Source organism: Macaca fascicularis, chromosome 3, assembly GCF_037993035.2.
Source record: "Macaca fascicularis isolate 582-1 chromosome 3, T2T-MFA8v1.1".
Classification (NCBI taxonomy): domain Eukaryota; kingdom Metazoa; phylum Chordata; class Mammalia; order Primates; family Cercopithecidae; genus Macaca; species Macaca fascicularis.
The window spans coordinates 47,956,617-48,169,643 of NC_088377.1; the positions used below are offsets into that span (position 1 = coordinate 47,956,617).

At 49.6% G+C, this 213,027-nt stretch overlaps 11 protein-coding genes, 3 long non-coding RNA genes, 3 other non-coding genes and 1 pseudogene across 115 annotated transcripts; 10 read left to right on the forward strand and 8 right to left on the reverse strand.

The window, feature by feature from the left end:
* The first annotated feature begins 8,327 nt into the window (after positions 1-8,327).
* On the forward strand, positions 8,328-28,476 carry ARPC1B (actin related protein 2/3 complex subunit 1B). Its single transcript, XM_005549130.4, has 10 exons — positions 8,328-8,379; positions 19,120-19,196; positions 20,071-20,175; positions 21,419-21,641; positions 23,335-23,442; positions 24,645-24,851; positions 24,929-25,004; positions 26,398-26,603; positions 27,707-27,797; positions 28,131-28,476. The coding sequence occupies exons 2-10, from the start codon at positions 19,133-19,135 to the stop codon at positions 28,167-28,169; spliced, it is 1,119 nt and encodes a 372-aa protein (XP_005549187.1). The 5' UTR covers positions 8,328-8,379; positions 19,120-19,132; the 3' UTR covers positions 28,170-28,476.
* Positions 28,477-29,719: 1,243 nt separating this feature from the next.
* On the reverse strand, positions 29,720-42,632 carry PDAP1 (PDGFA associated protein 1). Its single transcript, XM_005549131.5, has 6 exons — positions 42,577-42,632; positions 39,002-39,093; positions 37,541-37,648; positions 34,619-34,740; positions 31,560-31,711; positions 29,720-30,465 (listed from the first exon to the last, which is right to left on the reverse strand). Exons 1-6 carry the CDS (start codon positions 42,587-42,589, stop codon positions 30,407-30,409), a joined length of 546 nt encoding a protein of 181 aa, XP_005549188.1. The 5' UTR covers positions 42,590-42,632; the 3' UTR covers positions 29,720-30,406.
* Positions 42,633-42,997: 365 nt separating this feature from the next.
* Positions 42,998-52,863, forward strand: BUD31 (BUD31 homolog). 6 transcript variants are annotated; one of them, XM_074034504.1, is made up of 7 exons: positions 43,015-43,291; positions 44,074-44,211; positions 45,112-45,234; positions 45,777-46,009; positions 49,412-49,534; positions 50,713-50,879; positions 52,641-52,863. In XM_074034504.1, exons 4-7 carry the CDS (start codon positions 45,919-45,921, stop codon positions 52,689-52,691), a joined length of 432 nt encoding a protein of 143 aa, XP_073890605.1. In that variant the 5' UTR covers positions 43,015-43,291; positions 44,074-44,211; positions 45,112-45,234; positions 45,777-45,918; the 3' UTR covers positions 52,692-52,863. The 6 variants fall into 6 exon arrangements, with proteins under 6 accessions (XP_005549193.1, XP_073890605.1, XP_065397017.1 ...); XM_065540945.2 differs by having other exon boundaries at positions 43,015-43,051; XM_005549136.5 differs by lacking the exon at positions 45,777-46,009 and having other exon boundaries at positions 42,998-43,036.
* LOC123572672 (small nucleolar RNA U13) lies at positions 48,275-48,378 on the reverse strand. Its single transcript, XR_006697222.1, has one exon. It is a non-coding gene; the product is annotated as a small nucleolar RNA U13 (small nucleolar RNA).
* On the reverse strand, positions 52,386-70,219 carry PTCD1 (pentatricopeptide repeat domain 1). 8 transcript variants are annotated; one of them, XM_065540939.1, is made up of 10 exons: positions 70,069-70,219; positions 69,796-69,818; positions 69,400-69,467; positions 66,170-66,648; positions 64,687-64,827; positions 61,679-61,897; positions 61,161-61,262; positions 59,217-60,038; positions 58,173-58,355; positions 52,386-53,401 (listed from the first exon to the last, which is right to left on the reverse strand). In XM_065540939.1, exons 4-10 carry the CDS (start codon positions 66,620-66,622, stop codon positions 53,216-53,218), a joined length of 2,106 nt encoding a protein of 701 aa, XP_065397011.1. In that variant the 5' UTR covers positions 66,623-66,648; positions 69,400-69,467; positions 69,796-69,818; positions 70,069-70,219; the 3' UTR covers positions 52,386-53,215. The 8 variants fall into 8 exon arrangements, with proteins under 8 accessions (XP_065397011.1, XP_005549191.3, XP_065397013.1 ...); XM_005549134.4 differs by lacking the exon at positions 69,400-69,467; XM_065540941.2 differs by lacking the exons at positions 69,400-69,467; positions 70,069-70,219 and adding an exon at positions 69,904-70,034.
* A 111-nt stretch (positions 70,220-70,330) lies between these two features.
* On the forward strand, positions 70,331-89,121 carry CPSF4 (cleavage and polyadenylation specific factor 4). 8 transcript variants are annotated; one of them, XM_015447098.4, is made up of 8 exons: positions 70,331-70,984; positions 76,508-76,558; positions 79,749-79,901; positions 81,892-81,987; positions 82,342-82,435; positions 84,411-84,483; positions 86,027-86,197; positions 88,165-89,121. In XM_015447098.4, exons 3-8 carry the CDS (start codon positions 79,754-79,756, stop codon positions 88,231-88,233), a joined length of 651 nt encoding a protein of 216 aa, XP_015302584.1. In that variant the 5' UTR covers positions 70,331-70,984; positions 76,508-76,558; positions 79,749-79,753; the 3' UTR covers positions 88,234-89,121. The 8 variants fall into 8 exon arrangements, 7 of the variants coding, with proteins under 7 accessions (XP_015302584.1, XP_015302585.1, XP_005549196.1 ...); XM_015447099.4 differs by having other exon boundaries at positions 86,102-86,197; XM_005549139.3 differs by having other exon boundaries at positions 70,331-70,573.
* LOC123572215 (SAP domain-containing ribonucleoprotein-like) lies at positions 74,235-77,258 on the reverse strand (annotated as a pseudogene).
* An 814-nt stretch (positions 89,122-89,935) lies between the features above and the next one.
* ATP5MF (ATP synthase membrane subunit f) lies at positions 89,936-98,266 on the reverse strand. The gene is made up of 4 exons (XM_005549143.5): positions 98,194-98,266; positions 91,820-91,927; positions 90,889-91,005; positions 89,936-90,103 (listed from the first exon to the last, which is right to left on the reverse strand). Exons 1-4 carry the CDS (start codon positions 98,204-98,206, stop codon positions 90,075-90,077), a joined length of 267 nt encoding a protein of 88 aa, XP_005549200.1. The 5' UTR covers positions 98,207-98,266; the 3' UTR covers positions 89,936-90,074.
* A 3,964-nt stretch (positions 98,267-102,230) lies between these two features.
* Positions 102,231-102,302, forward strand: TRNAW-CCA (transfer RNA tryptophan (anticodon CCA)). Its single transcript has one exon. It is a non-coding gene; the product is annotated as a tRNA-Trp (tRNA).
* A 1,187-nt stretch (positions 102,303-103,489) lies between these two features.
* On the forward strand, positions 103,490-103,561 carry TRNAW-CCA (transfer RNA tryptophan (anticodon CCA)). The gene has a single exon. It is a non-coding gene; the product is annotated as a tRNA-Trp (tRNA).
* Positions 103,562-105,671: 2,110 nt separating this feature from the next.
* On the forward strand, positions 105,672-123,627 carry ZNF789 (zinc finger protein 789). 19 transcript variants are annotated; one of them, XM_074034493.1, is made up of 6 exons: positions 105,672-106,301; positions 110,418-110,495; positions 112,315-112,397; positions 113,697-113,823; positions 118,463-118,576; positions 120,946-123,627. In XM_074034493.1, the coding sequence occupies exons 3-6, from the start codon at positions 112,392-112,394 to the stop codon at positions 121,956-121,958; spliced, it is 1,260 nt and encodes a 419-aa protein (XP_073890594.1). In that variant the 5' UTR covers positions 105,672-106,301; positions 110,418-110,495; positions 112,315-112,391; the 3' UTR covers positions 121,959-123,627. The 19 variants fall into 19 exon arrangements, 17 of the variants coding, with proteins under 17 accessions (XP_073890594.1, XP_073890596.1, XP_073890595.1 ...); XM_074034495.1 differs by having other exon boundaries at positions 105,672-106,045; XM_074034494.1 differs by having other exon boundaries at positions 105,672-105,849.
* Positions 110,254-118,710, reverse strand: LOC141409827 (uncharacterized). The gene is made up of 3 exons (XR_012432226.1): positions 118,481-118,710; positions 113,676-113,892; positions 110,254-110,914 (listed from the first exon to the last, which is right to left on the reverse strand). It is a non-coding gene; the product is annotated as an uncharacterized lncRNA (long non-coding RNA).
* Positions 120,294-137,982, reverse strand: ZNF394 (zinc finger protein 394). Of its 5 annotated transcripts, XM_065540971.2 has the most exons (6): positions 137,625-137,982; positions 136,548-136,649; positions 132,656-133,147; positions 131,741-131,867; positions 126,885-127,526; positions 120,294-121,433 (listed from the first exon to the last, which is right to left on the reverse strand). In XM_065540971.2, exons 2-6 carry the CDS (start codon positions 136,602-136,604, stop codon positions 121,411-121,413), a joined length of 1,341 nt encoding a protein of 446 aa, XP_065397043.1. In that variant the 5' UTR covers positions 136,605-136,649; positions 137,625-137,982; the 3' UTR covers positions 120,294-121,410. The 5 variants fall into 5 exon arrangements, 4 of the variants coding, with proteins under 4 accessions (XP_065397043.1, XP_073890586.1, XP_065397038.1 ...); XR_012432222.1 differs by lacking the exon at positions 131,741-131,867; XM_074034485.1 differs by lacking the exon at positions 126,885-127,526.
* On the forward strand, positions 133,425-136,746 carry LOC141409828 (uncharacterized). The gene is made up of 3 exons (XR_012432227.1): positions 133,425-133,645; positions 134,559-134,705; positions 136,615-136,746. It is a non-coding gene; the product is annotated as an uncharacterized lncRNA (long non-coding RNA).
* Positions 137,744-167,260, forward strand: ZKSCAN5 (zinc finger with KRAB and SCAN domains 5). 17 transcript variants are annotated; one of them, XM_074034464.1, is made up of 7 exons: positions 137,744-137,836; positions 139,036-139,552; positions 139,672-140,162; positions 145,778-145,916; positions 154,530-154,612; positions 159,348-159,953; positions 164,906-167,260. In XM_074034464.1, the coding sequence occupies exons 6-7, from the start codon at positions 159,368-159,370 to the stop codon at positions 166,045-166,047; spliced, it is 1,728 nt and encodes a 575-aa protein (XP_073890565.1). In that variant the 5' UTR covers positions 137,744-137,836; positions 139,036-139,552; positions 139,672-140,162; positions 145,778-145,916; positions 154,530-154,612; positions 159,348-159,367; the 3' UTR covers positions 166,048-167,260. The 17 variants fall into 17 exon arrangements, with proteins under 17 accessions (XP_073890565.1, XP_065397019.1, XP_073890556.1 ...); XM_065540947.2 differs by lacking the exon at positions 139,672-140,162 and adding an exon at positions 154,870-155,005; XM_074034455.1 differs by lacking the exon at positions 139,036-139,552 and adding an exon at positions 154,870-155,005 and having other exon boundaries at positions 139,826-140,162.
* Positions 161,899-164,389, forward strand: LOC141409829 (uncharacterized). The gene is made up of 2 exons (XR_012432228.1): positions 161,899-162,900; positions 163,217-164,389. It is a non-coding gene; the product is annotated as an uncharacterized lncRNA (long non-coding RNA).
* Positions 167,261-180,185: 12,925 nt separating the features above from the next.
* FAM200A (family with sequence similarity 200 member A) lies at positions 180,186-191,944 on the reverse strand. 3 transcript variants are annotated; one of them, XM_005549198.5, is made up of 2 exons: positions 191,698-191,944; positions 180,186-182,026 (listed from the first exon to the last, which is right to left on the reverse strand). In XM_005549198.5, exon 2 carries the CDS (start codon positions 181,925-181,927, stop codon positions 180,206-180,208), a length of 1,722 nt encoding a protein of 573 aa, XP_005549255.3. In that variant the 5' UTR covers positions 181,928-182,026; positions 191,698-191,944; the 3' UTR covers positions 180,186-180,205.
* Positions 191,945-192,087: 143 nt separating this feature from the next.
* Positions 192,088-210,956, forward strand: ZNF655 (zinc finger protein 655). 40 transcript variants are annotated; one of them, XM_074034468.1, is made up of 6 exons: positions 192,088-192,196; positions 194,260-194,422; positions 195,616-195,701; positions 196,122-196,272; positions 206,212-206,316; positions 206,767-210,956. In XM_074034468.1, the coding sequence occupies exons 2-6, from the start codon at positions 194,287-194,289 to the stop codon at positions 208,104-208,106; spliced, it is 1,818 nt and encodes a 605-aa protein (XP_073890569.1). In that variant the 5' UTR covers positions 192,088-192,196; positions 194,260-194,286; the 3' UTR covers positions 208,107-210,956. The 40 variants fall into 40 exon arrangements, 37 of the variants coding, with proteins under 37 accessions (XP_073890569.1, XP_073890571.1, XP_065397026.1 ...); XM_074034470.1 differs by having other exon boundaries at positions 196,146-196,272; XM_074034467.1 differs by lacking the exon at positions 192,088-192,196 and adding an exon at positions 192,260-192,430.
* Positions 210,957-213,027: the final 2,071 nt, after the last annotated feature.

Consider the following 213,027-nt stretch of genomic DNA (forward strand, 5'->3'; position numbering starts at 1 on the left):
GCGAAGGGAAAGCAGGCATGTCCCATGGCGGGAGAGGGTGCAAGAGAGAGGACCAGGCTCCTTGAAACAACCAGGTCATAGAGTGAGAACACACTCATTCCTGCCAGGGGGCACAAAGCCATTCATTAGGGATCCGCCCCATGACCCAAACACCGGCCACCAAGCCCCACCCCAACACTGAGGATCGCATTTCAACATGAGATTCGGAAGGGACACACAGCCAAGCCCTGTCAGAGGTACACTGTTCCCATCTTGCATGTGAGCAACAGAGAAGCCTACGTCCACTGAGCGGCCAAGTCCGAATGGAAGCCTGCCCTGGGAGGCCCCGGGCCCGGTGCCCACACCACGGCAGCCCGCTGTTAGCAGCGCACCTGCAAGGGTGTGCTGTGGGGAGGGTGCAAGGAGGTGGGAAAAGGGGAAAGTCAGCATCTTGCGTGAGAGACAATTGTGCCCACACTGAGCTCCTTTCGTCATGATGAGATGTGAACTTTGACATTCCACGGCAGAGAATCTTAAGAGGTACAAGTATAAATGAAAAGCAAAATAAGTAAAGAGTAGCCGGAGCCTGGCCACATCCTTGATCTCACGGCTCCCTTCTAGAATGCTGGTAACAGTGCTTCCCAAGGCACGTCGTGATGTGCTCAAGGGAAGGTAATTTTGCCCTCTTGGTGACTCATGGGAAGCCCTCACTGTAAAAGGGAATCCTACCTAGCACCAGGGTGCTGGCCTCATGGCCCTGCCTGGTCCCTATAGTGTCCTCTCTGGGCCCCCAGTGGCAGGAGCTCCTTTCTGTACACGTGTTTGTGTACACAGTGCATTGGCAAGGCTCTGCGAGGGTAGACAAAAACTGGCCATAAAACAGGAATTAGCTAAAGATTTCTCTTTTAGCCGGGCACGGTGGCTCACGCCCGTAATCCCAGCACTTTGGGAGGCCGAGGCGGGTGGATCACAAGGTCAGGAGATCGAGACCATCCTGGCTAACACAGTAAAACCCCGTCTCTACTAAAAATACAAAAAATTAGCCGGGCGTGGTGGTGGGTGCCTGTAGTCCAGCTACTCGGGAGGCTGAGGCAGGAGGATGGCATGAACCCGGGAGGTGGATCTTGCAGTGAGCTGAGATTGCACCACTGCACTCCAGCCTGGGCAACAGAGCGAGACTCTGTCTCAAAAAAAAAAAAAAGACAAAATTGACTTACTTCGCCTCTAAGAACTTAATAGCCACAGAGTTATTTTGCTGTTTTTTTCTTTTTTCTTTTTTATTTTTTTATTATTATTTTTATTTATTTATTTATTTTTTATTTATTTATTTTTTTTTTTTTGAGACGGAGTCTCGCTCTGTCGCCCAGGCTGGAGTGTAGTGGCCGGATCTCAGCTCACTGCAAGCTCCGCCTCCCGGGTTCGGGCCATTCTCCTGTCTCAGCCTCCTGAGTAGCTGGGACTACAGGCACCCGCCACCTCGCCCGGCTAGTTTTTTGTATTTTTTAGTAGAGACGGGGTTTCACCGTGTTAGCCAGGATGGTCTCGATCTCCTGACCTAGTGATCCACCTGTCTCGGCCTCCCAAAGTGCTGGGATTACAGGCTTGAGCCACCGCGCCCGGCCGTGTTTTTTTCTTCTTTAAATAAAAACATTTTGAAATTATAATAGAGACAGGGTCTCCCTATGTTGCCCAGGCTGGTCTCAAACTGGGCTTAAGCAATCCTCCTGCCTCAGCCTCCCAAAGTGCTGACATCACAGGCGTGAGCCACTGCACCCGGCCTATTTTGCTTTTATTTTTTTTTTGTAAGATGGAGCCTCTTTCTCTGTCAACCAGGCTGGAGTGCAGTGGTATGATCTCGGCTGACTACAGCCTGCGCCTTCCAGGTTCAAGCGATTCTCCTATTTCAGCCTCCTGAGTAGCTGGGATCACAGATGACCCCAGTCTCCGAGTAGCTGGGATTACAGGCATACACCACCACGCCTGGCTAGTTTATTTTGCCATTTTTTAACACAGGCCATTTCTCCTGTGGGGAGGAAGGCCCACTCCAATCACAGCAGCCAGAAGCCCTCAGTGCTTTATTTCAGTGCTGGGGTCGTTTGAGTTTGTGACGCTCCATCCTCCTCTCACTCTACCTTTGAGACTCAGACCAGGCTCTGTAAACAATGACTACAGTCTGGGATGTTCTGAGAGGGTTCTTCAGGAAAGGTGTGTGTGCCACGCCCTGAATGCAATACTTTAGCTAACTGTGCAGGCACCAAGAAAAGCCTTTGGAAGCCATTAACAACCCCTCATAACAAACCTGTAGGGTTGGAACTCTTATTAGGACATTTTTCAGATGACAAAATTCCAGAGAGGGGAATGACCGGTCTCTCCAAAGCCCTGGTAGTAACCACTAAGCATGTGCTCCCCACTGGGTGAGGGAAATGCCTTAGTGACAGCCCCTTTTCAGTTCACCCACGCTCAGGGGCAGGCCCTGTCATTGGAAGTGATGAGAAGGTATTTGAGGCCGGGCACGGTGGCTCACACCTGTAATCTCAGAACTTCAGGAGACCAAGACGGGTGGATCCCTTGAGGTCAGGAGATCAAGACCAGCCTAGCCAACATGGTGAAACCCCTTCTCTACTACAAATACAAAAATTAGCCAGGCATTGGTGGCACGCGCCTGTAATCCCAGCTACTCGGGAGGCTGAAGCACGAGAATTGCTTGAACAATTGCTGGGAGGCGCAGGTTACAGTGAGCCAAGGTCATGCCACTGCACTCCAGCCTGGGCAACAGTGAAAACTCCATCTCAAAAAAAAGAGAGAGCAAGAAGGTATTTGACAATACCTTGTGGGTTTCATTGTAGACCTCAGTTTCGCAATTAAGCTGACACATCAGGCCACGTGGTTTGGAAGCGGGGTGTGCAGGGAGGGCACAGCCCCATCAGAATCCTGGGCTGGGATGTGGATGCTGAGTGAGCGTTATGGGGGCCCCAGCTGTGGGGTACATCTGCCTTGCAGGCCTTTAGCCACCTTATCAGATATGTGGCCTTGGGTTTTTGGCCCCGAGGTTTTCTCCTCTCCCCTCCTGCCGTCAGTTGGGATGGATCCCTTGATCCCAGGGAAAGTGACCCACATTCTGGGGTGGACCAGTGGGACAAAGGGGAGATTATACTGGAGACTGGATGCTCTTAGAAAAGGTACCCGCCACCTCCCCCCACCCGCATTTCCCGTCTCCCTGGTCTGCCTTGGCCCACTCACTGCTTGTCTGCATCAACTTGGCCGCCATTTTGTGACTAGGAGGCAACAAAACCAGTGCTTAAACCCGGGAGGCAGAGGTTGTAGTGAGCAGAGATTGTGCCACTGCACTCCAGCAAGACTCTATCTCAAAAAAAAGAAAAAAAAAGCGATGGGCAAGGAGCAGAAAGCCAGCAAGAACCTGGGAGACTGCACCAGCCCTGGCCTGCCTCCCCCATGTCAGCCAGCCCTGGAGAGTCACGGCCTGGGTTTGTGGCTGCATTTCTTGGAAATACAAGAAGGCAATAAAGGAAGCAGGAGTGCATAGCATCTTCATCCCAGGGCCCTGCACAAAGCCAGTTCCAGGAAGAAACAGAATACTCTCCAAGTTGTTCCGGGAGCTCCAGATGAAATCCTTCCATCCCCAAGTTCCCTAACCCAAGGTGTTTCTCCACAGAGGGCTTAGAAAACTTTCTGCCCCAAGGGAACCATTTCAATTAATGCCTTCCATCGCTTCCCAATCTGAGGTCTGCTTCCTCCCATCCACTGGGTCTTCCCTCCACGACTGTAGGCCTGAGGGGCAGGTGGGCAGGTGGACAGTGCTTGTCAGCTTCGCTTTACAGATGTGGAAACTGAGGCACGGTTACACTGCAGGTTAAGTGGCAGCACCAGAACTGGACTTTCTTTTTTTTTCTTTTTTTGAGATGAAGTCTCGCTCTGTCACCCAGGCTGGAATGTAGCCTGGTTGCAGTGATCTCGACTCACTGCAACCTCTGCCTCCCGGGTTCAAGCGAGTCTCCTGCCCCAGCCTCCGGAGGAGCTGGGATTACAGGTGTGCACCACCACGCCAAGCTAATTTTTTTTGTATTTTTAGTAGAGACGGGGTTTCGCCATGTTGACCAGGCTGGTCTCAAACTCCTGACCTCAAGTGATCCGCCTGCCTTGGCCTCCCAAACTGCTGGAATTACAGGCATGAGTCACCGCGCCCAACCCTTTTTTTTTTTTTTTTTTTTGAGGCGGAGTCTCGCTCTGTTATCGGCTCACTGTAACCTCCACCTCCCTCATTCAAGAGATTCTCCTGCCTCAGCCTCCCGAGTAGCAAGTAGCTGGGACTACAGGCATGTGCCACCACACCCAACTAATTTTTGTGTTTTGTTTTGTTTTTGAAGACAGAGCTTCACTCTTGTCACCCAGGCTGGAGCGCAGTGGCGTGGTCTCAGCTCACTGCAACCTCCGCCTCCCGGGTTCAAGTGATTCTCCTGCCTCAGCCTCCCGAGTAGCTGGTATTACAGGCAGCGTGTGCCACCACACCCAGCTAATTTTTGTATTTTTAGTAGAGACAGGGTTTCACTATGTTGGCCTGACCTCAAACTCCTGACCTCGTGATCTGCCTGCCTCAGCCTCCCAAAGTGCTGGGATTATAGGTGTGAGCCACTGTGCCCAGCCTTTTTTTTTTTTTTTTTTAGAGATAGGTTTTTACCATGTTGGACAGGCTGGTCTCACTCTCCTGACCTTTTGTGATCAGCCTGCCTCCGCCTCCCATAGTGCTGGAATTACAGGCGTGAGCCACCATGCCCGGCCTGGACTCAGTTTTCTAACACCACTTGATCATTCATTAACACGTCTCTTAAGATGTGTGTTGAGTGACTCATGCACCGGGCTCTGTCACGGGCCCAGGGGAGAGCAGAGCAAATAGTACGGCCATGGTTGTGGCTCGCATGGGCTTTTAGAGCCTTTACATCAACTCAGGTGACCTTAGTTACATATTCACAGTTAGGAAAAAGGAGTATTGAGGTATGCATGTTTGTTAGGATGCTTCGATGATTCGCAGCAGAAAAACTCAAAGCAGCCTAAAAATATAGTGGAGGCTGCACACCGTGGCTCATGCCTGTAACCCCAGCACTTTGGGAGGCTGAGGCAGGAGGATTGCTTGAGGCGAGGAGTTCGAGACCAGCCTGGGCCACACAGGGAGAGCCCTGTCCATACAAAAATTTTAAAAATTAGCTGGGTGTAGTGGCGCATGCCTGTGGTCCCTCCCAGCTATGAGAGGCTGAGGTGGGAGAATCACTTGAGGCCAGGAGTTTGATACCAACCTGGGCAACACAGCAAAAACGCTATCCGTATAATTTTTTTTTTTTTTTTTTTTTTTTAGAGGGAGTCTCGCTCTGTCACCCAGCCTGGAGTGCAGCGGTGTGATCTTGACTCACTGCAATCTCTGCCTCCCAGGTTCAAGTGATTCTCCTGCCTCAGCCTCTGGAGTAGCTGAAATTACAGGCGCGTGCCACCATGCCTGGCTAATTTTTGTATTTTAGTAGAGACGGAGTTTCACCATGTTGGTAAGGCTGAGTCTCGAACTCCTGACCTCAAATGATCCGCCTGCCTTGGCTTCCCAAAGTGTTGGGATTATAGGTGTGAGCCACCGCGCCCAGCCTATAAAAATTTTAAAACTTAGCCAGGCATGGCGTTGCACACCTGTAGTCCCAAGCACTCGAGAGGCTAAGGTGGGAGGATCGCTTGAGCCCAGGAGTTGGAGGCTGCAGTGAGCTGTGATTACCTCACTACACTCCAGCCTGGGTAATGGAGCCAGACCCTGTCTCTAAAACATATTAATTAATTAAGCAGATAACTTGGCTCACATAGTTGAATCTTTGGAGGCAGGTTGGGCTCAGGCCGGCCAGAGGTGACCAGAGCTCCAGTTACTTCTCTGACCTTCTCTCCGCTCAGCACTCTCCCTGCAGCTTCCCTTGTTGCTGTTCCACTTCCGCGTTCCACTTACAAATCCGGATTCCTGCAGCTCGCCCAGAAGGGGCTTCGGTGCTGGATCATCAGCTGAAGTCCTGGGCTTTGCTTTGATTGGGCCATCTTAGGTCACAAGTGCAGGACAGGGAACACTGTGAGCTGATTTAGACCACTCAGGGCCACTTGGGGTCATTCCCTGGGCATCTACAAAGCGGTGGAAGAGTAGGATGGAAGCCAGAGAAGCAGCAACAGGGTCACCTCGGTTACCCTACACTTGTCCCCGTGGGAAGAGAGGGCTGCCGGTACAGACCCCTTGAAGCTTTTTATCTGCTTGAACTAAAGCCACTGCCTGTATTTGCTGAGGTTGCCGACATCTGTCTGAGCAAATCTGCAGGAGCAGCAAGATTGGGGGGGGTCACAAAAGTTCGAGCACTTCCTGTGAGCACGCACACTGGATGACCCGCTTCGCACACTTGGACACATTTAATCCTCCCAACCACCCTTGGGGGTCGAATTCAGTGGAAAAGAGAGCAGTGGCTAAGGGCACCTCCAATGAGGAGGGTGTCGGGACAAAGCGACCTGAGACCCCCCCAGCCACATCCTGCAGGACAAACCAATGTCCGCAGGTGAGGACGGGGTGGGAAAAGTGTTCCAAGCAGAAGGAACAGCGAGTGTCAAAGCCTCTAAGCCTGACGGGGTGGGAATCTGGCTTGGACCTCCAGAGATCTAGGAAGACCCTGCACAAATACTAGGGAGAGGGGTCTGAAGGAGGCAAGAGGAGGAAAGGTTTTTGTTGTTGTTGTTGTTTGAGAGGAAGTCTCCCTCTGTTGCCAGGCTGGTGTGCAGGGGCACCATCTTGGCTCACTGCAGCCTCTGCCCGGGGGGTTCAAGCAATTCTCGTGCCTCAGCCTCCCAAGTAGCTGGGATTACAGCAGCGCTCCATCGCGCGATGGGGCTGCTTGCAGCGGTTTTTTTTTTTTGAAACAGAGTCTCGGCCGGGCGCGGTGGCTCACGCCTGTAATCCCAGCACTTTGGGAGGCCGAGGCGGGCGGATCACAAGGTCAGGAGATCGAGACCACGGTGAAACCCCGTCTCTACTAAAAATACAAAAAATTAGCCGGGCGCGGTGGCGGGCGCCTGTAGTCCCAGCTACTCAGGAGGCTGAGGCGGGAGAATGGCGTAAACCCAGGAGGCGGAGCTTGCAGTGAGCCGAGATCGCGCCACTGCACTCCAGCCTGGGCGACACAGCGAGACTCCGTCTCAAAAAACAAAACAAAACAAACAAACAAAAAAAAAGAAACAGAGTCTCACTCTGTTGCCCAGGCTGGAGTGTGTTGGTGCGATCTCGGCTCACTGCAACCTCCGCCTCCTAGGTTCAAGCGATTCTTCTGCCTCAGCCTCCCGAGTAGCTGGGATTACAGGCATGCGCCACCACTCCTGGCTAATTTTTGTATTTTTTAGTAGAGACGGGGTTTCACTGTCTTAGCCAGGATGATCTCCATCTCCTGAGCTCATGATCCTCCCGCCTCGGCCTCCAAAAGTGCTGGGATTACAGGCGTGAGCCACCGCGACTAGCCGAGGGAAGGTTTTCATCGGTGGCTCTTCCATGTGTCTGGCCGCCTGGGCACGTATTCACTGAAGAGGCAGAGGGTCAGGATGGGGAGACTCCAGGGACCACCTGGCTCAAGACCCGCAATTAGGTGGCTGCAAGGCCAACCCGGTAACTTTAAGAAGTGAAGCCGATTGACGTGAAACAGAAAGGAAAGAAGTTAGCTGGCCGGCCAGCGTCAGCACAGGCAGCCAGTGTCACCCTGCCCGGGGACGGCACCCCGGTTTTGTGGCGACGACACCGAGGGCCGAGGGGGCGGGGCCGGGCTGCCCTGGCCATGCCCGACCGCCTGCGCCCCGCCCAAGGCCTGCACAGTTGGCGCCCCGCGGGTATCAGCGTGAAGGGGGCTCCTCGCCGGCTGGGGACGGGGCTGCGGGGCTCGCCAGCCGCTCACCTGCGTGGGAGCGCAGAGCCCGCAGTACCCGCCGTCCGGGCTCAGAGGACGCGACTCCCCGACCCTGCGCCCGGCAGCCCCCGGTGGCCGTGCGCCCGGCCCAGGCTCGGAGGTCTAGCCCAGCGGCAGCTTAGGCTGCGCGCCTGGCTCCCAGCCTCAGTTTCCCCATTGGTAAAGCGTTGACGGGAGGTTGCGGACGGCTTCTACGGACAGAGCCTTAGGCTCCGACGTCTGCGCCGGTCCTGGCAGCACCCCCACCCCGAAGGGAGGGCGGGACCTGGATCTCGCGACCGCTGCCCCAGGTCCCCGCCCCCGGGCCCTACGGGGCTGAGGTCGGGAGGCCCCGCCCCCCGCCCACGAGGAAGTGGCTGCGGCTCCGGCGCGGAGCCCAGAGCCGGTTCGGCGCGTCGACTGCCCAGAGTCCGCGGCCGGGGCGCGGGAGGTGAGGGCCGCGGGGGCGCCGGGAGGTGGGGGTCGGGGGAGCCATCCGGAGGTGGGGGGACGCGTGGATGTGGGGCGCCGCCTGGGAGTGAGCGGGACGGGAGGGATGAGAGGGGGTGCAAGGAGGGGGCCGGGGGGCGCCTGGAAGTGAGGAGGACGCATGGATGTGGGGCGCCGCCCAATAGGGGCACGGGGATGAGTGAGGGCGCACGGAGAGGAGGGGGCGCGGGGACGGGGGGCTCGCGGAAAGGAGAGGGAACCCTGGGATTGGAGGGGGCGCGGGGGTGGCTACAGGGCCAGGCCGTGGAAACGCGGGCTCCCCGCGCACCGGGCGCCCTCGGGGCGTCCCCAGCCCCCGGTCCCGAGCGTCCGCCTCGTGCCTTCCACCTCGTGCCTTCCGCCCCTGCTCCCGGGCCCGCATCCCCGGCCTTGCCCCGCGGTCGGTCGGTGTAGCCCCGTTACTTCGGGCCGGCGGAGCCCCACGCCCAGTCACTTCCCCTCCATCCCGGAGCCTTCCGGGTTGCAGCCGCCGGGAAATGAGTTGGCGTCCCCGGCCGCCCCGCCCCAGCCCTCCTGGCCGCTCCCGCTGCTCCCAACCGCCTCCCCTGGGCCAGGTCCGAGGGGTCCCGTATAGGGCGGGCCTGGCCGGTGGAGTCCCGGAACGCACCCCTCAGCTGCGGGGCTCCGCGGCCAGGGCAGATCCGGGCAGCCCCTCCCTTTCCGGAGGCGCAGGGAGAGCAGCCAGGCCGCCCAGGGCGGGGCGGGGCTGGGCCGGGCTGCACCCGCGGGCAGAGAAGAGATCAGGAGGGCAAGCCCTGGGGAGTCAGACCTCCCCCTGCCTCCTCTGCCAGTGCAGCCCGGAGGCTACCACCACCCATCCCGGCCGGGCGCGGCGGCTCACACACACAATCCCAGCATTTTGAGAGGCCCAAGCGGGAGGATCGCTTGAGGCCAGGAGTTGGAGGCCAGCATGGACAGCACTGCGAGACCCCTTCTCTATTAAAATAAATAAATAAAATGCAGTCGGGCGCTGTGGCTCATGCCTGTAATCCCAACACTTTGGGAGCCGAGGTGGACGGATCACTTGAGGTCAGGAGTTCGAGACCAGCCTGACCAACATGGTGAAACCCCGTCTCTACTAAAATTATAAAAATTACCCAGGCATGGTGGCGCTCACCTGTAATCCCAGCTACTCAGGAGGCTGAAGCAGGAGAATAGCTTGAACCCAGGAGACAGAGGTTGCCGTGAGCTGAGATCACGCCATTTGCACTCCAGCCTGGGCAACACAGCAAGACTCCAACTCAAAAAAAAAAAAAAAGTTAGCCAGGTATGGTGGTGCATACGTGTAATCCCAGCTACTCGGGAGGATGAGGCAGGAGAATCGCTTGAACTTGCTTTGGCAGTGAGCCAAGATTATATCACTGCACTCCAGCCTGGACAACAGAGGGAGACTCCATCTCTAAATAAATAAATAAATAAAATCTTAGGGATCTAAGTAGGAGTGCCAGCTTCTCCCTTCACTGGCCAGTGACTGGTAAGCTACCCAACCCCTGCCAGCCTCAACTTTCCTTATCTGGAAAATGGGAACCTTAAGGATTGTAAGGCTGCAATGCAATACTGCAGGACACTTGGCAGCGTGTCAGGTGCTGACAGTATAAACGTGTGCTTGTTGCTCACCTTGATCATAGTGTGCCCCCAGGTGAAACTAACTTCCTGGCCTCCAAGATGTGGGGTCAGAGTCCCAAGTTTCGTCATTTAGTAGGAGCCGAGTGACTTTGAGCAAATCATTGCCTTTGTCAGGCTGGGTTTCCTCTGGTACAAACTGAAGGTAAAAAGCAAACAGGCTGGGTGTGGGTGGCTCACGGTTGTAATTCCAGCATTTTGAGAGGCCGAAGCAGGCGGATTACCTGAGGTCAGGAGTTTGAGACCAGCCCGACCAACATGGTGAAACCCCGTCTCTACTAAAAATACAAAATTAGCCGGGCATGGTGGTGGGCAGGAGAATCGCTAGAACCCGGGAGGTGGAGGTTGTGGTGAGCTGAGATCACGGCATTGCACTTCAGTCTGGGGACAGAGTGAGACTCTGTCTCCAAAAAAAAAAAAAAAAAGCAAACAAAAAATGTCCAGGCTTGCTTCAGGGTGTAAAAGAGAGAATGGTGAAAGTTCTGGGTAAAATTGCCTTGCCAGATGCCAGTAAAGTTCGTTTCTTACATATGTCTGTACGTAATCCATTGATAGGTCTTTTTCTTTTTTTGGAGTCCGGTCTCACTGTGTTGCCCAGGCTGCAGTGCCATGGCTTGATCATAACTCACTTTAGTCTCAAACTCCTGGGCTCAAGGGATCCTCCTGAGTAGCTGGGATTACAGGCATGTGCCTCCATGCCCAGCTAATTTTTAAATATTTAGTAGAGATGGGGTTTTGCTGTGTTGTCCAGGCTGGCCTCAAACTCCTGGCCTTAAGTGATCCTCCTGCCTTGGCCTCCCAAAGTGCTGGGGTTACAGGCATGGACCTCCATGCCTGCCTTATAGGTGTTTTTTTTTTTTTTTTTGAGACGGCGGAGTTTCACTCTGTTGCCCAGGCTGGAGTGCAGTGGCATAATCTCAATTTACTGCAACCTCTGCCTCTCGAGTTCGAGTGATTCTCTTACCTCAGCCTCCCAAGCAGCTGGGATTACAGGTGCCTGCTACCATTCCCAGATAATTTTTGTATTTTTAGTAGAGACAGGGTTTTATCATGTTGGGCAGGCTGGTCTCGAACTCCTGACCTCAGGTGATCCACCTGCCTCCGCCTCCCAAAGTGCTAGGATTACAGGCGTGAACCACCATGACCGTCCGTTGATAGGTCTTTTCTAATATTAATAATTACATAGCATCTCAACATGTGAATGTCACAATTTACTCTTTCCATATTGTCACCTCGGTTTTTCCACACTGTCACCATTATAAAGAGGGCTGTTATAAACATGTTTGCTTTATTTTTTGAGATGAGGCTTCACTCTGACACACAGGCTGGAGTGCAGTGACGAGATCTCGGCTCATTGCAACCTCCGCCTTCCTGGCTCAAGGAATCCTCCAGCCTCAGCCCCTCAGATAGCCAGGACTACAGGGTGCAGTACCACGCCCTGCTAATTTTTTTTTTTTTTTTTTTTTTTTTGGTAGTTTTTATAGACACAGGGTTTTGCCATGTTGCCCAGGCTGGTCTCGGAACTCCTGGATTCAAGCGATCCACCTGCCTTGGCCTCCTAAAATGCTGAGATTACAGGTGTGAGCCATGGCACCCAACCTATGTTTGCTTTTGAAAAAGAAAAATGGGGCCAGGTGTGGTGGCTCACACCTGTGATCCCAGCACTTTGGGAAGCCAAGGCAGTTGGATCACAAGGTCAGGAGTTCGAGAACAGCCTGTCCAACATGGTGAAACCCCATTTGTACTAAAAATAAAAATAAAAATAAAAATAAATAGCCAGGTGTGGTGGTGGGCGCCTGTAGTTCCACCTACTTGGAAGGCTGAGACAGGAGAATTGCTTGAACCCGGGAGGTGGAGGTTGCAGTGAGCCAAGATTGCGCCATTGCACTCCAGCCTGGGCGACAGAGACTCCATGTCAAAAATAAAAAAAGAAAGAAAAATAGTGTTGCTGTTTTCTTAGGACAAAGAATGCTGATTTTTTTCTTTCTTTCGAGACAGTCTCGCTCTGTCACCCAGGCTGGAGTGAAATGGCGTGATCTCAGCTCACTGCAACCTCCGCCTCCCAGGTTCAAGTGATTCTCCTGCCTCAGCCTCCTGAGTAGCTGGGTTTATAGGAGCATGCCACCACGCCTGGCTAATTTTTGTATTTTTGGTAGAGACAGGGTTTCACCATGTTGATCAGGCTGGTCTCGAACTCCTGACCTCGTGATCTGCCTGCCTCAGCCTCCCAAAGTGCTGGGGTTACAGGCGTCAGCCACGGCACCCGGCAAGAATGCTAATTTTCAAGTTCCTGTTAGTGTTATTCTGTTCTATTAATATTTGTTCCCACCTACTTGTTGAATTGAGTGCCCTTCAGAAGAATTAAGCCAATTAGCAACCAGTGACAGTTTCTCCACAGCTCTGCCAGCATTGAATTTTATGTGGTTTTGGTTTTTGTTTGGTTTGGATGACTAACTGGTGCTTTAATGGTGCCTTACGATTGTTTTCGTGTGTGTTTCTTGACTTGCCTTTGCATGGTTGGTAAGACTGAAAGAGCAGAGCTGGGGAGGGAAGGATAGGGGTAGCAAGAGCTCCAGCCCAGCATAGGAAGTTGAGTAACCGCTTAGCACGGTGCAAATTAGCCTGCTGGCTGCTCTATCCCAGAACTGTCTGAGCTGGGTGGGGACTTCCCGGAGCGCCTGTAATGCTGAGATCTTTCCTCCAGGCAGCTCCTGCTTGGTTTAGCCTCAAATACAGCCAAACCTCTGAATTCAGGGAAACCTAGGGAAGCCAGGCCAGAAAGGTCCCACAGCTTGTGCCTGGTCCAGCCCCAGCCTCATCTGGATAAAGATGGGAGGGAAGTATTGAGCTGAGGGCACCCAGCCACTATGAAGAGAGCTAGAATGTAAACCCAGCACAGTGAGGAAGACAGTATCAAGGCCCAGGACTTTAGAGTGCCCCCCTCCACCCCCCACCCTGCCGCCACCACTGGGCAGCCTGAGGCTTTCTTTGCCTGGCACCACCATGCCCAGCTAATTTTTTTTTCTTTTTTTTTAGTAGAGACAGGGTTTTGCCATGTTGGCCAGGATGGTCTCGAACTCCTGACCTCAAGTGATCCACCCGCCTCTACCTCTGCCTCCGAAAGTGTTGGGATTACAGGCGTGAGCCACTGTGCCCGGCCGTCCCCTCCTCTCTCTTGTTCCTCAACATCAAACAGGCCCACAGTGCTGGCTCACAGGGCCACAGTGGCAGTGGGTGGGTGTCCTGGATCCTTCCCCCAGGAGCCATCACCGAGACCTCATGCTGTCAACACTCGTGGGCGAAGCAGCCCTTGTATTTTTCTCTGAGACATCCATAGCAGGGTAATTGGCAGGCGGGGGGTGGGCACACCCTGGCTCATGCAGGTTTGGTAGGTGAGAGGTTTTCCTGAGGATGATCAAGTCAGAGTGTCCCCGGCTAGAATCCCTGAGGCAGGAGACTGGAGCCCCATGGCAGCATTGGCTGAGAGAAGCCACTCCCTTTTTGCTCTCCCACTTCCTCATTGGTAAGATGTGGGAGTTGGGGAGTTATCGCCAAGGTGCTTTGGGTTTCAGCTGCTTTGCAGAAGTTACAGAAAGGGAAATGAGTCTTCCTCTCTTTCGCCCCCTTAACCCTTTCCCCTTGCCCCATTTAAGGGGTTGGTTCAACAGACTAGGAAGTATTTCTGCTAATTCATGCTCAAGTGTGATTGGCTGATAGGTGTGGTCTGAACCTCCCTCCTCTGCCAGTCACTAGTGTACCACTGTGGCCATCTTTTCCAGCCCCTCCCCTGCCCCTTGAGTATGTCTGGGTCCTAGAAACAGTGGTCAGGGCTCTTCAAGTCCTCTCGGTTGCCCTTGCCCACTGGCACACGGGGGGCTGCTGTCTTCAGCAGAGCCAGCCACTCTGTCTTCACAGCCAGGGCAGATATGTGACTGGGCACACAGCAAGTGTGTGACCGCTGATGCTGGGACATCAGAGTCTGTGCCTCAACCCAGGGTTCTGAGTCTGCACTCTCCCACCCTCATCCCTGGAGGTTCCTCCCATCTGGGCCTCCTGGGGCTGAAAGGGAGGGAAAAGTTGGCCTCAGCTGGAGTCCTGGGGCCAACCAGGGCCTGTCTGGAGTTTGAAAGTGGGCTTCTGGCCTTAACCCTGCCCCTGCCCTGCTGGTGGCCTTGGACCATGGGGGTTGTGGGGGTGTAGAGGAGCACTGTGAATCAGTCAGAGGCCTTGAGCTTCTCTCTGCACAGTGTTGGCATCAGATGTGGGCGGTGATGCCCCAGCCCGGGAACACAGGAAGCGCTCAGGGAAACCCCCATCAGGCCTGCTGACATGGCTGAGGGTGCCGAGGTGGTGCTTCCGGGGCCCTCGCCTTACAGAAAGAGGCCTTATAAGGGGAGAGAGGCTGCAGAGGCAGCCCCAGTGGGTGCCCGGTGCTTGTTCTGGGTAAGGCTGCCCACGCATGCAAAGTGTGCTTGTGGACACAGTGCGCTTGCATGTGTGCAAGGCTGAACATACATGTGTTCAGGGGTGCAGTGTGCTTGTGTGTGAGGCTGAACACGCATGTGCATGTGGGCAGTATGGTCACATGTGCAAGGCTAAACGTGCTTAAAGTGTGTGGGGGTGCAGTGTGCATGTGCGTGTGCAAGGCTGAACATGCACGCAAAGTGTGCTCGTGTGTGTGAGGCTGAACACACCTGTGTTTGCGTGTGTGGCCTGAGCCTGTGCTGCGTGTGTCTACTTGCTTAGCAAATGCTGACTGGGGACCTGCTGGAGTCCTGTTCTAAGCATGGGGGAAACATGAGGTCCATGCTCCATGCATGTACACGTGTGTGCATGTGTGTGTGTCCTGTGCTGCCCCAGGAATCTTCCAGGACATCTGGCTACAAGTGAAAGCAAGCGGTTTGGATCTGGAGTGAGCAGAGGTGGACAGGGCCTTCCAGGCAGTGAGCGCGGGGGGCTTTGTGGTGCGACCTCAGACAGGCTGGTCACTGAGCCCTGCGGGGCTAAACTGCAGCCCCAGGCAAAGGTCGTTCTGCCCTTCCCTTGTGCCTGGGCCCAGATGCAGTGCAGGATGGGCCGGCCCCAAGGCAGGGCAGTGACGGGGCAGCCACTAGCCTCCTGGGGCATTCAGGGTTCCCAGTCCTGGTTGACTCCCAGCCCAGGCCCTGAGACCCAACACAGAACTGCCAGTCTGGTGAGGGAGGCAGCCACGTTATCTAATGGCTGTCACTGGTGACTCTGGGCAGGTGGCCTCAGACCCCACATCTGTCATCTGGAGCTGAGCTGGAGCCTGGCATCCTTCCCCAAGTGCAGCCAGGCCTCCCTGAAGGTCCAAGGCTGGTGGGAGTGTTGGCAAGAATGTATACAAAGCACCTGGCCAGACGAGGTGGCTTACGCCTGTAATCCCAGCACTTTGGGAGGCCGAGGCGGGTAGATCACTTGAGGTCAGGAGTTCGAGACCAGCCTGGCCAACATGGTGAAACCCCGTCTCTACTAAAAATATAAAAATTAGGCATGGGGGTGTGCACCTGTAATCCCAGCTACTCAGGAGGCTGAGGCAGGAGAATCGCTTGAACCTGGGAGGCGGAGGTTGGAGTGAGCTGAAACTGCGCCCCTGCACTCCAGCCCGGGCGACAGAGACTTCATCTCCAAAAAAAAAGGATACTTTTTTTTTTAGAGCTGGCAAGGAGGGAGTATCCAGGAAGTGCTGGATAGTACTAGTTAATACATTTTATCTGAGAGACAAGGTCTGGCTCTGTCACACCGTGGCACAATCATAGCTCACCACAGCCTCAACCTCTTGGGCTAAGCACTCATCCTGCCTCAGCCTCCTGAGTAGCTGAGAATACAGACGTGCACCACCACACCCTGCACGTTTTTTTATTTTAATTTTTTGTAGAGAGAGGATCTCACTGTATTGCCCATGCTGGTCTTGAACTTCTGGCCTCAAGCAATCCTCCTGCCTAGACCTCCTAAAGTACTGGGGTTATAGGCATGAGCCACTGCACCCGGCCCAATTTAATAACATTATTTATTTATTTATTATTTTTTAAGTTATTTTTTCACACACATTCATCCTAACTTTTTTTTTTTTTTTTTTTTTTGAGACAGAGTCTCGCTCTGTCGCCCAGGCTGGAGTGCAATGGTGTGATCTCGGCTCACTGCAACCTCCACCTCTCAAGTTCAACAGGTTATCCTGCCTCAGCCTCCTGAGTAGCTGAGATTACAGGTGCACACCCCCATGCCTAATTTTTATATTTTTAGTAGAGACGGGGTTTCACCATGTTGGCCAGGCTGGTCTCAAACTCCTGACCTCAGGTGATCCATCCGCCTTGGCCACCCAAAGTGCTGGGATTACAGGCGTGAGCCACCACGCTCAGCTAATTTTTGTATTTTTAGTAGAGGCAGGCTTTCACCATGTTGGCCAGGCTGGTCTTGAACTCCTGACCTTAAGTGATCCACCTGCCTCGGCCCCCCAAAGTCCTAGGATTACAGGCATGAGCCACCGTGCCTGGCCTTATTCCTAACCTATTTAATGATAATATTTTTGAGGGCTGGGTAGGGTGGCGTGAGTGTGTACTCCCAGCTACTTGGGAGGCAGAGGCAGGAGGATCACTTGAGCCTGGGAGGTCAAGGCTGCAGTGAGCCATGATCACACCACTGCACCCCAGCCTGGGCAACAGAGCGAGACCCTGTCTCAAATATGTATATACACACACACACACACACACGTTTCTGAGAACGTACTCTGTTGGTCACTAATGGCAATGAAAAATTTGTTCAGCACATATTTCTTGAGCACCTACTATGTGCTAAACATTTAAGCAGTGGAAATAGAAACGAGAATAAGATAAAACAAAAATGTGTCTCTGCCAAGCTGGTTCTATTCCAGCAGGGGAGGAAGGCAGCAGGCCAGATCAATGAGTCCATGTCCGATGGTGACTGCTGAACAAATTTAATCGGAAATAGGGAATTAGGAAGTGCTGGACCGTGGGAGGTGCTGCAGTTTCCAGCAGAGGGCGTCAGGGAAGGCCTCCCCAAAAGTTGACATTTGAGCACAGACTTGAGTGGCAGCACCAGAGCGAGAGCTGTGTGTGCCGGTATCTGGGGGAAGAGCGTCACGGGCCGAGGGTACAGCCAGCATGGAAGCCCGAGGCAGGTGCGCGCCTCTGTGCCCCAGAATCGGCCTCTGGTCGGCTGGGGAGGCCTGCTCCTCAAAGGGCGCATCAGGGCTGGTATATCACGTCCATCACAGGCTAAGAGTAACCACCTCGTGGCACCTCGTCACGGAGGCCAGGTGCTGTGTATCATCTGCTTCCAGCTCTCAGCACCTCTGTTGGGAGGCAGGATTCCTGCTCCAATTTTACAGATGAGGAAACTCAGGTTCAAAGAAGGCAGGTGACATGTCCAGGGGCACGTGGCTGGGCTCCTCTACTCCCAGGTCCCTGTGATGCTGGGAAACTGAGTCACGGAGGCGGGGAGAGATGGGCTTGAGGAACTGCGCTGAGACCGTGATCTCACCCCACCTCAGGCCTGGTGGGCTCCTTTGACACTCAGCGGTGGGTGGAGGAGGCTGGGACAGGCTGGTGGGGGCTGAGCTGGGCTGGTGGGAAGATGAGTCGCTGCCCTCTGCCAGGGTTCCCCTTCAGTGCTGGGGCTAGTCTAGGGGGCTGCAAAGTCTCCTTCGTTCTGGCCGAGTGTAGTGGCTCACACCTGTAATCCCAAATACTTGGCAGGTGAGGAGGGAAGATCTCTTGAGCCTGGGAGCTTGAGACCAGCCTGGACAACATTGTGAGACCCCCGTCTACAAACAAATTAAAAATTAGTTGGGCACAGTGGCACACGCTTGTAATCGGTGGAGTTCATGGCTATAGTAAGCCATGATCACACCACTGCACTCCAGCCTGGGCAAGAGAGAGAGACCCTGTCTCAAAAAAAAAAAAAAATCTCCCTCCTTCAGTTCCTCAAGGCTGGGTCACCCTGGGGCCTCCCCAAGAGCCATCACCCAGGCCTGGCCTAGCCCTGTGCCTCCTCCCAGCCCTGGGTGCAGCCAGTGGGTGTCTGGATGGAGAATGGGATATATCTGTTAAATACCTGCCTTTGCCTCACCCATGAGCCCCTGTATATCGGCCACCTCCCCTCTCCCCGTCTGAGTAGTGTAGGGGAAGACCAGGGCTCTGGGCACCTTTTTAGGTGGTTTATGAGATTACTTCATTTCTTTCTTTTTTTTTTTTTTTTTTTTTTCCTGAGATGAGTCTTACCGTGTCACCGAGCCTCCTGAGTAGTGCGTATTACAGGCAGGTGCCACGACACCTGGCTAATTTTTTTTTTTTTTTTTTTTGAGATGGAGTCTGCTTTGTGGCCCAGGCTGGAGTGCAGTGGTGCGATCTTGGCTTACTGCAAGCCCCGCCTCCCGAGTTCACACCATTCTCCTGCCTCAGCCTCCCGAGTAGCTGGGACTACAGGTGCCCGCCACCACACCCGGCTAATTTTTTGTATTTTTAGTAAAGACAGGGTTTCACCATGTTGGCCAGGCTGGTCTTGAACTCCTGGCTGCAAGTGATCCACCCACCTCGATCTCCCAAGGTGCTGGGATTACAAACATGAGCCACCAGGCCTGGCCTGGATGACTTCATCTTCATCCCATCCTTAATGGGGCAGGGAAGTTGGGGGGGGTCCATCCTGTGAGGAAACTGAGGCACAGGTGACAAGTGAGGGGCCTGTCCGGCTTGGAGTCCTAGCACCCCACCCCGCACCAGGGAGCATCTCCCCTGTAGTACTATCTCCTCCACTCTGTCCCTGGAGCCTCAGAGATATCCCGTGAAAGCTGCCCTTTTATAAGGAGGGAAACTGAGGCCCCAGGAGGGGAAGCAACATGTCAGGCCAGTTAGGAGCCAGGGCTGGCCCCTGCTGCTCGTCTCTGCAAACAGCTGCCTCTCTAGACTGAGGGGCCTCCCTGGTGTGAGGCCCTTGAGGATCAGCTGGGGCCTGGTATCCGGGTAAAGTCAGGGGCAAGGTCAGGGCTGACATGGATTCTCTCTTCCTTTCTTGGGCACAGGAGCCAAGCCGCCATGGCCTACCACAGCTTCCTGGTGGAGCCCATCAGCTGCCACGCCTGGAACAAGGACCGCAGCCGTGAGTGCTTGCTGGGGGTCGGTGGGTGGCTGCTTCTACCTCCTGGGATGGGGAGACTGGAGCAGCCAGGCCCCTGGACCATAGGCTCCATGCGGCTGTCCCCGGGCCTCACCCCTGGGTCTTCCAGCTGACCAGGGGTCTCCTGGGTTAAAGTTTAAGGAGGGAATGGGCCAGGTGCAGTGGCTCACGCCTGTAATCCCAGCACTTTGGGAGGCTGAGGTGGGTGGATCACTTGAGGTCAGGAGTTCCAGACCAGCCTGGCCAACATGGTGAAACCTTGTCTCTACTAAAAATGCAAAAATTAGCTGGGCGTGGAGGCATGCGCCCATAATCCCAGCTACTGGGGAGGCTGAGGCAGGAGAATCACTTGAACCCGGGAGGCGGAGGTCGCAGTGAGCCGAGATTGCACCACTGCACTCCAGCCTGGGTGACAAAGCAAGACTCTGTCTCAAAAAAAAAAAAAAAAAGAAAGAAAAAGTGGCCAGGAAAAGCCTTTTGGAGGAGATGACATTTTGACATTTACACAGACACCCAGAGGAGGAGAGGGAGGGAACTCTGCCCCAGCTGGGGAGGGGCTGGCAGGTGCAGGGGCCCTGAGGTGTCAGCAGGAGCAGCGAGGGGACCCTGGCTGGCCAGAGCGATAGGGTGGGGAGAGGTCCCAGGGGTCATTGCTGCGAGTAAAGGACAGTCAGTCCCAGGAGAAGAGAGGGTGAACTGGCAGGGCCTGAAGGACTTCAGGGGGCCCCCTCCAAGGCAGAGGAGGAGAGCCTGAGTCATGAAGGATGAGGCTGTTGCCCAGGTGCACTGTGTAGTGTGTCCTGGCAGAGGGCAGTCATGGAGAGGGCCCCTCAGTCTCCCTCCATCTCCCCTGCAGAGATTGCCATCTGCCCCAACAACCATGAGGTGCACATCTACGAAAAGAGCGGTGCCAAATGGACCAAGGTGCACGAGCTCAAGGAGCACAACGGGCAGGTGACAGGTATGTCAGGGTGGCTGGGACTACCCTCCTGAAAGGAGGTGGGGGGTGGGGTGCAAGGCAGGACATGGCCACTCATTATGGGGCATCTACCCACTCACTGTGAAACCCTGATTCAAACTGGCTTCAATTTTAAGGGGACTGTGTTGCCTCATGTTACCAAAAAACCCAAGAGGGTTGAGGGCTTCAGGAGAGGCTTGATCCAGCAGCTCCACATGACCAAGAACCCATCTTTTCTGCCTCTTGGCTTTGCCCTCCAGCATGTTTACTGATAGCATGGAGGGCTCTGACACTCCCTCATAAGCTCTAGGAGTGCCCCCTGGTGTCACTCTAAATAAGCACTGGATCTCAGTAAAAAGTGCTTGCTGGGCCGGGTGTGGTGGCTCATGCCTGTAATCCCAGCACTTTGGGAAGCCAAGGAGAGTGGATCGCTTGAGTTCAGGAGTTCGAGACCATCCTGGCCAACATGACAAAATATTGAAAAATACAAAAGTTAGCCTGGTGTGGTGGCACACACCTGTAGTCCCAGATACTCCAGAGGCTGAGGCAGGAGAATTGCTTGAACCCAGGAGGCAGAGGTTGAAGTCAGCTGAGTTCACACCACTGCACTCCATCCTGGGCGACACAGCAAAACTGTGTCTCAATAAAAACAAAGAAAGAAAGAAAGAAAGAGGCTGGGTGCGGAGGCTCACGCCTGTAATCCCAGCACTTTGGGAGGCTGAGGCAGGCGGATCACCTGAGGTCAGGAGTTCAAGACCAGCCTGGTCAACATGGTGAAACCCCATCTCTACTAAAATACAAAAATTAGCCAGACATGATGGTGGGTGCCTGTAATCCCAGCTACTTGGGCGGCTGAGACGTGAGAATCGCTTGAACCCGGGAGATGGTGGTTGCAGTGAGCTGAGATCACGCCACTGCACGCCAGCCTGGGCGGCTGAATGAGACGCCATGTCAAAAAAAAAAAGATTGGTGGTACACACCTGTAGTCCCAGCTACTCAGGAGGCTGAGGCACAAGGATTGCTTGAACCTAGGAGGCAGAGGTTGCAGTGAGCCGAGCTCATGCCACTGCATTCCAGCCTGGGTGACAGAGTGAGACTCCATTTCAAACAGAAAAAAAAAAGTGCCTACTGGGCAGATAAAGCTTCCACCTTGATTGTGGCCTTTCAGCCTCTCCTGTGTGGCCACCATAGAGCCACCCCTGCCTGAGTGTCGTCAGCCTCCTGTGTCCCCTCCATCCCCCCACAGGCATCGACTGGGCCCCCGAGAGTAACCGTATTGTGACCTGCGGCACAGACCGCAATGCCTACGTGTGGACGCTGAAGGGCCGCACGTGGAAGCCCACTCTGGTCATCCTGCGGATCAACCGGGCCGCCCGCTGCGTGCGCTGGGCCCCCAATGAGAACAAGTTTGCTGTGGGCAGCGGCTCCCGTGTCATCTCCATCTGTTATTTCGAGCAGGAGAACGACTGGTGGGTACCTGGGCGGGGCTGGAGTGGGCTGGTAGGGACCTGGGGGCAGGACTAGAGTGTCCCCGGGAAGCACCAAATGGGATGTCGGGACCCCTGTTCCCATGACCCCTGGGGAGTCCATCCTCTCCTCTCTGGGCCTCATTCACGAGGCAAGGGCCTCTCTGCAGTGCCCGGATGTTCTCACAGCCGACTGCTTGGGACGACGACATCCACCACACCAGAAACACCTCTGGGGGCACCTCACTAAGCCCTGCACACACAGTCCTGACCTCCCTATAGCTCCGTGGACTGGGCATCACTCACTCTCCCCACTTTACAGATTAGCAAAGTAAGGCCCTGCAGCAAAGTCACTTTCTCAAGACACCACTCACAAGCTCGCAGCCACATCTTGTTCCTTTTTTTTTTTTTTTTTTTTTTTTTTTTTTAATGAGACGGAGTCTCACTCTGTTGCCCAGGCTGGAGTGAGTGCAGTGGCACAATCTTGGCTCACTGTGGCCTCCGCCTCCCGGGTTCAAGCAGTTCTCTGCCTCAGCCTCCCAAGTAGCTGGGATTACAGGCGTCTGACACCATGCCTGGCTAATTTTTGTATTTTTAGTAGAGGTGGGGTTTCACCATCTTGGCCAAGTTGGTCTTGAACTCCTGACCTCGTGATCCACCCACCTCGGCCTCCCAAAGTGCTGGGATTACAGGTGTGAGCCACCGCGCCAGCCCAATTTTTTTTTTTCTTTTTTTTTTTTTTTGAGACAGAGTCTTGCTCTGTCGTCCAGGCTGGGGTGCAGTGGCACAATCTCAGCTTACTGCAACCTCTGCCTCCCAGGTTCAAGCGATTCTCCTGCCTTGGCCTCCCAAGTAGCTGGGACTACAGGCACGCACCACCACACCTGGCTAATTTTGTATTTTTTAGTAGAGATGGGGTTTCTCCATGTTGGTCAAGCTGGTCTTGAACTCCCAACCTCAGGTGGTCCACCTGCCTCAGCCTCCCAAAGTGCTGGGAGTACAGGCGTGAACCACTGCGCCCGGCCATATATATTTTTTTGAGACAAGGTCTTGCTCTGTCGCTTAGGCTGGAGTGCAGTGTTGTGATCATAGCTCACTGCAGCCTCAGCCTCCTGAGCTCAAGTGATCATACCGCTTCAGCCTCCTGAGTAGCTGGGACTACAGGCCCAAATTATTTATTTATTTATTTTGCAGAGATAGGGTCTCGTCAAGTTGTCCAGGCTGGTCTTGAACTCCTGGCCTCAAGCAACCTTCCCACCTCAGCCTCCCAAAGTGCTGAGACTACAGGTGTGAGCCATGGTGGCCAGTCCATGTCTTAGTTCTTAATCTTCTCCCCTGCATGGCTGAGGGCAGAGGCCAGGCAGGAGCATCTGAGAGACGCAAATTTGCATCCCACCATGGCCAGTTAGTAGCTGTGTGACCTCTGGTGGTGGCATCACTTTGCTGAGCCTGCCCTGAGGGTGACTGTGTGGCTTAAAGGATAGAGAGCACAGAGTTCCCACTCCAGAAGCAACCTAGCACATCCCTGCCGCCCCCAGGCCCTGAGAGCCTTGTGGGCTGGGAGTGCCCAGTTGCATCTCTCCTGGGTCTTTGGTGGGCTGTAGGGAGCAGTGGGAGCCTGAAGTCCCTGGTGCTGAGGTCCGTGAGTCCCACCTGCCTGTCCCTCTCTCCCTGTCTGCCTGACCACCATGCCCAGGTGGGTTTGCAAGCACATCAAGAAGCCCATCCGCTCCACCGTCCTCAGCCTGGACTGGCACCCCAACAACGTGCTGCTGGCTGCTGGCTCCTGTGACTTCAAGTGCCGGTGAGACAGGGCACCATGGGGGAGGGCGGGGCTGACGTTAACTGACTGCTGACATCATAGCGAAGATTGGAGGGTGGTGGGGGAGCCACACCTGAAAGTTCTACACCCCACCTTCTAGACCCGCTCCAGAAATGCTACCAGTGGATCACCTGGGCGTCGGTTGAAGGTTCTAGTCCCCGGGGAACCCTTCATGTCTCAGCTGGACATGCCTCTGCCCACCTCTTTTATTTTTTTGAGATAGGGGCTTGCCCTGTTGCCCAGGCTGGAATGCAGTGGTGCAATCATAGCTCATTGCAGCCTCCAAATCCTGGGCTCAAGAGATCCTCTGGCCTCTCAGCCTCCCAAGCAAGACTACCATTCCCAGCTAGATGGGATTTTTTTTTTTTTTTTTTTTTTTTTTTGAGATGGAGTCTCGCTCTTTCGCCCAGGCTGGAGTGCAGTGGCGCGATCTCAGCTCACTGCAAGCTCCGCCTCCTGGGTTCACACCATTCTCCTGCCTCAGCCTCCCGAGTAGCTGGAACTGCAGGCACCCACCACCACGCCTGGCTAATTTTTTGTATTTTTAGTAGAGACGGGGTTTCACTGTGTTAGCCAGGATGGTCTCAATCTCCTGACCTCGTGATCCACCCACCTTGGCCTCCCAAAGTGCTGGGATTACAGGCATGAGCCACCGCGCCTGGCTGGGATTTTTTTTTTTTTTTTTTGGAGACAGAGTCTCGCTCTTTCGTCCAGGCTGGAGTGCAGTGGTGCGATCTCGACTCACTGCAACCTCTGCCTCCTGAGTTCAAGCTATTCTCCTGCCTCAGCCTCCTGAGTAGCTGGGACTACAGGCGCCCGCCACCACGCTCGGATAATTTTTGTATTTTTAAATGTAGAGATGGGGTTTCACCATGTTGACCAGGCTGGTCTCGAACCCCTGACCTCAAGTGATGCATCTGCCTCAGCCTCCCAAAGTGCTGGGATTACAAGCTTGAGCCACCATGCCCAGGCACCTGTTAACCCTTAAAAATTTTTTTTTTTTTATTTTGAGACAGTCTCACTCTGTTGCCCAAACTGGAGCACAGTAGTGCAATCACAGCTCACTGCAGCCTTGACCTCCTGGGTTCAAGCAATCCTCCCGCATCAGCCTCCTGAGTAGCTGAGAGTACAGGTGCACACCACCATGCCTGGCTACTTTACCTCTATTTTGCCTCTCCCGGTAGGATCTTTTCAGCCTACATCAAGGAGGTGGAGGAACGGCCGGCACCCACCCCATGGGGCTCCAAGATGCCCTTTGGGGAGCTGATGTTCGAATCCAGCAGTAGCTGTGGCTGGGTACATGGCGTCTGCTTCTCAGCCAGTGGGAGCCGCGTGGCCTGGGTCAGCCACGACAGCACCGTGTGCCTGGCTGATGCTGACAAGAAGATGGCGTGAGTAGAGGCCATCCTGGGGGAGGAGGTGAGTGCAGAGGAGCGGGACAGTGTGACTGACAGCTGTCTCCCCTCAGCGTCGCGACTCTGGCCTCTGAAACGCTACCACTGCTGGCGCTGACCTTCATCACAGACAACAGCCTGGTGGCAGCGGTGAGGAATGGGGAGGGAGTGTGGTCACAGCACAGAGCCCAGCTTCCCTCCTTTCTCCTGCCTCCCTCCTTTTTTCTTCCTTGCATTCTCTCATGTACCAGAGTTGGGCAGAACAGGTTGGATTATGCTGCAGTAACCAAAAGTTCCTGGCTACAGTTGCTTAACAGAGTAAAAATTTGGTCAGGTGCAGTGGCTCATGCTTAAAATCCCAGCACTTTGGGAATGTTGAGGTGGGAGTATCACTTGAGGCCAGGAGTTTGAGACCAGCCCAGGCAACATAGTGAGACCCTTGTCTCTACAAAAAGTTAAGAACATAGCTGGGTGTGGTGGTGCACCTGTAATCTCATAATCCCAGTTACTTGGGAGGCTGAGGCAGGAGGATCACTTGAGCCTGGGAGGTTGAGGCTTCTGAAGTGAGCTGTGGTCGTACCACTGCACTTCAGCCTGGGCAACAGAGAACCTGTCTCAAAAAAAAAAAAAAAAAAAAGCCAGGCCTGGTGGCTCAGGCCTGTAATCCCAGCAAATTGGGAGGCTGAGGAGGGCAGATCACTTGAAGTCAGGAGTTCAAGACCAACCTGGCCAACATGGCAAAACCCCATCTCCACTAAAAATACAAAAATTAGTCGAGTGTGGTGGCGGGCACCCATAGTCCCAGCTACTTGGGAGGCTGAGGCAGGAGAATTGCTTGAACCCAGAGGCAGAAGTTGCAGTGAGCCAAGCGTGCCACTGCACTCCAGCCTGAGCCACAGAGACTCCATCTCAAAAATAGAAAAAAAAGAAAAAAGAGATTTACTTCTTGCTCACATTTTATGTCCAGTGTGGGTGTTGTGAGGGGCTCTGGTGGAGGCTGTCGCCAGCATGCTGTCCCAGATGCCACGAGGGAGCCGGAACCTGTGGAATCATGCCCTGGGTCTGAACATTTCTGCCCACATTTTATTGGCAGGTGCAATGGCAAGGCCACGCCTAATGCAAAGGACAGGAGTTCGGGGTGTGCAGTTCCTCCAGGTGTCCAGGAAGGGCACTGCTCTCCCTCCCCTCTGCCCACATCTGTCAAATCCCTTTTCACCCCTCTGCAAACATAACGGGGATGCCAGGGTCAGGTCAGGCTTGCTTTTTGCCTAGAAAAGCAACCAGCTGCAGGGGTCTCCCCTAGAGCAGGTGTAACTGGCTGGCAGGACAGAAGGCGCCTGGGCTCCCAGGGAGTCCCAATATTGGCTTTGCTGGGGGAGGTGGCAGCCCCCAGCATGGCCCCGGTTTTGATACACCTGCTATTCGGGCCTCCCTCGCTGTGGCCCGTCTGTGTCCTTGAGCTGGCATCTGCCTCCCGGGCCGCCAGATGCCCGCCTGCCCTCCCCTTCGGCAGCGCTCCAATGGTCCCCGCCTCCCCGCTCAGGGCCACGACTGCTTCCCAGTGCTGTTCACCTATGACGCCGCTGCGGGGATGCTGAGCTTTGGCGGGCGGCTGGACGTTCCCAAGCAGAGCTCGCAGCGTGGCTTAACGGCCCGCGAGCGCTTCCAGAACCTCGACAAGAAGGCGAGCTCGGAGGGCGGCACGACTGCGGGCGCAGGCCTGGACTCGCTGCACAAGAACAGCGTCAGGTGAGGGCGGGGGCGGGGCCTCGACTCGCCCAGTAGCAGCGTCGGGTGAGGAAGGGGTCTGGACTCTTCCTACTGGGGCGTTGTGCTGGGACGGTGAGGACTGGGGGCCCGGAGGGAGGGTAGGCCTGCCCTCTACTCGCTGCGCGGGAACGGCGTCAGATGAGGGGCAGGCCTGGACTAGGGGACGGGCCTGTTTGTGGGCGGGGCCTCGACGCTGCATGATAACCACGTGGGGCGGCAAAGGGGGCGTAGCGGGCCCAAGGTAGGAAGTGGCTTCGACTCGCTGTAGGATTAACGTTCGTTGTGGGCGGGGCCTGTCTCGATCTCACCCTAGCAGCTCAGGTGCTAGTGGAGCCCGGGAGGGACACGGTGGGACCCACATAAAAGACGGAGTCGACCTCTTTAGGTTGCATAAAAATAGCATCAGATAGGGGCTGAGCAGCTAGCCCTCGCTCTGCATTTCCCGGACATAGCTGGGTGGGGACTGTTCTGTGGGGTGGTCAGGCAGTGACCAGCGGGTGTCCTGGGCGGGGTCACAGCTGGGGTGGGTCTGTTGCTAGTACTCAGCGAGGTGGGGGCAGAGCTGAGGGTCTCTGCAGCCTTCTAAGGATCTAGGGTGGGATGGGGAAAAAGGCTCTCCAAAGCCCAAAAGCTGCCAGCCACACGCATCCACCCCACGGCGAATCAGAGGGAGCTGTATGGCAAGACTGGCCAAGCCCTTCGGCCTGTAAAACCTCCTGTGGCCGCCAGATCCTATGGCTTCCTCAGACGGAACACCTTTGCCCGGCTGTCATCTTAGTCCCTGGCTGCCTCCACCCTCATCTCCTTTTTTGTCCTGTCCAGCTGCACTGCTGTCACTGTGTATACTCCGCAAACACATGTGTCTTTCCTGCCTCCCTGGACTTGAGTGTCCTGTCCCATTTGCCTGCACTTCCCACACCACTGCTCGTTCCCAAAAGCAGAGCTGACTTAAGTCCACTACACCGTCTCAGCATTTCTCACTGAAGCCCGCTCCCCAAGAAGTCTGGGAGCGCCTGGACAGCGTGAGCCTGAGCCCAGCGCCAGCACAGGTTGGATTCATAAGCTCCTCTTCCTCTTTGCAGCCAGATCTCGGTGCTCAGCGGGGGCAAGGCCAAGTGCTCGCAGTTCTGCACCACTGGCATGGACGGCGGCATGAGCATCTGGGATGTTAAGGTGAGGCTTGCCCTTCCTGGCTTCCCGCTGTGCCCCCCAGGTCAACTCTTTCCCCCCATCCCCACTCCCTGGAGGTGACCCCCATCCTTCACTCCTGCAGAGATGGCACTGCAAGAGGATGAGGGCTGGGGGCGGCCCCTTGTCATCTGGGCCTTGGTGCTCACTGGGGCACCCATCTTCAGGGCTGGGATTCAAACCCAGTTCTGACAGACTCCAAAACTGCAGGTTCTCTGCCCTCTGCTGTTCTGGGGCTGAGATGGGTGATCAGGTCCCTGGGAGTGGGGTGCCTGCCGGACAGCTGAGAACCAGCCTGTCCGTTCTGCCTCCCTGCAGAGCTTGGAGTCAGCCTTGAAGGACCTCAAGATCAAATGACCTGTGAGGAATATGTTACCTTCATCCTAGCTGCTGGGGAAGCAGGGAGAGGAGTAGGGGAGGCTAATGGTTGCTTTGCTGAATATTTCTGGGGTACCAATGTGAGTCCCCATAGGGGCTGCTCCCTCAAAGAGGGGACAGATGGGGAGCTTTTCTTACCTATTCAAGAAATATGTGCCTTTTTCTTAAAGAAATGCTTTCATTTATTGAAAAAAAAAAAAATGCCCCCAAAGCACTATGCTGGTCATGAACTGCTTCAAAATGTGGAGGTAATAAAATGCAACTCTGTTTAAAAAAAAAAAAAAAAGCAATTGTGGACACGCTTGCCTATGTGGAAGGAGAGGTTTTTTGTTATTTTCTTGGGGTCTTGCTAAGTTATCCAGGCTGCACTGGAACTCGTGGGAGCAATCCTTCTGCCTCAGCCTCCCAAGCAGCTGGGACTCCAGGGAGAGGTTGGTGTTTGCACAGCCATAGGTAGATAGCTTATTTTTACTGCTGGCCAACAACATTGATCCTGAAGCCCAGCAGCCTTATGCCAAATGGTTCCTTCCCCAGTGCTGTCCATCCTGGGCTGCCACTCCCAAAACTGCCAGTACCAGGTGTCACTGATTGACTAGTGAAATTCCTGCACAAAGGGGCTACACATTCCAGGCTGGTTGTGGAACTTTTGTTTTGAGATGGCGTTTTGCTCGTCGCCCAGGCTGGAGTGCAGTGGTGCGATCTCAGCTCACTGCAACCTCTGCCTTCCTTGGGTTCAAGCGATTCTCCTGCCTCAGCCTCCCGAGTAGCTGGGATTACAGGCGCACACCACCAAGCCTGGTTAATTTTTGTATTTTTAGTAGAGATGGGGTTTCTCCTTGTTGGCCAGGCTGGTCTCGAACTCCTGACCTCAGATGATCCACCCACTTCGCCTCCCAAAGTGCTGGGATTACAAGCTTGAGCCACCGTGCCCGCCTGGTTATGGAACTTCACGGGAATTTATTTTGTCATTACAATGTTGGCAGTTGATTTCTGATACATGCTCATTTTAGATATACTTTTCCTGTGCTGCAAAGTGAGGTTCTGTCTTGGAGTTGATGTCATGTCACCGGGTCCTGCACTAAAGGGCATTTGCACACCTTTTGTGGCTTCTCTCAGGAAAATGTGGGCCTTGGCGACATCCAATGCCAGTGCTACTCCCCTTCTCCCCTAGAGTTACAGAATTATAACTACCAGGGGACATCTACAGGCCAGACCAGGATCCTGGTGCAGCTTCAGCCTGCTGTGGCCTGGAAGGGTCCCTGCCTGCTGAGGCCTAAGATCCCAACTTGGCTAAAGGAGGGGAGGGAGCAGGCTGTGGCATCTGAGGTCTCTCCCAGCCCCAATCCTGCAATCCTGGGGTCCATCCCCGAACCCTGCTTAGTGCCTCCTAACAGATGTCATGCCCCAGGGCCCCAGGTAGATATGTGCCCTGAACCTTGCCAGGTACGTGTGCCTGAACATGGCACCATACCCAGCTGGGTAAAAATGGCTCGAGCATGGGAGCCAAAGGATGGAGTGCAAAACAAAGATTACGATAATGTCAAGTTTAATCTGCCAAATATACAAGTTGAATTTGTGGAGCATGTTTTGCCTGGGTGCCACACAGTAAACAGAGGTTTCTTGAAATGATCAATGGGTAGGGTTAAAAATGGGCACTGGCCCTGGCCGGGTGGGTAGGAACCGGGCAGGGAAGGGCAGACAGGCGAGGCCTCGACCAGACAGGACTGACCAGGGACAAGCCATGACCCTCGAAGACCCAGGGGCACAGGCTCCCGGATGACAGCCCCTCTCTGAATGAGCACCCAGGCAACACAGTCCGGGGCTGGGTATAGCAAACCTGTCGGCAGCTGCCTCCTGGGACAACCATCCCCTTACATGCTATCTACCAGACAAATGAAAGCTCTTCTTACCCCATCTCCCAGGCACCCCCCAGCAAGGGCTCTGAATTCTAAAAACAGCGAAAACATTCAAATGGTTACATATGAAATGCTGTCCTGCATCTTTCTGTCTCAAAGATAGCAGCTGCCCCTCCCCCAGCCCCCCCCCACATTCCCCAAACAATTTCTGTGCCAAGATGAAAAGGAGGCCCCAGGCCGTGGGGGGCTCCTGGCCGTGAGGGGCTGTTGCAGCGGCGCCAGGGCACAGGGTGGGCAAGACACAGCAGAGGTCCTGGCAGCGCGGCCCAGGTCCCCGGCATCTCCTCCCACACGTCGCGGTTACTTATTCAGGGAGAGCGACTGCATTCGTTTTCCTGACAATGTGGCATCATCTTTTGCTGAGGGTGGGAGGAGAAGGGCAGGGGTTAAAACAAAGCAACTCCCACCCCTCCCAACACACGCGCCAGAACCCTAGAACCTTAGGTCTGAAAGGCTGCAGAAAACATCCTGTGCAACAAAGAAGGGAGCCGAGGAGAGCCGAGGCATGAGAGAGGATTTCTGCTGCAGCTACCACCCCGGGACCCCCTGACATTACCAACACGTTTCAGTGGCCAGACCACCTTATAGAAAACTGTCCCCTCCACAAAGCCCCACCAACACACACTCTTGTGGGCAAATGGAAACTTCACACCCCACCTCCCAGCAGAACCCTATAATTCTAACCTCCCGCCACGGGTTCTGAAGTCTAAATTAAACGTTCTAACAGTTACATGTGAAGTCCTTTCCTGCTTGGGGTTTGTGAAGCAGGGTTGAATTGGAAGTTGGGATCACTGGATTTCTGGTGCAAGTGACAACATCCCTGAGCAACTGGTTTCCCCTTTCTGGGCCCGCTTCCAGGCAGGACAGATGGACATGTAGGGGCTCTCACAGACCCCCGGGAGATGGAAGGCTGCAAGTCAAATGCTCCTATGAACGACCAACTCCCATAGCCACCCTGGCCTAGAGGAACTTCCACCACCTCTGGCCTGCCTGGAGGGAGAGCACAGGAAAAGGGATGCCTGGGCCGGACGTCAAGCCGGTCTGCACTGCTGTGTATCCAGCTCACCCTCCCAAGCCCTGGAGATGGCCAGCGGTGGCCCCAGGCAGCTCTCCCGGGTTCCTAAGGCACCAGAGACCTTGGTGGGACCTGTGAGTCTCAGGCAAGGTCTGTACTAGGGGTGTGGTTTCCTGTGACCTCCTGCTGTTAGGAGTAGTAACTCCACCTATTGTGGACAGTGCTGTGCTGGGACTTCAACCCACAACTGACTCCATGATGTCACTGGACCGTCCTGGTCCCCCGGCAAGTGGCAGGCATAGGGAGTGTGGGCTCTCTAGGCAGTAATCACTCCTCACCTCATCATCACCACGCGGACAGGGACACGAGTTCAGGGCTTTGTGGCTGGCCCAGGACCAAAGTTGGGGGCTGTCCCTGCATGCACAACCCAGCCCTTACCTTTCCTTTCCTCTTCCTTCTTCCGGGCAGCCTCCTCCCGCTGTTTCCGGATGATGGCCAGTCGGGCCAGGTCGGCCTTGGCTTGCTCTGTCTTCCCGGCCAAGTGCATTTTCATGTAACGCTCTTTTGCCTTCTGCTTCTCAATCTCTTCTCTGTGTGGATAAAATGGTGTCACGGGGACATCTTTCCCACCACTGTTTGCCAAACTGGATGGGAGTCAGAATAAAGGCCAGGGATTCGGCCTAGGGCCAAGGTGGAAGGGGTGCTCTGGCTGTGAGTCCCTGGCTCCATGAACCCCCTGCTTGATGGACGTTCACCAAGAAAGTGAGCAGGAAGAAGAGGCCCAGGGAGAGAACATCTATGATTTCCAGAAAGCCTCAGTGGGAGAGGGGACAATGTCCACCTACAGCAGGGAGGGGAGGATGCCTGAGGGCTTCATGATCAGGCTCTGGTGGCCATGGAGAGAAGGGGGACCAGGCCAGGAGTGTTCCAGGGAAGATGACCAGGAGGATGAAAGCAGTGGGGACCATATCCTACAATGAATGAAGGGCCAGGCGCACTGGCTCAGGCCTGTAATCCCAGCACTCTGGGAGGCCAAGACAATAGGATCACTTGAGGCTATAAGTTTGAGACCTGCCTGGGCAATATAGCAAGACTGTCGTACAACAAAGAAAATTTAAAAATTAGCCAGATGTGGTGGCACACATCTGTTGTCCCAGCTACTTGGGAGGCTGAGGCAGGCGGATTGCTTGAGCCCAGGAGTTCAAGGCTGTGGTGAGCTATGATTGCGCCACTGCACTCCAATCTGGGTGACAGAGTGAAATCCTATCTCTAAAAAATACAAACAAAAAAAGGAGTGAAGTGGAAGAAGCAGCCACAGGGCAAAGGATGAGGACCACAATGGGAAACAGACACACCCAGTCTCAGGTCAACACCACACGACCCATTCTTACAGCAGCTCAGATGTGCACGGTGCTGCCCCCCAAAGACACAGCCCCCATCAGTAGGGGGATGGGAATAATCGCTGGGCTCCCATGGGACAAAGGTGTCAGGAATGAACCCCCTGAATGGAGTCAGTGGTGAGGGTCATTCGCTTCCTTTTGAGGATCTTCCCAAGCTTGAGATTCTGAACTGGAGTGGATGCCCTTCGGGGTGAGATCGGAGGGCCTATTGGCACTGGATTCCTGGAAGAGCCAAGTGTTGGAGTGGGGGAGGGCCCTGCCTGGCAGGAGGCTGGGGGAGAGACTCGGCCTCCCAGAGGTCTTCAGGGTACACAGAGCTGGGGAGTAATGAGAAATCAGGCATGGGAGGTAGCCAGAGGGGAGGGAGAGGGACTTAGAGGAGTGGAAGGAGCAGATGCCTCACTACAGAGATGAGGAGATAATACCTGGTGACCTAAAGATCCTAGCCCAGGAAGGACATGCCACACTCAGAAGCCTCTAAGCTGAGCCTCAGGAATGATGACCGAGGCAGCCCAAAGGCTCTGCAGCGCCCTTCGGTGAAAGCAAAGTGCCAGGCACGGCATCTCTGCAACCTCAAAGGGCAGAGGGAGGGAGCAATAGGATCCCTTTTACTGGTGACGACACTGATGCCCAGAAAGGGCACAGCCTTATTATTATTATTTTTTTTTTTTTGAGACGGAGTCTTGCTCTGTCACCCAGGCTGGAGTGCAGTGGCCAGATCTCAGCTCACTGCAAGCTCCTCCTCTCGGGTTCACGCCATTCTCCTGCCTCAGCCTCCCGAGTAGCTGGGACTACAGGCACCCGCCACTTCACCCGGCTAGTTTTTTGTATTTTTTTTAGTAGAGACGGGGTTTCACCGTGTTAGCCAGGATGGTCTCGATCTCCCGACCTCGTGATCCGCCCGTCTCGGCCTCCCAAAGTGCTGGGATTACAGGCTTGAGCCACCGCGCCCGGCCAGAGGGCACAGCCTTATTGAAGGCTGCACAACTGCCAATGGCAGAATACTACAGTGGCAGAATACCCAGGTTGCTGAGTTTTTGAAGTCAATGCCGAGAGAAAGCTACTGAAGGGGGACAGAAGGGTCCTTAGCAGCTGCAATCACACCCAAGCTCATGGCTTTCCCCATGAGGCTTTCACAGACACACCCTTCCGCCATTATCCTAAATGCCCAGTCAGGAGAGAAACCAGCAGGCTTCAACCTCTTGTAAGGCCCTTGAGGTCACCTGGCGGCTGCCAACAGTCAGGGCACCAGTCAAGGACTGGTCCTGTGCCAGGTGCTTCAGTACATGATCTTGATCCTCATACAACTCTTGAGGAAGATATTTGCAGCCTCATTTTCATACGAGACTTGGAGAGGCCTGGGACAGCTGGCTGAGCTGCGCTGGGCTGGACTGCCTTTCTGGCCGCACAGGCTCACAGACCTCTTCCAGTCCCCAGGGCCATGACACTACAGATGGATGCAGGTCAGGAATGGTCAGATCAGTGGGGTAAGGGAAGTCTCCCCGGGGTGTGGTGCTCTGGAAGAGGGGAATGGAGGGCAACCCTCTGTATCCTGTACCATTACCTCAAGCGCAATGCTCAGGTCTGAGTCTATTGTCCTATTTCCCCTGATACCACGTATCAAATGGTGAAAACAAATTCTGTGTGGCTTTTTTTTTTTTTTGAGACGGAGTCTCGCTCTGTCGCCCAGGCTGGAGTGCAGTGGCCGGATCTCAGCTCATTACAAGCTCCGCCTCCCGGGTTCACGCCATTCTCCTGCCTCAGCCTCCCGAGTAGCTGGGACTACAGGCGCCCGCCACCTCGCCCGGCTAGTTTTTTGTATTTTATAGTAGAGACGGGGTTTCACCGGGTTAGCCAGGATGGTCTCGATCTCATGACCTTGTGATCCGCCCGTCTCGGCCTCCCAAAGTGCTGGGATTACAGGCTTGAGCCACCGCGCCCGGCTCTGTGTGGCTTTTTAAAGGCTACTGGAGGGCCGTTGGGGAATGAGACGGAAATAAACAGCCACAGCTCCCAGCCAACTGGGGACCTTAGCATCCCACAGGCCAACTGCTAGCCTGTATTCCCTGGGTCACAAGGCCCAGCCAGTGATGTTACCGTTCTCTCCTCGAAAGCTCCTTTGGCCCGTCCAGATCCAGCTGTGTGACCTTTTTGGTTGTCTGTGCCACCCGGTTGGGGTTCTCGATGTCAATGAGCCCTTCGACGCCTTTGCGCTTTTGCTAGAACAGGGCAAGAAGCTGGTTGTTGGAGTTCAGGTCCTGTGGAGCCCCTGAGGGCCACTCCCACCATCTCTAAACAGCCCATCTGGATGAGGACAAAGTCATGCTCCACCCCTAGCCCACATAGTGCTCAGCCCAAGTCTCATGGTGGGGACAGCTCTCTGGAGCATCTTCACCAGCCCGGGAAGAGCCCACAGAACGGCTGCTCAGGGTCCAGTAACTTGCCTAAGTCAACCAGGAAGTAGGTGGTAGATAAGAGGTGCGCCCTACCCCAGCTTGCAAGCACTCACACAGTGCCACTCCCCCACTTCAAGCTCAGCTTCCAAAAGCAGTTTTCCATGGAATCCCATGCCTGATTCTTCTTGCAAGAAGCGCTGGCCTGGAATCCCCAGGGCAGGGTGGGCCAAGTGTGTGCTGTCAGGACCAGTTCCAATTCCTGCCCACCTTAGCTGATGGACTGGACATGTAACTCAAGAATGAGCCACTGGATCACAGACTACAGGTTTGGGGTGCTGGCCCAAGAATCTGGAACCTGCACCCTTCCACCTCCCCTGGGGAAGTTCCAGAAGAAAGGAGTGTGTTCTCAATGCAGCAGGTTTGGTCAAAGTTTCAGGTCCTGTCAATTCCATCAATTCTCCTTAAGGGGGCAGGGAGACACCTTTGACTCCACAGAGCTCCCTCCACACACTTCCAGTCCAGCTGCACACTTACACCTCCACTCGGATGCCTGGCACTGTAAATTTAACATGCCCAAGACAGAACTTGAGATTCATCCTTTACCCAACCGGACCCTCCCTGCAATCCTAAGCATATCCTTGATTCCTCGTTCCTTCAGCAACCCCCAAATACAGCTTACATCTGTCCACTCTTCTCCAATGCCATTGTCACCACCCTAGGGCAAGCCACGATTTCCTTTTTTTTTTTTTTCTTTTGAGACGGATTTCACTCTTGTTGCCCAGGCTGGAGTGCAATGGCACAATCTCGGCTCATAGTAACCTCGGTCTCCCGGGTTCAAGGGATTCTCCTGCCTCAGCCTCCTGAGTAGCTGGGATTACAGGCATAAGCCACCACCCCGCCTAATTCTGTATTTTTAGTAGAGACAGAGTTTCTCCATGTTGGTTAGGCTGGTCTCGAACTCCCGACCTCAGGTGATCCGCCTGCCTCAGCCTCCCAAAGTGCTGGGATTACAGGCGTGAGCCACCACGCCATGCCCAGGACTTCTGATCTAAACACTGCTCTTACTCTTAACATCCTATCATTCACTCTGCATGGAGAAGCCGAAATAATCTTTTAAAAGTATATCTGGAGGCCGGGCGTGGTGGCTCACACCTGTAATCCCAGCACTTTGAGAGGCCAAGGCAGGTGGATCACGAGGTCAGGAGATCAAGACCATCCTGGCTAACATGGTGAAACCCCGTCTCTACTAAAAACACGAAAAAATCAACGGGCGTGGCAGCATGCACCTGTAGTTGCAGCCACTTGGAAGGCTGAGGCAGCAGAATGGCGTGAACCGGGAGGCAGAGCTTGCAGTGAGCTGAGATCACGCCACTGCACTCCAGCCTGGGCAACAGAGAGACTCCGTCTCAAAAAAAAAAAAAAAAAAAAGCAAACAAACGCCTATCTGGTCATGTCTCTCTCACCCTTCAAGGCCTTCCCCAGCTGCCACTACCCACCATAAACAAGTCCCATGCCAGGCATGGTGGCTCATACTGTAATCTCAACACCTCAGGAGGTTAAAGTGGGAGGATTAGTTACGCCCAGGAGTTGGAGACCAGCCTGGGCAATATAGTGAGATCCCCGTCTCCATAAAAAATTTAAAAATTAGCTGAATGTGGTGCCAGTCTGGGCAATATAGTGAGATCCCCATCTCCACAAAAAATTTAAAACTTAGCTGAGTGTGGTGGCGTGTGCTTTTGGTCCCAGCTACTTGGGAGGTTGAGGCTGCAGTGAGCCGTGCACTCCAGCCCGGGTGACAGAACGAGACCCTGTCTCAAAAAAAAAAAAAAGAGAAAAAGGGGCCGGAGCGGTGGCTCACGCTTATAATCCCAGCATGTTGGGAGGCTGAGGCAGGCGGATCATGAGGTCAGGAGATCAAGACCATCCTGGCTAACACAGTGAAACCCCATCTATACTAAAAATACAAAAAATTAGCCGGGCGTGGTGGTGTGCACCTATAGTCCCAGCTACTCGGGAGGCTGAGGCAGGAGAATCACTTGAACCCAGGAAGCGGAAGTTGCAGTGAGCCGAGATCGCACCACTGCACTCCAGCCTGGGTAACAGAGCAACACTCTGTCTCAAAAAAAAAAAAGAAAGAAAAGAAACCCCAACCCCTTCAACAACTACACAGGAGGTGCCCTTGCCAATCTCTCCTGCATCTGGACCACTCTGCTCCTTACCCACTAAGTCACAGCTACACTGGCCCCTGTCTGGTCCTTGAACATGCCAAGCTTATTCCCACCACAGGACCTTTGAGCTTGCTAATCTAGTTTCTCAGTTGCTCTGCATGCCAATATTTACACAGCTGGCTGCACCTTGTTTTTGAGATCTCAGTGTATAAGTTGCTTCACCACCACAATGCTTTTCCAGGTCCCCTCAATCACAGTCTGTTAGTAACACTTCTCACTACTTGAAATGACACTCTCTGTTTACTTCTTTATTGTCTGTATCTCCCATAGAGTGTAAACCCTCAAGAGCAAGGACGTTGTCTGCATCTACCTTTGGGACTGGTACTAAACGGTCACTCAATGTTTGTTTGTTGAATGAATAAGTCCAGGCCCCAGGTCCTCAAAAGACTCAGTACCTGGTAGTCATCTTCTTCATCCTCACTCTCATCTGAGTCTAGAGATTTCTTCTCCTTTTTGGGGTCACCTGCAGCCCCATCTCCACCTTCTTTTTGCTCCTCTTCTTCCTGTTTCAGAAATGGACAACCTGCAGAATCAAAAATGCAAAACAAATCCCCAAGACTGTGACCCCATCACCCCCCAGATTGTGGACCTTGAGAAATCAAGCCGCTGGAAGGATGGAACCAAGGATGACAAGGGTCCTACTGTGACCCTGGCCCCCAGGGAATGGGACCTGGGCCAGACACAGGCAGCCTACACACTCAGCACCACAGCTTAGAGGCCATTCCCATAGTCCAGCAAGCCCCTCACACAGCCACAGAAGGCCCTGCTCCCCTTCCTAACCCAGCCACCTCAGCCAGGGTGAGAAGTTTGTTTCCTGGAGTCAGAAGGACTCAGCCACCAGGCTGAAAACCACCATCCTGCTCAGCTCCCACCTGCCGCATGCAGCTGCCAAATCATGCTGGCATTCCCAGGCAAGTCCTCTCCGCTCTCCACTTCACTCCATGGCAAGCCATCCCCCCCGACCCACCCACACAGGTGACCTCATGCACCAGCTTCCCAGAACAACACCTCAGAAGGCTGCTTCCCTCCACCTTTCTTGCCTTCCCACCAAAAATGTCCCTTACAGAAACCTCATGTCCTTCATCTCTTGGCACTTGCCCACACATTCTCCATGTCCTGCTCAGCTGCCGGCTCCCCCAAGGACCCCTCCCAGACCCCACAGCTGGATGTGGCCTTTCCCTTCTTGAGGCTCCTGGGGCACGTCACGGCTGTGTACCCATCTGGCCCTGACTGCTCCCTTAGGCCCTTGATCCAGGCATCAATCTAATGATGTGGTAAGGATGCAGATGCTGACGATGGGAATGTATTCTATTTCCTAACAGGGGCCTGAACAATGTACTATGGGAGCAGAGGAGAGGGAACTACTAAATCAGCTCTGGCTGGAGGGGAGGCACAAGTCACAGAGGAGGAGAGGCTAAACAACGTCTCCAGGGATGGAGAGCATGCTGCTGATGGGGGTGTGGGAAGTCAGGGCACATGTCATGTGCAGTGTGGCAAATCGTCCTGTGTGGCTGCAGCAGACAAGCAGGGGTGCTGGGAGCTTGAGCTGTGAATGGACAGGGCCTGCAGGAGGGAGAGCCTCCAGAAAGTAGGTGCACAAGACCAAGAACAGGGCCCTACTAAGGCAGCTGCTGCAGAGCGGCCACAGTTCTTTCTAACCCATCCAGGCAGAGGATACCCATGCCCTGACTGTCATTGGTTGTTCTGAGACTCACACCTGGGGCTCACTGCCCTCCCGACCGCCACGTGCTAGCTTGTCCCTGCGAATGGGTAGTCCTTGCCTGGCCTCTCTGTGAACCAAATTAGCAGAGCACCACCCTGGGCCACTGGCGTGGCCTGGACAGGCACGTACTCACCCTGGCCTTCTGCTTCTCAGCCTGCAGCTGTGCGTCGATCTCCTCAGGGCTCGTATACTGCCTCGCCCGGCCTTTGTGGCCTCCCTTTCTCCCTGCAGGGACCCGCAGTTTAGAATGTGAGGGGGGAGGCAGCTGCCTCGACTGTTCTGACCTCCCAAGGGCTGTGTCCTGCTTGGAGTGCTCTCATCAGAGGCCACAGAGGCCTCACCTACCCCTCACCCAGCACCACCCAAACCAACACCTCCTCCACCCTGTGTTCAGAGGCACACAGGAAGCAACTTGTGACCATCTGATGCATCACCAAACTGTGTACTAAATGATGGCTCCCACACAGAAGACCGGAGGGGAGGACATGGCAGACGGTGCACTGCAGTGACTGGCCACATCCCCTGGTCCCTTACAATCCAAGCATAGTGGACTCGGATGCAACCACAGAAACATGTACCACTTACACCCCTGCCGTCACTATAAGGGCTTTTTTCGCAATGTTTGGTCACAGCCAGGGGCGCATTTTTTTATTTTTATTTTTTCTGAGACGGAGTCTCGCCCGAGCTGGAGTGCAGTGGCACAATCTCGGCTCACCGCAACCTCTGCCTCCCTGGTTCAAGCAATTCTCCTGCCTCAGCCTCCCAGGTAGCTGGGACTACAAGCGTGGGCACTATGCCCAGCTAATTTTTGTATTTTTAGTAGAGATGGGGTTTAACCTTGTTGGCTGGCCAGGATGGTCTCGATCTCTTGACCTCGTGATCCACCCACCTCAGCCTCTCAAAGTGCTAGGATTACAAGCGTGAGCCACTGCGCCCGGCCAGCCAGGGGCACATTTGATTCTCAGAATAAACTTATGGTACAGGAGTGATAGCTGGTCCCATTTCATAGACTAGGAGACTTAGACCAAAGCAGAGTGCTGAACACCACGAAGTTTAGAGTCTGACTCCCAGGTTCTACGCTTACTGGCTTGATGACTTTGGGCAGGTAGTTAACCTCTCAGTCTCAGTTTCCTCATCTGTGTCCCTACCTCACAGGGTTGTCACAAAGATAGATGAATTTATCAATATACAGAAAGCTGCTGGAACAGTGCCTGCTACTGAATAAGCACTACAAAAATGTTCACTAATAGCTGGGCACGGCAGCTCACGCCTGTAATCCTAGCATTTTGGGAGGCTAAGGCAGGCAGATCACTCGAGGTCGGGAGTTCAAGACCAGCCTGGTCAACATGGTGAAACCCCCTCACTACTAAAAATACAAAAATTAGCTGGGCATGGTGGCATATGCTTGTAATCCCAGCCACTTGGGAGGCTGAGAATCGCTTGTACCCGGGAGGCAGATGTTGCAGTAGCCGAGACTGCGCCACTGCACTCCAGTCTGGGCCACAGAGCAAAAAAATTAAAAAAAAAATAGCTAATGGTTACTTTTCCCTCTAATCTAGTATTTGGTGGAAAAACAACAACAACAACAAAAACCACCACTGAGCACATAAGCAATTTACTGCAGATATCAGAAATACAATAAAATATCTCATGTTCATCTTAGTAGTTTGGCAAAAAGAGAATACTTAAGGCAAAAAAAAAAAAAAAAAACCCAAACCTACAGGCAAAAACTTTGTGCTTAGACTTAGAAATGATTGGCAAAGTACAGCTGAAAACAAACCTGACTACACAGTCTTAAAAGTTAAAAATGTGCCTAGCAATTAAAGTGTCAGTTTTATAGTCGGACCCTCTTCAGCCGGGACACCAGGCTGACCCTTGCTAAAGCCATCAGCCAGTTTTAAAGCAGGATGGCATCCCCCTCTGCTGGTCCCCGAGTATGCAGGAGTGGCTGTGGCCTCGACTTCCACACACGAGCTCTCCTGGAAGCTGAGGCCCACCTGATTTCCAGAGTCTGTCTCTGAGCAGAGACTCTGTCATCAGCCAGAGTTGCTCTACACTCCAGAGGCGGTAGCAGAGATACTGGTCTCCTGATTCCTTACAGCAGCTGCAGAGCCATAATTGGGCTGCTACAGACCACACCACCCATTTTTAATGACTACCTAGATTCCCAGGGGTGTCTAAGTATATGCTTACTAAAGTCCTATTGTGAGACAGCAAGCGTGCCAAGAAAAAAACCAACACCCTTTCTTGCTCTCTTAATACACCAGGCAACATTAACAACTCGAAATTTAAAAAACACTTTGCAGTTAACATAACGCAAACAAGAGTTGGTCCTTTGCTCTTGGGGAGGTTGATACTTTTAACACCTTCAGGGTTTTTTGCAGTTTTCAGATTAACCCAAGAAAACGTACACCTTGTCTACCCAAAAAAGCTTTTCACAAGCCCAAAGACCATTTAGCTATGAATTCATATTTAAGGTTTTCTAATTGTAACCTCCAACCTTTGCCCAAAGTATCCATTAAGTAAAACTTTGGAAGGAGGATGGCTCATTCAGCAACCTCCTTTTACAGATGAAGGGACTGGGGAACAATAGCAGACTTTTCCAGCTACAGAATAAATCAGTAGAGAGCTAGGTTTAAACACATTTAGCTCTGTAATGCCCAATTATCTCTGGAGTCAGGAAGCGATTTAGGTTTGAAAACGCTCCAGGCAGATGTTTCTGTGGGTTGAGTGCATTAACCAACATAACACATGAGCTACCAATACAAATATATTTGTTTTGTGCCAGGAGGTAGCCAGGCACTCTGTGAGCGCTATCATTTTACCACCCCAGCCCCAACTCACCCAGCTAAGGATTAGCCCAGTGTTTCAGATGAGAGGGAGGTTAACTTGTTCACGACCACAGAATTAGACAGTGACACGGCTGGGATTCAAATCGGGGAATATCGATTCTAAAGGGGGAAACAGGATAGAGGACGGGCTACAATGGACTGGGCAGTCATGGACCTTCTTAGAAGGCCGAGAGCTGGCAAAGCCTTAAAAATAGGAATAGTTATTGCTTCACTGGGCACTTTTAACGACTGCCTGGCACTGTACTGCCCACTCCACGTGGATTACCTAGTTGAAGCCTCCCAACAGTACTACGAGGTCGGTACAATCGTTATTCCCATTGGCAAAAGAGAAAACGGAGACACAGGAGGTGGAGCGACTGGCTCAAAGGAACACACCGAGCCGTTACCGAACAGGGGAGTCGAAACCAGGTCTGCAAGGCTCATGGGCATCGCCTTAAGTCTTCCTACGCAGGCCTGGCTGAACCGAAGCCAGAAAAGGCCCACGTTTTACGCGAGAGGCAGGCGAGCCCGGCACAAGCGCGGGACGCGGTGACTCAGTTCCCGGCCAGCCTAAAAGTGGGATAAATTCCAGAACCCCTAGGCCCGGAGAAGCGCATCCTAGATCCGGGTTTCTACGCTGGCCAGGACCCAGAGCTTCCGAAACTCCTCAGACCACTGACGGAGTGGCTCTTGGACACCACAGTCCTCAGTTTCCCCATCGGGACAATTGGGCGTCGAGGCCCAGGCCTGGCTCTCAACCAGTGCGGACAGCCTCCCTCCGCGTTGCTCTCAGAGACGCCCACGGGCTGAGGGGACAGTGGGAGCCGGACTCGGGCCGCCCCTCTAGGCCTGCGGGACACGCGCGCCCTCCCCTCACCTCCTTTAGGCATCGCGGCTCCGGCGGCTGCGGCGGCGGCGGCGCCTCGAACTGACACCGGAACCGGAAATGTCTTGGGCTCGACTTCTTCCGCCCGGCCCAGTCCCCGCCGCCGCCGCCCCCACCTCAGTGGCCGCAGTGGCCGCAAGGACCCGGACCTCAGGGAGGGCTCCGCACGGAGTCGGACTGTCCTGTGCGCCGCCTGAGTCCAGGCTTGCCCGCGCGCTGCCAGGCAACAACTCCCCCAGTTTCTCCGTTCGGGGAGACGCGTGGCCCTGCCGGACACTCACCGGAAATGAGGGCAAAAGGCAACAGCGACTCTGGAATTCTATACAGGCATTGCTGAGGACACCTAAGATGACGCAATCTCCGCGCGGGATGGGCGGGGCTCCGCGAGGACCTCATGCCTCAGAGCTCGCCTGAGGAGCGGAAGCCGTCAGTCGAGAAGCAGCTACCCAAGGTACCGTAGGTTCCGGTAGGTGTTTTCCCTCTGTTCTCGATTACCTTGGCAACGGCCGAGGCGGGAGATCAGTGGTCTGCACCGTCCTGGAGGGCGATCTGAGTAGCTGGACTCTCAGCCAGCCACTAGGATGTGTTCGGGCTTTGGACCTTGAGGTCGGAGAGAGTCCCGAGAGGAGGCGGCGCCCCCGTTCATTCTTCTGAGGGGCGGTAGATTTGGGGGTTTTCTTCTAGGATTCTCACGCCGTTTTCTCTGGTAGGAACGTCTTCTGTCTAAATACTGATTGTTTTTCTAAGCCAGGTTCAGGTGCTGTCCTTCTTATGAGTTTTCACCACAATCCCGCACTAATATCTTTCTTCGCTCCTCCTCCCCTCCTTCCCCGGGCGCCGCTCTCTCTCTTACACCTCCCGGCACGTCTTTCTTCTCGATCTGATTACCTCCTACCTCCTCTTTTCTCCTCGATCTGGTTACCGCCTACCATTTCCACCTCGGGGAGTCCTCGTCTGACTCCCGGGCTGGATCAGGGCCCTCGAATTTCCCTGGGTCATAGAAAAGCGATCATTCTCTCGTCACAGGCTATGCGCCTTGGGGCCGAGACCAGAACTCACCTATATCAAGCTTCAGCGTAGGGGAGACTAGTGCGAAGACCGCTGATTTGGGAGTCAGGGGCCCTCCAGAGTCAGGCTTTGCAAATTCCCAACTGTGTGACCCTGAGTCTACCTTCTAGAGTTTGATTGCTCATCTATATGGTTGTTTTAGAGAGTTCATGAGAGGAGGCTCTGTGGGGGGATTTCTTAGATACAGAAGGGAGTGACTGAATGAATTTGAGAGAGATGAATCTGTTATGCTGAAAGGTAAATACTTAACCTGAGTTATCTCTGGCAACATGGAAATGCTGTGTGGTTTGAAAAACGCTTTGCTATTTAGATTTGGATTGGCCTCTTATATGGGAACTACCTGACGTGTCTTTATGGAATATGTTGTTTGGTGTGAAAGAAACCTTGGCAAAGGTCTGATCCACTGCCCTCATTTTACAGATGAAACCGAGGACCAGAGAGGGAAAGTGACCTCAAAGTCACAGACTAATTTTTTAGAGCTGGACAAGAATCCAAGCCTGCAACTGCAGAGACCAGAGATCTTTCTGCTATCTATACTCTTGGGAAGCACATCCTAAGGTACTTTGATTTTACAACCATCGTTCCCTTTTTATTTTATGTTTTGTTTCGTTTTGTTTCTTATTGAGACATAGTCGCACTCTGTCACTTAGGCTGGAGTGCAGTAGTGTGACATGGCTCACTGCAGCCTTTCAACCTCCTGGGCTCAAGTGATCCTCTTGCCTCAGCCTTCCTTGTAGCTCAGATCACAGGCATCCACTGCTGTGCTCAGTTAATTTTGCTTTTTTTTTTTTTTTTTTTTGTAGAGACAGTGTTTCACCTCATTGCTCAGGCTGATCTCAAATTCCTGGGCTCAAGCGAACCTCCCACTTCAGCCTCCCAAAGTGCTGGCCAAGACCAGAATTACAGGCATGAGCCACTGCGCCTGGCCTTCCATCTTTGCCTTTTTAAATACTCACCCCCATGGCTCCCTGAGTCACAGCCCTCCTTATACTCTATTGTAATTGCTTTTTCTCTTGTCTGTCTTTTTGCTAAAATGTCACCTTTTAAGGGGCAGAGGCTGTGCCTTAACTATTTGTTCTGTGTTCCCAACTTCCAGTATAGGGTTAAGCTTGTAGCTGAAGTTAGCTAATGACAACAGCAAATGTCTCTTAGGCATACATTATCCACCAGGCATGATAGATACAATTATAATGAAGTCTTTGCAATGACCACATAAGGTAGCTTCCATTATCCCCATTTTACAGATGAGGAAACAGAGACTTAGGAAGGTTAAGTACCTTTCTGAAGATCACAGCAGGTAAGTAGCAGAGCCAGGATTTGAACACAGTCTGGGTGCTGAGCCCTGTCCCATAGCTGTGACCTTGTGCAGACTCAAGGAAGTCAGCCTGTACTAAAATAATGACTGACAAAGGCCTTTGGTGATTTGAGACTCAGAAACCAATTCATTTTTCCCCCCAGATCTTTGCAAATTATCCGGTGGAAGGAAAATGCCTAAAGTCAAAAGAAGCCGGAAAGCACCCCCAGATGGCTGGGAGTTGATTGAGCCAACGCTGGATGAATTAGATCAAAAGATGAGAGAAGGTGAGTAGGGGAGTTCCTGTCTGGGTGGGCTGGGTCCAAGGGTCAAAGGCTTAGATGCCCCCAGGGGACAGGCATAAATGCAAATATAAAAAGAGGGTGGTCTACTAACACTGAGCTGTTGTGTTTGCTTATGAACTCATGGAAAGTGCCCAAAAATAAGATAACGTTAATGAAAAGGTCCTCAAAAAGCCTTTTTTTTTTTTTTTTTCCAATTTGAATATAAAAGGTTATGGACTTTTATAGTCTACCTATAGTTATTTACTATTTTGGTTAGATGTATATTTAAAATCATACAAAATATATTTACTTGGAAGTGCTATTCCTTTTCAGTCTCATTGATTAGTCTTTGCAGCATCTGTTTTCTGTCACTTCCGTGTAAATGGCGTGTGAACCTGCTTTGTGAACCCATGTCCTATGCTGTCTTTGGAAATTGGAAATTTTATCTGAAGCCGCAAGCATCTGTTTGCCTTAAATGATCACAGTGTGTCTACTTAACCAATTTACTTTTTTTTTTTGAGATGGAGTCTTGCTCTGTCTTCCAGGCTGCAGTGCAGTGGCGTGATCTCGGCTCACTGCAATCTCTGCCTCCCGTGTTCAAGCAATTCTCCTGCCTCAGCCTCTCCAGTAGTTTGGATTACAGGCACGTGCCACCACGCCCGGCTAATTTTTGTTTTTTTAGTAGAGATGGGGTTTCTCCATGTTGGCCAGGCTGGTCTCCAACTCCTGGCCTCAAGTGATCCACCCACCTTGGCCTCCCAAAGTGATGGGATTACAGGTATGAGCCACTACACCTGGCTGAAGTTACTTTTTAAAGTAACTTTTGAAATGCTTGCTTGTAACTAACCTAATCATGGTTATTATGAGGTCGTGCGTCCAGCAGTAATTACTAAATTAAAGCAGTGTTAAATTACTTTGCCCCTTCTTAAAAAAACTGTTGTTTCCAGATACCTTCTATTAAATACTCAGAACTTGCTTTGCGATTTAGATTTGGATGGGCCTGTTGCAGTAATCATGGTCATTCTGGGCTGAGAGATTTCTTCCCCAAACAGCTTTTTATCAAAATAAAGGAAATGGGAGCGTGCAGGAATAGAAAAGATTTTGCAAGTCTTTGAAAGTAAATTAACTTCATTTTCTAAAGGGTGACTTTTGAGGGGAGGAGGAACCTTACTTTGTGTTTAGATATTCTTTATCTCCAGAAAAAAGTATTCTTTGTTCTGTTTTTCTTCTTTTTGTTTTTGTTTTGAGATGGTCTCACCTTGTTGCCCAGGCTGGAGTGCAGTGGTTCAGTCACAGCTCACTGAAGCCTCCACCTCCCCGGTTCAGGTGATCCACCCACCTCAGCCTTCCAAGCAGCTGGGACTACAGGCATCCACTGCTGCGCTTGGCTAATTTTTCTTTTTTTTGAGACGGAGTCTCGCTCTGTCACCCAGGTTGGAGTGCAGTGGCACGATCTCAGCTCATTGCAAGCTCCGCCTCCCGGGTTCATGCCTTTCTCCTGCCTCACCCTCCTGAGTAGCTGGGACTACAGGCGCCCGCCACCACGCCTGGCTAATTTTTTGTATTTTTAGTAGAGACGGGGTTTCACTGTCTAAGCCAGGATGGTCTCTATCTCCTGACCTCGTGATCCACCCACCTCGGCCTCCCAAAGTGCTGGGATTACAGGAGTGAGCCACCGCCCCCGGCCTGCGCTTGGCTAATTTTTCGTAGAGATGGGGGTGTGTTAGTCTGTTTTCATGCTACTGATAGACATACCTGAGACTAAGCAATTTACAAAAGAACGAGATTTAATGGACTTTCCGTTCCACGCGACTGGAGAGGCCTCACAATCATGGCAGAGGCCAAGGAGGAGCAAGTCACGTCTTACATGTGCACCTGCTGAATCTTTACTTCCTGCTTTTCTGCTTGGATTACAGCATTCTGTCTGTTGAGCTGAATTGTAATACCTAGGTAATTGAATGGCTTAAAAGCTGGAGACAGGGAGGCGTAGTCTTCTTGACCACTCCTCGCCCGTCTGTTCTTCCCTAAAAACTGAGGAGGTCATAGACAAAGATGAACTTCTGATTGCTAAGAGAGAACTGCCTTGTGGCGAGTATGAGTGCCACTTGATCCTGCATGTGTTGAAGGGTCAGCTTCTCCTGCGGCCACTTCGCTGAGAACCTGTAGACTGGTCTAGTTTATTTGGCTTTTCCTCAGCCCTAAAGGACTTTGGCTGGGAGATGAAATTAGAAGTGCCTTCAGGATGATTAGGATGCCCATCTATGGGCCTAGAATTATCTTGAGAAATTACTATGCTGTAGAACTAGATCTGAAAGCATAGGGACCAAGGTTGGTTTTTTGGCTTTTTTTTTTTTTTTTTTTTTGAGACAGGGTCATCTGTTATCCAGGCTGGAGTGCAGTGGCATAATCTCAGCTCACTGCAACCTCTGCTTCCTGGGTTCAAGCACTTCTCGTGCCTCAGCCTCCTGAGTAACTGGGATTATAGGCATGTGCCACCATGCCCAGATAATTTTTGTATTTTTAGTAGAGACAGTGTTTCGCCATGTTGGCCAGGCTGTTCTCGAACTCCTGACCTCAAGTGATCCATCCACCTTGGCCTCCCAAAGTGCTGGGATTACAGGCGTGAGCCACCATGCCCAGCCAGGACTAACCTTTTAACAGAAGTTACCATTGAATGATCTTTTTAAAAATCTATGTTTTCTAATTCTTTTTTTTTTTTTTTTTTTTTTTTGAGACGGAGTCTCACGCTGTTGCCCAGGCTGGAGTGCAGTGGCGCGATCTCGGCTCACTGCAAGCTCCGCCTCCTGGGTTCACGCCATTCTCCTGCCTCAGCCTCCTGAGTAGCTAGGACTACAGGCGCCCGCCACCGCGCCCGGCTAATTTTTTTTTGTATTTTTAGTAGAGACGGGGTTTCACTGTGGTCTCGATCTCCTGACCTTGTGATCCGCCCGCCTCGGCCTCCCAAAGTGCTGGGATTACAGGCTTGAGCCACCGCGCCCGGCCTTATGTTTTCTAATTCTGTAATTAAAAAGACTTTTTTTCTTGTCACACAGGTAATGTGCCAACATTGTGACAAAGTTTGAGAGTGGCATGTCTCACACATGGATGTGAACACCCAATCATCACACTCATGAATTACAAAAGGATCCAAAAATAGACATTTTTAATTTAAAACAAGTATGTTTAAATTACTTAGCTTACTTTTTATTTATTTTTTTTTTGAGATGGAATCTCACACTGTTGTCTAGGCTGGAGTGCAGTGGTGTGATCTCTGCTCATTGCAACCTCCACCTCCCGAGTTCAGGCAATTCTCCTGCCTCAGCCTCCTGAGAAACTGGGATTACAAGCGTGCACTACCACGCCTGGCTAATTTTTAAATTTTTAGTAGTGATGGGGTTTCACCATGTTGGTCAGGCTGATCTTGATCTCCTGACCTCATGATCTGCTGACCTTGGCCTCCCAAAATGCCCAATGGCTTATTTTTATTAAATAACAGCTTTATTGAGATACTAATCATATACTATGAAAGTCATCCTGTTGAATTATCCAATTAAGGGGTTTTTAGTATATTCACAAAGTTGTGCGACCATTGCCACAGTCAATTTTATGTTTCAAGGTTCATCTGTGTTGTAGAATACATCAGTACCTAACTTCATTCCCTGTTTTTTTTTTTTTTTTTTTTTTTTTGATACCGCATCCTCCCCCTCAGGGTTCAAACGATTCTCCCACCTCAGCCTCCCAAGTAGATGGGATTACAGGCACGCACCATCATACCCTGCTAATTCTTTTGTATTTTTAGTAGAGATGGGGTTTCACCATGTTGAACGGGCTGGTCTCAGACTCCTGACCTCAAGTGATCTGCCCATCTCAGCCTCCCAAAGTGCTGGGATTACAGGTGTGAGCCACCGAGTCCAAGTCCGGCCAGCCCTGTTTAACTTCTTGAGGAGCCACCTAACTCTTTTCTGCAGTGGTTCCACCATTTTACATTCCAACCAGGAAGGTAGGAGACTTCCAATTTCTCCACTTCCTTGCCAACACTTGTTATTGTGCCATAGTTTTGATTATAGCTATCCTAGTGGGTATAAAGTGGTATTTATTCATTATCACTAGTTATTTACAAAAAGAAAATCCTGCGCAGACTGACCCTGTTCCCCCAAACACACACTTTGTTTCTCCCCAGCTGAAACAGAACCGCATGAGGGAAAAAGGAAAGTGGAATCTCTGTGGCCCATCTTCAGGATCCACCACCAGAAAACCCGCTACATCTTTGACCTCTTTTACAAGCGGAAAGCCATCAGCAGAGGTAATTAGTCTCTCTTGGCCTTTCAAACTCGAGTCACTTTTGGAGTTACTGAGCTAACTACAATCCTTATTCTCACAACTTCTGCAAGTCATGGTTTTTCTTATCACTAAAAATAAAGGGGAGCCAATGTTGGCTGAGTTTTGTGTGTGTGTGTGTGTGGTTTTTTTTTTTGAGATGGTGTCTCACTCTGTCACCCAGGCCTAGAGTGCAGTGGCACGATCTTGGCTCACTGCAAGCTCTGCCTCCTGGGTACAAGCGATTCTCCTGTCTCAGCTCCCAAGTAACTGGGATTACAGGCACCCGCCATGACACCTGGCTAATTTTTGTATATTTAGTGAAGATGGGGTTTACCATATTGGTCAGCCTGGTCTCGAACCCCTGACCTCAGGTGATCTACCCGACTCAGCCTCCCAAAGTGCTGGAATTACAGGCATGAGCCACCACTGTTGGCTTTTTTTTTTTTTTTTTTTTTAATGAAACAGGGTCTTGCTCTGTTCCCCAGGCTGGAGTGTAGTGGTACAATCATGGCTCACTGCAGCCTCAACCTTCTGGGCTCAAGGGATCCTCTCACCTCAACCTCCCGAGTAGCTGGGACTACAGGTGTGCACCACCCCACTCAGCTAATTTTTAAATTTTTTGTAGAGATGGACCCTTGCTATGTTGCCCAGGCTGGTTTAACTCAAGTGATCCTCTGGCGTTGGCTTCCAGAAGTGCTGGGATTACGCCACCTTGCCTGGCCTAAATACTTGTTTTTGGTTCCTCCTCCAAGGACTGTCCCACTGCAATACTGAATGCTTTTTTTTTTTTTTTTTTTTTTTTTGAGATGGAGTTTCACTCTGTCACCCAGGCTGGAGTCCAGTGGCATGACCTCAGGTCAATACCACCTCTGCCTCCTGGGTTCAAGCGATTCTCCTGCCTCAGCCTCCTGAGTAGCTGGGATTACAGGTGCCTGCCATCACGCCCAGCTAACTTTTGTATTTTTAGTAGAGACGGGGTTTCACCATGTTGGCCAGGCTGGTCTGGAACTCCTGACCTCAGGTGATCCGCCTGCCTCGGCCTCCCAAAGTGCTGGGATTGCAGGCATGAGCCACTGCACCCAGCCTGAATGCTCTTTTTGATCAAGGGTGGGGAAGGTTTTTAGACCATGGTCTGATGCTCTTTCCCCATCTTTTTGACAGAACTCTATGAATATTGTATTAAAGAAGGCTATGCAGACAAAAACCTGATTGCAAAATGGAAAAAGCAAGGGTATGAGAACTTGTGCTGCCTGCGGTGCATTCAGACAAGGGACACCAACTTCGGGACGAACTGCATCTGCCGTGTGCCCAAAAGCAAGCTGGAAGTGGTAATGTCTGACACACACGCTTGATGTTATTTTCAGCTCAAAAGCTCTAGTCGACTCCAAGGGATCTTACGATATTTGGTTGGGCTGGAATGTCGTTTTGTCCCTGAATGTCCTGCTGGCTCTCCCTCGCGGGAGTGGGTCCCTTTGTTCAGGAATCCGTGTGAGGCAGCGTGTGGCTGTGAGTGTCTCTGTTAGGTCTGGGGCCAATCTCAACTCCACCTTTGGGCAAATTACTGAACCCCTTTCCTCACTTAGGAAATGGTAGTGAGGAGCCCTAATCCTGAGATGGTGGCAGGGTGACATCAGGGAAGGGTGGCCACTGAGTTCCTGTCCCTTTCCCTCAGTCCTCACAGTGATACTTTAGCATTACCATCACTGTTTTTCCCCCCGCCCCCCCGAGACGGAGTCTTGCTCTGTCGCCCAGGCTGGAGTGCAGCAGCGCCATCTTGACTCACTGCAACTTCTGCCTCCTGGGTTCAAATGATTCTCCTGCCCCAGCCTCCGGAGTAGCTGGGATTACAGGCGCCCGCCACCATGCCTGGCTAATTTTGTATTTTTAGTAGAGACGGGGTTTCTCCATGTTGGTCAGGCTGATCTTGAACCCCCAACCTCAGGTGATCTGCCCGCCTCAGCCTCCCAAAGTGCTGGGATTACAGGCATGAGCTACTGCGCCCAGCCCACTATTTCTTCTTTCAGAACTTTCTGTTCCAAGTACCACTCCTAGGCCAGGCACCTCAGGAGTGGTGCTGAGGGACAGGAGCTGAGCTCTATCCGGCCCCAGGCCCCTCTGAAAGGCAGCTGTGGCCTCGGCACACAGTTGTTGGCCCAGCTAGGAGATCAGGCCCCACGGCCCATCTGCCAGCCTGGCCTTCTTGTCCCCAGCTCCACACAGGTGCCTCTTCACACGGGTCCCTTCATGCTGCAGTGAGACAATGGAGAGCTGCGGCTGGATCTGAGGACTTGTGTACTGAGCAGTGGGGGCGAGCAAGGGCCGCCTCCCCGAGGAAAGACTAGGGTGTTGGTTTTCTGATGGAGGCAGGGAGGGGTGGCAGAGTGGCAGAAGCCACCCCTCCCCTGAGTGCCCACATTCCACAAGGGATCCAGGTCGGGGGGCTGGTGGAGTGGGGTGCTGCTTCAACCCAGTGGCCAAAACAGCCTGCTGTAGACTTACCTGGGTTTCATCAGAGGATCCTGTTTACTTAAACTACGGTCTTGCTCCTTCAAAAAAAGAACTGAAAAAGTAAAATAAACACAAGCCACTGTTCTAGGGCTTTCTGGCCAGCCAAGCATTGGGCCGCACCAGGCCTGGGGGACAAGACGCTTATTTCTGGAGGGCTCTGGGCCAGAAGGGTGTAACTCAAGTGCATAGCCTCCTGCCCTCTTCCCCACCAGAGTGTCCCAGCCCAGAGGCTGCCCTGAAGTCCCCAAACAGTAGCAGAGCCACCTCTGCTTATTGCAGCGTCTGTCATGCTCACTTAGGGGAATAATGAGACTCATTCACACCGATTTCTTTTTCTTGATTGGCAAACGTGTGTTGGATTTGCATAACGTATTATAACTACACATACAGATGTAACCTTGGTATCAATAGCAGCTGTTTCCACGTTCATGAGGGAGCCAAATTTTCCGTCCAGAGCTGTCACAGAAGGGTTTCTGAGGTGTGTCCCTATACGGCATGGTGGCAGAGGGTTGCCACGTATGTGAGCGTGCAGGGACGAGTGTGGCGCAGTGGCATCATCTCAATGTCCTCCTCCATTGCAGGGCCGCATCATCGAGTGCACACACTGTGGCTGCCGTGGCTGCTCTGGCTGAGGCTAGCGCTCTCCACCCTGGACTCTGGACTTCGCAGGTTCCTGCCTGTGGCGCCACCCCCTTCCTGGGAGCAGCGAGCAGTGCCCCAGGCCCAAGTTGGAGCACGGGTCTCTACGGGGAAGGCTTCGCTGTCCATCAGCTGTGATTTGTAAAAATAAAATCTTTAAACCTCTCGGGCCCCACGTCTATTCTTTCAGAGCATTGGCCTGTGGAACCCGGCAGGGCGGCACCAGGCCCCAGGGACCAGATGCCCCAGTCCCCTTGTGGTGTGTGAGGTGACACGCAAAGGTACTGGAGCTGGAAGACCCAAGGTGACATGCGAAAGTGGCTGGAGCTGCCCTTGGACCTGCCGGGAGTGCAGGCACCTTGGGCCTAGCATGTGTCCTCACACCAACACCCGTGACACACTGCAGCTGTTCCTCAGGGCCTGGCTCTTCCCCCAGGCAGGAGGTGACACCAGCTCACTTGTCCTGGGGCTCCCACAGAGCACTGAGGGCTGAGCACGCTGTTCAGCTGTGCTCCCATCACCTGCCCCCCAGGGCACATCCATCCACATCAGCCTCCTTGCCAGTGTCCTGGTCCTCCTGGGGCTTGGTCCGGAACTTCTGCCAGGGGTGCAGGGTTTCCTCTGCGGGCATCACTGTCAACCACTGCTTGTAATAGGCTCGGAAGCCGTCAATCTTCGCCAGGTAGGTGTTCCTCCCTTGGTACTGGAATTACAAAAGCGAGGCTAGAATCACTCCTGTTACCTACAGCTAATCCCAAACCTCGGCAGCTGGCTCAGGCCTCAGGGAAGCTGGTAGCTGCCATTTTCCCTTCCAGGTGGCTGCAGGGGACAGGGCAGAAAAGCTGTGAACATGCACTATGGGAGTAGCTTACTTCAGAGAAACAGGTCCCAGCTGGGTACCCTGGGGCAGGCCCAGAGCCATCTGCCTAACAGCGTTCTTCCCAAACCGGCACTGCTGTGCTCCTCCATCCGCACTTAATACCCTACGCCCCCAAGCTAGAATCACTGGGTCCCACCTGCCTCCACAGCCTGCCGAGCCCCTCCCCCTCAAAGCCACCTCCCTCTGACCATCATCTCAACACTGCCGAGATAGGCTCCATGGAGATAGGGGGAAAAAAGAAAACACGCACCAGACAGAAACAGAGAGCTGGCGGGGGAATATACCAAAAAAAAAAAAAAAAAAAAAGCCAAAAAGTACTATCTGACATACAGCTACTACCACACGATGACAAAAGGTTTGGCCGGGTGCGGTGGCTCACGTCTGTAATCCCAGCACTTTGGGAGGCCGAGGCGGCAGATCACTTGAGGTCAGGAGTTCAAGACCAGCCTGGCCAGCATGGTGAAACCCTGTCTCTACTAAAAATGCTGGATGTGGCGGTATATGCCTGTAGCCCCCAGCTACCTGGGAGGTTAAGGCAGGAGAATGGCTTGAACCCGGGAGGCGGAGGTTGCAGTGAGCTGAAATCACAGCACTGCACTCCAGCTTGGGCGACAGAGCAAGACTCCGTCTCAAAAAAGAAAAGGAAAGGTTTGACTCAAAAGACTGAACAATTCTAAACCTTAAGGTGCCGGCTAGAGCCTGAAAGCACAGAAAGCAAAACTCAACAGAATCACGAATATAAACAAGGCCACCATCGTGAGGGAATATGAGTACAGATGCTCCTGACACCATGGTTCCACCCCCAAAAACCCACCGTAAATCAAAAATCAATCTGGCTGGGCATGGTGGCTCACTCCTGTAATCCCAGTGCTTTGGGAAGCCGAGGCAGGTGGATTACATGAGCTCAGGAGTTCCAGACAGTTTAGGCAATATAGTGAAACCCTGTCTAAAAGATTAGCTGGGTATGGTGGTACATGCCTATAGTCCCAGCTCCTCAGGTGGCTAAGGTGGGAGGACTGCTTAAGCCTGGGAGGTCAAGGCTACAGTGAGCCATGATCGTGCCACTGCACTCCAGCCTGGGCAACAGAGTGATTCTGTCTCTTTTTAAAAAAAGAAAAAATTCGGAACAGCACGGGGGCTCACACCTGTAATCCCAGCACTTTGGGAGGCTGGGGTGGCTGGATCACGAGGTCAGGAGTTCAAGACAGCCTGGCCCAGATGGTGAAACCCCATCTCTACTAAAAAAAAAAAAAAAAATACAAAAATCAGTCGGGCGTGGTGGCAGGCGCCTGTAATCCCAGCTACTCGGGAAGCTGAGGCAGGAAAATCGCTTGAACTTGGGCGGCAGAGGTTGCAGTGAGCCAAGATAGCGTCACTGCACCCCAGCCTGGGTGACAGAGTGAGACTCCATCTCATAAAAACAAAAGGAAAATGCATCTATTGCTGGCAACACAGCAGAGGGTCCTGACTTCATAATTATGCAAAAGTGACATACATTCAGTAGAAACTAACCCTTCACAAAGTCGATCCTTACAGAGTTACATCCTGATAAAACTATTGCAAAGTTGAAAAATCCTGTGTAGAACCATCTTTAAGTCGGGGACATCTGTCTGTGACTTAAATACGATATGCTTTAGGCCTGTGATAGTCTTGTGACTGTGGAGTTGAACCCCTAGTGAGCCCTACGCTAGCGGGAAGAGACAATCCACTAGGAAGATATGCACATGTAATCAACAAAAAACCAGTATCCAGAATATGTGTGTGTGTGTGTGTGTGTGTGTGTGTATGTGTGTATATATGTATAAAAACCCTGGAATCAATGAGAAAAGGCTCGCAACCAACAGTTTAAAGCACAGACACACAGTTTAAAAATGCCCAGCTATGCCTTCAGCCAGGCACAATCTCCACTGCTGTCCCACCCATTTGTAGGAAGCCCTCAAAATGGCATTCAGGTGTGACACCTGCACGGCATTCCTGACTCTGCACCTTCTGGCTGTGTGTGTCCCTGCCCATTTACTGGTCTCCGTCCCATCCGGGTTGTGCTCCAAGCCACAGTGGCTCTGGACGCTCCGGAGGTGCTCAGCACAGAGTGTGGCTCGATGGACCCAAAAGCCAAAACCCCAGAGCCTGATATCCTCAGAACAGCAGGAAGAGGCTGTGGCTGTAACAAAGCAGATTCCATGACTCTGCCCTGCTCCTGCTGATACAGGAGGCAGAAAGAAATTATTTGGGCAGATAATAAGGGCAACAGAGTCCTTGGCAAATTTCCCTTTTAATATAAAGCAGCCTCCAAATAATTTCTTTTCTAACAAAGAGCAGCCTGAAAAGTCAAGCTGCAGACATAGATAAGCAAGCTGGAAGTTTGCAGGGGTATATGCTGGCAGCTGTGCCAATAGAAAAAGGCCACCTGGGAGCCAGCTTTGTTCAAGATGGGGGCCCCATCTTCCCTTCTTTTGTCGCCATGTGTACCATAAAGAACCAGGCAACATGGTGCTGGAAACCTTTGGCATAATAAAAGGTTAGGGTGGGCACCAGCTTTTATACAAGCTATGTAAATGGCACACCTGGTCCAACCAATCTTTTGTGTCCTTTGTAAATCAGACACCACCTCCTCAAGCTCATCTACAAAACCTCTGCATTTCATGGTGGAAGCGGCAACCCATTTCTCTGGCACCTCTGCTCTGCAGAGAGGTTTTTTTTTTTTTTGAGACGGAGTCTCGCTCGGTCGCCCAGGCTGGAGTGCAGTGGTGCGATTTTGGCTCACTGCAAGCTCTACCTCCCAGGTTCATGCCATTTGCCCGCCTCAGTCTCCCAAGTAGCTGGGACTACAGGCGCCTGCTACCATGCCCAGCTAATTTTTTATATTAGAGACAGGGTTTCACCGTGTTAGCCAGGATGGTCTCAATCTCCTGACCTCATGATCTGCCTGCCTCGGCCTCCCAAAGTGCTGGGATTACAGGCATGAGCCACAGCGCCAGGCAAGAGCTCTTCTCTTTCACCTATTAAACTTCAGCTCTTAACCTCTTTTTTTTTTTCCTGTTTTTGAGACCGAGTCTCCATCTATCACCCAGGCTGGAGTGCAGTGGCACGATCTTGGCTCACTGCAACCTCTGCCTCTTGGGTTCAAGTGATTCTTGTGCCTCCTGAGTAGCTGGGATTACAGGTGCCCGCCACTACCCAACTAATTTTTGTATTTTTAGTAGAGACAGGGTTTCACCACGTTGGTCAGGCTGGTCTCAAACTCCTGACCTCAGGTGATCCACCTGCCTTGGCCTCCCAAAGTGCTGGGATTACAGGTGTGAGCCACAGTGCCCGGCCTTAACCTCACTCTTTTTTTTCTTTTTTCTTTTTTTTGAGACAGAGTCACCAGATGCAGTGGGTCACACCTGTAATCCCAGCACTTTGGGAAGCCAAGGCGGGTGGATCACGAGGTCAGGGGTTCGAGACCAGCCTGGCCAACATGGTGAAACCCCGTCTCTACTAAAAATACAAAAATTAGCTAGGTGTGGTGGCGGGCGCCTGTAATCCCAGCTACTTGGGAGGCTGAGGCAGGAGAATCACTTGATCCCAGGAGGTGGAGGTTGCAGTGAGCCTAGAACCTACCATTGCATTCCAGCCTGGGCGACAGAGCGAGACTTTGTCTCAAAAAAAAAACAAAAAAAAAGAGACGGAATCTTGCTCTGTAGCCAGGCTGGAGTGCAGTGGCGCAATCTCGGCTGGTTCAAGCAATTCTCCTGCCTCAGCTGAGTAGCTGGGATTACAGGCACGCGCCACCACGCCCAGCTAATTTTTGTATTTTTAGTAAAGATGGGGTTTCACCATGTTGGCCAGGATGGTCTAAATCTCCTGACTTTGTGATCCACCCACCTTGGCCTTCCAAAGTGCTGGGATTACAGGCATGAGCCACTGTTAACCTCACTCTTTGTGTCCACATCCTTGATTTCCATGGAGTAAGACAACAAATCTCAGTGATTCACCCCAGATAACAATGCCACTTCACTGCCTGTCCAGTCCCTGAGCAAGCAATAACCTATTTGGAGTAACTGGCAATGTGCAGGTGCTGGGGACCCAGATGAGCACAGCAGACAGCCTCTGCCTCCAGAAGCCTGATACAGGGAAGGCCAGGGCTGCCCATGAGCATGTGACCTGAGACTATAGGACACGGCATAAAGGAATAGAGCTGGGGGAGGGGAGACTTTCACCCCAGGTCAGAGCGGCAGCCAGCTGGGCATCTCTGAGAGCCACGTAAGCAGAGACCTCCAGGAGAAAGAGCCCACCACATGAAAGTGGGTGTCACCCAAGGCAGCGGGAACACCAATCCCGAGGCAGGCAAGAGGCTGGTGGCCTTTGGGAACTGACGGAAAGCCACTGGGATGGACAGAGGCAGCAAAGGGAAGGCTGGCCTGAGACTTGAGATGAGCCATGTGGACAGGGACTCAGGCTGTGGTCTACAGACTTGGGGACTGCTCCTAAGAGAAGCTGCTGGACAGTTTCAAGCATGAGAACACAATCCCAAGGGCCAGAACCAGGGTTGGGTGGTGGCAGGGGTTAGAAATGGTGAAGGAGCTGATGAGCTTGAGCTTGGGGCACACACCCGGTCAAAGGTCGGAGGGTACTGGGCTGCAAACTCCAGCTGGCGGATGACCACTTCGTTCACTGGGACCCTGTTCTGCTTCATGTCTTTCAAGATGTTGATGAGATAGGTGTAGTCCAGCTTCCTGACGGCCACGTTGATGAGGGCGCTGTAGATGTGAGTGTTGGGGATCACCTGGGACTTCTAGAACACAGGGACATCATAGAATCAGCAAGATGATGGCAGCCATTAGGACCCAGCAGCTCCCACCCTCTGTCAATTAAGCTGGCTCCTGGGACCAGCGGCCACAGCCAGCAAGGCAAACCTGGCAGCGACGATGCGCTGAATGTCCCTCTCCAGCAGGAAAGCCAAGCCCAGCCCTTCTGCTCAGCCCTAAAGAAGCTGCGGAAAAGGACGCCCGTGCTGCTCTCAGACACCGACTGACTCAGGCAGAAAATGATGCGGGAGACACCACCTCCTCGCTCCCTGGGGTGGGTTTCCCCATGATGCATGGTCACCAGGTGGTGGTCAGCCTAGAAAAGCGTGAGTCTTGGCTAAGTGAGCCCGGCAGGGTCCAGGAAAACAGCCCGAGGGTGATGGACCTGGGGGACCCCGACAACGCAGGACGCAGCCTCTGCTGTGGTCGGATGAAATCCACGCAGCACTTCCAATGGGGGCTAGGTGGGAGGCACAGCAGATCTCGGGGGCTTTGAAAACCACCCACGGCTCCCCAGGAATTCTGAGAATCCCTGCCATACCTCTAGAGTGTTGGGGCCGAGGCCTGTCCCCAGCCCTCAGTGTCACCCCACGGCCACCTTCTTCCAGACGGGAACGTCCGTGCATCTCTACGCCCAGCCCTGAAGCACTCTCCGGGGTCTGCTTCCCCCAAAATGGGACCGAAGACCATTCTACACCAGAAGCTCATCAACCCCACTCTCTTTGCCCCTATGCACAGTTCATCCAAGTGGGGGGCTTGAGGGACCCCTGCTCCCCCAAACTTTCCTCCTGAGCTGCAGAGTGCTCCTCAGGACCACAGGCGTCCTGCCCAGGCCCAGGTCCACTCACCTTCATGTCTGTCAGCAGCTGCAGACCATCCTTCGGCCTGTGGCACCCGATGGCCAGGTTGCAGAATGTCTGCAGGTTGGGGACAAGGCCCCTCTTCGCCAGGACTGGCAACAGCGCCTTGGCCCCCTCCAGGTCTCCCAGCTTGCTCTTCTTTCTCACCAGCGTGTTAAAGAATGTCAGGTCAGCCTCCACCTGGTGCTTGTCCAGGAGGGCCAGCAGCAAGGACTCCGCAGGACTCCCAGACTCCACCACCTCGGCCAGTAGCGTGAGGGTCCTGATGTCAGGCTGCTGCCTATGCTCTGCCATCTTGCTCAGGAAGCCCTCCAGGCCCCCTATTAAGGCCAGCCTGTCAGCTGGGGTGCTCACTGTTCCAAAGGAGACCACGGTGGGGGGAACGGCCCCAGGGGTCAGGAGATTGACTTCCAGCTCCACGGGAGGTGGCTTCAGGGCCACAGGGGGCAGGGCCACTGTGTGGCTGGGCTCTGCCTTGGTTTCCACCTCTGGCTGGGCCTTGCCGGGCACTCTGGCTTCCTGAGGCTCTGGAGGCCCAAGTGCCTGAGAAGGTTCCAGAAACAGCTGCCTCTCCAGGGCCTCCACGTGCAGCACAGCTGACATACGGTTGCCTGCCTTGGCCTGGGCTGTCCTCCTTGGTCGCTGCCTGCCCACTGGGGGCTGAAGCACGGTTGCCTCCTCACTGGGCTTCAGAAGCAGCTCTGAGGCTACCTGGGGGTCCCCTAGGCCACAGTCCCGAGCTGCTGCCAACAGCAGGTTGTAGCTGTCCCGGCTCGGCTGTAGCCCCAGACTCAGCATCAGCCGCCACACCTGCCAGGGAGGACAAACGTCAGCTCAGTGCTCCTGTTCAGCAGCTGGGCGCAGGGCTCACACCCGGAATCCCAGTGCCCCAGGAGTTTTAGATGGGAGGATCCCTTGAGAGCAGGAGTTCCAGACAAGACTGAGCAAAATAGCAAGACCCTGCCTCAAAAAAATAGGCCAGGCGTGGTGGCTCACACCTGTAATCCCAGCACTTTGGGAGGCTGAGGCGGGTGGATCATGAGGTCAGGAGATTGAGACCATCCTGGCTAACACGGTGAAACCCCATCTCTATTAAAAATACGAAAAATTAGCCGGATGTGGTGGCGGGCGCCTGTAGTCCCAGCCACTTGGGAGGCTGAGGCAGGAGAATGGCGTGAACCCGGGAGGAGGAGCCTGCAGTGAGCCGAGATCACGCCATTGCACTCCATCCTGGGCGACAGAGCAAGACTGTATCTCAAAAAAATAAATAAATAATTTTAAAAAAGCTTTCCAGCCGGGAGCTGTGGTTCACGTCTGTAATCCCAGCACTTTGGGAGGCCCAGGCGGGCAGATCACATGAGGCCACGAGTTCAAGACCAGCCTGGTCAACATGGTGAAACCCCACCTATACTAAAAATACAAAATTAGCTGGGCGTGGTGGCATGCACCTATAATCCCAGCTACTCAGGAGGCTGAGGCAGGAGTATTACTTGAACCCAGGAGGCAGAGGTTGCAGGAGGCTGAGATCACGCCATTGCACTCCAGCCTGGGCGAGAGTAAGACTCCATCTCAAAATAAATAAATGAATGAATGACTCCTCGGTTGCACCTGCAGAGGTGCTAGCGGGCTGTGGGAGGGTTGAACAAGTCCCCAGGTGAGTGTTCGGCAGGCTTTCAGGGAAGGTGAGTTTAGAGGGGCTGAGCCTACTGCAAAGCAAGGTGGGAGAGGCGGGGGCCACCCTCATTGCGCCTCTAAGGGCCTCCTCTCCCTACCATCTGTAGAACGGAGGCTACAGTGGCTGCTGGGTTTTCAAAAAAGAGCACAAATATAAAAATACTCAGCACAGGGCCATCATGGGTGCTCACAGGATCACCATTTTGCACCTCTTGCACCAGGGAAGCAGGGCAGGAAGGTGGGGTGGGAGGGACATACCTGGAGGGCGTACCGGAAGCCCGTCTTCTTGTCTTGGATGCAGCCCATGAGCAGGAAACTGAAAGTCTCCTCTGTGACAATGTGCCCTTTGTGGATGATTTCCTGGGGGAGGGAACAAAGAGGTCCCATTGAGAACCTGCAGCAGGCTGGGCGTGATGGCTCATGTCTGTAATCCGAGCACATTGGGAGGCCAAAGCAGGAGGATGACTTGAGGCCAGGAGTTTTGAGACCAGCCTGGGCAACATAACATAACAAGACCCTGTCTCTACACTCGGATAGAGAACACCCCTTCTAGGAAGCCTTCCCTCGAGTGCACAAAGCAGGACACAGCACACAGCGGCACACACAACCTCCAGCAGGGTCTCATCAGATCTGTCTGTGAACCCCAGTGCCCAGTACCGGCTGTCTCACCCTCTCTGAGCCTTCCTGCATGAGGAGAGACAGACACCACAGCCCCGCCCCCGCCACATGGTACCAGCCCCACAATGGGGAGCAGGATGGCAGGTGAAGCCCCCCACCTTGAACACATCAAGGCACATTCTAAGGTCTGCACACTTGGCAGCCATCTTCAGCAGCGCGTGGTACGTTTTCAAGTTGAGTTCGATGTTTTTGGCCTGCAGCTGCTGCCGGAGCTTCAGGGCGCTCTGCAGAGCCGAGTCCTTCCAGGGGGACTCGGCACAGACGTTGAACAGGGCCGTGTAGGTGGCATCTGAGGGCTCCAGGTCCCGCTTTTTCATCTGTGGAGATGGAAGCAGCTCAGTGGTGGCCTGGGATCAGCTGGACGCACAGGTGAGCAGCCGCCCCAGAGGAGGCTGAGGCTGGAGAGGACCCCATTACTGCATACACCAGGCCAGGCTCTAAGGCAGAGCCATGGGACACATCAGTGCCCAGCTCTCCAAACTCAGACACATTGAAGGGACTCTGAAAACTGAGCCCACACCCCCATATGTACCAAACAGAAGCTATCCTGCCCTGGGCACCTGTCAGCCCACTCCAGGCCTGGGGTCCTGGCAGCAAGGTCTTCCTGATGCGCCACCTTCAGGCCACCCAGTCAAGGGGAAAAGGGGCTATAGTGCTTACTACCTGAGGGTTCCTGGGCAAGTCAGCGCTTCCTTGTGAAAATGGGGATGACACCATCACCTTGAAACCAGGGATGCCTGTGGCAAGTGGGAGGGTGCACTGCAGTGCTCTAGGGGTGGCCCCGAACCACTGGCACAATGCACATTCTCAGGGCCACCTCATCTGGTGAGTCACAAGCCCCGGAGGTGAGTGACACTCAGCTTATTGAGCCTCTGGGGGACTAAGGCAGGTGCTCAGGGTTGACAATCCCTGGTGAAGCCTAGCACTTGCAAATGCCCAGAGAAGGGTCATCTGGTCGAGGGCAGGCGACAGGCGGCTCAGTGGCAAAAAGAACCCTGCTAGAGTCAGGCCATTTGGGGCTCAAATCTCAGCCCTGGTGCATTCAAGTGGGGTGGCCTTGGACATGTCCTTTCATCTCTCTGTGCCTCAGTTTCCTTATCTGAAAAGCAAAGATGGCAATCCCTACTTTGAGGATGATGTAGGCTCTGTGTGTATTGCTGCACTCCACAGAGGTGCACTGACAACTCGCTACCCGCCCAGCACCAGCCCTGGGGTTAGCAGAGTGGGCACAGCCTGTCCTTACTGAGCTGACACTCGAGAAGGCAGACACACTGCAGGTGAGTTACCAAAAACAGTAACAAGGCTGGGTGCTGTGGCTCACGCCTATAATCCCAGCACTTTGGAAGGCTGAGGGGGGCAGATCACATCTGAGGTCAGTAGTTCGAGACCAGCCCAGCCAACATGGCGAAACCCCGTCTTCTATAAAAAATACAAAAAAATTAGCCAGGCATGGTGGTGGGCGCCTGTAATCCCAGCTGCTCGGGAGGCTGAGGCAGGAGAATTGCTTGAACCTGGGAGGTGGAGGTTGCAGTGAGCCGAGGTTGTGCCACTGCACTCCAGCCAGGCTGACAGAGCCAAGACTCCCGTCTCAAAAAAATAAATAAAATAAAGTAAAATAAATAAAAACAATAAAAAATTTTTTTTTTGTTTGTTTGAGATGGAGTCTCAGTCTGTCACCAGGCTGGAGTGCAGTGGCATGATCTCGGCTCACTACAACCTCTACCTCCTGGGTTCAAGTGATTCTCCTGCCTCAGCCTCCCGAGTAGCTGGGACTACGGGTGCGTGCCACCATACCTGGTTAATTTCTGTATTTTCAGTAGAGACAAGGTATCATCATGTTGGCCAGGATGGTCTCAATCTCTTGACCTCATAATCTGCCCACTTTGGCCTCCCAAAGTGGTGGGATTACAGGCGTGAGCCACCACACCCGGCCAAAACTAATAGTTTTTTAAAGTGGATGTAATCAGCCAGGCGCAGTGGCTCTTGCCTGTAATCCCAGCACTTTGGGAGGCCGAGGTGGGTGGATCACTTGAGGTCAGGAGTTCGAGACCAGCCTGGTCAACAAGGTGAAATGCTGTCTCTACTAAAAATACAAAAAAATGAGCCGGGCGTGGTGGCATGTGTGCCTGTAGTCCCAGCTACTCGGGAGGCCAAGGCATGAGAATTGCTTGAGCCCCGGAGGCGGAGGTTCCAGTGAGCCGAAGTCACACCACTGTACTCCAGCCTGGGCGACAGAGCGAGACTCCGTCTCCAGGAAAAAAAAAAAAAAAAAAAAAAAAAAGAGGCGCAGATGCAGTGGCTGGGCTGTGGCCTATAATCCCAGCACTTTGGGAGGCCGAGGCGGGTGGCCGGGGTTAGAGACCAGCCTGGACAACACAGCACAATTCCACCTCTACAAAAAATTTAAGAATTAGACAGATATGGTGCTACACACCTGTACTCACAGCTACTGACGAGGCTGAGGCAGGAGGAACTCTTTTTTTTTTTTTTTTTTTTTTTTTTTTTTTTTTTTGAGACGGAGTCTCACGCTGTTGCCCAGGCTGGAGTGCAGTGGCGCGATCTCGGCTCACTGCAAGCTCCGCCTCCCGGGTTCCCGCCATTCTCCTGCCTCAGCCTCCTGAGTAGCTGGGACTACAGGCGCCCGCCACCGCGCCCGGCTAATTTTTTGTATTTTTGGTAGAGACGGGGTTTCACTGTGGTCTCGATCTCCTGACCTTGTGATCCGCCCGCCTCGGCCTCCCAAAGTGCTGGGATTACAGGCTTGAGCCACCGCGCCCGGCAGGAGGAACTCTTGAGCCAAGGAGTTGGGGGCTGCAGTGAGCTATGATTGGACTCCAGCCTAGGCGATAGAGTGAGGCTACCTCTCTCTTTTTTTTTTTGAAGGGAAAAAGAAAGGGAACATGGGGACCGCTGCAGTCCAGGCAGGTGCTAGAGGGCTTTCCACATCATCTCATTTATCACCCACAATCACCATCATTTTAAGGAGGTGACTGAGGCCAGGGAGGTGAAGTCACCTGCCCAGTGTAAAGCACTAGCAAGCAGCACACTCGGGATCCGCCCCCAGCTTTTCAGAGCCTTGCCCCTGCTGCCCCGCGCTCACACACACCTGGTTGTAGAGCTTGAAGGCCTTCTTCAGGTAGCCGACCCGCCCGCAGCCCCCGATCAGCACCGTGTAGTTGCTCTCCATGGGCTGCAGTCGCTCCTCCTTCAGCATCTGCCTCTCAAACAGGTCCAGCGCTTCGACCAGCTGCAGGGAAGAGGCAACAGGGCAGGGGCTCAGAACTGCCCCAGAGACTCTCGGCAGAGAGAGGGAGGCTGAGGCTGAGGGACGCTCCTGAGACAGTGCAGGACAGCGGCCCTGGGTGACTGCAAACCCCCTGGGCCCCCGGCTGTCTCTGCCTCATCCCTCCCCTCACAACATTTCCCCGGTAAAGCCTCAGTTCATTCCTTTATTCCTTCATTATTTTCATCTATTCATTCAAACAATAATTACTGAGTGCTTCAATGAGCCAGACAAGGTCTATCCACTGCAGATATAGCTGGGAACAAGAGGGCGCTCCTTCTTGGAGCTCATGTTCCGGTGTGGAAAGTCAGACATGAGGCCGGGCGCGGTGGCTCACATCTGTAACCCCAGCACTTTGGGAGTCTGAAGCGGGCAGATCACAAGGTCAGGAGTTCAAGACCAGCCTGGCCAACATGGTGAAACCCCGTCTCTACTAAAAATACAAAAATTAGCCAGGTATGGTGGCGCGCAGCTGTAATCCCAGCTACTTGGAAGGCTAAGGCAGGAGAATTGCTTGAACCTGGGAGGCAGAGGTTACAGTGAGCCAAGATTGTACCACTGCACTCCGGCCTGGGTGACAGAGCAAGACTCTGTCTCAAAAAAAAAAAAAAAAACAAAAAGACAGACATGAAATGGGATAAGAAAGACATACAACATATCAAGTGATGACAGGTGCTACAAACAAAACTAAAGCAGGGGCAGGGTGTAATGGCTCATGCTTGTAGTCCCAGCATTTCAGGAGACCAAGGCGGGCAGATCACCTGAGGTCTGGCCAACACGGAGAAACCCCATCTCTACTAAAAATACAAAAATCAGCCAGGCGTGGTGGCACATGCCTGTAATCCCAGCTACTTGGGACACTGAGGCAGGAGAATCGCTTGAATTCCCCAGGAGGCAGAGGCTGCAGTGAGCCAAGATCGTTCCGCTGTACTATAGCCTGGGCGACAGAGTGAGATCCTGTCTTAACAACAAAAAAAAAACGTAAAGCAGGGAGTGCCAGAAGGGTGTGGAGGATTCACTTTTCCTTTTTTTTTTTTTTTTTGAGACAGATTCTTGCTCTGTGACTCAGGCTGGAGTCCAGTGGTAAGATCAGCTCAGTGCAACCTCCATCTCTACAAAAAAAAAATACAATAAAATAAAACTGTGGCGGAGGATGGCAAAGGGCAGTGATACTTACAGCCATAAGGCTGGTAGTTCACAGGGTAGGCCCAAAACTTAGAGGCTGGGAAGGTCAGGCGACCCCTTGCAAAACACTGAGCTGCCAGGGGTAAGAAGCCAGGAGCCGCAGAACCAAAGCGCCCCTCACCTTCCCTTCCTTGATCAGGCGTTTGCACTGCAAGAAGTACCAGTACGGGGTGTTTCTCCGGCCTTGCCATAATTTGGGCTCCGGTTCCTCTGGCTCCTCTCTCTGTTCCCTGAACCGCAGGTTATGGAACTGGGCTGTGGATTTGTGGAATAGTCTCCGGGAGGAGTATTTGTCAGAGAGGGTCCCAAAACTCTCCTCCTCCTCCTCGTCTTCTTCCTGCATGGCCGCGGAGTTGGAGTGGCTCGGGTCAGAGCCCAGGCTGCCCGTGTTCTCCGGGTGCTCCTGGCCGAGGGGCAGCTGAGAGGAGGAGCTGCTGAAGGCTGCCCACACTGGCCGCATCAGCCCCTCCCTGCCTCCCGCCCACCTGGCGCTACAGGGATCCAGGTGTTGCAGGACGAACAGTCCCATGGGGCGGGCCCTGGAGAACAGTCTAGTGAGTCTCATGAGGTTCATTTCTGGCTTTCCGGTCCCTCCAGGGCCTGGAATATATCAGGAAAAGTAAGAGAGTCAACTCAGTTCCTAGTCACAAAAGGCAGAAAGAAAGAAGTGCTTAGAAGTATGGGCCCAGGCTGGGCGCGATGGCTCATGCGTGTAATCCCAGGACTTGGGGAGGTCGGGGCCAGCATATCACTTGAGGTCAGGAGTTTGAGACCAGCCTGGCCAACATGGTGAAACCCTGTCACTATGAAAAATACAAAAATTAGCCAGGCATGGTGGTTTTTACAGCCAGGTGCGCCTGTAGTCCCAGCTACTCAGGAGACTGAGTCAGGAGAATCACTGGAACCCGGGAGATGGAGCTTGCAGTGAGCTGAGATTGCGCCACCATACTCCAGCCGGGTGACAAAGTGAGACTCTGTCTCAAAAAAACAAAACCAAACCAACCAAACAAACGAACAAAAAAAATAACAGGCCAGGAACGGTGGCTCATGCCTGTACTCCCACCACTTTGGGAGGCCAAGGTGGGCAGATCAGTTCAAGACCAGCCTGGTGAAACTCCATCTGTACTAAAAATAGAAAAAAAATGAGCTGGATGTGGTGCTACATGTCTAATCCCAGCTACTCAGGAGTCTGAGGTAGGAGAATCACTTGAACCCAGGAGACCGAGCTTGCAGTGAGCTGAGATCACGCCACTGCGCTCCAGCCTGAGTGACACAGTGAGACTCTGTATCAGAAAAATAATAATAATAATAAATAAAATAAGAAGTATGGGCCCAAAGGTTAGAAAGCCTAGGTTCAGGTCAGACATAGCTCACTGCAGCCTCACCCTCCTGTGCTCAAGCGATCCTCCCATTTCAGCCTACTGAGTAGCTGGAACGACAGGTGCGTGCCACCACGCCTAATTTCATTTTTTGGTCGAGACGGGGTCTTGCTATGTGCCCAGGTTGGTCTCGAACTCCTGGACTCAAGCAATCCTCTCACCTTGACCTCCCAAAGCACTGGGATTACAGGAATGAGCCACCATGCCCAGCCTAAAATATTTTGAAGTCTGGTTATATTAGAAGGTTGCCATTGGAAAAGTCTCACAAGTGATGGCAGATTGAACAGATTAAAAACTAGGCCCAGCAGGCCAGGAGCGGTGGCTCACGCCTGTAATCCAGGAACTTTGGGAGGCAAAGGTGGGTGGATCACCTGAGGTCAGGAGTTCGAGACCAGCCTGACATGGTGAACCCCATCTCTACTAAAAATACAAAAATTAGCTGGGCATGACAGCATGTCCCTGTAATCCCAGCTACTCGGGAGGCTGAGGCAGGAGAATCACTTGAACGTGGGAGGCAGAGGTTGCAGTGAGCCAAGATAGCGCCATTGCACTCCAGCCTGAGCAACACAGCAAGACTCTGTCTCAAAAAAACCAACGACGACAACAAACAAAAAACTAGGCCCAGCAAGGGGAGAGACTTGCTGGGGTCCTGCAGCAGTGCAGTGGGTGAGACTGGCCAGTTTGGCCTGGGCTGGCTTAGAACTCAGGTCCATGTAACGTATGGACAGACTCTCCTGACTAGCACCTTTGTGAAACTAGTGCAGGGGGCCTTTATCATTCTGCATCTGGCAAGCCCTGCCACTCCTTCTTACAAGCATGGTGTTTATGTAATTTTCTTTTTATGGGAATGGCGTCTTCATGTTGCCCAGGCTGGAGTGCGATGGCACAGTGGCAAACGCACAATCACTGCAACCTCCAACTTCTGGGCTCAAGTGATCCTCCTACCTCAGCCTCCCAATTAACTAGCACTACTGGTGCACACCACCATACCCAGCTAATTTTTTGTAGAGATGTAGTCTCCCTATGTTGCCAGGCTGGTCTAGTACTCCTGGCCTCAAGCAATCCTCCAGCCTTGGTCTCCCAAAGTGTTGGGATTGCAGGCGTAAGCCTCCATGCCCTGCCTTATGTGCATTAATTACAATACACAGAATTACAAAACAAAAAGCAATGATATTGAAATGGCATCAAAATGCTTTAAAAACAAATTTCTGCTACACTAGCATAGATGCTTATTTTCAATGCATTAAATAACAAGACCCGGCCGGGCGCGGTGGCTCACGCCTGTAATCCCAGCACTTTGGGAGGCCGAGGCGGGCGGATCACAAGGTCAGGAGATCGAGACCACGGTGAAACCCCGTCTCTACTAAAAATTACAAAAAATTAGCCGGGCGCGGTTGTGGGCGCCTGTAGTCCCAGCTACTCGGGAGGCTGAGGCAGGAGAATGGCGTGAACCCGGGAGGCGGAGCTTGCAGTGAGCCGAGATCGCGCCACTGCACTCCAGCCTGGGCTGGGCGACAGAGCGAGACTCCGTCTCAAAAAAAAAAAATAAAAAAAATAAATAAATAAATAAATAACAAGACCCTACAATAATTTCAAAGCAGTAACGAATGTAAGTGACAGCTTAAGATACCACCTTGTAGGTGCTGCACAAACTGTTTTTTTTTTTTGAGTCTCACTCTGTCGCCAGGCTGGAGTGGGGTGGTGCCATCTCGGCTCAATGCAACCTCTGCCTCCCGGGTTCAAGCGATGCTCATGCCTCAGCCTCCCAAGTAGCTGGGATTACAGGCACGCACCACCACTCCCGACTAATTTTTATATTTTTAGTAGAGACGGGGTTTTGCCATGCTGTCCAGCCTGGTCTTGAACTCCTGACCTCAAGTGATCCTCCTGCCTCGGCCTCCTAAAGTGCTGGAGTGACGGGTGTGAGCCATCACTGCACAAACTCTTATCTGGAACTATCATTTACACTCACCCCAACTTGAAATTATGACACAGTTTCAGGCACTGCTAAGGCTGCTCCAGCAATTGGGAAAGGAAATGCTAAATTTCACAGAGAAAATAGGGGTGTCATTTTGTTCCTATACAATTTCATTACCCCACCCTGGTTAGAAAACCCTGAATTAGACCATACAGTGGCTCATGCCTGTAATCCCAGCACTTTGGGAGGCCCAGGCGAGTCGATCGCTTGGGGCTTGGGGCTAGGAGTTCAAGACCAGCCTGGGCAACATAGCAAGGCCCCCATCTCCACAAAAATTAAAAATAAAAATTTAAAAATTAGCCAAGCGTGGTGGTGCAGCTACTCAAGAGGCTGAGGTGGGAGGATCGCTTGAGCCTGAGAAGTTGAAGCCGCAGTGAGCTATGATCATACCGCTGTACTCCAGCCTGGGCCACCTAGCGAGAAAAGAAAAAACCCTGAATTAGAGACACGCTGCGGCCGTCCTTCTTCGGAGAGACCCGCCCCTCCTCAGACGCCTACCCGGACCCTCAGGCCAACGCCGACCCCTCTCCACACAGACTTTTGCAGCCTCAGTTTCCCTCCTCGGACGCCCCTGGCTCCAATCCTGGTTCGGGCACTTCCTTCCCCTCTGGCGTGTCTCTGCCCGGATCCCGGGGTTCCTGCGAGGATCACACAAGAACTCACTTGAAGTGTCCGGCGCAGTGCACTCCGACGGGGCTCTCTACCCGGTCCCCGCGACGGACCCGGCTCTCCCACGGGTCACCCTCTCCCCTGACGCGCAAGCGCAGCCCGCGTAGCCGACACACGCGGCTGGTTTCAGGTTTCCGGCGAGACTAGGCCGGCGTTCGGCTGGCGGCTAGCCGGGACTAGCGGAGCGGCGGGACTCCGCGCTCGATTGGCAGTGCCTGGACAGGCGCAAGAACCGGCGCGGGCTCTGGGCGCTCCCGGCATCCCTCGGGCGGCGGCGGCGGCGGCGGCTGCGAGGCGCAGGAGGAGCGTGTGCGGCGGGCCCGGCGGCGGGTAGAGAGGCGAGAGGGCTGCAGGAGACCGAGGGGGAGCCGGGCCGGTGGGGCCGCCGCCGCCGCCATGCAGGAAATAATCGCCAGCGTGGACCACATCAAGTTTGACTTGGAGATCGCAGTGGAGCAGCAGCTCGGGGCGCAGCCGCTGCCCTTCCCCGGCATGGACAGTGAGCGCGGGGCCCTGGCGGGAGGGCGAGAGCGACTCGAACCCCTGACCCGCTCCTCTGTGTTCCCGGGACTCCTTCGCCTCGGTCCTGAGACCTCCCCCGGCTTCCTCTGGATCCTGGGACCCCTCCCCTTCGGTCGCGGGACTCCTCCCTCTATGTCTTGAGAGTCCCTCCCACCTCCTCCGGGTCCTGGGACCCTCCCCTTTAGTTCCCGAACTCCCTCATCTGTGATCCGGGACTCTTCTCACTCCATCCTGAGACCTCCTCTTCTGGATCCCGGGACGCTCCCCCTTGGTTCCAGGACTCCTGACTCCCAGGTCCCCATTTCCACCGTCTGGGGACCCCTTTTCCCCTCACTCGAACTCAGGAGTTCACTGCCTCGGATCTTTGGCCCCCTGCGGCTGTTTAAAGGTAATCTGTAGGCGGGTAGGACCTTGTCCGTTCGCTTAATTCTTGAATAAGGGTGGGTTATCCTGGATTGGAACTCTCCCTCAACACTCTCCCAGCTACAGGAGAGTACTAGGATATCGCACCCCCTACCTCCCAACCCCGCTACATTGAGCGTCTCTTCTTTTTGCTTTCATCAAAACTAGGCTGTTGGAGGAGGCGTGCTGAGGGAAGGACCACCTCTCTGTAGGAGACCCCAGCTAGACTCTTAAACTTCCTTCTAGGACTCTCTCTCCTGGGAGCTCATCCTTAGTTTTTGGCCTGTCCCTACTTTTTTCTGGACCCCAACTCTGAGTTGTTCATCACACCCAGCAGCTGGTGTGGTCCCTTAGCCTGAACTCCCTTCACTCCTCCCTTTCACATGGTGGCTCCTGGCTCCCCATATCTTGTACTTTAAAAGAAACCGGTAGTTTTCTTTGTGTCTTCTTTCCTATCCGGACACACTTGAAATCTAATGCTATAGCCTTAAAGTCCGCGGGCTTGTGGAAGTCACTGAGTTCAATCCACAGATGGGGAAACTGAGACCCAAGCAGGGGAAGGGACTTGCTGACGACCACTCAGTGCATAGCAGAGCCAGGCAAGTTCTCCAGTGTTGTGTGCTGTCGCCCCGCACTACCAGCGGGGTCTCCCACGTCTCCCAGCAGCCTCTCTCCCCTCAGGCGGCCACACCTTCTCATGCACATGTGACCTCTGAGTCTGTCCCTTTCTGTGGTTTTTTTGTTGTTGTTTGTTTGCTTTTGAGACAGGGGCTCCTCTTTTGCCCAGGCTGGGTGCAGTGGCGCAATCATGGCTCAATGCAGCCTCGACTTCCCAGGTTCTGACAATCCTCCCACCTCAGTTTCCCAAGTAGTTGGGACCACAGGTGTGCACCAACACGCCTGGCAAATTTTGTGTGTGTGTGTTTCTTGGTAGAGACACTGTTTCACCATGTTTCCCAGGGTTGGTCTTGAACTCCTGGGCTCAAGCGATCCTTTCACCTCGGCCTTCAGAAGTACTGGGATTACAGGCATGAGCCACCACACCTGGCCTATATTGGCCTATATATATATATATATATATATATATGTGTGTGTGTGTGTGTGTATATATATAAATTTTTTTTGCTGCCTGTCCCACAACTTTACATGGTGATACTTCTGTACAAGATAGTTTCGTTGGAAGTTAAGTCATCAAGAAAAACAAGATAGTGCTTATAAAGAGACATCATCAGACCACCCTATTTGACACACGCACAAACACCATCGCCACTGTACACCCCCTAAAAAGCAGCTGCTGAAATTCACACACACACACCCCCTCTTACCTACCCCTCGAGTCCTGTGATAACTTCATCCCTGCACATGTGGCCTTTTCCTGTCTCTTTTTTTTTGAGATGGAGTTTCGCTGTTGTTGCCCAGGCTGGAGTGCAATGGCGTGATCTCAGCTTACCGCAACCTCCACCTCCCGGGTTCAAGCAATTCTCCTGCCTCGGCCTCCTGAGTAGCTGGGATTATAGCCTCCCGCCACCATGCCCAACTAATTTTTGTATTTTCAGTAGAGATGAGGTTTCACCATGTTGGCCAGGCTGGTCTTGAACTCCTGACCTCAAATGATCCGCCTGCCTTGGCCTCCCAAAGTGCTGGGATTACGGGCGTGAGCCACTGCGCCCAGTCGGCCTTTTCCTGTCTTGATGGCACTGGCTTGAGACCATGGAACCACCCATGCAGGGCAGATCTTTCCCTTCCATCCTTCTGCCACCTGACAGATCCACAAGCCTGTGAGGGGAGGTACAGTGGTGAGGGGCCCACATACCTGTTCTTGAGACCAGGGACACGCCTGGCCCTGGGTGCTGCCCCAGCCAGGGCTTCAGAGTTGGTAGGCACCCTCCACACTCACTGCTTGTCCATATCCTGTTCAGTTAAAGCCTAGTGAGGCCACAGCCCTTCCTCACCCATCCCTCCTCTTCATGCCCATCTGAGGTTTGGGAATAACTGTCACTTTGCCCATAAGGCATACTCATCCCATCCACATGAGGCTCAGTTCCCAGAACTGTGGATTTCTGAGCAGAAACAACTCTAACCTCTGAAGAGAAAGACCAGACCAGAGATACTTTCAGAATTTTTTTTTTTTTTTTTTTTTTTTTGAGACAGAGTCTTGCTCTTGTTGCCCAGGCTGGAGCACAGTGATGTAATCTTGGCTCACTGCAACCTCTGCCTCTGGGTTCAAGCGATTCTCCTGCCTCAGCCTCCCGAGTAGCTGGGATTACAGGCATGTGCCACCACGCCTGGCTAATTTTTGCATTTTTAGTAGAGACGGGGTTTCTCTACATGAACTCCTGACGGCAAGTGATCCACCCGGCAAGTGATCCACCCGCCGCAAGTGATCCACCCGCCTCGGCCTCCGGAAGTGCTAGGATTACAGACGTGAGTCACCACACCTGGCCACTTTCAGACTTTTTGAAATGCAAATAGAGTGACCTCCCTGTGACAGCCAAGGAATCTTTTGTGATTTAGTAAGGGGGGGCACGTTAAGTGGACTTCAGAGATGCTGTCATTGGTTTTTCAGCAATTCTAAAATGGTTACTTGTAAGGAAACTGTTTCTGATGCCAAGGTCAGTTTAGTCTGGAAACCGGGTGCTGGTGAATTCCTGGACTCATCAGAACAGCTAGTCCCTGGAGCCCACTGAATTCCAGCACACTCTTAACTGTGGGAATGAAAGGCTGTGCTTTTTTTTTTCTTTTTTCTTTTTGTTAACAAGCAACATAATCAAAAACAAAAGCACAACAACCTTAAAGCTGAAACAGCAATAAGTCAAACTGCTGCGGCAGTTCACAGATGTACCTGGGGTACATGCTTCCTCATTTCGAGGCAGGGACATAGGCACATGACTGTGCATTTAGGTATATATGTGACCAAAAAGAATGAGAGAAATGAATCCCAGCACTTTGGGAGGCCGAGGCGGGCGGATCACAAGGTCAGGAGATCGAGACCACGGTGAAACCCCGTCTCTACTAAAAATACAAAATATTAGCCGGGCGTGGTGGCAGGCGCCTGTAGTCCCAGCTACTCAGGAGGCTGAGGCAGGAGAATAGCATGAACCTGGGAGGCGGAGCTTGCAGTGAGCCAAGATCGCACCACTGCACTCCAGCCTGGGTAACAGAGTGAGACTCCGTCTCAAAAAAAAAAAAAAAAAAAAAGAATGAGAGAAATGGAAAACACTGGAGAACAGAAAGTATCAAGAACCTTTCATTAGGCAGTCCCAAAGCGCTCTGCTCTTTTCCTCTTCTCTACCTCTTTATCCTCTGTGGTTCCATTTCCAGCTGAACTTGTGACAATCCCAAATCGCTCCTTCCTCTTTTTCAGTTTCTTGTCATCTTCAGACTTTCTGGAGATTGAAGAGACATTCAAACCAAATCTTTTTTTTTTTTTTTTTTTTTTTTTTTGAGACGGAGTCTCGCTCTGTCGCCCGGGCTGGAGTGCAGTGGCCGGATCTCAGCTCACTGCAAGCTCCGCCTCCCGGGTTTACGCCATTCTCCTGCCTTAGCCTCCCAAGTAGCTGGGACTACAGGCGCCTGCCACCTCGCCCGGCTAGTTTTTTGTATTTTTTAGTAGAGACAGGGTTTCACCGTGTTAGCCAGGATGGTCTCAATCTCCTGACCTCGTGATCCGCCCGTCTCAGCCTCCCAAAGTGCTAGGATTTCAGGCTTGAGCCACCGCGCCCGGCCCAAACCAAATCTTTGAGCTCTTTCCTTGGACTTATCCAAGTTAACCGTAGGTTTGTTCTCAGGTGACAGACTTGTGTTGGAACTGAAGAAATCCCCAACCTAGCTGCCCAGGTAGCTTTCTTACTCTCCAAGCTCACACGTACACTGAATCGTTCAGCCCTCTTCTGCATTCTCTCAGAATGGTATTCAGATGTAATTTTCATTGAGTGGTATTTCAGATGTAATTTTCACCACTTTCTTCTCTGCTGCCACATCAACAGTTTTTTTTCAGGGGGTTCTTCCTCTTTGACAGGGGGTTTGTTTCTTCTTCTGTTTCATCTCCCAGTACATCTTCATTTGCCTCCCTTCAGCATGTTCTTCAAGATACGCCTGGAGTCTGTGGATAAGATCTTGCTTTATTCCCTTGGTCTCCAAACCACAAGTAAGACATTCTTGTTTAGTTCAGCAAGCTTCAGCTTATGGAGCTCCACCATCTCAGTTACCATCTTGTTACCCCCTCCGGGTGTGCTTTTTTAATAATTGTATGTGGGGTGGGTTGCGGTGGCTCACGCCTGTAATCCTAGCACTTTGGGAAGCCAAGGCAGGCAAATCACGAGGTCAGGAGTTCGAAACCAGCCTGTAATCATTGTATGTGGGCCAGGCGTGGTGGCTCACGTCTGTAATCCCAGCACTTTGGCAGGCCAAGGTAAGCGGATCACTTGAAGCCAGTAGTTTGAGACCAGCCTGGCCAACATGGCAAAACCCCCTCTCTACTAAAAATACAAAAAAATTAGCCAGGCGTGGTGGTGCACACCTATAATCCCAGCTACTCAGGAAGCTGAGGCAGGAGACTCTCTTGAACTGGGGAGGCGGAGGTTGCAGTGAGCCGAGATCGCACCACTGCACTCTAGTCTGGGTGACAGAGTGAGACTGTCTCAAAACACTAGAAAAAAATTGTATATGGATGTTGCATATTAAAAGCAGTCCTCTGTGTCTGCACTTAACGTGCTTCCCTTTGGACTAGTGTCTCAGAGGCACTGCCTCTTCCTTGAAGCCTAACCCTTCTCAGAGGCCCTGACTGTCTATACTTCTGTGAGATCATTCCTCCCCTCTGCCTCATGTTAAGGTGTCCGTGAATTCACCTTCCTGGAGGAAGGTGTCAGCTGGGGGCCATTAATTTATTTCTGTGGGTCAGGCACGGTGGCTTATGCCTGTAATCCCAGCACTTTGGGAGGCCGAGGTGGGTGGATCACCTGAGGTCAGGAGTTCGAGACCAACCTGGCCAACAAAACCCTATCTCTACTGAAAATACAAAAATTAGGTGGGCGTGGTGGCAGGCGCCTGTAATCCCAGCTACTTGGGAGGCTGAGGCAGGAGAATTGCTTGAACCTGGGAGGCGGAAATTACAGTGAGCTGAGATCGCGCCATTGTACTCCAGCCCAGGCAACAAGAGTGAAACTCCATCTCAAAAAAAAAAAAAAATTATTTCTGGGATCTTGTACTCCAGCCTTCCTTTCCCCACCCGCTCTTAACTCCTTGAAAAGATCTTATATACAGGAGGCTCTCAAAGCACTGGGTAATGACTGCTCTCAATGTATGTGTCTCATTTTGTAGGGCATGCCTAACATAAGCAGCTTCTTCCTTGCTTGGTTGGGCTTTGCATACTTTTGCTACTTTATTTCCAGTACCCTGAACCCTTGGTGGGTCAAGAAGTCGGAAGGGTTCCCTCCCACTGTCTTCAGACATCGTCAATAGCAATTGCACCTCTTTGTTTGATTCCTCTCGTTTTCTCTCCTTTCTACAGAGTCGGGTGCTGCTGTCTGTGAATTCTTTTTGAAAGCTGCCTGCGGCAAAGGTAAGAAACTCTGGGCTCCCTGATGTGCTTCCCGAGGCGCCCTTCCACCTCCTTGTCCCCAGCTGAGTTGGAGGCCGCCAGGGCTCTGGCTCACATTGCTTTTTACAGACTAACGATCTCTGTAGATAAAACTGGTTTGGACAGGCTAGGAACCTGATGGGGCGTTCCACCTGAAACCTAAACGCAGGACTGAACCTGGCTCTAAGGCTGCCTTATCACTTCGCATTCCCCGTGGCCACAAGCTGATGTGACATGGAAAGAAGCCCCCAGCATTGAGACATTCAGGAGCTTTCTCAATGTCACAGAGTTAATCAGTGGCGGAGCCCAGTGTCTGAACCCAGGTCTTTCTCATTCCATAGTCTCCACGGGCTCATGGTTTTCTGTGGCCTCCCATCCAAAACACCCCATGATAACCCATCTTGTGGGGTCTTGTTCTCCATAACCAGCCCCCAACACAGACTACACAAGACTACTGAGGTGGGAGAATCCCTTGAACCAGAGAGTCAGAGGTTTCAGTGAGCCGAGATCATGCCATTGCACTCCAGCCTGGCAACAGAGCAAGACTCCATCTCAAAAAAAAAGAAAAGATCTTGCTTCATTCCCTTGGTCTCCCAACCACGAGCAAGACATTCTTACTTTAGTTCAGCAAGCTTCAGCTTATGGAGCGCCACTGTCTCGGTCGCCATCTTGTTACCCCTCCGGCTGTGCTCTTTTAATAATTGTATGTGGGCTGGGTGAATCCATCAGAAGTATCACTAGGGGCCAGGCGCGGTGGCTCACGCCTGTAATCCCAGCACTTTGGGAGGCCGAGGCGGATGGATCACCTGAGGTCAGGAGTTTGAGACCAACCTGGCCAACATGGTGAAACCTCATCTCTACTAAATATACAAAAATTAACTGGGCGTGGTGACGCCCATCTATAATCCCAGCTACTTGGGAGGCTGAGGCAGGAGAATCACTTGAACCCAGGAGGCAGAGGTTGCAGTGAGCCTAGATCGCACCACTGCACTCCAGCCTGGGTAGCAGAGGGAGACCCCGTCTCAAAAAAAAAGAAGTATCACTAGGCATAACCTTAACTTTCCATGGTCTGGGCATTTTTCTCCTGTAGGAAAATTTATTTAGGAGACTTAAATATTAATCAGAAGCTTGAAAAAGGGGAGCAGAGAATCAGAGCAAAGGGCTGGTTTTAATGAATGGTTTGGTGAGCTTTGCTTCTATAACATAGTCATTTACCACTGTGGTAGTAGACTTCCTGGCAGATCAGCCAGGCCAACTTCACAATGTCGTCAGAACGTCCTTACCTCCACTGGGCCTCTGGTCTTGCTCCCATGTCTTTGCTCAGTAATTCTGCCCTTCTGACCAGCCACCTTCTGTTAGCACAGCCATCCCTAACACAGGGCATTCTGACTATCTCTCTGTTGACTAATACAGTAGCCACTAGTCACATGTGGCAGTTCATATTTAAGTAAAATCAAATCACATTTAAAACTTGAAATTCTCAGACACACTAGTCATGTTTCAAATGGTCAGTAGTCACATGGGGCTAGCAGCTGCCATATTGGACAGCAGAAGTGTAGAATGGACCTCCATGGTTGTCTTGCCAGGCCACCTGTTAGAAGTCCCGCACATCCCCAGAGGCTGGCTCTGTCCCAAAAGGCACATGTCCCTCCATGTGTATACATCACATTTCCTCAATTCTGAAATTGGTCTTTTTTTTTAAGAGGCAGCATCTTACTCTGTCACCTAGGCTGGAGTGCAGTGGCACAGTCATAGCTCACTGCAAGCTCAGCCTCCTGGGCCCAAGTGATCCTCCCACCTCAGCCTCCCCAGTAGCCGGGACTATAGGTGTGCACCACCATACCCAACTAATTTTTTTTTTTTTTTTTTTTTTTTTTTTTTTTCTTTCAGACAGAGTTTTGCTCTTGTTGCCCAGGCTGGAGTACAGTGGTGTGATCTTGGCTCACTGCAACTTCTGCTTCCTGGGTTCGAGCAATTCTCCTGCCTTAGCCTCCCGAGTAGCTGGGATTACAGGTGCACACCACCACACCCAGCTAAATTTTTGTATTTTTAGTATAGACAGGGTTTCATTATGTTTTGGCCAGACTGGTCTCGAACTCCTGACCTCAGATGATCCACCACCTCGGCCTCCCAGAGTGCTGCGATTACAGGTGTGAGCCGCTGTGTCTGGCCTCCCAGCTTGCTTGCTTGCTTATTTACTTATTTATTTATTTAGTGAAGACAAAGTCTCAGGCTGATCTCGAACTTCTGGGCTCAAGTGATTTTCCTGTCTTGGCCTCCCAAAGTACTAGGATCATAGGTGTGAGCTACTACACCCGGCTAAGTTCATCTTTCTTTTTTTTTCTTTTTTTTTTGGGGGGGACAGAGTTTTGTTCTTGTCACCCAGGCTGGAGTGCAATGGCGTGATCTCCGGTCACTACAACCTCCGCCTCCTGGGTTCAAGCGATTCTCCAGCCTCAGCCTCCCAAGTAGCTGAGATTACAGGCACCCCCACCACTACACCCAGCTAATTTTTTTTGTATTTTTAGTAGAGATGGGGTTTCATCATGTCGGTCAGGCTGGTCTCGAACTCCTGACCTCGTGATCCACACGCCTCAGCCTCCCAGCATCTCCCTCTTTTTTATGCCTCCATCTTACAGTAATATCTGTGAGATGATGAGTAACTTTTTTTTTTTTTTTTTTTTTTTTTTTGAGAGGGAGTCTCGCTCTGTCGCCCAGGCTGGAGTGCAGTGGTGGGATCTCGGTTCACTGCAAGCTCCGCCTTCTGGGTTCATGCCATTCTCCTGCCTCAGCCTCCCGAGTAGCTGGGACTATAGGCGCCCAGCTAATTTTTTTGTATTTTTAGTAGAGATGGGGTTTCACCGTGTCAGCCAGGATGGTCTCAATCTCCTGACCTCATGATCCGCCCGCCTCGGCCTTCCAAAGTGCTAGGATTACAGGCGTGAGCCACCGCGCCCGGCCATGAGTAACTATTAAAATGTAAAGTGTCTGTCAGCGTACTGCCTCAAATCATGTTGCCTTCTGTGAGGCAGACCTCTGCCCCCTTGCAGGACATGATGCCCTCAGGTGGCTCCAGGAGTTAGGAGGTGAAGATGCCTCAGCTTCTCTAGGCCCTGTCCCCTGGGCTCAGGGTGGCCTCTCTGCTGACACCCTGTCCCTATCTTCCCGGCAGGGGGCATGTGTCCGTTTCGCCACATCAGCGGTGAGAAGACAGTTGTGTGCAAACACTGGCTGCGTGGCCTATGCAAGAAAGGGGACCAGTGCGAGTTCCTGCATGAGTATGACATGACCAAGATGCCCGAGTGCTACTTCTACTCCAAGTTCGGTAAGGCACCTGGAGCTCTGGAGGCTCTGCTGAGAACCAGGGTGCAGAGGGGTCTGTTGGCTGCCCAGTGCCCACACACTCTCTGCCTGCTTTTCCCATCTTTCCATTCTCAGAGGAGAAACTTGGGCAGAGCCTGCCAGCCTCAGCCAGCTTTTAGGAGACAGCGTGGCTATTTCCTGCTCATCTCTTTTTTTTTTTTTTTTTTTTAAGACACAGGGTCTCGCTATGTTTCACATACTGGTCTTGAACGCCTGGGCTCGAATGATCTGCCTGCCTCAGCCTCCCAAAGTGCTGGGATTACAGGCGTGAGCCACTGCGCCAGACCCCTTGCATTCTTTTGGAGTGCTTCAGTGTTTGGAGCTCTTTCAATCACTCTGGGATTTGAGGCTAATGAGGGTGACCCGGAAGCAGCGAGTTGTGCAGCTGGCTGCATTATGTCCGTGGTTGGTTTCTGTCCACATCCACCTTCTCCCTGAAACCCACTTCTCCCTACAGTGTGGGAACTGCCTCTCAGGCCGGAGCTGGTTCCTTCTCTCTGGGAGCCGTGATCCTGGTGACATTTCAGCCATCCTTAACAGTCCTTCAAAATGGCAGCCTCAGATGTGTCTTCTGGTACACCAAGCTTGCCTTGAGCCCTGCTTAGAGAATGCGTGGCCTCAGCTGTCCTGAGTGGCCTGCGTGGAGAAGCGGGAGACGGGATGGAGTCGGTGGGGCTGGCACAGAGTCTGGCAGAGATGTTGTGCTCCCTGCTGGAATGAGTCCCCAGGGTCTCTGCTCAGGTCTGCACTTCGTGGTTTCCGAAGAAGCAGCTCTGTGGGTCAGCATGAGGCTGGCTCTAGTCCTGGGCAGGGAGCCCGGCAGAAGGCCGGAATCCTGCAGGGAGCCAAGGGGTACTGGATATGCTTCATGCTTTCAAAGCACTGCTTTTGGAGGAGACATTATTTCAGCATCCCAATAGGTGTGGCCTGCTGGCTTATTAATGAGAGCTGTGGCTTGTTTTGTGGAGGTGGCATAAGCTGAGAAGAAATAGAACCCAAGCTTCCCAGCTCCCCAAGTGCTGTCCTCTGCTATTGTGCAATGTAGCATGTTCCCCCCTGACGCCTTGCCCATAGCAGCACTGGGATGGGGCAGTGGCCTCCCATCTGTCCCCAGAGGCAGCAGCTGGCTCTCCTGGGCAGGCTTTCAAGGCACCGCTATCCAAGTGGCCTGGGGGTCGCTCCTTCCTTGCTGACGGCCCTGGTGCAGGACACACTGTGTGCAGCTTCTGTCACCTGCACCACAGACATTGGGTTGAGGGCCTCCTTTCTAGGCACTGGAGGGACAGTGGTGAAGAGGTCCTTGCCCTGTGAATTCTTCACTCTTGTGGTCCAGGGAAAGATGTAGCCGATAAGCCATGAGACGAACAGAGAAGAAATTACTTGTGACAAGTGCTCTGAAGGAAGGAAACCATGACCAGAACCTTGAGGCAGAGTGGTCAAGGATGAGGGGATTCCTGAGCTAGGAGTGGAAGACTGAGAAGGGGCTGGTCCTGGTGCAGGGAGACCCATGTGACTGGGGGGTGGCAGAGGCGGAGCCTGTGGGGGAGCCTGGGGAAGGAGTTTGCAGTTCCTTAGAATTTTGAGCACAGTTGTTAACGTGGATTGGAGAAGGTGAGCCAAGAAGCGGGCAACTACCCAGGAAGGCAGTTCTCAGTGCTGGTGGTCCCTGGGGCCCACTGCTTCGGAGAGGGCCAGGTCCACTAGTGCTTCTCCCTACCCTTGTCCCAGCTCTTAGACATGAAGAGCCAATCAGAGTGGAACTTCCTGGTCTCCATGGGTGCTTTTCTGTCACAGCCCCACTGCACAGGAAGCTGGGGCTCAGAGACACTCTTCCCTGGCTCTCAGGGCTCATCAAGCCAAAACTGGACACCAGAACCTCTTTTCCTTGGATGAAGCCAAGGTGGGCCTGGCCCCGGCCTTCCTAGCAGCCTCACGTCTGAGTTTTCCTGCAGGAGAGTGCAGCAACAAGGAGTGTCCCTTCCTGCACATCGACCCCGAGTCCAAGATCAAGGACTGCCCTTGGTATGACCGCGGCTTCTGCAAGCACGGTAGGTGCCAGGGTGAGCTGGGCCCCTGGCAAGAAGCCAAGTCCTCCCTTCTCTGCCTACATGACCCTGGAGGCTGCCATCTGGTCTACCTGGGACATCTTGCCCTACCTGTCCCAGCAAAACCAGACATTCTGCAGCTAGCGGCTTGCTCATACCCCTCATCTCCCTTGACTCTCCCAAGAATGCTGGGTGGGTGGTGGTCCACCTGCATTTTTGATAAGGAGGCCAGTGTTGGGAGGTGAGGTCCCTGCCCCCTGTCTCCCATGAATGGGGGACAGCCAGCATTTGAAGCCATGCTCCAGCTCTCTAACTGGTAGAGGGGATGTCTAAGTGACCAGACACTTGGCTCTGCAGGTCCCCTCTGCAGGCACCGGCACACACGGAGAGTCATCTGTGTGAATTACCTCGTGGGATTCTGCCCAGAGGGGCCCTCATGTAAATTCATGCAGTGAGTAGCCAGCCGCTCTGCCCTCTACCCTCTACCCCAGCTCCCAGCCCAGGCCGTGCTGCCCTCTGTATCTTCCCTGGGCCACCTGGGCTTTGGTCATTGTGTGATGTCAGTACTAGAGCCAAGGGTGGGGGCAGGAGATAGGGAAGTAATCCCTGCTTAAGGCCACCAGAGCCCAGAGGTGGCGCTGCCTAGACCCATTTCTTGGGTCATGGGCCATCTGGTAATCTAATGGAAGCTGTGGGATACAGACACACATGTAGCCTTGCATATCATTTAGGGAATTTGGGGACTTCCAGTTAAGAACCTGCACCCTAAAGGAAGGAAACTAGAATTTCAGTCTCCTATGTGGAGGCTCAGAAAACCCTGAGCTTGGGGTTTCTTTTTTTTTTTTTTTTTTTTTTGAGACGGAGTCTTGCTCTGTCGCCCAAGCTGGAGTGCAGTGGCGCGATCCTGGCTCACTGCAAGCTCCGCCTCCTGGGTTCACGCCATTCTCCTGCCCCAGCCTCCCGAGTAGCTGGGACTCCAGGCGCCCGCCACTGCGCCCGGCTCATTTTTTGTATTTTTAGTAGAGACGGGGTTTCACCGTGGTCTCGATCTCCTGACCTTGTGATCCGCCCGCCTCGGCCTCCCAAAGTGCTGGGATTACAGGCATGAGCCACCGCGCCCGGCCGAGCTTGGGGTTTCACATAGAATAAGTAGTCATCTAACAGTGAGGGTAGGAGAGAACACACCCATTTCACACAGCAGCACACTGAGGCACAGGGCTTGGTCCCTGGTCAGGGGCACATGGTCAAAGGCAAGTCTGGGCTGGGTGTGGTGGCTCACACCTGTACTCCCAGCACTTTGGGAGGCTGAGGTGGACAGATCACGAGGTCAGGAGTTCAAGACCAGCCTGGCCAATATGGTGAAACCCTGTCCCTACTAAAAATACAAAAATAAGCCAGGCATAGTGGTGTGTGTCTGTAGTCCCAGCTACTTGGGAGGCTGAGGCAGAAGAATCACTTGAACCCGGGAGGTGGAGGTTGCAGTGAGCCAACATCGTGCCACTGCATTCCAGCCTGGGCGACAGAGCGAGATTCCATCATAGTTTACATAGATAGATAAATAGATAGATAGATAGATAGATAGATAGATAGATAGATAGATAGATAGAGCGAGACTCCATCATAGTTTAGATAGATAGATAGATAAGATAGATAAATAGGATAGATTAGATAGGATAGATAGATAGCAAGTCTGTGAGCCTCTGAAGATCGGTTTTAATTCTTGCTCCATGGGGTTAGCACCCCTCTTCTGGCTCCATTGTCTTGTCCTTGGAGCCCAGTGCCCATCTGTCACTTTGCTTGTGGACCCGGGCTTCCGCCTGGGGTGGCACTGGGGCTGCAGACAAGCCTCCCCTCCTCCTGGCTGCCTCGCCCACACTGCTGAACCTGCAGCGGGATAACAGTCTCCAGGTCTGTGGGGACCCTGGTCCCTGCTTCTCACTGCAGGGAAGTGGCCGGTGCTGCCACTGGGTCTTACTCCCTGAATGAGAGTGCAGGCACCTGCAGGTGGCCTGGGGCAGACCGTTACCAAGTGATGGGAGGAGGGGCTGACGCCAGAGTAAGACCCTGCGGGGAGCGGGGCTTCCCTGTGTACAGCTCCTGGGGCGCAGCAGGCGCGTACCGGTGCAGCTTTTGTCATTTCTGAGCAGCACTGGCCATGAATATCCCAGTTCAGTGTAGGCAGGGCTGGGCCTGAGCCCAGGCAAGTCAGTTGTGTTCTCCACGCCACTCCCGTGGCCTCCCAGGAGCAGAGCTGAGTGCCAGCCCCACCCCATCCGTGCAGCTTGTGTCAAATCACTTTGTGCTGGGGCAGCTGAGTGTGATTTTCCTAGGGCTGGAATTTAAGAGCATGGCCTGGCTTCTCTCTTCTCATCCCCCGTCCCCGACTCCTTCTCTTGTTCTCATCCCCTCTGGCTGCTGGTGACCAGCCCTCGATTTGAACTGCCCATGGGAACCACCGAGCAGCCCCCACTGCCGCAGCAGACCCAGCCTCCGGCAAAGGTACCGTGCCTGGCCCTCCTCAGTAGGAAGGAAGTGCCTTTTCTCCAGCGAGAACCTCAGTGTCCCCCGGGGGTGCGGTCTGCCTTAGACCCCACTGGAGAACTTGGGAGAGAAGGGGCGTCTCCCAAGTTCCCGCAGAAAAGTCAGGGGCAGAGCCATGTGTATCTCCCTCGAGAGATGCAGGGCCTCTCACCCTGGAACCTCAGCAAGGCCAAGCGCAGCAGCAAAGTTGAGGCACCATGCAACCAGCCACCCATTGTGAGATGGGGCTGCCTGACACAGCAGCGTCTGCCCCAGGAGCCGGCCTGGGCACCATGTCTGCGCCCGGGGAGCTGGCATGGAGCCGGCCTGGGCAACGTGTCTGCTGCTTTTGCTCCTGGGCCAGACCCTTCGTTTTGCAGATAGGGGAACTGAGACTTCCAGAGCAGGGGGACTTGCCTGAGGCGACGCCACTGGGCAGGAGCAGGTGTGGCAGCAGAACTGACCACTCTGGCCAGCACTGCCCCTGCTCCTGTGGAGTGGAGGCTGGGAGGAGGGGTGAGAACAGGCCCAGCTGGCTCCAGTTTTCTAGATAAGGGGCCCCGCAGCCAAGCAGCTGGTCCGACCCCTCCAGCCCAAGGAGGGAGGGAAATGCCATAGACACATGGGGATCTGCAGCAGCCCCTCAACGCCAAGGGCACCCTGAGTTTGGTTATGGGAGTCGGGGGTTGAGCCAAGAGGAAGGGCTGGCATCAAGGCAGGGCGGGCATCAGGCAGGGTTCCCAACAGGCCCACCAAGCCCACCCACCTGAGCCCAAAGCCTCACCTCCTACCCTGCTGGGCTCTGGACTGGCTGCCAAAGCCCCACCAGCCCCGCTAAGTGCTAGAGGCTGAACAGCCAGGAGAGGATGCAGTGGATACAGCTGCGTGGAGGCCAGTCATATTGAACTCTTGATGGGGAAAGCCGGGAATTCCAGGTGTAGGTGCAGCCATGCCAACCTGGGGGTTTTCTAGCTCGGGTTCTGCATTTATGGGCCAGAGCCAGGAGCCCACGGGTCGGGAGGAGGCCCTGCTGTGGAATCCCTACCCCAGGAGCCCTGGCCCTCCTGGCGGGGCTCCCTAGAGGAGGGTCCTCTCAGCCCGAGAACGCAGCTCAGTGTGTCAGGCTCCAACTGTTTTTCTGTGACTTGCTCGCCGTGTAGGCTGCTAAACATCTGGCTGAACCAAGCGTTCATCCTGACCTGAAGCCAGAACCTCAGAAACCAAAGTAAGGCCTGAACATGCCCTCGCCCCACTGCCCCAGAGACCTCCTCTTGTCTCCTTGATGTTTTGTTTTCTATTTTATTTTTCGTTTTTGTGTGTCTGCATGGTGTTTTTCGGGCAGTGGCTTCTGCCATCATCACCAGATGTTTCTCTGTTGCCCGCTGTCCTGAGCTGGGCTGTTGTGGAAGCCCTTCTTCCTGCCGTTTGCGGGACGAGTCCCGCCCTCTTTTTTCCTGTCCCCATCGGTAGTCTGCGTGCACGTGTTTTCCACAGTAAAACCGTGTTGTGTAACTCTTTCCAGCAAAGTAACAATCCGCCATTACAAAGGTCGTCCTCCTTGATCCAGTTAACGAGTCAGAACTCTTCTCCCAATCAGCAGAGAACCCCACAGGTCATCGGGGTCATGCAGAGTCAAAACAGCAGCGCGGGCAACCGGGGACCCCGGCCACTGGAGCAGGTCACCTGTTACAAGGTGAGTCCCTGGGCTGGGGGATGGGGTGGGGTCTTCCCTTACTGTCAGTGGCCATTCCCTCATGCCCCATATGTTTGGTGAAATGAGAAAAGTGAAAACATTCGTTTTTGCTGATTGTAAGCATAAAGTTACAGTCTAGTTACCCATCCACTATGGTGGGCTAGAGACTGTCCTATTTCCTACCACACCGCACTGAGGCACAGTAAAGGATGGTGAGAACGCCTGCCCAGTGAATGGATGGGGCCTGCAGGCAGGTGAGGGAAGCCCCCAAGAGGGCGGGAACAAAATGGAAACACTGATCCAGGGAAGGGTAAACCCTTGGAGCCGCTGGCTGTCCTGAAGGCATCCTCGGATCCTGCAGGGCACATCCTAGGAGACAGGACACTGGGTTACAGCACCCCCGTCCCCATCGCCTCCCCCAGTACATAAAATGGACTCAGGGGAAGGGTGAGCTCAAAGAAACCTCCTCGAAAACTGTCCTGTTCAATCTTGGCTCTGTGGGAGGCGGGGAAAGAGGAGGGAAATCTCTTCATAGTTTGATGTTGTTGATGAGTCTGGGCCTATATTCATGTCCTTGGTTAAGGCTGGAAAGTTACAAACTAAGTTTTCTAATCTAAAATCGCCCCAGGATTGGTATGCCCCTGGCACCTGGCAGGAGCAACCCCCAGTACTCTTGGAAGAGTATGTTCTCAACCCAAGGCACACACAATTCCTACGTCTGGAGTTCTGAAGAACGAGTCCAGATTAGAAATCACAAAACAGGCTGGGTGTGGTGGCACATGCCTGTAGTCCTAGCTACTGGGGAGGCTGAGGTGGGAGGATTGCTTGGGCCCAGGAGGTCAAGCCTGCAGTGAGTTATGACTGCACCACTGCACTCCAGCCTGGGCGACACAGTGAGACTGTTGTCTCAAAAAAAAAAAAAAAAAAAGCACAGAAGTGGGACTGTGTATAGAGCAGACTTAGCTGTTATCTTGCCGCCCTGTAATCCCAGCACTTTGGGAGGCCAAGGCGGGTAGATCACAACAAGGTCAGGAGTTCGAGACTAGCCTGGCCAACATGGAAGAAAGAAAACAGGGACTGCGGAGCCAGGGAATAGAGCTGGCAAGAGTGCTGGGTGTTGACTGGGCAGAGCCCCTCGGGGCAGCAGGGACTGGGGGGTGGGTGTCAGCAGACAGTGCCCCCAGCTGCCTCCTGACCCTTTTGTTCAGTGCTTGAGGCTGCCGTTTAAGGAGTCACAGAGTAAAGAGAAACTACGGAAGGGCCTGGATAATCAGGATGGGATGAGGCAGGGTCAGGGCTGGATTTGTCATGTGGCTCTGCAGGCTCCCCTTATAAGCATCATCCCATCTCTCTTATCCTGTGATCAAAACCTGTCCCCAAGGTAGCTTAGACAGGTGTGTCACAGCCACGAGGGAAAACGTTGGGTACAGCCCACCTTCTGTCCCCAGCACTGGTTCCCAAAGGGAGGGGGGGCTGGGGCACTTCTCATGCTGTTCCCTCCCGTCTCCTGCCAGGGAACCCCAGACCTTGGCTTAGAGGTAAGTGACTGGCCTGTGGTGCAGAGGGGCTTGGTCCCCAGACGGGGTGGCGGAGCTCAGGTGCCACGGGCTTCTCTTTGTCCTGCTACCCACTTGGGAGTCCCTCCCTGGGCAGGCCCTGTGTCCATGTGGGAGAGGTGTGGGCCTGAAAGAGCCCCTGCAGGGTGCTAGCAGGTCGCCTTCTGGTGGCCTGTTCTCCCTCGCACCTGTGACTTGCTGGCTAGTTTCTGCACCACTGCACTTTCCATCCTGAGCTCCCTCACCCTCCAATTTGAAAAAAACTGTACCACTGAGAATTTCAGAGTCCTGTTCCGACTGGGGACTTGGTGGATGACTGGGGATTTGGTGGGCACTGCCTTAGTTGAAAACTGCATTTGAACAGTGTTATTGTCTGTCTCTCCTCTTCCCCCCACTTCCTGCTCTTCCCAGTGTGGCGAGAAAGGACACTACGCCAACAGATGCACCAAAGGGCACTTGGCCTTTCTCAGTGGACAGTGACAGCAGCTGGAGCCAGCTCCGAGCAGCCCGGGGGCCCCGCTGTTGGGAGTGTGCATTTAACTATTTCATGCGCTTATTGGCGCGACTGTGGCTTGAGCTGGCCCGCAGGCATGTGGGTTTCATCGCTCTGAGGGGCCACGCCTGTTAGTTTTCTATTATTCTGCCGTAATAGTTTTTGAAAAAGGGACAAGTGTCCTGCTGGGTCCCTGCAGTCGACATCCTATTTGGCTGGGCATCGATGCCCCCTTTCTGGATCGATGCCTCCTTTCCGGGACTCCCGGCACGAGTCCCCTCATCCAGGGAGGGAGGAAGCTGCTGGGGAGGGGCTTGGCTAGGCAGTTCTGTGTGGCGATGGTTTTCCCCTCATTAAACACCAGTTCTTGGTGACCGCAGGGGCTGGTAGGTCATTCAAAGCTTTGGCCAGCTCACGCCTGCTTCCTTCCTCCCTGCCCTGCTGAATCCTAAAGCTGTGCCTCTATGTGATTTGAATGAGGGAGCCCTTCAGGGCAAATTCAGGTGCCCCCATTGCCTCAGACTGGCCCTGGTCCCAGGTGGTAGCGGTTGAGGAGGGGTGCAGGGCTCTCAGGCCTGAGGTTCTCTCCTCTGGGCTTAATTTTCTCTTGGGGTACGCTCCTGACAGAGTTTAAGGTGTCCCTTGAGCTGGAGCTGCAGACCTTTAAATAGATGGCCCCTTCAGATCATCTGTGCCTACCTCCTGCCCGCCAGGCGTCTACACTCACTCAGATGCCTGTGGCATGTGGAGGAGACTGCCTTGTCCTGAGCCTGGAAAATGTGAAACTGTCTCCTGTCTCCTGCTGGGCATGTGGGCCTGGCCACGTTCAATTGCAAGAACAATTTTTATGAAATGGATTAAAGCTTGTTTTTTAAGCCATGCCTCATTACTTAAGGTTCTCATGCCAAGCCTCTTACACTGGATGCAATCACAGCCTAGCTTTCTTGTCCCTTTCAACAAATGTCAATCTCACAAAGGGAAGTGCAGCTGCCCAGAAGGCCTTTGTGCAAGCAGCTGGTCAAGTCTGGGAGTCTGACCTGTGGAGCCAGCAGGCAGGTTCTCCACCTCAGCTCAGATGTCAGGTGGCCCCCCTTTCTGGAACACAGCATCCCACCCCCAATGAGGCTCTGATGAAGGGGAAGAAGGAGGGGTCGCCGTGGCCCCTCACTTTTCCCAGTCACTCCCATCCCACTAAGCCTGCTAGAGAAGCTTCCTCAGCCGGAGGGCCACACTCTGCAGCGTGGGCATTAGTGCTGCCTGAGGTCTCTCCAGACAGTGCCGGGACACCTCACCCTGTAGCCCTTGATGCCCCAGGGTGATGCAGAAACGAGATGAGAAAACATCCGGGCTGTCTAAAAATCCCCTGCCTAGAGCCACAGGACGGCCGGGGTGGGGTCTGGTACTCTCAGGCACACAGGCCTTTGTGTTACACCATAAAGTGTCGGCCAACTAAAGGCCTGCGAATGCACCTGTCCATAGCACTCATGGCAGGGGACAGACTTCGGCACTGCTGCTGCAGGAAGGTCTGGATGACACCCTGCCCTCCAGGGAGCTGGACACAACCCAAGTGGTGGTCTGGGAAGTCCACAAAGGCCTTCACAGGTCAATGCCCTGGAAAGACAACCTCCCCCCACCTTGTGCCACAGGAGCCCCTGGAGCATGGGACAACGGCTACGGCAGGCAAGCAGCACACGTACCAGTCATCTTTTATTTGGAGGTTAATTCCCATTAGGACATGAAAGGATTCAGCAACAATGGAGATTGTGTTCCTCACGGAGGGGCTCAGGCCAAGGTCATGGGGTCGGGGGTGGTGCACAGTGTGTCCTCTTCAGTGGTATTTGCGGAGCCGCTCGTGCTCTGAAGTCAGGAAGGCAAGATGGTAAGTATCTTACAAGGTTACAGTGAAGGCACGGCATGACAGGAAGCAGGCTGAGATCACACAAAGCCTTCCTGAGAATTCCCTTCAGAGATGACCCACGACCCGCCTGCCGGTGTCTGCAGAATCAGCAGACCCAGGGGTCACAAAGACACCTCAGGAGCCAACTTGCCACCTGGCCAGCTGCTTTCTTTCCAGAAGGAATAGAGGGAACACCTGCTCAGACAAACAGCCCTGAGAACCCGTCCTTCAGAGACAGCACCGCCCTGGTGCAGCAGAGGGGGAGTGAGGTGGGGGTGGGGGGTGTACACGACACTGTCAGAAACAGTCTAGTCAGAGGACGTCAGCAACACTTCCTGCCAATCTCCCACCAGACAAGCTCCTCTCGAGCCTCAAAGCCGGAACAGCCCTGCTTTTCTGGGGTACCAGATTATCCCACTCAACTCATTTCTCTTTCTGCATTGGCTACTAGGAAGATTGAGCCAAATTTTCACAGAGCCTGCTGTATTTTAAAGAATGCTTCTAAGTATTCTCTTTACCCTGGCTTCATTGTGATTTTCCTGTGTTCTCGTCACAATTTTCTCATTCAAACAATATCCCACATACTGTACTCTGATAGGTCCCTCCAATTCTTTTAGGTGGAAACATAAGGGATTTACTAATGGTCTCTCAGCCTCAGAAGAAGGTGGGCTGCTGTCTCTAATGAAATCAGTCACCACCACCCTCTCTTGGGAAACTGAAGGCAAGATGCCGCAGAGGCACTCACTGAGATGCTTGTAGGAAATGCTGTAGTTGAAGAGCACGTAGCATGCCAGCACCATGGTAACCCCCGAGATGCTCCCCTTCTTCACGTTAATGTACTTGTTGTAGTACCGGTAGTAACCTGCAAACGCAAGAGGCGCTCATTGCCCTGCTGGGCTTCACATTTCAGTGAAGTTGAGCACACAGTTGAGTCTGGCTGACATTCAGGGACCCAGTCCTGCTCTGGCTGTTTAAGCCCCTCGCCCTGCATTCACTGGCTGATAAAGGTGATAAGCACAAATGCCAGTAAGGTCTCCAATCCCCATAGCCTAAACTATAAGCACATACCAGCTCCTGAACTAGGCCCACCTGGATTCCACCTCTCCCCTTTGGCCTTGATCTTGTAGCCTCCTGAGTAGCTGGGACTACAGGCACGCACCACCACACCCAGCTAATTTTTCTTGTGTGATTTTTTTATAGAGATGGGGTCTCTCCACATTGCCTAGGCTGGTCTAAAACTTGGCTCAAGCAATCCCCCCGCCTTGGCTTTTCGAAGTGCTGGGATTACAGGCATGGGCCACTGCACCCAGCCAAGATAGGCCATTTCAAATATTTGTCCTGGAAGTTCTGGCAGGGAGGTGAGCATCATATTATAGACTAATGCCCACTATGGTTCCAATTCATGTTCCTCTTAAAGAAGTCAGGATTTCTCTAAGAGGCAGACGTACTGATTCCAAGCAATAGGAAACACGTTCTTGGCTGCAATATCTCAGAGCCAGCCTTTGAAAGCGCCAATCAACCATGGAGGTCCAAGGCCTAGCCACCCCTCCCTGTCCTCTATATAACTTACTGCTTTCAGACAACAAGACCTTCGTCGCCCAAATTAATTCATGGCAAAAAGAGACCTGAAGACCCAGAGATTTGCTTTCATTTACACACATCCACAAGGCTCTGACCTCTTTGAAATGCTCCGAGAATGCCACTAGGGCTGAAGTCCCGCATCAAGATCCAGCTTGGCAGCTCCCCCAGTTTGACCTCCAGAAGTTTCTTGTCCTTCACTGGTACTGAAATGGAAGAGTGAGAAAAAATACCCACTGAATAATCTCCCAGTAACACACATGGCATCCTTTCCTGCCACTACTTCAACTATGCAACAACGGTGCATAATGCAATTACACAGAGGCTGCACATACAAAATATTACAAAGAAATGCGTCACATCAAGCCCACTATTTTAAGCCTGAGTCCACACAATAGCAGAACTGCTACAGCGTCAGCTTTATTAACCAACAGGACGTCTGAGTAACAGCTTGCTGGGAGTAACTCCAGAAAAGGGTCTTGAAGAAAGTAGTAACGTGGAGGACAGGAAAGACTACTGCAAAGCTAACATTTACTTGACATTATTAGCTTATTTCATCTTCACAGCAAGCAGTTCGTGCCTTTATCTTACAGGAGGGGAGGGGGGATAGACTCAGAGAGGTTGGGCCACGTGACCAAGGTCACACACACAACGTGGGGGCAGGACTGGCCCCCCACGTCCCTGAAGCCAATATGAGAGTGCCCTGTCCAACCCTGGGGATGCGTGCCTGGAGAACGTACTAGAGGGGATGTGGAAGGAGAGCGGCATGACGGTGGCCCCAAGTGTCTCACTCAGACTTGATGTACTTGTTTACTGGGGAAGGGCTTCAAAGAGCATCTGGGTTCACATAGCTGCCAGCCTCCCCAGATGGGCCAGCCCGAGCAAGTATAATGAAAGAAACCCAAGGAATTTCCACCTCCAGCATCCTGGGACCACGGACGCCAACAATTTCCAGAGATAAAAATAAGAGATTACACATTCCGAGAAGCAACTGACTTAGGAAAAACCACTCCAAATGACTGAACAGCCCCAGACCATATTCCAATGGGAGTCTGAGAACAAGGAATCAGAAGAATTCCTGGCTGACACTGCACTGTCCTCACATTTGGGCCCAGGAGGAGACCACGGAGGGCCAGGGAGTGGGTGGGCCTGTGGGTGTCAAGGAGATGCACTTAAGGAAGGAATGGTCTCCCCTGTTCTCCCTGCAAAGATTTTTTTTATTTATTTATTTATTTATTTATTTATTTATTTATTTATTTATGTATTTATTTTTAAGAGACAGGGTCTCGCTCCATTACCCAGGCTGGAGTGCAGTGGTTATGCACAGGTGTGATCACAGCTCACTGCAGCCTCACTGAGCTTCCTGGACTGAAGTGATCCTCCTGCCTCAACCTCCTGAACAGCTGGGACTACAGGTGTGTGCCACCACACCCAGCTAATGATCAGTTTTAAAAAGCTTTTAGCAGGTGTCCTATTGAGGGCAAAGAGTCTAGGACCACGGTGCCTTCTCAAAGATAACCACAAGAGGAGCCAGATTAAATCATTCCAAGGATTTCTTCTCCATTTTGGGATCAAAGGAAAGACTAAGGCTCTGTCAGGACCAGCCTCAAGAGTCTGCTGAGGGAGGCCGGGCACAGTGGTTCACACTGTAATCCCAGCACTTTGGGAGGCCAAGGCAGGCAGATCACCTGACGTCAGGAGTTTGAGACCAGCCTGGCCAACACAGTGAAACTGCACCATGAGATCGCGCCACTGCACTTGCCCAGGCTGGAGTGCAGTGGCACAATCTTGGCTCACTGCAACCTCCACCTCCTGGTTCTAGCGATTCTCCTGTCTCAGCCTTCTGAGTAGCGGGGACTACAGGCATGAGCCATGACACACAGCTAATTTTGTATTTTTAGTAGAGATGGGGTTTCACCATGTTGGCCAGGCTGGTCTCGAACTCCTGACCTCAGGCAATCTGCCCGCCTCGGCCTCCCAAAGTGCTAGGATTACAGGCGTGAGCCACCACACGAAGTCAGAAAACTCACTTCCTGATCCAGTGAAGCCATTTTTTCACATTTACATAAACTATGCAGGCATATTCTGCATCTCATAACCATGTTCAGAGGCTGGCATGGAGTCTGGCACATCACAGGAGAAAAAAGCCAACAATTCACAACTTGTTTTTCTCCCTAGTTCTATCTCTGTATTATGAAGACAAGGGTGTTTCCTTAAAACCTGGCCGGGCGCGGTGGCTCAAGCCTGTAATCCCAGCACTTTGGGAGGCCGAGACGGGCGGATCACGAGGTCAGGAGATCGAGCCCTTCCTGGCTAACACGGTGAAACCCCGTCTCTACTAAAAAATACAAAAAACTAGCCGGGCGAGGTGGCGGGCGCCTGTAGTCCCAGCTACACGGGAGGCTGAGGCAGGAGAATGGCGTAAACCCGGGAGGTGGAGCTTGCAGTGAGCTGAGATCTGGCCACTGCACTCCAGCCTGGGAGACAGAGCAAGACTCCGTTTCAAAAACAAAACAAAACAAAACAAAACAAAACAAAAAAACCTAACACATTTGGGGCTGGGCGCGGTGGCTCACGCCTATAATCCCAGCACTTTGGGAGGCCGAGGCAAGAGGACCACGAGGTCAGGAAATCAAAGACCATCCTGGCTAACATGGTGAAACCTCATCGCTACTTAAAAAAAAAACAAAAAAATCAGCCAGGCGTGGTGGCAGGTGCCTGTAGTCCCAGCTACTCAGGAGGCTGAGGCAGGAGAATGGCGTGAACCTGGGAAGTGGAGCTTGCAGTGAGCGGAGATCCTGCTACTGCACTCCAGCCTGGGCAACAGAGCGAGACTCTGTCTCAAAAAACAAAACAAAACAAAACAAAAGCAAATCTAATACATTTGGCCGGGCGCGGCAGCTCACGCCTGTAATCCCAGCACTGTGGGAGGCCAAGGCGAGCAGATCACGAGGTCAAGAGTTCAAGTCCAGCCTGGCCAACATAGTAAAACCTCGTCTCTACTAAAAATACAAATATTAGCTGGGCGTGGTGGCACATGCCTGTAGTCCCACTTACTCGGGAGGCTGAGGCAGGAGAATTGCTTAAACCTGGGAGGTAGAGGTTGCAGTGAGCCGAGATCGCACCACTGCAAGCGACTATCCAGTTCATCCCAGATGCATCTATACTTATTCCACGAATTTCTCTTTTACTGGAAGGCAGAGGAAGGCCTCAGTCCTTGGTTGCCCTATTCAAATTCCCACCCCCACTCTACACACCCCACTCCTCTGCAGCACTGAAGCTTCCATCTGCAATCACTGGCTCACGTAAAGAGAGAGAGTAGAGTTCAGAGGCAGAGCAGACCCTGGGGTCAGGTTTCTGGGTTTAGTGCCATTTTGTAGGTGTGTGCCCTTGGGCAAGGTACTACTCCTTCTCAGTTTCCTCCTTTGTGAAATCCTTGGTACTTGGCCCTCAGTACTATGTAAATGAGAACTATTACCACCTTTCTGCCTGATTATGAGCTACCTGAAGATGGGAATATCCCCACTTCTTGGTATACGACAGATTCTCAGTAATGGTTGTAGAACCACCACAGATCCTTGAGAGGAAGCATACTGTTCATTACTATGAAGCCACATGGAAATGACAGTCTCTCCTGAGTGCTAAATCCAGCCTGGGGATTGTCCAGAGAAGAAAGATTTTAGGCTTTGCAGGCCACATAAGGTCTCCATAGCATAGTCTATTTTATTTTTAAACAATCTTTTTAAAAACAGAAAACGGCCCAATGCAGTGGCTTATGCCAGCAATCCCAACACTTTGGCCGAGATGGGAGGATCGCTTGAGGCCAGGAGTTTGAGACCCCATCTCTATAATAAATAAATAAATAAAATAAAAACAAAAAACCATTCTGGGCCCAGCGTGGTGGCTCATGTCTGTAATATCAGCACTGTGGGAGGCCGAGGCGACCAGCCTAGCCAACATGGCAAAACCCCATCTCTACTAAAAACACAAAAATTAGTAGGGTATGGTGGCAGGCACCTGTAATCCTAGCTACTTGGGAGGCTGAGGCAGGAGAATCGCTTGAACCTGGGAGGTGGAGGTTGCAGTGAGCTGAGATCATGCCATTGCACTCCAGCCTGGGCGACAAAAGCAAGACTCTGTCTCAAAAAATAAATAAAAATAAAAAATAAAAACAAAAACAAAAAACCATTCTGAGCTCATGGCCAGACAAAAACAGGCCACAGGAAATCCAAATCACTGGCCATAGTTTGCCAACCTCTGATCTTATCTACTGCTGCTAATTCATATTTCCCACACTTTATGTGCTCATGAAATACTGTCTTTGTACTCTGGTGACAGACACCACCTAAAAGATCATCAATACAGTACCTAAGAGACATGGACTCCAATTTCTTCACTGGGGTGATGCTGAATAGGCCAGGCACGTGACTGGGGTGATGCTGAATAGGCCAGGCACGTGACCCTGCCTTAAGGTCACAAAGTAAAGGCTGGGATGACCAGCTCACACCAACTGAGTACTCACTGTGGGCCAGGCAGTGTTCCAAATGTCTTTCATGTACTAAATGGATTGATCCTTAGTCCAGAGCTCTTGACCACAGCCCTATGTTTAGACACAATGCCCCAGTGTTCGCTTTTCACAGGTTGTCTCCTTAACACAACTACCATGTATGACGAATATGCCCATTTTACTGAGGGGAAAACAGCTTCCCTCTCATCTTTTCTGAAGCCCTCTTCTTCAGGTTGAGATTAAGAATACAGAGGCCGGCTGGAGTCAGGAGTTCGAGACCAGCCTCACTAACATGGTGAAACCCCGTCTCTACTAAAAATACAAAAATTAGGCAGGTGTGGTGGCGCGCGCCTGTACATCCAGCTAGAGATCATGCCACTGCACTCCAGCCTGGACAACAAAGCAAGACTCCGTCTCAAAAAAAAATAATAAATAATACAGAGGTCAGGTGCGGTGGCTCACGCCTGTAATCCCAACACTTTGGGAGGCCAAGGCAGGTGAATCACTTGAGGTCAAGAGTTTGAGACCAGCCTGACCACCGTGGCGAAACTCCGTCTCTACTAAAAATACAAAAAAAAAAAAAAAAAAAAGAGCCGGGTGTAGTTATTGCTGCGTGCCTGTAATCCCTGCTACTCGGGAGGCTGAGGCAGCAGAATCACTTGAACCAGGGAGGCAGAGGTTGCAGTGAGTTGAGATCAGCCACTGCACTCCAGCCTGGACGACAGCGCCAGACTCCATGTCCAAAAAAAAAAAAAAAGAATATAGAAACTGCGCCAGGTGGACACGGTGGCTCACACCTGTAATCCCAGCACTTTGGGAGGCCAAGGTAGGTGGATCACCTGAGGTCAGCAGTTCGAGACCAGCCTGGCCAACATGGTGAAACCCCATCTGTACAAAAAACACAAAAATTAGCCGGGCATAGTGGCTGACGCCTGTAATCCCAGCTACTCCGGAGGCTGAGGCTGGAGAATCGCTTGAACTCAGGTTGCAGTGTCCCGAGATCGCATCATTGCACTCCACCCTGGGCAACAAGAGCGAAACTCCGTCTCAAAAAATAATAATAATAAAGAAAAATACAGAAACTGAGCTAAGACACACATGGGTTAATAAAAACTCTGCCACTATCAGGCTGTGTGACCTCAGAGAGGCCACACCACATCCCGAACGGTTATTTTCCTGATCTGTAAAATGGGATCAACTTTCCCAACAAGGACTTGCTGACAAGGCTACTATGGAGCATCTAGGACTAAAACACGGTTTAGCCCTATTTCAGAAACAAAAATCATGAGTGTGCACAGCTGGATGAATGTAGCGATTTGCATATGGGTGTCACTGAAAACCCATTTGACGGGCTGGTCATAAGCCCATCCTAGAGAATAAAGCTCATTTACCACGAAGCCTCAGTCAGGTTTGAATACTAGCTCAGCCCTCTCACGAGTTGTGACCTTGAACAGGTCACCCCACTTCTCTGAGCCTATTCAACACATACGCATCGAACCTTACATGGTATCAGGCACAGTCCTAGTCCTGAGCTCCCACTGGAACATTAAGCGTAAGCTTTGGAAAGAAGGGCAGAAGCTGCGCGTACCATTCAAGTGCAAAGCAACTGGGTCGCAGCGGGACAGGGAGGCGGCTATTTCTTAGCGGAAAGAGGGACGCAAGGCCCAAGGCGGCGCATTCCCAGGCCCAGAAGCGCGTGCCCCAGCTGCCTTCACCCTCCACGCCTAACCCGGTTGGCGCGGGCCCTGGGCAGCAGGAAGGCGCGGCTGGGCGGGCGGGAGGGGGTCGGGCAGCGTAATACCCTAAAGTAGGGTCTCGCGCGCCTCGAGGTCGTGGCGAAGTCCCCGAGCGAAGAGCAGGCAGCTCCGCAGGTTCCTTCTGTCCCAGTGCGGCTTTGGAGCGTGGACCCTGGCTCCTATTTCCACCACGGCATCCAAACAGCCTTACCCGGGGCCTGACACTCACCGACTGACGCCATCTTGGAGTCCTGGTGTCCGCTGTGCCTGGCCGCGCGAGGGTTGCGGGGTAGCAAATGCACGCTCTATCCGGGACCGTAGAGCAGAGGCTCACGGGAAGCAGGTCACAACTGCGCACACCCTGGAACTACTAGAGGGCCATGAAGCGAAGGGCGAGGTGCCTGGAAAGCAAAAATCCGAGGGTCCTGCAGTTAGAGAGAGGGGGCGTCTCAGCCTGGCCTCCCTACCTTAAAAGGGACAACAGGCGTGCACCAGCACGGCAGGCTAGGTTTTGTATTTTTAGTAGAGACAGGGTTTCACCATGTTGGTTAGGCTGGTCTCGAACTTCTGGCCTCAGGTGATCTCCCTCCGCCCCGCCTCGGCCTCCCAAAGTGCTGGGATTACAGGCGTGAGCCACCAAGCCCAGTCTATTTTTATTTTTATTTTTTACTTTTCAGACAGAGCGTTTACTTTTCAAACAGTGGCTTGATCATGGCTAACTGCAGCCTCGAACTCCCAGGGTCAAGCAATCCACCCACCTCAGCCTCCCAAGTAGCTAGGACTACAGGCGCACACCACCACTCCCAGCTTTTTTTTTTTTTTTTTTTTTTTTTTTTTTGGTGGAAACAGTGTGGTGGGGAGTGGGGGTAGAGGCTCTCTATTTTGCTCAGGCTGGTCTTGAACTCCTGGCCTCAAGCGTTCTTACTCCACCTGCGAAGTAGCTGGAACTACAGGTACACACCACCATGCCCAGCTAATTATATTCTGTAGAGAAGAGATCTCTCTATGTTGCCCAGACTGGCCTTAAACTCCTGGCCTCGAGCTTTCCTCCCACCTCGCCTCCTAAAGTACTGGAATTGCCAGCATGAACCACACTGCCCGGCCTACTTCAATTTTGATTTATTTTATTTTACTTATTTATTTATTTATTTGTTTATTAGACAGAGTCTCGGTCTGTTGCCCAGGCTGGAGTGCAGTGGTGTGACCTCTGCTCACCACAACCTCCCGGGTTCAAGCGATTCTCCTGCCTCAACCTCCGGAGTAGCTGGGATTACTGGCGCGCGCCACCACACCCGGCTATTTTTTGTATTTTTAGTAGAAACGGGGTTTCATTATGTTAGCCAGACTCCTCTGGAACTCCTGACCTCCTGATCCACCCGCTTCGGCTTCCCAAAGTGCTGGGATTACAAGTGTGAGACACTGCCCGCCGGGCTTCCGATTTTTTTTTTTTTTTTTTTTCTCTTCTTTTTTTTTTTTTTTTTTTTTTTTTGAGACGGAGTCTTGCTCAGTCGCCCAGGCTGGAGTGCAGTGGCACCATCTTGGCCCACTGCAGGCTCCGCCTCCCGGGTTCACGCCATTCTCCTGCCTCAGCCTCCCAAGTAGCTGGGACTACAGGCGCCCGCCACTACGCCCGGCTATATATATATATTTTTTTTTTTTGTATTTTTAGTAGAGACGGGGTTTCACCCTGTTAGCCAGGATGGTCTTGATCTCCTGACCTCGTAATCCGCCCATCTCGGCCTCCCAAAGTGCTGGGATTACAGGGTGAGCCACCGCGCCCGGCCTGGCCTCCGATTTTTAAAACAACCTCCAGAGCAGGTCTTGCAGTCACCACCACCCTGGTTCAGTTCATTCTGCTACATTTATTGTTTCAGAGGTGCCATTGTGGGGTTGGTCCATGTCTACTCCCCTTCTCCCCAGGCAGTGAAAATTACACATACAATTAGAGGTGTGTGGAAGCATGGCCAGCATCTCCAGTGGGAATCAAAAATGGTTAAAAAAAAACAACCCGGGTGCGGTGGTTCACGCATGTAATCCTAGCACTTTGGGAGGCAGAGGTGGGAGGATTACTTGAGGTCAGGAGTTTAAAACCAGCCTGGCCAACATGGTGAAAATAGGAAAAAAATTAGCTGAGCGCGGTGGCGGGTGCTGTAATCCCAGCTACTTGGGAGGCTGAGGCAGGAAAATCACTTGAACCCAGGAGGTGGAGGTTGCAGTTAGCGGAGGTCAAGCCACTGCCCTCCAGCTTGGGCGACAGAGCGAGACTCCGTCTGGGAAAAACAAAACAAAACAAACAAAAAACCAGGCTAGCCTCGGTGGTTCACGCCTGTAATCCCAGCACTTTGGGAGGCCAAGGTGCACAGATCACCTGAGGTCAGGAGTTCAAGACCAGCCTGGTCAACATGGTGAAACCTCATCTCTGCTAAAAATACAAAAAGTAGCCAAGCTTGGTGATGTGCGCCTGTCATTCCAGCTACTCCAGAGGCTGAGGGAGGAGAATTGCTTAAACCTGGGAGGCGGAGATTGCAGTGAGCAGAGATGGGGCCACTGCACTGCAGCCTGGGCGATGGAGTGAGAACTTGTCTCCAAACAAAGAAACCCCAGAGAATACAGTAGTGTAGCGCAGTCAGAGTGTTCTCAACGGTTCCATGCGCCCTTGAACTCTGTCTTCAAAAGTTTATTTCACTTGCTCCTTGCGGTGTGGTGCGTGTTGACCATCCACGGTATAATGCAGGTATAATGTAGTCTTAGGAGTTTATAACCCGCCTTGGGCTGCGTACCTAAGCAACTGAACCCCCAGGGAAAACCCTGCCCATTGCCCCAGGACCTATGTAACTTCCACTCCCCGGGGCTGGGGCAGATGGCCCGGCAGGAGGGATCAGGGATGGGGTCTACTGGACCCCAGGTGTCAGGTCCTCCGTGGGGCAGGAATTCGGCCTGGGGACCTTCCTGGTCCACCTAGGGAATCGTAAGTTTCACCGCGCTACTATGCTTTGTTTGACTTAGCGGTGCCAAGTCTGGCCTGAGGGTCTGACTTAAGGTCTGTTCTGGGAGGGGAGGGCGTAGAGGGCGGGCAGCGCGCGCCTTCTGCGGAGGTGCGAGAAGGGGACCTGGAAGACTACGAGGGACCGAAGAGACCTGACTGCACTGTGTCCAGGAAGAGGCAGCCTCCGGGTGCTGATGGACTTGAGGGCTGTGGGAGGGGAAGCTGAGGGGGCCGCTGTTCCGTGGGCCGCGCAGGAGAGCAGCGAAAGTCAGGAGTGGCCGGTGGCACCCGCGCCCCCGTCTTTTCCCCACGCCGGCACTGGACACTCGCGGGGACGCAGGAGCCGCCAGAGCCCAGGATCCGCACACTGGAATCCTGGAAGGCCCCGGGAAGAGGCCGGAGGGAAGCGACGCGATGCCCGATCCCCTGGGGCTGATGGAAGGGCTGAGGGCGCAGGAGCTGTGATTGTATACCTATAAATGCCAAGGTTTTAGTTAACGAACTGGGGTTGTTTCAGGGAAGGTGGGGGTGGGTTGGAGGGAGCAGATTATTCCAAATATACTTTTTTTTTTTTTTTTTTTTTTGAGGCGGAATCTTGCTCTGTCGCCCAGGCTGGAGTGCAGTGGCACGATCTCGGCTCACTGTACCTCCGCCTTCCAGGTTCAAGCGATTCTCCTGCCTCCCGAGTAGCTGGGATTACAAGCGCCCGCCACCACGCCTGGCTAATTTTTATATTTTTAGTAGAGATGGGGATTCACCATGTTGGCCAGGCTGGTCTCGAACTCCTGGCCTCAGGTGATCCGCCTAGCTTCCCAAAGTGCTGGGATTACAGGCGTAACCCACCGCTCCCGGCCTGAACATAGTACTCTTTCCTTGATCTGGCTCACGTGCAAATTCTTAGTGTTCCCCATGCAGAGGGCTGGGGAGAAGAAAATCCGATTCCCTCACAACACCGCCCCAGCCTTCTCCGCTAAACTGCGCTTTCTCATTTTCCACTGTGGCTTCCCATACGTTTCTCCTTAGGAGACTCCATAGCCTGAGGGAGGTGAATTTTCCCGAATGAGAAGAGGATTATTTACGAACCCCGTGGTGGCATCTGTTTCTATGCTGTTTCGTTTACTTTTACACTTCCCTCCGAATAGCTGCATTACAAAAGGGAAAGAACTCTTAGTCAATCCCAAACCATAATAAAAGGATAGTAAAAAAAACTATACTGGTCGCTACACCTGACAACTGCTGAAATAGGATCCATCTAAAACACAAAAAATTTATTCTTCCAAGACCTCGTGGCGCAACGGTAGCGCGTCTGACTCCAGATCAGAAGGTTGCGTGTTCAAATCACGTCGGGGTCAAACATATGATCATCCCTTTCTTTAGCCACCAGGAGTTATATAGACGTCTTGCCGCTAACTCTCAACCTTGGACACTGTATTTTCTGTTCTTTAGCCCTAAAGATTTCTTTGCGTAGGTACTTCAGCAGTGGACCAGCACCTTAGCTAAAGTGTGAGGAAAAATTCAGAGCCAATATTTAGGTTGTGCTGTTCACATCTGTAGCAGGATTTATCGGGACTGTGCTTCAGATAGTACATTCACAGGACTTCAGATAGGACCTTAAAACAGTGCAGGAGGAGCACTTTGGGAGGCTGAGGCGGGCGGATTGCTTGAGCCCAGGAGTTCAAGACCAGCCTGGGCAACGTAGCAAAACTGTCTCTCAAAAAAGCAAAACAAAACAACAAAAACAAAAATAACAACACCAGATGTGGTCGCACATACCTGTAGTCCCAGCTGTTGCTTAGGAGACTGAGGCGGGAGGATCCCTTGAGTGCGGGAGGTTGAGGCTGTAGTGAGCTATCATTGTGCCACTACACTCCAACCTGGGTGACAAGGTGAGACGCTGTCTCTAACTGAAAAAATAAATAAAACGGTTCAGAGCTCAGGAAACAGTTGCCTTCCCAATCCAAAAACTACCCGCCCACCCTGGAGGGGCTGCTGTCCTTGGAAAAGTGTTGGTGGTGCAGCCTGATCTCCAGCATTTGAAGTTCAAGCGCCACTAGGACAAAGCTTTATTCAAAACAAACGAGGAGGAAGTCAGTAGTCTTCCCCGAGCGGCTCCTACAGGACTGCGCTGGCCTGACCTGTCATCCGGCTCCCTCCCCACGTTTGTATTCCTGGAACGACCTGCTGGACTGAGTTCCTTGTCCTCTGCCTAGAGGTGGCCAGGCCTGACCTCACTGCTTTCCCTATGTTCAAATGTCTCGAACCTGGAGCACTGAGTGTTTCCGTTTTCTGTTAAAGCAAACAGGAGTCAGGCGGGATGGCTCATGCCCGTAATCCCAGAACTTTGGGAGGCCGAGATGGAAGGATCGCTTGAGCCCAGGAGTTCAAAACCAGTCTGGGCAACACGGCATGATCCCATCTCTTGTATTTTTAATTAATTAATTAATTAATTAAAGGATAGTAAAAAAAACTATACTGGTCACTACACCTGACAACTGCTGAAACAGGGTCCATCTAAAGCACAAAAAATTTATGTTTCCAAGACCTTGTGGCACAATGGTAGCGCATCTGACTCCAGATCAGAAGGTTGCGTGTTCAAATCACGTCAGGGTCACAGCTGTCGCCCAGGCTGGAGTACAATGGTAGAGTCTATTTACAGAGTCTCACTCTGTTGCCCAGGCTGGAGTACAATGGCACAGTTTATTTATTTATTTGTGAGACAGAGTCTCACTCTGTCTCCCAGGCTGGAGGACAATGGCACAATTTTGGCTCACTGAAGCCTCCCCCTCCTGGGTTCAAGCAATTCTCCTGCCTCAGCCTCCTGAGTAGCTGGGAGGACATACTCTTGCCACCATGTAATTTTTGTATTTTAGTTGAGACGGGGTTTCACCATGTTGACCAGGCTGGTCTCAAACTCCTGATCTCAAGTAATCTGCCTGCCTTGACCTCCCAAAGTGCTGGAATTACAGGCGTGAGCCACTGTGCTCGACCAACACACGTATGTTTATTGCAACACTATTTACAATAGCAAAGACATGGAACCAACCCAAATGCCCATCAATGGTGTACTGGATAAAGAAAATGTGGTACATACACATCATGGAATACTAAGCAGCCATTAAAAGGAATGAGATCTTGTCCTTTGCAGGGACATGGATGAAGCTGGATGTCATCAGCCTCAGCAAACTAACACAGGAACAGAAAACCAAACACAGCATGTTCTCATTCACAAGTGGGAGCTGAATACTGAGAATGCATGGACATAGAGAGGGTAACAACACACACCTGGGCCTGTTGGGGAGTCCCAGGTAACGGTAGGGAACTTAGAGCACAGGTCAATAGGTGCAGCAAACCACCATGGCACATGTAACAAACCTGCATGTTCTGCAGATGTGTCCTGTTTTGTTCTTTTTGAGACGGAGTCTTGCTCTGTCACCCAGCCTGGAGTGCAGTGGCTGGCCTGATCTCAGCTCACTGCAAGCTCCGCCTCCCGGGTTTATGCCATCCTCCTGCCTCAGCCTCCGGAGTAGCTGGAACTACAGGTGTCCGCCACCTTGCCCGGCTATTTTTTTTTTTTTTTTAGTAGAGACAGGGTTTCACCGTGTTAGCCAGGATGGTCTCAATCTCCTGACGTCGTGATCCGCCCCTCTCGGCCTCCCAAAGTGCTGGGATTACAGGCTTGAGCCACCGCGCCCGGCCTGTTTTGTTTTAGAAGAAGTAAAAAACAAACAAACTTGGGAGGCCCGAGGCAGGCTGATCACTTGAGGTCAGGAGTTCAAGACCAGCCTGGCCAACATGGTGAAACCCCATCTCTACTAAAAACACACACAAAAAAGTAGCCGGGCATGGTGGCGGGCGCCTGTAGCCCCAGCTACTAAGGACGCTGAGGCAGGAGAATGGCGTGAACCCGGGAGGAGGAGCTTGCAGTGAGCCGAGATTGCGCCACTGCACTCCAGCCTGGTCAACGAGGCCAGACTCCGTCTCAAAAAAAAAAAAAAAAAAAAAAAAAAGGAAAAATTAACTCCTTACTCACATTAAAATTGTATTTTGGGGGTAATTTACATAAGTCACACAATTATGCCTTTAATTAAAATCTAATATTCTTTTTTTTTTTTTTTTTGAGGTGGAGTCTCGCTCTGTCGCCCAGGCTGGAGTGCAGTGGCGGGATCTTGGCTCACTGCAAGCTCCGCCTCCCGAGTTCAAGTGATTCGCCTGCCTCAGCCTCCCAAGTAGCTGGGACTACAGGCGCGCGCCACCACGCCCTGCTAATTTTTTTGTATTTTTAGTACAGACGGGGTTTCACCATGTTGGCCAGGATGGTCTCAATCTCTTGACCTCGTGATCCGCCCGCCTCTGCCTCCCAAAGTGCTGGGATTACAGGCGTGAGCCACCGCGCCTGGCCCATTTTTCTTCCTTCCTCTGATAACCTTTCTCCCCTCCACAAACACACAGCCAAAGAAACGAATTGTGTCGCTCCTGAATCATAGAATAATTGTAAATTAATGTTGTGATTAAATAGGCGGGGCGGGGCCCTGTTCGTCACGTGACTCTCCGGGTGCTGTCTGCGGCCGTTGATTGGTCTGGGCGGGAGGGCGGCCGTCGATTGGTCCGGGCCCACTCGCGCGGGCGCCACTCTCTTTGTCTGACCAGAGAGTCGCGAAACCTCCGCGGTCCTAGAGGGGCCGCTGGCAGGGACGCTTCGCTCGGCGAGCGCAGGTGGAGCCAGCGAGAGCCTCTGAGGCTGCCAGGGTGGTTGTGCCCGTTCCTCGGGCAAGGGGTGGTTCGCCGAGGGGCGCGGACCAGACAGACCCCGGGTCGGGCCTGGGCACCCGGAGAGGAGAGCCCAGCCCCGCCGCCGCACCTGGTGGAGGCGGCGCGGCGGAGATTCGGAGGCATCAGCAGGTTTGGGAAGAAGGAAGCGAGTGTTGTGGGGGGCGTCGGTGCTTGGGGGAGGCCACTCCGGAGACCGCCGGCTCTCAGGGGACGCTCCCGGGCCTGTGCGGCAGCTCTCGGGACCCGTGGCACCGGCTTTTGAGTATTTTCGGCGGTGTCAAGTCTTCAGCAGCGAGAGGAGCAAAGTCCGAAGAATGAATGGCTGGTGAACGCCGGGGCTTGGTTTTGTTAGACTGGGAGATGAGCCGTGGTTGTTAGTGGAAGGTGTTCACGTGATTGTGAAGAAGCGGCATTTAGGAATTTCTGAAAAGTTAACAATCCCGTCCAGTTAAAGTTTTGAGTTTATTGTGCATGCAGAGGAACAGCTGGGAAATTGTTCCAATGGCAGCTTAGAAAGCTAAATGAGGAAGTGCAGTGATCTTGATTGTAATTGGCCATTATCAACTTGCATTCCTTCTAGGGTAAGTCGAGCTGGATCAGCCTTGCATCTGTAGCTGATTGGTTCCGTTGGACTAGAAAAAAAGCTTCCTTCCTGGTCAGCGCACACTTTTCAGGGAAATAAGGAATTGTTGTTGTTGCTGTTGTTGTTTTTGAAGCGATGTGTCACTTTGTTGCCCGAGCTGGAGTACAGGCAACCTCCAACTCCCGGGTTCAAGCGATTCTCCTGCCTCAGCCTCCCTAGTAGCTGGGACTACAGGCACGCGCCACCATGCCCGGCTAATTTTTGTATTTTTAGTAGAGATGGGGTTTCACTATGTTGGCCAGGGTGGTCTTGAACTCCTGACCTCGTGATCCGCCCGCCTCGGCCTCCCAAAGTGCCGGGATTTACAGGCGTGAGCCAACGCGCCAGGCCTGTTGTTTTTAAGAGAGACAGGGTCTCGCTGTGTCACCCAGGGTGGAGTGTAGTAGTGCCATCATAGCTCACTGCAGTCTCCAACTCCTGAACTCAAGGGAGAAATCAGTGTATTTTAAATGCCTTATGTGGCTGTGGGTGGTTGGCCTAGGGCTATACCCAAAACATGGCCTCCATTTAATTTTTCATTAGCAAGTCTGACATCCAGATGCACAGCCTTCACAAACAGATGTTCAATAAATACAGTGCAGGGTTGTCCAATCTCTTGGCTTCCCTGGGCCACATTGGAAGAAGAATGGTCTTGGGCTACACATAAAATACACAAACACTAAAAATAGCTGATGAGCAAAAAAAAAAAAAGAATTGCAAAAAAATCTCGTAACGTTTTAATACAGTTTACAAATTTGTGTTGGATTGGATTCAAAGTCGTCCTGGGCCACATGCGGCTCACAGGCTGAGGGTTGGACAAGTTTGGTATAGAGAATGAAAGGGATGTGGCCTCTGCCCCAGCCTGGGAGCCACTGATCAGGATACTTTTTAGAGTGTACCTTTTTGAAGAGGCAGAGGGTCCGCCCTGGGCAACATAGCAAGACCCCATCTACAAAAAAACTACAAACAGCTGGACGTGGTGGTGCATTCTTGCACTCCCAGCTACTTAGGAGACTGAGGCAGAAGCATTGCTTAAGCCCAGGAGTTCGAGGCTACAGTGAGCCATGATTACACCACTGCACTCCAGCATGGGTGATAGAGGGAGACTCCTCAAAAAAAAAAAAAAAAAGGTCGGGCGTGGCGGCTCACGCCTGTAATCCCAGCACTTTGGGAGGCTAAGGCGGGCGGATCATGAGGTCAGGAGATTGAGACCATCCTGGCTAACAGGGTGAAACCCTGTCTCTACTAAAAATACAAAAGTTAGCCGGGTGTGGTGGTGGGCGCCTGTAGTTCCAGCTACTCGGGAGGCTGAGGCAGGAGAATGGCGTGAACCCGGAAGGTGGAGCTTGCAGTGAGCCAAGATCGCGCCACTGCACTCCAGCCTGGGTGACAGAGCCAGACTCTGTCTCAAAAAAAAAAAAAAAGGCACAGCGTGTTCTAAACTGTGTTTTCAGGGAAGGTGAACTGTGTTTGAGGGGCATCCATTAAAATGAAAGTGAATTTCATTAAAATTCACCCTTAGAAAGCAAGTTTGTAGGCCTAGCGCGGTGGCTCACGCCTGTAATCCTAGCACTTTGGGAGGCTGAGGTGGGTGGATCACCTAAGGGCAGGAGTTCAAGACCAGCCTGACCAACATGGTGAAACCCCATCTCAACTAAAAATACAAAAATATTAGCTGGGCATGGTGGCGGGCACCTGTAATCCCAGCTACTTCTGGAGGCTGAGGCAGGAGAATGGCGTGAACCCGGGAGGCGGAGCTTGCAATGAGCTGAGATCCGGCCACTGCACTCCAGCCTGGGCGACACAGCGAGACTCCGTCTCAAAAAAAAAAAAAGAAAAAAAAAACTACAAACAGCTGGACGTGGTGGTGCATTCTTGTACTCCCAGCTACTTAGGAGACTGAGGCAGAAGCATTGCTTAAGCCCAGGAGTTCGAGGCTACAGTGAGCCATGATTACACCACTGCACTCCAGCATGGGTGATAGAGGGAGACTCCTCAAAAAAAAAAAAAAAAAAAAAAAAAAAAGGTCGGGCGCGGCGGCTCACGCCTGTAATCCCAGCACTTTGGGAGGCTAAGGCGGGCGGATCATGAGGTCAGGAGATTGAGACCATCCTGGCTAACAGGGTGAAACCCTGTCTCTACTAAAAATACAAAAAGTTAGCTGGGTGTGGTGGTGGGCGCCTGTAGTCCCAGCTACTCGGGAGGCTGAGGCAGGAGAATGGCGTGAACCCGGAAGGTGGAGCTTGCAGTGAGCCAAGATCGCGCCACTGCACTCCAGCCTGGGTGACAGAGCCAGACTCTGTCTCAAAAAAAAAAAAAAAAAAAAAAAGGCACAGCGTGTTCTAAACTGTGTTTTCAGGGAAGAGGTGAACTGTGTTTGAGGGGCATCCATTAAAATGAAAGTGAATTTCATTAAAATTCACCCTTAGAAAGCAAGTTTGTAGGCCTGGCGCGGTGGCTCACGCCTGTAATCCTAGCACTTTGGGAGGCTGAGGTGGGTGGATCACCTAAGGGCAGGAGTTCAAGACCAGCCTGACCAACATGGTGAAACCCCATTTCAACTAAAAATACAAAAAAATTAGCTGGGCATGGTGGCGGGCACCTGTAATCCCAGCTACTTCTGGAGGCTGAGGCAGGAGAGTGGCTTGAACCCGGGAGGCGGAGGTTGCTGTGAGCAGAGATTGTGCCATTGCACTCCAGCCTGCATGACAGGAATGAAACTCTGTCTAAAAAAAAAAAAAAGATAGCAAGTCTGTAATTGTTACTGTTGCTGAATCCTGCTAGCAAATCACCAGGCTAGAGGTGGCGGTTGAGGGACCCCCCCTAGAACACTTTCAGAGGGGGCTTGTTAGCAGGTGGAGCTGGCCTTAGGAGCAGGGTTAGAAATACATAAGTAGGCCGGGCGCGGTGGCTCAAGCCTGTAATCCCAGCACTTTGGGAGGCCGAGACGGGCGGATCACGAGGTCAGGAGATCGAGACCATCCTGGCGAACACGGTGAAACCCCGTCTCTACTAAAAAATACAAAAAACTAGCCGGGCGAGGCGGCGGGCGCCTGTAGTCCCAGCTACTCGGGAGGCTGAGGCAGGAGAATGGCGTGAACCCGGGAGGCGGAGCTTGCAGTGAGCTGAGATCCGGCCACTGCACTCCAGCCTGGGTGACAGAGCGAGACTCCGTCTCAAAAAAAAAAAAAAAAAAAAAAAAAGAAATAAGTAGATTTAGAGAAAGAAAAGCTGGTTAACTGGAATCCCTAGGATAACTAGACTCGAACATCTTGTGTGATAGGGGAGGGGAGCATTTGGCTTTTCTCCTGTTGGTCCTAAATTACAGGGAGCAAAATTTTGGATAAAGCTGTTATTGATCAAGTCCTGATGTGGGGCCCGTGCCTCAGAGGCTATGGTTTGGTTTCCAGAGCTGGTTGCTGCAAGGTGTGGATCAGAGTGCTATGTGTGGTTTGTTTGTTTTTTTGTTTTTTTTTTTTTTTTGAGACGGAGTCTTGCTCTGTTGTCAGGCTGGAATACAGTGGTACAATCTTGGCTCACTGCAACCTCCGCCTCCCAGGTTCAAGCGATTCTCCTGCCTCAGCCTCCCGAATAGCTGGGACTACAGGCGCATGCCACCACGCCCAGCTAATTTTTTGTATTTTAGTAGAGACGGGGTTTCACCATGTTGGCCAGGATGGTCTCCATCTCCCGACCTCGTGATCCACCTGCTTCAGCCTCCCAAAGTGTTGAGATTACAGGTGTGAGCCACTGCACCTGGCCAGAGAGCTATTTTTATATGTGGTCTATCTGCTGTCCCTTTGTATATGAGGTCCTGAGGATGACATGTTCTAGGGAGAAGGGGAGGGCAGGGCTGCAGGTTCCCTTGGATAGAGCTTGGGAAATAGTTCTAGCCTCAGAAATTCATAGACTTACTGTAGTGGTTCATGTATTTCATCACATGTTCCACCACCAAACACAGGGACTTTGTATTAAGCTTTGTCTGTGGGCCCCATTGGTATTCCTGGTCCCAGATCTGCCAAGCAAGAGAGCTTCAAATTAGGGCTGGCCTTACTATCTTTTTTTTCTTCTCCAGCTCAGCCTGACGCCCAGGATCCCACCCCTTGTCAAAGACCAGGCCGTGGAAGCCATGTTCCCACCAGCCAGGGGGAAGGTGAGCTGTGCCTCCCCCTCTGCTTCATCAGCATAGTCACTGCCACCAGCAGCTCCTTCCTCAGGTTGAGCCCTCTTCATCAGTGCGGGGAGTTTCCCTTGTTAGACAGTGCGATGTAGAGAGCTTAGCCTCTGGCGTCACACTGGCTCCCTTCAGCAAGTTACATAAACACTCTGGCTCCAGTTTTCTTTTCTATAAATTGGGTCAATGAGAGTGCCTATCACAGCGAGTTGTGAAGATTCAATGGCAAATGCCCCGTGAAGTCCTTTGCACAGTATCTGGTTACAGTTCAGCACTGTGTTAAGTTGTCGCTCTTGTTACTGTAGTAGTTGTCCATTGTTTCTGTCCATGAGCATTATCGTGCATCTACTGCTGTACACTCCAGGTGCTGTCTTCTGTGCTGGGAAATCAACGCTCATCTGTAGGAGAGTACAGTCTGATTAGAGAGATAGATGTGTAAGGAACTTCTCATAATAAATTCTGAACTGTTCCTATGAAAGGGTATAATGGAAGGTCAGTTATTGAATTTGTAGCATTATGGAGGGTGATTAGAAGAGACTGAGTTGTTTTGTCTTTTTTTGAGACAGTGTCTCACTCTGTCGCCCAGGCTGGAATGCAGTGGCATGATCATGGCCCATGACACTCTTTTTTTTTTTTTTTTTTTTTGAGGCGGAGTCTCGCTCTGTTGCCCAGGCTGGAGTACAGTGGCTGGATCTCGGCTCACTGCAAGCTCCGCCTCCCGGATTTACGCCATTCTCCTGCCTCAGCCTCCTGAGTAGCTGGGACTACAGGCGCCCGCCACCTCGCCCGGCTAGTTTTTTGTATTTTTTAGTAGAGACGGGGTTTCACCGTGTTAGCCAGGATGGTCTCGATCTCCTGACCTCGTGATCCACCCGTCTCGGCCTCCCAAAGTGCTGGGATTACAGGCTTGAGCCACCGCGCCCGGCAGCTCCTGACACTCTTGACCTTCCCAGGCTGAGGTGATCTTCCCACCTCAGCCTCGCAAGTAGCTAAAACCACAGGTACATGCTACCATGGCGGGTTAATTTTTGTATTTTTTATAGACAGGGTTTCACCATGTTGCCCAGGTTGTTTCTGAACTCCTGGCTCGAGCCATCCACCTGCCTCAGCCTCCCAAAGTGCTGGGATTCCAGGCGTGAGCCACCGTGCCCGGCTTAGAAGAGACTGAGTTTGAAAGAAAGGAGAGGCCGGGCCTGGTGGCTCATGCCTGGAATCCCAGCACTTTGGGAGGCTGAGGCAGGTGTATCACCTGAGGTCAGGAGTTTGAGACCTGCCTGGCCAACATATAGTGAAACCCCGTCTCTACTGAAAATATAAAAATTAGCTGGGTGTAGTGGCGCATGCCTATAATCCCATCTACTTGGGAAGCTGAGGCAGGAGAATTGCTTGAACCCAGGAGGTGGAGGTTGCAGTGAGCCGAGATTGAGCCATTAAGCCATTACACTCCAGCCTGGGCAACAAGAGCGAAACTCTGTTTCAAAAAAAAAAAAAAAAACCAAACAAACAAAAGAAATGGAACTTTTAAGCAACATTTGGGGCCCACCTGGCAACCTACAGGTCCTAGCTGTTGATGGGTTCTTGGAAACTGCAACTTTAAGGGTAACTGTATATCAAAACCATTTTTTTTCCCATCAGTGTTACAGTGAAACAAAGTTATTCCAGGACCTGCTGCTGTACATACTTTTGGTAAAAATCAGTTTCCAAGAACCTATTGTGGATGTTAAGAGAGGAGTTATTTTGCCGCGATGACTCTGGGAGGTGAAGCCACTTTATTCCCATGCTTGTTAACCTTGTGCAGGTGCGGGAATGCAGGTGGCTGAGTAGGTCAGATTGAGGACATTGCAGCGCAGCTCTGGTAAAAGAGTGACATTCTGGATGATGGTGAGAAAGGGCCTGCCACCATAGCAGTGGAACTCAGGTTTGATAGGCAAGAAAGAATGTCCGTATAATTTGGGAGGTTCTGGTGTGTGCCCGCAGAGGGGAGCTACGTGAAGCTTCTCAGGATGAGGGTGGGCATTTCTTGTTACTGACCACTTACAGGACAGCGAACATTTGCTGTTTCCCTGCACACGTCCCTGCTGAACCCATGCAGTGTCTTGTGGGAGCAGGGAGTTTGTAGACAGCCGCTGGGCCCCTCTGCCCCGAGTGCTGCAGTGGTGTGGGAGTGAGAGTGTGGCAGCTTCGGTGCTCAGCCCACTGGAGGGGGACAGTCACTTGCAGATGTAATGTCCCCTGTGCTCACTGTGCCGTGTCCACTGTTGCCCCCTCTGGATATGCTACCCAGGCGTCTGCGCCTTGGTCTGTACCTTTTAAATTCTCCAGCAACGGGCTCCCCTGGTCTCTGGCATCTGCTTGGCTTGTGGCAATGGGATGAAGAGGGTTGGAGGACGGGGAACAGGGTTCCAGAGGTCTGGGGGAAACTGAGGTTGGGTTTCTCTTCCCACAGCTGGCTCCCTCCCCAGGCTGTGGGATGGGTGTGGCTGCATCCTCTTCGGCCCCAGCTGCAGTCTTGTTCCCCTTCCAGCAGCCTTCTGGGCTCCAGCACCCCTCCCCACCTTACCCCTTCAGACCTAGCAGGCCCTGATTTCCCAGGGTGGCCAGCACCTGTGAGCTTCCACATTTCTTGTTCATGTTCGTTGAGACTATTCATCCCTTTGTCGATAGTCTGCACATTAACCAATCCCCCAGTGACCTCATCTCTTTTGTAAGGAAGCTGGGGCAGAACCAATAGGTTATTTTTATAGAGCAGGGGTCAGCAAACTACCCTCGACCTCTTGGTAAAGTTTCCCTGAAACACAGCTGTGCCCATTCGCTTACTTGTCCATGGCTGCTTTTGTGCTCCAACACAAAAGCTGTTACTCAAATTGTTGATTTGCTGTTCCTCAAATCAACAGCAGATTTGAGGAACTGGAACAGAGACCAGAGGGCCTGAAAAGCCTAAAATATTTACCCTCTGGCCCTTTAGAGATTAAGTATGTTGACCCCGTGGTATGGAAGCCAGCACATGTCTGGCCTGAGGGCCATCAGGCCTGAAAGGAGCCCTGAGTCTATTCCTTATGAATTGGGTACCCTTGGCCTACACACTTTACCTCCCAAACCTCGGTTTCCTCACCTGTGGAATAATCATTGCGCGTAAGTTATTGTAAGAATTGCAGTTACCTTTATCAGCTACTTTTCCAGGAGCTGCTCTCGTTTGAGGATGTGGCGATGTACTTCACCAGAGAGGAGTGGGACCGCCTCGACTGGGGTCAGAAGGACCTCTACCGAGATGTGATGCTGGAGAACTACAGGAACATGGTCTTGCTGGGTAGGACACAGCTTGAAGATTGGGCTTTGTCTGTGTTCTGAGTGTCTGTGCAAGCCCTTAGTCCCTTATCTGCAATTCCAGAATCAGAAAAAGTGCTGAAAACTGAAAGTTTTTTTCATAACTTGTGTGGCTACAAGCCCTGACCAGACATCACCACAGTGAAACCTGACTTCACCCCATAGGAAACCATTTATTGTCTTTATTTTTCCAACTTGGTGTGCATATCTGTATACCCAACTTCAGAAATAACAGTGTAGGCCGGGTGCAGTGGCTCACGCCTGTAATCCTAGCACTTTGGGATTCTGAGGCAGGTGGGTCACCTGAGGTCAGTAGTTTGAGACCAGCCTGGCCAATATGGTAAAACCCATCTCTACTTAAGATACGAAAATTAGCCGGTTGTGGTGGTGCACGCTTGTAGTCCCAGTTACTTGGGAGGCTGAGGCAGGAGAATCGCTTGAACACAGGAGGGAGAGGTTGCACTGAGCCGAGATCACGCCAGTGCATTCCAGCCTGGGCGACAGAGTGAGACTCCATCCCAAAACAAAACAAAACAACAACAACAATAACTGTATTTGAGGGCACCACTCCAAACCCTACTGGGGATGATACGTTATGTAAAATATTTACACCAGGTCACCTTTCTGAAATTGGAAAAATTCTGACTCCTAAAACACATCTGGTCCTAAGGGTTTCACATAAGGGACTGGGGACAGCGAATAGTCGTGTTGTGTTAGGGCTCAGACAGAGACACTTCATGCGTTCTTCACTCTCACCCCATGTTCCTCATCTGTAAGACCTCCAGGAGTTGAGAATTATGGTAGATTTACATTCCAAAGGCTCACTTCTTATGCTCTTGGAAGTCTTTTTCTTTCTTTTCTCTGGAAATGGGTAACTTCTTGGTGTGTAGCGTTAGTGGGTGCTCAGGAAATGATTTTAAGCCAGCTTCATTTCTGAACCTTCACTGCTTCCATCTTTTCAGGAGCCTACCCTGTCCTATTCCACTGTAGTCTCCTACTGTGGGAATTGCCTTGCTAAATAGTTTTCTTTCTGGGGCCACATGTTTAACCCCTGCACTGACACTCTTAGCACAGAGTCTTGACCACCTCTTGTGGGATCGTCCACCCACCTCTGGATTTTTATAATTTTAATTTTCCCTTTAAAAGCATTACAAGGCCAGGCACGGTGGCTCACGCCTGTAATCCCAGCACTTTGGGAGGCCGAGGCAGGCGGATGATGATGTCAGGAGATCGAGACTATCCTGGCCAACATGGTGAAACCCCATCTTTACTAAAAATACAAAAAATTAACCGGGCGTGGTGGTGGGCGCCTGTAGTCCCAGCTACCTGGGAGGCTGAGGCAGGAGAATGGCGTGAACCTGGGAGGTAGAGCTTGCAGTGAGCCAAGATCACGCCACTGAACTCCAGCCTGGGCAACAGAGCAAGACTCCGTCTCAAAAAAAAAAAAGACATTACAAGAGCATACATAAGTACATGAAAGGCATAGAAAAGGAGGAGGAGAAGAGGAAAGTGTTCATGAGTAACACTGTTAATATTTTGGAAGATTTCCTTCCAGTCTTTTTTTCCTATGCCTTTACAAAAGTAGCTGAACATATTCTATGTGTAATCCTGTAATCTGTTTTAAACTTAACATTATTGTATCAGCGTCTCCCTACAGAATCAGTAAACGAGCATAATATAATTCCATTGTGTGATCCATGATACTATTTCATTGTTTTCCCATGTGGGAACATTCAGCTTGGCTTTGTTTTTGTTCGTTGGTTTGCTTGTGTATTTATAATGTTTGAATAGATGTTTCTAAGTATAAATCTTTATATGAATTTTTGATCATTTCCCAAGATACTTTCCCAAAATCAGAATTTTGAAGTTAAATGAGATGGCACTTTAATCTTTATTGATTACTGAATGATTCTTCAACAAAATTTGTACTGTTTTGCATATCCAATAGTAACATTTGAGAGTGTGTCTTTTTTTTTTTTTTTTTTTTTTTTGGTCTGAGACGGAGTTTCGCTATTGTTGCCCAGGCTGGAGTGCAATGGCACCATCTCGGCTCACCACATCCTCCACCTCCCAGGTTCAAGCAATTCTCCTGCCTCAGACTCCCTAGTAGCTGAGATTACAGGCATGTGCCACCACGGACGGCTAATTTTGTATTTTTAGTAGAGACAGGGTTTCTCCATGTTGGTCAGGCAGGTCTCGAACTCCCAACCTAAGGTGATCCACCTGCCTCGGCCTCCCAAAGTGCTGGGATTACAGGTGTGAGCCACCATGCCCGGCCTTTTTTATTTTTTTGAGACAGAGTTTCATTATTGTTGCCCAGGCGGGAGTACAATGGTGCGATCTCTGCTCACCGCACCTCCGCCTCCCGGGTTCAGGTGATTCTCCTGCCTCAGCCTCCTGAGTAGCTGGGATTATAGGCATGCCCCACCACGCCTGGCTAATTTTGTATTTTTAGTAGAGATGGGGTTTCTCCATGTTGGTCAGGCTGGTCTTGAACTCCCGACCTCAGGTGATCCGCCCGCCTCAGCCTCCCAAAGTGCTGGTATTACAGGCGTGAGCCACCATGCCTGGCTGAGAGTGCTTTTTTACTATATCCCTGCCCTCTTTTATGGATTTTACTAGTTCTAAAAATAATTTTGATCACAGAAATTTTGGAAAACATGTCAGTACATACAGTAGATAATAAAAATCACCTGCAGGCCTACTTTCCAGAAATAACTCTTGTTATTAACATTTCGGTTTCCGTTTTCCCAATCCGTCTTGTGTCTATTACAGGGCAAGGATCCCTTATCCAAAATGCTGGGGACCAAAAGTGTTTTGGATTTCGGATTTTTTTTGGATTTTGGAGTACTCACATATATGTAATGAGATAATTTGAGGACCTGACCCAAGTCTAAACAGGAAATTCACTTATGTTTCATATACACCTTAGACACATATCTTGAAGGTCCTTTTATCTTTCCCTGGAGAAGGCTGAATTAACTGTGTGTTGTGCGCCTGCGTTTTGACTGCCACTGGTCACATGAGGTCAGGTGTGGAAGTCTCCACTTCTGTCAGGTTAGTGCTTAAAAAGTTTCAGATCTGGGAGCATTTTGGATTAGGGATGCTCAAACTGTATTACTTACTTACACACGCATACATAACACACACACTACATAGTTTTTTTAAAACAAAATATGGGGCCAGGCATGGTGGCTCACGCCTGTAATCCCAGCACTTTGGGAGGGAGGCTGAGGCGTGCAGATCACCTGAGGTCAGGAGTTCGAGACCAGCCTGAGCAACATGGAGAAACCCTGTCTCTACTAAAAATACAAAATTAGCCGGGCGTGGTGGCACATGCCTGTAATCCCAGCTATTCCGGAGGCTAAGGCAGGAGAATTGCTTGAACCCGGGAGGCAGAGGTTGTGGTGAGCTGAGATTGTGCCACTGCACTCCAGCCTGGGCAACAATAGCGAAGCTCCGTCTCAGAAAAAAAAAAATTTGGATCATGCTATATGTGAGTTTTGTATTCTGCTTTAAAATACATAGGCAGCATTTTTCTATTTTAATAAATAGTTGGGCTGGGCGTGGTGGCTTATGCTTGTAATCCCAGCTCTTTGGGAGGCCGAGGCAGGCAGATCACTTGAGTTCAGGAGTTCGAGACCAGCTTGGCCAAAATGGTGAAATCTCATACCTACTAAAAATGCAAAAATTAGCTGGGCGTGGTGGCCACGTGCCTGTAATTCCAGCTACTTGGGAGGCTGAGGCAGGAGAATCACTTGAACCTGGGAGGCGGAGGTAGCAGTGAACAGAGATGGTACAAGTGCACTCCAGCCTGGGTGACGAGAGTGAAACTCTGTCTCAAAAAAATAAAAATAAAAAACTTAGCCGGGTGAGGGCGACAGCACAGACTCCGTCTCAAAATAAATAAATAAATTTATAAATAAGTAAATACATAGTTGGCTAAGTACAGTGGCTCAAGCCTGTAATCCCAGCACTTTGGGAGGCCGAGGTGGGTGGAGCACCTGAGGTCAGGAGTTCGAGACCAGCCTGGTCAACATGGTGAAACCCTGTCTCTACTAAAAATACAAAAATTAGCTGGGCATGGTGGCGGGTGCCTGTAGTTCCAGCTACTTGGGAGGCTGAAGCAGTATAATTACTTGATCCTGGGAGACAGAGGTTGCAGTGAGCCGAGATTGTCACTCCAGCCTGGGTTACAGAGCAAGACTCCATCTCAAAAATAAAAAAAATAAACAATTGAATACAAGGATTTTTAATATCTGCCTAATAGTTATGCCTTCACCGCATTAATGTGCTACGCTTGATTTAATTGTTCCCTTTCGATATTCAGTTTATTTCCAGTTTGACGCTGCAATCCCACTGTGCTGAACGTCTCTGGCACATTCATCTTGGTTGCAATTGTACTTTAGGCTATATTTCTAAGAGTGAAATGACCACAGCCAAAGGTATGAACATTGTTCAGGCTTTCAATAAATACTGCTAGATATTTACAAAGATTGTGCCAATCTCTATTCTCACCAGCCCTTCTGATTATTGTCCTTATCTCTGCTTGCCACTGAGCTCCCGGGCCATGTCTCTGTAACTCACTAACGGGCACATCCCATTTACTTCCCCATGAGTAGGATTTCAGTTTCCCAAACCTGAGGTGATCTGTCAGCTGGAGAACTGGGACGAGCAGTGGATCCTGGATCTACCGAGAGCTGGGAGTAGGAAGGCTTCCGGTAGTGCTTGCCCAGGTGGGTGAGGAAGAGACCCAGGCGAGTGGAATCAGGAAGAGGAAGGGAAGGCACGTTAGTGAAGCCCCTTCTGTGTGCCAGACGCAGAGCCAGGTGCTGGGCATATATTATCCCACTTCTTCATCGCTGCTGCCCTGTGAGGTGGGAGGAAGATCGGCATCCCTACTTCCCAGATGAAGAGACTAAGATTAAGAAATCTTGACCGGGCGTGGTGGTTCACGCCTGTAATTCTAGCACTTTGGGAGGCCAAGTCGGGTGGATCACCTGAGGCCCGGAGTTGACCAGCCTGGCCAACATGGTGAAACCCCGTCTCTACTGAAAATACAAAAATTAGCCAGGCGTAGTGGTGTGTGCCTGTAATCCCAGCTACCTGGGAGGCTGAGGCAGGAGAATTGCCAGAACCTGGGAGGCAGAGGCTGCAGTGAGCCAAGATCACGCCACTGAACTCCAGCCTGAGTGACAGAGCAAGACTCTGTCTCAAAAAAAAAAAAAAAAAAAAAAAAAAACTCACACAGGCCTGGTATGGGGGCTCACACCGGTAATCCCAGCACTTTGGGCAGTAGAGGCAGGAGGATCACTTGAGCCCAGGCGTTCAGGATCAGCCTGGGTGACATGGTGAAAACCCATCTCTACAAAAAATACAAATTTAAGCCGGGTGTGGTGGCGCACGCCTGTAGTCCCAGCTACTCAGGAGGCTGAGGTGCAAGGACCGCTTGAGGCTGGGAGGCAGAGGTTGCAGTGAGCTGAGATTACATGACTGTACTCCAGCCTGGGTGACAGAGCAAGACTCTCAAAAAAGAACTCTCACAGTTGGGAGGTGGACACTGGGGTTTGACTTCAAGTCTAGAACATTCATCCTGTCTCTCCTGCAGGAAAAAGCGCTGCTCGGACACAGCTGCTCTAGTGTTTTCTAAGTGACAGCTCTCAGGGCACCCTAGATGCCCCTTGATTCCACCCTCATTTCTTGTCCTCTCTCTGTGCTGCCTCTTGTTCCCTTGCTTTGTTTTGTTTCCATATTACTCCCGTATTTCCTGACATATCTGCATTTTTCTACTTACTGTGTCCTGATGCAGCTCCTCCTGTTTTTCACATCCAAGGTTTCTCCATGGCACTACTGACATTTTGGGCTGATGAATTCTCTGGGGGCAGGATGGGGGCATGTCCTGTGCATTTTAGGATGTTAAGTAGCAGCCCTGGCCTGCACCCACTAGATGCCATTTGAACCTCCCCAGGTGTGACAACCAGAAATGTCTCCAGACATTGTCTGAACCCTGCTCACCCCTAGTTGAGACCCATTGCTCTAGTCAGTTGGCTTTTGTCCCTATTTCCCTCTGGTTCCTTTTCTGTTCTATCCTATACTTTGTCCATTTTTAAGCAGATGTTTCACCTAGAGTTATTAAAAACTTGTATCTAGGCCGGGTACAGTGGCTTACACCTGTAATCCCAGCACTTTTGGAGGCCGAGATGGGCAGATCGCTTGAGGCCAGGAGTTTGAGACCCACCTGGCCAACATGGTGAAACCCCATCTCTACTAAAAATAACAAAACTAGCCGGGCGTGGTGGTGCGTGCCTGTAATCCCAGCTACTCGGGAGGCTGAGGCACGAGAATCTCTTGAACCCAGGAAGTGGAGGTTCCAATGAGTTGAGATCATGCCACTGCACTCTGGCCTAGGCATGTCTCAAACAAAAAGCATGTATCTTGAAAAATAACACGCTACCTCTTTGACATTTATTGGTGCCAAACAACTTACTAGAGTAAGTTGTTTTTCTGATAATGGTGATGGGCTCTGCTCTCACATTCTCTGGCATACACACTCCTGTGCATTTTTAGTGAGTTTGTTGGTGCCGAGAGCTCTTTTTGTTATGACAGTGAAGAGTCCATTGAAATTCAGAATTTTGGGCTGGGTGCAGTGGCTCACGCCTGTAATCCCAGCACTTTGGGAGGCCGAGGCAGGTGGATCACCAGACGTCAGGAGTTCAAGACTAGCCTGACCAACATGGTGAAACCCCATCTCTACTAATACAAAAATTAGCTGAGTATGGTGGGCTGGCATCTGTAATCCCAGCTACTCGGGAGGTTGAGGCAGGGGAATCACTTGAACCTGGGAAGCAGAGGTTGCAGTGAGCTGAGATCGTGCCACTGCACTCTAGCCTGGGCAACAGAGCGAGACTCTGTCTCAAAAAAAAAAAAAAAAAAAAAAAAAAGAAAAGAAAAATTCAGAATTTTGGCCTCTTGAGTGTGACGATGTAAACAAGAGATCACTTCTTAGCTTCATTTGATTGTCCTAGAGCCCTAACAGTTGGCTTCTCTTCCTTTTTTTCTTCTGCAGTGGATAGGTCATTTACATCTTTTCTTGTTATTTGGCTAGGTTCTGAAGCCAGACACAGGATGAAAAAGCTAACTCCAAAACAGAAGTTTTCTGAAGATTTAGAGTCATATAAGATATCAGTGGTAATGCAGGAATCGGCCGAGAAACTTTCAGAAAAGTTACATAAGTGTAAAAAATTTGTGGACAGTTGCAGGCTTACTTTCCCTACTAGTGGCGATGAATACAGCAGGGACTTCCTTCAAAACCTTAACCTTATTCAAGATGAGAATGTGCAAACCAGGTGGAAGCAGGGCAGGTATGATGAGGATGACAAACCCCTCAATCAAAGATCTTTTCTTTTGGGGCACGAGCAAATTCTCACAAGAGCAAAGTCTTACGAATGCAGTGAATGTGGAAAAGTCATTAGGCGTAAGGCATGGTTTGATCAACATCAAAGAATTCACTTCTTAGAGAATCCCTTCGAATGTAAGGTATGTGGGCAAGCCTTCAGACAGCGGTCAGCTCTTACGGTCCATAAACAGTGTCACCTGCAAAACAAGCCATACAGATGTCATGACTGTGGAAAGTGTTTTCGGCAGCTCGCGTATCTTGTTGAACATAAGAGGATTCATACCAAAGAAAAACCCTATAAATGTAGTGAATGTGAAAAAACCTTTAGTCAGAATTCAACCCTTATTCGACATCAGGTGATCCACAGTGGAGAAAAACGCCATAAATGCCTTGAGTGTGGAAAAGCCTTTGGCCGGCATTCAACCCTTCTGTGTCATCAACAGATTCACAGTAAACCGAACACCCATAAATGCAGTGATTGTGGACAGTCCTTTGGTCGGAATGTGGATCTCATTCAGCATCAAAGAATCCATACAAAGGAGGAATTCTTTCAATGTGGAGAATGTGGGAAAACCTTTAGTTTTAAGAGGAATCTTTTTCGACATCAGGTCATTCACACCGGAAGCCAACCCTACCAATGTGTCATATGTGGAAAATCTTTCAAGTGGCACACAAGCTTTATTAAGCACCAGGGCACTCACAAAGGACAAATATCCACGTGATATTAACTGGAAAGCAGTCATTGAAGGACTAGAACTTCTACTTCAAGTGTGTATCACATGATTGTTTTCATGAAAAGCAATAAATGTAACAAAGAGTTTTTCTATGGGGGCCCTCTTTTTGTGGCCAATCTGCTGCCCTAGTGAAGAAACACTTCAAAGGAAATGTTAGCCTGGGCAACATAGTGAGATCCTGTCTCTACAAAAAACAAAAAAGCCAGGTGTGGTGGCTCACACCTCCAGTCCCAGCTACTGAGAAGGCTGAGATGGGAGGATCGCGTTAGCCCAGGAGTTCAAGGCTGCAGTGAGCCATGATGTGTCACTGTACTCCCGCCTGGGTGACAGAGCAAGGCTGTCTCAAAAAAAAAAAAAAAAAAAGAAAAAAGAAAAGTTTACTAGGCTGTTGTGTTCACTCTCTTGCACCCTCTATGCCCTCATCCCCTCCAGCCTAGTTAAGGCAGAAGCGAGCCATAGAAGCTTTGCCCTGTGGTTGCCAGGCTGGGGACCATTGAATGGGTTGTGAATGATTGAAGGACTGAGGAATGGGCCAGGTGCAGTGGCTCACGCCTGTAATCCCAGCACTTTGGGAGGCTAAGAATGGAGAATCACTTGAGGTCAAGAGTTCAAGACTAGCCTGGCCAACATGGTGAAACCCCGTCTCTACTGAAAATACAAAAATTAGCTGGCCATGGTGGCATGTGCCTGTAGTTCCAGCTACTTGAGAAGCTGAGGCAGGAGAGTTGCTTGGACCTGGGAGGCAGAGGTTGCAGTGAGCTGAGAACACACCACTGCACTCTAGCCTGGACAACAGAGTGAGACTCCATCTCAAAAAAAAAAAAAAAGGATTGAAGAAGAATGCTTTTCCTGTATTACAAACAACTATGACCTGCTAATGTTTAGACTTAAAAAAACAAAAAAAACTAAGGGCTACTCACTAGTAACTAGTGAGGTATGAAGAACTGCTAAAAGTTGCCCATAATCAGGCCGGGCGTGGTAGCTCATACCTGTAATCCTAGCACTTTGGGAGGCCAAAGCGGGTGGATCATGAGGTCAGGAGTTCAAGACGAGCCTAGCCAAGATGGTGAAACCCTGTCTCTACTAAAAATACAAAAATTAGCCAGGCACAGTGACGGGCACCTATAATCCCAGCTACTTGGGAGGCTAAGGCAGGAGAATCACTTGAACCCGGGAGGCAGAGGTTGCAGTGACCCGAGATTGCATCAGTGCACTCTATCCTGGGAGACAGACCAAGACTCCGTCTCAAAAAAAAAAAGTTGCACATAATCTAAAATGAATGTGTTAGTAGATTCTGGAAAGAGCTATAAGTCAGTATTTGTAATAGGTGCTGTGGGCCCTGCCGAAGTCCCTCTGGCCTTACTTACACCTGTGGGCTTCATCTGACTGTGTCTGCACCTTGTGGCCTGAGGGCAAAAGAGACATCCTGGGAGCAGCCGTCAACCAATCATTGATGGGCATTTGATAAACACCAAATTCTCCATCTCCCCATGTGTGGAAAACTCTGAAGCATGTGTTTTAGTTTCCAGAGGTTCCCCAGGAATTGCACACAGGCACTCACCATGGTAGCTGCCTCATTGGGTGACTTCTCTGTCTTCCACCTTCCCTAACAGTATTGCAACCTCTCCCCAACAAATAAACTCCTTGTATTCAAAAAGTGTCAATTATGGTCTCTGAGGAGCCATATCCCTTCTGTTTTCAGTTATTATAAGCACATTCTAACATTCAGTTTAAATAGGTTGAGCTGAGTGTATTCTCCCTAGAGCTCAACAATATAAGAGATACACTTAAATTATTTTGATATCCTAAACATCATCCTATGTCTGTATTAAACATTGATCTAATTTGCCGGGCGTGGTGGTGGGTGCCTGTAATTCCAGCTATTTGGGAGGCTGAGACAGGAGAATCGCTTGAACCGGGGCGGTGGAGGTTGCCGTGAGCCAAGATTGCACCACTGCATTCCAGCCTGGGCGACAGAGTGAGACCCTGTGTCAAAAAAAAAAAAAAAAAAAAAAAAAATTGCTCTCAGGCCAGGTGCAGTGGGTCACACCTCTGATTCCCCAACACTTTGGGATGCTGAGGCGGATGGATCACTTCAACCCAGGAGTTTTGAGACCAGCCTGGCCAACATGGCAAAACCTTTTTTTTTTTTTTTTTTTTTTTTTGAGATGGAGTCTCGTTCTGTCGCCCAGGCTGGAGTGCAGTGGTGCAATCTTGGCTCACTGCAACCTCTGCCTCCTGGGTTCAAGCGATTCTCCTGCTTCAGCCCCCCGAGTAGCTGGGACAACAGGCACCCGTCACCATGCCCAGCTAACTTTTGTATTTTCAGTAGAGATGGGGTTTCGCTATGTTGGCCAGTCTGGTCTTGAACGCCTGACGTCGTGATCTGCCAGCCTCAGCCTCCCAGTGTTGGACTTATAGGCATGAGCCACTGCGCCCAGTCTCTCTTACACTTTTAAAGTATAAAAACTAGCTGGGTATGGTAGTTGTGTGCCTGTAGTCTCAGCTGCTTGGGAGGCTGAGGTGGAAGGATCGCTTAAAAACCCAGGAAGTTGAGGCTGCAAGTGAGCCAAGATCATGCCACTGCACTCCAGACTGGGCGACAGTGCGAGACTCAGTCTCAAAAAAAAAAAAAAAAAAAAATTGGAACTTCCAGTTTAAGGAGAATTGCTTGAACCCAGCAGGTGGAGGCTGCAGTGAGCAAAGATCGTGCCACTGTACTCCAGCCTGGGCCACAGAGGTAGACTGTCTTTAAAAAAAAAAAAAAATCCACTTTGGGAGCCAAGGCAGGCAGATCCCCTGAGGTCAGGAGTTTGAGACCAGCCTGGCCAACACGGTGAAATCCCGTCTCTACTAAAAATACAAAATTTAACTGGGCGCAGTGGCAGGTGCCTATAATCCCAGCTACTCGGGAAGCTGAGGCAGGAGAATCGCTTGAACCCGGGAGGTGGAGGTTGCAGTGAGCCAATATCTTGCCACTGCACTCCAGCCTGGGTGACAGAGCAAGAATCCATCTCAAAAAAAAAGAAATCAGTAAGTCAAAAAACTGAACTCCTAGGCCCCTAGAATGGGAAAGAGGGACTATGTAAAATTAGGTTTTCTGGAAAGTGAAAAATAGAGTGTTTCTTGTGAGCACTGAGCTTTACCAGGTCTTCTGGGGATTATGAAGTAGTTGAAACCCTCTCTACCGTCTAAGGACAAAGGCAAATTTTAAAAGACTAAAATACATTCTTAGAGAAGTATTAGTACCTGTAGTGAGCAAGATTTGGTTCAAAAGTGAATAAAGAGGCTGGGCGTGGTGGCTCATGTGTGTAATCCCAGCACTTTGGAAGGCAGAGGTGGGCAGATTGCCTGAGCTCAGGAGTTCACTAGCAGCCTAGGCAACACGGTGAAACCCCATCTCTACTAAAATACAAAAAATTAGCCAGGCGTGGCACGGTGCGCCTGCAGTCCCAGGTACTCAGAAGGCTGAGGCAGGTGAATTGCTTGAACCCAGGAGGTGGAAGTTGCAGTGAGCCGAGATCATGCCACTGCACTCCAGCCTGGGTGACAGAGCAAGACTCCATCTCAAAAAAAAAAAAAAAAAAAACGAAGTAAATAAAGGTAGGCTGGGTGTGGTGGCTCATGTCTGTAATTCCAGCACTTTGGGAGGCTGAGGCAGGAGGATTCCTTGAGCCTAGGAGGTTGAGACCAGCCTGGGCAACATAGCAAGACCCTATTTCTTAAAAAAAAAAAAAAAAATAGCTGGGTGTGGTAGTCTGCCTGTGGCCCCAGCTACTCAGGAGGTTAAGACAGACAATCACTTGAGCCCAGGTTGAGGCCACAGTGAGCCATGATCACACCACTGAGCTCCAGCCGGGGGAATATGACGAGACCCAATCTCAAAAATAAACACATAAATAAAGGTAGAGCACAGATGACAAGGACAGAACCCTCTTACATGTTGGCCTCACTCTTATCATCAGAAGTCTCTTACCTGGCACCAGCTCACATTTCAGAAGGCCCCTTACTTCCTCATTCCTCACTCACTGAAACTATCAGTCTGTAATGGGGCTCAGGACAGATTGAACCTATCTTGTAGGAGATCCTCAAGGAAGATCCATAATTGACTGATATACTCCAAATGGCAAGGAATGTCGTTCTGGACAGGAAAAGAAACAGGCCAAGTCACACAGAAACATATCAAAATGATAGCACTTTATTTCTTTCTTTTTTGAGATAGAGTCTTGTTCCGTTGCCCAGGCTGGAGTGCAGTGGCGTGATCTCGGCTCCCTCCTGGGTTCAAGTGATTCTCCTGCCTCAGCCTACCAAATAGCTGGGATTACAGGTACACACCACCACGCCCAGCTCATTTTTGTATTTTTAGTACAGACGGGGTTTTACCATGTTGGCCAGGCTGGTTTCAAACTCCTGATCTCAAATGATCTGCCTGCCTTGGCCTCCCAAAGTACTGGAATTACAGGCGTGAGCCACCGCGCCCAGCCGACAGCACTTTATTTTGATGAATTCTTTGGTGTCGGATAAGGTGTGTACTTTGTCTAAATCTTTCCCCACATTCAAGACATTTGTAAGGCTTTTCTCCAGTGTGAATTCTCTGGTGTTTAATGAGGGTTGCACTCTGATTGAAGCGTTTCCCACAGACAGAACATTCATAGGGCTTCTCCCCAGTGTGGATCCTCTGGTGTTTAAAGAGGTCGGAGCGCTGTTTGAAGCTTTTCTCGCATTCTTCACACTTATAGGGTCTCTCCCCTTTATGTAGTCTCTGATGTCTAAAAAGGTGGGAAATATGACAGGTTTCCCCGCATTCCTCACATTTAAAATGTTTGTCTCTACTGTGGGTACTTTGATGACGATTTAGGTGTGAATTCTGCCTGAAGCGCTCCCCACATTTCAGACAGGTGTATGGCTTCTCACCTGTGTGTGTCCTCTGGTGCTTGGTCAGGGCAGCGCTCTGGCTGAAGCTTTTCCCACATTCTTGGCAGCCATAGGGTTTCTCACCTGTGTGGATTCTCTGGTGTCTAAAGAGGTCAGAGCGTTGTTTGAAACTCTTCCCACAGTTACCACATTTATAAGGTCTTTCTTCACGGAGCTGCCTCTGGGTCTCAAAAAGGTTGGAATGATGGAAACTGTCTCCACTGTCAGACTTGTGAGGTTTCAGCATGTGCCACGTCACCATGTGGAAACTCTGCTTGCACTTGTTCCCGTGTTCCTCACTGTCTGTGGGCCTCTCTGCTTTTGGGATGTGCTGACACAGAACAAGGTTGGAGCGTCTGGCACTGTTCTGCAGGTCATTATTTTTAGAGTCTTCCCCTTCTATGGAACCGTTCTTGTTGACATCTGAGATGCTGTTGCGTCCTTGTGCTTCAGGAGAATTTTCAAGTTTCAGGGGGAAGGGGTTTCTGGACTGCTTTTCCACGCTGTCCTCATGGGTACTGCCACACTTAGACAACAGGGGGCGCTTCCCCTGGAACGCTTCTTGTAGTCGCCCCTGTGGCTCTGCTTCTAAAATTTCTTGCATTGGAATCAACTCTTTGTTCTCAGCTCTGCTTTCCAAACCTGAAACATGAAAATACAAATTCCTGCCATTGCATTTCTGTGCAACACTGAAATAAGCAAGTGCTGGCAGAATGTTAAATCCTCAAATCCCTTTTACTTTTTATTTTATTTTATTTATTTATTTTTTTTGAGACGGAGTCTCGCTCTGTCGCCCAGGCTGGAGTGCAGTGGCCGGATCTCAGCTCACTGCAAGCTCCGCCTCCTGGGTTCACGCCATTCTCCTGCCTCAGCCTCCCGAGTAGCTGGGACTACAGGCGCCCGCCACCTCGCCCGGCTAGTTTTTTGTATTTTTTTTAGTAGAGACGGGGTTTCACCGTGTTAGCCAGGATGGTCTCGATCTCCTGACCTCGTGATCCGTCCGTCTCGGCCTCCCAAAGTGCTGGGATTACAGGCTTGAGCCACCGCGTCCGGCCTACTTTTTATTTTAATTAATTTATTTTTTGAGAAGCAGTCTTGCTTTGTCACCAGGCTGGAGTGCAGTGGCCTGATCTCAGTTCACTGCAACCTCTGCCTTCGGAGTTTGAGTGATTCTCCTGCCTCAGCCTCCAGAGTAGCTGGGGTTACAGGCGCACACCAGCACATCCAGCTAATTTTTATATTTTTAGTAGAGATAGGGTTTCACCATGTTGGCCAGGATGGTCTCTATCTCTTGACCACATGATCTGCTTGCCTCGGTCTCCCTATTTATTTATTTTGAGACGCAGTCTCACTCTGTCGCTATTTATTTTGAGACAGAGTCTCACTCTGTTGCCCAGGCTGGAGTACAGTGGCGCGATCTCGGCTCACTGCAACCTCTGCCACCAGGGTTTAAGTGATTCTCCTGCCTCAGCCTCCCAAGTAGCGGGGATTACAGGTGCCAATTCTGCTAGTTTTAGTAGAGACAGGGTTTCACCATCTTGGCCAGGCTGGTCTTGAACTCCTGACCTTGTGATTCACCTGCCTTGGCCTCCCAAAGTTCTCAGATTACAGGGTGAGCCACAGCACCCAGTTTATATTTTATTTTATCTTAGCGTATCTTATTGTATTTTTGAGATGGAGTCTCACTCTGTTGCCCAGGCTGGAGTGCAGTGGTGTGATCTCTGCTTACTGCAACCTCTGCCTCCCAGGTTCAAGTGATTCTCCTGCCTCGGCCTCCCGAGTAGCTAGGATTACAGGCACCCGCCACCATGCCCGGCTAACTTTTTTGTAGTTTTAGTGGAGACAGGGTTTCACCATCTTGGTCAGGATGGTCTCAAACTCCTCTGACCTTGTCATCCACCCACCTTGGCCTTGCAAGGTGTTGCGATTACAGGAGTGAGCCACTGCACCCAGCTATTTTATTTTTTTTGAGATGGAGTTTCGCTCATTGCCAAGGCTGGAGTGCAGTGGCATGATCTTCGCTCACTGCAACCTCCAACTCCCAGGTTCAAGCAATTCCCCTGCCTCAGCCTCGAAAGTAGCTGGGATTACAGGCACGTGCCACCACACCCGGCTAACTTTTGTATTTTTAGTAGAGATGGGGTTTTACCATCTTGGTCAGGCTGGTCTCAAACTCCTGACCTCAGGTGATCCACCTGGCCTTGGCCTCCCAAAGTGTGGGATTACTGGCGTGAGCCACTGCGCCCAGCCTATTTTTTATTTTTTTGAGACAGAGTCTCACTCTGTCACCCAGGTTGGAGTGTAGTGGCATGATCTCAACTCACTGCAACCTCCACCTCCCAGGTTCAAGTGATTCTCCTGCCTCAGCTTTCTGAGTAGCTGGAATTACAGGTGCCCATTAACTGGCGTGGCTAATTTTTGTATTTTTAGTAAAGACGGGGTTTTACCATGTTGGCCAGGCTGTTCTTGAACTCCTGACCTCAAGTGATTTGCCTGCCTTGGCCTCCCAAAGTGCTAGGGTTACAGGTGTGAGCCACCTCGGCCTCCCAAAGTTGTGGGATTACAGGTATGAGTCACCACACCCGGCACAAGGGAGCAATTTGAGCAAAGCTCTGAAGCTTTGCTTCCCACAGAGCTAGAGTAGAATATTTCAGGCAGAGCGGTCACATAGCACAAAGACCAGGAGGCAGAGGGGCTTGGCATATTTTGGAGCAGCAAGGCAGTGTGGCCAGAGTGAGTGAGGGGCAGCGGAAGGGATGGGTGGGTAAGCAGGGTGCCAGGGCCCCTGCACATCAGGCATCACAGGCCCGACTAATTTTTTGCATTTCTAGTAGAGACGGTGTTTTACTATGTTGGCCAAGTGGGTTTTGAACTCCTGACCTTGTGATCTGTCCACCTCGGCCTCCCAAAGTACTGAGATTACAGACGTGAGCTATCACCTGGCCAAAATGTATTACTATTTTTTTAATTAAAAAAATTTTTTTAAAAAAGATGGGGTCTTGCTGTGTTGCCCAGGTTGGTCTTGAGCTCCTGGCCTCAAACAATCCTCCCATCTGGGCCTCCCAAAGTGCTAGGATTACAGGTGAGAGTCACCGTGCCCGGCCAACAGCAAATGTTGACGAGAATGTAGAGAAAGAAAAATTCTCAATATTGCTGGTGGCGTATACATTAGTTATGAGCTCTTTGGAGAGTAAGATGAACATACAGTTGTCTCCTCTTCTCTGTGGGGACACATTCCAAGACCCCCAGTGATGCCTGAAACTGTGTATAGTACCAAAGCCTCTCTTTCTCTATATATATATATGTTTTTTTTTTTTTTTTTTTTTTTGAGACGGAGTCTCGCTCTGTCGCCCGGGCTGGAGTGCAGTGGCCGGATCTCAGCTCACTGCAAGCTCCGCCTCCCGGGTTTACGCCATTCTCCTGCCTCAGCCTCCCGAGTAGCTGGGACTACAGGCGCCCGCCACCTCGCCTGGCTAGTTTTTTGTATTTTTTTTAGTAGAGACGGGGTTTCACCGTGTTAGCCAGGATGGTCTCGATCTCCTGACCTCGTGATCCGCCCGCCTCGGCCTCCCAGAGTGCTGGGATTACAGGCTTGAGCCACCGCGCCCGGCCAATGTTTTTTCTTATACATACGTCCCTTTAGTCAAGTTTAATTCATAAATTAGGTACATTAAGAGATTAACAGTAACTATCAATTATAACAATATACTTAACTAGGTTTGGTGGCTCACACCTGTAATCCCAGCACTTTGGGAAGCTGAGGCAGGAGAATCACCTGAGGTCAGGAGTTCAAGACCAGTCTGGCCAACATGGTGAAACCCCATCTCTACTAAAAATACAAAATTAGCTGAGCATGGTGGGGCGTGTCTGTTAATTCCAGCTACTCAGGGGACAGAGGCAGGAGAATTGCTTGGCTTGGGAGGCAGAGGTTGCAATGAGCTGAGACCACACCACTGCACTCACTCCCCCTGGGCAACAAGAGGAAAACTCCACCTCAAGAAAACCCCCAAAACCAAAGACAAAAAATGAAAAACAAATGCTATACTGTAATAATAGTCATGTGAATGTGGTCTCTGTCTTAAAATATCTGGTTGTATTGCATACTGTGGGTAAGTGAAACCACAGAAAGCAAAACCAGGAAGAGGGGACTACTGCCTGTCTCTAGGCATATTCTCTTCAGAAACTCCAACATAGGAACAAATACACAAAAATATGCAAGAATATACAAGAATGTTCGGTGCAACGCTGTAATGGTTAAAACTTAAGACACCTAGATGTCCATTAACAGAAATGGATAGAATTCTGGAGTATCTGGACAGTAAAACAGGTAGAGCTCCATGCATCAACATGAGTAAATCTCAAAAATGTAATACTGAGTTAAAAAAAAGCCATACAGTAATGATATACAGCGTGGAGCTACGTGTCTACGTAGAGACAATATAAGACATGCATGGAAGTCATAAACCCAACAGTCAGCTTACTGGCTACCTCTAGAGAAGGATAGAGGAGAAGGATTTCCAGGAGGCTATGTGGGAGCCTCACCTCCAGCTGTAACATATTTCTCTGGCAATGTGGCCAAGTATTAAGATCGGATAAACTTGGGTGGTGGACACAGGGGATGGTCATTATCTATTTTTCTTTTTTATAGTTTTCTTTATGTATAAGACATTAAAAATGAACCAAAGTAAAAAGCTGAATCTAGCACCTAGCAGTACATAGGCTCCTGCCTGGGTTACAGAAGACACCTGAAGGCTCTCAGCCCAAGTCTGGGAATGGCATAATGGCTCAGGGATGGTAATGGACCACCCCTTCACAAATCACACACCACAACAAACCAGCAGAGCAACAGCACTCACTAGGCGGAACTGTGCTCCCGGAATCCTTCTGTGCACTCTCTCTGCAGAAGTCCCTCCGTGCTGGGTCCAGGCGCTCCCACTCCTCCCAGGTTAGAGACACAGCCATGTCCTCGAAAGTCGCCATCCCCTGGGAACAACACAAGAGCCCAATTCAGTACCTGCTGTCCCTGTACAGCATTATCACTCTTCTTGAGTCTTGTACTGACCAGGGAGTTTGGCGAGATCAGAGATAGAGGCTGACATTCTCTTGTAATCCTGAAAAGCCTTTCTGTGGACTATTTACACTAATTTTGGGGGTAGGTAAGAGCAAAATATTTCTTTAACTTGTATCACTGTGATGTATGGGAATAGAAATATGACACAGATTAAAAGTACACACGACCGGGCGCGGTGGCTCATACCTGTAATCCCAGCACTTTGGGAGGCCACGGCGGGCGGATCACCTGAGGTCAGGAGATTGAGACCAGCCTGGCCAACACGGTGAAACCCCATCTCTACTAAAAATACAAAAATTGGCCGGGCGTGGTAGCGGGCGCCTATAATCCCAGCTACTCAGGAGGCTGAGGCAGGAGAATCGCTTGGACCCGGGAGTCAGAGGTTGCAGTGAGCCGAGATCGCGCCATTGCACTCCAGCCTGGGCGACAAGACTGAAACTCCACCTCAAACAACAACAACAGAAAAGGAAAAAAAAGAAAACAAGAAAAAAGAAAATCAGTAATCCGTGTTGGCTTTATGCTGAGGTCTATAAAGTCATCTCCTGGATGGATCTGTCACTGTGGCCTGCGGAAAGGAAGTCCATACACACCCCAACGTTCACACGAAATGTAATAAGGAAATAACTTCCGAAACGCAGAGCACCCCATACACGCCTATTTTCCACACTCCCACCTCCAGAATAGGTCTTTCGCTTCTCACCTGAGGTGAGGTTCCATCGAGCGCTCGCTGCAGAGCCCGCACCACGGCCACTGCCTCCTCCCCGCTCTCCGGGCAGTGCTCTCGCACCCAGGCTTGGAGCTCCTCGGGCAGGATGGTGAGGAACTGCTCCAGCACCAGCAGCTCCAGGATCTGCTCCTTGGAGAGCAGCTCAGGCCTCAGCCACCGACGACAGAGTTCTCGGAGCCGGCTCAGCGCCTCTTCCGGTCCAGCCACCTCCTGATAACGCAGCTGCCTAAAGTGCAGTCGAGAAGTTTCGGGGTCTGGCCAAGCCCCTGGATAGCCGGGCTCCCAACTTCCGGGTGAGTCTTCCTCCACTTTCACGGGCAAAAGTCCGTCGCGTTGGGACGGCGCCGCTTCTTTGGACCTCGCAGCCATTACCCAGGGTCCCAACTCGGCGTCACTGCCGCGACTCTGGGCGGTCAAGCTGGAATTCATCTTTCTCCGGCATGTGCTGCCCTTCCTGGAGTCTTCCTTTCAGGTGAAGAAAGAGCAAACCCAAGGAACTCATCAGCCCTCAAACCCTCCGGTCCCAAACAGCGGGCCCCACCACACCAGGCCCCTCTCCCACACTTCTTCCTTTCCTCAGCTTTGCGCCTACAGCTCCCTCAGTCCAGCCACCGAAAACATCCCGTGCCGGAAGTGCGTCACGGACGCCCTGCGGCACCCTTCCCTGCATTTCCGGGGCCTCTCTAGGCGCCTGATGGGGTGAGGTGCATCTCGCTGGTTTATCGTCGGAGCCCCGCCCGACGCAGTGGGTCTTGACGGTTTCCTGCAGCCCAGGGAAATACAGGCGTCCGAGCCGGTGGCCCGAGCTCCGGCAAGTGCGGGAACTTTCAGGATTAAATAGACAGAGTCTGGCTCTGTCGCCCAGGCTGGACTGCAGTGGCGCGATTTCGGCTCACTGCAACTTCTGTCTCCCGGGTTCAAGCAGTTCTCCAGCTTCAGCCTCTCAAGTATCTAGGACTACAGGTGCGCGCGAACACGCCCAGCTTTATTAATTTTTTTGTAGGGACGGGGTTTCACTATATTGCCCAGGTTGGACAAAGTTTTTTGTTTTTTCTTTTTTGAGACGGACTCTCGCTCTGTCGCCAAGCTGTCTTAGCCTCCGCAGCAGCTTGGACTACAGGCGCGCGCCACCAGGCCTGGCTAATTTTGGTATTTTTAGTAGAGATGGCGTTTCACCCTGTTGGTCAGGCTGGTCTCGATCTCCACACCTCGTGATCCGCCTGCCCTGGCCTCCCAAAGTGCTGGGATTACAGGCGTGAGCCACTGCACCCGGTTAGAAAAAGTTTTTTTGTGTTTTTGGTTTTTTTTTTTTAGACTAAGTGCTTCCATGTACATCAGATGTTAACGACTTTGATCCTAACAAAGATGAGGAAATTGAGGCTCAAAGATGTGTCCTGGCCTGGCTCAGTGGCTTATGCCTGTAATCCCAGCATTTTGGGAGGCCAAGGGGTAGAGAGCGCTTGAAGTCGGGAATTGGAGACCCCCATCTATACAAAAAAATAAAAAATTAGCTGGGTGTAGTGGCGTGCATCTGTAGTCCTAGTGAGAGGGGAAGCCAGTTGGACTTCCTGGGTGGAGTGGGGACTTGGCCTTTTCTGTCTTACAAGAGGTTTGTAAAAATGCACCAATCAGCGCTCTGTAGCTAGCAAGAGGTTTGTAAAATGCACCAATCAGCGCTCTGTAAAATGGACCAATCAGCAGGATACTAAAAGTAGCCAATCGCAGGGAAGATGGAGAAAAGGGCATTCTGATATGACAGAACTAGGACATGGAGGGGACAAATAAGGGATTAAAAGCTGGCCACCCCAGCCAGCAGCGGCAACCCGCTGGGGTCCCATTCCATGCTGTGGAAGGTTTGTTCTTTTGCTCTTCACAGTAAGTCTTGCTGCTACTCTTTGGGTCCGTGCCATCTTTAAGAGCTGTAACACTCGCTGCGAAGGTCTGCAGCTGCATTCCTGAAGTCAGGGAGACCAAGAACCCACCGGAAGGAACCAACTCCTAACACACCACTTAGGAGGCTGAGGTCAGAGGATCCTTTGGGCCCAGGAGGTCAAGACTGCAGTGAGATATGATCCGACCACTGCACTCCAGCCTGGGTGACAGAGCAAGAGTCTATCTCTAAAACAAAGTGCCTTGGTTGATGTCAAGCTGCTGGTGACTTGCAACTTGCATAAAATGAGAGGATCGCTTGAGCCCAGGAGTTCCAGACCAGCCTGAGCAACATAGTGAGACTGCATCTCCATACAAAATTTAAAATTTTTTTTTTTTTTTGATGGAGTCTCGTTCAGGTTCAAGCGATTCTCCTGCCTCAGCCTCGCGAGTAGCTGGGATTACGCTTCGCGAGTAGCTGGGATTACAGGCGCGTGTCACCACACCCGGCTAATTTTTTGTATTTTTAGGAGAGATGCAGTTTCACCATGTTAGCCAGGATGGTCTTGAACTCCAGACCTCGGCTCACTGCAACCTCCGCCTCCTGGGTTCAAGCAACCCCCCGTCTCCACCCCACGCCCAAACAAACCAAACACTATTTATCAATCCAAGCATGTTTAATAACTAGACATAAAAATGTCACCTATGGTGCCAGGTGTGGTGGCTCACACCTGTAATACCAGCACTTTGGGAGGCCAAGGTGGGTGGATCACCTGAGGTCGGGAGTTCAAGACCAGCCTGACCAACATGGAGAAACCCCGTCTCTACTAAAAAATACAAAATTAGCCGGGCATGGTGGCTTATGCCTGTAATCGCAGCTACATGGGAGGCTGAGGCAGGAGAATTTGCTTGAACCCGGGAGGCAGAGGTTCCGGTAAGCCAAGATCGCACCATTGACTCCAGCCTGGGCAACGGGCAAAACTCCATCTCAAAAAAAAAAAAAAAAAAAGAAAGAAAGAAACTAGTCATCTTGGCTATCTCTAGAGAGAAAAATGAATGTAGAAAGAGAATGAGAGGAAGACTCTAAGTGCCTTTCTGAATTTTGACTCATGCAAATCTGTTATCTATTTAAGAAATAAATTATTGAAATGCAAAAGGTATTTATAAATAATTCAGGCCGGTTGCGGTGGCTCGCCCCTGTAATCCCAGCACTTTGGGAGGCCGAGGCAGGTAGATCACAAGGTCAGGAAATCGAGAGCATCCTGGCTAACACGGTGAAACCCCGTCTCTACTAAAAACACAAAAAATTAGCCAGGTGTGGTGGCACGTGCCTGTAATCCCAGCTACTCGGGAGGCTGAGGCAGGAGAATCACTTGAACCTGGGAGGCGGAGGTTGCAGCGAGCCGAGATCGCGCCACTGCACTCTAGCCTGGGCAACAAAGTGAGATTCCGTCTCAAAATAAATAAATAAAAATAAATAAATAAATAATTCAAATGGAGGTAAATATATTAGAAAAGAATGGATATCCACCTTAAATTTTTTTTTTTTTTTTTTTTTTTTTTTTTTTTTTTGACGGGCTGTCTCTGTCACTGAGGTGCTGAAGTGCAATGGCACAATCGTAACTCACTGCAGCCCCAACCTCTTGAACTCAAGTGATCCTCCAGTCTCAGCCTGCTGAGTAGTTGAGACTACAGGCATGCACCACCACGCCTAGCTAATTTTATTTTATTTTTTGCAGAGACAGGGTAAAAAGGGCAGGCCGGTCTTGAACTCCTGGATTCAAGTGATCCTCTCACCTCGGCCTCCCAAAATGCTGGGATTACAGGCGTGAGGCACCATGCCCATCTGGAGCAACTTTCATAGACATTAAACAACTTTATAAGGGCAACGAAATTAAGCCATAGGTGCAAAATCCTATACCACCTCACTCACACACAAAGTACAGGCAATGCAAACATTCACCTGGGGTTCGGTCCTAGATAGGAAGCTACTTACAATGCAAGATTTTAGGTTCCCTGAAAAGAGACCTTTAACTTCTAAATATCTTCTCATCTCTTTGCAGATGCTGCAATTTCACAGCAGTTCCTTCCTTCGCGCCTGTAAAACAGTGGCAACAGTAACTCTTCTCCTGCCTGCCCATCAACTTTGTGAACAGCGCGGGGCACTGGGGTGGGGCTTGGGAACTATAAGGCACCATATGAAAATATGAAAAGGAGAGATTGGCCGGGCGCAGTGGCTCCCGCCTGTAATCCCAGCACTGGGAGGCCGAGGCAGGAGCATCACCTGAGGTCAAGAGTTCGAGACCAGCCTGGGCAACATGGGGAAACCCGGTCTCTACTAAAAATACAAAATAAGCTGGGCGTGGTGAGCGTGCCTGTAATCCCAGCTACTCGAGAGGCTGAGGCAGGAGAGAATTGCTAGAACCTGGGAGCAGACGTTACAGTGAGCTGAGATCGTGCCATTGCCCTCCAGACTGGGCAACAGAGCGAGACTCTGTCTCAGAAAAAAAAAAAAAAAATCAGGAGAGATTATTACTGAGAGATGGGGTCTCACTGTGTTGCGGAAGCTGGAGTGCAATGGCACGATCCCGGCTCACTGCAACCTCAACCTCCAGGATTCAAGTGATTCTCCTGCCTCAGCTTCTCAAGTAGCTGGGATTACAGGCTCGCGCCACCACGCCCAGCTAAGTTATTGTATTTTTAGTAGAGACGGGGGTTTCACCATGTTGGCCAGGCTGGTCTCGAACTCCTGGCCTCAGGTGATCCACCCACCTCGGCCTCCCAAAAAGCTGGCATTACAGGTGTGAGTCACGGAGCCCGTCCAAGGGAGGGTATTACAAATAGACGGGGGTCTCGCTATGTTGCCCAGGCTGGTCTCGAACTCTTGTGCTCAAGCTATCTTGCTTCCTTAGCCTGTCCATTCGCTAGGCTTACAAACATGGGACCCCGCGTCTGGCTGAAAAGAGGTTATCATTAAGGATGAGAACCCCTTGGCCAGGGAAGCCCTGCGTAAGCAACGCCCCTTCCTTCAAAGGGATGCCCCGCTCCCTCCGCCCACCCCCAGCCTTCTTGCCTGGGCTCCCGAGGACACGACTCCCGGCTCTGCCACCTTCTGATAGGCTTGCGAGACCGAGGCTGCAAAGAGAGCCGCGCCCCCATTGGCCAACCGGCGAGTCCCGCGCGCCCCCTCCTGGGAGATGTAGTCCTGGGAGCCGATGGTCCCCGCGACTCCCGGGTGTGACGTTGAAGATATCGGCCTTCTGAGCCTACTGCGGTGGTCAAGAGGTGGGTGTCTTTGGAAAGTGGGTAGTGAGAGTAGCGAGGATGCGGGTGAAGAAAACCCAAGGGCCCCAAATTCAACATAAGCGAGGTTTGCGAGCTCTCAGCAAGGTACAGACCTACTTCGAATCCGGGCGCAGAGCGTTGGGGGTGGGGGAGGGCGCAAGCTCCCCGGCCAATCAGACACGAGCAACCTCAGCCCAACCCCGGAGGCCCCTCCCCCGCCCCACTGAAAGGGGAGGAGCTTGGGCTGTTTCAATGGCTTTGGGTTGGAGCAGGGGAGAGGGTGGCTCCGTTTGCCTCCTCGCTTTGATGATGCTGTGCGAGCGGCTTCGGGGGCCCTGGGGACGTGCGAGTCACTGAGGGTGGGCTGGGACTTGGGGCCCGCGTCCATATCCCCGCCGATTGGTCCGCCCCGCCTGCGAGGCGAGGTCCTCCGGGATTCCTAGAGAGGACGCGGAAGTGCTTTCGGGGGGGTGGGATCTAACCGTTTAACCCCGTTGGACAGGGCAAGATTGGACTTGGTTACTTCCGGCGAGGAAGTATTGGGAAGTGTCGGCTTCGGTTTCTCTCCGTGGGAAGAACCGCATCTTCCCAGCCTCGGCTGCGGGGAGCTTGATGTTCCAGGAGAGCTCCCCTAGAGTGGGGCCTTGAGGGGAGAGGGCAGGGGCTTCGTGACTGGACGGGGGTCCTGTCCCTAACCTTGACCGGGCCACAGTCTCTGTATCTCTGGGTCAGGGGCCATTCTGAGGAATCCAGGTTCAGATGTGTACCTTATAAACGCTGCTTCTCTTTGGGACCGATGGAGTCTCCCCTTGGCCTGTCAAGCTCTTGTAGGTTAGAGGACAGGCTCAGTTTTGACCATTATAATGATTTTCACCCCTATTCCGACTTAAGTTTGTCTTATGGTAGAGAGAAGGAGCGGCTGCGTCTGGACTAGTCTTGTCCCGTTGTTTATATGGAATGCAAAGTTCTTCACTCTAAAACTGTGTTTTAGGTTGGGCCTGATGTTAGATTTGTATGGCTCTCTAATACACTTTTTAAATGTTGGCGATATTCCTTATTACTTATCATTTTGTGGGTGAAGTGATGGCTACCTTGTAGTCCTTATTTTTAAGTAATTACTTTGTTGAGTGGTCATCTTTAGTATAGATGACCTCTTTGCCATCTGTCTTTGCTAATAATGATTCCCAATACGTCAGTAGGTTGCATGCTACTGAAAGTGTCCTTCAGAAGATCTTAAAGAGTAGAAAACCAATTGGTTCAGTGTAACACAGCCAGCCTCAAGGGACTTCCCTCTGAGTTGGAATGATAATGACCGAATCCCGGGAAGTTATAGACTTAGACCCCCCAGCTGAGACTTCCCAGGAGCAGGAAGACCTTCTCATAGTGAAGGTGGAAGAAGAAGACTGCACCTGGATGCAGGAGTACAACCCTCCAACGTTTGAGACTTTTTACCAGCGCTTCAGGCACTTCCAGTACCATGAGGCTTCAGGACCCCGGGAGGCTCTCAGCCAACTCCGGGTGCTCTGCTGTGAGTGGCTGAGGCCCGAGCTGCACACAAAGGAGCAGATCCTGGAGCTGCTGGTGCTGGAGCAGTTCCTGACCATCCTGCCTGAAGAGTTCCAGCCCTGGGTGAGAGAACATCACCCTGAAAGTGGAGAAGAGGCAGTGGCCGTGATAGAAAATATACAGCGAGAACTTGAGGAACGCAGACAGCAGGTGAGTCAAAGAGAAGCTATACGAGCAGTGAAGGAGAGGAGTGAACGATCTGCTGAGCAGGGGTGAGATTCTTAGTCCTCTGGTGCTTCATTCATATTCTTTTGTTCTCCTGGGATTAGGTACCCTGTGACTTCCTGCCACTCCAGCAAAGAGAAGCAATATCCATTGTGTTAACCTGTAGAAGACAATCTGCGATTTTGTTTATTTTTTAAATTACTGGATTGATTGATTGATTGATTGATTGTTGAGACGAAGTCTCGCTCTGTCACGCAGGCTGGAGTGCAGTGTCGCAATCTCGGCTCACCGCAAGCTCCGCCTCCCGGGTTCCCGCCATTCTCCCGCCTCAGCCTCCGGAGTAGCTGGGACTGCTTGGACCCGCCACCACGCCTGGCTAATTTTATTTTTTATTTTTTATTTTTGTATTTTTAGTAGAGACGGGGTTTCACTGTTTTAGCCAGGATGGTCTCGATCTCCTGACCTTGTGATCCTCCCACCTCGGCCTCCCAAAGTGCTGGGATTACAGGCGTGAACCACCATGCCCGGCCACTGTGTTTATTTTTTGAGTGACATGATACAAAATTCAAAGAGGTACATAAGGTTATAATGAAAAGTAAGTTTTCCTCCTATCCCCAATTTCTCTCAACTGCCTAGTTCTCATCTGTGTATTCTTACAGAGCTGTACCATATTATGTATGTATAAGCATATATATATGTCTCATACTTTGGAAAAACGCAATTGTCTTTTAAGTCACTGTACACTTCTGCCTCTTTTTTCTTATATCTTGGTTTCTTCCATGCCACTGCCATTACAGCTATCTTGCTCTTTGAAATTGCATTGTATTAACTTCTATGGAAGGAGTTTGAGTTGTTCCATTTAAATTGTTCCTTGAGATTGTTTATAAATTTGTATTATAACAAACTTTGCTGCAATGAATATCTCACCTATGTATGAATATATATATGTATGTATGTAATATACATATGTATGTGTATTTATACATATGGGCTGGGCACGGTGGCTCACACCTGTAATCCCAGCACTTTGGGAACCTGAGGTGGGAGGATCACTTAAAACCAGGAGTTCCGGCCGGGCGCGGTGGCTCAAGCCTGTAATCCCAGCACTTTGGGAGGCCGAGACGGGCGGATCACGAGGTCAGGAGATCGAGACCATCCTGGCTAACCTGGTGAAACCTCGTCTCTACTAAAAAATACAAAAAACTAGCGGGCGAGGTGGCGGGCGTCTGTAGTCCCAGCTACTCGGGAGGCTGAGGCAGGAGAATGGCGTAAACCCGGGAGGCGGAGCTTGCAGTGAGCCAAGATCCGACCACTGCACTCCAGCCTGGGCCACAGAGCAAGACTCTGTCTCAAAAAAAAAAAAAAAAAAAAAGCCAGGAGTTCCACACTAGCCTGGGTAACATAGCGAGACCCCATCTCTACCAGAAAAACCAAACAAAACATTAGCTGGGTGTGGTGGCATGCACTTATACTTCCAGCTACTCAGGAGGCCGAGGCAGCAGGATCCCTTGAGCCTGGGAGTTTGAGGCTGCAGTGAGCTGTGATTTTGCCACTGCATTCCAGCCTATGTGACAGAGGCATACCCTATTTCAAAAAAAAGTAAAAAGTTAAAAAATTTAAATTGAAAAAATATATGTGTATAAAATTAACTGTAGAAGGAGTGCTTGAAACTCAAAATTGTTGGCTTAGATGTACATTTGTAGGCTGGGCACGGTGGCTCACACCTGTAATCCCAGCACTTTGGGAGGTCGTGGTGGGCGGTTCATGAGGTCAGGAGATCGAGACCATCCTGGCCAACATGGTGAAACCCCGTCTCTACTAAAAATACAACAATTAGCTGGGTGAGGTGGCACGTAATCCCAGCCACTTGGGAGGCTGAGGCAAGAGAATTGCTTGAACCCGGGAGTCGGAGGTTGCAGCGAGCCAAGATTGTGCCACTGCACTCCAGCCTGGCGACAGAGCGAGACTCCATCTCAAAAAAAAAAGTACATTTGTAATTTTGATAGCTGTTGACAGGCTCGTTCCCTCATAGAGGGTATAACAATTTAGACTACCACCAACAATGTATGAGAGAAATTTTGTGGCCATAACCTGATAGCACAATGTTACCAAAATTTGTGATAATTGCCAGTACATAAGATGCAGTATTGGCCGGGCACAATGGCTCACGCCTGTAATCCCTGCACTTTGGGAGGCTGAGGCAGGTGGATCACGAGATCAGATCGAGACCATCCTGGCCAATATGGTGAAACCCCGTCTCTACTAAAAATACAAAAATTAGCCCTGTGTGGTGGCATGTGCCTGTAGTCTCAGCTACTCGGGATGCTGAGGCAGGAGAATCACTTGAACCCGGGGGGGCAGAGGTTGCAGTGAGCCAAGATTGCACCACTGCACTCCAGCCTGGACGACAGAGTGAGACTCTGTCTCAAAAAAAAAAAAAAAAAAAAGATTCAATATTTTATTTCTGTGAAATTTTTTTTTCTTTTTCTTTTTTTTTTTTTTTTTTTGAGACAGGGTCTTACTCTGTCGGCCAGACTGTAGTGCAATGGTGCAGTCTCGGCTCACTGCATCCTCCACCTCCCAGGCTCATGCGATTCTCCTGCCTCAGCCTCCCAAGTGGGTGGGATTATAGGCATGCGCCACTACCGCCTGGCTAATTTTTTTAGTTTTTTAATTTTTATTTTTTTGAGATGGAGTCTCGCTCTGTCTCCCAGGCTGGAGTGCAGTGGCGCAATCTCATCTCACTGCAACTTCTGCCTCCCAGGTTCAAGTGATTCTCCTGCCTGAGCCTGAATAACTGGGATTACAGACATGTACCACCACACCCAACTAATTTTTGTATTTTTAGTAGAGATGGGGTTTCGCCATGTTGGCCAGGCTGGTCTTGAACTCCTGACCTCAGGTGATCCTCCTGCCTTTGCCTCCCAAAGTGCTAGGATTACAGGCATGAGCCACCATGACTGGCTTAATTTTTGTATTTTTAATAGAGACGGTGTTTCACCATGTTGGCCAGGATGTTCTCAAACTCCCGACCTCAGGTGATCCACCTACTTTGGCCTCCCAAAGTGCTGGGATTATAGGTGTGAGCCACCACGCCCGGCCATTTCTGTGAAATTTCTTTTTTTTTTTTTCTGAGACAGAGTCTTGCTCTGTCACCTAGGCTGGAGTGCAGTGGCCGGATCTCAGCTCACTGCAGCCTCCGCCTCCCGGGTTCACGCCATTCTCCTGCCTCAGCCTCCCGAGTAGCTGGGACTACAGGCGCCCGCCATCTCGCCCGGCTAGTTTTTTGTATTTTTTTAGTAGAGACGGGGTTTCACCGTGTTAGCCAGGATGGTCTCGATCTCCTGACCTTGTGATCCGCCCGCCTCGGCCTCCCAAAGTGCTGGGATTACAGGCTTGAGCCACCGCGCCCGGCCTTCTGTGAAATTTCAATTGGAATTTCTTTTGTTTGACCACAGCATATATTTTTAAGGATTATTTGTATGCCCTTTTCTGTGGTGAATTATCTGTTTATATTCCTTATCTTTTTTTTTACCTATTAGAAACAATAAGCATTGTGTCTGTCATATGAGTTGTAAGCGTTATTTTTCCAGTTTGTTGTTTGTCTTTGCTTGTGGAGATTTTTGTTTTTAATGTTTTCTTTCTTTAGAGATAGGGCCTCACTCCATTATCCAGGCTGGAGTACAGTGGCACGATCATAGCTCACTGCAGTCTTGAACTCCTGGCCTCAAGTGATCCTCTTGAGTAGCTAGGACTACAGGCACTTGCCACCACATACAGCTAAACTAAAAAAAATTTTTTTTGTAGATGAGGTCTTGCCAAGTTGCCTAGGCTGGTCTGGAACTCCCGGGCTCAAGGGATCCTCCTGCGTTGCCCTCCCAAGGTGCTGGGATTACAGGTGTGAGCCACTGTGCCCAGCTAGGTTTTAAATTTTTTTCTTTTTTTTAGACGGCGTCTTGCTCTGTCACCCAGGCTGGAGTGCAGTGGCCTGATCTTGGCTCACTGCAACCTCCGCCTCCTGGGTTGATTCTCCTGCCTCAGTCTCCTGAAGGTTTTAACATTTTTATACAGTTAGTTAAGTATTTTATTTTATGGTTAATGGATTTTGTTTATTTTTTATTTTTATTTATTAATTTAATTATTATTATTATTATTTTTGAGATGGAGTTTCACTCTTGTTGTCAGGCTGGAGTGCAATGGCCTAATCTTGGCTCACTGCAACCTCCGCCTGCCAGGTTCAAGCAATTCTCCTGCCTCAGCCTACTGAGTAGCTGGGATTACAGGCGTGCGCCACCACACCCGGCTAACTTTGTGTTTTTGTTAGAGATGGGGTTTATCCATGTTGGTCAGGCTGGTCTTGAACTCTTTACCTCAGGTGATCTGCCCGCCTTGGCCTCCCAAAGTGCTAGGATTGCAGGTGTGAGCCACCGCTCCCGGCCTGTTTATTTATATTTTTGAGACAGAATCTTGCTCTGTCACCCAGGCTGGAGTGCATTGGTACAATCTCAGCTCACTGCAACCTCTGCCTCCCAGGCTCAAGCGATCCTTCCACTTCAGCCTCCCGAGTAGCTGGGACTATAGATGTATGCCACCAGACCTGGCTCATTTTTGTATTTTTAGTAGAGGCATGGTCTCGCCATGTTGCCCAGGCTGGTCTCAAACTCCTGAACTCAAGTCATCCACCTGCTTCTGCCTCCCAATGTGTTGGGATTACAGGCATGAGCCACCATGCCCGGCCTGCAGCTGTCTCTTAACGGAACTCCTACACCACATTTTACCAGTACCAGGAGGGTTCGGAAAAAAAGTGCTTTGAAACCTAAGGGAGGGAGAAAACGGGAAAGGAACTTACTACATTCCAATATGTTAGTAGTGAACTAGTACCTTCCAGAATTGGCAGGTTCTAGAGAGTGGTTGTGGCAGAGTAATTGTGTATACCTAGGGCTGAGCCAGAACCAAAAACAGAAAGGGGGAGGACTGTAGCATGCAGGGTGTGAGGTAGCCTCAGTCTCGATGTTGGTCTGTCCAGTGTGACTTCCTGAGTGCTATGATGACTATTCCAATCTCCCTTCTCACCTCTATTTCCTCTTCACACACTGGCCTTCTTATGGTTCCTGACTGTACCAGACATCCTCTTTCTGCCTAATTTTCCTTCCTTCCCTCCCTCCCTCCCTTCCTTCCTTCCTTTTTCTTTTTCTCTTTTCTTTTCTTTCCTTTTCTTTCTGTCACCAAGGCTAGAGTGCAATGGTGTGATCATAGCTCACTGCAGCCTTGACGTCCTGGGCTCAAGTGATCTTCCCACCTCAGCCTCCTGAGTAGCTGGGACCACAGGGACATGCCACCATGCCTGGCTAATTTTTAATTTTTTGGAGAGACAGGATCTCACTGGGTTTCCCAGGCTTGTCTTGAACTCCTGGGCTCAAGTGATCCACTTCAGCCTCCCAAAGTGTTGAGATTACAGGCATGAGCTACCCCTACCTGGCCCTGAGAGAGTTTTTGAGTGTTCTGTCTGCCTGGGTCACTTCTGCGTTTTTCCTGGCTGGCTTCTTCTCATCCTTTTTTTTTTTGAGATGGAGTCTTGCTCTTGTCACCCAGTCTGGAGTGCAGTGGCCTGATCTCGGCTCACTGCAAGCTCCGCCTCCTGGGTTCACGCCATTCTCTTGCCTCAGCCTCCTGAGTAGCTGGGACTACAGGAGCCTGCCACCACACCCAGCTAATTTTTTTGTATTTTTTTTTTTTAGTAGAGATGGGGTTTCACTGTGTTAGCCAGGATGGTCTTGACCTCCTGACCTCATGATCCGCCCGCCTCGGCCTCCCAAAGTGCTGGGATTATAGTTGTGAGCCACGGAGCCCAGCCCTTCTCAACCTTTAAGTGTTTACTTAAGGGACACTTCCTCTGGAAAGCCTTCCCTGGCCTCCCACTTTAAAATAGGTCTTCTCTGTTCTGTCTCATGGAATTAGTTTCTTTTCCTTTCCAACATACAGCCCAGTTTGTAATTATGTATTTTTTGTGTTTTGATGTGTTTGATGAACGTCTTCTCCAACTAGAAGTAAACCATATTTATTAAATAACTGCATAATCAGTGCCTGGCTCATTGTAGATGCACATTAAATATTTGGCAAAGGAATGAATGAAAGTCCACTGTGACTCTGCTGATTTCTTTCATAGCCTTCTCTGTAACTGTACTGATCGGTTGTGGTTGTGGTTGTTAGATTGTCGCCTGCCCTGACGGGCTTCCTCAGAAGATGGCACCACCTGGAGCAGTGCAGGAGTCCTGCAGTCTCCAGCCCCTGACCGTGGACACCCAGCCAGAGCAAGCGCCACAGAAGCCTCATCTCCTGGAGGAAAATGGTGAGGCTCAGTGATGCAGTGGAACAGATAGAGCTTGAGAATGGGTGTCTTGGCCATGTGGCAGGCACCATCTGCAGGAGAGGGACTCTAGGCTGAGCAGCCCCTCTACAGCCTGCAGGGTCTAGAAGCAGAGAAAGGCCAGGGACCTGGAGTTGAGTCCCTGGTGTTCCATGAAAGCCATCCCTAGGATGTCTAGGAATTACACCAGTTTCATTAAAAAGCTACAGTGCAAATGATGACAGCTCTGGGTACAGGGACTGTTAAAAGATCTACAGGTCTTTTACAAAAGTATCACAGATTTTTGCTTCTCTGTCATAGATTGTCTTTCTTTTATTTTTGAGATAGAGTCTCGCCCTTTTGCCCAGGATGAAGAGCAGTGGTATGATCTTGGTTCACCGCACCCTCTGCCTCCCAGGTTCAAGTGATACCCTCACCTCAGCCTCCCGAGTAGCTGGGACTACAGGTGCCTGCCACCATGCCCGGCTAATTTTTGTATTTTTAGTAGAGATGGGGTTTCACCATGTTGGCCAGGCTGGTCTTGAACTCCTGGCCTCAAGTGATCCACCTGCCTTGTCTTCCCATAGTGCTGACATTAGAGGTATGAGCCACTGTGCTCAGCCTCCCTCACAGATTTTCTTGTCTTAATGCTTATGTTAAAAAAAAAAAAGCTCCCCAGTTCCTAATTGCATTCATTTCTCGCTGCTCATTCACTCACCTTGAAATCTAACTTAAAGTAGCTTTTCACAGTGACCTTTAAAACATTTATTCTCTCTTTTTTCCTCCCCTCCTCAGTTTTATTAACCAGTCTTAGATACACATCAAGTTAGAAAAAAGGAACAGCTGAGTATTATATTATGATGTGTTCAGTCCCTAATCAGAAGCCCTTGGTGTCAGATATATTTTAGAATTCAGCATTTTGCAGATTTAGTAAGGTAATATGATTTATTTATTTTATTTTAATTTTTTTTGGATAATATGACTTATATACCACACATCAAACTAGCAACAGGGTTTGAGTTGGTACCTGTAATCACACACATTAATATTTCTGCAGTGAAATGTGTGCATTTTTATACTAAGTTTATTAAATAAAGATTTAAATACCTTCACATCAGGTCAAATTTTGCTGTCAAATTAGTTCAACGCCTAAGTTTAATGAAAGGAAAGGAACACCTTTGGTATTTCAGCTTTCAGATTTCAGCATTGTGGATAAGAGACTGTGGATAAGGGACTGTATTTTCTCGGTTCAATTCCAGACTTCTAGGCTCCGTTTGTTGGTCAGGTCTTCCCCTTGACATGTGTCCCTGCCCTAATCATTTCCAGCTTTCCTTTCGCTGTGATAAAAAGAACAGCAGCAGCAGCAGCAGCGATGTGGCTTCCATAGCATGTGCTCTGTGCAGGAACTGTTCTAAGCATTTTCCCTAAAAGCACTCATTTAACCCTCAGTGTACCAGGAAAAATAGATCTCATGGTTGACCCTGTGGGGCCAGTGAATCCTTCTAATTTTTTTTTCTGTTTTTTTCTATTTTATTTATTTTATTTTATTTTATTTTTCCTGAGACAGAGTCTTGCTCTGTCGCCCAGGCTGGAGTGCAATGGCACGATCTCGGCTCACTGCAAGCTCCGCCTCCCGGGTTCACGCCATTCTCCTGCCTCAGCCTCCCGAGTAGCTGGGACTATAGGCGCCCGCCACCACGCCCAGCTAATTTTCTGTATTTTTAGTAGAGACAGGTTTCACCATGTTAGCCAGGATGGTCTCGATCTCCTGACCTCGTGATCTGCCCACCTCAGCCTCCCAAAGTGCTGGGATTACAGGCGTGAACCACCGCGCCCGGCCATTTTTTTCTATTTTAAGAGTCATTTTATGCATAGTTGACAGAAGAATCAAAGGACAGTGAAAAACAACTTTTTAGAAACTTTAATATATCAAGTACATTTTTATGTGTGAACATCATAAAAGAGGAAAGAGGCTGGGCACAGTGGCACACGCCTGTAATCCCAGCAATTTGGGAGGCTGACGCAGGCAGATCACTTGAAGTCAGGAGTTTGAGACCAACCTGGACAACAGGGTGAAACCCTGTCTCTACTAAAAGTACAAAAATTAGCTGGGTGTGGTGGCATGAGCCTGTAATCCCACTTACTCGGGAGGCTGAGGCACGAGAATTGCTTGAACTCGGGAAGTGGAGGTTGCAATAAGCTGAGATTGTGCCAGAGCACTCCAACGTGGGTGACAGAATGAAACACTGTCTCAAAAAAACAAACAAAAAAAACGGCTAGGCGCAGCGGCTCACGCCTGTAATCCTAGAACTTTGGGAGGCTAAGGCAGGCAGATCACAAGGTCAGGAGATCGAGACCATCCTGGCCAACATGGTGAAACCCTGTCTCTGCTAAAAATACAAAAATTAGCAGGGTGTGGTGGCGTGCACCTGTAGTCCCAGCTACTCGGGAGGCTGAGGCAGGAGAATTGCTTGAACCAGGGAGGCGGAGATTGCAGTGAGCCAAGGCTGCGGCACTGCACTCCAGCCTAGCAGCAGAGTGAGACTCCATCTCAGAAAAAAAAAAAAAAAGAAAAAAAGATACAAGAATACTGTTGGCTGGGTGCTCATAATTGTAATCCCTCCACTTTGGGAGGCCAAGGTGGGTGGATCACCTGAGGTCAGGAGTTGGAGACCAGCCTGGCCAAGATGATGAAACCCCATCTCTACTAAAAATACAAAAAATTAGCTGGGCATGGTGGTGCGCGCCTGTAATCCCAGCTACTCAAGAGCCTGAGGCAGGAGACTCATTTGAACCCGGGAGGCAAAGGTGGCAGTGAGCCAAGACCACGGCACTGCACTCCAGCCTGGGCAACGAGCAAGACTCTGTCTCAAAAAAGAAAAGAATAGTGTCACACAATGCTTTTAGAAAGTCCTTCTAGCAAAATGTGATGGTCCAGAATCTCTTACTATCTTCTTCTTATTGCAAAATACTGTGTGATGAAGTCCTTCCTGTTGAATGACTCACAAGATAAGAATGCCATTTTCCATTTTGAAATTAGAAATACATTTTTCATCATTGATTCTTGAGTTTAAGAAAATTCATCTAGGATGTTATCATTTGAAACTCATTCTAGAAGCTCTGTTACACTTTCAGTTTCATCATTCTCATTGGAGAGTGTAGCTGTCTTTCTGTGTCATCTTCTGAATTGACTGATAATAGTCGTCCTCTGCAAATTTTCCTCTCTGCCAATGTGGGCAGCAAATGAAAAATTCGGAATTCTCAACCATGTTCAATGAAAGCTAAACAAAGGTGTTAGTGATCTTATTTTTGGTATAAAAGAAAGTAGCTTCATGCCTGTAATCCCAGCATTTTGGGAGGCTGAAGCAGGTGGATCTCTTGAGCCCAGGAGTTTGAGACCAGCCTGGGCAACGTGACGAAAACTCGCCTCTACAAAAAATACAAAAATTGGCCATGCACGGTGGCTCATGCCTGTAATTCCAGCACTTTGGGAGGCCAAGGCGGGTGGATCACCTGAGGTCAGGAATTTGAGACCAGCCTGACCAACATGGCAAAACCCCATCTCCACTAAAAATACAAAAAATTAGCCGGGCATGGTGGTGGATGCCTGTAATCCTAGTAGCTACTTAGGAAGCTGAGGCAGGAGAATTGATTGAACCTGAGAGGTGGAGGTTGCCATGAGCCGAGATTGCACCACTGCACTCCAGCCTGGGTGACAAGAGCAAAACTCTATCTCAGAAAAAAAAAAAAAAGCCAGGCATGGTGGCACACACCTGTGTCCTGGCTATACCAGAGGTTGAGGTGGGAGATTGCTTGAGCCCAGGAGTTCGAGGCTGCAATAAGCTGTGATGGTGCCACTGCAGTCCAGCCTGGGAGCCAGAGTCAGACTCTGTCTCCATAACAAAAAATTAAAAATGAAATTTAAAACTTCTCAGAAAAGCCTGGGGCGGTGACTGATGCTTGTAATTCCAGCACCTTGGGAGGCTGAGGTGGGTGGATCATCTGAGGTCAGGAGTTTGAGACCAGCCTGGTCAACATGGTGAAACCCCGTCTCTACTAAAAATAAACAAAAATTATCCAGGTGTGGTGGTACATGCCTGTAATCGCAGCTACTTAGGAGGCTAAGACAGGAGAATCGCTTGAACCTGGGAGGCGGTGGTTGCAATGAACCGAGATTGTGCCACTGCACTCAGGCCTGGGCAACAGAGTGAGACTCCATTTCAAAAAACAAAACAAAACAAACAAACAAAAAAAACTGCTCAGGAAAGAAATGGGAACACTAGAATTGTGTACAGTACACCTGGATGTGCCAACAGGTAATCCTTGCAGTAGCTCAGTGGAATAGCTGTTACTGTTATCCTTCTGTTAGAAATTAAGCTCAGGGCTGGGCCTGTGGCTCACACCTGTAATCCCAGCACTTTGGGAAGCCAAGGCGGGCAGATCACCTGCGGTCAGGAGTTTGAGACCAGCCTGGCCAACATGGTGAAACCCCATCATCTCTACTAAAAATACAAAAAAAATTAGCTGGGTGTGGTGGCAGGGGCCTGTAGTCCAGCTCCTTGGGAGTCTGAGGCAGGAGAATCACTTGAGTCTAGGAGATGGAGGTTGCAGTGAGTGGAGATTGTGCCACCGCACTCCCGCCTGGGCGACAGAGCAAGACTCCGTCTCAAAAAAAAAAAAAAAAAAAAAAAAATTAAGCTGAGGCCTCGAGAGGTTTAGTTGATTTGTCCCACGTCACAAAGCTATGGAATAACAGAGCTGGGATTTGAACCCAAGCAGCCTGACTGAATCCATCCTCCTCCCATCTTCTGAGCCATCTCGTCTTTGCTTTTTTTTTTTTTTAAAACAGGGTCTCACTCTTGCCCAGGCCGGAGTGCAGTCGTGTGACTGCAACCTCTACCTCCCAGGTTCAAGCGATTCTCCTGCCTTAGCCTCCCGAGTAGCTGGGATCACAGGCATGTGCCACCACGCCTGGCCACATCTTGTCTTTGCTTCAGCACCAACTTCTCCTAGGCACAGACTGCTCCCTCCTCGAGTCACTTGGGTTCTGTCCACTTTCAGGGTTTCTCTCCATCCGGCTCTTGTCCTTTGTTTCCAGCTGCTTCTCATCCCCTGTGCCCTGTTAACCAGACCCTAGCTGGTTTATTTTAGCAAAATTACTCTTCATTCGGACATAGACCTTACTCACCATTTTCATCAACTTATGTATTCAGTCTTTAGCCAGTCCTGGTTTCAGATGCCTTCTCTGCTTTTGGCTTTCATCTGTAACCATTGTCCTGTCCTTTTTGTGTCATTGCTCCTTATTCCCTAGTCATTGGAAATCAGCAAGCCATGGATGCCCCGAGATCTCCAGGACTCCAGATCTAAATACAGGGTCTAAACTGTCCAGTTACAGCTTAATCACAGGCAGGCTGTGCAAGTCAAGGCACAGGTGGATGGTGAGATCCAGACATGCTGTGGATCTTAGACAAACAGCAAGCAGAGGTGACCTCAGGGTCAGGTGGTCCCTGGCTTCCAGAGGTGAGACGTCTGAGTGTTGCGCATGCTGTTCCTGCTGTGGGGAAAGCACCCCATCTTCCCCATCTCCATTCCTACAGTCCAGAGTCACTTTCCGGGGAAAGGCTTTGCTGCTGCCCCTGCCTCCCCTGCTCCACTCTGTAAGTGCCCCTGCCTCTGTGGTCCCACGGGAACTTGGGTCAACTTTCGTCATGGCACTCTTCATGCTGTGCTGTAAGGCTTGCCTGTGTGCCCTTCCCGTTAGGCCAGGGGTATCCAATCTTTTGGCTTCTCCGGGCCACACTGGAAGAAGAATTGTCTTGGGCCACACAGAAAATACACTCGCACTAACCATAGCTGATGAACTTAAAAAAATAAAAATTGCAAAAAAAAAAATCCCATATTTCTTTTCGTGAGACAGAGTTTCACTTTGTTGCCCAGGCTGGAGTACAATGGCGCGATCTCAGTTCACCGCAACCTCCGCCTCCTGGGTTCAAGTGATTCTCCTGCCTCAGTCTCCTGAGTAGCTGGGATTACAGGCATGCGCCACACGCCCCGCTAATTTTGTATTTTTAGTAGAGATGCCTTCTCCATGTTGGTCAGGCAGGTCTTGTACTCCCGGCCTCAGGTGATCCGCCTGCATCAGCTTCCCAAAGTGTTGGGATTACAGGCATGAGCCACCGTGCCTGGCCCTTCATAATGTTTTAAGAAAGTTTACAAATGTATGAGCCAGGCATGGTGGCTCACGCCTGTAATCCCAGCACTTTAGGAGGCTGAACCAGGCAGATCACTTGAGACTGGGAGTTCGAGACCAGCCTGGCCAACATGATGAAACTCAGTCTCTACTAAAAACACAAAAATTAGCCAGGCATGGTGGCACATGCCTGTAATTCCAGCTACTCGGGAAGCTGAGGCAGGAGAATCTCTTGAACCCGGGAGGCGGAGGTTGCAGTGAGCCAAGATCGCACCACTACACTTCAGCCTGGACAACAGAGCGAGACTCCATCTCAAAAAGCAAAACTAGCCAGGTGCGGTGGTGGGCGCCTGTAATTCCAGCTACTTGGGAGGCTGAGGCAGGAGAATCACATGGACCCGGGAGGCGGAGGTTGCAGTGAGCTGAGATTGCACCACTGCACTCCAGCGTAGGCAACAGAGTGAGACTGGTCTTAAAAAAAAAATAAAAAAGAAAGTTTACAAATTTGTGTTGGGCCACATTCAAAGCTGTCCTGGGCCGCGGGCCGCGGGTTGGGCAAGCTTGCATTAGACAGTAGTTTTTCAAGGTAAGAATTGTTCTGTCTGTTCCTGAGATAGGCAGATAGAGAGTAGTTTTAATACACACTTCTTGACTGAATAGAAAGTAACCATGGAAATTCTGGAAGGGATTTCTGAGGCCATGGTAATCCAAGAGTGGTCCAGGGAGCAGTAGCACCAGCATCACCTGGGAGCTTATTAGAAATGCCAACTAGGGGCCGGGCACCGTGGCTCACACCTGTAATCCCAGCATTTTTGGAGGCCATTGCAGGCGAATTACCGGAGTTTGAGACCAGCCTGGACAATGTGGTGACACCCTGTCTCTACTAAAACTACAAAAATTAGCCAGGCTTGGTGGTGCACACCTGTAATCCCAGCTACTCGGGAGGCTGAGGCAGGAAAATTGCTTGAACCTGGGAGGCAGAGGTTGCAGTGAGCTGAGATGGTACCACTGCACTCTAGCCTGGGCCACAGAGTGAGACTGTCTCAAAAAAAAAAATTTAAAAAGATATGCAAACTCTCAGGCCTCACCCCAGGCCTTTTCAGTCAGCATCTGCACGTACCAAGATCCCCTAGGGGATGTAGGTGATTTATTTGTACATTAAAGCTCGAACAGCCCTGGGCTGTTAGGAATGCTTCAGTTTCATGGAAGATGTGGGACTTTGGTGGTTCTTCAAGTTAATAAAATTTGATCGTGGCAAAGTAGAATGCATCCTTTGTTTTTCTTTGGAGAGGGAATCTTGCTCTGTCACCCAGGCCAGAGTGCAGTGGTGTGATCTCAGCTTACTACAACCTCCACCTCCCGGGTTCAAACAATTCTCCTGCCTCAGTCTCCTGAGCAACTGGGACTACAGGTGCCCGCCACCATGCCCCCTAATTTTTGCATTTTTAGTAGAGATGGGGTTTCACCATATTGGCCAGGTTCGTCTCTAACTCCTGACCTTGTGATCTGCCTGCCTCAGCCTCCCAAAGTGCTGGGATTACACGTGTGAACCACCGTGCCTGGCCCCCACTTTTTATTTTATTTTTATTTTTTTGAGATAGAGTCTTGCTCTGTCGCCCAGGCTGGAGTGCAGTGGCGCGATCTTGGCTCACTGTAACCTCCATCTGCCAGGTTCAAGCAATTCTCCTGCCTCAGCCTCCTGAGTAGCTGGGACTACAGGCACCCGCCACCACACTGGCTAATTTTTGTATTTTTAGTAGAGGCGGGGTTTCACCATATTAGCCAGGCTGGTCTTGAACTCCTGACCTTGTGATCTGCCTGCCTTGGCCTCCCACAGTGCTGGGATTACAGGTGTGAGCCACCACACCCAGTCTTTTTTTTTTTTTTTTTTTTTTCTGAGACAGTGGCTGACTCTGTTGCCCAGGCTGGAGTGCAGTGGTGCAATCTTGGCTCATTGCAACCTCTGCCTCCTAGGTTCAAGTGATTCTCATGTCTTAGCTTCTCAAGCAGCCAGGATTACAGGCATGTATCACTACATCTGGCTAATTTTTGTATTTTTAGTAGAGACGGGATTTTGCCTTGTTGGCCAGGATGGCCTTGAATCCTGGCCTCAAGTGATCTGCCCGCCTTGACCTCCCAAAGTGCTGGTATTACAGGCGCGAGCCACTGTGTCTGGCCACAGAATGCATCCTTTATAGCAGAATGACAAGCAAGGATTAGCCTGACCAACGTAGGAAGTCTAGGGGAAAGGAGAAATAACACAGTGTGAGAGGATCCAGAAATTAAAGGGTCTTGACAGCCAGGCAGAAGAATTTGGCTTCAGTGCAGTAGGGGCCATTATGGATTCCTGAGCATAAGAGGAACATGATGGCAATGAGAACTGGGCAAAGATGTTCTCACTTAAACCTCTTTTTCTCCTCCCTTAGCCCTTCCTGTTCTCCAAGTTCCTTCCCTTCCCCTGAAGGACAGCCAGGAGCTGACAGCTTCACTTCTCTCAACTGGGTCCCAGGTGAGCTGGTACCCCTTTGCCCTCAGAGAGGACCCATCCTGAACCTTCACCAGGAGTTCAGTTTCTTTAGCCAGTGACCAGGCCCATCTTGGGTTGGTACCTTCATTCCTTTGGCCTTTTTCCTTTCTGCCTAGTCCTTCCCCATCCTCTTTGAGGCACAGTTCCTCCTTGTTTCTTTTCTTAATGAGCCCAGTTCTTCCCCTCACTCCAAATTTGGATATAGGGAATGAGAATTTAGTGGAGATCTCCTGTTTCAGAAGTTGGTGAAAATTGAAGAGGTGGCTGATGTGGCTGTATCCTTCATCCTGGAGGAATGGGGACATTTGGACCAGTCCCAGAAGTCCCTTTATAGGGATGACAGGAAGGAGAACTATGGGAGTATTACTTCCATGGGTAAGGATTATTTCATCTGCATGGATTAGGACATCTTTATTTTGTTATATTATAAAGAGTATTTCTAGCACACCCTATAATGGCATTTATGTTTTATGTGCTATGACTTTGCTTTTTTTTTTTCTTTTTGTAAAAGAATAAATCAACCTTCACTTTCTTATTCAGCTTATTCTGATCATTTCCATCTTAAGAGTATGATTAGACACTGATAGTACCTGGGGGGACTGTTTTTGCAATCCAGCAAATGCTAACTTTTTACTACTTTAAAATAAGAGCGGGCCGGCTGTGGTGGCTCATGCCTGTAATCCCAGTATTTTGGAAGGTCGAAGCGGGTGGATCACCTGAGGTCAGGAGTTTAAGACCAGTCTGGCCAACATGGTAAAACCCCATCGCTACTACAAATACAAAAATCAGCCGGGCGCAGTGGCGGGCGCCTGTGATCCCAGCTACTCAGGAGGACTTCATTACCATTCTTAAGTCACCGATACCTGTTTTATGATGTTCGCCTTGGCACCTACATTTTACGTGTCATATCGCTTCTTGAATTTTGAGGCCCTATTTCTAAGTTATAATCCTGGAAGCTAATATTTAATTGTACTGTCTGGAGCAGTTATAAAAATCTCAGCACTCCTGCAAACATTTTGGAGATTATAGCTTTTAGTCTTTTTTTAGTAAATTCTTTTAGAAGAACCACTCTATCAGGCATACTGGAAGACTTCAGATGCAAACATACACACTGCAAAATATATTTATTTTATTTTTTTATTTTTTTGAGATAGAGTCTCGCTCTGTCTCCCAGGCTGGAGTGCAATGGTGTGATCTCGACTCCCTGCAACCTCCGCCTCCTGGTTTCAAGCAATTCTTCTGCCTCAGCCTCCTGAATAGCTGGGGTTACAGGCATGAGCCACCACGCCCGGCTAATTTTTGTATTTTTAGTAGAGGCAGGGTTTCACCATATTGGCCAGGCTGGTCTCAAACTCCTGACCTCGTGATCTGCCCAGCTTGGCCTCCCAAAGTGCTGGGATTAACAGGCGTGAGCCACCATGCCCAGCCCACAATGCAAAATTTCTTTTGAAAAGCACTGTGTCAGTTTACATTGTTTAACCATTTCAGTTTGCTTACAGGCTTTTATTTAACAGGTATAGAGCTGACTCCTGCTCTTTTAAAATTTCCATATTTATTTGTATTTATTTCCTTTTTTGATTTATTTGTGCATGCCTCTGTTCATTAATCTATTGGGATCTTGGTAGTCTTTTTTTATTTTGATGTTTGAATTTTTGTGGAAAAAAGTCAAATTTATGCTTTAAAATTATTGATTAAATCAATAATTTTATTATTGATTTTTCATGGAGCCTTTTATCTCAGTGAATTACTCATATAGTATAAATGTTATATTTAATGCAAATTTAGAAAATTTTTCTTCTTTTTAAATTAATTACCAATAGCTTGCTTGTTTATTTGAGCCTGTTACTCTTGCTTTATCTTTTTCAGTTACTTTACAGGTACCTAATGGATTTCAGAGTTTGAGGTTCTTGGCATAGTTCTTTTCTGTGGTATTCTCTAAGCAGTTTTAAATGTGTAGTTTCTGATGTTTTTCTCATTCTCTGTCTCTTCATTACAACATCTGTATTTATCACTTCAGTACACTATTCTACATAATCACATGGCCATGGTTTCTCCCTCCTTCACTTCTCTTGGAAGGCCATATTAGATTATTTTCAGATCTGCGGATTTCTGTTAATTACAGCATCACCAAAAGTCAAAATTAAAGAAAGTACTCATCAGATTTAGAAGTGAGATTTTTACAACATAAGTAAATGAGTCTTGGAGGCAGCAGTTTCTGTGGAGCGGCAGGGTTGTTGGGGAACAAGAGACAGTTTCTTTGAAGATTGCGAAGGAGTGGAATTTGAAAAAGCTATCATAGATGAATGTAAGGACTTTGTCTCTGAAGGGGAAATGAGGCCTGGTCACTGAAAGAATAATGGGTTGGATGGGTGGATTGTTTTTTGTTTCTTTTTTTTTTTTTTCCCCGACAGATCTCGCTCTGTTACCTAGGCGGGAATGCAGTGGTACGATCTCGGCTCACTGCAACCTCTGCCTCCCGGGTTCAAGCTATTCTCGCGCCTCAGCCTCCCGAGTAGCTGGGATTACAGGCACCCTCCACCACACCCGCCTACTTTTTGTATTTTTAGTAGAGGTGAGGTTTCACCACGTTGGCCAAGCTAGTCTCAAACTCCCGACCTCAGGAGATCCAACCGCCTCGACCTTCCAAAGTGCTGGGATTACAGGCGTGAGCCACCACGCCTGGCCCGTATGTTTTTTTAATGGGAGAAATTTTCAGCATATTTAAGTGCTACTGGAGAAGAACTAGTAGAGTAAAATATGGAAGCAAGGAGGAGCAGATAGGCTGTGTGTGGTGTCTCATGCCTGTAATCCCAGCACTTTGGGAGGCTGAGGCAGGCAGATCACAAGGTCAGGAGTTTGAGACCAGCCTGGCCAACATGGCAAAACCCTGTCTCTACTGAAAATACAAAAATTTTCCAGGCATGGTGGCACACACCTGTACTCTCAGTTACTTAGGAGCTGAGGCAGGAAAATTGCTTGAATCTGGGAGGTGGAGGTTGCAGTGAGCTGAGATCACACGATTGCATTCCAGCCTAGGTGACAATGTGAGACCCTGTCTCAAAAAAAAGAAAAAAAAAAAAATGGAGGGGCAGTTAGGTGATGTGGGGAGATCCCTGGAAAGCAGGAAGGTATGGTGAGATCTGGGATACAGGAAGGAGGAAGGACTGACCTTGGCTCGAGAGACATGACTCCATAGAGAGACAAGGGGAGGAGGAAGTGAACACGCTGTCCTGTTGAGCGCAGGAACTCATGCCTGTAATCTCAGCACTTTGGGAGGCCAAGGAAGGAGGATCACTTGAGGCCAGGAGTTCAAGACCAGCCTGGGCAACATAGTGAGACAAACCCTTACAAAATATACAAAAATTAGCCAGGCGTGGTGGTGCACACCTGTAGAGGCTGAGGTGGGAGGACTGCTTCAACCAGGGAGTTAGAAGTAACAGTAAGCTGTGATTGTGCTGCTGTGTTCCAGCCTGGGTGACAGAGCTTGCTCTGTCTGTGCAAACCTTATTAAACATCAGTGTTTTGAGTAAAGTATCTTGCTGATACAGGTGCACAAAGGAACTAATTTTAGCCACTGAAACATCCACGTTTATCAGTGACTGCTGAACGTTAACCTAGCTCTTGGAAGTAGTAGGTTCTCTGGATATGGAAAGAATGTCTTTTTTCCTATAGATTAATTCGTACCAAGCTGAAATCCTGTGGGCACTGAGAAACCTAGAAAGATCACCTTTCTTCTCAGGCTATGAATTCACAGGAAGAGGAAGGTGAAGATGGAGTTAGCTGCATAACCTGCTATCCAATTTCATTAAGAATATTGCCCAGTTGCGACCGGGTGCGGTGGCTCACATCTGTAATCCCAGCACTTTGGGAGGCCGAGGTGGGCGGATCAGTGGGTCAGTAGTTTGAGACCATCCTGGCCAATATGGCAAAACCCTGTCTCTACTAAAATTACTAAAATTAGCCGGGCGTACTGACTTGCGCCTGTAGTGCCAGCGACTCGGGAGGCTGAGGCAAAAGAATCGCTTGAACCTGGAGCTGCACTCCAGCTGGGGCAGCAGAGCGAGACTCCATCTCAAAAAAAAAAGAAAAAAGAAAAATGAAAAAGAATATTGCCCAGTCACGTTGGCTCACGTCTGTAATCCCAGCCCTTTGGGAGGCTGAGGTGGGAGGATCACTTGAGCTCAGGAGTTTGAAACCAGCATGGGCAACATAATGAGACCCTCATCTCCACAAAAAATACAAAAATTAGCTGGGCATGGTGGTGTGTCCCTGTAGTCCTAGCTACCCGGGAGGCTGAGGTGGGAGGATCGCTTGAGCCCAAGAGGTTGAGGATGCAGTGAGCCATGATTGCCCCACTGCACTCCAGCCTGGGTGACAGAGTGAGACCCTGTCTCAAAACACACACGCGCGCACACACACGAGAACATTTAACATGATACAGGTATTTGCAAGTGCCATACTGAGAGGAGACCCTCTTCGTTCAGTGGAATGACTGATTTCCAGTCTCCTTCCTTTGAACCTTCTTTGCCAGCTCTTCCTTCCCTAACCTCCTCCACTTTTCTGCTTGAATATTTTTCATCCCATCCCGGTACTGTAAAAGTCCCTTTACAAAATCATGGATCCCTAGCACTTGTCAGTTTCACTTCATTATCCCCTCATTTTATTTCTTCAAATTCAAGGAAGAGCTCATTTTTTCATTCTCCCTCTGTTATTTCAGGTTATGAGTCCAGGGACAATATGGAGCTCATAGTGAAGCAGATTTCTGATGACGCTGAATCACACTGGGTGGCGCCAGAACACACCGAAAGGAGCCTTCCCCAGGATCCAGACTTTGCAGAAGTCAGTGACCTTAAGGGCATGGTACAAAGGTGGCAGGTCAACCCCACCGTGGGGAAATCAAGGCAGAATCCTTCCCAGAAAAGGAATCCGGACGTGATCACAGACCTCAGCCCTAAGCAAAGCACACATGGTGAGAGAGGGCACAGATGCAGCGATTGTGGCAAATTCTTCCTCCAAGCCTCAAACTTTATTCAGCATCGGCGCATCCACACTGGAGAAAAACCGTTTAAGTGCGGAGAATGTGGGAAGAGCTATAATCAGCGGGTGCACCTCACCCAGCACCAGCGGGTCCACACGGGGGAGAAACCCTACAAATGTCAGGTGTGCGGAAAGGCTTTCCGGGTGAGTTCCCACCTGGTTCAGCACCACAGTGTCCACAGCGGAGAGAGGCCTTACGGCTGCAATGAGTGCGGGAAGAACTTCGGTCGCCATTCGCATCTGATCGAACACCTAAAACGCCACTTCAGGGAGAAATCCCAGAGATGTACGTGTGAAGAGTTTATATCCAGGGGATAAATGGAGGCAAAAAGCAAAAGGTGTTTTATTAGTGCAGTACAGCAGGATAGATGCGTGGTGATACTGGGAGGGGTAGGCCGAGGCAAAGGTTATCGTTTGTTTGGTTCTTATTTATTTATTTTTTGAGACAGTCTCACTCTGTCACCCAGGCTGGAGTGCAGTGGAGCGATCTCGGCTCACTGCAACTTCCGCCTCCTCGGTTCAAGCGATTCTCCTGCCTCAGCCTCCCAAGTAGCTGGGACTACAGGCACGCACCAGCACGCCCGGGTAATTTTTGTGTTTTCCGTAGAGACAGGGTTTCCCCACGTTGGCCAGGCTGGTTTTGAACTTGTGACCTCAGGCGATCCACCCGCCTTGGCCTCCCAAAGTGCTGGGATTACAGGCGTGAGCCACCGTGCTGGCTGTGCTCTCAGCTCTTAGTGGTTCCTTCTGGTAGTTCCATATTTTAAAATACTACTACTATTATAAGTTGGCTCATCAATTATAGATGTTATCCATTGACTTTCTATGGTAGTGAGGATTTGGCTCTCTTATATGCTTTTCTCTCTTTCCCTCATTACTTTACTTATTTTAAAACAATAGCCTGGGTATAGTGGCTCATACCTGTAATCTCAGTGCTTTGTGAGGCGGCTGAGCTGGGAGGATTACTGGAGGCCAGGCGTTCAAGACCACCCTGGGCAACATAGCAAGACCTTTTCTCTACAAAAAAATTTAAAAATTACGTGGGCATGGTGGCACGTGCCTGTAGTTCCAGCTCCCCAGAAGGCTGAGGCGGGAGGATCTCTTAGCCCAGGAGTTCAAGACTACAGTGAGCTATAATTGTGCCTGTGACTAGCCACTGCACTCCAGCCTGGCCAACAGAGCGAGACTTCTTCTCAAACAACAAACAAACACAAACCCAATAAAATAACAGTAGTACAGGAAGCTTGGAGAAAATAAAAAGAAAAAAATAAATCACCCGTAATCATATCACGCTAACTAATAGAACTGTTATTATTTAGAATGTTTCCTTTGTTTTTTCATAAGTCTGTTTTATGTAGTCATACTCAGAATTAAATGTTAAGCGTACACATTTTCCAGTGCTGTTCAGCCCTCCTGTTTATTTCTGACAGGCTGCCATTGTGTGGTGGCATTGTAATTTCCTCAACTGTTCCCAGTTGCTGAACTTCAGATTTTTTCTCTTTTCTCCTGATAACTGTTTATGCCCGTGGCTTTTTCTTTTTTTCTTTTCTTTTCCTTTTTTGAGATGGAGTTTCACTCTTGTTGCCCAGGCTGTAGTGCAATGGCAGGATCTCAGCTCACTGCAACCTCTGCCTCCCAGGTTCAAGCGATTCTTATGCCTCAGCCTCCCGAGTAGCTGAGATTACAGGCATGTGCCACCATACCTGGCTAATTTTTCTGGTATTTTTAGTAAACGGGGTTTCACTATGTTGGCCAGGATGGTCTTGAACTCCTGACCTCAAGTGAGCCACCATGCCTGGCCAGTATTTTTAAACATCTGTTCAAGTGACAGTAAATTTATCTGTGAATGAGATCATCGTAAACTGTGCTGTGAACTTAAAGGCCCTTACTAATATTCTTCAGATGATTCTAAGACCAGCCAAAGTGCTTTTCTTTTTTTTTTTTTTTAAATTCTGCCTTTGATGGTTACAGCCACGCTGCATCTTCCACCATGGTATAGAAGTCAGTAAAGTGTCTTTAAAGTTCTGGGTTGAGCTGAGCTATCCTCTCAGCTAGTGTTTTCCCATTCTACTTGATGATTCCCTCATTTGGGAAATCCACCAATAGTGCTTTGGACTTGAAAAGCAATCGCTTTAAAAGTTACCTGTTGTTTTATACCTTCCCTGCAATTGTTTCTATGGCTAGTTTCCCAGTGAGTACTCACTTGCCTCCCCCAATTTTTGTTTCTTGGGGTTTTTTTTTTTTTTTTTTTTTTTTTTGAGATAGGGTCTTGCTCTGTCACACAGGGTGGGGTAAAGTATCAGGATCTCAGCTCACTGCAGCCTCCACTTCCTGGGCTGAACTAATCCTCCCACCTCAGCTTCCTGCATAGCTGGGACTACAAGTGTTCACCACCACACCCAGCTAATTTTTGTATTTTTTTTGTAGAGAAGGGGTCTGACTCTGTTGCCCAGGCTGGTCTCGAACTTCTAGGCTTAAACGATCCTCCAGCCTTGGCCTCCCCAAGTGCTCGGATTTATAGGTGTAAGCCACCATGCCTGGTCCTCCCTCATTTTTTGGATCAAAGGGGGAATACATGTTTTGCACATCCAGCCATATTATTGAGAGTCTCTGTTGCTAGTTGCACAGGATCTGCAGTGAGCTGAACAGAGATACAGTCCATGCCCTCATGGAGTTGATGGTCTGGTGGGGGTAGGAGATAGTAAAGGTGATGAGCGTTCCCAAAGGAAAAGGATGACGTGCCGGGGGAGGAAAACTGAGGCTAGAATGTTGGCTAAGGGTGAAGGGGGCAGGGATTGCTGTATCGCCCACCCTCTTGACAATGCTTCTGTTGGCTCATTTTGCCTTATTTCCTGACTCCTAGTCAGATATTCCCTGACTCCAAACCCTCTTCATCATCCTTTGCTCCCATTCTTCCAGTTTTTGTCAGTTGTCACCATCCAGTTGTGTATTTGTTTTTTGTTTTTCTTTTTTGAGATGGAGTCTTGCTGTGTCACCCAGGTTGGAGAGCAGTGACATGATCTCGACTCACTGCAGCTTTTGCCTCCCGGGTTCAGGCGATTCTCCTCCCTCAGCCTCCTGAGTAGCTGGGACTACAGGCACCTACCACCATCTCTTGCTAATTTTTGTATGTTTAGTAGAGACAAGGTTTTACCATGTTGGTCAGGCTGGTCTTGAACTCCTGACCTCAGGTGATCCACTTGCCTCAGCCTCCCAAAATGCTGGGATTACAGGCACGAGTCGGCCGGGCGCGGTGGCTCAAGCCTGTAATCCCAGCACTTTGGGAGGCCGAGGCGGGCGGATCACAAGGTCAGGAGATCGAGACCACAGTGAAACCCCGTCTCTACTAAAAATACAAAAAATTAGCCGGGCGCGGTGGCGGGCGCCTGTAGTCCCAGCTACTCAGGAGGCTGAGGCAGGAGAATGGCGGGAACCCGGGAGGCGGAGCTTGCAGTGAGCCGAGATCGCGCCACTGCACTCCAGCCTGGGCAACAGCGTGAGACTCCGTCTCAAAAAAAAAAAAAAAAAAAAAAACAAAACAAAATACAGGCACGAGTCACCACACCCAGCCTGCTACATTTTCTTTATCAACTCATTGCTCAACGGGCACTTAGATTGGTTCCATATCTTTGCAGTTGTGAATTGTGCCACAGAAGACATACGCTTACAGTCTTTTTGGTGTATTGCCTTTTCCTTTGTGTAGATATACCCAGTAGTGGAATTGCTGAATCAACTGGCAGATCTACTCCTGGTTCTTTAAGAAATCTCCATACTGTTATCCACAGAAGTTGTATTAATTTATCTCTCACCAGCAGTGTATAAGCGTTCCCTTTTCACCACATCCATACCAACATCTATTGTTTTTTGACTTTTTTTGAGACAGAGTCTCGCTCTGTTGCCCAGGCTGGAGTGCAGTGGCACAATCTTGGCTCACTGCAACCTCCGCCTCCTGGGTTCAAGCAGTTCTCTGTCTCAGCCTCTGGAGTAGCTGTGATTACAGGGCACCCACCACCATGCCCAGCTAATTTTTGTATTTTTAGTAGAAATGGGGTTTCACCATCTTGGCCAGGCTGGTCTTGAACTTCTGACCTCGTGATCCACCCACCTCAGCTTCCCAAAATGCTGGGATTACAGGCGTGAGCTACCTGTACCCGGCCTTTTTTTTTTTTTTGAGATGGAATCTTGCTCTTTTGCCCAGGCTGGCATGCAATGGCGCAGTCTTGGCTTACTACAACCTCCGCCTCCTGGGTTCAAGCGATTCTCCTGCCTCAGCCTCCTGAATAGCTGGGATTACAGGCGCCTGCCACCATGCCCAGCTAATTTTTGTATTTTTAGTAGAGATGGGGTTGCACCATGTTGGCCAGGCTGGTCTCGAACTTCTGACCTCAGGTGATCCACCTGCCTCGGCCTCCCAGAGTGCCAGGATTACAAGTGTGAGCCACTGTGCCCGGCCTTTTGACTTCTTAATAATGGCCATTCTTGCAGGAGTAAGGCAGTATCTTACTGTGGCTTTAATTTGCACCTCCCTGATTATTAGTGATGTTGAGCATTTTTGTCATGTTTGTTGGTTATTTGTATATATTATTTTGAGAAATGTCTCCATGTCATTTGCCTACTTTTTGATGGGATTTTTTTTTTCTTGTTGACTTGTTTGAGTTACTTGTAGATTTTGGATATTAGTCCTTTGTGTGATGCATAGTTTGTAAATATTTTCTGCCGTCCCGTGGCTGTATCTTGCTCTTTTCATCGGAAAATTCCAAAAGTTTGTTGTTTACATTCCTGTTGGCATCAAGTACACACACGCGTCCAGCTCTGTTACTCCTGTTACATCATAGTTTCATCTGATGATCATTTTTTATGACAGTTTATTTTTCCTTTATAAAATAACTGATGGGCTGGGCATGGTGGCTTAAACCTGTAATCTCAGTACTTTGGGAGGTTGAGGCGGGTGGATCACCCAAGGTCAGGAGTTTGAGACCAGCCTGGCCAACATGGTGAAACCCCGTCTCTACTAAACATACAAAAATTAGCTAGGTATGCCCATGCATGCCTGTAGTCTCAGCTACTTGGGAGGCTGAGGCAGGAGAATCGCTTGAACCCAGGAGGCCGAGGTTGCAGTGAGCCGAGATCACGTCACTGTACTCTAGCCTGGGCGACAGAGCAAGGACCCATCTCAAAAAAAAAAAAAAAAAAAAAAAAGAACTGATGACATTTGCACTTGCTCTTTATTTTTTTTAGGCAGTGACAAAAGAAGTAAGAACACAAAATTAAGTGTTAAGAAGAAAATTTCAGAATATTCAGAAGCAGACATGGAACTATCTGGAAAAACCCAAAGAAATGTTTCTCAAGTTCAAGATTTTGGGGAAGGCTATGAGCTTCAAAGCAAGCTGGATAGAAAGCAGGGAGTTCCCATGAAAGAGATAGTAGGACAACCCTCTTCAAAGAGGATGAACTACAGTGAAGTCCCTTATGTCCACAAAAAATCCTCCACTGGAGAGAGACCACATAAATGTAACGAGTGTGGGAAAAGCTTCATTCAGAGCGCACATCTTATTCAACATCAAAGAATACACACTGGGGAGAAACCATTCAGGTGTGAGGAATGTGGGAAAAGCTACAACCAACGCGTGCACCTAACTCAGCATCAGCGCGTCCACACAGGTGAGAAGCCCTACACCTGTCCTTTATGTGGGAAAGCCTTCAGAGTGAGGTCCCACCTTGTTCAGCATCAGAGTGTGCACAGTGGGGAGAGACCCTTCAAGTGTAACGAATGTGGGAAAGGCTTTGGGAGGCGTTCCCACCTGGCTGGACATCTGCGACTCCACTCCCGAGAGAAAGCCCACCAGTGCCGTGAATGTGGGGAAATCTTTTTTCAGTACGTTAGTCTAATTGAACATCAGGTGCTCCACATGGGTCAGAAAAATGAAAAACATGGTGTCTGTGAGGAAGCGTATAGTTGGAACTTGACAGTGATTGAAGACAAGAAGATCGAGTTACAAGAGCAGCCTTATCAGTGTGATATCTGCGGAAAAGCCTTTGGTTACAGTTCAGACCTCATTCAGCATTACAGAACTCATACGGCAGAGAAGCCCTATCAATGTGATACATGTAGAGAAAATGTTGGCCAGTGTTCCCACACCAAACAACATCAAAAAATCTACTCGAGCACAAAATCCCATCAATGTCATGAATGTGGCAGAGGCTTCACTCTGAAGTCACATCTTAATCAACATCAGAGAATCCATACTGGTGAGAAACCTTTTCAATGTAAAGAATGTGGAATGAATTTCAGCTGGAGTTGTAGCCTCTTTAAACACCTGAGAAGCCATGAGAGGACAGATCCCATAAATACCTTAAGTGTAGAGGGGTCTCTGTTGTAGAATAGCTCTGAATTTTAGAGAAGCCTTCCTGGAGGGAAACCGTACTCCTATAATGAGCAAAGTAACAACTTCAAGCATTTTTCCAGCATAAACATCAAAATCACAAATAGGTTGAAATCCTTTAGTTAGAACTCAGCCTTTAGGAACACCGGGGAACTCACAATAATAGATATCTGCTCGTGTTCCCCACTGAGAAATGCTTTAGTTAGCATCTTCATGCTTGGGAATCTAGACAAGAAGAGAATCCATGGATGGACATGGTCGAGGAATTCCGAAAGCCTTCAGATGACATTCAGTCTTCACTTGAAACTGAAAACTGACACTAGGAACAGGCTCATGAGTTCAGTAGAAGTAAGCTTGATTTGTAGCTTCTGCCTCGTTTGATGGCCTATCTATCCAGGGAAGCGCACAGTAAAAGACTTCTTCAGCATGATGTCTGTTTTGGTACCTCAGCAATTAATCTTTTCTAGAAATTATTATTCCAACCACTAGAATACCCTACTCACTATTCCCACTTTGAGCATTAACCCCTTTGAAAAGAAACGGACTTAAAGTATCTCTATTTTGGCAAAATTCGGGTTCAGGGGCTGGATGGTATGTGTTTCTGCTGCCTTATTTAATCTACCACTTCTCTGTGAAACACTCTACCTTGTTTTTGGTTTGATTCTACTGACGTCAAGGTTTAGCCAGTAGAAGGTAGAGTTAAATTTGTCAATTCAGAAGAAACTGTGCTGGTCAGTCACATCTTAAGGCGAAGGGAGAGGGACCTTAGGGGAACAGAGAAGACAGGCAAAGCTGTGGACTGTTTGATCTTGTATTACCCACAGGAATGAGAGCAGCTAAACCCATAGAAGGAATTGGACCAAGGTGAATTATGAGTCCTGGCCCCAGCAGTATGTGTGCTGACTCCTGGGTGCCCCAGAAATAGAGCTCTCCCATGGAGTGGTGATACACAGCATGAGTTTCAGTTTGCATTGCAGCTAGGATTGAAAGGAATCAGTCATGAGCAGGCAGGCAGAAGGTCCTGTTAGCCCTGCCTTCCAGGAAGGTCGGGGTGGGAGTTTTGAGTGGGAAAGAGATGACATGCACGAAGAGAGTTCCCCTGAGCCTGTTTGCCAGGGACAGTGAGTGAGTGCTCTTGGGCACTGCTCAGGCCCTGCTTCTGCTGACTTGCCTGGCTTACAATAAACGCCTAATAAATATTTGTTGACCGTATGTGTCGTACACTATGGTACCCTGTCCAGTCCCCTCTACCAAGCTGGGACCCCTCAACTCTTCTGCTCTGAGTTTGGGCCGCAAGTGCTCACAGCTCTTGTTCTCCAGAAACTGGAGAATTACCCTCAGGAGATGAGAGACATCTCACCTTACCCAGGAGGCACCTCCTCTCTACAACCCAATGCCTGGTTCATTTGATTAAAGCAGGGAAAACCCCAGGGTGCTATGACTGCTCCGGCACCCTTGGATCAGGCTAAACTAGACTTTTTCTGAGCCTTCATCCATGCTCAGCTCTCTCCCTTCTCTATCCTGTTTCATTCCCTCCCTCAAAGGCGTTTCCTGAATAAATCACACTGTCAATCACATGGTTCTGAATCCCTGTCTCAGGCTCTGCTTTAGAGAACCTGATCTAAGACATTTGGTGCCACGAGTGGTCCTAGGAAGCTGCTGTGAGAGTGGATTGTGGAGTTGGTCACTCACCAGGAGGGAGTGAAGACCGCCATCACTGTTAATAGTCCTGGCATGTGGTACCTGTCCGGTCACTAAGTCGTTCATTTGGAAACTGGGATAGGATACAGGTGGAAAAGGATCTATTGACTTGTGGAGGTTTGGGACTAACAGGAAAATAAGGATTATGGAATTGAGTGGCTCTTGCTGAAAGTTACTGACTCCTTGAAGAGAAAAAAATGACAGGGCAAATAACCACCAATTTAATGCCAAGTGTGTGTCAGAGGACCTTCTTGGTAGCTTTTTAGTATTTTTATAGACAGGGTCTTGCTCTGCTGCCCAGGCTGGAGTGCAGTGGTGCAATCGGTTCACTGCAGCCTTGACCTCCTGGGCTCAAGTGACCTAGCCACCTCAGCCTCCTGAGTAGCTGGGACTACAGGCACATGCCACCACGAGTGGCTAATTTTTAAAAAACATTTTTTTTGAGTGATGGTATCTCCCTATGCTGCCCAGAGTGGTCTCAAACTCCTGGGCTCAAGTGATCCTCCAGCCTTGGCCTCCCAAAGTGTTGGGATTACAGGCATGAGCTACTGTGCCTGGCCTTGGAATGATTCCTGAAAGCTTAGAAAAGTCAGTGGCCCACATTAAATGAAGTAGAGATGACAAAACCATGGTGGACTTAACAAAGGGATCCAAAGATTCATACATAAACTAGGATGGAACTAGAAGATAAGACCAAACAACCCACCTTCAGTTATGTTCCTTAGGAGGGTCTGGAGAGCATTCTGTTTACCAGGGTTCCAAGGAATGCCCTGATTGGGGGGCCATCAGCATCACTGAGAAGCTTGATATTGGCTATCCTCGTTTGCAGGGGCTGATTATTACATAATGTCACCCCAGACCATTCAGCCAGAGGTGCAGCAGTGGGCATGTGGCCATGGGGACCATTGTTTCTTTTTTTTCCTTTTTGAGACAGGGTCTCGCTTTGTCCCCCAGCCTGGAGTGGAGTGGCACGATTACAGCTCACTGCAGCCTCAACTTCCTGGGTGCCAGTGATCCTCCCACCTCAGCTTTCCAAGTAGCTGGGACCAGAGGCATGTGCCACCATGGCTGGTTCACTTTTGTATTTTTGGTAGAGACAGGGTTTCGCCATGTTGCCCAGACTGGACTTGAATTCAGGAGCTCAAGCAATCTACCCATCTCAGCCTCCCAAAGTGCTGGGATTACAGACATGGGCCACCTCACCAGGCTATTTATTTTCTATTTTTGGTAGAGATGGGGTCTCACTATGTTGCCCAGGCTGGTCTTGAATTCCTGGGATCAAGGAATACTCCTGTCTCTGCCTCCCAAAAATTACAGGCATGAGCCATCATGCTTGGTTCGTACACTCTTTAAACCAACAGCCATTAAAGGTGCTGTCTTTAATAGGCAGAATAAGGCTGGGCATTGTGGCTCATGCCTGTAATCCCAGCATCTTGAGAGGTCAAGGCAGGTGGATCACTTGAGCCCAAGAGTTCAAGATCAGCCTGGGCAACATAGTGAGATCCTCCCTACTCTGCCCCACCCTCTAGAGAAAATAAATTAGTTGGGTGTGGTGGTGCATGCATCTGTTCCCAGTTACTTGGGAAGCTGAGGTGGGAGGATCACTTGAGCCCAGGAATTCAAGGCTGCAGTGAGCTATGATTGCACCACTGCACTCCAGCCAGGGAAACAGAGCGAGACCCTGTCTCAAAAAATAAATAAATAAATGAAATAATGGGATGGTGTATCAGAATTCTTCGGCAGCATTGTGCCAATCTCCTTAAAACATTGGGGTGGGCTGGGTGCAGTGGCTCATGCCTGTAATCACAGCACTTTGGGAGGCTGAGGCCGGTGGATCACTTGCAGTCAGGAGTCCAAGACCAGCCTGGCCAACATGGTGAAACTCTACCCCTACTAAAAATACAAAAAATTAGCCAGGTGTGGTGGCAGGCGCCTGTAATCCCAGCTAATCAGGAGGGTTAGGTGGGAGGATCGCTTGAACCTGGCAGGTGGAGGTTGCAGTGAGTTGAGATCGCGCCACTGCACTCCAGCCTGGGTGACAGAGTAAGACTCAAAAAAAAAAAAAAAAAAAAAAAAAAAAACCTTGGGGGTGACGGTGAAAGCAAAGACTTTCAGCAGGAATTTTTGCCTCCTTAAAAATGAAGTCCTACTTTACTTCAAGTTTGGCTTGAAGCCAAACTATGCCCCTCCTTACCATGTTTCGTATAAATTCATATTGGCCATCCCTTATCAGGATACTAGCCTCTTTTTGACAGCTCTTTCAGATCTGTTTGGTATGATTAGATATATGCAAATTACAAGTTGTCATAAACTGTATTCTCTTCTCCGCTACCCCCCACCAAGAAGGAATTGTTGAAGTCCCAGCCCCTAGCCCCTAGTACCTCAGAATGTGACCTTATTGGAGATAGAACCATAGCAGATATAATTAGTTAAGACGAGGTCTCGGCGGGGCACGGTGGCTCATGCCTGTAATCCCAGCACTTTGGGAGGCCCAGGTGGGCGGATCACTTGAGTTCAGGAGTTCGAGACCAGCCTGGCCAATATGGCGAAACCGTGACTCTACTAAAAATACAAAACTTAGCTGGGCGTGGTGGGTGGCTGTAGTCCCAGCTACCCGGGAGGCTGAGGCAGGAGAATCGCTTGAACCTGGGTGGCGGACGTTGCAGTCAGCTGAGATTATGCCATTGCACTCCAGCCTGGGCAACAGAGTGAGATTCTGTCTCAAAAAAAAAAAAAAAAAAAAAAAAAAAAAAAAAGACCAGGTCTTACTGGAATGGGACGAGCCCCTAATCCAAAGCAACTGATGTCCTTATGAGAAGCTGACTGTGTGGACGCAGGCACATAAGAGAGAAGACCACATGATGGCAACAGCAGTGGCAGAGATGGGTTATGCAGCTGCAAGCCAAGGAATGCCAAAGATTGCCAGCAAACCACCAGAAGCTAAGCCAAAGTTTCCCTTGCAGGTTTCAGGGGGAGCATAGACCTGCTGACACCTTAGTTTCTGACTTCGGAACTCCAGTACTGAGAGACAATACATTTTTATTGTTTTAAACCACCCAGTTTGTGGTACTTTGTTACAGCAGACCTGGGAGATGAATGCACAAGTGTATTCTCTCCTTTGTGAATATTAGCATATTAAGGATTTTTTTTTTTTTTTTTTTTTTTTGAGATGGAGTCTCACTCTCTCGCCCAGGCTGGAGTGCAGTGGTGCAATCTTGGCGCACTGCAATCTCCGCCTTCCGAGTTCAAGCGATTGTCTTGCCTCAGCCTCCCAAGTAGCTGGGATTGAAGAGCCGGCCGCACAGCTGTGTGTGGGAGCCACCGGACTAAGCAGCCGAGACAAGGTGGACAGTATAAGAGAATAGTGTAAGTAAGCTGCTAAGAGAGCTGCTAAATAAAACGACATTTCACCTGCCTACTGCCTCCTGAGTGTTCTTTCAGCTATCTGCTCATCCACCCACTCCCTTTGAACCTCAGCATGAGTTGGAACCTGACCCTGGGCATGACAGTTGGCGTAGTTGTGAACCAGACACCGACGGAACAGTATAGCTCTAAGGCGATCAATTGGAATATGAAGCAGTTAATTTTTGCATTGAGTTATTTCCATTTGTTAAAAGTGAAAAAGGGGGAAATTATTAAAATCTGCTTTTGTTGTTATTGTTGTTGAGGCAGAGTCTCACTCTGTCACCCAGGCTGGAGTGCAATGGTGTGATGATGGTTCACTGCACCCTTGACTTCCTGGGCTCAAGTGATCCTCCCACCTCGACCTCCTGAGCATTAGGGACTACAGGTGCTCACCATCATTCCTGGCTAAGTTTTAATTTTTTTGTGTGATGAGACTGGCTCTCACATGTTGCCCTGGCTGGTCTGTTAACTCCTGGCCTCAAGCAATCCTTCCACCTCAGCCTCCTGAGCAGCTGGGTCCATAGGCACACACCACCATGCCTGGCTAATTTTTGCATTTTTGTAGAGATGGGGTTTTGCCGTGTTGCCTAGGCTTATCTTGAACTCCTGGGCAAAGGATCAAGTGATCCTCTGACTTCAGCCCACTTTGGCCTCCCAAAGTGTTGGGACTACAGGTATGAGCCACTACACCTGGCCCTGCTCTCTCTTTAGGAAGCAAAACCCATAAGAACTTTAAAGACTTCCTAAAGCAATTTGTCTTAACATTTTGGGGATAAGGTAGCCTTCTTAGAATCTGTTGAAATCCACTGGCCTTCTCCCCAGAAAAGTCCATATTTACAGAGTCTGATGCATGATGTCAGAATGTCTGTGGAGCCACTAGGGCTATCTGCAAATTCCAAAAGAAGGGACACAGAGGAAAAATTGGCTGAGGGGAATTGCATCAGGAGCACTGGGGGTAGTGACACAATCATACTTAAAGTGAGAGAACACCAAAGCATTACGGGGCATAGATGGATGTTAGAGAGTGGGGAAAAGGCAGGTTTATAGAGCCTGCACTACAAATGAGAAAGTAGGCAAAAATTAAAAAAAAAAAGACTTTGGCAGCTCAGAGTAATAACAAAAAAGAGGGGAGAAAATTACCTTTTTTCCCTTTTTTTTTTTTTCAGACAGGGTCTCACTCTGTCCCCCAGGCTGGAGTGCAGTGGCATGATCTCAGCTCACTGCAATCTCCACTTCCTGGTTTCAAGTGATTCTCCTGCCTCAGCCTCCCAAGTAGCTGGGACTATAGGCACCCATCACCATGCCCAGCTAATTTTTGTATTTTTTGGTAGAGATGGGGTTTCACCATGTTTGCCAGGCTGGTCTTGAACTCCTGACCTCAGGTGATCCACCCGCTTCATCTGCCCAAAGTGCTGGGATTACAGGCATGAGCCACTGTGCCTGGCCTCATTTTCTTTTTGCTTTGATGATATACATTCTTTACATAATAATCACTCAGTACTAGTACAGAAAACACTTGTATTTCTTAAAAACCTAGGCATGATTGGCCGGGCGCGGTGGCTCAAGCCTGTAATCCCAGCACTTTGGGAGGCCGAGGCGGGCGGATCACAAGGTCAGGAGATCGAGACCACAGTGAAACCCCGTCTCTACTAAAAATACAAAAAAAAAAATTAGCCGGGCACGGTGGCGGGCGCCTGTAGTCCCAGCTACTCAGGAGGCTGAGGCAGGAGAATGGCGGGAACCCGGGAGGCGGAGCTTGCAGTGAGCCGAGATCGCGCCACTGCACTCCAGCCTGGGCAACAGCGTGAGACTCCGTCTCAAAAAAAAAAAAAAAAAAAAAAAAACCTAGGCATGATTGTTAACCTCAATGATATTTCCCTGAGGGAGCCCACGTGCTTAGCCAGGGTCAGCAAATAAAGTCAAAGAGTGATGAGTGGAGGTCAAGAGAAAACTCTCAGAGGTCACCCTAAAATCAGCATTTGTGGCTCAGATAACCCTGTTATATTTCAAGGATTATGTCCCTTCCTATCAGGGAATCTTCCCTTGGTCTTGACATTCCTGACCCTTGCTCAGTATCTTTTCCACTGGCTGACACGTGAAGATAGGACACAGGAAGTGAAAACACACACTCTTTCCTCTGTGCCTGGGCTATCTATTCAACACCATGTAATTAATCCTGGGGCGAAGGAAAACACCAGATGTCTTCGCTCATGTAGTATTTTATTCACAAGACACACCCCTTTGAAGTAGTGGTTTCTCTCCTTTGCTGGGTATTGTTGCTTATGACCAAGGAAATCTAGTATTTTTTTTTTTTTTTTTTCTGAGACGGGGTCTTTCTCTGTTCCCCAGGCTGGAGTGCAGTGGCAAAATCCCAGCTCACTGCAGCCTTGAACTCCTGGGCTCAAGTGATCCTCTTGCCTCAGCCTCCTGGATAGCTGAGACTATGGGTGCACCACTGAGCCTTCCTACTTTTTAAAATTTTTTGTAGAGTTGAGGTCTTGCTATGTTGCTCAGGCTGGTCTTGAACTCCTGGCCTCAAGTGATCCATTTTGACCTCCCAAAGTCCTGGAATTACATGTGAGAGCCACCGCCCCCAGCAGAAATCTAGTCTTTTAGAGCTTTTCTCTGTCACATCATTCCTGAGATGTGGATTTTCTGGCACCTTAAAAGATGAGGGCTCCACCAAATCTCTTCTCCCATGCATGACAGTCATAAGGTTTATCTCTCAGGTAGATTCTATAATGTAAAATTAAGCTAATGCTGTGGCCCAAACTTTCCCACCTGCAGGATTTACAGGGCTTCTCTTCTGTCTACCACAAATGTCATGCTGAGGCTGGAAGCCTTTTCACACCCATTGCACTGCAGGATCTCTCCCCAGGCAGATCCTTGGTGCACAGTGAAGCATGAGCTTGACCTGAAGCTTTTCCCACACTCGCCATAAGGGTGGAATTGCTCTTCAGTGGAGCTACCTGGTAGTGATGAGAGCTGAGCTCAGCCTGAAGCTTCTGCCACTCTCCCTACATGTTACAGTTTGGTCTCAGTGTGGATTCTTCCATGCACCATCCCCGTGGTGCATGTAAAGTGTTCTCACAGTCAAGGCAATGATATCACCTCTCCCTGGTGCGATTCATGGTGAGGCCTGAGTTAGAACTAAAGCTCTTCTTGCACTTGTCACATGTTTGGGGCCTCTCCTGGGTATGCACTCTCAGCTCTGATCTGGCTGAGCTTTTCCTGCATTCTTTTTTTTTTTTTTTTTGAGACGGAGTCTTGCTCTGTTGCTCAGGCTGGAGTGCAGTGGCGTGGCGTGATCTTGGCTCACTGCAAGTTCCGTGTGGCGTGATCTTGGCTCACTGCAAGCTCCGTCTCCTGGATTCATGCCATTCTTCTGCCTCAGTCTCTCGAGTAGCTAGGACTATATAGACACCCGCCAGCATGCCCGAATAATTTTTTTGTATTTTTAGTAGAGATGGGGTCTCACCGTGTTAGCCTTTGATCTCCTGACCTCATGATCTGCCTGCCTCGGCCTCCCAAAGTGCTGGGATTACAGGTGTGAGCCACCGTGCCTGGCCTACATTCTTTACACTGGTAGGGCTTCTCTCTGGCATGTGTCTTGTGATGGCACACCATGTTAGAACTCTGCCCAAGTTTTTTCCACTCTCCCCTATATGGGTTATGAAGACTATTTTTTTCTGGGCTTATTTTCCAGACATCTCTGTGCACATCTTCACATTGGACCTCTCTCTCCTGATCTCCTCTTCCTGGCCTTGCCCACCTTGCAAAATCATGGCCAGCTTATTGTTTGGTTTCTCCTCATAATGTCCTGGCAGGTATTTTTTTCACCGTTTTCTGCCTTGAAGGCCTTTTCCTTCTTCACGTTAGAATCCAAAGGCAAAAGTACAAAGTGAAGGTGTTAGCCTTGAAATAGGGTGTGGAACTGGGAAAAAAATAACAGGAACAATTGCATTAGATTCGGTTTAAGTGCAAGTTTCTTTGAATGAAGTAATTCACAGAGCTCAAAGGCAAAGCTAGAAGGAAGGTAGCTTTGGGTGACTGTCAAAACAACCCCTGAGCAAGATCTTTTTCATAGGCTCATATGGACTTATGGACTGCTTCTTTTTTTTTGAGATGGAGTCTCTGTTGCCCAGGCTGGAGTGTAGAGGCGTGATCTCAGCTCACTGCAACCTCCGCCTCCCAGGTTCAAGTAATTCTCCCACTTCAGCCTCCCAAGTAGCTGGGATTACAGGTGCCCGCCACTGCCTTCAGCTAATTTTTTTTTTTTTTTTTAAAGACAGAGTCTTACTCTGTCACCCAGGCTAGAGTGCAGTGGCTTGATCTTGGCTCACTACAACCTCTGCCTCCTGGGTTCAAGTGATTCTCCTGCCTCAGCCTCCCGAGTAGCTGGGACTACAGGTGCCTGCCATCATGACCAGCTAATTTTTTTATTTTTAGTAGAGATGGGGTTTCACCATGTTGGCCAGGCTGGTCTTGAACTCCTGACCTTAACTGATCCTCCCACTTCAGCCTCCCAAAGTGCTGGAATTACAGGCATGAGCCACTGTGCCCGGCCTGGACTGCTTGTGAACGACCATTTTACAGCCTGCCATGTATTTACTTCCTCTACAAAGATCTTTGTGATTCTTTCACAGTCTTCTCTACAGTCCCTCATTTAATTGAAATTACTCATTTATAATCCTCTTTTGTTTAACATTTATTACTTGTGTAGCACTTACTAAACATCAATCAGTCTCCTAAGTGCATGACATATATTAATTCAGTTATTTCACACAATAACTGCATTAGGTAGGTACTATTATATATGTTTATTTATCAGGAGGTATTTTTTTTATCCATGTACGAAAGAATGGTTAGGAAAAGACTGGGGACTGGGCACAGTGGCTCAGGCTTGTAATCCTAGCACTTTAGGAGGTCGAGGTGGGAGGATTGCTTGAGCCCAGGAGTTCAAGACCAGCCTGGGCAACACAGCGAGACCTCATTGCTACAAAAAAAAAAAAAAAACAAAAACAAACAAACAAACAAAAAACCCAACATTAGAGGCTGGGCGCAGTGGCTCACGCCTGTAATCCCAGCACTTTGGGAGGCTGAGACGGGTGGATCACCTGAAGTCAGGAGTTCGAGACCAGCCTAGCCAACAATGGTGAAACCGCATCTCCACCAAAAATACAAAAATTAGCTAGACATGGTGGCGGGCGCCTGTAATCCCAGCTACTCAGGAGGCTGAAGCAGGAGAATTGCTTGAGCCCGGGAGATGGAGGTTGCAGTGAGCTGGGATCGTGCCACTGCACTCCAGCCTGGGCGACAGAGTGAGACTCCATTTCAGAAAAAAAAAAAAAAAAAAAAAATACCAACATTAGCGGGGTGTGGTGGCACATGCCTATAGTCCCAGGAGGCTGTGGTGAGAGGATCACTTGAGCCCTGGAGGTTGAGACTGCAGTGAGTTGTCATCATGCCCACCTGGGCACCAGAGAAAGGGTCTGTCTGCCACCCTCCCACCCCAGGCCCCACCAAAAAACAAGGAAAAGAAAAAAAAAACTATAGCCTCACCGAAATCTTGGGCCACTTCAGTTAGGTAGTGACAGTCCCACGACTAACTTGGGTCTCCTGTCTACGGGACTTTCTGCTAACACTCACCTTCTAACTCCAGTTCCACCTGTCCCACGTCAAAAACCCTAATTTCAGCGTCTCCGGGTTGGGGTCCAGGCGCCTCACCGTCCCTTTTGTTTGTGCCGCGCGCTCGCCTGGGTGAGGCCGTTGGGTAGGGCAGGTGCATGGCGCAACCTGGGGTGGGGGATGGACGTGTTCACTGCAGGCGCCAACCGCATGCACACAATGCTCGCCTGCAGGCCTCGCCACCCAGGGTGGGTATGGAGCACCACAGTCTTTTGCATAACTACAGTTCTGGCTCTGGATTTTCCGCCATTGCGACTGTGGCCGAGGCAGAGGCACCAGCTCACAACGGCGCTCAGCCAAGGGCAGTCTGGGTCATTCCTGCCACTTGAAGGACCGGGGTGGCCGGGCTAAGGACCTGGAGGAGAAGTGCCCTGTGCCCTGGTGTGCCCACTCCCAAAGCCTTTCTTCCCCATCCCAGGAAGCAGCCCTGAGTAGTGGTTTGTGCCCCGGTGTTGGTTCTGAGGCCCAAGTTCTGTCCGCGGCCTAGGAAGGAGCCACCTAATACCAAGGGTCTGTGAGCGGGAGTGCCCACTGGACAGGGGTCCCCAGCTCTGGGCAGAGGGAAGGCTTGGACCTCAGGCGGGCTCAACACACCCTTAGCTGGTCAGCGTGGGGACCAAGTGTGGTGTGGCTGCAGACGGCCAAGGAAAAGGAGAAAGGGGTCGAAGAGCAGCTACCTCCTACCTCCTGTTTGCTCTGTCTGGCACAGGGGCGCCAATCCCTGGAAGTGGAGAGAAGCACTTTAACTTCAAGTCTGAAGTTGAGAAAACTTCAGGCTTCACCTTGTACCCCAGTGAATGGCTAAACTAGCAAATCAACAGTCACTGTCTGATGTGTCCCACGGACATACCATTTGTCCCTCACCATGTTTTCGGTATCTTTGAGGCAACATTAAAAATTGGATTTCAGGCCAGTCTCAGTGGCTCACATCTGTAATTCCAGCACTTCGGAAGGCTGAGGCAGGAGGACCACCTGAGGCCAGAAGTCAAGGACAGCCTGGGCAACACAGTGAGATCCGTCTCTACAAAAAATAAAAATGATGAGGCAGGAAGATCGCTTGAGCCTGGAAAGGCTACAGTAAGCCCTGATTGCAAAGTGCATTCCAGCTGGGTGATGGAATGAGACCCTGTCTCAAAACAAAACAAAGCAAAACAAAACACCATCATCATCTATCTTCTTTCCTGTGTTCGGGTTTTTTTTTTTTTGAGATGGAGTCTCGCTCTGTTGCCAGGCTGGAGTACAGTGGTGCGATCTCCACTCACTGCGACCTCTGCCTCCTGGGTTCAAGCTATTCTCCTGCCTCAGTCTCCCAAGTAGCTGAGATTATAGGCATGCGCCACCACACCTGGCTATTTTTTTTGCATTTTTAGTAGAGATGGGGTTTCACCATGTTAGCCAGGATGATCTCAATCTCTTGACCTCACGATCTGCCTGCCTCGGCCTCCCAATGCCCTGGGATTGCGGGTGTGAGTCACTGTGCCTGGCCTTTGTTTTTGTTTTTGAGATGAAGTCTCATTCTGTTGCCCAGGCTGGAGCGCAGTGGCAAAATCTTGGCTCACTGCAACTTCTGCCTCTCAGGTTCAAGTGATTCTCCTGCCTCAGCCTCCTGAGTAGCTGAGATTACAGGCACCCACCACCACACCCAGTTAATTTTTGTAACTCCTGACCTCAAGTAATCCACCGCTTTGGTCTCTCAAAGTGCTGGGATTACAGGTGGCAGCCACCGCACCTGGTCTCTTGCGTCCTTTTTGAGAACAGGGGAAGTCAAGAGATATCCCAACAGATGGCCTAAACGTCTCATTAGCTAAATTGTAACACTTACCCATCTAAAAAAACCCAGCATGGTGTTAAGCCAAGACGGGCATTAAGACTCACTTCCGGTGGTGCGCGGTGGCTCATGCCTGTAATCTCAGCACTTTGGGAGGCCGAGGTGGATCACCTGAGGTCAGGAGTTAGAGACCAGCCTGACCAAAATGGTGAAACCCTGTCTCTACTAAAAATACAAAAAAGTAGCACTCCATCCTGGGCAACAAGAGCAAAATTCTGTCCCCCCAAAAAAAAAAAAGACTCACTTCCTGGAATTAGGACAAAAAAGGACAAGCACATAGACAGGGAGTAACTGAATGTCAACAAGGTTCTGATGGAAAAGAGGAAGCAAGCCGATGGCGGTGGACAGGGGAACAGATTTGGGTATAAAAATAAAGTGTTAAAAGCACTATTTACACCAGCCCGGTGGCTCACGCCTGTAACCCCGGCACTTTGGGAGGCCGAGGCGGGCTGATCACCTGAGGTCAGGAGTTTGAGACTAGACTGGCTAACACGGTGAAACCCTGTTTCTACCAAAAATACAAAAAAAGTTAACTGGGCATGGTAGCGCTTGCCTGTCATCCCAACTATTCCGGAGGCTGAGGCAGGAGAATCGCTTGAACCCAGGAGGTGGAGGTTGCAGTGAGCCGAGATTGCACCACTGCACTCCAGCTTGGGCAATAAGAGTGAAACCCTGTCTCAAAAAAAAAAAAAAAAAAAAAAAAAAAAAGCAAAGCAGTACTTAAAAAAACTTTTTTTCAAGACAGAGTCTCGCTCTGTTGCTCAGGCTAGAGGGCAGTGGCACGATCACAGCTCACTGTGGCCTCGACCTGCTGGGCTCATGATCCTCCCACCTCAGCCTCCCAAGAAGCTGGTACTAAAGGTGCGCACCACCAAGCCTGGCTAAATTTTTGTATTTTTTGTAGAGATGGGATTTGAATGTGTTGCCCAGGCGGGTCTCAAAACTCCTGGGCACAAGCAATCCACCCACGTTGGCCTCCCAAAGTGCTGGGATTACAGGTGTGAGCCACTGTGCTGGCCTCTTAGTTTTCAAAATTCTTGACAGTAATTCACAGAAGGACATATATTTTATATAATCATCTTCTACACATACACACATTCATGTAACTGAGTTTCATGAAACATACTATGTAGAAAAATAAAAACCTAATTGCAAATATAATTTTATTAACATTTAAATACAATATACTGCAAAATCCCTTTAAAAGTACAGATATAATTTTTTTTTGTTTTTGAGATGGAGTCTCACTCTGTTGCCCAGGCTGGAACGCAGTGGGATTATCTCAGCTCACTGCAATCTCTGGTTTAAGAGATTCTCCTGCCTTAGGCACCCAGGTAACAGGGACTGCAGCCATGTACCACCACGCCTGGCTAAGTTTTGTATTTTTAGTAGAGATGGGGTTTCACCACGTTGGCCAGGCTAGTCTCGAACTCCCGATCTCAAGTGATCTGCCCACCTCCGTCTCCCCAGTGCTGGGATTACAGGCGTAAGCCACCACACCCGACTAAACACAGAATTTTGTAAAGATTTTATTTAATGTGATGGGTGTGCTTGTCTGTTCATAAGTTCCTTCCAGTCAGGAACACATGAAGATAATGCTACCCGCATGTCCGGTGCACTGTTGAGCCTATTTCTCTTCTTTGTTTTTAATCGTGTCAAGATTGAAAATCCTAGTTCACACAAGTAAGTAGTTGTGAATGGTAGTAACAGCGATATACTCTTCCTACTTAGTAGTGGAAATTCATCTTTAATCTTAATCCAAAATGCTGATAAACTTAATGTCTTATAATAATTCTTTAGTGTGAATGATGAACTGAGCTGCAATAATTCATTCTCTTCTTCAGGCTCCAAGTTTAACTTAATTATTGATGATGGGTTTTGAAAAGCAAATGGATCTTTCATCCAAATATTTTCCTTTAATGATTCAAATTTCTCTTCTGGAAAGTAATAATTAAAAGTTTGAGACAAAGAAGTGAGATGCAACAATATCTCTAATTTTATTTCTTTTAAGCAGTCTTCGTTAATAATGTTCTCTTCGATGTGTTGCAATAATGTTGGAAACATATAGTAGCTAGGGCGGTTACTTTTAAGTCTTGCTTGCCAAAATAATAATGTCTTTTGGAATCCTAGAATATGTTCAAGATACTGAAATATATCATTGTTTTTCCCCTGTATTTTCAGGTTTAATTCATTAAGAATGCCAAAAATATCACTTAAATATGCCAATTTGGTTACCCAAATGTCGTTTTCAAAAATATTTGCCAAATGAGATTGCTTTTCAATGAGAAAAATGTAAATCTCATTCCTGAGTTCATATACTCTGCTCAATACCTTTCCTTGAGAAAGCCAACGAACTTCTGTATGAAACAGTAAGTGGGTATGGTTAACTCCAATCTCTGAACAAAGTATTTCAAGAAGTCGGCTATTCAGTGAGCTTCCTTTAATAAAATTAACAATTTTCACTGCCTTTTTCAATACATCCATTAGACTTGGTGAAATTTCTTTGGATACCAAAGCTTCTCGATGAATAAAACAGTGATTCCAAAGAGCATTGTTGTGGGTTGCTTCTAACAATTTTTCAGTAAGTCTGCTGTGTTTTCCGGTCATATTGGCTGCTCCATCACTTGAAATTCCTTTACAATGTTTCCAGTTTAATTTATACTGACCAACAATGCAGTTTTCTAATTCAGTAAATAAATCTAATCCAGTTATATGTGAATTTAAATTTAAACAACATAAGAGATCCTCTACGAAATCATCTTGCCACACATATCTGACATAGACCAAGAGTGTGGGACAACTTGCAATATCAGTGCTCTCATCAAGTTGGATTGCAAAGTCTATACCAGACTGCAGCCGTGTAATAAGCATTGCTTCCAAATGTTTTGCAATCGTACAGATTCGACGAGATATTGTATTATCACTAAGAGGTATAGTTCTTAGTTTATCAGCTGATTTGTCATCAAAAATTGTCCGTACCATGTCCATACATGCTGGAAGGATAATTTTTTCAGCCGCCGTGTGAGCCATTTTCTCCTTTGCCACTCTATATGCAACTAAATATGATGATAATAAGGCTCTCTCATTCATGGTTGTAGAGCGACTGAGAACTTGTGGCGATGACTCTACTTTGTTTCTTTGCTTTTGAAAATGGTCTTCTTCATCTTCCTCCTCCACCTTCACTACCACGATGCCTTCCATCTCCTGGGTACCCCGTGGAGACAAATCTGTAGTATCCCTTGATTCAGGAGTCATTATTCAGGTTCCAGGAACTGGCTCACTTGATCCAAATAGCGTCTGTTTTGCAGGGCTGTCCTTTGTGACCTAGGTTTTATGAGATCAGGTTTTGCTATCCTGCAAGGTAGAAAAACGTAACAGCAGTATTAAAAAGCAACATGGTATGGCTGGGCTGCTAACAACTCATACAAAACAATTCACTAAATGTAGTGGTAAATGATGAGTAACTGTCATTCATGTTGTCTGTGTGTGTCAGGGAGATTTGGCATACTATATACACCACTCATTTAATACCCAGGGAAACCTAATGAAGTTCACATAATTACTATTCTTATATTATAGATGAAAAATAAAACTTCAGAAAGATTAAATGTGTCTAACAACCCACAGTAAGTACAGAACTAGCACTCAAATCCAACTCTGAAGCCAGTGTCCTAAATGTGCTGCTACACTGCCAACTCTAAAAAGTGATCTGGTCATTCTTTTTTTTTTTTTTTTTTTTTTGAGACGGAGTGTCGCTCTTGTTGCCCAGGCTGGAGTGCAATGACGTGATCTCGGCTCACGGCAACCTCTGCCTCCCAGGTTCAAGTGATTCTCCTCCTGCCTCTGCCTCCCAAATAGCTGGAATTACAGGCATGTGCCACCACACCTGTCTAATTTTGTATTTTTAGTAGAGATGGGGTTTCTCCATGTTGGTCAGGACTGGTCTTGAACTCCTGACCTCAGATGATCCACCTGCCTCAGCCTCCCAAAGTGCTGGGATTACAGGGGCATGAGTCACTGTGCCTGGCTGATCTGGTCACTCTTAAAAATGATCATCAAAGTAGGGTATACAATATGATCCACTGGGGCATAGGGAAAAAAATTAGAACTTGTATTTATTTCTTAAAAATAAGAAATTAAGCTGTATAGTTAGTATTATGAATACTGAAACATGTTCATGTTACATAGATCCATGAATTATTCTGGAGAGAGAATGAGATTTCTACAACACACGGGATTGAGAAAACACCCTCATTTGTTTGTTTGCTTTTAGTACACTGCAATATTTCACCATTCATGTGAGCTTAGTGGATTTAAAGATACTGCCTGACTTTACTAAACGAGCCCCATTTTTTCTTCTCCTTTTTGAGACGGAGTCTTGGTCTGTCGCCCAGGCTCGAGCGCAGTGGCACAATCTTGGCTCACTGCAACCTCTGCCTTCTGGGTGCAAGTGATTCTCCTGCCTTGGCCTCCTGAGTAGCTGGGATTACAGGTGCCCGCCACCACGCCCAGCTAATTTTTTTTTTTTTTAGTAGAGACAGGATTTCACCATGTTGGCCAGGCTGGTCTCGAACTCCTGACCTCGTGATCCATCCGCCTTGGCCTCCCAAAGTGCTGGGATTACAAGCGAGAGCCACCGCACCTGGACAACGAACCCCATCTTTTCTTTGGTACCACTCAGCCTCTCAAAAATGCAAGTAACTTTCTGTATGTTGGTGGCACAACTGGAAATGAACATGGGGCAGTAGGTTTTGCCTAGCCGAATGTTAAATTCAGTCTACCAGTGAATTCCAAAATTGGAAGAGACCTTGAGATAATCTATTTTACTTAGGACACTTTTGAGACTTGGTGGGTCTATGTGTTCCACCCAAGAACATCAATGGCAGAACTGGTACCATTCGCCAATGGTCTGCTGCATCGTCCACAAATTCCCTTCTCTCCTTTACCCCTCAGTGTAAAATAAAGCACTGATACTTCCCACAACTGAAAACCTCCCATGCCCGAAACTGCTCATTTAAAACCCTTCCTGGCAGGGTGCGGTGGCTCACGCCTGTAATCTCAGCACTTTGGGAGGCCAAGGCGGGCGGATCACCTGTGGTCCGGAGTTTGAGACCAGCCTGGCCAACATGGTGAAACCCCGTCTCTACTAAAAGTACAAAAATCAACCGGGCATGGTGGCGAGCGCCTATAATCTCAGCTACTCAGGAAGCTGAGGCAGGAAAAGCTTGAACCCTGGGCTGGAGGCTGCAGTCAGCCGAGATTGCGCCACTGAACTCCAGGCTGGGCGACAGAGCAAGACTCCGTCTCAAAAAACAAAAAACAAACAAAACAAAACAAAACAAAAAAACAAGACCACACAGACACAAAACAAACACAAAATAAACAAACAAAAAACCCCTTCCTGTAGTCTTGAAACTGAAAGGGTGAAGTGTAAATAATCTTTCCCTATTACATCCAAATCACTTCTTTATTTCTTTGTAGGCTTCAAACGTTCTTTTTTGTTTGTTTGTTTTTGAGACAGAGTCTCACTCTGTCACCAGGCTGGAGTGCAGTGACACGATCTCGGCTCACTGCAACCTCCACCTCCTGGGTTCAAGCGATTCTCCTGCCTCAGCCTCCCAAGTAGCTGGGATTACAGGCGTGTGTCGCCACGCCTAATTTTCTGTATTTCTAGTAGAGACAGGGTTTCACTAAGGAGGCAAGACTGATTTTGGAACTCCTGGCCTCAAGTGATTCGCCCGCCTAGGCTTCCCAAAGTGCTGGGATTACAGGCGTGAGCCACTGCGCCCGACCTTCACTCTAATCACCACCATAATGGTGGTGGGTCTGAGGGTGAACATATCATCCGCGGACACTGGCTTAACAAGCCCATCTGAATAAAAAAAATTATAACGCCAATGGCACTCGGTATCATGTAAGATCGCCCGAATTTTACAACTTGGGGTACATAGGAAACCAAAAACTCCCCACCACAAGAAAAACCAGTGGGGACAACTGGGGAGCAGAGATATCTGACTGGGGTCATTTTGTCCGCGCGTCTTTGGGGTAAAAAACCAGGACTAGGGGTCCAGAAGGGACACGCAGACCGCCTCTCCCCAGTCCCAGGAATGTCTCATTCCAATCCGGAAACCAAAACTTCGTTCCCTTCCCACCTGTATCCAGGGACGCCTCTGCTGAGGGACAGCGCTTGCCACCGCCGAGGCTGACGCAAGGGACAGGGGCACGGACCCGCTTCCACTCCGTCCGGGGCGGTCGTGGCGAGCGGATTGCAGGACACAGCCGTGCACGCCCAACTCTGTCCCCGCCCGGAGACGTCTGGGGTGCTGGGATAGAACCGGTTGTGACTTTGGGGACCAGGAGCGCTGGACTCAGATCTAGGCCCCCTGGACGTCAGAACCCAGGGAAAGCGTCACAAAAGCCGGAAGTGCGTCACACCCGCCTTCCGGAGCTGCGCTCCCCTTCGCGGTCCTCTCTAGGATCGCGGGAGGACTTAGCATTCCTGTGTAGGGCTCTAATCCCGGGTTTGGGGGTCGTGGTCCTCAGCTTGTCCGCTCTGAGGAGGTGCGCGGGGTGGGGAAAAAGGGACGAATTTCCTTTTATACCGCCCTGCTCAGATACTTATATATTCCTTCTATTTTTCTTAATGACAATAATTTTAATAGTTACAATAAAAATAGTGATTGTCTGTGGCAGAGGAGCTGAATGAAACGAGGGTGGAGACAGGATCAAGAATAAATGGCTTCACAAAACCAAGAGGTTGTCTCTTGAGATGCTGATTATGTATGTATTGCCAGCTGAATAGGTAGTATTTTCAAATATTTGATCTATAGGCAACAGACGTTCTTTCCAACACTAAATAGTTATAAAATTCTGAGTTTGCCTTATGTTTCCAGGGAGTTTTCAGATTAGCGACGGTGAAGAAATTTGAGGCGTTTTTGCTGTCAAAGTGTTATTGTAATAATTAAGGCTTCAATGATTGGATCAAGCATAACTTCACCTTTTATAAAACAGTAACTGAAACCTTGAATGCTGTGACATGACTCTAAAAGTTCTGGGCAAGTCTGTGGTACAGCCCAACAAGAGAAAAGCCCACAAAAGGAACTGCTACCTGCTACAGAGCCTCTGATTACGTGGTATCCCGAATTACCTTCTAGGCCCTGACTAATGCTCCATTCCTTTTGGGGTTTGATCTTGCTGTGGTTGCCATTTTCTACTTCCCCATGAGTCTTCTCAGTAATCCACTTGACTGTGTCTTTGCTCCATATATATATATTTTTTTCCTCCTACGGCACCGTCAAGTCCAATCTTTGCTCCTTTATCACTGGCTGGCCCTCTAACCTATAGTCCTCCTTGATGACATCATAGTCTCAGAACTTACTCCTCCAGATACATCCTCATATTTCCTTCCAGTGTTCCAAGTCATCTCTAAGAGCCATTACATTGCTACGCACTGTATTTTTCTTGTCTAAAACAGTCTCTCCTCCCCACCCCTGTCCCCATTCCTACACTGAAGTGCCTAAAGGATCCAGGAAGGCAGATTACTGAATGCAGCTGACTGGGTATATGATTTTGTATTTATGTTGTGTGTGTGGCAGGAATTGTGGGCATCTCTATAACGACTCCTTTCTTTGCCTACGGACCTGCTGGCACAAGAAACTCAAAGTGGCCTGGTGGTGTTCGGTTTTCAGTTCAGTGGAACAATTTAATGTCTCCTAAGGGAAATGTTCTTCCTGGAAATGAGAATCATAACCCAGCTGGCTCCAGATTTCAGAGCTAGGAGGCACAAATTCTACAGGTGAGTGGCTGGGTGTGATAGTAATAGAGGCTACTCCTGTATGCACGTAGTTCTACTGGAGACACAATACTATATATCCATTTTGGCCCAATGCATATCAGTGCATATACCATATCCTGAAGAACTGCTCCCAACTTTGCAAGGCATTACATCTTAGTCGGCAATTTAGCCCAGTCTTCAACAGGCCATTCCAAAGTCCTATCTGGCTAGCTGCTTCTGGATGATGAGTATGCACCATTAATTTTGTAGCTTCGAGTTCACTGTCACACCTCCTTGGTTATCAATGGGTTCCTTAGTTTCAGGTATGTCAATGGATAAAGCACCCTGTAAGCTCTCAGATGGTGGTACTGCTGGAGGCAAAGTAGTTGGGGAAGACAAGCTCATTTAGAGTATATATCATTTCTGGTAAGAACAAATTGATGCCCATTCCAAGGTAAAGGGGATCTGATGCACTCAACCTGGTGGTAGCTGGTATCCCCAAGACTGAGTGTTGGTCTCCAGTGCTGGCAGGCTGGACGCTCCACCATGGTGGGAGTTACATCAGCCTTGGTAAGAGGTAGCCCATATTGGCCGGGCACGGTGGCCCACGCCTGTAATCCCAGCACTTTGGGAGCCCAAGGTGGGTAGATCACAAGGTCAGGAGTTCAAGACCAGCCTGAGCAACATGGTGAAACCCCGTCTCAACTAAAAATACAAAAATTAGCTGGGCATGGTGGCATGCGCCTGTAGTCTCAGCTACTCGGGAGGCTGAGGCAGGAGAACTGCTTGAACCCAGCAGGCTGCAGTGAGCCGAGATCACACCACTGCACTCCAGCCTGGGCAACAGGGCGAGACTCCATCTCAAAAAAAAAAAGAAAAATGAAAAAATAAGAGGTAGTCCATATTGTTGGGACCACACACAGCCTCTATCCCTGCTACCATGGTCTCTGTTCATAAGCCTATTGCTTAAACAATAAGATGGCCCCTAACCAACAAGCCAAGTCATTCATCACTGCCCAGGAGTCAATGCATATCCGTACCTTAGGCTACCTTCTCCAAAATATGGCATGGGTGACTAAATGTACCATTGCTCACTGAGGTAATTTCTCTTCACCAGTATGCTTCAGGGCAACTCAAGTGGGGCTGGAATGAAGGAACAGTCTGTTTCTGGAATATGCCAACATGGTGAACTGACCCAATCTCCAATCTTTGAAGAGGCCAAGGCTCTTCTGTCTCCATCAGTTAGTTGTAGGGAACTTCTATAAGGCCATAGGTGTTAAGTTTATGGGAGAGGTGGCAGTAGAGCAGAGGTAAGTGACATGGGAGCTTGGAAACGTTTTTTTGCCTTAGAAGGCATGACCTTGCTCCAGAATCTTAGGTATTTGTGCTGTGATTTTTTTTTTTTTTTTTTTTTTTTTGAGACGGATTCTCGCTCTGTTGCCCAGACTGGAGTGCAGTGGCACGATCTCGGCTCACTGCAAGCGCCGCCTCCCAGGTTCACGCCATTCTCCTGCCTCAGCCTCCCGAGTAGCTGGGACTACAGGCGCCCACCACCACGCCTGGCTGATTTTTTGTATTTTTAGTGGAGACGGGGTTTCACTGTGTTAGCCAGGATGGTCTCAATCTCCTGACCTCGTGATCCGCCCGCCTCGGCCTCCCGAAGTGCTGGGATCACAGGAGTGAGCCACTGTGCCCGGCCTGCTGTGACTCTATTGTGGGTTGAATTGTACCTCCACCTCATCCCCAATTAATATGTTGAAGTTCTAGCCTCTGATACCTCAGAATGTGATCTTATTTGGCAATAGGAGCGTTGCAGACGTAATTACTTAAGATGAGGTCATAGCGGATTAGGGTGGGTCCCTCATCTAATGACTGGTATCCTCATAAAAAAGGGAAGTTTGGACGTAGCAAGCAGGGAGAATGCCAAATGAAGATGAGGGTAAAGACTGGGTAAAGACAAGGAATGCAAAAGACATGCAGCAAACCCCCAGAAACTAGGAGAGAGGCATGGATAGATTGCTTCTCACAGCCTCAATAGGAACCACACCTTAATTTCTGACTTCTAGCCTCCAGACTGTGAACCAACAGATTTCTGTTGTTTAAGCCACCCAGTTTGTGGTACTTTGTTATGGGAGCCCTAGCACACAAATGTACTCTCCTATTGGGGTTTGCCAGCGACTGCATACAGCACCTGTATCCATCAAGGATATTTCTGGAACCAATGAATTTGCAAGTAAGCTTGCACTGTTGCTTGAATTTACTATAGAGCTCTCTCTTGCCTCAATAAAAAGTGGAAACTGCCAGGCATAGTGGCTCATGCCTGTAATCCCAGCACTTTGGGAGGCTGAGGTGGGTGGATTGCTTGAGGTCAGGAGTTCAAGATCAGCCTGGCCAACATGGTGAAACTCCTCTTCTACTAAAATACAAAAATGCTGGGCGTGATGTCAGGCACCTGTAATCCCAGCTACTAGGGAAGCTGAGGCAGGAGAATTGCTTGAATCCAGAAAGTGGAGGTTGCAGTGAGCCGAGATCACAGCACTGTACTCCAGCCTGGGCTACAGAGCAAGCCTCTGTGTCAAGAAAAATAAATAAATAAATAAATAAATAAAAAGTAGAAGCCTTTTAGGTCACCTAATACATGTGTTGGAACAGTTTTCTCAGGTGCAGAATACGCTACCTCCCAAATCCAAAGGGTCCCACCAGGACCTGTACCAATTTCTTTGGGATTAGAGGGTGCAAAGTGGAACAAATTTTACCTTTGGGTGATGTCCCCAAACCACTGGACCCCACCAAAACTTCATCCATTTGGTAAGTGCCCATATCTTCAGGTTTCTGTACTGCCTTAGTAAGAAGTTTTACTAGGATATCTATGACCCTTGTCACTTGCTGCCCACTGGGTACTATTAGCATTTGTCATCAATATGTGGACCATCATGATGGTTGAGTCAAGTTCCTGCAGACTACACTGTGACAGAGAACAGGTCTCAGGATCCCACCCTCTCCCTGTATGAGCCACGACTTTGACTCAGGGGACCTGCCGAGTATGCACAATTGGTCTCCTTTGCATCACTGTCACTGTTATAAACAGATCCTCGGCCTAATTTTCAGCTTAGCTAGATGCAGAATTACCTTAGTAATTTATAAAACAGCTATTGTATGTATCTAGGCCTATTTCTGGACTTTTTTCTTCTTTAAGAAATGCGCCCTGATATTTTTGGACTTTCTGTTCTGCTCTATTGATCTATTTGTCTATCTTTATGCTGATACCATATCGTCTTGATTATTGTAGCTTTAGGAAAAAATCTTAAAAGTATACAAGCATTCCAATTTTATTCTTTTTCAAAATTGTTTTGGCAATTCTAAATCCTTAGCACTTCTCTATAAACTTTAGAATCAGTTTTTTTTTTTTTTTTTTTTTTTGAGATGGAGTCTGGCTCTGTCGCCCAGGCTGGAGTGCAGTGGCCGGATCTCGGCTCACTGCAAGCTCCGCCTCCCGGGTTTACGCCATTCTCCTGCCTCAGCCTCCCGAGTAGCTGGGACTACAGGCGCCCGCCACCTCGCCCAGCTAGTTTTTTTGTATTTTTTAGTAGAGACGGGGTTTCACCATGTTCGCCAGGATGGTCTCGATCTCCTGACCTCGTGATCCGCCCGTCTCGGCCTCCCAAAGTGCTGGGATTACAGGCTTGAGCCACCGCGCCCGGCCAGAATCAGTTTGTTAATTTGCACTAAAAAAACAAAATAGGCTAGGTGCGGTGGCTCACACCTGTAATCCCAGCACTTTGGGAGGCCAAGGTGGGCAGATCACCTGAGGTCAGGAGTTTGAGACCAGCCTGGTGAAACCCCATCTGTACTAAAAATACAAAAATTAGCCGGGTGTGGTGGCACCCGCCTGTAATCTCAGCTACTCTGGAGGCTGAGGCAGGGAAATCGCTTGAACCCGGGAGCCAGGCCACTGCACTCCAGCCTGGGCGACAAAGCAAGACTCTGTCTCAACAACAACAAAACAAAAAAGAAAAAAGATAACAACTTTCTGAGTTGTTGCCACCGGTGTCATCTGGCAAACTGTTAAAAGAAAATTTTGCTCAAAAGCAAAATAGTAGCTTCTGTTTCTTAGGACTCTTTGTTATGTTTCCATGAGTATTGGTGGGAAGTGGCCTCTTTAAGTGGGTGCCTTTTGTGGTCCTCTCACTGGAGCCAACAGCCCCAGTCAGCTAAAACTTGGACGCAGTGTGCCTCACTGTCATAACTCACTCACCTCTGCTGCTGAAATGGTTTCCCATCACTTTGCTAATAGGTACAACCTGTGAAGGGTTCTGAGGTGGGGAAATGGCAACTCAGGAAATAACTCCAAACCTTTAGCTCTCCTAGCACATTAAAATAGCCGTTATGAAGAGGAGGAAGTACTGTGTCATCTATTGTCCTCGGGACCTGTCAATAGGAACAATAGCTAGACATCACCGGGGGTGTATTTCTATTCAACACAAGGAAAAGTTTCTAATTGAGCCCTCCAGCATGAAATGGACTAAGCCGTGTATTTTCCTTCTCTGATCCTGACTCCACTGTGACGAGTACTGCAGATTAGAGAGACTGTGTCATAGTATGAATTTAGGTTAGGTCGATACTTAGGGGGAAACAGGGCAAAGGAATATCAGAATCTCCAAGAAGCTGATACAATTTGAAAAAATATATAAAATGCCACACTTCAGGTTTTCTTGTATTTAATTTGAAATGTCAAGTAACATTAAAGAATAGCATTTGATTTGCTTAAACAAAGTAGTAATAGCTGAAGTTCCTTCCAAATCACTTTTTGGATTCTCTAAGACGCTTGCCTATGCCTCGCAGATTAGCTCCATCCACAAAACATATTCTTTAAGGATCCAGGATCATCAAGGGGTCACAATGTCCTAAGAGTTTCTGTCCCGGCGCTCTACCTGTCCTGCCCCTGCACCATGCTTTTGCCTATCCCTGTTTCTGCACAGATTTTAGTCTTCCCACCAGGGGCGCAACTATCATTCTCCTCAGTCTCTCTCGGTTCCATTCCAATCTGCTCATCTCCCCTCCCGTCCCCGCTTTCCCCAAGGACCTACTGAGATTTCGATCCCACGACTTAGTGGGTCCCATCTCACCCAGGCCCCGCAATCCTCGCCTTCTACGAGTCAGCGTAGTACCACACTCTGAGCAGGCACCCCTGTGCTACTCACGGAAGCGGGACCATTAGGTCGGCCATTCCTCCTCACCCCACGACACGCACCCACAGGGTCGGGCCGCCTTCGAGTCTCAAGGGTGGGCTAGCGTCAGGGAGAGGCCCCGGGAGCGCTTTCCCAACATTGGTCGCAGTCATTGCTGGTATAACGGCTAGAGAAGCCCAGTGAGTTAGGATGGAGGGCGGTAGGACCGGAAAAAGACGTGGAAAAGCTGCGAAAACGAGCCTTTGAAGCCTGCACGCGCGGGCCCAGCTCCTCATCCGAGTTCCTCATCCGGGGCCCTCACTCACATCCGGGGCCCTCACTCACATCCGGGGCCCTCACTCACATCCGGGACCCTCATCCTGGGCTTTTACCCACATCCGGGACCCTCATGCCGCGGCGGGGTGAGGGGGCCCTCATTCTGGGCCCTGCAGTCCGTCGCCGGAAGTGCTACCGAGAAGCGCCGGCCTCCGGGGTGTCTAGAGCGGCCCGGGAGAAGCTGTGGTGGCCCGGAGCGCGGGTGTGTAGGTGACAGGACAGCTGCCAGGCCCGCCCCTCCCCTCGGTGAGTACCCGGAAGCCGTTCTGGGGTCGCAGTGAGGTAGCCGCTTGTTTCGCCTTCACGGGCGTAGAAGGAGGCGGCGTCTGTTCGCGGCCGACAGTGGTTTGCTTCCCCGAGAGTGCGCGGAGGCCCGGGTGCGAGGAGGGCCTGTTTTTCTTCAGCCCTGGTTTCTTCACCTCGCGGACCTAGGGCCCCGCTATCAGGAGCCGACGACCGTGCCCTGGTGCGAGCTGGTCGGTATGGCCCCCCTGGTTCTTTTGGGACTTTGCCTTGGCCTAAAAGGGAAGTGGGAGGAGGGCAGCGCCGGGCAAGGCCTTCTGAGGACCGAGCTGGGAGCCCGGCGAGGGCCCAGGGCGAGGGTGGTGGGAGGGGGACGGCACCCTCATGCGTCCTTGGGCCTGAAGGACGCCGCTCAAACCTGTTCGAACCGCGGCTTTTCCCTGCGTTGCTCTCAGGATTGCGGGAAAAGGCCAGCCTAGCTGGTCTGGGTTAGCGAAGGGCCTGCCCCAGAAGTGGAGTTTTATTTGCCAAGCCCGTTTAGTAAATCGGAGTGGGCTGACGGTGTTACCAAGACATTCCTAAGGGGGCTGCTGTTTATTTATTTATTTAAATGAGTTTATTTACGTAAACGCGGGCCTGTCACGGTGGTTCACGCCTGTAATCCCCGCAGTTTGGGAGGCCGAGGTGGGAGGATTGCTTGAGGCCAGGAGTTCAAGTCCAACCTGGGCAACATAGGGAAACTCCCATCTCTACTAAAACAAAATTAAAATGAGTAATCATAACTAGCGTTTTTCTCTGGGCACCAACTTGAGCCTCCAAAGAAAATTGTAACTTTTAAATATTTGAGACGGGCTGTCATACAGGCTGGAGTGTAGTGGCGCAGTCATAGCTCACTGCAGCCTCTACCTCCCAAGCTCAAGCGATTCTCCTTCCTTGGCCTTTGCAGTAGCTGGAACTACAGGCCTGGCCCACCACGCTTGGCTATTTATTTTTATTTTTTGTAGAGATGGGGTTTCACCGTGTTGTCCAGGACGGTCTGGAACTCCTGAGCTTAAGGGATCCACCCGTCTGGGCCTCCCAAAGTGTTGGGATTACAGGCTCGAGCCACCCCACGTGGCCAATTTTAAATATTTTAAACTTTCTACAGAAAGTTTTACACTATTGAATTGTACTGTGTTGATTTTTTTTAATGCTGCGAATTCCAAATTAGAGACTCCTCCATACTTGGATCATATGATTTGGTTTTTAAGTATTTAAAGCTGAAGCATATCCATATTTCTTTTTCTTTCTTTCTCTTTTTTTTCTTTGAGACGGAGTCTCACTCTGTTACCCAGGTTGGAGTGCAGTGGTGAGATCTTGGCTCACTGCAACGTATGCCTTCTGGATTCAAGCAATTCTCCTGCCTCAGCCTCCCAAATAGCTGGGATTACAGACCAGTACCAGCATGCTGGCTCATTTTTGTGTTTTTAGTAGAGATGAAGTTGCACCATGTTGATCAGGCTGGTCTCAAACTCTTGACCTCAAGTGATTGTCCCGCCTCAGCCTCCCAAAGTGCTGGGATTACAGGCCACTGCACCTGGCCCCATTTTTCTGTAACTTTTTTTTTTTTTTGAGATGGAGTCTCGCTCTGTCACCCAGGCTGGAGTCTCGCTCTGTCACCCAGGCTGGAGTGCAGTGGCCGGATCTCAGCTCACTGTAAGCTCCGCCTCCCGGGTTTATGCCATACTCCTGCCTCAGCCTTCTGAGTAGCTGGGACTACAGGTGCCCGCCACCACGCCCGGCTAGTTTTTTGTATTTTTTAGTAGAGACGGGGTTTCACTGTGTTAGCCAGGGTGGTCTCGATCTCCTGACCTCGTGATCCGCCCGTCTCGGCCTCCCAAAGTGCTGGGATTACAGGCGTGAGCCACCGCGCCAGGCCTCTGTAACTTATTTAGGGTGGTTAATCATTATCAACTAATTTTTATTGAATATCCTCAGTGTGTAAGATATTTTGCAAAGTCCTGATGATATAAAATGATGAAATGTTTTAACTTATTACAGTAATTTATCTTAATCTCACCTTGCAGTGATGGTCATTGTCCTCCAGAGCAGTGATGGAGGAAATACCAGCCCAGGAAGCAGCAGGGTCACCAAGGGTCCAGTTTCAGTCTTTGGAGACCCAGTCTGAGTGTCTGTCCCCAGAGCCTCAGTTTGTGCAGGACACCGACATGGAACAGGGACTCGCTGGGGGTAAGGCAGAGATAGCACTTCTATCCGGGAGAGTGGGAGTGTGGAGGGGCTCCCGAGGGGGCTCCTGGGACTGGTGTGAGAGAGGTCAAGAACTGGAATAAGAATGTGGTCCCTAGAGGGAGGAATGAAAGCAGGGGCAGGTGTGACTCAGTTCAGTCCTAGTCTGAGCCTTTTTATTAAGGACAGCTCATCTTTCTTAAATAAGCAGAGTGATGGCTACTTACTCGCTGTGGTTGTTTTTCCTTCAGGCAACCTTCACTTCATCCCAGTTCTCACATCCGGAATAATTTCTAAAATATGCTGCTTTTGCCACATCTCACAGTCCTTTCCTGGCTCTCACTTCCTCTTAGATTCAGGACCTTTCCTTCCCTGGTTCCCTTCACTTAGTTTTGCTTTGCTTTGTCACCTGCCATCCATTCTGTTGTAACTGCAGTTTTTTGTGACTAGACTAAATTTGGTCGAGGAAGCAACCATTTAATTCCTTGGTTGGACACAATGCCTGTATGAATGTATATATACTGTATTTTGACTATGCAGTCACACTTTTCTGTATCGTATAGGTAGGTTGGTCTTTTTCTTCCTTTGTTTTGTAAGAGCTGTGTCTTAGATTGCCTGTGGTTAACCCTAGTGCCTGAAATAACTTGTGTGTCACCCACACAGATCAAGTGGCACAATGTGTAGAGTGCTGTGGGGGATTGTGGGACTGTAGAAAAGATTTCGAGGAAACAGATGACCATTTCTTGTTCTTGGGGGCCTTACACACTGGTTGAGACAGTGCCCATTCACAAGAGAAAGGCTTATCAAGTGTCTAGAACAGTGCCTGGAAAGGGTCAGAAGTCTGCTAAATAACCCTAGCCCAGGACAAGTCCCCATAAGTCTTTATGCTTTGCTTTGCCCATCTGCAAAACAAGTATAGTCTTACTCCTCTGTAAGAGGACTGTCATGTGATGAAAATAAAGTGAAATACAAGCTTTCCTAAGAAAATCCTGTATCACAGGTCTAAACTTGCATAAGACATGCAAGTACTGAGACAAAGCAGAGTAGACACAACCCAATACCTAAAAAATGTTCATTGGTTTTACTAGAGTATTGAGGAGGGTCCTGCTGACACCCCTTGGGCTGGAGAGGCCTCCTCTGAAAGGGAGTCCTGGGTTAGGGCTGCTCTCACCCTTCACTCCTTTCTCCTCCCTCAGCTCCACCTGTTCCCCAGGTGCCTGCTCTTCCCTGTGAGGGAAGCCCAGGAGACCAGGCAGCTGCGCTCTTGACAGCCAGGTACCAGGTGAGCTGAGGAACCCTCTGCATTTCCTCAGGGACTATTGCTACTGATGGAGTGTGGCCTCTCACTCATCCCATCTGTAGACCTTGCCTGGAATTTTTTTCAATAGCAGAATCCAGTTTGGGAATTGATCCTCTTCAGAGACCTGGACTTCACATAAACCAACTTCCCATCTCCCCAGTACCATGAGCAAACTCTGTTTTTTCTTTGTTCATGGTTGTGTGACGGGTGCTTATTAGATGTTTAAGGGTTATGGGCTTTATTCCATAGGTTCTAATCTGTTCTCCCTCCTCCTCAACGTAAGTACATACCGGATACCCTCTCTGTGATCTTCATTCTCTGGCCATGATGCTACAGTGTTCTCATTCCCTCGCTATGATCTTCATTCTCTGGCCGTGGTACTACAGTGTTCTCATTCCTCAGAGCAGCCAGGATGTGTTATTTCAGGAGTTTGTGACATTCGAGGATGTGGCTGTGCACCTTACTCGAGAGGAATGGGGATACCTGGACCCTGTTCAGAGGGACCTCTACAGAGAAGTGATGTTAGAGAATTATGGGAACGTGGTCTCACTGGGTAAGGACTTCCTTATTATTTGGTTTATCTATTTGAATTTCTTTACTTTCTTGTTTCTTCATAAGTATAAGGTCTCTGAGAAGGTCTGTAGAGTGTGGCTTAGATTCCAGGTCTTAGAACCTCTGAATCCTTATCTTTCATGTCATCTTCTCTGGGAGGGATAATTAAGGTTTGTTTGGGGGTGCCAAGAGGAGATATTCTCCTCATCCCCAGTTCATATTTCTGGCCATTGTGGGGCATCTGTTCCCTTTTAGCAAAGGGAAACTTTCTTGTGCTTTGCTTGGTTTCTCACTCTTCTCTCTTCCATTTTTGTAGGAGAGACCCCAGGGTGGCCTCCCAACCTCCAACCGGACACTTTCCTCTTTGGTATCTCAGTGTCCCTGTATTGGAGAATTGGAGAATTTCCCATTTTTCCAGGAAAAAGAAATGCCGTTTAAAAAGACAGGCTAAATTCCTTCTTGCTGAGTAGTCCCTCACCCCTTAAGATCCCCAGATGTATCTCCAAGCAGGCAGAACTTGAGATGTCATTTGAAGGCATGACTCACTGTGAGTACATTTCAGTGAGTCACCCAGAATGGTAATCCAACGTAACCGCACCCAGGGCAGCAGAAATCTCAGACGTTTACCCCACGCTGAGGTGGGGTCAATGGTTAACTCATATCTCTCCATTGTCATTTTGAAAGGTATAGTAGGAAGCTGGGACTAGGCAAGCTGTAGTGCTGCCGGGAAGCATCAGTAGGGTTTGTCGGCAGCTCCCTTGGTGTGAGCATTGTTCCTTTCTCTTTAGTTTATTTTTTATATTATATTTTTAATTTAATTTTATTTTTAGACAGAGTTTCACTCTTGTTGCCCAGGCTGGAGTGCAATGGTGCAATCTCAGCTCACTGCAACCTCTGCCTCCCGGGTTCAAGCAATTCTCCTGCCTCAGCCTCCCAAGTAGCTGGGATTACAGGCGTGGGCCACCACGCCCGGCTAATTTTGTATTTTTAGAGGAGACGGAGTTTCACTGTGCTTGTCAGGCTGATCTCGAACTCTTGACCTCAAGTGATCCACCCTCCTCAGCCTCCCAAAGTGCTGGAATTACAGGCATGAGCCACTGCAGCTGGCCTCCTTTTTCTTTAGTTTCTTGCTTGCTTCTGCACTCTTCTTTTTGTGTGTGTAAATACTGAATCACGCGTTTTATTTTCTTTTTTTTCCCGTTGGCTTTGTCTATGCTGCTGGTATCCAGGGCATTGCTTTGTCTCCCGCTGATTATGCTCAGAATTCAAGGTCTTCTTATCTGTGGGGAGGCAGCCTGCCCACTGGGACGGTTTTTAGTGTGTTTTCCATTCCCGGCTCTTTAATCTTTGTAGGCATACTTCTCCGCCTTCCCACCACCCGGATTCATAGTGTGAATTCCTGCCCGGCCCTGAGTCATACCCAGGCAAGTGCTTTCTCTGGAGAAACACTTGCCATCCTTACAGCAGGAATCTCCAAGAGATGGCCCAAGTATCGGCTTCCCATCGATATTGCTCGTCCCTGCTCGGAAACTCCTTTTCCACGATTGTGAGATATTAAACTTGACTGATGGAATAGAAGCTCCCCAGGATGCCACCACTGTGTGAAATCGCAGCTCCTCAAATTACCTCTGTTTAATTTCTAATGTTAGGGTCCAAGGAAGCCCTCTGTTGCAACCAGATGCATTTTGAACTCAGTTCATTCAGAAACCATGGTTTGTGGTCATCATCTACTTGTGTTGTGAGAAACCAGAAATTCCAACTTCAGCTCTTCAGTTACGGTCTTTTCGTATTATTTTAGAATGTGAAACTTACGCTGTGTGCCCCTCCTTTTATGTGGCAAACACAACCTGCCCCGTATGGTGCCTAACTCTCCTGTGAACCCTGGGCTTTCCTCATGTTTAACATTCTGGTTTCTTCCTTCCTTGAAGTCCCTGTGGCCCTCTTCAAGGTCCTACCTTCTTCCCCTTTATTCTTTGTGGTTCTGTACAGATTGATGTGTTTATATTGCCTTTCCTGATTAAGTGTTCCTTATTCTGTCCTTGATGGAGGGGAGAAGGGAGGGCAAAGAAGTTAAATTTATTTCAGCACATCAAAATGAATATCTACTTAATAACTTTGTAAACTGTAAAGTGACATACATATAATTGTAAAGTACTGTTAATTTTGTCTAATAATTACAGAGTTTCCAACAGTTAACCTGTCTACTTTTTGAAGTAAAGAAACTTTGTAGCAGTTTAATGCAGTCTAATAGCATAGTATGCTATAGATTGAACTTTATCCCATTTCCTCTCTTATCTCTGCATGCACACTCCACATGCATGCACACTTACACGTACAAGAGACATACACATGATGTAAGAGACCCTTCTACTCATCTTGCTTTTGTGATCAAGTTAGCAGCATCTCCTTAGCAGTTATTTTTACAATCATTGGGAAGTCATTTTCATATTTGTGGATTCAGCAAACTTCATCTGAAATTTAACTCATTTATGCCTAGAGTTCCATTATTGGAACACTAAGCTTGCGGGAATGATTTATATCTTGCTGCTCAAGGTCATCGCCAAGGTCTGATGTTTAACAAAAAAAATGTGCAACCTCTGGTACAACTGGGTTAAGTTTATACATTTATTAATTTAACTTTTTGGGGTTGTAAGACTTTTTTTTTTTTTTTTGAGACGGAGTCTCGCTCTGTTGCCCATGCTGGAGTGCAGTGGCACCATCTCGGCTCACTGCAAGCTCCACCTCCTGGGTTCATGCCATTCTCCTGCCTCAGCCTCCCAAGTAGCTGGGACTACAGGCACTCGCCACCACGCCCGACTAATTTTTTTGTACTTTTAATAGAGACGGGGTTTCACCATGTTAGCCAGGATGGTCTCAATCTCCTGACCTCGTGATCTGCCCATGTCAGCCTCCCACAGTGCTGGGATTACAGTCGTGAGCCACCGCACCCAGCCAAGACTTTATGATTCAGTCCTGCTTTCCAGTTTACATCGTTTTCTCATGGCAGGAGCTCCAGATTGTATTTTGTTTTGTTTTGTTTTTGAGATGGAGTCTCACTGTGTCGCCCAGGCTGGAATGCAGTGGTGTGATCTCGGCTCACTGCAAGCTCCGCCTCCCGGGTTCACACCATTCTCCTGCCTCAGCCTCCCGAGTGGCTGGGACTACAGGCGCCCACCACCATGCCCAGCTAATTTTTTGTTGTATTTTTAGTAAAGACGGAGTTCATCATCTTAGCCAGGATGGTCTCGATCTCCTGACCTGGTGATCTGCCTGCCTCGGCCTCCCAAAGTGCTGGAATTACAGGTGTTAGGCACTGCGCCCGGCCTCCAGATTGTATTTGTCACAGACATCAGGACGTTGGTCCTTTGCTTAAGTGCTTCCACTATGTAGCAGTAAATATACAGAGTACAAATAGCTGAGTAAAGAAGTCGGTAATAAGTAGTTTTCATTACCACATAATTTAAAAAGGAACATACTCCATTGATGATGAATGAACAATTTGCTTGTGGGTCACTATCCATAGGGAAGTTACCTGTTACTTAGTGTGGGAGATTAAGACTGGGAAAGGGGACCGGGTTGCTTTTCACATGGTCAGTGTGGCAGGTGCCCTATTAGAGCTGGCCTCAGAAACATGCTTGTTAAAATTCTAGTTGATACTAACTGGGTCGATAGATTGGGAATGTTTGGCACATACTCTCTGCTTTTTTAACTTGATGTCATGAAGGATTACAGTGATTTTGCACAGAATGTTTTCCATTGTCACAGCTATTTAATATTTATTGAACAGCCAGTATGTTATTGGGTGCTATAGATATGTGTGTGTGTATACACACACATACACACACACACACAGACATAGGACATTTATATGTGTGTGTGTATATATATATAAATGGGATATATATATATATATATAAATGAGATATATATATCTCATTTAATCCTTACTATAACCCTGTGAGCAGATGATACTGCTCCATTTTATATCTGAGGAAACTGAGGCTCAGAGAAGTTAAGTGATCTTTGCAGGATCAGTGAGAGGATTGGGACCAGATCTGCCTCTGAAGCCCCTGCACTTTCTCACTACTTTGTGCCTTTAGGACTATAAGTTCAACTACACGTGAAGTTTTTAATATTTTTGGTGAGTTGTGTGTACTCTGATGACAAGAAAAATTCAAAATGCCATAACAAATTGGACAGACAGGCCAGTTTATAGTTTGGGACCAGAAGGACATGCACTCAAAAAGTAAAACTCTCTAGGGACACATTCCAGTCCAGCAGGTATCTACAAAAGAATGATATTGCTATGGAGAGAGATTATTTGTGTATTAAGGACCAGGAAGAAAAGCGTGAAACTTTCAGATGGCTAAAAGCATAGCTGTAGTAAAAGCAGCAAACCATATAATATGGCAGATTTTAAATATTATTATTACTATTTTTGAGACAGGGTCTCCTCTTGTCTCCCAGGCTGGAATACAGTGGCAAAATAACAGCTCACTGCAGCCTGGACTTCCCCCCAGACTCAGGTGATCCTCCTACCTCAGCCTTCTATGTAGTGGGGCATATAGGCCTGTACCACAGTGTAATTTTTTTCTATTTTTAGTAAAGAAGGTATTTAGCTGTTACCCAGGCTGTTGAACTTCTGGACTCAAGTGATCTGCCTGCCTCAGCTCCCCAAAGTCCTGGGATTACACATGTGAGCCAACACCACGCTCGGCTTTAACTGTTATTTTTGAAGACCAGATTAAAATAAATTTTATTAGAAAACTCTCAAGATTTAAATAAAATCTTTTTTTTTTTTTTTTTTTTTTTTAGACAAGAGGCTTGCTCTGTCACTCAGGCTGGAGTGTGGTGGCACAATGTCAGCTCACTGCAACCTCCACCTCCCAGGCCCAAAGCTATTCTTGTACCTCAGCCTCCAGAGTAGCTGGGACTACAGGCATGCACCACCATACCCAGCTAATTTTTGTATTTTTAGTAGAGATGGGATTTTGCCATGTTGGTCAGGCTGGTCTTGAACTCTTGGCCTCATGTGATCCACATCCAGCCTTAAAATCAAAAGGTTTTAATACGTTAATTTTAAATGGGAAAAATGTAAAACAAGTGCATATTTTGAAAGCATAGAGTTGGCCGGGCGTGGTGGCATGAGCCACCTGTAATCCCAGCACTTTGGGAGGCCTAGGCGGGCAGATCATCTGAGGTTGAGAGTTCGAGATCAGCCTGACCAACATGGAGAAACCCCGTCTCTACTAAAAATAAAATTAGCTGGGCATAGTGGCACATGCCAGTAATCTCAGCTACTCTGGAGGCTGAGGCAGAAGAATCACTTGAACCCAAGAGGTGGAGGTTGCAGTGAGCTGAGATCGTGCCTCCAGAGTACTCCAGCCTGGGCGACAGAGTGAGACTCTGTCTCAAAAAAAAACAAAACAAAACAAAACAAAACAAAAAGGCATTCACATCAGTGTCAAGAGAACCTGCTACTAATGCTTTCTTTGATAGGCAGTATGGTAGGTTGGAAAGAATATAAACTGTGGGATCAAACTTGGGTTCCAGTATGTTGAGCAAATTATTTAATCTGACACTCATTTTCTTCATTTATAAAACATGAAAAACAATGTCTACCTTCTGGGTTGTACAGCATTGAATTTGATTATGCATATAAGTACCTGGCTTGTACTGGGTGTGGTGGCTCACGCTTGTAATCCCAGCACTTTGGGAGGGTGAGATGGGCGGATCACAAGGTCAGGAGTTCGAGACCAGCCTGACCAACATGGTGAAACCCTGTCTCTACTAAAAATACAAAAATTAGCCAGGCGTGGTGGTATGTGCCTGTGATTCCAGCTACCCAGGAGGCTGAGGCTGGAGAATCACTTGAACCCGGGAGGTGGAGGTTGCAGCGAGCCAAGATTGTGGCATTGTACTCCAGCCTGGGTAACTCCATACCCCCCCCACCAAAAAAAAAAAAAAAAAATTAAGTACCTGGCTTGTGCTAGTAACTTTAATATTTTGGAAAGAACAGCAAGTGATACGAGCTATAGACCAGATTTTTAAATACAAATAAAAATTTTAGGAATGTGTTCCAATTATTTATTTATAGTGGAGTTTCCTCAAATTGATTTTTGTTTGGATTATTGCTTAGGGGTTTGCATTTTTTGTTTTGTTTTGTTTTTTTGAAATGGAGTCTCACTCTGTTGCCCAGGCTAGAGTGCAGTGGCGCGATCTCAGCTCACTGCAACCTCTGCCTCCTGGGTTCAAGCGATTCTCCTGCCTCAGCTTCCCGAGTAGCTGGGACTACAGGCACCCGCCACCATGCCTGGCTAACTTTTGGTATTTTTAGTAGAGACGGGGTTTCACTGTGTTAGCCAGTATGGTCTTGATCTCCTGACCTTGTGATCTGCCCGCCTTGGCCTCCCAAAGTGCTAGGATTACAGGCGTGAGTCACTGCGCCTGGCCGGGGTTTGCATTTTTATTGTAAAGGGATTTGCATTTCCTTGAAAATAAATCATCTTTTAGATCACTTTTAATTTTTAATTTTAATTTTTTGTAGCAACAGAGTCTGTGTTCCCCAGTCAGGTCTCAAATTTCTGAGCTCATGAGATCCTCCTGCCTTGGCTTGTCAAAGTGCTGGGATTATATGTGTGAGCCACCATGCCTGGTACATAGATCCCATTGATTGGTTTATTGGTTGATTGACTGACTGACTGACAGGATCTCACTCTCACCCAGGCTGGAGTACAATGGTGTGATCTCAGCTCACTGCAGCCTGGACCTTCTGAGCTCAAGGGATCATTATGCCTCAGCCTCCCAAGTAGCTGGGACTACAGGCATGTGCCACCATGCCTGGCTAATTTTTGTATTTTTTGTAGAGATGGGATCTCACTATGTTGCCCAGGCTGGTCTCTGACTCTTGGGCTGAAGCGATCTGTCCGTCTTGGCCTCCCAAAGTGCTGGAATTACAGATGTGAGCTTCTGTGCCCAGCCATAGATCCCTTTTAAGTAACACTTCTACAACTCCCAATTATTTAGGCTCCTGGCTCACCGTGTATTATTCTAATCACTTTTTCTTTGTTGTTTGTATTATTACCTTTTACTTCACTGTCAATATTTTATAAATCATATTAGAAAACTCAAGATTTAAATAAAATCAAAAGGTTTTAATACATTAATTTTAAACAGGAAAAATGTAAAGCAAGTACATATTTTTGAAAGCAAAGTTTTGAGTTAAATTTAGGAAACAGGCATTTAGGCTAGTGGCAAGAAAACTTACATGTTCTTTCTGTGTGTAATTTGGAGGAAGGGATGAATTTTGTCCACAATCATTATTTATTTTTTTTCAGGGCTTGTTAGGAGGCAAAATCATATATATATATATATATATATATATAATTTTTTTTTTTTTAACTAGCAGATTGTTTAAAGGCTAGGTTTTGAAATAAGACTCTACAGATTTGAAAACTAAGCATTGCCAGTTATTGTAACCTTGGGCAAGCTACTTAACCTCTGTGAATCTTAGTATTCCCATCTGTAAAATGGCTATAATAATAGTTTCTACCTTTTAAATTTATGTATTAAATGAGTGAAAACCTAGAGAGCTCTTGGCATGGTACTTCACACCTACCAAATACTTGGTAAAACTTAATAATATTTTGATGATACTGATGATACCCTGTTCCCTCTTCTTTTTTTTTTTTTTTTTTTTTTTGAGACGGAGTCTCGCTCTGTCGCCCAGGCTGGAGTGCAGTGGCCTGATCTCAGCTCACTGCAAGCTCCGCCTCCCGGGTTCACGCCATTCTCCTGCCTCAGCCTCCCGAGTAGCTGGGACCACAGGCGCCCGCCAGCTCGCCTGGCTAGTTTTTTGTATTTTTTAGTAGAGATGGGGTTTCACTGTGTTAGCCAGGATGGTCTCGATCTCCTGACCTTGTGATCCACCCGTCTCGGCCTCCCAAAGTGCTGGGATTACAGGCTTGAGCCACCGCGCCCGGCCCACCCTGTTCCCTCTTCTAAACTGTGATATTGTATCTGTGCCTGCTCAGCGTTTTCTCTCTCTTTTTTTTTTTTTTTTAAAGTTATTTCAGTAGTGTTGGGGGTACAAGTGGTTTTTTGTTACATGGATGAATTATATCACATAGTGGTGAATTTTGAGATTTTAGTGCACCTGTCACTGGAATAGTGTACATTGTGCCTAATATGTAGTTTTTTATCCCTTGTCTCTTCTCCCACCCTTTCCCTTCTTACTCTCTGAAGTCCATTTTATTACTCTGTATGTGTTTGCATACTCATCTGCTGGGCATTTTCTCTTACACCTTCCTACATTACATTAAACAGATGTCTAAAATCAAACCCCTCATCCTATATCAAGACCACCTTTTTGGTTGTGCGTATGTGTTTTAAGTGTAGATATGGAATAAACAGCCAGAATTTCTTTCAGTTACTAAATATCGACAGACACCTTAAATATCTCAGTTAAAAGTTGCAAATTATGTTATTGGAATTCTGAGAATAATATTGATTGCTGCTTCATGTTACACTAACTTTACTTTTTAAACTTCCGAAACGATTTCATTTGACATAGCAGACCTTAATTAAATAAATATCCACAAGGAGAACTGACTCTAAATGTCCAGCAGGATTTCAGAAACACAGTAAATACTTTTCTTCTATCTATTCTGATCTCCTTGCTCATAGGCTCTCACGTGGAATTTTCGGGGCAGCTGTCAGCTCTTCATATTTTCCAGCCCCAGTGCCCTTTTTATAAAATTGGGTGGCTTTTAATACACTGATGCTTGGGCGCACAGAGTTGGCACTCAATAAGTAGCTGTTAAGTAAATTAATGAAAAGAAGTACAAGATAAAAGATACCTGGTCCCTTCTATCAAAGAGTTTATAAATCAAGTATGAGTGATAATGCCTGAAACCACTTAAAAAAAATCTATGTAAACACCATTATATGTGACATGTCAGGATAAGAGGAACAACTAACAAATTTGGTACACATTCAGTAAATGAAGAGAAAGGTTTTTGGAGATGAGGGGCTTGAGCCAGACCTTGTATGTGTGCTATTAGAAGCTTTCTGGGATGGACAAATATAAAAACTGCCCTTTGATACTAATAGTATTAAAATTCTGTCTCTTTGGAAGCTGACTGTGTGTTGCTTTAGCCTTAAAAGAGATTTATATCCAATCATTGCATTATGCAAGCCATAGAAGGACTGTTTTATGTGAAGATGCACTGATTGCACTTTACTCTCTATATTTTATTGTAGTTAGTTGTTTAGAGCTGTTTCTGTGTAGAGTGTGAGGTCCTCAAGGGAAGGGACCTTCTTGGCCTCTTTCTCCCCTGCATGCTTTGCATAGAGGAGGCACTTCATAAATGTTTATCGAATAAATACTACACTCCTAATGGGTAAGAATGTGTCATATTACTCTTTTTTTTCTTATGTGCACTGAAACAAATTGTTTCTTGAGATTGGTCCTTAGAATATTTATTTCGTTTTCACTGATTCTGTTGCTACAGGTTAGCTAACCGTGCAGCAGGTGCTTGAGTTTCACCTTTCTCCAGTCCAGCAGAATTATATTTTGATGACCTCCGTTTTGATACTTGTAGACCAGATCTAATCTGAAGATTAATCTTTAGGTAACAGATGGAGAGTGATAATGATAACTTCTGTGAAGACAAACCCATGCACACATTCTGTTGTCTGAATAATATTTAAATGAATCCTTCTGCTCCCAAGTCATCACCTTGCCCCTTAACACACATCTCTCTAGAGCACAAATCTGAGCTCCTTGTAGAAGATCTTTGCCCTCTTCACTCTCCAGGCCTTCCTAATTAATGCCTTCTCAGAATTGACCTCTCTCTCTTAATCATTAGTTAAAAGAAAAAGTGACTGGTGTAGGACCTGGGGATACATTGCCACATTCCATTTCCTTCTCTATGAGCAGGATTTCCAATTTCCAAGCCTGATGGGATCTCCCAGCTGGAACAGGATCTACAGGTCTTTGATCTGGAAACTAAGACTAGAGAAGTCTTAAGAGGTGACTGCTCAGGTGAGTAAGGCAGAATCAATCAATTAGTAGAGAAGTAAAGTTCAGTTGTTCAGCCAAGTTGTAGCTGCTTTGGCACTCAGAATGAAAAGCTCTGTGTGTGTGCTAGCATGGAGAGTTCCTTCCTTTTCCCTTCAGTTAGGCTGACCTTTCCCATTTGTTTAGTACCTGTGCATATGTCGTACTAGACCCCTAATGAAGTTGCTTATCTAAAATTCTTTCAACTGTTTCCCTGTTATCTCCTTACTCTGCTGAACATGTCCGCTGTTTTACCTCACTGCTCCTGTTTATGCCCTTACTTCTGCTGTTGAGATTTTGTGCCTGTTTTTCAGAGGAAATAAACTTTTCTTGTCCTTGTAGATACTACATTGTTTAGTTTTCTCATCTGAGTTTTCTTTTCCTAAGCACAGGGTACAGATTACGTTTGCATTTTCTATTTATATATTGTATCAGATGGAGAGACCAGAGAAGAAAACAAGCTGTCGATTCCTAAGCAGAAAATTTCGGAAGAAGTACATTCGTACAAAGTGAGAGTAGGAAGACTCAAACACGGTATTACCCAAGTTCCTGAGACTAGAGAAGTGTATAAGTCTGAGGACAGATTAGAAAGGCTTCAGGAAATTCTAAGGAAATTTCTGTACCTGGAGAGAGAGTTTAGGCAAATAACAATCAGCAAGGAAACCTTCACCAGTGAGAAGAACAATGAATGTAATGAACCCGAGAAAAGCTTCAGTCTGGACTCTACTATTGATGCGGATCAGAGAGTTCTTAGAATACAGAAGACCGATGACAGTGATAAGTACGACATGAGCTTCAGCCAGAATTCAGCCTCTGGTAAACATGAACACATAAATCTAACACAGGATTTTCAGAGTAGTGAATGTAAGGAAAGCTTAATGGATCTCTCCCACCTTAATAAATGGGAGAGCATCCCTAACACTGAGAAATCCTATAAATGTGATGTATGTGGGAAAATTTTCCATCAGAGTTCAGCCCTTACTAGACATCAGAGAATCCATACTAGAGAGAAGCCCTACAAATGTAAAGAATGTGAGAAGTCTTTCAGTCAGAGCTCAAGTCTTAGTCGACATAAAAGAATACACACTAGAGAAAAACCTTACAAATGTGAAGCATCTGATAAATCCTGTGAAGCGTCTGATAAATCCTGTAGTCCAAGCTCAGGCATTATTCAGCACAAGAAAATTCACACCAGAGCCAAATCTTACAAATGTAGCAGTTGTGAAAGAGTCTTCAGTCGTAGTGTCCACCTTACTCAACATCAGAAAATTCACAAAGAGATGCCCTGTAAGTGTACTATATGTGGCAGTGACTTCTGCCATACTTCATACCTACTTGAACATCAGAGGGTCCATCATGAAGAGAAAGCCTATGAGTATGATGAATATGGGTTGACCTATATTAAACAACAAGGAATTCATTTCAGAGAAAAGCCCTATACGTGTAATGAATGTGGAAAAGACTTCAGATTGAATTCACATCTCATTCAGCATCAAAGAATTCACACAGGAGAGAAAGCGCATGAATGTAATGAATGTGGAAAAGCTTTCAGTCAAACCTCATGCCTTATTCAGCATCACAAAATGCATAGGAAAGAGAAATCATATGAATGTAATGAGTATGAGGGTAGTTACAGTCATAGCTCAGATCTTATCCTGCAACAAGAAGTCCTCACCAGACAGAAAGCCTTTGATTGTGATGTATGGGAAAAGAACTCCAGTCAGAGAGCACACCTGGTTCAACATCAGAGCATTCATACCAAAGAGAACTCATGAATGTAATGAAGATGGGAAGACATTTAGTCAAATTCAGGCTTCATTCAGCATCTGAGCGTTCACACCAGAGAGAAATCATGTATGTACTGCATGTGGTAAAACCTTCAGTCATAGCTCAACCATTGCTCAGCATCAGATAATTCACACCAGAGGGAAACCCTCTGAATGTGACGAATGAAGAAAAGGTATTAGTGTTAAACTTCTAATTGACTCCGGAAATCGATACCAGTGAGAAATCTTATAAATGTATTGAATGTGGTAAATTTTTCATGCTGTTAATATTTTCATATCTTAGTCACATTCGGATAATTCACACGGGAATAAAATTCCATTGCTGCAGTGAATGTGAAAAAGCCATCAGTCAAAGAAACTACCTTGTTTAGTATCAAATTCATGCCATGCAAAAAGATTATAAATGTAATAAACATGTATGTGTGTGAGGAGATTCAGTCATAACCCAACACTCATTCAACATCAAAGAATTTATACCTAAGATAACTTATTTGAGTGTAGTAAATGGCAAATCTTTCAATAGGAGTTTAGTCTTTGTCATATCAGAATATCCGTAGTAGACAAGAATTTGATGTAATGCAAATGGAAAAACTTGACACCACATTTCAGGCTTTACCCAACATCAAAATAATGGAGAGAAAATTGTTGATTATTTGTTTATGAAATTGTTAATATGTAGTCCCAATCTTTTTCATTACACAAAAATTTAGGGTTGACTTGGTAAATGCAGTGCCATTTTCTCATGGAGTTCCTTTATTTAATATGTATTCTAAGTAGGTACATTTATTTTTACTTTTTTATTATAATTTTGATATTAAAAAGAACAGAGATGGGGTCTTGCTTTGTTGCCCAGGCTGGTCTCAAATTCCTGGCCTCGAGCAATCCTCCCACCTGTCCTCCCAAAGTGCTGGGGTTACAGGCGTGAGTCACTGTGCCGGGCCTATTTTATTCATAGAACTCATTTAAGCTGTTTTTATTTTAATATGCCCTATAAACATTTTTATTTTTTTTTTGAAATTGGTTCTTAGTGTTCACAACTTCCGTAAGATACTGCTAATGCACCAGTGTTAAAACACATTGACATAAGTAGCTCATTTAGCTTTTTCTGCTGTTCTTGGCCTAAGTTCTCTCCAAAACCAACTCTTAGGCCTGCTCTTTACTAGGGATCCTATGTCATATTGCTTTACAGCCACAACACTTGGATTCCTGTTGATTAACTTCTCCATTCTCTTAATCACCTTTAGAAGATTTAGAAGTTTCCTAATTTTAAGCGTTTCACCAGCAAGTATTCCATACCTACTTGATGTTGCTGGTCTGGTGTCTTATTTCCTAAAGCGAAGCATCTTTTTTAGAAAAATAATTGGATTGAAAATACATCCAGTCCAATGTAAGTATGAAGGATTCTCTCTCCTGAGATTGTAGCAGGCAGCCAGACATTTTCAAATGATGCCCAAGGTTTTAGCTGTCTTATGTGCATCCACAGTCTGCGAAGAAGAGAGATGATAAGGACATCAGGGAGCCACCAAGACTCCTGGTAGCCTCACTACATTCATCCAGTGCCTATTCTGCATGCCTAAGCTTAGAGTTCTTTTATATACCTCTCAGGCCAGCAAAATGCTCAGGTCTGCTTTTGGTAGGGTAAACATAAAGAAGATACACAGGCTGGGCGCGGTGGCTCACACCTGTAATCCCAGCACTTTGGGAGGCTGAGGCAGGTGGATCACGAGGTCAGGCGATCCAGACCATCCTGGCCAACTTGGTGAAACCCCGTCTGTTCTAAAAATACAAAAATTAGCCGGGCGTGGTGGCGTGTGCCTGTAATCCCAGCTACTCAGGAGGCTGAGGCAGGAGAACCGCCTGAACCTGGGAGGTGGAGGTTACAGTGAGCTGAGGTCGCGCCACTGCACTCCAGCCTGGGCGACAGAGCGGGACTCTGTCTCAAATAAATAAATAAATAAAATAAATAAAAACACACACAAATCAGCATCATATGGGAATGTAGCCTTCCAACAGAGATGATGCTGTTCTTATGTTAATCTCAGAGACAGTATTTCAAGAGAGTGGCAGGTCTGTTCCTGGTAAAATTTTAACCATTAGGATTGCAGATAAATATTGAATTCTGCTTCCCCCCTCATCAATCCAGGACAGTATTTGAAGTGTGAGGGCTTTGTGTATAGTTGTTTATCCATTGCCACATTTTTGTATTTTGATAGTCTACAGGCTATATAAAAGAACATGGCTTTTTGATTGATAAAAGTGATTACAGATGTTGGCTCAAGTTCAGGGCCACCATCATACACCGAACAAGAGTTCATGATTCTTTAGGTAATGTCAAAACATTTTGTATTTTTCTGTCTTAAGCTTTATAACATTTTGTGAGTGAGACAGATGTTTAAAATTCTTGTTGTCAGTCCAGCAATTGAGGCTTTCATAGTTCAGTGTTAATAATATTCAGTAGGGACCCTCAACAAATATATAAAAATATATTGCTCACTCTGTAATCTTCCTATGGCTAACCTCTAGGATAGTTCTGCCACTATATTTTACTTCTTTGCCATCAGCAAGAATAGGATCTCATCAAGGCAAGGTAGGAATCTAAATGAAATTGATATATAAATGAATTGATCTAAATGTAAAAGCAAATGAAAAATGCATGTGTTTTTTCCTATCAAACATGTATACCCTTATGTATAGAGACCAGTAGTCACCTGTGGTGACTGAAACAGGATTATGTAATCCCTAAAAAGCAGAATATGTAAAAATCACATGTATGCATTTGGTTTAGGAATGTGCTTTTGTACTTCCACTTGAATAAAGGTGTGTTTGGTATTCTGAGAATTTGTTTCAAACAAAATCTGAAGGTCTCAGCCAGAAGCATTTGGGAATGTTGGAATCACCTCTGGCTGCAACTCCTTTCCTTCCTGAAACTTGCTTCACAGCAAGAGTGGATCATTTTCCTTTGCATTGATGCAAAGCTTGCTTTTCCACAGACCTCTGGAACAAAAGCTGAATGTTTGGAACTTAAAGCAGATTTGATTGGGAAGTTGTTGGTATATAAAATAAGACTAAATAGTTTGAGGTTTCAGTAGAACTAGGAATTTTTTTTTTTTTTTTTTTTTTTTTGAGACAGAGTCTCATTCTGTTGCCCAGGCTGGAGTGCAGTGGCGCAATCTTGGCTCACTGCAACCTCCGCCTCGGGTTCAAGTGATTGTCTTGTGTCAGCCTCCCAAGTAGCTGGGATTACAGGCACCTGCCACCTTGCCTGGCTGATTTTTGTATTTTTAGTAGAGACAGGGTTTTACTATGTTGGCCAGCCTGGTCTCAAACTCTTGACCTCAGGTGATCTGCCTGCCTCGGTCCCCCAAAGTGCTGGGATTACAGGTGTGAGCCGCCGTGCCCAGCCATATTTTTTAAATAAGTAAAACTCCTGGGCGTGGTGGCTCATGCTTGTAATCCCAGCACTTTGGGAGGCCAAGGTGGGCGGATCTCCTGAGGTCGGGAGTTTGAGACCAGCCTGACCAACATGAAGAAACCCCGTCTCTACTAAAAATACAAAAAATTAGCCAGGCGTGGTGGCACATGCCTGTAATCCCAGCTACTCGGGAGGCTGAGGCAGGAGAATCCCTTGAACCTGGGAGGTGGAGGTTGGGATGAGCCAAGACCACGCCATTGCACTCCAGCCTAGGCAACGAGCAAAACTCTGTCTCTAAAATAAAATAAAATAAAACTTTAAAAAATGCGGAATCAAAATAGTCCTTCAGGGCAATCCTTTAAGCAGCTATTTAAGGGGCCTGATACATGAGTTTGTGTTCTGAGTCATTTTGGTCTTGAAAGGGGAGAGAAGAGAAAAGAATGGTAGAGAGCACCTTTATCTTCTGTCTTTCCACCTACCTACACACACGTATGTTTGTACATATCTAAACTTTATTCTCAATTCTGCAAAGCAGCTAGCTTCATTTTACAGATGAATGTTTTAGTAAACATACCCCAGCCCTGGTGCAGTGGCTCACGCCTGTAATCCCAACCCTTTGGGAGGCTGAGGCAGGCAGATCACTTAAGGTCAGGAGTTTGAGACCAGCCTGGCCAACATGGCAAAACCCGGTCTATATTTAAAATAGAAAAATTAGCCAAGCGTGGTGGTGTGCGCCTAAAATTCCAGCTACCTGGGAGGCTGAGGCACAACAATAGCTTGAGCCTGGGAGGCAGAGGTTGCAATGAGCCAAGATTGTGCCACTGCACTCCAGCCTGGGTGACAGAGAGACTTTGTCTTAAGAAAACACACAAAACAACAATATACCCCAAAGCGATGTTGGTATTACACAGATCTCAAAACCCAGAGAAGTTTGATAGCTCTTCATTCCCTAGTACATTGCTGATGACTCATTGTCATTAGTTTGCAACTGATCTCAAGTGCTCCCAGAGCTCTCTGGGATACTAGGAGAGAATATCCTGAGGTTTTTTTAGGGAGCTAGTCAAACCTGTGCTCTGAAACAGGTTTGGACAGTTTTGACAATGACAGGTCACAGGTCAGAGCTCCCAAATTCATATCTCCTGTCAAGATACCGCTGCTGCCATCACTAGATTTGCATTTCCGTTACACGGTGACCAAATTTACTCTTATATTTTTCTGATAACCAGAACTTGCTGGTGGACATGTATCCTTGCTATGAGTCACTGTCACCTCTGGTTATAGCAGTGGAGCAAAGTGGTAATGGGAAAATTCCTAGGTTTTTGGCCTGAGTAAAAGGGTGGATAGAAGTAGATGACAGGTGGGGAACAGGAGCAGGAAGAGTTTTAGCAAAAGAGCTAGCATGTCAAGGCCTACATGTGAGAGTATGGCACTTTCAAGGTAATAAGTGAAGTCTGGAGAAATGCCTCACCCTAGGATGTAGTATGTGGGCAACTGAGG

Excerpts from the sequence above, each read along its gene's own strand:
- ARPC1B (XM_005549130.4), top strand. The coding sequence starts at position 19,133 with ATGGCCTACCACAGCTTCCTGGTGGAGCCCATCAGCTGCCACGCCTGG. Across the intron at positions 24,852-24,928 it reads GATGCTGACAAGAAGATGGC|CGTCGCGACTCTGGCCTCTG; the intron begins GTGAGTAGAGGC and ends GTCTCCCCTCAG. Across the intron at positions 27,798-28,130 it reads TGAGCATCTGGGATGTTAAG|AGCTTGGAGTCAGCCTTGAA; the intron begins GTGAGGCTTGCC and ends GCCTCCCTGCAG.
- PDAP1 (XM_005549131.5), bottom strand. Across the intron at positions 34,741-37,540 it reads ATGAAGAAGATGACTACCAG|CAAAAGCGCAAAGGCGTCGA; the intron begins GTACTGAGTCTT and ends GCCCTGTTCTAG. Across the intron at positions 30,466-31,559 it reads GAAGGAAGAGGAAAGGAAAG|CAAAAGATGATGCCACATTG; the intron begins GTAAGGGCTGGG and ends TCCCACCCTCAG.
- BUD31 (XM_005549136.5), top strand. The coding sequence starts at position 45,141 with ATGCCTAAAGTCAAAAGAAGCCGGAAAGCACCCCCAGATGGCTGGGAG. Across the intron at positions 45,235-49,411 it reads AGATCAAAAGATGAGAGAAG|CTGAAACAGAACCGCATGAG; the intron begins GTGAGTAGGGGA and ends GTTTCTCCCCAG. Across the intron at positions 49,535-50,712 it reads GCGGAAAGCCATCAGCAGAG|AACTCTATGAATATTGTATT; the intron begins GTAATTAGTCTC and ends TCTTTTTGACAG.
- PTCD1 (XM_005549132.4), bottom strand. The coding sequence starts at position 66,622 with ATGAACCTCATGAGACTCACTAGACTGTTCTCCAGGGCCCGCCCCATG. Across the intron at positions 58,356-59,216 it reads AGCTGCTGACAGACATGAAG|AAGTCCCAGGTGATCCCCAA; the intron begins GTGAGTGGACCT and ends CCTGTGTTCTAG. Across the intron at positions 53,402-58,172 it reads ACCCTCCGACCTTTGACCGG|TACCAAGGGAGGAACACCTA; the intron begins GTGTGTGCCCCA and ends TTGTAATTCCAG.
- CPSF4 (XM_005549139.3), top strand. The coding sequence starts at position 70,471 with ATGCAGGAAATAATCGCCAGCGTGGACCACATCAAGTTTGACTTGGAG. Across the intron at positions 70,574-76,507 it reads GCCCTTCCCCGGCATGGACA|AGTCGGGTGCTGCTGTCTGT; the intron begins GTGAGCGCGGGG and ends TCCTTTCTACAG. Across the intron at positions 86,198-88,164 it reads AGCAGGTCACCTGTTACAAG|TGTGGCGAGAAAGGACACTA; the intron begins GTGAGTCCCTGG and ends TGCTCTTCCCAG.
- ATP5MF (XM_005549143.5), bottom strand. Across the intron at positions 91,006-91,819 it reads TCTCGGAGCATTTCAAAGAG|GTTACTACCGGTACTACAAC; the intron begins GTCAGAGCCTTG and ends TTGCGTTTGCAG. Across the intron at positions 90,104-90,888 it reads CATTTCCTACAAGCATCTCA|AGCACGAGCGGCTCCGCAAA; the intron begins GTGAGTGCCTCT and ends TCCTGACTTCAG.
- ZNF789 (XM_005549201.4), top strand. The coding sequence starts at position 106,242 with ATGAGGAAGTGCAGTGATCTTGATTGTAATTGGCCATTATCAACTTGC. Across the intron at positions 106,302-110,417 it reads CAACTTGCATTCCTTCTAGG|CTCAGCCTGACGCCCAGGAT; the intron begins GTAAGTCGAGCT and ends TTTCTTCTCCAG. Across the intron at positions 110,496-113,696 it reads TCCCACCAGCCAGGGGGAAG|GAGCTGCTCTCGTTTGAGGA; the intron begins GTGAGCTGTGCC and ends CTACTTTTCCAG.
- ZNF394 (XM_065540966.2), bottom strand. The coding sequence starts at position 136,604 with ATGAGAAGATATTTAGAAGTTAAAGGTCTCTTTTCAGGGAACCTAAAA. Across the intron at positions 133,148-136,547 it reads GGAACCTAAAATCTTGCATT|GAAGACTCCAGGAAGGGCAG; the intron begins GTAAGTAGCTTC and ends TTCACCTGAAAG. Across the intron at positions 127,527-131,740 it reads CGGGAGCACAGTTCCGCCTA|GTTTGGAAAGCAGAGCTGAG; the intron begins GTGAGTGCTGTT and ends TTCATGTTTCAG.
- ZKSCAN5 (XM_065540947.2), top strand. The coding sequence starts at position 139,139 with ATGATAATGACCGAATCCCGGGAAGTTATAGACTTAGACCCCCCAGCT. Across the intron at positions 145,917-154,529 it reads TCATCTCCTGGAGGAAAATG|CCCTTCCTGTTCTCCAAGTT; the intron begins GTGAGGCTCAGT and ends CTCCTCCCTTAG. Across the intron at positions 154,613-154,869 it reads TTCTCTCAACTGGGTCCCAG|AAGTTGGTGAAAATTGAAGA; the intron begins GTGAGCTGGTAC and ends CTCCTGTTTCAG.
- FAM200A (XM_005549198.5), bottom strand. The coding sequence starts at position 181,927 with ATGACTCCTGAATCAAGGGATACTACAGATTTGTCTCCACGGGGTACC.
- ZNF655 (XM_065540954.1), top strand. The coding sequence starts at position 194,287 with ATGGAGGAAATACCAGCCCAGGAAGCAGCAGGGTCACCAAGGGTCCAG. Across the intron at positions 196,273-206,211 it reads TGGGAACGTGGTCTCACTGG|GATTTCCAATTTCCAAGCCT; the intron begins GTAAGGACTTCC and ends CTCTATGAGCAG. Across the intron at positions 206,317-206,766 it reads CTTAAGAGGTGACTGCTCAG|ATGGAGAGACCAGAGAAGAA; the intron begins GTGAGTAAGGCA and ends ATATTGTATCAG.